Raw genomic sequence first — 280,000 nt, 5'->3', positions numbered from 1 at the left:
CGGTCATACATGTAAAAGCCCGCTCGTGCACATAGTGACCGTGGGAACTGCAGCCCACGAAGAAAGATAGAGACGGGAGAGAAGGTGGCAGTAGGGAACGGTGTGAGCGGAGAGACGGTGATGCAGGCACAAAAGGTACAGCTATTTTGTTCAAGCAGTCACATTTTTTCCCCCCATTGCATGCTAGAACGTTTTGCATGTACACACATCTAGTTCTTTGTCGGCAACTATATTACAATATAGCTTCACTTTGTCATTGTTGCTGACTAGAACCAAAGTGAAGTTGAATGTAATATAGTTGGCGACATACAACTCCACTTCTGTTTCTAGTCAGCAGTATATAAACACCAGTGTCGAAGCCAAAGCAGTGAATTCGAAAAGCAGTCGTTGAGTTCAATGACCTTTTGTCTTGCGCCTTTTAGGGGTCGTGTTGTTGGGTGCAGTGAAGACGAACCAGCCAGCCACTTACAGAGCAGTGACGTCATCGTCTAGCCGTCTGACGCCCTCGTCTCACTCTGACGTCATCGTCTGTCCTTCCGACGTAATCGGTGACCATGTCGTGCCCGGGCACGTACCCCTCAGTCCTGAACGGGAAGATCGACACCACAGACCCCGCATGGGTGGAGTACGAGTGTCTGACCGGGTTCTACATGACGGGCAGCAAACGCATCAAGTGCACGGCCGGCGTGTGGGAGGCCCCGCCCAACTGTAGCGTCATCAGGCAGCACGGTGACGCGGATGTGTTCCGTGAGTCACTCTGCGTCACGATGTGTGTGTGTGTGTGTGTGTGTGTGTGTGTTCTGAATATGTTGTCTTGTGCTCGTGTTGTTATCAAGTGTTTGGATGATGTGGGTATGTGTATTGTGTTAGGTAAAAGGTGTTCTGAATGTATTGCGCTCGTGATGTTGTCAAGTGTTTGAATGACGTAGGTGTGTGTATTGTGTAAGGTAAAAGGTGTTCTGAATGTGTTGCATTGTGCTCGTGATGTTATCAAGTGTTTGGATGATGTGTGTGTGTGTGTGTGTGTGTGTGTGTGTGTGTGTGTGTATTGTGTTAGGTATAAAGTGATCCAGTGTTCTCAGTTTTTTTTGTTTGTTTGTTTGTTGTTGTTGTTTTTGGGTTTTTGTTTTTGTAGACAGTTGGCTCATATTTTGTTTTAATTTGTTTTTGTGTTGACATATTTTGTCGTCAGTCTTGTGTGTGTGTTGGTATCTGTGGCTGTTTGTCGTGACTCATTCATGATGTGTGTCTGGTGTCTGTGGCCGCGTGTCGTGGATCAGTAATGATGTATTCGGTTCTGTTTGTACTTTTCTGGGCTGTGTAGGCACGTACAGGTATACAAACACCCACGCCCGGCACGCAAGTGCGCAGGAACGTACGCACGCATACACTTGCTCCTGTGTGCGCTAACTTGTTATCGTACATACATTAACAGTATGCTTTCTGTTCCTCCACCAAGTCTTAGCTCCAGTCTACCCACACCCACATCACGCCCACGTAACATCTCTTTCTGCATCCACCCTCCTTCCACCCCACCCCTAATCTCCTCCACGATCGTGCGCTCACACACACACGCACACACACACACACACACACACACACACACACACACACACACTGCAATACACGCACTACCTGGCTACCCCCAGGCCTGTCAAGGAAAAGCTGCTTTTACCAGAAGCTGAAGGCTTAGGTCCAGACTTGGGACACAGACAGAAAGGACAGGGGGACAGACAGAAAGGACAGGGGGACAGACAGAAAGGACAGGGGGACACACAGAAAGGACAGGGGGACAGACAGAAAGGACAGGGACACAGAAAGGACAGGGACACAGACAGAAAGGACAGGGGGACACACAGAAAGGACAGGGATACAGACAGAAAGGACAAGGGGGACAGACAGAAAGGACAGGGACACAGAAAGGACAGGGATACAGACAGAAAGGACAGGGGGACAGACAGAAAGGACAGGGATACACACAGAAAGGACAGGGGGACAGACAGAAAGGACAGGGATACAGACAGAAAGGACAGGGGGACAGACAGAAAGGACAGGGGGACAGACAGAAAGGACAGGGGGACAGACAGAAAGGACAGGGGGACAGACAGAAAGGACAGGGACACAGACAGAAAGGACAGGGGGACAGACAGTAAGGACAGGGGGACACACAGAAAGGACAGGGGGACAGACAGAAAGGACAGGGGGGACACACAGAAAGGACAGGGGGACAGACAGACAGAAAGGACAGGGGGACAGACAGAATGGACAGGGGGACAGACAGACAGAATGGACAGGGGGACAGACAGAAAGGACAGGGACACAGACAGAAAGGACAGGGGGACACACAGAAAGGACAGGGGGACACACAGACAGAAAGGACAGGGGGACACACAGAATGGACAGGGGGACACACAGAAAGGACAGGGACACAGAAAGGACAGGGGGACAGACAGAAAGGACAGGGAGACAGACAGAATGGACAGGGGGACACACAGAAAGGACAGGGGGACACACAGAAAGGACAGGGGGACACACAGAATGGACAGGGGGACAGACAGAAAGGACAGGGGGGACACACAGAAAGGACAGGGGGACACACAGAAAGGACAGGGATACAGACAGAAAGGACAGGGGGACACACAGAAAGGACAGGGGGACACACAGAAAGGACAGGGATACAGACAGAAAGGACAGGGGGACACACAGAAAGGACAGGGATAGACAGACAGAAAGGACAGGGGGACACACAGAAAGGACAGGGGGACAGACAGAAAGGACAGGGATACAGACAGAAAGGACAGGGGGACACACAGAAAGGACAGGGGGACACACAGAAAGGACAGGGATAGACAGACAGAAAGGACAGGGGGACACACAGAAAGGACAGGGGGACACACAGAAAGGACATGGGGACAGACAGAAAGGACAGGGGGACAGACAGTAAGGACAGGGGGGGGGGACAGACAGAAAGGACAGGGGGACAGACAGACAGGACAGGGGGACAGACAGAAAGGACAGGGGGACAGACAGACAGAAAGGACAGGGGGACAGACAGTAAGGACAGGGGGACAGACAGACAGAAAGGACAGGGGGACAGACAGACAGAAAGGACAGGGGGACAGACAGACAGAAAGGACAGGGGGACAGACAGAAAGGACAGGGGGGACACACAGAAAGGACAGGGGGACACACAGAAAGGACAGGGGGACACACAGAAAGGACAGAAAGGACAGGGGGACAGACAGAAAGGACACACAGAAAGGACAGGGGGACACACAGAAAGGACAGGGGGACAGACAGAAAGGACAGGGGGACACACAGAAAGGACAGGGGGAACACACAGAAAGGACAGGGGGACAGCAGCACCGTGGAACTGACTCGTGGGTGTTAGGTCTGTGTACGTGTGTCTGTGTGCGCGCGTGAGTGGATGTAGAGTGTGTGTGTGTGTGTGTGTGTGTGTGTGTGTGTGTGTGTGTGTGTGTGTGTGTGTGTGAGAGATACGAATACGGGTGATTTATTCATTGCAGGCCATTACAATACAACATACAGTGCGAAGAACACATAATGATTAAACGGAAAACAAAAAGTATGCATTGATTACAGTGACAGAACAATTTAGGGGGTAGCTGTTACTTTGATCTTAAAATATTGTACAAGTACAGACAAATTTCGCGCAACAGTAACATTAACAGCAGACGTGACAACAGTAAAACCAACTTAAACACACAGGACTGCTTTGAGTACTGAGGTCGAATGAGACATTCTCTAACGTGCTTCACAACAAAGGACAATTTAATGTTTATTTTCTTCTGATTTCTTGCATAGGGGACACAATAATTCGCATTCTTTAAATGTTTTAGACCTTAAAGCGATGACCAGTTCAATTATACCGAGTATAAATCTTGATATAATACTCCTGAGCTGTCTGTCAGTATTCAACAACAGATAAGGTTTCAAATCATGAATACTTTTTGAAGTCTATAAAGACTAAACCATTCACTCGTACTAGTATGTAGATTCCAAGTTTGACGCTTGCAAACAATCAACAATTGACGAAAAGTGTAAGTAAAACCTTTGAAACGGCCAACACCCTGATTTAACCAAACATGTCCAAATCAATTTTCACACAAACAAAACAGCACATTTGAAACCCAGTTTCCTTACAGTTGGCATCCAAGTGGTTTTACATTTTGTAAGCTTTATATGGTAATCTATGATTTTTTCATTCGTGATGATTTTAACCAGTGCCGAATAGAATTGACAGAGTTCACATAACGATTAGTTTCACCAAGATAATGATACTTAATATGTAGGTGTTCTGGAATTTTCTCCTGGAAACTTTTGACTGCAAACAGGTGGGCAGGTTGATAATGGTTATCCAGCTCCCGTAATGTCGACCCATTCTGATGACAGGTTTTACTTGTGAATCAAAGACAATTTACAAGAACAGTACTTTTATCCCAACTGACTTTGATCAATGTCTTGAGGCAGCCACTTGTATTACCGTCAGTCAGTAAAAGAATGAACAATCAGGTAACACCATCACCGTCAGCGTCTTCACCGTCACCATCATTATCATGGTCGTCACTGTCATTATCATGGTCGTCACTGTCATTATCATGGTCGTCACCATCACTATCATGATCGTCACCATCATTATCATGATCGTCACCATCATCATGATCGTCACCATCATTATCATGATCGTCACCATCATTATCATGATCGTCACCATCATCATGATCGTCACTGAGGCATATATATATATGGGGGTGCGGGGGAGGGGGGGACTTCCTAGACTTCCTACGCTTTCTGACACATTCTCCACATGACCATTATATGTTGAATCTTTCATCTCTCAGAAGGCATGCTTGAGGATGACTGGTGTGAAAGCGCTTTGATTTCTCTCTCCACGTTTCAGCGATCGATTCTTCAATCTTTAGTAATCAGAATTATTGGATGATGATGATGATGATGATGACGATGATATTATTGTTATTATTGCAGTTTTCGTCAGTATCATTATCATTATCAAGTGTAGGGAACGTGTAGCACGAGCTGTGACAGTTGTGACGGGTGTTTCAGCGGATTGGTGGTTCTATATTCTGGCCATTCTTCTGGCACTGTTGGTGCTGGCCTGCTTCCTCTGTCTCATCTTCTACTTCTGCTGGTGAGTCTGTCTGTGAGTCTGTCTCTGTGTCTGTGTTGGTCTGTCTGTTCACTGAATCGTTTTCACAAAAGTATCTGAAATGATTACAGTCGTGACGTTCGTTGTTGGTCCATTTCGGCTAATCGCAGAACGTAGCTGTGTGGAAATATCAACGTTTCCATTAACATATTGTTCGTATGTCAGGTACCCACATTTTTCGACCAAAAAATGAAAGAAAAAAAAAAGAAAAAAAAAAGTCTTACCCCTGTTTTACCTTGTGAGCTACTGAGTACAAAATGTTGACTTGATGCTGCAGCCTTGTTACTCTTTAAGATAATAAAACAATATTGTCTCCAAATCCATTAAACAAATTTGTTACATCAAATGTAATGCTTTATCTTCCATCTAGACAAATCGGTTTGATTTCGTGCCCGTCCTGCGAAACAGGAGGTTCTGTGTTTCGTTCTTTTTTGTTTCGTCGAAGTTTCTTCGCGCGCGCGCGTGTGTGTATATGTGTGTGTGTGTGTGTGTGTGTGTGTGTGTGTGTGTGTGTTTATCTCTCTCTGTCTCTCTGTCTGTCTCTCTGTCTCTTTCTCGGACTATATCTGGTCTCTTATCTGTATTTATGTCTGTCTCCCTCCATCCATCCCTCCTTGTTGTATGTGTGGAGGGATAGGAAGGGGTGGAAGTGTGTGTGTGTGTGTGTGTGTGATTTTTGAGTGGTGTGTATTTCTGTGTGTGTGTATTCTGATCGGTGGTGGTGGTGGTGGTGTGTGTGTGTGTGTGTGTATGCGCGCGCGCGCGTGCGTGTGTGTGTGTGTGTGTGCGCGCGTGTGTGTGTTCTGATCTGTTTTGGTGTGTGTGTGTGTGTGTGTGTGTGTGTGTGTGTGTGTGTGTGTGTGTGTGAAGCGAGGAAAGACTTGATTTTTTTGTTTGTTTTTTGTTACTAGAGTGTCTTGCTCGCGTTTGTTCAATTCGAAACATTTTGTCCGCGTTAATGGTAGATGATGTGCTAAGAACAAATCTTATGTACAGTAACGTAACTACTATGCCTTGTACAACGTAACTACAATGCCTTGTACAGTAACGTAACTACAGTGCCTTTTACAGTAACGTAACTACAATGCCTTGTAACGTAACTAAAATGCCTTGTACAGTAACGTAATTACAATGCCTTGTACAGTAACGTAGCTACAATGCCTTGTACAGTAACGTAACTTCAGTGCCTTGTACAGTAAACGTAATTTCAGTGCCTTGTACAGTAACGTGACTACAATGCCTTGTACAGTAAACGTAACTACAGTGCCTTGTACAGTAACGTGACTACAATGCCTTGTACAGTAAACGTAACTACAGTGCCTTGTACAGTAACGTAACTACAATGCCTTGTACAGTAAACGTAACTACAGTGCCTTGTACAGTAAACGTAACTACAGTAACGTGACTACAATGCCTTGTACAGTAACGTAACTACAGTGCCTTGTACAGTAAACGTAACTACAGTAACGCAACTACAGTGCCTTGTACAGTAAACGTAACTACAGTGCCTTGTACAGTAAACGTAACTACAGTGCCTTGTACAGTAAACGTGACTACAATGCCTTGTATCTACAATGCCTTGTACAGTAACATAACTACAGTGCCTTGTACAGTAGCTTAAGTACAATGCCTTGTACAGTAACGTAACTACAATGCCTTGTTCAGTAACGTAACTACAATGCCTGTTACAGTAACATAACTACAATGCCTTGTAACTACAGTGTCTTGTACAGTAAACGTAACTACAGTGCTTTGTTCAGTAACGTAACTACAATGCCTGTTACAGTAACATAACTACAATGCCTTGTAACTACAGTGCCTTGTACAGTAACGCAACTACAATGCCTTGTACAGTAACGCAACTACAATGCCTTGTACAGTAACGTAACTACAATGCCATCACAGCTGCCGTGGTGCCAATGCCGTCTTCCCGTACAGCCACCACAGCACCGCTGTATGCTGCGGGGGTCGCTGTGAATGCTGTGAAGGCTGCGAAGGCTGTGAAGGCTGCGGAGGCTGCGGAGGCTGCGCTTGCTGCAGAAGCTGCGGAGGCTGCGCTTGCTGCAGCTGTTGTAGGCGGCGGAAGACGGGATCGGTGGAGGAAGGCGAGGTGGTGCATACACATGACGGCGTGTACTTTGTGCCTGTCCAGTCCACCCCCACACAGGTTGGCCTGTCTGTCTGTCTGTCTGTCTGTCTGTCTGCCTGTTGTGTGTCTGTTATGCATTGTTCTCTCCAGTTTGTGAGAAGTAATGACATGGGTCAAGGGACAATATTTATCAGTTCACCATACGCAGAGTTCAAGGCAGTGAGTGTGGCACTGTTAGGAACGATAGAAGTTGTGAGGTGAACAGTTAGCTACCCGTTAGTTACAAACAGGCAGCAGTTAGCAACGACTTTTGTTTTGAAAGTGTGTCAGTAAAACGTGGGACACACACACCTTTTTGTACCATAGTTAAATGCCGTTAAAAAAACAAAAAAACCGAAAAACGAAAGCAACAACGGAAATGCACGCTAGACAAATTCCTTTCTCGATAAGTTTGCCTGTTTGATGGCGCTCTGTCGTTGGTGGCTGAACAAGACGAGTTGTGAACAGGGCCGACACCAGCCTGTGCCGTATGAAAGCAGGACGTGTTGAGGAGGGTGACGGCCGGGTGTTGTCAAGCGGTGAATGCGGATTGCTGGAATGAATCTTTTTTTTTTTTTTTGTTTTTTTTGTTTTGTTCGTTGGTCAGTTTGGGACTGGTCTCTGGGCGTCGGAAACCCAAGGAACAAAACTTCAAAAATGTTTTTGTTTTTATTTTATTTTCAATGAGCCAGTCTCATCATCCGACCTTTCTGTGTAACAGATGAAAATAGTTTTTAAATCGCTTGTAAACGTATTCGTGTCATACATGTGTTGTATTATTGTGTTTGATTCTTACAAAATGCCTAAAATATCAATTGTATGTGGTGTATTTTGTTTGTGGAAATAGGTTGAGAATAGCATTTTATCGGTTTGTCGCAGTGTGTGGTGGTGTTGTGTTGAATAACACGTGGTGTTGTCAGCTCTCGTTCCTTTATTCATACCAGCTATGATTGGCCTCAGCAAGTATGTCCTGTGATTCATATTAATTCCGATTATCCTCAATATCGTGTAATGTTTACATGTTCAGTATATATTATAATTATCCCCCGTACGTTCTTTATGGTCAACTTGCCGTGATTCACACCTCATTTCTTACTGTCCCCAGTGGGTCTTGTGATTCCAGTGGTCAGTTCTGATTATCCTCGATATTGCCCCTTGGCTTATGTCGCTGATTACCGTGAATAGGTTCTGTAATTAACTAAGTTCTGACTGTGTTCAGTAAGTTCTGTTATTCATACCACCGGTTCAAGCTGTTAGCAGTTCGTTGTACCATCAGTTCTGGTTATTCTGAACATGTCATTCGTATTGTCAGTAACCACTATTACGGCATGTGATGAATCATATGGTCAGTTCTTATCTCTGATACGCCTTGTGATTAGTAGGTCAGTTGAGATTATTCTAAATGTTGGTGACTACGATTCATATCGTCAGTTCTGAATATTCCCAATACGAAATTGTGATTCGTGCAGTCAGTTCTGATTACCACCGGCATGTTATGATTCATATCGTCAGTTCTGATTACCACCGGCATGTTATGATTCATATCGTCAGTTCTGATTACCACCGGCATGTTATGATTCATAATTGTCAGCAGTTCAAGTTTTGCTTGGACTCTTCACGTTCTGTGGTTCTGTCTGTCGTAGTTCTGTTTCGTATTCACTACCGTTTTCTGGACATCACCGAGAGTTCAGGCGGCTTATATTAGAGGCAGAACATCATCTTGATGGTTTGTGTTTTGCTGCTGATACAGATTTCACCATGTGTCTTGTAGAGTCAGGGGACCGAAGACTTTCCCGTTGTTTTCACTCACTGAACCATGTGCCGGAGCTGTGCCCGAGCAGTACTGAAGCATCAAAATTTGTTTCGTTGAAACGGTTTGCACGTTCTTACATATGCATAGACCGCAAGTAAAGGGAACTAATTTCTACAGTATTTACAGCTGTATCCACACTTGTCAATGTGGAGGGAAAACCTATCAATTTCCGTGTATTTTCCACGTTTCTCTGCATCAGTATTACAGGAAATCCTGCTGAGGCAGTAAGCTCCCTAGGGATGAAGGGGTTAAGTAGTACAATGCTGGCTGCAAGGGCCAGCCGTCAGACGTGCTGCAGACACGTTTCAGGGCCTGTACTACGCCCGGACCAGGCCGGCCATCACCAGCCGCTCCACCAACACAGACACTGACGACCTGAAGAAAAGAACCCGGAACACGGCCATCAACACCGACAACGCCAACAACAGCTCTGACACCGGGCCCAAGGGGGTCAGCTACATGTACGGCTACGGGGGGTCCAACGCCACGCCCAACGGAACTCCCCGCGACAGTGGCAGCCACGCCTGGAGCGAGAACCGGGGCGCCAAGGGTTACCATGGTTCCCAGAGCAAGGCCTGGAAAGACAGCTCCAACATGGAGGTACTGATGGACGTCATCCTGATGGCGTCCTCAGCCCGCCTTGTGCTGCCTTCCTTGGGTAGAACTGTCGCTGCCCTGGCTGTGTGGACGTAGTGAATGTTAGCGGAACTTGCACGAAAAGAACGGTCTCTTCATTGTGCTTACTGCACCTGTCGCTTCCCTGCTTACGTGGACATTGCCGCCCTGTGTAGACCTTGCAATAAGTACCCTCTTTGCCGCCCTGTGTAGACCTTGCAATAAGTACCCTCTTTGCCACCCTGTGTAGATCTTGCAGTAAGTACCCTCTTTGCCACCCAGTGTAGACCTTGCAATAAGTACTCTTTGCCGCCCTGTGTAGACCTTGCAATAAGTACTCTTTGCCGCCCTGTGTAGACCTTGCAGTAAGTACTCTTTGCCACCCAGTGTAGACCTTGCAATAAGTACTCTCTTTGCCACCCAGTGTAGACCTTGCAGTAAGTACTCTTTGCCACCCAGTGTAGACCTTGCAATAAGTACTCTCTTTGCCACCCAGTGTAGACCTTGCAATAAGTACTCTCTTTGCCGCCCTGTGTAGACCTTGCAATAAGTACTCTTTTTCACCCAGTGTAGACCTTGCAATAAGTACTCTCTTTGCCAACCAGTGTAGACCTTGCAATAAGTACTCTCTTTGCCAACCAGTGTAGACCTTGCAATAAGTACTCTTTGCCAACCAGTGTAGACCTTGCAATAAGTACTCTTTGCCGCCCTGTGTAGACCTTGCAATAAGTACTCTTTGCCACCCAGTGTAGACCTTGCAATAAGTACTCTTTGCCACCCAGTGTAGACCTTGCAATAAGTACTCTTTGCCACCCAGTGTAGACCTTGCAATAAGTACTCTTTGCCACCCTGTGTAGACCTTGCAACAAGTACTCTTTGCCGCCCTGTGTAGACCTTGCAACAAGTACTCTTTGCCACCCTGTGTAGACCTTGCAACAAGTACTCTTTGCCACCCAGTGTAGACCTTGCAATAGGTACTCTCTTTTTCACCCAGTGTAGACCTTGCAATGAGTACTCTTTGCCAACCAGTGTAGACCTTGCAATAAGTACTCTCTTTGCCACCCAGTGTAGACCTTGCAATTAGTACCCTCTTTGCCACCCTGTGTAGACCTTGCAATAAGTACTCTTTGCCACCCAGTGTAGACCTTGCAGTAAGTACCCTCTTTGCCACCCTGTGTAGACCTTGCAATAAGTACCCTCTTTGCCACCCTGTGTAGACCTTGCAATAAGTACCCTCTTTGCCACCCTGTGTAGACCTTGCAGTGAGTACCCTCTTTGCCACCCTGTGTAGACCTTGCAGTTAGTACTCTTTGCCACCCAGTGTAGACCTTGCAATGAGTACTCTTTGCCAACCAGTGTAGACCTTGCAATAAGTACTCTTTGCCACCCAGTGTAGACCTTGCAATTAGTACCCTCTTTGCCACCCTGTGTAGACCTTGCAATAAGTACTCTTTGCCACCCAGTGTAGACCTTGCAATAAGTACCCTCTTTGCCACCCAGTGTAGACCTTGCAATAAGTACCCTCTTTGCCACCCAGTGTAGACCTTGCAATAAGTACCCTCTTTGCCACCCTGTGTAGACCTTGCAATAAGTACCCTCTTTGCCACCCTGTGTAGACCTTGCAGTTAGTACTCTATCATTTTATTCCTTCGTGGAGCACTGTGGAATTGGTATACCTGTGTAGAATGCAGGAGGATTGACATACACACAACTTGCAAGATTGATAGTCACTCTGCTTGTGTGGAGCTTTTTGTAAACCCGTGTAGAAATAATGAAGAGACTGGATTCCCTGACTGTGCTAAACCTGCACCATGCACCTTCAGCTTTTCTTCTTTTTTCTTTTCTTTTTTTTTCCTCCAGTGTTTGCGGTGTTTAGTACATGTAGCTTTGATTTCCTCCAGTGTTTGCGGTGTTTAGTACATGTACCTTTGATTTCCTCCAGTGTTTGCGGTGTTTAGTACATGTAGCTTTGATTTCCTCCAGTGTTTGTGGTGTTTAGTACATGTAGCTTTGATTTCCTCCAGTGTTTGCGGTGTTTAGTCCATGTACCTTTGATTTCCTCCAGTGTTTGCGGTGTTTAGTACATGTACCTTTGATTTCCTCCAGTGTTTGCGGTGTTTAGTACATGTACCTTTGATTTCCTCCAGTGTTTGCGGTGTTTAGTCCACGTACCTTTGATTTCCTCCAGTGTTTGCGGTGTTCAGTCCACGTACCTTTGATTTCCTCCAGTGTTTGCGGTGTTTAGTCCATGTACCTTTGATTTCCTCCAGTGTTTGCGGTGTTTAGTCCATGTACCTTTGATTTCCTCCAGTGTTTGCGGTGTTTAGTACATGTACCTTTGATTTCCTCCAGTGTTTGCGGTGTTTAGTACATGTACCTTTGATCTTTGATATGATATTGCTTGTCCTTGGGTTGTGTGTGATTGTAAACCTGTGTGCCATCGTTAGTCGTAGTTTGTTGCTTCAGTCGTGCTTTGGGTTGTTTTTTTTTTTTTATAGAGTGAAGCTGTGCAGATAATTAGACTTTCCGCACGTCTTGGTTTGTGTCTCCGCTCCCCACCCTCACCCTCACCCCCCCCATATTTCGTACACCCCTAACGTTTTTTTCCATTGTCGTGCATTAAAGTGACAGCGGTGCCTCACAGGACAATCGAAGTCCGGTTTTATGCTGTGCTTGTGCGTAATAATGGTCGGGAAGGTGGGTGGAGGGTGATTGGTAGGGGGTGGGGGTGTTTCTGGAGAGGAAAATGAAAAGGGTGTTTTTTGGTGGTGGTGGTGGTGGTAGTAGTGGTGTTGTGTGGTGTGTCTAAAAGATGAATGATAGTTAGGTTTCAGTGTCCCCCAAATGTTCACAAGAAATGAATTTCTGGCCTGGCCAGACCGTCTGTCCCGCTATCTTGTCCATCAGTCAGTAGTTTGTGCGACTTGTCCTTGTTTTAGAGTTTGGCCAAGGTTGATAGAAAGTCTTCGTAAAAAATTATCAGCTTTGAAGCTTTGCGTATAGCTAAGTGTTTGTGCGCGCGAGCATGTATTTACACTTCTTGTTCTACGGTTTGGTTGTTTTTTTTAATGAGTATACCTGTATACAAGGAACGTTTTAACGACAGTCAATTTATGTTGACAAAAGTTCATTACAAACGCATTTAACAGTGCTTTACAGTACTTTGTGAGAATATTTAAACGAAGTCTATTCATAGAATCTGTAACAATTTTACTGAAAAAAAAGAAGTCTTTTCAAGATTTCCACTTTTTTTTTTTTTATTCGTTGATTGAAGTATGTGCTGGACAGATGAGACAATCGTATTGAGTTCATCACTCAGGGGCCTGTCAGCCTATTCTCTGCCTCAATACAGGTTTGTTTTTTTTTTTCTTTGTTTGCTGGATTCCTGGCCACTGTCAGAATGTCATTAGGCTTCCGACACATCCTCCGTCCGCCCAGCTGGCGCGCAGCTTCACACACACACACACACACACACACACACACACACACACACACATACGTACGCGCGCGTGTGCGCACGCGGACACACACAACACATATACATACCTTGCACACACGCACACAGATACGTGCTCTCGCGCACACGCTACAGTGGTGGCATCGAGACGGGACCTTTTTGTATTGGCTGATTGCATAACCTGTATAGCTGATTGCATAACCTGTATAGCTGATTGCATAACCTGTATAGCCTAAGCTTCTGAATGACTATTTGTAATTTATTTATCATGTCATTTTATGAGCAGGCATTTGCTCTTGAACAACTTTCCGTGATGGGCGAAGGCCGGCTGTGATGTCAGGTCTGTGATTTCCGATCACCGCGGTTTGTCTGGTACCATAGCTGGTGGGCTGATACCCAGAGGGTGGTGCCATCATGGTGCCTCCTGTGTATGCCTCTTGTACCTGTCTTTAGAACTGTACACAGGGGTGAGGCTGAACGTCGAAGGATACCGTTGGAATAGGTCATTATTTTATCGAACTGATAGGGTCAGGAATTCATTTAATTGTTCATTGTAGTATACAAAAAATCCTGCCACAGAAACTGTGGATATGATTTATTGTGTGAGTGACTGCTGTTAAGTGCATGTTGGGGGCAGTGTTAGCATAAGTAAATATGTTCAATTAACTTTTGCTGGCCATTTTAACAAAACCTGTTATAAACGTGATATTGAGTACATGTAGATTTGAAAAGTGACGATTGTTTCAAATGGGGGTTAACGCGGCATAACGCATGAATGATGCATGTTTGTTTGTTTTTTTCTTGTGTGTGTGTGTGTGTGTGCGTGTGTGTGTGTGTGTGTGTGTGTGTGTTTTGATAAACACGCCCATTTTTGCTGTTTTCTGCCACGTGTGTGCGTGTGCGTGCTATGAACGTGAAACCCGATAGCCTGCAAACCGTTCGAACAGCCGCCAGCCATGCATCATGTCCAAGGCCAAAGAGAAGAGCAAATGCTGCCGGTCACGATATGGCTTTCTCTCCATCAGACAGGTTGCGGTCATATCTACAGCTCACCCTAATGCGCGGAGACACCCCTTAGGCAGACTGCGGTCATATCTACAGCTCACCCTAATGCGCGGAGACACCCCTTAGGCAGACTGCGGTCATATCTACAGCTCACCCTAATGCACGGACACCCCTTAGACAGGTTGCGGTCATATCTACAGCTCACCCTAATGCGCGGAGACACCCCTTAGACAGACAGCTGTGATATCTACAGCTCACCCTAATGCATTGAGACACCCATTAGACAGACTGCTGTGATATCTACAGCTCACCCTAATGCACTGACACACCCCTTAGACAGACTGCTGTGATATCTACACTGCAGTTTGTCTTAAAAACCAGCGAGTGGTTTCGGAGTGCAGATGTTGCCATTATGCAGAGCGTGCCTTTGCACTGAAGGTTTTCACTCAGCTCAGTCCTGCGATGCCGCTGAAGGCGAATGGTTGCAGCCCAAAATATCACTTTCCACAACAGACAGCAGGGGCCCGTGTGATGTCATATGATTAGAGTACTCCGTCTGGTACGTTCCGTGCCTGCGTACCACAGTAGATAGTAGTCTACCTGTCTGCATGCTGTCAGTGACAGCGAACAGTTCCACAGTCTGAGCAATAGCGCCTGCAGGTTTCAGATGTGTAGTTTGTTTAATATAACGTTAACGCCACGTGCACTTTGTTTGATTGACTTGACTTGACTTGACTTGACAACGGTTTAGGCCTCTCCCGAGGCCTGTTCGTGTTCCTAACGAACTATTACTGAATTGGTTGCATGCGTGGCGAGCGCGGCTAGACCAAATCAGTTGCTCTGACAAGATGGGTTGTACAGACCAGGTAGGCCCCTCCAGTGTTTATCTAGGCGGCTCTTAAAGGCGTTGACTGACGGCGCCAGGACCACGGAGTCTGGGAGACCGTTCCACTGTGTCACTACTCTATTAGAGAAATAGTTCCCCCAGCCCTGACATCAAGGCGAAAGCGTTGTTTCTGGAGCTTTAAAGTGTTGCCTCTGAGGTTTCCACTGAGTGACGACTGGAACACTGGCCTCTGTGCATCATAATGACCATGAAGGTATTTAAATACTTCTATCATGTCCCCTCGCAGCCTCCAGTGTTCCAGCCTTGGCAGCCCCAACGTTTGTTTTGTGCAGACTCGCAGTGATGGTGACCTTGACGAGCGACCCATCAAACCCAAGAAGCCGGCCAAGGAGGTCCGGGCCTGGCTGCCCCACTCACACCCTGTACGGAAGATCAACACCAGCACCAAGTGACGTCACTGCTTCATATCACGTCACCACTGTTGTGACGTCGTCTTTCTGTTTCTTTTTCTTTTCTTTTCTTTCTTTCTTTTTAAAAATTTTTTTTAACAAACAAAAAAGACACAAAAAAAGACTTCACTTATCTCTCTCTGCTCACTGGACGAGATCCATGTCAAGCGAAACCCGACAGTTCCTGCTCTTCACTCGCAGAACAGCCTTCTGATGTCGGCACTTCACCTGGTCTTGTCATACAGCCTCCTTCATCATTTACCAGCATGGAGAAACATTACTTTACCCGACTGATATCAACTGTTCATTTACCACCATGGAATTACATTATTTCACCTGATATCAACTGTACATTTACCACCATGGAATTACACTATTTCACCTGATGTCAACTGTACATTTACCACCATGGAATTAAACTATTTCACCTGATATCACCTGTACATTTACCACCATGGGATTACACTATTTCACCTGATATCACCTGTACATTTACCACCATGGAATTACACTATTTCATCTGATATCAACTGTACATTTACCACCATGGAATTACACTATTTCACCTGATATTAACTGTACATTTACCACCATGGAATTACTATCAACTGTACATTTACTACCATAGAATTACACTATTTCACCTGATATCAACTATACATTTACCGCCATGGAATTACACTATTTCACATGATATCGACTGTACATTTACTACCATAGAATTACACTATTTCACCTGATATCAACTATACATTTACCGCCATGGAATTACACTATTTCACCTGATATCACCTGTACATTTACCACCATGGAATTACTCTATTTCACCTGATATCACCTGTACATTTACCACCATGGAATTACACTATTTCACCTGATATCACCTGTACATTTACCGCCATGGAATTACACTATTTCACCTGATATCACCTGTACATTTACCACCATGGAATTACACTATTTCACCTGATATCACCTGTACATTTACCACCATGGAATTACACTATTTCACCTGATATCACCTGTACATTTACCGCCATGGAATTACACTATTTCACCTGATATCAACTGTACATTTACCGCCATGGAATTACACTATTACACCTGATATCACCTGTACATTTACCGCCATGGAATTGCACTATTTCAGCTGATATCACCTGTACATTTACCACCATGGAGTTACACTATTTCACCTGATATCACCTGTACATTTACCACCATGGAATTACACTATTTCACCTGATATCACCCCATCTACCACAGTGGAGCAACATGACTTCACCAGCTATCCTTTGCTGTACCAGCTGATCCCTGTTTGATCTGTGTGCTCGTCATACGACTTCACTTACCATCTCCTGACCCAGCAACATGAATGACACAAATACTGATGCCTATACAACTTCATTCTCTCCTTCCCTATAATCACACTCCGACCAAAGTAATTCCCTGTCAGATTGTGCGTCGGGAGTGAAGGGAGCTGATCTGATCCACTGCCAGACATATCTCTTGTCTTACGACAGTCTCTTGCATGATGTACACAGCTCATTAAATGTTAAGGACCACTTGGAACATTTTACGTTCGCCAAAAGTGCAGTGTATTAATCCAGTGTAAAGAGTACAACTCATAAGCAGTGGTGTGTTCTTTGTTTTTTCTAAACAATGTAAAACGACAGCTGTCGTTTATAAACCAATGAATATCTGTAACCACCCCCCACCCCCACCCCTGAAACATCTGTTTAAAAAAAAAAAAGTAAAACAACAGCTGTTGTTTATAAACCAATGAATAACTGTAATTACCCCCCCCCCCTCCCCCCCCACACACACACCCGAAACATCTGTTTTTCAAACAATGTAAAACGACAGCTGTCGTTTATAAACCAATGAATAACTATAATTACCCCCACCCCCCCTGAAACATCTGTTTTTCAAACGCATTTTTCAAAGCTGTTCAGTGTGCACGCATACAGCCGTTAATGTATTCAATAAAATGTCACTGATAGACTATATATATGCAGTCTGTATAATCTAAATCGTCTCATGATTTTAGATATAAACTATACTTGTATTAATGAAGTAGTCCTGAACGTTTTGTGATGTTGGTGTTTAAAACTACGTTTACACGGGATGCAACTAACTTGCAACCAGTTTGCGACTAACTCTTTGAAACCGGCGGAGACTGGTGGAGACTGGTTGCCCCCGGTTGTGGCCCGTCGCTGCTGGTCTCAGAAACCAACGGATTTTCCCGATTTTTGGTTGCATGTTTGGTCGCAAGGCTCATTTTATTTCCACTCCAAGACCGATAATTTTTTGAGGGCCTTGCAACTAAACTGCGAAAAAACGGTCGCCGCCGGTTGCCACAGCTTGCCGCTCGTCTCAGCCGGTTTCCAACAGGAAATTGATGACGCAAGCGGCACGCGTGTCACGGAGTTTTCTGTCTGGCTTGGCAGACGCTCGCAGCGTGGTTTCTCGTGTGTGTTGCAACCGGCGGAGACAGGGGAGGAGCCTAGTTAGTTGCACGTAAGTCGCCGCCGGTTGCATCCTGCGGAGACCGTCCAGTCGCATGTACCAGCCTTGCAACCAAAATTTGAATTTGGTTGCAAGTTAGTTGCATCCCGTGTAAACGTAGTTTTAGAGGGGAACAGACGGGAACTAAGTCACCCCAAGAAGTCTGGTGGATAGCATGCTGCACTACACAGGTCACATGTTATTCTGGACTTCGCCACTGCTGGACTGGCGTGGTACAGTGGGAACATGTATATAAGATCAGTCCGCAAGGGTGGGGCAGCTACCATGCACCCCACACCCCATCACAATGATGTGAACTGGTCTCTTTCGGTATGTGCTGATCTAAATCTATTCTGTTCCCAAGAGAAAATAGGGATGTACTTGAGTTAAGCCGTTGGAACGTGGGCGCTCTTTAGAATCCCGGTCAACGAAATTGACGGGGTCTACTTCAAACCCTCTGAAATCATCCTTATGTAAAAGGAACCAGCACATATGTTATATTTTCAAAAAAAGTAATTTGTGTTCGCTTGAATATACAGAAATGAAATATCTTAATCCATTCTTTCACATTTCAGGATTTCAAATGTGTTTTTGGCCCTGTCGGAACGTAACCTCTGGGAGTGAGGTACTATGGCGCCTGATCTGGGGAGTTACTCTGGTTGGAGAGTTAAAAACTGTCACACACACGTTTCATCCACACGCACATTGACCATACCAAATGTTCACGCCCCTTTTGTGATAATCTTAAGCTGTACAGCATGGGAAAAGGAGGGGGGGTGGGGGGGGGATTGTACTGTGATAATGTAAATAAAACTTTTGATAATGTTGTAAATAAAACTTTTGATAATGTTGTAAATAAAACTTTTGATAATGTTGTAAATAGAACTTTTGATACATTGAAAGTGACCTGTGGCAGTAGTTTCAGTCCGTATAAAACAAATCCCAATTTTGATTTTTTCCCTGTCACAATTCTGTTGATGATCGGAGAGGAAGTATGTTTATGCATGTAACATTAACATGAAATGTATTCACATGCTGGTCTCTTTTTTATTTATTGATCTTTATGTAAATATTTCAGTTTATGTAAATATTTCAATTTCAAATTCTATATTAGATATCTGGATTTTTTTGTGTGTAAATGATCTAACACCAAACTTTTTTAAAAAATTCTCACGATGTCAGTTCTTGACAGAATAATTTGTGATATGCTATATTTATTAGCCAATATTGTATAAACAGTAGAAAACACGCTTCGATTCTCTTCATTACATGGATTTGTTTTCATCATCTGCTGTTTTTTTTTCCTCAGTGCTTTGATTGTTCAACACACACACACGTACACACACACACACAGATATATATATATATAAATAATATATACATATATAAATAATATGCTTTGATAGTCCATCATTCGCCTGTATTCATTTGGCATTATTTCGTTGTGTATGTCTGATACATATAGATTTGTGTATTATGTACATTGACGTTGTGTAAAATCGAGTCTTTCAGTCCTCTGACCCCAAAGTGACAGAATAGTCCACGTCAGATGCATGTCCCAGCATTATGTGCACGACTATTGCTGTACTGTGCCTGATTTTTTTTTTTTTTTTTTTTTTTTTTTTAACCATTCTTTGGCTCACGTGTGTAAAGAGTATATGTAATAATTGAACCCAGATTCAGTTGTCCGTGTGTATGTATAGCATGTGTGCTTATGTGTGTATGTCTCTGGTAAACATGAACAATTCTTTTTTTCCCAGAAAATACTTTGTCGACACGGAATTTAGAATAAACGTAGGAGCAAGTCAGTTTGTAAATAATTCTGATCGGAAAACAGTGACACTCCGGCCGACATGGGTTGCTTCAGATATACTGTGAATTGTTCCGTTTCCAACACAGCTTTTGGTTCGACAAACTCTTCAGGTGTTCACCGAGCAAAACATGGTTTGCGTGGTTGTGTATTAAGTGTTGGTATTCCCCCGTGGGGGAATAAATAGCATCCCCACATTCGGGAAATTCTGTGCCGGAAATTTCCTCTTTTCTGTAACTCTCTTTGTTTCTGCCCTTTTTTTTTCCCTTCTCTTTCCTTCACTGTTGTCAGGTTTTTCTTCCTTCCCAGTCCATTCCTCTTTCCCTTTTCAAGCCAGCTTCTCACTTGTCTCTTTTCCGCAGTCTATGGTGTATTATATGATGTACTGTCTGTGCTGTACTATCTGTGCTGGTTTGTTCTGGTGATTAGGAAGTAAAATTGTAAACAATGAGATGGGCACGAGCTGTCCATTCTGCAGTGTTATTTGCCTAGATGGCCTTTTATGGGTTTTTCTTTGTTGTTTGTTTTGGCTTTGAAGTTGTTGTTTTTTTCTTTACTTTTTTACGATTTTTTGTAATCTTTAATCTGGGGATGATAAATTAAGCGGAAAAAAATGATTTGTTGAAACTGTTAACACCTATCGATTTAAAATGACTATCCTATACGTTGGAAAGATTGTGAGGCTTTTGATGAAAGATTCTGTGATTGTGGCTTTTCCTTCAGCAGACACTGCAGGGCACTGAGGAAAGATTCTGTGGCTTTTCCTTCAGCAGACACTGCAGGGCACTGAGGAAAGATTCTGTGATTGTGGCTTTTCCTTCAGCAGACATTGCAGGGCACTGAGGAAAGATTCTGTGGCTTTTCCTTCAGCAGACATTGCAGGGCACTGAGGAAAGATTCTGTGATTGTGGCTTTTCCTTCAGGAGACATTGCAGGGCACTGAGTTCCATTCTGCCCACCACTGCAAGGTCGTCTGACCCTCCCCCCTTCCAAGTCCCCATACTGTTCCTGTTGTTGTTGCTGCTGTCCCAATTGGTAGAACTGATACGGATGTATTTTGAATGATTCTCATGTATAATGATGATGTATTGTGATTTTAAATCAAATCAAATCAATCAAAAACACTTTATTAATCCACATGGAAATTAAGTTGTGCAATCACAGGCTCATTGTAAACACTGGCATAAAATCATGCGCAACATAAGAAGAGATTAAAACTAGTCAAATAAGAATTCCCAATAGCTGACGATATACTAACCCCCACCCCCACCCCCCACTCCCCCCCTCCCACACACATACACATGTTAAGACAATAGGGTATTGCACAACAATATTAACAAATGAAAACATTCAACAAAAAAAGGGTATAAGATTACTAAAAATGACATGCCCGCACGCACGCACACACACACACACACACATACACACACTAAGACCATAAGGTATTGTACAACAATACATAAATAAAACATCAAGGGAATAAATCGTATATATAAGTAAAATGCACACACACACACACACACACAAACAACGTATGCATGCCAATAAGATTAGAACATTAACATTAAGATACATGAAATCCAAGTAAAATAAGAAAATATTTAAAAATCACTTCCGATCACACACACACACACAAATGCTTGCTTGCCCATGCTCACCCACTCAGTCCCACATGCACGCATGTCTTCTCCCATACACTCGTCTGCTGGTGAAGTTCAGGTGTTGCTGTGGCGAGTGGGCTTGGGGGGTGGGAGGGTTCACTTAGTGTATTGGATGTTTTGATTGTGTGCGCGAATGGCTGTAGGAATAAATGAATTAATGTATCGAGATGTTCTTGCGCGTGGAGCTCTAAACCTACCACTTATGTCTGACCTGCGAGCCTGCAAAAACACCGTGTCGCCACTGAGCACAGCGCCACCACTGATGTGATGTCATGAATCTGATTGTGATGATGATGTACTGTGATGTCATGATTCTGGTGTGGGATTGGGGGAGGGGGAGATTGCCTGCAGACCCCATGAGCCAATAAAAAATTTTTTTTTCTTTAAAAGCTGTAATAGTGTACCATAATTTTCCTCATCTTTTCTGGTTTCGTCTCCCCCCTCCCTATTTGCCAGGAAGTGTCCTCCCTCCCTATCTGCCAGGAAGTGTCCTCCCTCCCTATCTGCCAGGAAGTGCCCCCCCTCCCTATCTGCCAGGAAGTGTCCTCTCTCCCTATCTGCCAGGAAGTGTCCCCTCTCCCTATCTGCCAGGAAGTGTCCCCCCTCCCTATTTGCCAGGAAGTGTCCCCCCTCCCCTATCTGCCAGGAAGTGTCCTCCCTCCCCTATCTGCCAGGAAGTGTCCCCTCTCCCTATCTGCCAGAAAGTGTCCCCCCTCCCCTATCTGCCAGGAAGTGTCCTCCCTCCCCTATCTGCCAGGAAGTGTCCCCCCTCCCCTATCTGCCAGGAAGTGTCCCCCCTCCCCTCCCTATCTGCCAGGAAGTGTCCCCCCTCCCCTCCCTATCTGCCAGGAAGTGTCCCCTCTCCCTATCTGCCAGGAAGTCTCCTCTCTCCCTATCTGCCAGGAAGTGTCCCCCCTCCCCTATCTGCCAGGAAGTGTCCCCCCTCCCCTATCTGCCAGGAAGTGTCCTCCCTCCCCTATCTGCCAGGAAGTGTCCCCCCTCCCTATCTGCCAGGAAGTGTCCTCTCTCCCCTATCTGCCAGGAAGTGTCCTCCCTCCCTATCTGCCAGGAAGTGTCCCCCCTCCCTATCTGCCAGGAAGTGTCCTCTCTCCCTATCTGCCAGGAAGTGTCCTCCCTCCCTATCTGCCAGGAAGTGTCCTCCCTCCCTATCTGCCAGGAAGTGCCCCCCCCTCCCTATCTGCCAGGAAGTGTCCTCCCTCCCCTATCTGCCAGGAAGTCTCCTCTCTCCCTATCTGCCAGGAAGTGTCCTCTCTCCCCTATCTGTCAGGAAGTCTCCTCTCTCCCTCCTTCCCTTACTTCCTGGCTGACTCTTCCCTCCCTCCCTCCTCTACGCGGGGGTCGAGGCACTGGCAGGCCTGCACACGTGTTCACCTGGGAGACAAAGTCCCCACCCTCAACCCCCGTAAACAACGAGCGCTAGTGGGAGTCGAACCCATGCCTCTCAGGTTGAGAGCTCAGCGCGTTATCCACTTCACTGTAGCGCCCATCGAGAGTGAAAGGTTGAATAAGATATATGAAGTAAACCTGTCTCCGTCCACCCAAAGTCTGTGATGATCCTAAGTGTGAACACTGACGTAGAGGGAAGGAGAGATGTGAACTGTCTTTGTTGAGGGCTTTCAGACGTGTTTAGCTTTGTACAGGTGACATAATGACACAAAACATGTTTATATATATACATATATATATTGTATCCTTTAAAATGTGCTTGATTTTGTTATGCGTGTGTGTATTTCCACCATGGATGCACAGTAACACAACATTCACATCTGCGGCTTCATTTCCGCATTAGCTGTGTGTGTGTGTGCGCACGCACGCACGCACAGAACTTTCAGCAAACTCGTTCATTCATATCGCAAATCAAAGAAGTCATCTCTGGTATAAAGCAAGCAGTTTTATTACTTCAGTCTTCAAAAAATAAATACTGAATGCAACAATCAATCAGGCAGGTCTGCATCTGTGTGACCATCTTACTTTCTGGCTGCCATCTTCCACCTGATTTCTTTCACTGCACACGAACTGAAAACAACATGCTCTGAACTGTGCTATCTCTTACAGGACGAACCTGTTGAGAAAAAAAAAAAGCAACTACCCCCCAGGCTCCCCAAAAACCAACTAACCAAGTCTGTCCCCATACAACACACGTACCGTCTGATTAATACATGCACACACGCAAACATTCATTCCTAACAGACACATTCGCAAGTATTTCGTACACCACCTCTGAAAGAACACGTGCGAACGCACACATTCATTCAACACATGCAGACAAGTCAAATATACACGCCGACACATATTCTGCAAACATAAGAATGAACTTGCAAATAACACGCTCGCTGCATTGTACACACACTAGCACCTTTTAGTTGAAGTAACCACTTTAACACAAGCATTGGTTGGTTTTATATCTCACTGAATAGCTTAGTATTGTATCATTACAATATATACGTGTTACAAAAAGTATATTGTAAAATGCTTTTCTTTCTGGTTTATCTGCAGGAAGGAGGGGGCGTATGATAGCTACAAATGCACCATCCATAAAGAGCCAACTGACAATGAGTTAGTTTAACAGTATGACCTCAACCAGTCAAGATCACGGGGATACCATTAGTGCAGATTGATGTTGTCCATACAAAATGTCACAAAGTGTTCACACACCAAGACAAGATTGCAGTACAAAAGTGGGCAATGTGAGGATAATCATCTCCTGTCACTAAGAAGTGCATGTGGACAGTTCAAAAGCAAAATGGATGACAGCAGTCAGTGGAGTGATCAAATTGTGCAGGTTTTGGCTATGGTTGTTAGAGACACGAACTATTCAGCTAAGACTCCAGTTGTGGTGGGCACAAATGTTTTCCAACAGTTAGCCAAAGGAGGACATGCAGGGAACATTTTTTTTGCGAAATACCTTTGAGGTGGCAACAAGATGTCTGTTCCATGTCAGGATAGTGATGGGAGGTTGGGATCAGTTGGATTGAATGGGGAAGAATGTGTTGATTCCTGCCCATTGAAGTGTGACAGTGAAAGGGGTGTCAAGGGATGTGAAGCCCCAGTTGCATACCTCAGTTTTGGAACAAGAGCCAATCACTGACCATTTTACCCAAGGGTTTGGGTGTGATAAATAGCAAAGTTCTTGTACAAGATTTGCACAATGTCAAGCTCACTCTTTTTAATTCCTCTGATGTTGACAAAGTACTGAAAAAGATGAGAGTGACTGCAGATGTTTTGCACATTGATGCTGAATATGTTTTCAGTTTTTAGACGTTGTGAATTCTGAAGGCTGTGACCGTGCTGTCTCTCTGATCCATGTCAGACTCAGAATGATGAAGAAAAAAAAATTCTTGTTTTCTCCGCATAGGCAGATAGTAGTTTGCACAGGACAGGAATGTCAGACCCATGCCGGAGTCTGCACTAGTGGGTGACGGTTAAGTATGTGTAATTAAAATCCCTTTTAAGTTTGGTGACAAAACACCACAAGTTGGCAGATGAGTTTTGGCAATAAACTGGATATGTTCAGTGACATTTTTTGTTAAGGTTGAGTTTGACATTGGTTGAGCCAACATTGACACAAAGTTTGACACTGAGATTGAACCAGGTCCCTCATTAGGGAAGGAGCTAGACCCATACCCCCAAGAGACTTTGAAGACCGTTGGCAACACATCCAGGGTCTATTAGATGCAAAAATCTTCAGACCATCAAACTCTCCCTTTGCAAGTCCCATTGTACTTGTAAGAAAGAAAAATTATTCTCTGAGGTTATGCATCGACTATAGGAACTTAAATAGTTGCACAATCACAGATTCATACTGTGTTCCAAAGGCTGACATCTGTTTCTCACTTTAGCAAAGGCAAAATTCTTCAAGTATGGACCTTTGTAAGGCCTACGATCAAGTTTCCATGTCTGAGGAAGCAAGCAAACTTCCTGCATTCGTTACTCCTTTTGGCCTGTTTGAGTGGGACAGGCTACCCCAAGGTCTTTGTAATGCCCATGTCTGTTTCTAGATGATGATGAAAACTTCTTTAGGGACATGAAGCTGGTAAAGCTCATAATTTTTCTGGATGATATCCTGGTGCATGCAAAAACACTAGATGAGCTTGAGGAAAGAACTGTGCCTGTACTACAAAACCTGAGAAAATTCAATCTGAAGTTAGACCCAGAGAGAGTGTTTGGCGCAAAAGAAGTCAAGCTTTTAGGTTACATCATGATAATTATCTTGACATCTATTTCATACTTCCTTCCTGAACTTTGGTGCGCATTTGTTGGCGGCCACTGATTGCACTGTGGTGTCCTGAAAGTAAGGATTAGAAATCCATTGTTATCCTAATCCAGGGTTACCAGGATTTCGAATGATTTGCAGATTTCTAGCAAATTTGTGGTCAGATTTCCAGTCAAAGACTCATCTTCCAGCACATGAAAGTCTTCTTTACCAATCATCTGTGTGCGTCCATTGTGTTTGCACGTCCTGCCACTTCTGTGTTGTTTCGTGTGCTACAATTAATTTCAAATTTTCATTTACAGGATTAGTGGGGCTGTTAATTTCATTTACAGGATTAGTGGGGCTGTTAATTTCATTTTTTCATTCACAGGATAACTGTGGCTATTCCAGTGTTTCCCATTACACATTATAGTGCATCCTTTATGCACAAAAATCTGAGGAGGACCCTCAGTTTTAGTACTGTACGTCCCAAGGCCGCACACGATTTGTTCTGAGTTCATGAACAGTGGAAACCAAGAAGAGGCTGACAAGGTATTTTCCATGTGTTTTATCTGTGCATGTGTGTGTGATCATTGAAGTGGTTATTTTTTTTTTTAACACAAGGCTCTTAAAAATTCTGGAAGGACTCCTAAAAATTTACACAGAGGGTCCCTGGGATCCTTACATTTTATCTTTATGGGAAACACTGTATTCACTCCATTCTGTTATTCACAGGATTACAGTGGATATTCACTCTATTTTATTCACAGGATTACTGTGGATATTCACTATTCTTTTATTCACAGGATTACTGTGGATATTCTCCATTCTTTTATTCACAGGATTACTGTGCATATTCTCCATTCTTTTATTCACAGGATTACTGTGCATATTCTCCATTCTTTTATTCACAGGATTACTGTGCATATTCTCCATTCTTTTATTCACAGTAATCCTGTGCATATTCTCCATTCTTTTATTCACAGGATTACTGTGGTTATTCACTCCAATCTTTTATTCACAGGATTACTGTGGATATTCACTCCATTCTTCATTCACAGGATTACTGTGGATATTCACTCCAATTCACAGTGTGACTGTGGCTATTCACTCTATTCAATCACAAGATTACAGTGGCAATTCACTCCATTCTTTCACTCACAGGATTACAGCAGCCACTCACTCCGTTCTTTCACTCAGGCGATTCACTCAACTCTTTCATTCACAGCAATTCACTCAACTCTTTCATTCACAGGATTACCGATGCGATTCACTCAACTCATTCACAGCGATTCACTCAACTCTTTCATTCACAGCGATTCACTCAACTCCCTCAATACTTTCATTCGCAGGATTACTGAGGCTACCTGCACGCCTCAAGCATCTCTTTCAACAGCTGTCTCTGGCCGTGGCGGACAAACAGGGAGTAGCGTGCACGGGGGTTCAACCCTTTCCCCTGTGTCTCCATGTCTTTGGCGTCCTGCTGTGGGTCCCCACACAGCCTTGAAAGGCACGCCTCTGCACACCTGTGGGGCACACAACCAGCACAACTCTTCTCTCAGCACAACCTTCAATGCACCACAACACACACATGGGGTGATTTGTTACCTCTGCACACCTGTGGGGCACACAACCAGCACAACTCTCTCAGCACAACCTTCAATGCACCACAACGATTTGTTACCTCTGCACACCTGTGAGGCACACAACCCTCTCTCAGCACAACCTTCAATGCACCACAACGATTTTGTTACCTCTGCACACCTGTGAGGCACACAACCCTCTGTCAGCACAACCTTCAATGCACCACAACACACACACACATGGGGTGATTTGTTACCTCTGCACACCTGTGGGGCACACAACCAGCACAACTCTCTCTCAGCACAACCTTCAATGCACCACAACACACACATGGGGTGATTTGTTATGGTATGAGTTGTTATGGTAAGCAAACCAGGTATGGGTTGAATTGTTATGATTAGCAAATCAGGTATGGATTGAGTTGTTATGGGTAGCAAAACAGGTTTTGGATGAATTGTTACAGTTGGTAAACAGGTTTTGGATGAATTGTGAAAGTTGGCAAAACAGGTATGGGATGATATTGTTATGGTCAGCAAAACAAGGTGTGGGGCGAGTTATTACAGTTAACAAAACGACAGGTATGGGATTTACATAATGAGCAGTGTACATACCTGTACAAAATCTTCTTCCAACTGGTGGGTAATTTGGGCATTTTTTCTGAAAGAACGAGAAACAATGTATGTGCGAGGTACAGTCATTCAAAACATTTTTTTCAAGAACACAAGACATATAAAAGTCAAATTCCTGAGTGTGTGTATGGATGTGATGTGTGTGAGTGCATTAGTGTGCGTGAGTTTGTAGAAGCGTGTGAGCAACACATAAGTACATGTACATATGTGTAAATCATGTGCATGTGTATTAAATACACAAATAGCATATAGTACAAAATATGTTGAAACTTAGCAACATATTTAAACGTAAGTATTATAAAATTATACTTTTCGTCTAACAAACACATCTGTCAACTCAAAGTGATTCGACGACACAAACAGGATATCTTATCAACGATTCAGCGGCTGTAAGCTGTCTCCAAAAACCCTTACAGTATCTGTACTTCTTTTACAAATGGCACCATGTTTCCTGATACACCAATACTATCTCTAAGCACATGCAGGCACGCATTTAATTAACCCTGTGTGGATCTTTCCCATCTCCCAGGGCAACTTATGTGCAGACCTGCTAGTGCTTGAACCCCCTGAATCATGTGTATACACAGAAGATGAAGATCAAATATGCACGTTAAAGATCCTGCTATCCATGTCAGCGTTCAGTGAGTTATGGAAACAAAAACATATCCATTATGCACCCCCCCCCCCTAAAAAAAACAACAGAGTATGGCTGCCAACATGGCGGGGTAAATAAACATACACGTAAAATGTTAAAACCCTGCACCCTAACATTGCTCTGACATCAAAATATGTCTCATTAAAACACTTTTCATGTTCCTACACATGCACAAACCACAAAGGAAGGGACACATGCACAAACCATAGGAAGGGACACATGCACAAAGGGAAGGGACACATGCACAAACCACAAAGGGAAGGGACACATGCACAAACCACAAAGGGAAGGGACACGTGCACAAAGCATAGGAAGGGACACATGCACAAACCACAAAGGGAAGGGACACATGCACAAACCACAAGGGAAGGGACACGTGCACAAAGGGAAGGGACACGTGCACAAACCACAAAGGGAAGGGACACATGCACAAACCACAAAGGGAAGGGACACATGCACAAACCACAAGGGAAGGGACACATGCACAAACCACAAAGGAAGGGAACTACCTTCTACAGTATTTTCAATCGCCAAAGACGTGGAACAAGCTCCCTGATAACCTCTGTCATTCTGATTCCCTTGCATCTTTTAAATCTCGTCTCAAAACTCACCTTTTCCCTCAGCAATAAGTTCAATTGTGGCAGGTCTACTTCCTTTGTGTTAGCTGTGCTTGACTATGTATGTGTACATAACTACATGCATGTATATGAATGTGTGTTCGTGTGTTTATGTAAGTTTGTGCCTGCCTATGTGTGCGTATGTGTTAGGGTAGCTGTTAGATACACATGTATGTTAAAATGTGTGTGTGTGTAGTCACATTTTGGTGTTTGTATGTAACATAGATGTAATGTTTTACGTTAACAAAAGTGTTTTTGAAAAGCAGCCAGAGCAGATTTCTGGATAGTGTGGTATATAAGTATCCATTATTATTAGTAGTAGTATTTTCAGATGTGTCCACACATAGTTTGGAGGAAAAACAGTACATTTTCTTCATTTATTTTGTCCTGCATCACTATGGCATGGAAGCCTATGAAGGCTGTAACCCCCCCAGGGCTGAATGAGTTGGGTTTTTTTTGTTTGTTGTTTTTTTTGCTGCCCCATCATCTGACCATTTCAGTGGCATTACTCCCACGCCGCTCATTTTTTTTAGATTCCCCCATACACAGCCACACCCGGATTTGTCCGTCACAGTTCCACTGTCGGCAGTCCGCAGGGAACCATCGATATTAGGTCGCTGCTGAGTCACTTCGGTGGTGTTCAGTGGTGCCTGTTCTGATTCAACGTACTTAGGACACCACCTACTAAGCCCCCTACTAACGACAATACGGCTGAATGAGTTAGCACATGTAAAGAAAACCGACCACAACAAAAGAGTTGTCCCTGGCTACATTCTAAGGAAAACACATGCACATGCAGACAGAAAAAAAAGGTGTATGTATATATATATATATATAATAGTTGGTTGTGTCCGACTATGACCATCAGAACAGCAGAGGAAGCAACTGCTGTCCCGACTATTTTGGCTTGAATTTGATTATAGTGGAGCTTATCTTGCCCAAGTTACATCACCACTCTCTCAGCCAAGTGGATTTTAGCACAATCATCACCGGGATGGTTCCCAAAAGCCAACTAGCCCCCAAGCCTGCAGCACAAAGAGCCAGTGCAATCTTGCCTCCTAGTTCAAGAATCATAGTCCTTCACAAAATACTAAGCTGAAAATGATTTCCCATTGCAGTGGAGAAACCATTAATAATACAGCTCTCACTTTGCTGTTGGCCCAGCTGTAAACTTATCACGTACAGTATAGTACAATACACTAATGACAGGACACACTCACAGCACACTACACTACAATAATGACAGGACACACTCACAGCACACTACACTACAATAATGACAGGACACACTCATAGTACACTACACTACAATAATGACAGGACACACTCACAGCACACTACATTACAATAATGACAGGACACACTCATAGTACACTACACTACAATAATGACAGGACACACTCACAGCACACTACACTACAATAATGACAGGACACACTCACAGCACACTACACTACAATAATGACAGGACACACTCATAGTACACTACACTACAATAATGACATAACACACTCACAGTACACTACACTACAATAATGACAGAACACACACACAGAACACTACAATAATGACAGAACACACACACAGTACACTACACCACAATAACGACAGAACACACAGTACACTACACCACAATAATGACAGAACACACTCACAGTACACTACACCACAATGATGACAGAACACACACAGTACACTACACCACAATGATGACAGAACACACACAGTACACTACACCACAATGATGACAGAACACACTCACAGTACACTACACCACAATGATGACAGAACACACAGAGAAAAAAGTGTGACACTGCACTGTGGAGACACACATCCTATGGACAGCCCAGTTTTCTCACAGGGAGCTCTACTACAACAAAAAGCAACACAATACAACACTCAGTGCAAACACCCAACCCTCAACAGGTGTGCTTGGGACAGGTACTCACTGAAAGTCAGAAGCTCATCCTCATCCTCATCGTCGCTCTCCGCGTCACTCCAGCCCTCTTTCTCCTCATGCTCCTTGAACTCTGCTGCTGTCATGACCAGCACCTGAACCAACACGCACACGTCACACATCAACTTCTCCTCATATCATGTCTACCAGATGTTAACCTGAACTCTGCTGCCGTCATGACCAGCACCTGAACCAACACGCACACGTCACACATTGCACATCAACTTCTCATATCATGTCTACCAGATGTTAACCTGAACTCTGCTGCTGTCATGATCAGCACCTGAACCAACACGCACATGTCACACATTGCACATCAACTTCTTATCTCATGTCTACCAGATGTTAACCTGAACTCTGCTGCCGTCATGACCAGCACCTGAACCAACACGCACACGTCACACACCGCACATCAACTTCTTATCTCATGTCTACCAGATGTTAACCTGACACCTTCATAACGATATGTAAGGCTGGCGTGCTGTTGTTGCCAGTGTGTGAGTGAGTGAGAGAGAAGTGGTGGGCTGGATAATTGGAGGTGTATGCATGTGAGTGCATCAAGATTAAGCCAAAAGTACTGAATTTACTGTACATACAAATTACAGATTTTTTTTTTTTTTCCAAGTACAATGAGCATAAAGTTACCTGACATACTCTTGTAAAGCATTAGATGCAGCTGTGAAAGACAAACAACATAAGCAACTTCTTCTCCCTTGCAGTGCAAACTTGTGGGGACTGGAGAGGACTTTTGAAAACCTTCATCACTTGGCTTTCCAAAGTCAGCATGATGTTGAAATCAGTCTCACCACGCCCAAACAGATTTTCAATCATCAGATAACCAACTGATTGACCCACTTGGCTGACAGGCGCAATAGCCGAATGGTGAAAGCATTGGACTTTCAAATCTGAGGGTCCCGGGTTCGAATCTTGGTGACGGCACCTGGTGGGTAAAGGGTGGTGATTTTTCCGGTCTCCCAGGTCAACATATGTGCAGACCTGCTAGTGCCTGAACCCCCTTCGTGTGTATACGCAAGCAAAAGATCAAATACAACGTTAAAGATCCTGTAATCCATGTCAGCGTTCGGTGGGTTATGGAAACAAGTACATACCCAGAAAGCACACCCCTGAAAGCGGAGTATGGCTGCCTACATGGCGGGGTAAAAACGGTCATACACGTAAAAGCCCACTCGTGTATATACGAGTGAACGTGGGAGTTGCAGCCCATGAACAAAGAAGAAGACGACCCACTTGGCTGACACAGACAGACAGACAATGAAAGGAAGACAGATAGTAACAAAGAGAGAAACTAAGAGACAGAATGAACGAATGCATTTCTGAGGGTAATGGTGTCAGCTAATGATGCTTTTCTTTTCTTTTTTTTCATCCAGCCCTCGATAAAAAAAAAGAAGAAGAAAAAAAAAAGAGAGAGATATATAGAGACGAAAAGATGGAAGGAGACACAAAGAGAGAAAGAGACAGAGAGCGTGAGAGAGAGTGGAGGACAGGTTGTTGTGTGAAAGCCTCACCTTGAGAACAGGGTGCATGTCGTCACCAGTCAGCACTCCTTCCCTCCCCACCACATAGCTCTCATCTGATCTGTGCAGTTCCTGTCATTACACACACACATTCCATACACACACAACACACATACATTCCACACACACACATTCCATAGCTGGGAAGGGAAGAGGGATGAGGGGGGATCAGTCAAGCTCACCACCAGTGCAATAGCCGAATGGCTAAAGTGCTGGACTTTCAATCTGAGGGTCCTGGGTTCGAATCTCGGTGCACCTGGTGGGTAAAGGGTGGAGATTTTTCCTATCTCCCAGGTCAACATATGCGCAGACCTGCAAATGCCTGAACCCCCTTTGTGTGTATGCGCACACAGAAGATCAAATACGCACGTTAAAGATCCTGTAATCCATGTCAGCGTTCGGTGGGTTATGGAAACAAGAATATACCCAGCATGCACACCCCCAAAAACGGAGTATGGCTGCCTACATGGCAGGGTAAATAAAAAAAAAACAAAAAAACGGTCATACACGTAAAATCTTACATGTCTGTCCGAGTGTATGTGTGTGCGTCTGAAATCTGATTGGATGACAAGGGAAATGAATGATGAGCGCCCAGTGGCAGCCGTCAGTCGGCTCTACCCAGGTAGGCAGCCTGTGGTGCAAATGTCCCCGTGTATGTAAAGCGCTTAGAGCTTGGTCTCTGACCGAGGATAGGCGCTATATAAGTATCCACATCAATCAGTGGGACAGGGAGGGGGGACACCTGTTGGCCGGGTGCCAACACACAGCTGGCTGACCAGTTTCTTCTTCATCAAACTCTGCTGTAATACTGGGCCACAGGCATACAATGAAAATTTTGACTGCTGGAGTTCACTGTTATGCAGAGAATCTTAAACCACTTGCTTTCATGGAAATATTCTCTGACTGAGATCTAAAAATAATACGAGGGTCATTCAATAAATAAGGTGAATTTTTCGGTATAAGGACTTCTAATACAGATAGAAGCTTACTTTTTTTGTTTCGTTTTTTTTTGTTTTACTTCTTTTTCACATGGATTTAATTTGTTTTGCAGATTAAAAAAAACTTTGAGAGTTTTGGCGATTAACAAAGATGGCCGACCAAGAAGCACGCTCCAGGATTGAACAGCGGTCAGTTATCAAGTTTTTGGTTGCTGAAGGGTGCAAACCAATTGAAATTCATAGGAGAATGTCAATTGTGTATGGTGCCACATGTTTCAGCTGAAAAAATGTCTACAAGTGGGCTAAATTGTTTAAAGAAGGACGGAGCAGTGTTGAGGAAGCCTGGAAGGCCTACAGAAGTGAGGTCTCCTGAGGTGATCGAATCAGTCAATGACCTCATTCAGTCTGACAGAAGTGTGACAGTGCATGACATTGCAAGGACTTTGAGCTTATCTGTTGGGACAGCACACAAAATTGTCCATGATGACCTTGGCTACTCGAAGGTCAGCTGCCGGTGGGTGCCAAAGATGCTTACTCCAGAGCACAAACAGAGGAGGGTCGAGTTGTCCCAGCAGTGTCTCTGCCGCTATGAGAAGGATGGTGATGAGTTTCTGAAGAAGGTGGTCAAATGTGACGAGACATGGGTTTGGCACTATGAGCCTGAGTCCAAACGGCAGTCCATGGAGTGGAAGCACATAGGCTCTCCAGTGAAGGAGAAGTTCAAGTCCCAGCAGTCCACGAGGAAGGTGATGCTCACCGTTTTTTGGGATATGCAAGGCCCAATCACCATTTCATTCCTTGAGAAAGGAAGCACTGTGAACAGTGCCAACTACTGTGAACTGCTGAGGCAGGTCAAGAAAGACATAAAGAACAAACGCAGGGGTCATCAGTCAGAAGGAGTCATCTTGCATCATGACAACGCAAGGCCTCACACAGCAGCCCGAACGGTGCAGACCATCAAAGAGCTGGGCTGGGAACTGCTCCCTCATCCCCCTTACAGCCCAGACCTTGCCCCTTCAGACTTTCACCTGTTCGGTCCCTTGAAAGCGTTCACGAGAGGCACGAACTTTGAAAGTGACGATGAAGTCAAAAGTGTTGTGAGCGACTGGCTGAGACATCAGTCCAAAGATTTTTACGCTGAGGGAATACAGAAGCTTGTGCACAGATGGGAAAAGTGTGTGACAGTGCTGGGAGACTACGTTGAAAAAAAAAGAAAAAAGAAAGTAAGCTTCTATCTGTATTAGAAGTCCTTATACCGAAAAATTCAACTTATTTATTGAATGACCCTCGTAACAACAGTAATACAATGAAATATACTAACTTGATCATCTGCATGAAGTACAATGTATGAGCAATCATTGTGCAAAATTTCAGAGATATTTTTGTATATGAGGAGGTAATTCATGTTTATTTGCACTTAGGTGGAAACCTGGAGTTGTTTCTCAGCACACAGGTATGTCAAAATGTTCGGCATGCAAGGGATCAAAGTGTAGTTTTTGTTTTTCTTTAACACGAGAGATGGCTTCATCAAAATGACTTACCATTTTCTCAAAGAAACGGAGCTTGGCGGCCAGGAGTTCTGCGTCCCTGTGCTCTGCCTGGGCCACCTCGGTCACCACGCTGACTGGTATCTCCACCTGTGTCACACCAAAACATGTCCTTTCAACACACCACACTGCAAACACCATGTCTGTCAACACAGTCGTAACAACAAAACGTGTCCTTTCGACACACCAAACTGCAAACACCATGGCTGTCAACACAGTCACACCAAAACATGTCCTTTCAACACACCACACTGCAAACACCATGTCTGTCAACACAGTCGTAACAACAAAACGTGTCCTTTCAACACACCAAACTGCAAGCACCATGGCTGTTAACACAGTCACACCAAAACATGTCCTTTCAACACAACACACCACATACACCATAGCTGTCAACATAGTCACACCAAAACATGTCCTTTCAACACAACACACCACATACACCATAGCTGTCAACACAGTCGCAACAACAAAACATGTCCTTTCAACACACCACACTGCACACACCATTGCTGTCAACACAGTCACACCAAAACATGTCCTTTCAACACACTACACTACACACAGCATGGCTGTCAACAGTCATAACAAAACATGTCCTTTCAACACACCACATTGTACACACCATGTCTGTCAACACAGTCATAACAACAAAACATGTCCTTTCAACACACCACACTGCACACACCATAGCTGTCAACACAGTCACACCAAAACATGTCCTTTCAACACACTACACTGCACACACCATAGCTGTCAACATAGTCACACCAAAACATGTCCTTTCAACACACCACACTGCATACACCATAGCTGTCAACACAGTCACACCAAAACATGTCCTTTCAACACACCACACTGCATACACCATAGCTGTCAACACAGTCACACCAAAACATGTCCTTTCAACACACTACACTGCACACACCATAGCTGTCAACACAGTCACACCAAAACATGTCCTTTCAACACACCACACTGCATACACCATAGCTGTCAACACAGTCACACCAAAACATGTCCTTTCAACACACCACACTGCATACACCATAGCTGTCAACACAGTCACACCAAAACATGTCCTTTCAACACACCACACTGCATACACCATGTCTGTCAACATAGTCACACCAAAACATGTCCTTTCAACACACCACACTGCATACACCATGTCTGTCAACACAGTCACACCAAAACATGTCCTTTCAACACAACACACTACACACACCATGTCTGTCAACACACTCACACCAAAACATGTCCTTTCAACACACCACACTGCATACACCATGTCTGTCAACACAGTCACACCAAAACATGTCCTTTCAACACACCACACTGCACACACCATAGCTGTCAACACACAGTCACACCAAAACATGTCCTTTCAACACAACACACTACATACATTATAGCTGTCAACAGTCACACCAAAACATGTCCTTTCAACACAACACACCACAAGCACCATGGTGTCAACAGTCACACCAAGACCATGTCATTTGAACACACCAAGGGTGTCAACACATACATGTTGAAGAACCATATGGACTGTGTTCAAACTTCCACACACCCAGCTTGGAGCATCCCTACTGACCGTGTCATAGTGGTTGTCAGCAGGAATCTGGGCAAAGCCATACATGTGCAGCAAGCCTTGGTTGGACACTTCTCCATAAGTGTTGAACACCTCTTCGCCCTGTCAACACATCACACACAACATGCATTCAGGTCATCAGGTCACCCACAGCTTTCTCACTTCCCTTGGGATATACAATTCAGGTTTTCTTTCTCTTTTTTTTTTTTTTTTTTTGTTGTGGGGTGTGTACTGCGTGATATTATGCAGATTATATGAAGCCAAAAATCAACTGGAAAATGGGAGAGAAATACAAAAATAAAACAGTTCAAATTTTGCATCTCATTTAAAAAGAAAAAAAAAACACACACACACACACACACACACAAAACATGCCCTTTGAGGTGGAAACTGACGAAGGCAATCTCCGAACAGCACAAGACTACCTCCAAAATATGTCAAAGAGGCACAGACTGCTGAAAGGTGGCTTGAGCGGCAATAGCGCGTGCCTCCTGAGCTCTCAGAATCAAGCAGCAAAGGAAGTGAAAACGCGGTAGGTTCTGATCTGTAGGCGTTCTGACTCAGCTTTCCGAACCATGTGGGGGCAGGATTGGGAAGTAGCCCAATATGGGCATAAGCAGTCAGCTTGCTCCAGTCCAGAGCTTCCAGGTCTGAAACCGGTGTAACAGAAATCAGGGGTTGTCTGCTGATCCCGTGGCAAAGAGAACCAAGCTCTGTGGAGAACACAAACACCACACCCCCTGAAGAGTGTCCTTGTACAGGGTCCACTTCGCAATTACTGTTTGGTACGGAAACATTTCCAAGGCAGAAGTTGCAGCCCTTAACAGAATCATAAAAACTGCCACCAAGATTACCGGGGCTGACCTACCTTCTCTAGAAGACATATATTATAAGCGGCTACTCAAAAAAGCAAAATCAATCAGCTAGGACAAATCACATCCAGCTTTTGGGATTTTCGAGATGCTCCCCTCTGGTTGACAGTACAGAAGTATAAGGGTGAAAACCAATCGCTTCGCCAATAGCTTTTTCCCCAAAGCAGTCAATGCCCTCTTTCTCGAACAAATCCAGTACGATAAATACAATTGTGCAATCAACAACCATCTACCTGAACATCTAGTCATCAACCCCATCCACATGTAACAAACAACACTGCAGAATGGGCATCTAGTGCCCATCCCATCACTACCTAATTGCCAGAGCAAAACAGCACAGATAATACATCACAGACTGTGGAAATGAGAAAAAAATGTCAAGGCTAGCTTGAAAAAAGGAAGGGGAATGGATTGGGAAGGCTGAAAAAGGAGACAACAGTAAAGATAGAAAAAAGGCAGAAACAAAGAGAGTGATAGAAAAGAGGTAATTTCTAGCACACAATTTCCAGAAGGCGGGGATGCTATTTTTACTGAAAGACCCCCAGCATCCCCAATCTCACAGAACACAAAACCAAAGCAAACCACACTCATGCACGCTTCCCACCTGCTTGATGTCACAAACAGCCTTCATGTGCAATGCGTCCACTTCAAATGTCAACGCCGCATTGTTGTTGGCCACATGATTCAGAATGTCTGCCAGTGGCACCATCATTGGAAGACGTTTGCTCTCCTCCTCCTCATCATCAGAATTCTCCTCTTCTTCCTCGTCTTTTTTCTCGTAGAAGCTATAAGCCATGACGAAGGCCACCATTCGGGTGAACAGCTTCAGGCTTTGACACGCTGGGCTGTGAGGAAGGGGTCAACATTGTCATTGTCAGTCAGCACGCACACAATGCCAGACCACATGTTAACCATACTGAACAAAACACACACACACACACACACACACATATATATATATATATATATATATATATATACATACAAACCATGTACATTCAAATACATCACCCATACCAGAGTAAGCAACACACACACACACACACACACATATATATATATATGTCTGTGTGTGTGTTTTTATACATAAACGCATTGCATCCTCTGTAGTATCTCCTTCAATAGTACCTCTGAGCTATCCGGGAAAGCTAGTTCTGGAAGACTGGGGCTATGTAAGGATACACATGTGCAAGAAGAAATGCATGGATTGCTAGAACAAAGAACAATAAAGTCAGTCAGCATCCCACACCAAGTCATGTTTTAACTGTGGAAGAAAGTTGCCGCAGTAAGAAAGAACATAACATCGTCCATACCGGAGTAAGCAACAAACATACGCACAAACTATGTACATTTAAATACATCATCCATACTGGAGCAAGCAACACCCATACATAAACAAAAACCATAAAATACACATCAATATAATCATCCATACTGGAGTAAACAACAACAACACAGACACACACACACAAACCAAGAACATTCATGCTAATGTACAAATTCACACATAGTTCCCTTCTCACGCTCACACATCATTCTTCACTGTACTGTTGGATGGAAGTGAAAAACAAGGCAGGCTGTTTCCACAACTCACTGAAGCAGTTGATCCATTCCTCCAACTACTGATTCATGCTCACCCCACCCACCAAATCATCATCACCCATCCACCTCATCAATTTGACCAGCCAACCTCTGAACCCCATTTTCTGCCAATCCACTGAATCATTTTCTTCCCATACACTGAAGTCCTTCCCATTCAACCAGCCTAAATATGACACAAAACATAAAATGGAATGAAATCAAGTTCAAAACAAATATCTGTAAGAAAAAAACCCAAAACAAAACAAAACATTTAAACTTTAAAATAAAAAAAAATATAAATAATACATATAATGAACACACACACACACACACACACACACCAAAGTAAACTAACACACCTGTTTAAAGAGAAAAGAAGCTGACAGAGACACAGCTAAAAAAGGACAAGAGAAAGCAGGGAGGAGAAAGGTGAGACAAGAGCGGGAACTGGGTGTCAGTCACCTGAACACCTGTGGATGTTTCTGCATGAAGGGCAGGGCCTTGGTGTGGAAGTCCTCCTCCAGCAGCTGCAGGTCACGGTTCACCGAATGATCCACCCCTGTGCCTCGCAGCAGATCCTCCCTCTCCTTCCTGATCACACACACTACACCATGTACCTGGTCATGTGCACGTCTGTGTCTCTCACTCTGTGTAGGCATGCAAGAAGTACTTTGTGGACTTTGTTTTTCTTCTGCTGGTTGACCAGTCTGCATGTGTGTGTAACAGTTCTTTGTGAACTTTTTTCTTCTGCTGGTTGACCAGTCTGCATGTGTGTGTAACAGTTCTTTGTGAACTTTTTTCTTCTGCTGGTTGACCAGTCTGCATGTGTGTGTAACAGTTCTTTGTGAACTTTTTTCTTCTGCTGGTTGACCAGTCTGCATGTGTGTGAAACAGTTCTTTGTGAACTTTTTTTCTTCTGCTGGTTGATCCTACTCAAACAGTAATAAATATTACACAAGTCACAAGACGTGAGCACTTCAGCTCTTTGTCAGACAAAGGCACACAATTCAAACTACTGCTGCTTGTGCTAACCATCAACAAATTATAGGTAAATACGGGATTCAGAGAAATGGGCCCAGAACCTTCCCCCCAAAAAGAAGCTCCGAGTCCATTCATGTACCCTTCATTTGACAAGTATACACAACAAAAATAGCAGATGACACATAAAACACAAACAGTGTCTATTTAGGACTGAAAAAAACCCTTTAGTCTATAAAACAGAATGTGTCACACACAGAACAGACAGACAATTGAAACAAACTGCTGATAAAATGACTCCATCACCACAAACTGCTGAGTCTATTTGTTTGGTGACCAGAAGACCACCACCACCACCATCATCATCAAAAACAGCAACAATGTCTTACTCATCATGTCAAAAACATCATCAACAGCAACATTCACAATTACTCACTGTATCAAAAACATCAACAGCAACATTCACAATGTCTTACTGTGTCCAAAACATCATCAACAGCGACGAACACAATGTCAATTGTGTCCAAAACATTGTCATCAACAGCAACATTCGCAATGTTTTACAATGCCCAAAACATCATCAACAATCACAATGTCTTATTTAAATGCCCAAAATATTATCAACAGTAACAATCCCAATGTCTTACTTATGTCCAAAACAACATCAGCAGCAACAACAGCAATGATCACAATGTCTCACTGTGACTAAAACATCAACAACAACAACAATAACAGTGTCTTGTTACACATGTCCACATCACCATCAACAACAATCACAATATATTACTTATGTCCCTAACACCCTCAACAGCAACAATCACAATGTCTTAATATGTCCAAAACATCATCATTAGCAGCCATCACAAAGTCTTACTCACTGTGACCAGAACATGGGCAAGTCTAGCTGGTCTGAGTCAGGCACCAGGTCCAAGTAGGGTCGCCATGCAGACTGAGGATTGTTGTATTCATACAGAAGACCCAGAAGCAGTGGCACCCACCCACTGTCTTCACCCAATTCTTCTTCAGCTGGAGAAAAAAGAAAAAAAAATTGCTGTGAATGAAACGAATACATGTATACTGGATAAAACCACTGGAACATTAAAACACATAACCCTGCACAGTGCAATGCCTTGTAAAAGTAATTTACAAGTCACAATATCACAATGTTTAGCACCATCACTTTCTCTACCATGACATCATCTCCTCACCTTCCACCAGCAGCGGAGCAATGGAGCAGGTAGCAGGGGAGATCAGGCTGGAACGAGGGATGGTAAACAACACCTCTCCTTCACTGATGTCTTCTGTGGCCACCATGCCATACTGGGCACACACTCTTTCATTTTCAACACATACCTGCACACAAAAATCATCAACAATTTATATTTTGCTCTTCAATCTTTCATATCATATAATGTTGGTGGTAAACTATCTCTTAGTGCCTGAAGCCTTAAGAGCCGTGTTGATATATGTACTGATACTGTGGATTATTCTTTCCAAAGTGCAGAACTTTGCATTTCTCACTGTTAAATTGCAACAGCCAAGTATTTGTCCATTTAACCAGATTATGTATACACATTTGTAAGTGATCTCTATCTTCTATATTTCGGATGGCAGAGTAAGCCTTGGTGTTGTCTGCAAAAATTTTTACTTTACAATCTACCTCACTTGGCATATCATTTATAAAGTATATGAACACATTTGGGCCAAGAACACTACCTTGTGGTACACCACTAGTTACCTTAACCTTCGATGATTTACTTCTATTTACACTTACAAACTGTGATCTTCCATTTAGAAAGTCTCTGATCCACGATAGTAGCTTGCCTTTTATCCCATAGCCTCCCAGTTTATTTATGAGTCTGTGATGGGGAACTGTATCGAAAGCTTTCCTTAGATCAAGGTAGACTGCGTCGACTGGTACCTTCTCATCTAGCATGACTAACCAATCTTGTAATGTTACAAGTAGTTGTGTAACACACGAGCGCTCTCTGGTAAATCCAAACTGTTCTCTAGATATCAGATCATGTTTGGTTAAATGTTGGCAGAGAGCGCCTCGAATAAAACCCTCAAAAACTTTACAGACATCTGATATTAGGCTGACTGGACAATAGTTACCTGCAGAATTCTTGTTACCTTTCTTAAAAATAGGTCGTACTTCTGCTTCTTTCCAAGCTTTTGGTATTGCACCCTTTTCTTGTGTTCTATCAACAAGATCTTAAGTGGGTGAGCAATAACTTCAGCAAGCTCTATTAATACTCGTGGGTGTATCTCATCATGTCCTGGGGACTTCGATGGGTTTAGGCTCTTTAGAGCTTTTCTCATCTGTTCAATTGTGACTTCCATGTTGGAAATTTCAGTAACCTCTGTCTTGCATGAAAACTCTGGAACATTTACTTTACTCTCCTCGGTAAAAACACCAGCAAAAAAACTGTTTAGCACAGTTGCTTTTTCTGAGTCATTTAAACAAAGGAATACAGGTGCTAAAGAAAATCAAATACCTTGTTACAGTATAATCTAAAACAGGAAAAGGTGCACTCTCTGACTGAAAATGACATTATATCACTCATGCAGAGTATGCTGCACCTGAACAAGTCACATTCGTTTCCATGTTCTTCAACCAAGTTCTAGGTTATTTGAACTTTTTCGTTTTTTGTAAGATTTGGGTATACAAATATCAAATTATTTCTTTGAAAATGCAGGAAAGTGTATCTCAACAATCTAAAATTCGCAACCCCTGCTCCAAGTACAATAACAAAAGTGTTAAAAATTTAAAACCTGAAGTGAAGTTACCACACACGTGGGTCTCAGACCGCTATGACAAGGTGTGGGACTGTTCAATAGGCTAATACATGGAAAAATCCGACTCACCTTCGGTGAAAGGTAGAATTTATTTTCACTGCACCATTTAAGAAAGTTATCATGTTTGTCATCCAGAACACAAAGCCGTGACGACTTTGCTGGTCGTGCACATGTTTCGGATGAGCTTCTTTTTCGTTCTCCCACCATCTTGAAAAGGTTCCACACCACAGCTGCAAACACAAATGAAAAGCAGTTGCAACAACTAGACTGAGCTTAACGACCGCCCAACGATAAAGTTGTATGTGTGTTGAGCTTGTATCGCGCCTTGCGCGCAAAAAGCTGCAAAACAGAAAGCAAGCTTCTTGTTTGGCTATATAAATGTACATTATTATTATAATTATTATTAAAATCCATTGCATTCCTACGGAGTGGCTCCAACATTGCCAAGGGAGACCATTTCAAAACATCCTTCAAGAAAAGCGCACTCTAACCGCTGACTGGAAGGGGGGTTATCGTGACATCTTCTTGCGACGAAGTATCGCAAGTTCGACTACTTGCCGTGTCAAGGAAAACAGTATTTGCTGATGTAGGTGACAGGGATCAGTGTGGGTTTTTAACTTTCCAGCGATGAGTGTCGAGGGATCCACAGCAGACTGGGCGCAACTTGTCTGTGTGACTGACACGGACACTCCACCTTACCTGATCGCAAAAGATAAATTTACGATCGGACGTGCTCGAGGTACGATATGATATTGATAGTCGTGCCCGGTTATGACCATCAGAACAGCATAAGAGGCAACTGCTGTCACGACTATCTGGGCTTAGAATTTGATTATAGTGGAGAGTGTCTTTTCCTAGTTACACCCTCACTCTCTCGGCAAAGAGGGTTTTAGGACAGTCGGCGTTGGGATGGTTCCCAAAGGCCAGCTATTCCCCCAAGGCTGCAGCACTAAGAGCCAGTGCAATCTTGTCTCCTAGTTTGATAGTCATAGTCCTTCACAAAAGACTGAGCTGTAAATGACTTCCTATTGCATACAGATCTCTGTTACTGAAAAAACGCACCAGACACTAACAGCAAAGGAACAATAAGTTTCCATATCAGGAAACAAAATTCCCTGGCATTGAACTGGTTAAAGATACAATTTTCAACATGGACCAAAGCTAAGCTCCAATACTAAATTACATAGATAAGCATGCCTGCATACAGATAAACTGACTTAAAGTTATACACATGCACACATAGTGAATTAGAAAAAAAACAAAAATGAATATTTCACTCTCATGTTGTTCTCTTTATGTTTTGAGTGACGTGACATTGATTGATGTGACTCTGCCCTGCTGTACTGTACAGGCTGTGACATTAGCCATGAAAACAACAAACTGGTGTCAGGGTCCCACTGCTACATCCTGCGTGACGAGTCGGGTAAAGTGTGGCTGTATGACACCAGGTAAGCTTTCATCATCGTGTCATCATCATCAATATATTCTTACTAATCATAGTTTACAGTTTTAGTTCCAAGGTGATATCAAAGCATGTGGATAGACACTATGTTACACCACATATATACTGAAGGGAGTGGTAGGGTTGTGGGGTGGAGGGGGATGGTGTGGGGGTGGAGGTGCCTGACCAATGCATGAAATTTAACATGCTGTTCAGGTCTTGACCAGCCCAGTTGGTACAGAAGAGGGGTAGAAAACACCGTTTATGTGGAAATGTTTAAAGTTGAAAGATAATACTTGCAGACATGCATGTAAGCTTCGACTTCTCCCATAATCACAGCACTGCACAGAACTGTTCTTTAGATTACACCAGGTCTCGCAGTTGTGTGTCAAAATCAGGGTGCAAACACATACACAAAGCCAGAATCAAGAGCCTAAGTCAAAGGGGGCAGAGAAAAAGAGGGAGGCAGAGAGACAATGCAGAAGGAACGCATCCGAGTACAAAGAGTCATTTTTTTCCCATGTGTGCTGTATGCATGCTGACCCTGTTTTAGTGTGTGTGTTTATTCTGAAAGACTACTACCCAGACCACCACTCATGGCTTTTCTTTCTGTCTTCTTTTCTGCCTTGCTGGTCCATTCATTTGTGTTTTTACTAAAAAGTTTAGTACATTTTTTGTGTTTTTAGTATTTGATAATTGGGCATTGTTGTGTTCTTCTTCTTCTTCTTTTTTATATCTGGTATGTACGAGATGCCCATTTGTAAGTTTTTGGCTCTGTATGCCTCTTAGTCTTACTCTGTATAATTTCATCAATATTTATAATGATGTTTGTGTTCAGTTTGTTTTTAAAGTTAATGTTCTGGAGAAAAATCGACAGACTGATCAATATCTGAGGCATATCTTAGGTTTTATTTCCATGAATGAAGACTGTTCTTATGCCTAACAGTAATTTTGTTTCCCATGCTTTTGTTGTTTTGTTTTTCTTCCTTATTAGGAGAGGTTCCCTGGGATTGCTATTTGCAGTTTTTCAACCCTGATGAATGCATGTGTGGTCAGCTGGGTAATGAGCAACAAAGAGATGAAATCTGTTGTGGAACACCAAGTCCAAAGTAGTCAGATTATTGCAGTGTAGGCCTCACTGACCTCAAACTTTTTTCTTCATGACTAATTTAGAAACTGAGGGTTTTTTTTTCTGTAAAAGAATCGATGAATTAATTGTTGTTGAAAGTCTGTGTGTTGTAATAATATGTAAGTGCTTTCTGTTACATTTACAGTACAAACGGTACTTTGTTAAACTCCAAGACCAAGTTGTCAAAAGGAGAGGTAAGGTGGTTTCACACACATCCTTTTTTTCAGAAAACTTTTTTTTTTTTTTAAACTATCAGTCATTGTACTGGTGTGTGTGTGTGTGTGTGTGTGTGTGTGTGAAACAATGAATCAGTATACTTTGTGTGTGTGAATGTGTTTGACTTTGAGCATATAAAATTGGAGTTTGTCTGTTAGTGAAGAGGCTATAGCTTATAAATTATATAGTTATATGTAATTATATATGAATCTATACACTGTTTGTGAAACTATAGATACAAAAAGACATTGTACAATGATATTTTGTTAACCTGCTTTAAAAGTCAAGCCATGTAAACTGATGATGGTGCGAGTGTTGTTGTTTTTCCAGTTTGAGTAAATGAGTACATTTTCCTGTTTGAAATATATTATTCAATTTATTATTTTGAATTACATTTTTGTCACAATACAGATTTCTCTGTGTGAATTTGGGCTGTTGTACCCAGGTACAGCCTGTCTCCACAATGCAGCACCATGCATGTTTTTCTCTTCTTTTTTTTTCTGTAGGTGTTTGCTTTTCTATCAAGGTGGATTTTTCTACATTCACAACTCTTTTATTGCTGTGGGTTCTTTTACATGCAGTGAGTGCATGGCATGGAATATCAGTTTATCTTCTCTTCTGAAAGACTAGTTCCCAAACCACCCTTCAATGTTCAGTGGAGGGAGGGGAGTAAAACTCCCAGTCTGTATACAGCTTCCTTTCTTGCTGTATACTGGCATGCCAGTGTGGCACATAATGGAGTTTGGCTGCCTGAGCAAGTTCGTCACAATTTTTCAGCAGTATCATGATGGCATGATGGTGAAAGTTTGAATGATGGTGATGAGTGAAGCCTTTCCAGTGACAAATGGTGTGAAGCAAGGATGTGATCTTGCCCCTACACTCTTCAGATTGGTCTTCTCTGCTATACTGAATGATGCCTTCTGCAATTGCCAGGATGGTATAAACATAAGATACAGGACTGATGGTGGGCTATTCAACCTCTGGCACCTGCACGCCAGTATAAAGGGTAAAGGAGACCATCACCAGAATCATCTTATTCACAGATGATGCACCCTCAATGCCACCACGGAGCCAAATATACAGTGAGAAATGGACTGTGACAACTTTGGTCTCACAGTTAGCAGCAAAAAGACGGAAGTTATGCACCAGCCCAAACCCAGAAAGCTTTACCAGGAACCATACATTACAGTAAAGGGGCAGAAGCTACAGGCAGTCGACAACTTTACCTGTCTGGGCAGTGCTCTTATCGTGAGTGGTGAACATTGATACTCAGCAACAGAATTGTCAAAGCCAGTGCCACCTTAGGGAGACACACTAAACAGCTCAACCACTTCCACTTGAACTGCAGCAGCAGACTTCTCCACATGGCAGGACAAATTCCCGGACATGGAGGTCTTGGAATGGGCTAGCTTCCACAGTGTCTACACCCTCCTACAGAAAGCCCAAGCATGATGGGCTGGCCATGTCGTCAAAATGTCTGACAGTCAACTGCCGTAGCAGCTGCTGTATGGTTAGCTGAGCCAGGCCAAGCGCTCAGTTCGGGGGCAGAAGAAATGTTTCAAAGACTGCCTCAAATTCTCCCTCAGAGACTTCAACATCGATCCCAGTAGCTGGGAATCGCTTGCTCTGGACTGCCCAACCTGTGGAAACAAGATCACTAGAGGAGTGTAAGCAGCAGAAAACAGACGCACCACAAAGGCTCAGAGGAAACACACCACATGTAAGGCACGAGCTACCTCCACTTCCACTGCAGCACCACCTACCCATGTGTCCCACATGCGGGCGAGCTTTCCAGGCTCATGGCCTCAAATTATGGTGCTTAGAGCCTCGCCAACAACCATAGCCTCACCAGTCACCTCCAGACCCACAGTCACAGATCTTCCATCTGACGCTGAAGTCGTGGTCAGCTTTGAATCCAAAGGATGAACAACAGTCAAGAAAATTACCACTGGGACATTGTTCCAGACATACCATTATATGTACAATCTGTTAGTACAATCAAAAGTTTATATGTATGTGTGCTTTGATTCGATACTTTATTTTAGTTATTGTTTGATCAAATAAATGCAATACTTTGAGATGGCAGCTCAGTATTGAACTGTGTGCAGTGCCGGGAGCTAGAACATGGTGACGAGTTCTTTGTGGTTCACAAGAAGGATGATGAGGATGTCAGTAAGTGCTCCATTTTGACATTTTTTTTCCCTTCTTCTCTGTCACTTTGTTGTCAGGGCTTAATTCATCAAGCGTCCATTTGCTAAAAATTGTCGCTTTTTTCTTCAGAACTGGTTCATTTTGTCCGCATGACTGATTACCTGTGTTGTTCAAGGGATACAATATATTTATCATTTTGTGATGTTTCTGAGAGCAAGCTGCTGCTTGTATCCTTTTTGGTCTCACTTAATCCTTTGAGCCCTGACCACCGCTTTACCGGTGGTGGGGAGGGGTGGCATAATGCCTGGCCACCGGTTGAGCGGTGCATAAACACTTGTGTCGTGTTTTGCTATTGGTTGACTTATATTGAAGAGCCAATCAGAAAAACCGTAATATTCTGACGTCAGCGAATGTAGTACCAACATTGCCGCGCCTTTTCACTGTGTTTTGTGCATGTGCTTTGGATAAAAAAGATCGATTTCTACCATGAAGCGTGCAGAGTCTCAACCTGACACGCCTCCTTTGATCAACTGATTCTGCATGCTCAGATTCATTTTCAACATCACTATCTGTAGCAAAATCATCCGATTCGAATTCCACCTCACTATCAGAGTAATCATTGTCATACTCTACTTCCGATAAATCATCAAGCATATCAATTACTTGCTGCATTGTGTACAGTTGTTTTCTCGCACGTTTTGTCCCTGATTTCTGCCCTGACGGGCCAGGTTGAGACTCTGCACGCTTCAAGTGTTTACGCACTGCTCAACCGGTGACTGGGCATTATGTCATTTTTCTCTGCCACCAGTAAAGCGGTGGTCAGGGCTCAAAGGGTTTAATACCAATTATTTGCAAATTTTGGCTCAGGAGCTCAGGCAGAAGGGTTAAAATTGCTCAGGAACTCAGGGCTCAAAGGGTTAAGGAACATTCATCAGTGTTATTTGCTGTGTTCCGTTTTTGCACCCTCACTGTACCTACTTATCAACAGATAAAGAATACAACTACAAAAGTTAGAATTTGTTCTTTTTTGTGTGAGAGTTTGCCAAAGTCTACTCATCTTTCTCATCCATGAACTGCAACATCAGTAAACTGGTATTTTCTTTCTGCACCCTCTGTACAGTTATTTATCATAGAGCCCAGTAAAGTAATAAAGAATATTCAAAAAATGCTCTGTGGAAAAGCACAAATACTGTTCATCTGTGCCAGATACAGTCCCAAAATGTTTGTGCAGACATTGGCTATGTGTTCCAAGACCTTGCTCGCCTTAAGGAAGAGGAAGAGCAGGACGACTCGGGAGAGCTTGAGAACACTTTGGAGTATGAAAGTGCACCTCATGTTGATGCCACCCTCTTAGGTTGGTGTGTTGTTTTGACTTGTTTTATCATTACACATCAGATTTAACACAAACATAATCAATGGAACCCTACAGACATAAACATGTATTGATATAACTGGACATCCACATGTTCAAAACACCTTTGAAAATATTATGGTCAAGAAAATCTGAAAAACATCTCTTAAACTATCTGTGTACACACACACTCACGATTGTGTATGGTGTATGTGCATGTGTGTGATTTGTATTTATGCTATGTGCTCAAAGGCATCAACAACCGCCTAATGACACTTCAGTTCCCACTCTCAAACAAGAAGAGTGCAACACTGATTAGTGCCTACGCTCCCACCATGACCAACCCAGATGATATTAAAGACCAGTTCTATGAAGAACTCAGTGCCCTCGTATCAGCAGTCCCACAGAGAAGCTCATTGTTCTCGGGGACTTCAATGCCAGGGAAGGGACAGACTACCAAACCTGGGAAGGGATCATTGGAAGACACGGCACTGGCAAGTGTAACAGCAATGGCCTTCTGCTCCTCAAGATGTGTGCCACACATGACCTTGTCATCACCAACATCCTGTTCTGTCTACACACCTGCAAGAAGACATCATGGATACACCCTTGCTTGAGGCACTGGCATCTTATAGACTATGTCATCACCAGGAAGAGGGACAGGCTGGACGTCAGATTGACGAGAGCCATGTGTGGTGCTGACTGTTGCTCCGAGCACCACTTCATTGTGTCCAAGTTCAGGCTTTGCATTCTGCCCATGAGAAGACCCCAAAGTCATAAGACTGCAAAGAGGCTGAATGTCTCCCAGCTGAAAAGCAGCAAGGTTGCAGAAGAACTGGCCTATGACCTTGAAGGCAGACTGCCAGACACACCACAGGAAGATGGGACCGGCATTGAGGAAAAGAGGATGGCCTTCAGAGATGTTGTCTACACTACTGCCCTCAAACATATCAGACCAGCAACACGAAGAAACCAAGACTGATTCAATGAAAATGATGAAGAAACAGAAGCACTGGTAACAGAGAAAAATCAGCTGTTCAGAGCACATCATAACAACCCCACATCACAAGCCGAAGAAGATGCCCTTGCTAATGCAAAAAGAAAGGTGCAGAAAAAAACTTTGCAGGATAGCTGGTTCAGCAAGAAGGCGGATAAAATCCAGGGCTTTGCAGACAGCCATGACACAAAGCGCTTCTACAATGCACTTAGGGCTACATATGGACCCCAGTCCTCTGGCTCCTCACCCTGGCTGTATATGGACCTCACTCCTCTGGCTCCTCACCCTGGCTGTATATGGACCCCAGTCCTCTGGGACCTCACCCTGGCTGTATATGGACCCCAGTCCTCTGGCTCCTCACCCTGGCTGTATATGGACCCCAGTCCTCTGACTCCTCACCCTGGCTGTATATGGACCCCAGTCCTCTGGCTCCTCACCCTGTCTGTATATGGACCTCAGTCCTCTGGCTCCTCACCCTGGCTGTATATGGACCCCAGTCCTCTGGCTCCACACCCTGTCTGTATATGGACCCCAGTCCTCTGGCTCCTCACCCTGGCTGTATATGGACCCCAGTCCTCTGACTCCTCACCCTGGCTGTATATGGACCCCAGTCCTCTGGCTCCTCACCCTGGCTGTATATGGACCCCAGTCCTCTGACTCCTCACCCTGGCTGTATATGGACCCCAGTCCTCTGGCTCCTCACCCCTCCTCATTGCAGATGGGACACAGTTGCTGACATAGAGGAAGCAGATTCTGGAGTGGTGGTCTGAGCACATCCTCAACCATCCAGCCAACATCAACGATAGAGATCAATGAGGACCTCAACACCACCCCACAGAAGATGAAGGCAGTGAAGCAACACTCCAGTGGCAAAGCGCCAGGATCCAATGCAATCCCTGCTGAGGTATACAAAGCAGGAGGCCCTGCCATGAAGTAAAGCTGACTGAACTCTTCCAGTCCATGTGGAACGAGGGACAGATACTGCAACAGCTGAAAGATGCCAGCATAGTCCACATCTGGCAACCACCAGTCTTGTGACTACCACCGAGGCATCTCCCTCTTGTCTATTGCTGGGAAGATTCTGGCCTGTGTCCTGCTCAACCGCCTTCTCCAGCATCTTGAGCAAGGTCTCCTCCCAGAGAACCCGTACAGCTTCCGTGCTGAACGTGGGACTGCAGACATGATTCTTGCTGCACGCCAACTCTAGGAAAAATGCCAGGAGCAACACAGTTACCACTTCATGACCTTTGTCGATCTGACCAAGGCTTTCAATACGGTCAGCAGAAAAGGCTTGTGGAAGATCATGAAGTTTGGCTACCCCAGCAAGTTCATCACAATCATCTGGCAGTTCCACAACGGCATGATAGTGAAAGTTCTGGATGACGGAAACAAGTCAGAAGCCTTCCCAGTGACAAACAATTTCAAACAATGCTGTGTTGTCACCCAGACTCTGACTGCAAAAATGGAATACACGTCAGGTACAGGACTGACGGGGTTATGTACCAGCCTGCCACAGGAAAGCCATACCAGGAGCCGTGCATCACAGTTAACGGGCAGAACCTTCAGGCAGTTGACAGCTTCACCTACCTGGGCAGCACGCTCTCACTCAGTGAACATAGACGATGAGGTCAACAACAGGATCGCCAAAGCCAGTGCCGCCTTTGGGAGACTCTGAGAACATCAGGGAGTGGAGAGGACTCAGCTCTACTACCAAGCTGAAGGTCTACTGTGCTGAGGTCCTTATAATCCTCCTTTATGCCAGTGAGACCTGGACTGTCTACAGCAGACATGCCAAACAGCTCAATCGCTTCCACCTGAGCTGTCTCAGCAGACTCCTCCACATCAGGTGGCAGGACAAAGCCCCTGACATGGAAGTCCTGGAACGAGCTGGCCTCTGCAGTGTCTAAACCCTTCTGCAGAATGTCCAAGCCAGGTGGGCTGGACATGTGGTTAGAATGCCAGACAGCCGATTGCCTAAGCAGCTTCTGTACGGAAAACTGGGTCAGGGCAAGTGCTCAGTTGGAGGGCAGAAGAAACTCTACAAAGACTCCCTCAAAGAGTCTGTCAAGGACCTGGATATTGACATCAACACATGGGAGACGTTTGCTCTGGACTGTCCAGCTTGGCGCATTAAGCTCAACACAGGAGCCTGTGCAGCTGAAGCCAGGAGCATCACCGTGGCACAACTAAAGCGTGCTGTGCGCAAGGCTCGAGCAGCATCCACTGCCACTACAGCACCCACTCGCTTGTGTCCCACATGTGGGCAAGCGTTCAGGGCCTGGATTGGCCTCATCAATCACCTCTGGACTTACAGCCACCAGTCTTTCATCTGGTTCATGAAACCATGGTCATCTTTGAATCCGAAGGATGAACATCATGTGCTCCAACATATGAATAAATCTAGATGCAAGCTTGTAATGGAACACTGTTATTTTAGACTGCACATTCGGAGCTGTCTCTTCTGACTGCAGAATATTGTGTTGTCTCTCTCCTTGTCTTGTGTGTTATGATAATGTATGCTTTTTCCGTTAACGAAATGGATAAAGATTATTTTTTAACAAGCCATTTTTTTTGTTAAGTGAATGTTCAGCTTTGTCAAATATCGCTCCTGTACACCTCTTTTTTGTTGTTTTTTCTGATAAATGTTCGTTTTGTGTGTGATGTTCAGACGACAGCATTAACCAGGTGTGTGTGATGTTCAGACGACAGCATTAACCAGGTGGATGGAGGAGAGAGGAGATCAGCTGTGAAGCGTAAACAGACACCCCAAGTGAGTGGATGACCCTCTGTACAGGTAGCTCTCTGCTCTGTGCACTGCACACACCTAGGGCTATGTTCACAGTAATCCCAGTCAGTTGCTGTAAACCAGTTGCGGTCAGCTTGGCACAGCAACACTTTTCAGTCAGACACAGCCAGTTGCTGCTAGCTAGAAACACAGCAATCTACAGACGCAAGAAATGAATAGTACTGTTGTGGATTCTAAAACTTAAAAGATTGAAACCAAACTCTTGTCAATAATGTGTTCACAACCAAACTCTTGTCAATAATGTGTTGACCCCATTAATCACAATCACAGTGCACACACACAGAATACCACCATTTAATGCCCCAGGTGATGCACAATCCACAGATGTGCATGGAATACGTAAGAATGCGATCTGATACTTTTCAAAATATGCAAGACCAATGTACAGAAGATTTGACACAAAGCAGTCAACAAATTTTAATCTTCTTTGTTACATATATTAACTAATCTTTTGTGCACAGCAATAAGTTTTTCTTCATCCATGATGAATCAGAGTGATTCACACAGCTGCTATCATTAAAAGTTCAGTCCCGCAGACCAGCCAGCCATCTGCACACACCACAAAGAAAAAAGCTGGCTGGTGCTGTCTTGTGATGACTGGTGGCCAGTGTGAACATTTATCAACAGCAGGAAAGAGTAAAATGACACGCACACAACTCCTGGCCAACAGCTGTCCACAACTGACTGGGCTTAGTATGAACGTAGCCTTGTGCAGGATTTGTACTTTTGATGTTATTGACTGTTCTGTGTGTGTGGAGTTTTAGGTACTGTTTAAAAAAAAAAATTAAAAAGATTTAAAAAAAAAAAGAAGCTTTTTACATTTGTGCCAAATTTTCAGAAATTCTTGTTGTTGTCATTACTACAATAGCACTTCTTTTTTTTTTTTTTTTTAATCATTTTCAGAACATTTTCTTACTTTTTTTTTTCTTTCTTAATAAGGGAGGTTTCAGAATAAACCATGGTAACACTGTGGAGTGACATGAGAACAAATGTTCGACTGTGTTGTATGTAATCTTGTTACTTTATACTGGTGTACAATAGATGTAGTTATTATATAGTGGCTCTTAGCTTTGTATGGTGAGTTCAAGTGCTGTTGAACTTATGACACATTATGCTGTATAGAAAGTGAAAGTGGTGTAGTCATGAAATGTTGGCTCTTAGTACTCAATAATAGGTGTCACTATTACATGTTAGCACTTACTGCTGTTACTGCTGTATATGTGCAAGTGCTATTCCACATGGTACAATGGTACTTTATGCTGTATAGTATGAATGGATGATGTATGATTATAAAATGGCACTAACTGATATACAAACGTTGTAGCCATTATATGATGGCTTGAAGTGCTGAATAATAGGTGCAAGTACCCTAGTCATGATTACAAAGGCTTTTACTGCTGTATTTGTGGTTTAAATGCCATGAACATCACATATCATCACATTGTTTTTCCTTTACTGCTGCACTATAAGCACTAGTACTGAGGTCATTGATTATAACCAGTTTAAGTGCCATAGCCATCACATATCGCAATACTGTTTCATCCCATAATGATGGAATCCTTCCCCATCAAAAGCAGATACAGTAGTCAGAATTATTACTGTGCTGTATAACCGATTTAAGTGCCACAGTCATGACATATCGCTAAAGTTTCCCCCCATAAACAGACATAACCCTTCCCCATCAAAAGCAGATGGCGTAGTCATGATTATAAAGGCACTTAGTGCTGTATATCTGAATTAAGTGCCACAGTCATGAAATATCACTGTGGTTTTCCCCAATGAAAAGAAATAACCCTTCCCCATCAAAAGCAGATGAGATAGTCATTATAAAGGCGATTAGTGCTGCATAACTGATTATAGTACCATAACCATCACATATCACAGTATTGTTTGGTTTTATAGTGCCATAACCATCACATATCACAATACTGTTTGGTTTTATAGTACCATAACCATCACATATCACAATACTGTTTGGTTTTATAGTACCATAACCATCACATATCACAATATTGTTTGGTTTTATAGTGCCATAACTATCACATATCACAATACTGTTTGGTTTTATAGCGCCATAACCATCACAAATCACAATACTGTTTGGTTTTATAGTGCCATAACCATCACAAAACACAATACCACAACCGTCACATATCACAATACTGTTTGGTTTTATAGCGCCATAACCATCACAAATCACAATACTGTTTGGGTTTTTTTACCCACAAAAGATGTAACCCTGCCATATCGAAACTAGACAGTTGTTGTCCTGCGTGTTCTGACAGGCTGGTGTGGATGCTGGCCCCTCCAACAAACGCCTCAAAGCCGGCCAGCCTGAAGCAGTTTCCAGCTCTGAAGTCTCTCCAGCCTCTGCTGCCGACGCCACACCCACTGCTGACACTGCCACAGCCACTGCTGACACTGCCACAGCAAGGAACGACAGTAGTGGATGTCAAGCAGCCACAGAACTGACCAAGGCTGAAGGGAAACAGGCCCAGAAGGAAGGGGGTGGGAAGGAAGAAGGGAGAGAGGAGGAGGAAGCAAGGACAGCAACAAAGTCCACATTGGGAGGAGGAGAAGGAGGAGGAGAGGGAAAAGGGGAGAAACAGGACGACGATGCATTTGCAGAGACGCTGACGTGCATCATTTGCCAGGAACTTCTCTACGACTGCGTCAGGTGAGATATCAACAGGTGTGATGTCTTGTGTGTTTGGTTGGTCAGCTGGTCTTTGATTGGTTGGTTTGAGACTGATGCACAGACTGCTTATATACATGAAAAAAATTGTCTAATTATGTATAGAATCTATGTGTATGACTGGCTCTTTTAAATGTGTGCATTTTGTGTTGTGTGCAGTCTGCAGCCATGTATGCACTCGTTCTGCGCTGGGTGTTACTCGGAGTGGATGGCCCACTCACCTGAATGTCCTTCGGTAAGTCTGGCTATCTTTCTACTGTCCTGGTTGAGATGCTGTGTTAAGGTGTTTGTGGAAATCATTGACGAATGATTGAACTTGTGTGTTCTTGAGGTTAAAAGTTGGTGAAGGTTTTGCAGAGGGATGTGACTGTGAGGGACCTGAAAGGTTTTTTTTTTTGTTATTTCTAATTTTCTCTGCTAATTTTCATCACTGACATGGACATTTCAGAAATTTGAGAATAGAGCTTTCTATAGATACTTTTGTTATTATCTGTCATTGAAATAACACCTCTATTTTAAAAATAAATAAAATGATTTGAAAGAATATTATTTGGTTAAAAAAAAAATTCTTTGTTTTAACAACATTTGGTCCTACATTGGCTGTTATGTTTCCTGTCCAAATAACAGCATCGCCTTTTGCAAAATGTCACTGCTATGAGAGCTGTTGGGCTGTTGGCACACTGATCCGGGTGGATGTGGCTCGATGTTTTGATATAGCAGGACAGGTTGAATGCTGTGATGATAAGTCCAAGAATTCCTGTCCTTTTTGATGTCTTGACCCATTGTGTTTGACAGGGACGGTTCTCCAGTGTGTAGAAAGCAGGCCATGTCAGCAGCTCTGCAGTGTGTCAGCAACTCTCCAGTGTGTAGAAAGCAAGCCATGTCAGCAACTCTCCAGTGTGTAGAAAGCAAGCCATGTCAGCAACTCTCCAGTGTGTAGAAAGCAGGCCATGTCAGCAACTCTCCAGTGTGTAGAAAGCAGGCCATGTCAGCAGCTCTCCAGTATGTAGAAAGCAAGCCATGTCAGCAACTCTCCAGTGTGTAGAAAGCAAGCCATGTCAGCAACTCTCCAGTATGTAGAAAGCAAGCCATGTCAGCAGCTCTCCAGTGTGTAGAAAGCAAGCCATGTCAGCAACTCTCCAGTGTGTAGAAAGCAGGCCATGTCAGCAACTCTCCAGTGTGTAGAAAGCAAGCCATGTCAGCAACTCTCCAGTGTGTAGAAAGCAAGCCATGTCAGCAACTCTCCAGTGTGTAGAAAGCAACCCATGTCAGCAACTCTCCAGTGTGTAGAAAGCACGCCATGTCAGCAGCTCTCCAGTGTGTAGAAAGCAGGCCATGTCAGCAACTCTCCAGTGTGTAGAAAGCAAGCCATGTCAGCAGCTCTCCAGTGTGTAGAAAGCAAGCCATGTCAGCAACTCTCCAGTGTGTAGAAAGCAAGCCATGTCAGCAGCTCTGTTACCCCTGGATTGCTGCTGACAGCTGTGTTTGTCAGTGACAGCTGGCATGTCACTGTGATGATATTGACTTACAGGTCTCTGACAGAGATTTCAGACCTGTGGTCCGTTATCAGGACTTCATGAAAGGGTTATCAGCGGCTCACACATCTGGAACTTTGCTGGTAGGATGCAGAAAGAAACATGCGCTTTGATAATGACCTGGCTCAAGGTTGGCCACTTGGCACAGTTAATCCTGAGCCGTAGAGAAATACACATGATGATAAAGGATCTGCAAGTCATCTGTGCAGAGATACAGGACATTTGGACATTGGGAGTTCTTGCAGTTGATTTGGTTGTACATGATCATCTGACAGTTCATGAATGACATCAGCTCTTGTGCCATACTGATATGGCAGTGATAGAAACATATATGTGAATGATCATGTCATCTAAATATGTCATTTCCACAGGGCTTTACCAATAGTGAAGTCATCTGGATCCATCCTATAAATAATAAAAGGTGACAAAATACTTGCAGCCAACATCAATATTTGTTTTGTGAACTGCTGTGGACCAGCGTGTCACCATGATGACAAAATTGATCTTCTGTTTCAGTGTCGTGGCAAGGTGGATCGCATCAACAAAAACCATATTGTCAACAACTTAGTGGAGGCATACCTAAAAGAACATCCAGGTGTGTGGAATGTGAACATTGTCCATACTCTGTCACTGTTAGAGGGAGAGAAGGGAGTGTGCATTCACCCCTTGAACAATGAAAGGTGCAGGTGTTACACAGAAGTCTTGCATAATGTGACCCTGTGTTTGATGTTGATGTGGCTCTAAATTAATCAGTCAAAACTTTCCATTTTTCTTGATTTCATTTTTTCTCTTTTTCCCACTTTTTTGGCTCTACTACAGTAAAAGTCCCGAAAACAGAATATGACTGCCTGCATGGCGGGGTTAAAAACAGTCATACATGTAAAAACCCACCCGCATATATGAGTGAATATGACAGTCACAGCACAAGAATGAAGAAGAAGACCATTAGACAAGGGATGAAAAAAGAAGAAATATAAATCTTATTTTCTGTTGGGAGAACATAATGTAGATGACTTGTTGGTACTAACCTAGTATTTTGATTTTCCACTGGCAGATCTCACAACTGCTAGTATGTTAATCAGAGCCCCTACTACAAGTCCTTAGACTCTTGACAGTTATGATAATTATGATAATGCAAATGGACGCTTACAATTCCCAGACATGGAGCTTGTGGCATTTGCAGTAAAGGTTATACAAACATGAATATGCATGCAGTCATGTATGATGTATCATATGAAAACAAGCATGTGCACACATAAACAAATAGTGATGAACATGCACCACACACAGCCAGCAGAAGTTGAAGAAATGCATTAGTCATTAAGATGGTTGGCAAGGTGGGGGAGGCGAGGTCTAGAGAATTTTAAAACTGAACTGGGGAATCCATGTGGTGGACTGAGAAAGGCAGTGTGCTCCATACTGCTGGACCAAGAGAGAAGAAAGAGCACAGAGTCACTTCATCCTCCAGAAATCAGACTTGACGCATGTCTGACAAAACAAACCACAGGAGCACATGGTGTGAAAACCACCTGTTCTTGACAACCCGTTTCTGAGGCTTTGTAAAAACTGTGATGGACATGTACAAACAGTTTTCTGAACAACCAGCACCATCCACATTTCAGCTCAAACACACACCAACAGCCCTAAGTGGTCTGTTGGGCTCTAATCAACAATGATGATGACAATGAAACACACACACAATTCTTGAATCAATAATGTCTGTTTACAATGAAAATTTGCACACAAACAAAGTTCCTCTAACGCTAACATAGCATTGTGCTGCTGTGTTGGAACAGAAAAGCGACGGCCAGAGGAAGACACGAAGGAACTGGATGCAAAAAATAAGATCACCCGAGACCAGGTGAGTCTAGTATACAAATGATGTAACTTAGCAACTTTCATTATTTTTTCTCCCTCTTTCTGGTATGTATTTATTGAAAGTAAGTATGGATATAATGACCATTGAAAACCATGGACAGATAGTAGTCACATATGTAATATCTGTTTAATCCTGAAGCTGATGTACAGTTTAGTGAACACATGTAACAGTCCTTGTCAGTAACACGCCTGCTGATCTCTGTCCTCAGCTCTATCCCAAGAGGAAGCGGACAAGCAGTTCAGAGTATGAAAACTCCGATGACAATTCCAGTCATTGTTCTGACGAAACTGACACTCCGCCTCCTACTGTTTTTCCAACCATGCCATTCCCTGCTGGTGGTGCCGGTACTGTCTTTGGCTTTGGGACACCTCTCTTTGGAGCCAGGTGAGGACAGACACCATGTCTTGGTCAGAAAGGAAAGGCTCTATGTAGGGCCAGGTGAGGACAGACACCAATAGAAAGGAAAGGCTCTGTGCAGGGCCAGGTGAGGACAGACACCAATAGAAAGGAAAGGCTCTATGTAGGGCCAGGTGAGGACAGACACCAATAGAAAGGAAAGGCTCTGTGTAGGGCCAGGTGAGGACAGACACCAATAGAAAGGAAAGGCTCTGTGCAGGGCCAGGTGAGGACAGACACCAATAGAAAGGAAAGGTTCTAGGTGAGGACAGACACCAATAGAAAGGAAAGGCTCTGTGCAGGGCCAGGTGAGGACAGACACCAATAGAAAGGAAAGGCTCTATGCAGGGCCAGGTGAGGACAGACACCAATAGAAAGGAAAGGCTCTATGCAGGGCCAGGTGAGGACAGACACCAATAGAAAGGAAAGGCTCTATGTAGGGCCAGGTGAGGACAGACACCAATAGAAAGGAAAGGCTCTATGCAGGGCCAGGTGAGGACAGACACCAATAGAAAGGAAAGGCTCTGTGCAGGGCCAGGTGAGGACAGACACCAATAGAAAGGAAAGGCTCTGTGCAGGGCCAGGTGAGGACAGACACCAATAGAAAGGAAAGGTTCAGGGCCAGGTCTAGAAAGGAAAGGCTCTATGCAGGGCCAGGTGAGGACAGACACCAATAGAAAGGAAAGGCTCTGTGCAGGGCCAGGTGAGGACAGACACCAATAGAAAGGAAAGGCTCTGTGCAGGGCCAGGTGAGGACAGACACCAATAGAAAGGAAAGGCTCTGTGCAGGGCCAGGTGAGGACACACACCATGTCTTGGTGCCTTGCTGCTGAGACAGGAAACGCGGTCTTGGGGAAGAGGGCAGCAGAGAGGAGAGGTGGGAAACAGACAAAAAGGGAACTCCTGAACTGAGGACAGGCATGTTGAAAGAAGGCATGGTGCCAGAATCAGGCATGTTGAAAAAAGGCATGGTGCCAGAATCAGGCATGTTGAAAGAAGGCATGGTGCCAGAATCAGGCATTGAGCTTCAGATCCAGTGGTCCCCAGTGATCTGGATTTGAGATCCCATTTTTTCATGGTGTCCTTGGAAAAAGGCACTCTACTCTGATTTTCCTCAGTCTACCCAGGTGTTAACTTACTCTGGACGATGGAACGCTATAGCGTTCCTGACATAAGTTAGCATTCCGGACGACAGAACGCTATAGCTGTTTCGACAATTAAAATTTTTTCCACGTTTTCCTCATATGGTAGCATAACAATAGCAGCTACACCGGACATTGCGAATGTGTCAAGGGTCGAAGGGAAAGTTTCTTCATGAGACTCCGTAACAACACACTCCACAGCGAGCCAGCGAGTTCAGGACCCCACTTGACAAGCTAATCTGCATACGTATCGAAAATGGCGTCACAGGCGATACAAGTGGAAATTTTTGGAGCAAACTAGATCACGACAGCTGCTTTTACCACTACTGAAGTAATTGAAATGCTTCAAACTAAAAGTTTTGACATCGATGAGGACGATGAAGACGTTGAATAAAGTATCAGCAGTGAAGAAAGCTGCTGGCAAGTAGGTACTGATTGTGATTCAGCTTCTGAGAGCAGTGAAGAGGGAGGGGGATGGGCGTTCACACGACGTGAGGAGAGGGGTCAGTGGGTCAAGTACAGTGAGTTTCATTCAGTTACTTTAGGTTTTGTATTTTTTGTGATTTTTTTCCTAACCCTAACAAATGGGTCGTCTGTAGGGAAAAGCAAGGGAGAGAACTATTCGTCCGGAGTGAATTAATGGGTAATATAATGAGATGGGGGAGGTTAAAATGGTGGAAGGAGAGGATTGGGCCCCACCTTCCTATGCTGAGCTGTAGAGACAGTGGACAGGAATTCACTGCCTTCCTATGCCGAGCCCTAGACACAGTGTATATGAATTTACTGCCTTCCTATGCCGAGCCCTAGACACAGTGTATATGAATTCACTGCCTTCATGTGCCAAGCCCTAGGCACTGTGTATATGAATTCACTCCCTTCCTGTGCTGAGCCCTAGACACAGTGTATATGAATTCACTGCCTTCACATGCTGAGCCCTAGACACAGTGTATATGAATTCACTGCCTTCATGTGCCAAGCCCTAGGCACTGTGTATATGAATTCACTGCCTTCCTGTGCTGAGCCCTAGACACAGTGTATATCAATTCACTACCCGACAGGGCTTATAACCTTTTTTTTCTAATGTGGAAAGAAATCCCAGTTAAATAATACCATACTTTATGTGAACCTCTCTCCTTGAGACTGCCAAACAAGGAGGGAACCAAATATAGCTGGTGCAGGAGGGGGGTGTGGGCAGATGGTACCATGTTACATTGTAATTGTAGTTGTTACTATAATATTTTATTGGAATGGAGGTCTGGGGACATGAAAAATGAGGCAGGGAGGCAGGCAAGTGAGCATGATCAAAGAGTTGAAACAGTTTCAGTTTCAGTAGCTCAAGGAGGCATCACTGCGTTCAGACAAATTCATATACGCTACACAACATCTGCCAAACAGATGCCTGACCAGCAGCGTAACCCAACGCACTTAGTCAGGCCTTGAGAAAAAACAAACAAAAAAAAACATTAAAAAAAAAAAGAACTACTACTAATAATAATATGTATAAAGCACAAAAACTTGATGAAGTCAACTATAAGCGTACAAAATAAAATAAAATAAAACAAAATAAAATAAACATTCTGAACCTTGCTGGGTTGACAGTTCTGTTGGACTTCACCATAATGTGTTAAGATTTTCAGTGTAAAGAGGTTTTCAGTGTAAATAATGTATACAGGCCTGCTTCAGTCTGGTGCGGTGTGGGCACTGCTGGCTGATGTGTCAAACAACTGAAGGAAAGTTCAAATCAGATGAAGTGCCTTACTCATGTAGAGACTGCTTCAAAAAGATTGTTTTTAGATTTGTTTTAAAGGATGTGAGGGACGACTGTGACAAGCTGAAAAGGGCAGTGAATTCCATTATTGCACAAATGAAAAACTAAAAAAAACTGAGAGAGAACTGTTGAGCAGCAATAATGACTGTCGCCGCAGTGACTTGGTGACGACAGGGAACTGCTTGTTTTGCAGCAATGCCTTCAGGAGCGTGTGTCGCCAGTGTCCTGGTCAAACCAACCAGGGACCAGGTGTTATCGGAACAGGTGAGATCAGACACCAGCTGACACACTGCCTTCGTTCCCACTCACCTTCTTTACTCGTCTGTTCCTGTCCCTCACAGAGAAATCAGCGTACCTGGAACTGTTGTCAACAGTTCCTCGTCACTGTTGAAAGCCCTTTCTTTCTGTGTTCATTCCCTTTTTTTCTTTTCTTTTTTTGTTTTTTGTCTGATAAGCCATAGGCTGGAACTTCATGAAACATTTGATCAATTGACTTATATGGTAAGAATATTTGTGTGAACTTTGCATATGAAAATGGCGAAAAAAACCCACACAAAAACAATGAATAAAATAAATAAATAAACTGACACCTGTTAACTCAGACCAGACTAAAAGACAAGAATTAGTTGACATCTAGTCATGGGCCAGTTACCCCCCAAAACAGAATGAGGTTGTCAGAATAACATGGTGAAAAGTATAAGTCATTCACATTAAAGCTCTTTGGTCAGTGTAAGTAAATGTGAGAGCTGCTACTCACAAATGCAAAAAGAAGAGGGGGGAAAAAAAAAACAGGAAGAAAATGCGTATGTGTCAGTATTGAAAATGTAGGGGGGAAATGAAGGGTGCAGCTATATGTTTCAGCCCTTTCAGCCATCAAGGGTTTCTTTGCGGGACCTCAGACCACCACCGCCACCACCGCCACACCCTCCACATCAGGCAACAACAACGACACCAACAACAACGACACCAACAACAACGACACTGATCAGCCATCCACCTCTGGAGCGGGGCCTTCAGGTGAGCTGAAATTGTCTGTCAGCATGACCACCATGTCTTTCTTCACTTTTATGTTCTAATTTTTTTGTTTTGATTTTGGCTTTGTTTTCCCCAAGTCAACCTGAAAACATTCTCTCTGTCTCTTTCTCTCTCCTTCTTTCTGTTTTATCGTCTGATGATGAATATATCATACAGTCAGTAGCTAAATTTATCTCAGAAGCACAAAAAATAAGGCATAATCACAATGATCAGAACACACCAGAGTAAATGAGGAGGATATCCATATGTAAATTTTATTTTCTTATGTTAATTTGGTAAGGTAGATAATTGATATATTGAACTATATCACTCCTAGAATGGGTGGTCGAGTTTGAATGATTAGTTTCTTTGTGTGTGTGTGTGTGTGTGTGTGTGTGTTCCGCTTGCTTAATGTATCGTGAGAGAGTTATATTTAGAGATTTTTTTGTTTGTTTGTTTGTTGATGAAATGCTGTTAAGCAGAATGTTGCTTTGCATTTAAGGGGATTTAAGAATTAATCCCCGTCACCCCCTTGTCAATAGACCCTTACAGGTAATGACAATAAAAATGTCAAAGCGTCAAAGCGTCTCATAGTAACCTTGTAACCCAGTACTACCTGCTGCATGTGGGGAGTAAACCCAGCAAGAAAATATGATCTGAAGAGGGATGGGCCGAGTCAGACTTGACCAGCCCAAGACATGCCGCATGAAAGGTAAAAAAATTACACATCGCAGAATGGACAGGAAAACCATTTGCAGAGACCCAAGCTTTTGACACACAACCGACAGACCTGGAGGAATCTGGTCGGCAGTTCTTCTGTGCTGTGCCCCAGTGACTGACTCTTCACAGAATTGAGGGAGAAGAAGAGAAGAAAATCTACCAACACCATGCACCACCACTTTAACTCTCTCCATACAAACGGCGAAAGAGACGACGTTAACAGCGTTTCATCCCAATTACCATCATCAAAATATTGCAAGCGGAACGCTCTTATACTGAAGAGGTGAATGTTGACAAAGAATACCACAGTTCTGACAACGGAAGCTAAAGGTTTGGTCATTCAGACACCCACTGGACATCCGAGGGGTCTGTGTAGAGGAGAAGAGAGGACTGGCCGTACTGAGTGAGTTAAGCCTGTCTGATCAAGAGCGCACCACCTGCTCCCTAGTCACACAGCTTTAACAGTGAAACTCCCGGGGCAGAAGGTATTGGTGGACTGTATGAACACACATACCTGTTGGCAGACACTGACAGAGGCTTTGTTCAGAGAATGGAAGTGTACCGGCTAATGTTTGCTTTTTTTATACAGACACACACACATATATATATGCAATTACTCAACACTACACATGCTTTCAGTGCTCAGAGAAATGTGTGAAATTGAACACGTGCTTTGTGTCTGGGTGCACATGTATAAGCACACACATAGACACACACATGCCTCAAAGAGAATTTTACTTTTCTCTCAAAGGCTCCATGATACACAGTTCTGCTTCCAACATGGCCATGATTGATGCAAACCACCTGTTCCCCAGATGTGACAGCTGTAGGCCTGAGTAGCACCTGTTCCCCAGATGTGACAGCTGTAGGCCTGAGTAGCACCTCTTCCCCAGATGTGACAGCTGTAGGCCTGAGTAGCACCTCTTCCCCAGATCTGACAGCTGTAGGCCTCAGTACCTCGTTGGGTTTGAGCTAAGGTCAGGCATGTGCTGCTGCTTTTTTTGTTACCAGCAGATGTGGTGTAGCATGTATGGATCAGTGTGCATGCTTTGACACAAACTGAAACCTGTTGACAGGTGATGGGGATTACATGGAGCGTGACAAGAAGACGATGCCAGAGGCGCCGCCCTACACGTGTGTGGTGAACCAGAACCACGTCCTGTGTCAGTGCTGTCTGCAGATTTTCCCTGACCGCCGGGCCACCTTCAATGCACAGCCAGACACCACGCCCCCCCAGCAGTGTGAGTGGGCTGCTTGGTGTGGTCACCACCAGATCTCGCACTTCTTCTTTCTTTGTGAGCTGCATGATCAGCATCACTGACTCCACCAGATTGATTGATTGATTGATGTGGATACTTCTATAGCACCTATCCTCGGTCAGATACCAAGCTCTAAGCGCTTTACATACACGGGGACATTTGCACCACAGGCTGCCTACCTGGGTAGAGCCGACTGACGGCTGCCACTGGGTGCTCATCATTCGTTTCCTGTGTCATTCAATCAGATTTCAGACGCACACACATACACACTCAGACAGACATGTAACATTTTACGTGTGTGACCGTTTGTTTGTTTTTTGTTTACCCCGCCATGTAGGCAGCCATACTCCGTTTTCGGGGGTGTGCATGCTGGGTATATTCTTGTTTCCATAACCCACCGAACGCTGACATGGATTACAGGATCTTTAACATGCGTATTTGACCTTCTGCGTGCGCATACACACGAAGGGGGTTCAGGCACTAGCAGGTCTGCAGATATGTCTCCACCCTTTACCCACCAGGTGCACTGAGATTTGAACCCAGGACCCTCAGATTGAAAGTCCAGCGCTTTAACCATTCGGCTATTGCACCCGTCAGATCTCGCACTTCTTCTTTCTTTGTGGGCAGCGACTCCCATGTTCACTTGTATGATACCTGAGTGGGCTTTTATCTGAATTACTGTTTTTACCCCCACAGTGTAGGCAGTCATACTCCATTTTCAGGGGAGTGCATGCTGGGTATGTTTTTGTTTCAATAACCCATCAAACGCTGACATGGATTACAGGATTTTTAACATGTGTATTTGATTTTCTGCATGCTTATACACACGAAGGGGGTTCAGGCACAAGCAGATCTGCACATATGTTGACCTGGGAGGTCAAAAGAATCTCCACCCTTTACTCACCAGGTGCTTTGACTGGGATTCAAACTTGCAACTCTCAGATAAAAAGTCCAACGCTTTTACCACTCGTCTGTTGCACCCGTATTATATATCACTCACTTAGAGGGGTCATTAAATTAAACAGCATTGTGCTCTAAAAACCTGGCAAATGTGTAAATAATTACAGAACCATGTGTTAAAATAAATTTATCTGCACATTAAAGCAAGTTATGGTGATTCAAACTATCAGCTTGCCATAACACATGGCACTGCTGTATTGGGCTTGTGTCTCAAGAAAGGAAACAGAAATACGTCAGTTGTGACATTACACTGAGTGCACTCAAAGCCAACTTCCAGGAATGCTTGGTTTAAATAAACTGTGGGAAATGCTGGATGTTCTGTGATTCAAACTGCAGACCCATCACATTCATCATTTTCAAAATCTGTGACAGTGAAGCCATTGTCTCTGCAGCACATGCTTTCTTTGGGTATGACAGAGTTGGCCAACACGCAGTTTCCACATCAGCGCTCAAAACTTTCATCTGTGTTGTTGGCATTTCAGCAGCTTGTTTTAACTCTTCTCCCATAAACTTGGGTACAAACTTAGGTGAGAACTAAACCAAAATCCATTTCCAACACAGTCCTTGCATAGTTTGTTTTTCTTTTCTTTTCTTTTGGAAAGTCATGGCACTGTATGTTTTTAATGAATTTGTTTCGATCTGCTTCACAAGTCGGCCAAAAAGCAAAAGTGAGTCTATGAACCTATGACATCACAAACTTTCCAAAATGATGGCCTCCATAGCTACTCGAAGTATCACACTTCAACAATTTTTTTCCCCCAAGATACACATTTATTTGCTCTTTAAAGTATTGGAGGAGCCATAACTGCTCAAAATATATGCTATAAACCATGGATTACTGTATCCCTGTTACATAGACCCATGGAAGTGTTCCTGTACTGTGACTTAGGCTGCGATGTATTGTGCTTTGCATTTTTCTTGGGTTTGTTTTTTTTATACAAAATTTGTTAATTGATGTTACATTTTCATGCCCCTATAACATATTTTCACACGCAAGCATGCACTCATGCAAGAATGCACACAGGCACAGACAGACACTTGCACACACAAGCACATGGTCACATTAAATGTCTGATACCACTAAAATTAAAACAGGAATTAAATTTAAAGAAGAAAATCAGAACTGGCCATACTTTTCCTTTTTCCAAACAACATCAGGGACAGAGCAGAGGGGTACTTTACTTTTATGTATATATTTATTTTGTAAATTATCTTTATTTATTTATCTATTTATTTTCTGGTGTTGCTTTTTCTTTCAGGTCACTATTGGTGGCATTGTTTCTTTCGAGATTTGTTCCAACTGTTTATTATAGTTTTGAAACAGTCATGTTAAAAAATGATTGTTCTCCTACTTTTATAATTAGTAATACAGCATCAGTATTACCACTCTTACACCACTGTGCATTTTATAAAGAAGCAACAACAAAATAATGACAGCAGTGATGAACAACATGAATTGTGTTGACGTGTGTCATGGGATACTGTGTGCCATGTGTTATGGACATAGTTTGGTGATGTGAAGATGTGCACAGTGTGTGTCGTCTCACACAGTGCACAGTGCCATGTGTTGTGGACACAGTGTGTAGTGAACAGTGTGTGTCCTCTTAACACAGTGCACAGTGCCATGTGTTGTGGACACAGTGTGTAGTGAACGGTGTGCGTCATCTGACACAGTGCACAGTGCCATGTGTTGTGAACAGTGTGTAGTGAACAGTGTGTGTCCTCTAACACAGTGCACAGTGCCATGTGTTGTGGACAGTGTGTAATGTACAGTGTGTGTCCTGTAACACAGTGCACAGTGCCATGTGTTGTGGACAGTGTGTAGTGTACAGTGTGTGTCATCTGACACAGTGCACAGTGCCATGTGTTGTGGACAGTGTGTAGTGTACAGTGTGTGTGCTCTAACACAGTGCCATGTGTTGTAGACAGTGTGTAATGTAGTGTGTGTGCTCTAACACAGTGCACAGTGCAATGTGTTGTGGACAGTGTGTAGTGAACAGTGTGTGTTCTCTAACACAGTGCCATGTGTTGTGGACAGTGTGTAGTGTACAGTGTGTGTGCTCTAACACAGTGCACAGTGCCATGTGTTGTGGACAGTGTGTAGTGTACAGTGTGTGTGCTCTAACACAGTGCCATGTGTTGTGGACAGTGTGTAGTGTACAGTGTGTGTCCTCTAACACAGTGCACAGTGCCATGTGTTGTGGACAGTGTGTAGTGTACAGTGTGTGTGCTCTAACACAGTGCACAGTGCCATGTGTTGTGGACAGTGTGTAGTGAACGGTGTGTGTTCTCTAACACAGTGGACAGTGCCATGTGTTGTGGACAGTGTGTAGTGTACAGTGTGTGTTCTCTAACACAGTGCACAGTGCCATGTGTTGTGGACAGTGTGTAGTGAACAGTGTGTAGTGAACGGTGTGCGTCATCTGACACAGTAACAGTGCCATGTGTTGTGGACACAGTGTATTATGTCGCATACTGTATGTGTTCCCACAGGCACTATCTGCTACAGAGCCTACTGCCACGCCTACTGGGGCTGTCGCAAAGCTGACTGCAATGGCTGTCTGGCCAGGTTTGAAGGTACACACCTCAACTATTCTCTCCATCTCGGCACAACCTTCTCACTCCATCTTTCCTCTCTCCTGTAGCTGAACAGATTATAGGTCTTCAAGTAAAACTATTCTGATTTATTTTCCAGCTCCTCATGAATTAACAGACTAAGCTGGAATTAACAGACTAAGTACCTGAACTTGTCAGCAACCAGTTTCCTTGACCAAGAACCAAGCACTGGGAACTGCCTTCCACAGGGACGGTACTGTCACCCTCAGTTTCCTTGACCAAGAACCAAGCACTGAGAACTGCCTTCCACAGGGACGGTACTGTCACCCTCAGTTTCCTTGACCAAGAACCAAGCACTGGGAACTGCCTTCCACAGGGACGGTACTGTCACCCTCACTTTCCTTGACCAAGAACCAAGCACTGGGAACTGCCTTCCACAGGGACGGTACTGTCACCCTCAGTTTCCTTGACCAAGAACCAAGCACTGAGAACTGTCTTGTGGTGCCTATCGGTGCCCCTGTACCAGTCACTGTGGACCAGGAGGATGAAGACAGCACACTTCTCAACACTGCTGGGATAGGGCCACAGGCACACTCACCTCTAATGGGCGATTTCTCTTTTCTAATTGAGAATCACAATGTTAAGACAGCACAGCACGATTCTCAACACTGCTGGGATAGTGCCACAGGCACGCTCATCTTTAAGAAGTGATTTCTCTTTTCTAACTGAGAATTACTATGTTATTGATACCAATAAAGTGCCTGTCTGTGGTCAGAGACCAAAGTTAAGTGCTTTACAAACACAGGGTCATTGCACAGCAGGCTGCCTACCTGGGTTGAGCCAACTGACAGCTGACTTTAGGCACTCAACATTTGTTTCCTATGTCAGTCAGGCTTCAAGTATGTGCACAGATACAGATGTACATTGGGATTGATTATTTCTGCAGAATTTTGCCATGGACAACCCTTTCACTGCCATGGATTCTTTAATATAAGTTCATGCTGCACATGGGACCTCAGTTTATCATCTCATCCAAATGACTAGCGACTAGACCACCAATCAAGGTCCAGCAGAGGGGAAGAAAATACTGGTGAGCAATGGAGATGATCTCATGCAGTGAGATTCTTTGGCTTCCTAGGCAGACGATACACCACTAGCCCATCACTCCACTCCGGACATGGCTGCTGGCACTGTTTCAGAAAATGAAATTGAGTCAGTCAGAAATTGTTGTAACTTGTGCTATTGTTTGTGGTTGCTGTGTATTATTCATGTGGTGTTTTTATCTTTCCCCCAGATATGAACTTTGGCAGAAAGGTTCTCCCTGGCCTCATTCTTGGGAACCAGTATGAATCTGAGATCTTTGTGGTAAGTGGAGTCATCTGTGTGCGAGATGCTTGTCTGAGTGTATTATGTTACTTTATGTAGATGCTGGTCTGTGTTTTAGTGTGTTACATGAATTGTGTGTCGCTTGTCTGAATACACTGTGTTACCGTTCCTCAGCATACTTGGATATGTGTTTAAAATGTCTGCATGTAAGTACATAAGTCTACATTGAATATACACATTTGCATGTTTTGTTCGTCTGCATATGAGTATATGTCTACACTGTATGTACATATTTAAGGGTTGAATGTTAGCATTTTATTTGTAAATCAGTGCATAATGTTGATCTGTGTGAGCACATCAGACAGAATTCAGAGAGCACAATGTTCAACCAATAATTGACTTTTAAAAAAAACAAACTTATATGCTGATGTACAGCTGCTTCACATTGTGTGATATTTTTAGCTTTTGTTTTTTGATCTGTCTGCTGCTCATATCTAATAATACTTGACACCATTTTCAATCAAGTTGAATATATAACACCGAGCTTATTTTAATTCATACAACAAAGAACAGAGTATCTCATTTGGTGACACAAAAATGGGTATAAAGATCCAGCCAAGTCATGGCACACTGACACCATTCAGCTTGTATGCCAGCTACAAGACCTGAAAGAAAGAAAAAAGTGGGATGAAAATACAGGACTCTTCAAACACCTCTTCAACGCAATCTTATCACCCACTCTTGGAAGACATTGTCAGGAATGGCCAGAGGGCGGAACTAATACACAGGGGTGAAGCTACCTATACAAGAAAACAGCAAAGAAGGGGGTATTATCATATATACAGATGCTTCTGTCACTAAAGATCAGTGTGGTTTGAGATACACTGTATAGCAAAATGGAAAAACAATTAGAGAAGAGAATGCTGCATATAAAGTCACACCCTCCAGTCTGATGATGGAAGTTGAAGCAGTGACACGTGCTGTCCAGTGGATACCATCCACATGTATGCCTCCAAATCATGATGCCTTAATTCTGAATGACTTTATGAACGACCCACAAAAAAGTTTAAAATGGAATGGGGAGCCCAGAATGGCATGAGCCAATGCACACTATCCAAATGCAAAAGCCAACATGGATGTGACATACTGCCTTGGACATGCAGGTGTGAAGGGAAATGAGTGAGCTGAAAGACTTGCTGGTAGCACAACAACAAGCTGTCTACATCTGAGCAGATCTGAAATCCAAAGAAAAGTTAAAGAGTATCTCAAAACCAGGTACAAGGCCATCACATCATCAATCGCCTCACAGAGATATTTGATAGAGAGAGGGGTCAATCGTAAATCTAACCTGAAAGGAAGATCATGATCCATTACCAGTCAGAGAGGTGAAGGCACTGTGAGTACAAGTGATGGTGTGGTGACATGTGTACTTATACAGCACCAGTCCTTGGTCAGAGACCTAGCTCTAAGTGCTTTACAGACGAGTGGTGTGTGTGTGTGTTGTCAGAACTACCTGCAGGCCAAGAAGCTGGCAGTCAGGGATGTGCTGGCGGCATGCATCGCCAAGCTGGAGCAAGGGCAGTACTCCTGTCCAGGTGAGTGAGTGAGCTCCCCTGTCTGCCCCAGTGCTCACTGGGTAACCTGCAACATGTCATTGGTGGCTGTCTGAGAATGGTGATGGGCTTCAAACAAGAACAGTGCACCTGTACCCATGGTCATATATTATGAGTGCAAGTGTCTGTGCTTGTGTGAAAGTGTGTGTGTGTGCTTTCAGTGGTACTTTCATCAGTTGAGTACTCAAGTGTGTCTCAACAAGAAAGAAAATATGAATTTGCATCCATATATATGCACAATACAGTTCACATACTCCCAAAGACATGTACACATCTGCTTCTCTTCCCCCCCCTCCCACCGTCAACACACAACAAAATGTATACCTGATACTGCTTGAACAACTATCACACTGCAAGAGGAGTGATAATGATCAAGAAATGAATTATTGTAAATCATATTTTGTGCAGTACAATTGCACAGAACACAGTTGCGATGATTTTAATGTATACAAAAACAACCTAGTTCCAACTTTTGTTGAGTGATGTTCTCCCTGTGGTTGTCGCTGTTGTTCAGTATGATGGATGAGTGATGAATTTTAACGCTCTCCATACGAACGGCGAAAGAGACGACGTTAACAGCGTTTCACCCCAATTTCCATCATCAAAATATTGCAAGCGGAAGGCTCTTATACTGAAGAGGTGAATGTTGACAAAGAATACCACAATTCTGACGATGGAAGCTAAAGGTTGCGTCATTCAGACACCCACTGGACATCCGAGGGGTCTGTGTAGAGGAGAAGAGAGGACTGGCCGTACTGAGTGAGTTAATTTCAAAATACATGCCAAGTGGTGTTCGTCCCCCACCACCCACCCCCACAAACACCACCCCTGAGTATGCTGGGAGTTCTTCAGTATAAATAGCATCCCCACCTTCTGGAAATTCTGTGCCAGAAATTTCCTCTTCTCTATTGCTCTCTTTGTTTCTGGCTTTTTCCTTTTCTTTCTGAATTTGTTGGACATCACAGGGTCATTGAAGGAGCTGTGTAAACATGAAGCAGTGCAACAGACCATTTATTTATTTTATCTTTGTTGCTTACAGCCCAGCCAACTGCAGAGGACAGTATCAGGGCTGAAAAATTATAAATATTGGTCTCATGGAACCTATAAAAAAAAAATTCAAATCACAAAACTCTGCTGCCCAACTCGTCCTCAGAAAGAAAAGATCTGAGCACATCACTCCTCTTTTGCAACATCTCCACTGGCTCCCTGTCTCACACCGAATAAAGTACAAGATCAGCACTCTGTGTTAAAAATGTATTCACAAATCTGCCCCTTCCCATCTCTGTGGCTGCCTTCACCTCTACACTCCATCTCGCTCTCTACGATCGGCTTCGGATCCACTCTGTTTATGCATACCCAGATTCAAACACTCGACTGTGGGCCGTTGTTCTTTCTCTGTCTCTGGACCTTGTAATTGGAATGAACTTCCTCTTTCACTTCGTCAGGTCTCCACACTCAGCTCTTTCAAGCCTGGCCTACCTCCTCCCAAAATAGCCTCCCTTCCCTGCCTCTTCCTTGTCTTCAGTTTTTTTTCTCCAGTTTTAGAGTTATGCATGCGTTTGAATGACTGGTGCGAGAGCGCTTTGATTTGTCTCTGCACAAGATTCAGCACTGTATAAATATAATAATTATTAAAAGAAAATTGAGCACAAATGTTCATTCACATTCATGCACATAAACTCAGAACATGTCTTTGATGTTGACCACTCTGCCAGTGTTTTATCAGAGGTTTAAAAAAAAAAATCGTAGTTTAATTACACATACTTAACCGTCACCCACTAGTACAGACTCCAGCAGGGGTCTGACATTCCTGTCCTGTGCAAACTACTATCCGCCTATGCAGAGAAAACGAAAGTAGCTACGGCCGATAACCTCCCGGAAGTAGGTAACCTCCCCTTTGCCCCCCTGACTAGCGCCCTCTTTTTCCGGCAGCCATTATGACTCCTGTTCCTGTGCTCTTCATATGGCTAAGTTTTTTTGTATTTTCTGTCTGTCTGTCGATTCTCTGGCGTTCTTGTTTTTTGTCAAATTATGTCTTCAACCAGGTCACATAATTATATGGTTCGATTGGGAGATCAGGCTAAAATTAAGAAAGAATCGTATTTATCTTGTTGCAGTACAGACTGCCCTGTGTGTTCAGCTGGCCTATAAGCAACGAAAGGTAAAAAAAAAAAGAAGAAAATATCACTGTTGTTGTATGAATGTGTGAATGACAGTGGCATCAGTGACAGTGGAGTGATGGCCTAGAGGTAACGCGTCCGCCTTAGAAGCGAGAGAATCTGAGTGCCTGGTTCGAATCACGGTTCAGCCGCCGATATTTTCTCCCCCTCCACTAGACCTTGAGTGGTGGTCTGGACGCAAGTCATTCGGATGAGACAATAAACCGAGGTCCCGTGTGCAGCATGCATTTAGCGCACGTAAAAGAACCCACGGCAACAAAAGGGTTGTTCCGGCAAAATTCTGTAGAAAAATCCACTTCGATAGGAAAAAGAAATAAAACTACACGCAGAAAAAAATACAAAAAAATGGGTGGCGCTGTAGTGTAGCGACGCGCTCTCCCTGGGGAGAGCAGCCCGAATTTCACACAGAGAAATCTGATGTGATAAAAAGAAATACAAATACACATTATGTGTGTGTCTCAGATCAGGCCCGCTACAACATGACGGGAAAGACCCCAGTGTGCTTTGCCTGTGGACTGCGGAACTTCAAGGCCCTGGTCTACCAGTACCGGGCGGAGATCCCCCGTGATCAGCTGCCAGGTACGTCCGTCACTGCTCTGCTCGTTTCTTGTCTCATTCCGTCCATGCTGCTTTTTTCTTTCTCGAAAGATCTTTTTTTCTTCTTTTTTTGTTTTGTGGCCTATAAGTAATGCCCCCAACTGGAAAGCAAGTGTCCGAAAGTTTGAGTCCACATACGGACCAGGATTTTTACTCCTTCCTCCACAACACCTTCAGTGATGGGCTGGGTGTTAGTCATTCGGATAAGACAAAAAACCCAGTTCCCACGTTCAGCACGCACTAAAAAAAAGATCCCTTGGCAACAAGAGGGTTGTCCATGGAGAAATTCATTAGAAAAATTCACATTGACTGTAAAGTACACTTACAGGAAAAGAAAAAAAAAAGGATGGCACTGCATTGTGGCGATGTGCTCTCCCCTGAGAGTGTAGTCTGAATTTCACATAGAGAATAGCTGTTTTGGCAAACAAACAAAAAATACAATACAGTCAGAAAGAAAGAAACACATGTTTCCCAAGAAAAGGAAGGAAGTAAATAATCTTCTGCAGAGTCTGCGCTGATATTCTCATTAGTTGTTGACTTTGTGATAGAGTTTGTTAGCTGGTGAGAATTATTGCCAATGATTTATGTGTGTGTGTGTGTGTTGTGTGTGTGTTGTATGTATGAGTGGATACGCTCACTCTTTAAATCTGTTTATTGTGAATATGTATGATTCTGCGCATGCAGTCATGGATAACTTTTTAACTGTAATATAAACTAAAGGCATAGCAATGGCCCTGGTTTAATATATCCCTGAACTATATCTAACTGTGTATAAGGGAATATTGGAATTCAGAAACTTGTGTAATACCACATAGTGTGTGTGATGGTTTCCAGCGAATGTGACTGCTCGGGCCGACTGCTACTGGGGCAAAAACTGTCGCACACAGTACAACAAACCTGCCCATGCCATGTAAGTACAGTGAAGGTGGTATTTTGTGGTGTATACACACACACACACACACACACACACAGAGCACAACAAACCTGCTCTGCCTTTAAGTATGTTGGTGGTTTTTGTATTGTGTTACACACACAGAGCACACATAACCTGCCCACACCATGTAAGTAAGGTGACAGGGTTATTTTGTGGTGGTGTACACACACACACACACACACACACACGCACACAAAGCAGAAGTCCACCCCCATGATGTAAGTACAGTGATGGAGCCTTTTGTGTGGTGTGTTACACACATGCAGCATACAGACACACACACAGTGGCAGCTCATGTGCACACACTCATGCACGCTGGCACACTTACACACACTCAAGCACATCACACAAACTATGTGATATTAATCTCAATGCATAATTAACAAAAGGACTGTGATGTGCTCAGCATGCTTCAAATGAACATGATGTATGTGCTTAACGCATATAAAAAAACAACAACATGGAAACAAGAGGATTCTTCGTAGCAAAATTCTGTTGGAATCCACTTTGATAGGAAAATAAACACACTTGCAGGCAGAAACAAAGAAGTTTCAGTGAATTTGTTGTTGCTGTCAGGGTTAGCTCACAGGTTAGGTTCCACTCTCAATCAAGCACACACCTGTGCACTCAGACAATCACTGCTCATTGATTCCTCTTTTACACGGACACTGTACACATTTACACACTTTATATACTGATCAAAAATTATTATTAATTCACACCCGTCAAATCAAAATCTTCACACAGCATGGAATTACAGAAGCATTACACATCCAAATTATAATCTATTCCCAGGATAATCTGCTCTCTCACCTGACCAAGTTTCCATTCACACACTCACAACACAGTTCTGCCCCAACAGTCACCCTTGCCGACTGTAGCTGGCTCCTAGAATCAGGTTGTCTGGAATGTCCTTTTTGCGCAGGTCTGTATAACCTCACACTCAGTCGGTCTTCTGGATCTTCAGGTGCTGGCAGGCTGGAAAGCTTCTTTGTGGATGTTCTATGGGGAGATGTCTCTGTTCCTCTGTCTTCTTCCCTTCTTCTCTTCTTCTTGTTCTTGCTTCAGTCTCTCTCCTGTCACCTCACGCAACAATCTCGACCTATCTCCCCACCTTTCGTCTGACCAGTCTTTCTCACAAGCCCCTTCCTCTGTGAGTCTTAACCAGAAGTCCCTGATACACACCTGGGTGGCTACTTTTATCCACCCGCAGTGTGTACAATTTACATCACTTGACCACTCACGTGACACCATATCTCCATTTTTTTTCCCAGCATAAAAACACACAGAACTCTTGCACATCAATTCACTATGTACTTAATATGCATTTGTATCTTCTTCCACCTGACAACAGCAACAAATATTCATATTTAGATGTGATAATATTAAAGGAACAGTTTAGCTCCAATTCTGTTGGTTAAAAATGTAAAAACTCTCTTTATTCCTGAGCTGGGAGATCTGCAGCGTTCCACCTTTCAATACTCAGCTTCCTACTTACCGCCCAACCACCTGAACAACGAGCTCGTCCAGAAACCCATTCTTTTCTCACGCTGTGTGTGGACCTTACTGCTGCACAAGGCGTTACCTAGGAGACGGGCCGCGGAGTCTCACCTGCCTTCCCCCTCGTGTGGCTGCCCAACCACCTCCACGATTTGGAGTACTCTAATTATCCTACCGACTTCAGATCTTCAGTAAGGTGTGAACACATTTCTTGTATCTATTCATCTTAGTCCAGCCTGCTCCTCATGAGGTTTGAATACAGCCTTAACTCTCTCCATACGAACGGCGAAAGAGACGACGTTAACAGTGTTTCACCCCAATAACCACCATCGAAATATTACCAGCGGAAGGCTCTTACACTGAAGAGGTGAATGTTGACAAAGATACCACAATTCTGACAACAGAAGCTAAAGGTTGGGTCATAGAGACACCCACTGGACATCTGAGGGGTCTGTGTAGAGAAGAGAGGACTGGCCGTACTGAGTGAGTTAAGTATCGTCAGCAGTTCTCTGCTTCCTTGACAGTGTTACACAGTAGCAAAGTGCTCTCCCTTGGAAGAGCAGCCCAAATTTCACAGAGAAATCTGTAGTTACAAAGAGTAATACAGTACAATACAGTGCAATGTATGTTCCAGGCGATTCAACCACATCTGTGAGCAGACCCGAACCTGAGGCAGCAGATACCGGGACCAGTGGACCTGCATCTCTGTTGTACACATTGTTCACATCGTGTGTGTGTGAAGGGACTACAGAATGCAGAACACTTTATCATCTCCAAAAAGAGAAAGTCATTTGTTGTTCATGGTACTTCAACAGTGTGCAAAAATCTTATTCATTCAATATGAATACATAAAACACATCTAATGTTTAAATGCTGAGTTCATGTAAATATACACTAATCATAATCATATATAAGCAGTAGTCACAGTGAGAGAATTAACACAGATATTTGATATAAATCAAGCTGTTCAACATTATTTTGAATTAATACATTGTACACACACACACACACACACAAAGAGACTAAAAGGTCATTCAAGAAGTAAGTTGGTTTGGATATAAAAAAAGGTTACAGGTTAACACTGATTAGTCACCTAAGATATAATTTGACTAGGGTATAAAACTGTCTTGAGTTCAGATAGCTTTCAATTTAGGGAATCTTTTTTTTCTTTTTTCTTTTTTTGTGCCTGAATGTAAAGTACATAGCTCTTGTAAGACTCTGGCTGTCATTGCTGATGATCTGTGACGATGTTTGTTTCAGCCACATTGACAGGAGGGAGGGGCAAAAAAGGGAGGGGGTCTGAAGCATTTTCTGTCTAAAAGTATGGTTGTCAGCTTGTTTTGTAACTGTTGCTTCCACATGGGTTTTAATTTCTACATCTTATCATTTCCTTTTCTGTGTTTTTTGTTTGTTTGTTTTTTTCAAGTTATGATATGTATCACCAAAAATGGCAGCAACAAAAATTGAACATTATACTTGACTTCACTTGGACATCACAGTACAATAATCGTTCGCATAGAATATAGACAAGAGATTTTTGTATGCAAGAACCAATTATCATCCATGTACAATAGACAGATATATTTGTATATCACACTTGCATACACACAGCCACTGTCATGCTGAATCCTGCTCTCACCAAAACTAGTCATGTCATGCCTGTCGCATGTCATGCAGGACCAAAAACATTTCCCGAAGTGACAAGCTGCACACTGCACAGCTTTAGTGTCTGGCACATTGTTTTACTTATGCTTTATAGGGTGTGAGCAATTTGGATGCCTGTACAAATCTGCTGTTTTTGCATGCTTTTGGGCACTGTTTGTTGTAGAATATTATATTAGAACCTTTTTCTTTATTTTCTTTTTTTTATTGCTTTTGTCTCAGTAAAGTCCTACCAGGTTATGAATTGTAAACTGGACTTGTGATTGGAAATTGGAAAGTAATGGGAAAGAGTTATGCCAGTGTCATTATTCATGCTTTGTTGCCTTCTGTGGTATCAGTGTAAGAGGTTGCCTGACTGAAGTCTGATTCTTTCTTTATCCCCTTTCTTCCATATACAGAATTAATGGACGTGTTCTTCACTTACACTAAACTGAAATTACTTCATTGTATTTGTTATAGTATGTTTCAGAAACTGTCATTCTGGTGAAAAATATCAAAGGCAGCTTTTCTTGTTCACTTTGTTTTACCCTTTGAGAGAGGCAGTCATGGGGGGTCTAAACGATACAGAGAAGAAAATTCTATCACACCCATTGGTGGCAATACATGCCGACTAAAGGTCAGTGCTCCCACCCTGGGACTTGAGGCGGAATGGCATTCAACAGATATTGGTTGTGCACAGGAACAGATACTGGTTGTGCACAGGAACAACAGATACTGGTTGTGCACAGGAACAACAGATACAGGTTGTGCACAGGAAACAACAGAAACAATTAAAATAACAGTTTGAAACTGCTGCCGTGATTGTTTTGCAGTAGATTGAGAGAAAACCTTTGGGTCTGACTGATGACCTGAAACATGAGAGGTCAAGTGACGTGCTTGCTACATCAGTGGGTCAGTTCAGATATGTATGCAAGCATCAGTGACTGATGGCCGACATCAAACCCACACCTGTCAATGTTTCTTTGTTTGGTTGAAGTGGTGTGGGAGTTCAAGATGATTTGGTTATCATTGTTCCTTTTGTGTGTATATATGCATGTACATACATATTTGGATGTGCTGTCTGATTGGTACCTTATGATTTTAATAATGCAACTTTGTGTTTGACTTTGTAAATAAATTTTAAAAAATCATGACTAACATTTTTGTTACCTCATGTATTATCTTCCTTTTTTCATGTATGTGTAGGAAGTCTGTATTGTTGTTGATGTCATTGTTGTTTAATCAATAAAATTTGAGACTTTAGAAATGTGACAGACTGTAAAGTCTTGTAATTCTATATCATACTATTCACAATAATACAGCAGTTCATTCTGTATGTGACCCACTTTGACACATTCACCATTCATGTACTGATGTGTAACGGTCGCAAAAAAAAATGCTTACATCTGATTCCTATGAAACGCTATCATGCGCAACAGCTGTAAGAACTGAAGATTAAAGCTGTATTCGCATATACCACGAAAATAGCACAAACACGTACGCGCGCGCAACTATTGACGGGCGCAATAGCCGAGTGGTTAAAGCGTTGGACTTTCAATCTGAAGGTCCCGGGTTCGAATCACGGTAACGGCACCTGGTGTGTGGGTAAAGGGTGGAGATTTTTCCGGTCTCCCAGGTCAACATATGTGCAGACCTGCTATTGCCTGAACCCCCTTAGTGTGTACGCACGCAGAAGATCCTGTAACCCATGTCAGTGTTCGGTGGGTTATGGAGACACGAAAATACCCAGCATGCATGAACCACGACAGAGTCATCGGCAAGTCGATGTTGGTCGTGTAACGGAAAGAAGAACTATCACACACACACACACACACACACACGCGCACACTTAAAACTACTTACTAATTCAGTGCCTGACAGACCACAAGCCCCACCCCCACCCCCACAACAAACGACAAGACTGACAAGTGTAAACAACAGCCAAACCATTTCAATACTCACCCAAGTTAATTTTGTTGCGTTTGAACCGAAAACAAAACCGCCCCAACATTATGTAGGTCACAACAACAGTTAACCAGATGTACAAATAGAAGACACAGTATTTCCATGAAATAACATTTCAAGCGCCACATCTTGTTTTTTGGCGCCATGTTGTTGCCAAAGCAAAACTGCGCCGACTCTGACACCGGTAGCAGTCCAGGCTGCAAGACAACCGATGATCACGTGCAAGATTCAACAGCGTGCAATCCTCGCTGTGCACAATGGCCAGACAACTTTGTCCTTGTGTGAAATCGTGTCCTCTCCTTAACAGAGCAAAAGGTTAATTTTGTCTTGCGTCAAAATTTGTTTAAGTTTCATCCGGACACGTTAAAATGAGCTGAAGCCAAAATATTTTATTTCAGAATTTTTATCAATTCCACGTTTTTGATATAATGAACACATCAGAAACAATGTGCTCTCTGTGTGTATGTCTCTCTCTTACTTGAAATACTCTCGTATTTAACTGAGCCATATCTTGAAATTTGATATGAAGAGATATATTAAATGTGCATTAACTAAATTCAAATCTGGTATTTCTGATGCTGCGTGTCATCAACAGCGATACACGTCTCAAGGTGATTGTGAATCAAGGTGCCGCTTATTCGCTTACGTAACACAGACAGAGAAGACGACTTCCTTTTTTTTTTCTTTTTTTTTTCTTCTTTTTTTGTTAGCATCTACTGCCCAGCTTGACTTTAGATCGAAGCTAATTGATCCCAAGTACTGTTACAATTCTTGCAGATTTAGATTGAATTTGTTGTTGTCGTCTAGAAACGAGACTACTCCTTATGGACTAGCTACCTGTATTTACAAATCACTGGAGAGGCTGAATATCATGACTTCTTTTTTCGCTATTAATGCATCAGTTGTGTTTCCAATATGTCCATCATTGTAGGCTACTTGTGTCACACCCCTTCAGTAAGGGGCTTACGCGTTAGTTCTCTCTCTCTCTCTCTCACACACACACACACTTCAAACATGCCCACCCTTCTGTTCACCACAAGGCGCTGCTGGCATGGAATCAAACCCCGGTTAGCGGAAGGCCCGGGAGCCAACAGTGTGACCACCCAGCTCTCGCCCGTCAACATGGCGAGCCACTCTGCTTCACTTCACCACAGAGGCAACCACGCTCTTTCACAGGAGAATTTCGTCTCATCTTTCTCTCATGTTTTTGGACACAGTGTCTCGAAACTCGCTGATTCTACTCCTAATGTGCGATAGGCTTTATAATGTTCGTGACAGTTTGGGCAGCTCGTGCAGCTCGTTTTGGATGACGAGTGGCCCTGTGACATGTGTTCTGAACGATCATGTCAGGGACAGGGGTGGGGGGCAACCAGCTCTGCGCTGTCACAGGAGTGTTTGTTGGATACAGCAGTTTTCAGACTGGTGGGGATTATTTTTGCTGTACGTGCTGGCAGCCGGAGAATGGGATCGGAAACCGGAGCCGACTTGCCGCCCAAGGCTGGCATGTCCAGGGACCACCGAAATGCTTGGTAAGTGCCGCACAGTGGAAGTATTTCCGTTCTGAGTGGGGAGAACTTTTGTCTGCTTCACAGATATGCATGAATCACACACACACACACACACACACACACACACACACACAAGATAGACAGAGACAGACCGATATACACACGTTGAGAGATACGATAAACCTCCATGCAACATTTGAGTTGATAACAGCAAAGTGGACAGGAACAAGGGGTTTGAGCCACTCTTTGTCACGACTGTGTTTCAGCTTCAGCTGCTGGTTGGCGGTCCGCGAAAGACTGAGGGCCGCGGGGTGGCGGGTTCGCCAGGCTTGTCAGCAGCTGGGTGAGCAGTGTGTGGGAGCTGTGGGCCGTCAGAACGTGGACCATATTCAGGCCTCTGCAGGGACCGTCGTCTGGAACAACATGGCCTACCTGTCTGATCAAGGTCAGGTGTGTGTGTGTGTATGCGTGCGTGCGTGCGTGCGTGTGCGTGTGCGGTGTGCATGCATGCGTGTGCGCGCGCGTTTAAGAGCGCACGTTAGAAAAAAAATTGATATAGGTATAAATGAAAGACATAATCAAGTACCAACCTGATGTTCACCAAACTGAGGTAGGCGGGGTGCATGTGTTGGTGAACAAATTAACTAGTGGCGTTGTGCAGTTGTAACACGTACATGCCTTGGTTATGTTAGCACGTCTCCCCCAGAAGTACGTTGAAAATATTCAAGAAGTGATGAATTGTGCTGCCCGCCTTGTCTACAAGGCACGCAAACGCGCCGACCACATCTCTCCCCTAATTGCAGAACTGCACTGGCTGCCTGTTTCTTTCAGAATAAAGTACAAGATTGCCGCTATTTGTTATAATGTTATCTCAGGCTCTGCTCCTCCTTATCTCCAGGAACTCCTCCAGATCTATTTTCCGTCTCGGTCTCGGCGTTCCTCCTGTGACACTCGCATTTTTCGCACACCAAACAGGCGAAAGAAACTCCATGGGGAACGTGCTTTCTCTTTCATTGGACCTGTTATTTGGAACAAACTCCATTATTCTGTCCGACACGCTCAGTCTTTGTCCTCATTCAAATCAGCTCTCAAAACTCACCTTTTCCACAGCTGTTAGTTTTCCCACCCTGTGTGGCTGTCTGCGATTGTTGGTGGGTGGAGAGAGGAATGGGGCTGTATCGGTGTGAATGTCTGGTGTGTGTGTGTGTGTGTGTGTGTGTGTGTGACCTGTTTATTTTGTGATGCGTATAGGCAACTGAATGCTATAGAGTGTATCTGCATCAATGTTTGTATGTGTAATTGTATTTGTAGACGCTCTGGGCTCTCCGGAGATTGGGTGTCCAAATATTCATTATTATTATTATCATTATTATCACTCTATTGGACTTTTATTCACCTGGATGCTCACCTCCAGTAACATGTCTGATGGGGATCATGCCACCCCAGCAGAACTGGAAAGGGGGGTCAGCAGTGTAGGGGAGCTAACACGACACTGACAGAACACAGCACAGTGAGGCGGGCAGCGAGAATTGACTGGGTTTTGTTGTTGTTGTTGTTGGTTTGTTTGTGTGTTTGTTTGTTTTTGTTTTTGTTTTTTTGTTGTTTTCTGTTTTTGTTTTGTTTTGTCTTGAGGAGCTCTGGACTCCAGCTCCGGCGTAACAACCTTCAACAATGCAGCTTGGCGTTCATACAACCAATCCAGCAGGCACGAGAAACGCCTCATGCATATGTGCCTGAAATTTAAGTACTGTGTGCCTCTCCATTAAGTATACCTATCCCTCTCGTTTAATCCTGATTGTTATTTTCTTTACCTACTATCGGACTATTTCCATATATGTATTTTAATTCTATATGCAAGTAAAAGCAAGCATGCATATATATGTGTGAGGATGGGGAGGGGGGTGCAAGCGCTCATTTCGTAGCGGTGGCAGTGAACGTGACACCGTGGTGACAGTGACAACTGTTCTCTCCACAGTCGACCTGGAAGATGTCGAGGCCCAGGAGAAGGACGAAGTAGAGGTTGCCGCTGATGACGAAAAGTCCGCCCCCAGTGAAGAGGCGACAACGGCGGACCCTCCGGTCCGCGAGACTGGGGCATCGGAAGAAGCAGTCAGCCCAGAACCGGAGGCCGGAAGTTATATGTGCACGCTGACATGAACCTCCAGCTTCATGGGTCTGCACTAGTTTTAGAAACTTTTAGCTGTCCACGTGTTTGACTATTTAGTGTTCGTTGGTGTTTTGTATAGCAATTTAAAGGTCAGACATCTGTTGTCGGATGTCTAGAAGAAAAAAAAAACAACTAGTGGCCCATGTCGCGTCACATACTCCTGATAATACTGTGACTGAAGGTCACTGGTTTCACACACAGGCCCACAAAGATCTGTGCTCTGTCCGTTCTCTATCTGCATGTCTGTACCTTGTGATGGTGGGGGTAAAACAAGCAATGAAACAGCTTAAATAAAGGTCATGATAATGATTCACGGACTCTGAGTGTGTGTGTGTGTGCGCGCGCACGCGCGCTGTGTGTGTGTGTGTGTGTGTGTGTGTGTGTGCGTACGTGTTTGTGTGTGTGTGTTCATTTAATAAAATGGGTCTAGTTGTTACAGTTACATCTCTGATTCCAGAGAGTCTCCTGGTCCCACACCATTGTGAAACATTCCTTGAATCTCTGTTAACATGTGATACATATGGAATAGTTCCAGATGGACACTTACCCCTAAAACAACCCATTGCAGTCGGCTGAACGATAAGTGACATGATTTAGTATGACATTCAAAGTCATGAAGCGGTCTGTTTCTGTTCGTTCTGAGATTAAAAGGCACGTAACACGATAAATAGTTGTCGAAAATCAAACGCATTTAAAAAAAAAAAAAAAAAAAAAAAAAAGTTATGATTTCATTACAAAAACCACATAACTGGTCTGCATTATACAGTGAAATTGGGAATGTAACTGTCATTCTCGGACAACAATTCGAAGTAATTTACCGATTTTTATAACATTCAACAATATCAACAAAATCTGTCATTGCTCTTTTTTTTCTTCTTTTTTCTTCGCATTTAGTTATAGGAACTTGCATGGACAGCAGTTATCACTGTATACTCCAGAGATCACATAACTAACACCAAGATTTTCCCCCTCTGGTGAAGCTTTGAATCCATTGCAACAATCTGGCAGTCCCGAAGATTTGTTGTTGTTGTTGTGTTGTTTTGCTTTGCATTTAAAACAGACATCTATGTGACTTGAAGACCGGAACTCTGTACGTGACGTCACTGACCAAACAAGACCAAAATACTTTTCTTTCTTTTTTTTAATTGACTTTAAAAGATGCTGAAAATATGTATACACTGAACACAGTGTTTGCATCATCCATTCTATCCGCCTCCCTCCTTTCTATTCTGTCTCTCCTCCTTCCCTTTCCTCTCTCACTTTCATTCCAGAAATCGCTTAATACTTGGGCGTGGGATAATAAATCTCGTCGGAAAATGCGTATTGCGCATCATATCGTTTAAAACACAATCACGAGGAAGCCTCGCCGTCAAACCCTGCTCCTTTGGCCCAACCACACACACACATACACAGTTAAACACTTTAAATCGGCCTCGTCCAATCCAAATGAATGACGCATCACACGCAATCACCTCCCCCAAACTCTAAGCCTCTCATCACCCACTGTGCTGGCGTAGCTCCACACACCTCACGCTGCGCTGCCCAGGCTGGGACCAGCGATACAGCGGCGATGAAGAGCTCGTCAAGGGGAGGCGAATCGTTTTATTGCACGTGCGGCACGCGACGGGGGTGAAAGGTCACACTTGTTCCAGCAGATAATGTCGGAGTCTCTGGGGGGACAGAGCAGAAAGTGTTAAGTGGTTTCTGGTGGCTAATTGAGGGAGGGGACCACCCCTGGCTTCCGTGACCAAACACGTACACATGTTGCTGGCCCGATGAAGGCGGTGTAACTGGCGTGTCAGTGTCGGTGCTACATCGTCTGACATCATGTCGTCTTCCCCCACCCCCTTCGTTTATCTTTTTTATTTATTTGTGCATTCTTTATCTACCATTCCTTAATTTAGTGGAGTGATGGCCTAGAGGTAACGCGTCCGCCTAGGAAGCGAGAGAATCTGAGCGCGCTGGTTCGAATCACAGCTCAGCCGCCGATATTTTTTCTCCCCCTCCACTAGACCTTGAATGGTGGTCTGGACGCTAGTCATTCGGATGAGACGATAAACCGAGGTCCCGTGTGCAGCATGCACTTAGCGCACGTTAAAGAACCCACGGCAACAAAAGGGTTGTTCCTGGCAAAGTTCTGTAGAAAAATCCACTTCGATAGGAAAAACAAATAAAATTGCACGCAGGAAAAAATACAAAAAAATGGGTGGCGCTGTAGTGTAGCGACGCGCTCTCCCTGGGGAGAGCAGCCCGAATTTCACACAGAGAAATCTGTTGTGATACAAAAGAAATACTAATTACAAATTACAAATTAGTTCTTCAGTTATTTCTTCTTCTTCATCATCGTCCACCTCCCCTTCTTCCTCTTCTCGTTCGTTAAATGGGCACTTATTGCTTATCAACATATACATATCGGACATTTCAACCAATTCCTAACTTACATATGAACAGGAATCACGGTCCGCAATATACATTAGTGCGTTTAGAAAACGTGCAGCGATCTTGAAGATCGTGTTAAATGCTGCTGTTTATGAATTTTGATTACAACAACAATATGATAACAAAACCTACTTGTTCTCTTCATGTGTGTGATAGACACAACAGCCGGAAAGCAGTCCTGATGGTATTGTTGTTGACGTCAATACACCCTCTTAGCATAACACGTTCGTGTTCATCAACTGCGAGTTCCCATACCTTTTTACTTCCAAACATACATCAAACGAAATTAAAATTTTAAGTTAAAAGCATAAAGAAGTCGTCGCATACTTAGAATTTGTGCGTGCGTTCGTTCGTGCGTGCGTGCATGTGTGTGTGTGTGTGTGTGTGTGTGTGTGTGTGTGTGTGTGTGTGTGTGTGTCAGCGCGTGCGTGTGTATGTGTGGCTATAGGTCTTGGAAGACTGGAAGAATTGGATCATTTAATAATTGTTAACCGATAATCTGCTTATCCCAAACAAATTTACAAGATTATTATTATTATTATTATTATTATCAATATTATTATCATCGTTATTACTATTATTGTTACCATCATTACCTACAACAACAACAATAATAATATTGTCATCATTATCATTAATGATCTTTATCGTTCTTGTTTTTGTTATCGTTGTCGTCGTCAACATTACTATCAAATAAACCGATTTGTTATTATTGTTGTTGTAATCCTCGTAATCATAAATAGAAAAATATCAAAGCGATAAATGTACTTTTTAACGTATAATGATGGTATGAGAGACATCAATTAATGCTATCAAGTTATCACATAGTCAAAACTAAAGATAAGGAACAAAAAAAATGCTGGTTATGGTACTGATGATGGTATCACGATTCCAGTCTTCATAATCGACATCAGGATTCTGAAATAATGAGGCGATTGGCTTGCGAGAGACAACTATGTATTATCCCGAAAACAACATACAATGTATTTCTGTGTGTTAAAAGTGCGTATTTCTGTGTTACAAGCATGATATTTTTGTGTGTAGAAACAACATATTCATATCTGTTTTGTTGATGTGTTTTCCGTGTAAAACGACGTGGTTTTTGTTTGGGTTTTTTTTGTTTTTGTTTTGTTTGTTTGTTTTTTTGGGTTTTATTTATGTGGAACTGATTTCACAAATGTATGTGTAAAAGAGGCGTTTTATGTGAGTATGTAAAATGTATTGTGTGTGAAAGCAATAAGAATATATAGGGGAAATCTACCTATTTCTGACTGTTGAAAATCAAAAGGATATCTGTCCATAAAATGTGGACCATTCTCCTGGCAGACAGCTAAGTCTCCCTAGTGCCCCACTGTCTCTAATTATCTGTTTAAATATGGTTTACTGTTTGCGCTTTTTTTCTTCTTCTTCATATTGTAAATTGCCTCTACAGACTCAGTCGCACATGGCTAATTCCTGTAAAACGTTTTCTTTGTCGTGGGTTATTTTACGTGCGTAAATGCACACGCGCAAGTGTTGAAGGCAGAAGCAGGTGTACACATTCTGGGAGGCCAGTGAAAACAAATCTTCCCTTAACGCACCCCGTGCTGCCGTGATTTGAACGACGAAGCAGTCGTTCGGCTGTGTATTCTGGCCCGTCTGTCTGTCTCTTTAACAGTTTATACCGCGATCCTGTTATAAAGTTCAGAAGCATCGCATCTGATGAAAAGAAAAACGACCACAATCGCCACAGTCTGTGAGCACACAGAACACCCATGGTGGCCACGCTCACCCGACACAAGACAAACGGGAGCTCCCACTCCAACAAACAACCCTCGAAACACAACCCCCGACCACACGACAGAGAAACACTAACGGCTCTGGTCGGACAACGGTACACCAGTAACCCGGCGGCGCATCATCAAAGATCAAGAGCGACGAATCACCGCTCATAAACAAGCAAACACGACGGCCCCGCACAATGTGAAACGCTTTCCCCTTCCAGATCAGTCCAAGACACCAGCTTTTCATGGGCCTCAAAAAGGACACTGGGGGCACAAGACCCTCATTCTTCAGGCCCGCGTCTTCAAAGGGCTGATCCAACCTTTCGTCCAGCTTTCGGCGCGGCCCGCTCATGGCTGTAATGGTGCGCGGTAATCAATTGGCGGACAATGAGGGGAAGGCCAATCGCTGGGCCAACACACGCCTCAGTGTGGCCAGCCCTCTGGCCCAGTCTTGTCTCGCTCCATAATCCCAATCAACGGGCTCTCTCAGCGGACGATGAAGAGGTTGTAAAGGGGCGGGCACGGTCTGGGCGCTGGCACTTTAGGTCCAAGACGAAAGAGATTTGGGAACAACAGCAACGTTGACACGCGAGCGGCCCGGGCTGAGGCGAGCAGTCTGGATGGACGCTCGATGGGCTCTTTGACCACGCGCACATCTTGTGGTCATCTTGTGGTCAGTTTAACACAGGGTGAAGAAAATGGGGGGATGGGGAGAAACGCGGGTATGTTTGAAATGCAACTGGCATTTTTCTTTCTTTCCCTCAGGAAACAGTACTACCTATATACACCAAAAGTAACTGAATCAGTTCAGAATACTGATAGCCGGTCACACCGCATCACAAGGGTTCGCTCCTACGTGTGTGTGTGTGGAGGAGGGGAGGGTGGAGTGGAACCAAGAGCAACAGGGGCGTGAGGGGGTAGGGGTGGGGCAGATACAGAAATGTAAAGTTCCACGCCCCCCCCCCCTCTCTCTCTCTCTCACCCTCCCTCTCTCTCTCTCTCTCACTTTCTCACCCTCCCTCCCTCTCTCTCTCTCCATTCTTCCATTACCGTTTTTCCCGCAAGAAAATCTACAACTGTATGCTGCCATCGACTTCATAGTTGTCTCAAACATGCATCTCAAAATAAACAGTACTGGACAGAACACGTGTCGAGTGCCATCATACACTGTCATCTGGGGTTCTGTACCACTGTATGGTGAACCCTTGGAACAGAACACGTGTCGAGCACCATCATACACTGTCATCTGGGGTTCTGTACCACTGTATGGCGAACCCTTGGAATGGGTCAGTCTGTTTCCATGTCCGGCACCACCATGTAATGTGGTCTACTCATTGTCTCCGCTATGAACAACGTGAATGACTTTCATAAATGTTATAAGTCTTGGCTCCGCACAATGGCATGGAAAACTTTCTTCACACCTATTTCTAATATATATAAATAAATGAATAACATTTGAACCCACTCTGCATTGTTAATCTGCGCCAAACATTTCTAAACTGACCAAAAATGTCTGACGCCTTCATACGGCCAACGAATATATCCATTATTTTCATCTCACAATCACTGTGTGATTTTGTTTGCAGCCTTCATGATCATTTAAAGTGGCAGTGGAAAATTGATGAAAGTACGTAGCTGACGCCAACATGAACAGTTTCAGTTTCAGTTTCAGTAGCTCAAGGAGGCGTCACTGCGTTCGGACAAACCATATACGCTACACCACATCTGCCAAGCAGATGCCTGACCAGCAGCGTAACCCAACGCGCTTAGTCAGGCCTTGAGAAAAAGAAAAAAAAACAACCCCCCCCCCCAAAAAAAAAAACAACAAACAAACAAACAAACAAAAAAACACGGGGGAATAAATAATAGATAAGCTTACATAAATAAATAAATAAATAAATAAATGAATAATAATTATAATATAGAAAAAGGTAGTAGTAATAATAATAGTAATACTAATAAAATGATAATAATGAAAAATAAATAAATAAATAAGACAACAATGGTGATAAATAAGGGAATAAATGTAAAATATGAAGACATACATTCACACATACACCCACACATGCATAACAGAAATGCACCAAACATGCAGTTTCACAGATATGAAAGTACAGTCAAATACATATAAACGTACATGAGCTCCAACACACACACACACACACACACAATTACCTTGCACCTCCTCCACCCTCCTCCTCCACACACTCATTTCTAGTCTACGTATCGCAGCTTCCACGGCACACACACACACACAAACACACACTCACAGAGATGAACACTTACTTGTACAAGCACACACACATACGCCCATATCTCCCACCCCCAACCCCACACACGTATATACAAAGATATATATATATATATATATATATATATATATATATATATATATATATATATATATATACGTTCCAATATCCTGTTGCTCCCACAGTGTAGGCATGCATACACTCACATACCTCATCCTCTACCCCACCTCCCCCCGCACTCCCACCTCCCCTCACACACACACGTACACAGATCTCTCCTGACACTTGTGTACACTTACACTCTCGCGCATTCATAAACGCACTCAAAAGCACAGACCCACACATCCACACAAACACACACATACACACACGCACAGAGGCTGCCCCTGACTGGCCGCAAGAGGGATGGGAAAAGATCTCTGATGCCAAGAACGTGGCGTCTAGTGTGTTGCTCAGTCTATTGTATTTGGAAAGGCCCACAGAGACTCTGTTCCGTTTTGAAGAAATTTGCGCAATGTTGGTTTGGAGATGATGCCGATATTTGTTTGATTTGCAAAGCATCGTGCTCTACCTTTCATGTTAGACTTGCGGCCGCTCCCTCTCTCTGCTTTTATTTCTTTGAGGCGATCGATGGTGTGATGGCCTTGTACCTGTTCTTTTTGGTATTCTTTGACTTTTCTGAGGATTTCCGATTTTCCTAGATGTAGGCCGCTCGTTGGTGTTGCGTTACCAGCAAGTCTGTCAGCTCGCTCATTTCCCTTAACACCTGCATGTCCCGGGCAACATGAACAATTATAATCAAATGGAAAAAAAAGTCAACTGACGAGGAAATATAAAACAACTGATGAGAAAACTGACCGTTGGAATAAGCTTGATCAAATCAATGACCTTGAGTAATTCTGGCTTGTGCGTTGATGTCATTATCGGATGTAAACGTTTTTGTTTTAAGTTTTCAACTGGACTTCTGACGTTGCTGAATTACTGAGTTACCATGTAGGTATTTGCTATACTGGATACCCATTAAAGACACCCCCGCCTCCCCCCCCCCCCCCCCCACCCCCCTAGCTGAATGGTAATAATACAATGACTAGCAAAACAACAACAAAAAGCATCGAAAAGCATTATAACCATCATAGCAACAATGAGCCAGACGGCATTGCATTGTCTTGTATCTACTGTTTTGTACTCTATAACTTTCTACAAAACTTGATGCTGCAAACGGAACCTCGGTTCACCCTCTCACCCCAGTGACATGATCCCAGAGGAGGAAGGAGATGAAGCTGAAAGTCAGTCTTGTGTAGCTTGGAACCACAGACCTGGGATCTTCTCACTTGCCAACGTGACCGTGTCGTCCACTGGGCCACCATTCCACTAAACAGATAGACGGGCAGACGAACTATGCACAGACGGATGGACAGATCGACCGACAGTTGTCATAGACGGATAAGAAAGACAGAAAGACAAGTAGGCAGGCAGGCAGCAGACAGACATATATCTAGACAAATAAAATTCTTCGCTTCGATTTGAAGTACTTACCCCTTCAACCCCCCTCCCCTACTCCCCATAAATACGCTCACATCTTAGCGAACATTACAATGTAGAAATGTAAATACATTATGTTTGTGTTATGTCATTGCTTGCGTGCATTTAACTTTTTGTGGTTGATGTGCGCTAGGATACATCCTGCAAGTACTGCTTCGCGTGTTTGTCTTCATCGAACAGTGAGAGAGAGGGGGAGAAACAAAATTAGAAAGACTGACAGACAGACAAAGAAAACAAATAAAAATGTCAGTTATGTGCATGTAAAGCACAAAGAGATAACAACAACAACAACAACAACAACACGATATGAAGTGTTTAAGTGTTCGGTAAAATGCCTACATCGACCAAAAGGCTTATCTCTGACAAAGAAAGGGGGGGGGGGGGACTCGGTTTGGAAACGAGTAAATAAATAATAATTCGTATCTTACAACAGAACAGACTTTTAAATTAATTACTTATAGATAATCAATTTAGTCATTCGTTTGTGTGAAAAAAACACGTGATAATTAATAAATTATTATGAATCTAACAACAAAAGGAAGAATTTAATTGATTACAAATATTTCATCTAGTTATTCATTTGTGCTTTATGAATTATCATTTTGTATCATACCTTAGTTATTACTTTAAGTTATTATTTTTACCATTAAAATCTTATGTGTTCATATATATATATATATATATATGTGTGTGTGTGTGTGTGTGTGTGTGTGTGTGTGTGTGTGTGTTTACATATAATTATTTGATTTGACATCTTCGCTTACAAAATTATGTGCTTATTGCTTATGCATTTTTAATGCATTTTCGTAATGTTATTGTCATTGTTATTATTGTTATGATAACAATAACAACAATCATCATCATTATTATTATCATCATCTGTTTTCCCCCACTTTGCATAAAACTAAATGTTACGCCGGGGTGATCAGAACTTCATTAACAATGAAAAAAGTTTATTAACAAATAGGTAACTATTGGATGAAAGACATGAATGATTGGTTGAATGAATAGAAGCGAATGAACAAATGAATGAATAAACAACTGAATAACCGAATGAATAAATAAACAAATATCGCAGGCTACAGCGAGTCCGCAACATATGAAACGGCACAGTAACGCACACTGACACAGTTTGGGCGTGAAAACGCCACAAAATTTGGCGGCCATCACAAATGAAGTTTGCTACAGTAAGACTAAACATAGACAACCAAGCGGAACACTAACTTTAACAACAAAGTCCATGTTTGGCTTCATCAGTTGTGAAAACAATAGGGTCAGTCTTCTGCTAAGCCACGCCCCCTTCCTTCATTAAGACGCTGGAGCCTCTTCTGTATCTTGTGTCGGCATGCTTTCTGGACCTGTCAGTCAAAGAGTGGCGGGAAGCTCGCGCCTTGCTGACTGGCTCCCTGAGAGGTGTTAATGAAGGGAAGGCCGTGATCAGCTCCCGGCCACCTTGGCTGTTTGTCTTAAATAGCTCTTCCCTTCTTCCCTTCATACTTCCTCGCTTCCTGATCCTGACTCCGACCTTCCGACTGCAACACAGTTCAGCTTAGAGTTCCGGACTGGAATTCTGAGGACAGGATCTGACTGACAACTTAATTCTTTTCGGGAAAAAAAAGAGAAACTACCATCAACTGATTATTTACTATCCATAATTATTCACTGTAAAACGTAACCATGGAAAGTGAACAGAGGTCCACCGTAGACTGCACTAAAAAAGCTCCTGCAGCCCAAAACAACGATTTCTCCGAAAACGAAAACGACGAGGAAGACTACTCTGTGTATTCTGACGATTCCGACGGAGACAGCTCCGGCGACGTGCCCAGGAAGCGGCGGAAGAAGGAGAGGAAGGTGCCCCTGACGGAGGAGGAGGCGGAGAGACGGCGCGTGCTGGCCAACTCCCAGGAGCGGGAGCGGATGAACCGCCTCAACAGGGCCCTCCACAACCTCCGCCGGGTCCTGCCAGCAGAGCTGTCCGTCTCCAACCGCCGTCTGTCCAAGATTCGAACCCTGCGTCTGGCGATGAGCTACATCCGGGGCCTGTCCAGGATGCTTGCCGAGGACGATGCGGCCCGGAGCGGCGAGAGGTACCCCGCGCAAGTTCTGCAGCAGCCACCCGGCTACCCGTGCTACGCCACACCTTCCTCCTACCCGCCGTACCCACCACCGGCACAGTTCCAGTCCCCGGCGGCCTTCGCCACCGCTCACCACTTCCTGGGCGACAGGGGCGGGGGTCCCGATGAAGGCTACTACTCCTCCTTCTGCAGCGACTCCTCCTTCCTGGGGGGGTCCTACACCACTCCTACCTTCCCCTACACCCACCACCACCACCCCTCCATGCTGTCCGGGTCCGCGGACGAGGGTGTGGGGGACACGTCGTCGTGTGCAGTGGTGTCGCCGCCAGTGGCCGGCTCCTTCCCGTCTCCTTGCGGCCCTCCCTGGCACGGCGCCAGCCCGGCGGGCAGCAGGCACGTGCACACCGACACCGGCCCCGGGGCCTTCACCCCCAGTCTGGGCTCTGAGGACAGGAGGGTACCCCACGGTTGGGAGTGTGGCTTCGTCACGGGAGGAGAGCCGCTCCGGGTGTCGCCGGCTGCCGGAGGCTTCATGTCCTCACCTGTCCCGTTTCCCACACCTGTTTCATCCCATCACGGACACCCCCAGCAAACGGGGTCGGGGTTCGAGTCCCGACCTGTGCACTTTTCCACGCCCCTGTCTCATCATCACCTCCCAGCCGCCCAGCAGCAGCGCACGGGGTTCGTGTCATCTGACGTGGGGGCTTCCCCTTGTGGGCTGTGGTCCTCCGCGGCCTGTGCTGAGAATGCTGCTGCCTTGTGAGGTCAGTCTGTCTGTATTGTCTGTCTGAGATGTCTGTTCACCTGGTGCTGTTCTTTCGTGTTGTTGTTTTGTTTGGTCAGTCACCTACTTTTTCTCTTCTCTTTTTTCTTTCTTGTTGTTGTTGTTGTCAACTACATACCCGATATGTAAAGTGTAAACGTCACTGTGTGAATGAAGGAATTTATTTTAAAATCCAGTCGTCCCATCACTAACTGGGATTATTTCAATTTGGATAGAAATTACAAAATTTGGGAAAAAGTGCAATCATAAAATACAGAAAATGTGAACACTTAGAACGAACAGATGATAAGGAAAAATAGACCAGAGTTTCTAATCGGGCTGCCCGCTAAGTGAAATATTCGTAAGACAGTGACATCGGAACACACAAATTTGCTTCGAACTGCAAGCATTAAAGGCCATGCTTCAAAAAATACCTGTTTTGTAAGTGAATGGGTAATCACACTGAAGAACCATACTAATGGAAGTGACGCGAATCTTTCTCAACAGATTAAAAAAAAAAAAAAAAAAAAAAAGTAACATGAAAGGCATGCATTTTCGCGCATTTTATTAAAGCCATGGAATGAAACATGTATCAGAACCCACCAATTTAGATTTTGTAACTGAAGTTGTTTAACTGGTTGTCTTTAATTTTCATCTATATTTTTTTTTACAAAGGAGAGAGACACACAGAGAGATACAGACAGTGAGGCAGATGAGAATAATAGGAAAGGATAGAGACAGACAGAGAGAGAGAAAGAGACAGAAAGAGACAGACGGAGAGAGGGAAAGAGACAGAGAGAGGGAAAGAGAGAGACAGACAGAAAGATATCGGTGGTCGTGTCAATGTTTATTTCAAAACTTTAAAATCAGCAACAAGACAGCTGCAGGAAACCAGATCAGTTCTTCAGTCCATGATGGCTTCACCAAGTTAAATAAATAAATAAATAAATAAATAAGGCGACAAACGGTCTCTAAACAGTTCCATGTACCCTGAAGGAAAACATCGGGTGTTTAAATTGAGTACAATATGCTCCGTATAAAATGAAATTATTGGCTGTTTAGCTCGATAATAATCGCTTAACTTTTCTTAACGCTTCGGTTTGATATTTCAGAAAACAATACACTTGTCACCCAACCGTGTATGTGTAAGTGTATAAAAAAAAAAAAAGTGACAATGTACGAATAAAAAAAACACACAAACAAAACAACAACAACAACACACACACACACACACACACACACACACACACACACACAAGATGCTCCGCAAAATTTCCTCATTGTTCTTCGCCCCCACCCTTTTTTCCCCGATCCCACCGACCCCCTTCTATCTCGATCTCTCATTTTCTGTTGACTCTCTCATTGCAGTGCTATCTCTGTGTGTGTGTGTGTGTGTGTGTGTGTGTGTGCATGCATTAGTTGTGGCTACTCTTTTTCCCGTTTCTCTGAGAACCGCGGATCTTCGTTTCGGCAACTGCAACTGAGTTGTTCTCTCTTTTTTTTTTTTTATATATATATATATAAATTCTAAATACTGACCTGCGCATATCAACTATTCGTCCTGTATCTTTCTAAATTCTATGTTCAGTTTCTATCTAAAGAGAAAAATCCATCTTTTCTTATATACTCTGAAAGCTGTACAAGAGCGTGGACCAATCGGTAAAGTCAAAATCTGTATTCTAAAAACTTTTTTTTCTCTCCCAGCAAATGAGACCGCATTTTTACACCGCTTTCCTGCTTCGAATACACTTACTTATACCGGTACTGTGACAAACGACCTGAATCTATTAATAATGATATTGTGATTAACTGTCTGAATGGGATTGTGAGGACGTAGTTGTTCACTGGCTCATAAATGTCGCTCAAAAAAAGGATGTTTGGAGGGTTTGTGTTTTTTTGGGGGGTTTTTGGTTTTTTTGTTGTTGTTTTTTTTTAACAAGATAACCAATGTCAACCCCAAAATATGTTATGATTTTTGTTAGGATGTATTTTTTGTGGTTAAGTAAAAGTTGTAATTTTCATTTTATTTTAAAGATAACCAATGACAGAATATATGTTAACTTTTGTAATATTGTAGTCGCCTCTGTTTGTTTTTTTTGTTTTTTTTTTAAACCGACTCTTGAGAAACAGGCCGTAAAGAGCTAGTCTACAGGACAGATTTTCTGGGTTTTCCGGGAGGGGGGTTCTAATTATAGTTTCTGTAACCCTTTATCAAATTCTAATAATGAGGTTTTGAAATTAAAAACTCACCCGTTTGGCCCGTTCAGGGTTATGTATGCGGCATGTGATAGTCGTGAGTGAAAGCGCATTGAGTTGTCTCCGCACAATAAGTGCTAAAAGAGAGAAAGCAGAGAGAGAGAGTCAAAGTCAAAAATATTTTTATTGTCAGGCATCTCGCTCATAACAATATGGATGAACATTTTCAGCTTTAAAGACGGAGCATTAATTTAAACATCGTTGAGATATTCTCACGGCTTCTATTATAATGTAAGCGAAGTGTTTTGTAGTATACATGTTAACAAAGAACATGTTGTGGTGAGAGAAGGGGTGAGAGGGGGGGCAGGGGGTAGAGTCTGAGTAGTAGTGGAAGAGGACCCCCTAGTATTTGGAACTCAGCATCCATTTCCTGAACGCTTTAAAACCATATCAATAAACCCCGCGAAACCATGCAACTTTAACCGTTTATAAATCGTTCCATTCCCTCTAGCACCCCCACCCCTGCATTAAACGAGGAGTAAATCACTCAAGAAAACGACGGAGTAATGAGGGGAACAAGTTTCTCCCAAAGGAGCAGACGACACTCGGGGCACTGGCCACTCACCAAGCTGGCGTATCGCCTGGGCGCCACTGTTGATGACACCGGCCTAACTGGGCCTCCCGCTGACCAATTAGCCGCCATCTTCACGGGTTAGCCACTTTAGTGCCCCTCCCCCGCGCGTGGGAAGAGATAAGTCAGCTGAAAACACCCTGTGACCCAGAGGGCGGAGACAAGGCTGCTCTTGTGGTCTCGTACGATCGCGCGAGCTGCCAGCACGTGCCTGCCGACTGCGCATGTCTGTGTGCGCGCTGAGTGGCAGTGATAAGTTGGCTGACGGTGAACGGTTTATGGGGGGGGGGGGGGGGGGGGCGATTGGAGACAACCACGAACTTCCAAGTTCCGGCATGGATCGAAAGGACCGAAAAAAAGACAACCCTCCCCAACCTTCAATGCACCAAATATCAAATGAATAACAAAAACAAAACAAAACAAAAAATAAAATAAATAATTAACAGACAAGAAAAACAACAACAACAAACAATAAGTGCCATCCTGATGTACTAACCCGTAGGATCAATGAGTAGGTATATATTATGTGTGTCCCAGCTCACAGCTATATATTATGTGTGTCCCAGCTCACAGCTATATATTATGTGTGTCCCAACTCACAGCTATATATTATGTATGTCCCAACTCACAGCTTATATCACAGATTGACACAAGTTTACGGTTGGGCCAACAGCAAACTGAAGTGAGAGCTGTATTATCAATAGTTTCTCCATTGCAATGGGGAGTCATTCACAACGTAGTCTTTTGTGAAGGACTATGACTCTCAAACTAGGAAGCAAAATTGCACTGGCTCTCAGTGTTGCAGCCTTGGGGGCTAGTTGGCCTTTGGGAACCATCCCAACGCCGACTGTCCTAAACCCTCCTGGCCGAGAGAGTGGGGGATGTAACTTGGGCAAGACACTCTTCATCAAATTCTAGCCCAGATAGTCGGGACAGCAGGTACCTCCTCTGTTGTTCTGATGGTCGGGTTATTATGTAGACCAAGTGTTTGTATTGCCGAAGGTTGGACCTTGACAACTGACCAAACATTTCACATGTTTCACTGGTCATTGCAACATTTCACCGGCAACAACAATCAGTACTGAATTCTGCTTGTCTATCACTGGTCGCAGAATCAATTAAAATCTAGATAATGGCTTTCATGTACCATTTAAACTAACGGGGAAACATGCTAAGGCGTTGGCCTAAGGATGTGTTCACAGAATGTACCCTGATACTATGTTAGTAATAATACATCATATACTATATGGTGTTTTGCAAGACTTGACGAATGGTTAAATTAGATTCGAACTGTTGTCAGACTGTAGTTAGACCTATGACAGAAAACAAGATACGAACTGTTGTCAGACTACAAGATACGAACTGTTGTCAGACTACAAGATACGAACTGTTGTCAGACTACGAACTGTTGTCAGACTACAAGATACGAAATGTTGTCAGACTACGAACTGTTGTCAGACTACAAGATACGAACTGTTGTCAGACTACGAACTGTTGTCAGACTACAAGATACGAAATGTTGTCAGACTACGAACTGTTGTCAGACTACAAGATACGAACTGTTGTCAGACTACAAGACATGAACTGTTGTCAGACTGTAGTTAGACCTGTGACAGAAAACAAGACATGAACTGTTGTCAGACTATAGTTAGACCTGTGACAGAAAACAAGACATGAACTGTTGTCAGACTATAGTTAGACCTGTGACAGAAAACAAGACACGTGAACTGTTGTCTATAGTTAGACCTGTGACAGAAAACAAGACATGAACTGTTGTCAGACTATAGTTAGACCTGTGACAGAAAACAAGACATGAACTGTTGTCAGACTATAGTTAGACCTGTGACAGAAAACAAGACACGTGAACTGTTGTCAGACTATAGTTAGACCTGTGACAGAAAACAAGACATGAACTGTTGTCAGACTATAGTTAGACCTGTGACAGAAAACAAGACATGAATTGTTGTCAGACTATAGTTAGACCTGTGACAGAAAACAAGACACGTGAACTGTTGTCAGACTATAGTTAGACCTGTGACAGAAAACAAGACATGAATTGTTGTCAGACTATAGTTAGACCTGTGACAGAAAACAAGACACGTGAACTGTTGTCAGACTATAGTTAGACCTGTGACAGAAAACAAGACATGAACTGTTGTCAGACTATAGTTAGACCTGTGACAGAAAACAAGACATGAACTGTTGTCAGACTATAGTTAGACCTGTGACAGAAAACAAGACACGTGAACTGTTGTCAGACTATAGTTAGACCTGTGACAGAAAACAAGACATGAACTGTTGTCAGACTATAGTTAGACCTGTGACAGAAAACAAGACACGTGAACTGTTGTCAGACTATAGTTAGACCTGTGACAGAAAACAAGACATGAACTGTTGTCAGACTATAGTTAGACCTGTGACAGAAAACAAGACATGAACTGTTGTCAGACTATAGTTAGACCTGTGACAGAAAACAAGACATGAACTGTTGTCAGACTATAGTTAGACCTGTGACAGAAAACAAGACACGTGAACTGTTGTCTATAGTTAGACCTGTGACAGAAAACAAGACATGAACTGTTGTCAGACTATAGTTAGACCTGTGACAGAAAACAAGACATGAATTGTTGTCAGACTATAGTTAAGCCTCAGTGTGACAGAAAACAAATTGCTCCCCACGCGCGCTCAGCCGGGAAATAAAACTAGAATTTCACTTTATTTCTGTGTTTGTGTGCAGAGTACCGTGGCTACAAGGTGAGGAAAACCAGCTTCACTTTGACAGGAACAGACAGACTGCAACCTGACGATGCAGTGACATGCACGCTGACGTTCCAGCTCCTGCCACGGGAAGGCGACAGCAGTCTACATGCAGTAATCACAGTGCCTACATGTGTTGTTCTTTGCGTCATTTTCCTAATTCACGATTGCCGTTGGATCTGAATAAGATTGCAGACAATTTAGCAAACGAAAAAAAAAAAAAATCACAGGCAAGTGATTTGTACCGATTCAGAAATATCAACAATATACCCACTCAACAAAACCATTCACTAACTAACAAGCACCACTTCGTCTTTTATCAACATAAACTGAAAACATTTCAGGTTACACTAAAAAAAATTTTTTTTTTAAAGCACGGAAAAGCAGAACCCCAAATGAATAAATAAAATGTTATAAGGTTCCACGAGAAATGCCCATTTTCCTGCTTACCTGAGAAACAACAAACTTATTCATCCATATACGTTCCAGTTAAAACCATCACAACGAACGTCTCCAAACTGTTACGTTGTCTTCTGAACTGTTGTCGACATGTTGCTACCGCCTGGAGAGAAATCACCCGGAAAAAAACAAAAAAACAAAAAAAAACCCACCCAAAGATGCAGTGACTAGTGTGATGTCGCTGACATCAACGATGTTACTCCAGTGTCATTAACTGTGTGATCAACGTTACATCACTTTGTGTTGATGCATCGTCCACAAGGATTAGAAGAAAACGATCAGTCAGTGTTTGCAATATGTATGACGTTTGATATTTTGTTCGTGATCGTGACTGATAGTGGTCAGTCTATGAACATGTCGTAATTCAGCGTGATTGTGACTGATAGTGATCAACCTATCAGTGAACATGTCGTAATTCAGCGCCGTGATTGTGACTGATAGTGGTCAGTCCATGAACATGTCGTAATTCAGCGCCGTGATTGTGACTGATAGTGGTCAGTCCATGAACATGTCGTAATTCAGCGTGATTGTCACTGTTTGTGCTCAGCCCATGAACATGTAATTCAGCGTGATTGTCACTGTTAGTGCTCAGTCTATGAACATGTCGTAATTCAGCGTGATTGTCACTGTTTGTGCTCAGCCCATGAACCTGTCGTAATTCAGCGTTGACCGGTGACGTGTATATAATTAGGAGAAAAAAAAAGATAGATGTATAGTGAAGAATTAAGTTCACAACACAACACAACTGGCAATATCTTATCATCACTATTGATGCCAGACGAACAGCAAGTGTTCATGAAGAAGAAGCACCGAGAAAAGGAGCTGAGAGGATGGTCGAACACGGTGCAGTCATCGTTCCGCGCGCGCGCGCGCGCGCGCGCGCGCGTGTGTGTGTGTGTGTGTGTGTGTGTGTGTGTGTGTGTGTGTGTGTGTGTGTGCGTGTGTGTGTGTGTGTATGTGTGTGTGCGTGCACGTGTGTGTATGTGTGTGTGTGGGTGTGTACGTGTATGTGTGTGTGGGTGTGCGTGTGTGTGTGTGTGCGTGCGTGTGTGTGTGTGTGTGTACGTGTGTGTGCGTGTGTGTATGTGTGTGTGTGTGTGTGTGTACGTGTGTGTTTGTGCGTGTATGTGTGTGTGTACGTGTGTGTATGTGTGTGTGTGTACGTGTGTGTTTGTGCGTGTATGTGTGTGTGTGCATGTGTGTGTGTGTGTGTTTGTGCGTGTGTGTGTGTGTGTGCGTGTGCGTGTCACAGTGTGTGTGTGTGTGCGTGAGAGAGAGAGAGAGAGAGAGAGAGAGAGATGTATGTATTACTGCAAAATTGAATGCAATTCAAAGAGAATTAATGGTGTATATATTTTATGAATTTGTTTCATATCCGTGTTTCAATGCCCCCCCTTTTCCTTAAAAAAAGAAGATTTAAAATGTTTACTACCAGCTGACTGAGTTCGTTTTATTGTTGATGTTCTGTGGTTTGGAAAGAAAGTGAAAGTATACCCACCCATCACAACCGCGCGCGCGCACACACACACACACACACACACACACACACACACGCACGCACGCACGCACGCACGCACGCACACACACAGAGTTTCTCTCACACGCACGCGCACGTGCGCGTGTACACACATGACACACATTTTTCATTTTATCATGTTCATCAGTCTGGAGCCTATTTCGTCATTTGGCATCATTGCAAAGCTGATTTCAAAATTGCATTCAACACTCATTTATAGTTGCTTACTACCCAACCAGCTGCGCCAGAAGCTGTATATTGCGGGTTAAACATAGATAGGAAGTTTTCAGCACCGAAAATGATAACATTCTTGAGAAATGGCAGTTGAAATTTTGAAACCTGTATTTGGATGAAAAAGAAAAAAAACTATACCTCACTTGACGAATGATGAAACCGAAATTTATCCTATCCATGGCTGAATCAACTCTTTTTTTTTTCTTTCTTCTTTTTTTGTTTTTGTTTTTGGTTTGTTTGACGAAAATGACCGCTTTTGGACTGCTTTGATGCCAGACAATAGAGGAAAATAACTTCGTTAACCGCATCACCTTTCTTTAATATACATGTGTATGGGACATCGTTAACCGCATGCACTTTTCTTTTATATACATGTGTGTGGGACATCGTTAACCGCATGCACTTTCCTTTTATATAGGCCTACATGTGTGTGGGACATCGTTAACCGCATGCACTTTTCTTTAATATAGGCCAACAGGTGTGTGGGACATCGTTAACCGCAATCACTTTTCTTTAATATACATGTGTATGGGACATCGTTAACCGCATGCACTTTTCTTTTATATAGGCCTACATGTGTGTGGGACATCGTTAACCGCATGCACTTTTCTTTAATAGACATGTGTATGGGACATTCGAAACCAAGTGCACGACGTAATTTGAAGAGGGTAGCCTATACCAGCTGACTGATCGTCCATGCATGACGTAATTTGAGTGATGTCAGTGAGTCACCGAGGTTTTTCAATGATTACATAATCTGATGGCAGATATTATTTACGCACTAAAATGTATAGTTCTAACAAGCAATACAGGCCTAATGGATACAAGCTAACAATAATGGCCACTGATCTATATATATATTTAGATCAGTGAATAATGGCCCACATATATCCTCAGCACCGGATCTATCCTCCACACACACACCTCATGCTTTCATAACTTTTACCGCTTTGTGCAATCAGACATAAGTAATTTGTACAGTATCCACACAAGGAACGCGTGGAATGTGAAGTCACAAACTGGCTTCATGAAAAAACAAAACAAACAAAAAAAAACCCACAAAACAATGCGGGGTGTTAAGAGGTGGACTAAAAGAATGCAGGATCCGCGACAACAACCAGTACACACGGGAAGCAAGCGTGGTTAAATTTTCCCGCTGTTGTGAAAAGAGTTACGTCCCCCAAAACACGGGCACTATCTCCCTCTCTCACGCGCACACACAATATTTACCATTTCAATGTTTAGTAAAAATACTTTAATGTTAAAAATAAAAAAGCCCAGGTTAACTGCTTAACACTCCTTTCACTTCTGGGCACATGTACATTTCCTGACATTCTCTTGCATCTCTCTTCTGATGATCAAATCATCGACACAAATTTGTCCATCTTAGCTCCTCCTCTGACCCTTATAAATACAGTTTTTTCCCATCAACCATCCCCGTCTGGAACTCCCTGCCTGCAACAGCAGCAGAGGCTCCCTCCTTGGTAGCTTTCAAGAGGGAGCTGAACAAGATCACAGTTTAGTCCCCCCCCCCCCCCCCACCCCCCTTTTTTTTTTTTTCCTCCTCCGGAGGGACGCTGCGAGTGACGGTGGGAGGGAGTATGTATACATGTTCTTTCTCATTGTCACCCCCTCCGGAGGAAAGATAGGTCTACTTAGGTTATGACTAGGTATTTACGCCTCTGCGCACACAGGTCATTAATAGTCAGTAATGACGGCTGACCTTCCAATTTGAAGATTGAAGAAGAGGTAAATCCTGATAGATCTGAGAGCGGTCTCAGTACCATAAATCTATGAGAGAAGGGTGATCTATAACAGATGTACGTGACAGTTTGGGGTGGTGGTGGGGAAGGGCGTGTTTACAACAAACGTTTGAGACAAAGTAGGGGGCTAGGTTGTCAATGACATATCATCTTCATGGGACAGAGGGAAGGGGAACAGGGGGGGGGGGAGGGGTCTACAATAGCACAGACGACCCGACATGATTTCTTCATGAACACTCCCACTCCCACCCCCCACCCTGTCTGTCTATTCACTGGACTGAACCTTTCATGGGTTTTGATACTCTGATAATGCATTACTATTTGTTGAACCCCCCACCCCACCCCTGGCCCTCACCTTCCATTTCCAAAAAAAAAAAGAAAAAAAAAAGAAAGAATAAGAATATTTCATTGCAAATGTCATTAACCACACACACACACACACATACATGACACATGTTCACAGATACATGCAATCACAACAATCATATGAGAAACACAGATTCTTTCATCAATTTTATTGCTTTGTGCCTTCATCAATAAATCAACAATATGTTTGTATAACAAACTGAATACAACTTTATATGAACATGATTATCTCAAACTAAATGCTTAATTTTTGTTTTTGCTCCACAACATGATGATGAGGATGGAGACTACACGAACTACTGACAATATGACCTGAATACATATTAAGACACATCTTTAAACACATCCCTATTCCTACCATTATGCATCTGCATACCTGTTTACTTCCCTGGACATGTGTCTATCAATATAATTATTATATTCATGAATCTATGCTCAAACTGTTTTCTATATATAAAAAATAAAATAAAAATAAATAAAAAATTCAGTCAACAACTACCAAAACATCATCAAAAAGACCTGAATGCAAACATCACCACCTGATGACTAAAACTTCAACAATCACAGGTTTTATTCCAAATCATGCTTGGAGTGTAATGATCAACATATCTTCTATTTCATATTTCAAATAAACCTCTGAATGTCATGGCCTTGAAAACACAGGCTGAGTCATTTTGTATTCTGCAGTTTCCTTCCATAATTAGGTACCGCTGAAACCCATAAGGACAAAGGACACTTCCAAACTTTAAAGAAAAAAACATATCATCAGCTAACAAGCTCATTTCTCCATCACACTTGAAAATCTGTTGGTATGCAGCTGCTTTTAATTTCTCTGCTTAGGTGGACTAGAGTTTGCACAGGACAGGACTCAGACCCCTCAGTCTGCACAAGTGGGTCAAGGTAAGTATGTGTAATTGACATGTCTTTTGCTGATGTGCAAAAACCCAGTCTTGGTGCTAAATTTGACGTTAAATACTTCAACATTTTGAGTTTGAAGCTATAAGGGGGGGGAGAAAGAAGACTAGCAACCATTTGTTAACAATACATACAGCAGTCAAGAGAAGCAGTCAGTATTTCTCCTCCTGTTGCCTGCGAAACAGAAAGTAGGCACTGAACAAGTTAGTAGTGTAAAGTCAGGCCACTTGAAATACAATACACACTAATGACTATCCACAACTGCAACATAAATAAAGTTTAAATGTGAGACCCCCCCCCTCCCCCCAGCAAAAAAAACAAAACAAAAAACCCTGTGACTACTAAATGAAGTGTTTACAAAACTGATGTGTCAATAATCACATCATTCATAAATGTAATAAACCCTTGCCAACACATGAAAACTGCTCCTTTTTTTTTCAGAAGTCGAGGCAAATGGAAGAAATTTTTTTTTCTTTGATAATTTTGACAAGGAGCAAGCCATGTACAAGTACACTTTGTATGTATCTAAAAATGCATATTTGTCCTGATCTTGAATATTCACACACAAACAAAGCACTTGGAAAAAGTGACCACCTCCCACCCCCAACCTGCCCAGACATCAATTCAATGACAATGGATTATCATTATTATTCTATTTGCTGCTTACAGCCCAGCTGTACACACAAGGCCACGCCAGCTATATTTTGATTATCTACCTTCAGCTTTTATCTTAGCTCCTGACAAACACTGTGAATGGATACATTTTTTTCATTCTAAAAACACAATATTGATGTAAACATTTAAGCTTTTCATAATCAAATTGAACTGTACATCCACTGCCGGCAGTTGGAAATCTACAACATCACTGAGCACACCAATTCTTAACAAAAAGATCTTGGTCCAAGGGACTAACTGTTCAGAAAAATACAGAAGATATATATATATATATATATATATATATATATATATATATATATATATAATACAGAGTGTGCAGGGGGTAACTACCATCACACAGACATGGATTCTGAATGATCAACGATCTCATGAATGCTTACAACCACACTGTGTCATGTGACACAAGGCAAAAGTCTTCATATCGTATACCAATCAGATTTACATGGTATCAACGCTTCTTGACATAATATCCCTGTGTCAGACCAGAAAGCCTGCAATAACAGAGGAGAAAAATAGAAGAAGAACGAAAAACATGAAAAACAAACAAACAAAACAATATCATTACCTAGTTTCAGGTGGTATACATACCAAGAATTTCAAATCACGGAATCTAAAACTGTAAGTGTCATGTCTTAAGTGCTATATCTGACATTTGTACGCATACACATCCATACATATTCATGCACCCATGCACATAACCATGCAAACAAGCATGTACATTTTCACACACACACACACACACACACACACACACACACACACACACACACACACACACACACACACACACATCACATTTCTGCTGATATGAAACAGCTTTCGTTTACCCAGCCTTGAACAGATAAACAAAAAAGCAAATTTCAACAATCTGATGTGGAGACAACAACAACCTTCCAGCTCAAAATACTTTCTTCATCAAAACCAACTTTCAAGAGTAAGCCACCTGCCAGTGCAAACTATATGGTGGAGAATTCAAGCAAGTTTACCCTGGAAATGACTAGTCCAAGTTCACATATCATGTGTTGGGATTATTGTCTGGGATTAATCTATCACCCTGTGTAATGCACAGTATCCAAAATGAACGTGAAGAGAGCAGTGCAAAAGATGTGATTCAACTGTATATGTATCCAGTGTGATGTTCATGAACACGGGTGTGTACTGTTGCACATCACACAGACAGAGGTGAGGGCAGGCAGGGTGTGACATGAAAATGTTGTTAAGTGTAACCAACAACAGAGGGAAAACGCAGAACACTACTGACGGACTTGTGGCTGTTCAAGAAAACGGAAGAAGGTTTAGGACGAGGGCGCTGCTCTTATGGTTTCTCAGGAGGATGGCCATTTGTAACACCAGCCACAAGAAGTGACACACTTTTTCAATCACTGTCTGCAGGATTCCGTGCTTTGTTGTTGCCATGGCTCTCTGACATCAAACTCCTTCCCACAGGAAAATACACATACCACCATCTTTCAATTTCTAGGTCAGTCTACGAACCACAGCCTATCAAAATGAAGGGACGGTTAAGTTTTGACACTTGCCTCATAATATTCACCAACACATCACACAAAAAAGCATGCTGCCACTCACACTAACATTTTTCCAATTGCATACAGAAATTCCATGCCCACCAAATTGCCGAGGGTTCAGCAGTTGTATATGTCGATGGGTGCTTGTAAATGCAATTCATCAACTGAACTAAAACAATAACAAAATGGAAAAAATCTTTCAGCAGTAACAACCACAAATAAAAAACAAAGGATGCAAAATACATCAGCACATTTCTGCAGCACAGTATAATCTGTGGAGTTGTCTATTTTGTAAATGTTTACAAACTTTGAAGCAGTCTTTGATGGCAGCATTAAAACGACAAGTATAATGCTACTTCTTTTTAAAAAACAACAACATGATAATGCTACTTTTTCTCTTTTAAACAAACATGATCAAGGAATCAGATTCATTTCAGCAGTAACCTGCAGTAAGATCATGCACAGACTTTCACCCACAACATTTCATGAAGTATTTATATTCATTTAACATTCATTTTGATATGTTAGTTGCTGATGCGCGACTCATCTGAAACAAAACCACGTCACAATTTGTATCTAACAGCAATGTTTCTAAAATCACAAATCAATTCAAGACTATTGTTACTTTTGCAGTAAGAGACAAGGTCACTGATGCAAGAACATTTACAATTCACACATTGATACTGACAAATCATCTGGTCATATGGACGAAATCATTACTGGTCTCAGAATAAAATTCAATCCAATAACATCCTGTCTGATATTGAAAGTCACTTTAACAAACTTCATTCCTTGTTTAAAAAAAAAACTGGCATCTAAGAACAATGACGTCTTTTCAGTCAAAAAAGTTCTTTTCTTTTCAGGAAGGGATGTTCACATTTACAAAATATACATTTCGTAAAAAGCATGGAATCTAACTAAAAAACCTCCACCAACCCCCCTTCCCCTCCCCCCGGTGAAAACTGTAATGTCACAACAAAAGGACAATGTGTTCCTCTTTACCTCCTGCAGACTCTAACAAATAACTCCCACCAATTATCAACCACCAACGCAGTCCTTGCAGTCAGTTAAATCAAAGGAGATACACCTTTCCCACCAAACATCCCTGACTGTGTCAGGTAAAAAAAAAAGTTCACTCACTGAGATGCTTCAAAGTACCTGGAGTCAAGGAGAAAGGAGGAGGAGTGTAATACATGAATCTTGGGCCATGATACACAGACCTTCACAGAGAATGAACAGGATTCTGTTGTGAAATCCACAAACTTGAGTTTCAAGTTCCTTTTCCTTAACTCATGTGATGAGAAATGTGGAGAGAAGAAACAGAAAGCCAGAGGCAAGAAAGAGAAAGAGAGAGGGGGGTACGTACTTATCAGGTTTCAAGAGATCTTGGAGATCGTTTAAGCAGAAATAATTTCTTCTAGTAACATGGTATGGTTGTCATGATATATAACAGCAATTGTACAATTATATCAATCCAAGAAAACAAAACAGTGAAAAAACTAACAGTACAAGACTATAATTTTCCAAAAAGTCAAAAATAACTTGAGGCATCCTCTAATTCTTCAAGGGATAACTACATGAATATATATATATAAAAAGCATGCTTTATAAGTACACATGATAAATAACTTTAAATTTTCTGCAACTGTTCCATGAATAACAAAATATATGTTTTGTAAGTACATCACTACATGTGATAGATATGTCTGTATGTAAAAGTGATATAAATCTGCTAGTTATGACAAATAAATGCCAACTGATGACTAATAATATCAGACGCTCATTCCACAAAACTTGTTTGAGCCTAAAGTTTAAGATTCTAAAGAATCCCATACAGAACGTTCAATATAACTCAACGGAGTGTACAAACACAAACACTTTACATAGGACAAATAAGTACCCTGAAGAGAAAAAACAATCTGGTAAAATTAAAGCATAGACACAAAGACTGGAAGTGCCAAAATGAAATAAATGCAATTTTCTGTAACAGAAATAAATATACTGAGTGTCTGGAACACTTCTTAACTGTCTACTTTGAGATGTAATAAGCAACAATGAGATTTGTTTCAATTAAGACAACTCCCAAGCACTCACTATACTTCATCCTGTTCATGTGGAAGTAGAAAGTGAAAAGCCATATATATAAGACACAACCAAAAACAAACTTTATACGCAATTATCAACACAATACTGCATCAACGAAACATCACTTGTTTTTCCTTACCCTTTTTGTTTCCTCCCTAAATCTTCATTCTTCCCCATGAGATTTTGTATATGAAGTTTAAAACTAAGTATCATTAAAGGAGTATTCAAAGTTGTCATCTTGTGGGAACTTTTTGATCACTAGAATCTATCACTCTATAGAATGACCCCATGTATTCACCATCATTCAGTTTTAGATCATTCATGTGCACCCCGAATGTATCATATCTGACTTCAACAAATTGCTATGTGCAGATATATGTTCTGCATGAACAGCAATGACCAACGTAAGTTACAACACAGGATGAGGTGTGGGTAAATGTCTGTGGATGTCTGATAACACAAAACATGTGTGGTATCTACGACAGTATGTTCAAAGACTTTTTCAAAATAATATGCATGTTGAGGTGCGCATATGCACAACACACACACACACACACACATGCACACACACACATGCACACATACACACACACACACACACACACACATACGTACAATGTTAATCTGGCCTGAGTGGAGGAGGAGATGGGAACAGTAAAAAGTCAGATATCTCAAGTTAAAAATATTGGTCACAAGATCTAGCACACATACAAACGCACACAAACAATATAAGAAAAGCAGAGAAGAAGAGAGGTGTAGCATGGAATGGAAGATCCCGATTGCTGTGCTGGAGACAAAAGATGCCTAACAGCAAACGACCATTGCCTATTTTTACATGTCAGAGAGGACGTCACCACATGACATTCACACTTCCACAGTCACGCACTGGACCCTTTGTACAAATTTGACAAAGCTAACAAATGGTGAATGAATAACAAAGGCCTGACAAAGCTAACAAATGGTGAATGAATAACAAAGGCCTGACAAAGCTAACAAATGGTGAATGAATAACAGAGTTCTGACAAAGCTGACAAATGGTGAATGAATAACAAAGATCTGACAAAGCTGACAAATGGTGAATGAATAACAAAGGCCTGACAAAGCTAACAAATGGTGAATGAATAACAAAGGCCTGACAAAGCTGACAAATGGTGAATGAATAACAAAGGCCTGACAAAGCTAACAAATGGTGAATGAATAACAAAGGTCTTAGAGTGGGTTGCATGAACGAACTCAGCAGCGCAAAGTTTGCTTAGAGTTAAGAATGTTCCCAACTCCAAAGTAAATTCCATATACTTAGGAACATTTCAAACTCAAAACCAACTTAGCACTGTAAAGATCACCTCATGCAAGCCGGCCCTGAAAGATAAACATGTAGATATGGAGAGAGGAGGTTGGTGGTAGTGGACATAATCCACAACAGTCAGTTGCATTCAGATTTTAACGTTGGCACCCACCTTGAGTGATATGGCTAACGGGGATACAGACACTCAGCCATTCATTATCTTCACCACCATCCAAATGATTTTTTTAATGAGCAATTATCACCTCTTTCAAATGAATTAAGAAAAAAAAAAAAAAAAAGATCAGCCATCATGATCTAACTCGTCCATGGTGTTTGTGTGCAAATCTGACCACTCTGTACGATCAATGGTTTATCATGTTCGGTGAACTGTTTTACCATGCATCAAGCATGCTCGTCTGACAACATGCAAATGATAGGGAAGACTACACAAATACAAACTGTACACAAAAATAACAACAACCCAAACCCCTCATATGAACCAGAACATGGGTAAAGTGGGGAACTGCACAGGGGCAGGAGGGCTGTCCCAATATTCCGGCAGGTTCCTCCGTTACGTTACCCAGCCAGGACACACAGCAAGCAGCACAAGTCTACACCACCCTGTCCAAAAATCGTTAAGCAGCAGATTTTTTTTTTTTTTAAATCATTAAGCAGCAGTTTTCCCAAAATCATTAAGCAGCAGATTTCCAGAATCATAAAAAGCAGATTTCCAGAAATTGTTAAGCAGCAGATTCCCACAACATGTATCTTAACTAGTCTCTTCACAACAGACTTGCCTGACATAAATGAAACACAAATGTACAGAAATCGCTAAGCAGCAGATTCCCACAACATGTATCTTAACTACCAGTAGTCTCTTCACAACACACTTGCCTGACATAAACCAAACACACCAATGTACAGAAATCGCTAAGCAGCAGATTCCCACAACATGTATCTTAACTACCAGTAGTCTCTTCACAACACACTTGCCTGACATAAACCAAACACACCAATGTACAGAAATCGCTAAGCAGCAGATTCCCACAACATGTATCTGAACTAGAGTCTCTGCACAGCAGACTTGGCCAACACACAAATGAAACAAGCCAATATGCAGAAAGCAGTAACACAACTGTGGAGGCCTTTTCATGAAAGATGTACGAGAAAAAACACCCCCCAAAAACATACTGGTGGTGTTGCACTGTGATAATAGCCTCTCCCAAGGGAAAGCAGCCTGAATTTCACACAGATCTGTTAAGACAACAACAAAAAAAGAAAAAGAATACACTGAAAAAAGGAGACAAGGTCACTGCTACACACCTCTCTCGAGGACTACACACCTCTCTCGAGGACTACACACCTGTCTCAAGGACTACACACCTGTCTCTCATAATGGTCTTCACAGACTGAATCACATAAACAGGCACACCAATGGAAATGCGGCAACTTATTTTCACAAAAAATGGACCTTACTTCAAGCAGCAGATTTCCACTAAATTGAACATTGATCTGACATGTATGTACAAGTTTTTCTGTTTGTTTTTCTCAACACTGTACACTCTGTATATTTTGAGCTTCAAAATATCACATCTGAACAAGATACTGGGAAACAACCCCAAAGTGCCTTTTCTGCACTCAAAGACAACAAAAACCCATCTTGGCATATACGCATATAACATGAAATTCAAACAGTATATGACTATTAACAGGCCTGCCAAATCACAGTCATCAACATAAATCTAGGCATGGTTACTGGCAAGACAGATTCCTCTGCATCAACTCCCAAAACAACACCTTTTCCAGAATTCATCTTCAGTTACATGTCAGTCGTTTGGATTCCAGTCAAGCTGTAGATCTTGAAATTTTATCAACAGGCTGTTCATGCATTTCTTCAAAACACACAGAGGTGATAGCCTCTGGGTCCTTGTATCAGTACCCTTTGCAATGTACATCTGTATTTATTTAAACTCTTCTAATTTCTTGTTTTTATGAATCACAGTTTCCATAAAATTTGTTGTGACTTATATCAACCACTGCTTCCTAAGACAATATAAATATTTGATAAACAGAATATGTACATAGTTTAAAAAAAATTATAAATTGGCCCATTAAGCTGCTGTATAAATAAGCTTTTCAGTATGCGAGCAAGTAAATAATCAAAAAATATCCATGCTCCATGACTGATCACAAAATGGAAGTCGAAATCACTGGCGTACATGTTGGACAATATGTGACACAATAATGCAAGGACGGATTTGATTGTAAATGGAGAAAACACACTGATGACACACCTTGTACTTTTTATTATTTTCACTTTCATTTCCTGTTGCTTTTCGTTTCATCTGAACAGCACAACTCACCATTGTTTTAAACAGCATGTGGCTGACCTTATGTATTGTGTGGTAGGTGTAGACTGGGCCATGCTTTGGAATCGACCACAATGTCATTTTATTTAGTGACACTTGACATGAAGAACAACCAAAATGTTGAATAACTGAAGTGACCTTGTTGAATCGAGTGGAACCACACTTTTTACAAAGTCTTCAATTTGTTCATTTCATCTTACCACAATGTGCACTGGTTGGCACCTCTGATATAGGTCACTGAAGCTTTTTATTCACTCTGTGTGTGTGTGAGTGTGTGTGTGTTTGGTGTGTAATTATGCATTTGATGTATATATGTGTGCATACATGTGTGGATGTGCATGTGTGAGTGTATGCATGTGTGTGTGTGTGTATGCAAGTGTGTGCGTGTGCATGCATGTATGTGTGCACGCACAAATATGTGTATGCACACAAACAGGAGTTTCTTGGTCCCCAGTCTTCATGAGTACATATTTGTTTCACAGAGAACTCCTGATGCTGGCCAGATGTGCTGATCTCTGAAGCTAAACACATCAGTCTTGAGTTTTGTCTGCTCACTCCCTCTCTGTGTTTCAAATCAACCTGTATTCAATCAATAACAACGAACAAAACTAACACGGTACATGACCAGTCAACGTCAATGTTCTCCACATAAAAAAGCGGTTGATACCATCATGGCATCAAAAACAGGAACAATTTCCTTTTATTGTTGTTGACATTTAGTATTTGGATGAGATATTTTGATGTTTAATATGTATTTACAACATCCAAAGACTTCTTTGTTTCTGATATGTGCAAGCAAAATATCATTATCAATAGACTGAAGATAATTTCATAATCTGATATGTATCAGTAAAATACCCAGGTATCAACAGACTGAAGATAATTTCACAATCTGATATGTATCAGCAAAATACCCAGGTACCAATAGACTGGAGATAATTTCATAATCTGATATGTATCAGTAAAATACCCAGGTATCAACAGACTGGAGATAATTTCATAATCTGATATGTATCAGTAAAATACCCAGGTATCAACAGACTGAAGATAATTTCATAATCTGATATGTATCAGCAAAATACCCAGGTATCAACAGACTGAAGATAATTTCATAATCTGATATGTATCAGTAAAATACCCAGGTATCAACAGACTGGAGATAATTTCATAATCTGATATGTATCAGCAAAATACCCAGGTATCAACAGACTGGAGACAACGTCATAATTACTAACATTTCAAAACCCCTTTCACTGCAGACAAAAATGATCCCAAGAAAGGACAAGTTCTGAACTGTTGTGTATATATCAGCAGCATGACTATGGCGTACCTTGAGCTGAATTCCACGGGACATTCACTCTCCTTCCCTTCCTCTGCCTGAAGGGGACAGAATCACTTTTTGTTGGCTTGGTACAACAACTGGAGTTAAACACCCTGTCTGGACCAAACAGCTGACAAAGAAGTACTTTGCATAAATTTCCAAGCAATGACCGGAAGCGAACAAGTATGGTGCTGTTCTGACTATCCAAACACTGGCACTCGCACGCACAAACAAAAACAAGTTCCATCAGACATTTCCCTTGGCAACCAGGTGGGACTGTACAGTGAGTCATGACTTCCATCAGTCAGTGCAGTGTCCAGCAGAAGGTAGCATGACATCAGAAGGGACACGGCATCCACAAACATCCTCTACACATACAAAACTGGTGGAACAAAGAATTTACTACTACCAGTCTTTTGTTTTTAAAATGCATAAATGTTTATTTCTTCATCCTACCTACAAACAGACAACTGTTTCCCATTATCCATTGCAGGTGACAGCTGTTTTTGGCCACAAACCAGTGCCACTAGCCAGGGTGTATTTTGATTTGAAGCAGGAAAGAAGTGGGACGTTGCTGACAGGGGGGTGCACTGACGTGACTACGCACTGCTGTCTTTGTCAGCCTGGTCCTGGGAGCTGTGACCCTGAGAGTACTGACCCAGAGAGTCAAAGTCCCCCGATGGAGGGTGGGGGGAGTCTGACCTCACGTCCACAGACTTTTTGGGTGAGTTCTCTTTGGACTGTTTACCGCTTTTCCCTTTCTTCTTCTTGTGACGGCTGCCCTCAGGGCTGAAAGCCACTTCTGGAACTTCAGACTGAGTGATGGCTGTTTCCACCCCCACCCCAGATTCCAGATCCTTGAATGTGCCAGAAGAGGCTACTTTTCTAGGAGACAGTCTGCCAGCCTCAATGTCTCTGCTTTCTCCTGAGAGAGACTTGCGGGGGGACTGTGAGTTCCCTTCCTGGCTCTTGAAGCCTCCAAGGCCGGGGCCTTTCTTGGGGGACAGCAGAGGTCGGGGTGTTTCCTCAGTGACTGATGGCTCAGTGGTCTCTCCCCAGGAGGAGAGGGACTTGAGGTCCAGAGCCACAACGCTGGCCCGACTGATGGACTTGCTCTTCTGTCCCTGTGTTCCGTCCCCTTGATCCGACACTGACATGTGTCCTTCCTGACCCTGGATAAAGGGCAGAGCACTGTTGTCTTCCTGAGGCAGGGGGGGCAGCAGGGGCGCCACACGGTTGTAGACCAGGTTGCGGGGGCGTCGCACAGCGGCCGTCAGGTTCTGCTGATGCAGCTGCTGGACAGCAGAGCCGTTGGGGAGGGCGGGGCCCCCGTTGGCCACTGGAGGAGCCTGCTCCCTGGCCTCTCCCGCCTTCTCCTGCTCACTGTGGGAAGGTCCTTCCCCCGGGGAGCGAGGGGTGGCCCCGGACACCAGGTTGATGTCCTTCTCCCAGGCCAGCTGGGCCACGGCGCCCGACAGGTTGGGCAGACCCATGTCCTCCAGCGCGATGGTGCCGCGCCGCTTCTGCACCGTGAAGGTGCCTTTTGACCCCTTCACCTTCCACTCCCTCATCTGGCGCGTCACCTCTTTGCCCAGTTTCTGAAACACGCACACACCACACATGTGGACTCTTTTCCAGGCACTGGGTCTGCCCTAAACTAAGTCTGACCATTTTATTACTGCTGAGAGAAAACACACACACACACACATACATAAAGTGCACCCCACCATGTAAGTATGGTGACGGAGCCATTTTGTGGTGTGTTATACACACACACACACACACACACACACACACACACACACACACACACAGCAAGAGTTTCATTAGTAAGCTGCATTAAAAAATACAAATCAGAATGTTGTAAAAAAAAATTTAAAAAAAGAAAAAAAAGTGCACAACAGCATATTTACACCGGGCTCCTGAGGAAGAGAGGAACTACACGAATATCAAGATTTTCACAGATGAACTTTTGGTTGTCTCGTTCTCATTTTCTGACCATCACTGCACATCTTTATCCCCCCCAGTGATCTGCTTGTGTGTGTGCTGTGTGTCAGAACTGGAATGATCCATGTGTATGTTCTGTCAGACACAGTACTATAAAAGTACAGCAGAAAACAAAAACCATAAGTCTTTACTTTCCAGTTAAGGACAGCTGCTCTGATAATCTTACAAATAGGACTATGAAAGAACAGTAGAAAAACCCAACCAACCAACCAAAAAACCCATAAGTCTTTACCTTCCAGTTAAGGACAGCTGCATTTGATAATCTTACAAATAGGACTATGAAAGAACAGTAGAAAAAACCAACCAACCAACCAAAAAACCCATAAGTCTTTACTTTCCAGTTAAGGACAGCTGCTCTGATAATCTTACAAATAGGACTATGAAAGAACAGCAGAAAAAACCAACCAACCAACCAGAAAACCCGTAAGTCTTTACCTTCCAGTTAAGGACAGTTGTTTGATAATCTTGCACACAGGACTATGAAAGTACAGCTTAAAAAAAAAACAGACAAAAAAAACCCCCACATATCTTTACCTTCCAGTTAAGGACAGCAGCTTTGATCATCTTGGCACGAGACTTGGTGGTTGATTTGATGACGACCAGTGCCCTCTGTTCCATGTTGGAATCACAGTATTCCCCCAGCTGGTATTTGGGAGGACCTGCCAGCTTCACCGAGTATTCCATCTGGAAGCGACGCAGCTGCTTCTTGGAGAAGCCTCTCTCCAGTACCACCACAATCTTGGCCCACTGCACACACACACACACACACACTGTCACACTGGTTCACCAACGCTTCAACTTCCCATGCAACAGAAACCACAGACGAATCTTCTTCTTTTTCTTCTGCGTTCGTGGGCTGCAACTCCCACGTTCACTCGTATGCACACGAGTGGGCTTTTACGTGTATGACCGTTTTTACCCTGCCATGTAGGCAGCCATACTCCGTTTTCGGGGGTGTGCATGCTGGGTATGTTCTTGTTTCCATAACCCACTGAACGCTGACATGGATTACAGGATCTTTAACGTGCGTATTTGATCTTCTGCTTGCATATACACACGAAGGGGGTTCAGGCACTAGCAGGTCTGCACATATGTTGACCTGGGAGATCGTAAAAATCTCCACCCTTTACCCACCAGGCGCCGTCACCGTGATTCGAACCCGGGACCCTCAGATTGACAGTCCAACGCTTTAACCACTCGGCTATTGCGCCCGTCACAGATGAATCAATGTTAGTTTTCAAATGGTGCACAAGCATAGATTGACTGGTGTACACAACAATTTATCAAAGCAGCTGCCAGACAACAGCAGCATTACAGATACTGAGCATCAAATACAGTACACAACTTTTAAACAAGCAATCTATTCACCAAGTTTCATATTCACTGTGTTTGACTCATGACTATAAAGCAAATACTGAATAAAATATAGCATATAAAAAGTATGTATTTCTGCATAATCCATCCTTTCCAAGATCATTTACAATTAAGACATAAAAAAAAAAGTTATATAGTTACAAGTTTCCCACAACTTCAATATATTTTGTCATCAATATGCAACTATTTTCCCATAACTACAATATATTTCATCATTAAACAGTCTGCATGTTTTCCGTTTCATGTCGTATGTAGAATTTAAAACGAACTTTACAAATCTGTGCTGTACCCATTCCTACATGCAACCATTCTCAAAGCAGTGTGACACCTAACAAAGCACACAGTCAACCAAAAACACACACCTACACACATACATTTGTCAACCAAAAACACACACCTACACACATACATTTGTCAACCAAAAAACAAAAACACACACCTACACACATACATTTGTCAACCAAACACACACACCTACACACATACATTTGTCAACCAAAAAACAAAAACACACACCTACACACATACATCTGTCAACCAAAAACACACACCTACACACATACATTTGTGAACTAAAAACACATACCTACACACATACATTTGTCAACCAAAAACACACACCTACACACACACATTTGTCAACCAAAAAACAAACACATACACCTACACACATACATTTGTCAACCAAAAACACACACCTAGACACATACATTTGTGAACTAAAAACACATACCTACACACATACATATGTCAACCAAAAACACACACCTACACACATACATTTGTCAACCAAAAACACCAAACCAAAAACACACATCTACACACATACATTTGTCAACCAAAAACACACACCTACACACATACATTTGTCAACCAAAAACACACACCTACACACATACATTTGTCAACCAAAAACACACACCTACACACATACATTTGTCAACCATACTATGTGTTTCTGTTCTTTACACAATGAAATAATTGAAAAAAAATATATAATCAAATCTTGGGATAATGAAAAGCGTAGTATCCAAATTTGGGTCAGTATAGAAGACCTTTTTTCAAGGATGAAGATATTGTTAAAGATTTCTGAAAGTTTGTATCAAATAGTCCAACTGGACGTTTGTTTTGATTTTTCAAACTCTGTGACACACATTTTTCCTAATTCTTGCTCCATTATACATGGATTTTTCTTCTGTCTCAAATGACACTGTCAGCATGGACGTTACAGTGACCAAGATAGCACCACAGCCCTTTTGAACGGACCTGTTTGCGCCACTCTTTTTCTGACTTGGCGATGACCTGGTTGTAGGTGTTGCCCATCATGGCAATCAGCATGTTCAGTAGCAGGATGGGCATCAGGATCATGAAGATGGCAAACACAAACTTGGTCAGCGTGGAGTACCGCGAGTAGTCAAAGGCTGCATACTGCACAACACAAAAGGTGGTGTTTTTTTCTTGTCATCACTGCAGCTGCTCAAAGAAGGAAACACTGACATCAATAGCTGTCATCAATATGCAACTGGGAAACATTTGTTTCAACATTACTGATTTTGTGTAACATTCACAAGCCATAAAACTAAACCAAACGAAAAACAATCTATTGCATGCTTGAGCTTATAAAAGTCTTAGCTTGTTGTCACTCTGCTATTTATGTGCACATGTTTAATATGTTTTCTGAATAAACGTTTGTCTAAACCAAGTTTTTCCTGACCTTTACACCCCCATACAAAAAACAACAACAACAAACAAACAACATATACTTACTGATCTGCTACAGACTGTTAAGCCCAGTCATACCCAATGGCTAAATTAAACAACACACACCAGCCTGCAGACCTCCAACTGCCCAGGTACTGCTGATGAACATTACAACCTTAACTCTCTCCATACGAACGGCGAAAGAGACGACGTTAACAGCGTTTCACCCCAATTACCATCATCAAAATATCGCAAGTGGAAGGCTCTTATACTGAAGAGGTGAATGTTGACAAAGAATACCACAATTCTGACAACGGAAGCTAAAGGTTGGGTCAGTCAGACACCCACTGGACATCCGAGGGGTCTGTGTAGAGGAGAAGAGAGGACTGGCCGTACTGAGTGAGTTAAAGAAGTACTACTTCTGGCGTTACCATTATTGCACAGACTGCTGCAAAATGATACATGCAAACCGAAAATGCACTGGCATGAAACCGACAGGTCAAATGCTACCTTTGCATCCCTGACTACACCATTAATGAACAGGCAGCAAAGGAATGGCAGGCACTAGTGGCATCCAGGAATGACCACAACTCTTCACCCTCAAAATACTGTTGGTGTACTCTTTAACAAAAAACAACATTTTTCAAAAAGACTGTGTATTCTCTTTGGTCACAAGGAATACACTGACTAATCAATGATGAAGTCTGTCATGCAGAAGGTACAATGAGCACACATTTTTCTCCACAGCTGATTCATCATTACTGTCTCACTGCAGTATTTGGGACTTCTTCTTCTTCTTCTGTGTTCGTGGGCTGCAACTCCCACGTTCACTCGTATGCACACGAGTGGGCTTTTACGTGTATGACCGTTTTTACCCCGCCATATAGGCAGCCATACTCCGCTTTCGGGGGTGTGCATGCTGGGAATGTTCTTGTTTCCATAACCCACCGAACGCTGACATGGATTACAGGATCTTTAACGTGCGTATTTGATCTTCTGCTTGCGTATACACACAAAGGGGGTTCAGGCACTAGCAGGTCTGCACATATGTTGACCTGGGAGATTGTAAAAATCTCCACCCTTTACCCACCAGGCGCCGTCACCGTGATTCGAACCCGGGACCCTCAGATTGACAGTCCAACGCTTTAACCACTCGGCTACTGCGCCCGTCAGTATTTGGGACAAAAGTGCATTCTCACCCCCCACACCCTCCCACCCCCCAACCATGCTCATCACATTTTTGCAAAACGTTCAAATCATATGGGTGAACAGGTCTGAATAACCACCATCTACAGAATCAATCACCCTCTGCTTTATCCAGTAAACAGAAAGACAGACAGTGCAGGCCATTTTGAATGAAGCTAGCTCAAGACTATGGCACACAGTCCTGTACCCTTCCCCATCAGTCAGTGGGGGCACCTGCTGGGAAAAGGGGGGCAATCCATACTGGCTTACCAGCCACCCATCTGCTGCTTCACTGCAACACAGCTTCTGTGAGGAATGCGGCCTTCTGGGGGAAGCCCTTTTCCAATCAACCCATCCATTCACATCTATTCCTTTATCACAACGGACAGCACTTCCAGCAAGATATGATGATGAAACCATTTGTTTGCTATCTGTCTCAGTATATTTATCATACATTAAAAAAGCTTTTTCTTTTTGTAAAATGTGCGCGAACAAAAGTGGGTGTCTTTAAAGATGAACTTGACATAAATTCATCCAACCATTGAACCTCCCATAAAGAAAAACAATATAAAGATTGTAATCCATGTCTGCTTTATGAGTGATGGAATAAAAAAAAAAAAATACCTTGTGTGCATCCCAACCAAACGAACGTAGCACAGCTACCCAAACAAAAGATTGTTTGAAAATCTAACAAATATCAATAATGTTGTGGAAGGACCAGCACACAAACGATGTCCTCCCCACCCACACCTCTTCCCCCCTCCGCCTCCCCCCCCCCCCACACACACAAAAAGAATTCAGGTAGCCCCCCCCAAACTCCCTCCTCTCTCCTTTGTGGAAGACCTCTGACCTTGAACTCTCCCAGGGTCATCTGGAAGAGGTTAAGAATGGTTTCGGGCAGGTTGGAGAACTTGGCCACGTCAGCGTTGTCACTGTCCACGTCACGGAACAGGAAGAAGAAACCTGAAACCACGACCTGCTGCTTCAGGACGATGGAGAGGGACACGCCCACACAATACACAGCTGTACTGCAAGAAACCCCACATCACAACTCAACTCAAGACTGGTATACCGCTGTCTAGGTACAGAAATTTACTGCTCGACATGCGCAAGAAGTAAAATAAAATACAAATAAACTAAAACTGCATGAACTAAGAAAAATGTGTACATCAAAATAAATTCGGCTAAAGCTGAGTAAGTTAAGAAAGTATGTAATAATAATAATAATAATGGATACTTATATAGCACACTATCCAGGAATCTGCTCTAGGTGCTTTACAAAACGCTTTTGTTAACATAAAACATTACATCACACACACACACACACACACACACACACACAATGCATACATACATTTTAACATACATGTGTATCTAACAGCTACCCTAACACATACGCTCACATAGGCAGGCACAAACTTACATAAACACACGCACACACAATACACATTCATATACATGCATGTAGTTACGTACACATACATATGTATACACACATAGTCAAGCACAGCTGTACATTAAAATATAATCACATACACACATACATGTTATTCTCCACCTCCCATCTCTAACCCACAAACTTCTCCATATTCCCCCTGTCCTCCACCCCCCCAGTGCCCCCCCCCCCCCCCCCCCACCCCCTGCCCACCCCTTCCATCTACCCTGGCTGTTTAGTTACAAAAATACCTAACCTGATTCACAAATATCATACTAAAAAATAACTGTTTATTGTATATGTGTTATGATTTCTTTCTTCTTTTTTTTTTTTTTTTTTAAGTTATTCAGTTTGAAAAGAAAGAGGCTACTACAAGAAACAACAACAATGTTTTTAGCAGTCAGCTGTTTTTGCTCATACTTGGTTTTCATCTCATGAATGTGTCTTACCCAACACTTTCTGCATATGCAGTGTTTTGCTTTTGGCTTTGATTTTTGTAAACATTTCTGTCATCTTTACCACTGTTAACAATATATGGTGCAGTTCTGAGATCTTAGTTTGAGTACAGTCTTAGTTTCAAGTTTTAATTATCCTTTCACTCCTACTGGAGTATGGAGGATTACTGCAAAATAATCTTTTCATGCCCAGAACAAACATTTCCAAATACACAACAGTGTCAAATAAAAGTTGAGAAAACGCAAACGTCTTTTAACTCCAAAAGTACAGCTATGCAACATTTGCAAATCTAATCTTACTTACAGCTAAAATGACTTTTTTGCCTCCTTTAAGTATACTCCAAAAATTAAAAACCGATTTTGGAGACAAATATTTTTTTAGGAACATACCTATTTCGTAACTGATCATAACTGGGACATTCCATTATAAAATGGAACTCATCACCAATCACGGACATGTTACAAACCTTACAAAGTCGTAACTCTCGTGGTATACCTTTGTGTCTCCCTGTTTCTATTTCCAGCTTATGATTACTACTTCGAAATCTGAAGAAGCTGATAACGTAATTATCAGGCATTTGACATATATTTTTCTCTACCAAATCCACTTTTGAAATTTCAATAAAACAAACATTTACTACTCGCCTCTAGAGCATGTCTCCATAGATTTTGAAAACTATCTCTCAAAGCAATGTTGACATTCTTGCAGAAAGATTCCCTCTCCAAGATATAACTGAGCATCCCAAACATAGTCATACCCTGCTTCTATTAAAATTTGTCTGATACAACTAATCCATTTTGAAGAATAAATACCATTTCGATATAAGTCAAGTAATATCAAATGTATTTTCCCAGAATATTTTAAATATAAAATATAAATAAATATAAAATATTAAATAATATTTTTAAAACTGTATTAGTATCATACAGCAAACAGATTTTTTGACAATAGAGATTCAACATCAGCTATGATTGAAAACTAGACATCATCATGTAATCTTTCGTACATCTCAATCTGACTCTTGTACAATCACAATTTGATACTCTTGCTCTTGTTAGTCTGAGATGCATTAGGAAGTCAGATTTTGTGTCATGTGCAAAGAATCATTTTCTGGTGATGGAAAATCATACACAAAAACAACTGCATCATGTTCATAAACACACACACACACATGTGAAGACACAAGCACGCATAGACCAAAACAAATGTGCAGACACACACATATATCAATCTAAGTAACCATCATCCAAAACCCTTGCATGAAACTCCCACAAATGACAGAATGAAGGGTCTATTCACAATCCTGCACAGCACAAACAGACCTAAACTCCCACAAATGACAGAATGAAGGGTCTATTCACAATCCTGCACAGCACAAACAGACCTAAACTCCCACAAATGACAGAATGAAGGGTCTATTCACAACCCTGCACAGCACAAACAGACCTAAACTCCCACAAATGACAGAATGAAGGGTCTATTCACAACCCTGCACAGCACAAACAGACCTAAACTCCCACAAATGACAGAATGAAGGGTCTATTCACAACCCTGCACGGCACAAACAGACCTAAACCAACACACAAACCATGCCTAGAAATCATTCCAAGTCCATCACATAATGCTGTACACTGACAATGACTGGTATGCTACAGTACAAAACCCTGTATGATGAACAGATCAGTGGATATAAAAACCAAGTGGCTGACCACCTGGCTACAAGACCCGAGCACAGAACCTTAAGGTGTCAGCAAACAGGCTGTGTAACTCTACAACTCCTCCACTCGGCTGACTCCGGTCCTCCCTACCTTGTGTGAATCCCACCAGGAAGATGCAATAGATGATGGCGAAGCGGAAGAGATCCCCCACCACCATTTTGTAGATCATGGTGACAAAAGGACCGGTTAGTCGCGCCACACTGCACAACACACATCGCACCAACACGTGTACGCACAGCCATGCTGCACAACAACACACACCACACCAACACGTGTACACACAGCCACAACTGGAGTGCATGGTCACTTCCCTCACACAGTGATACATGTTAGGTTGTTATTGCATTAACCCCTTGCAGTCTGGCCTCTCACTACACTGCCCTTTCTTTTTTAACCCTTTGACTGCTGAACCTTGGTGAAAGGAGATCAGTGTGGGGTGAGTCTGAAGTGCTGTTACTACTTTTGTGTAGTTATCAATGGTGCCATTGATTTGATGATCAAAAGTTACGCAGTCCCAAGAGGAAGTACAGATAAAGAATACTGACAGACGTCCTGACTTATACGCTCTGTCTTATCTCAGTGAGGTGGCAGCCCTTCACTGACATCCTGACCTGTAAGCTCTGTCTTATCTCAGCGAGGTGGCAGCCCTTCACTGACATCCTGACCTGTAAGCTCTGTCTCATCTCAGTGAGGTGACAGCCCTTCACTGACATCCTGACCTGTCAGCTCTGTCTCATCTCAGTGAGGTGGCAGCCCTTCACTGACATCCTGACCTGTCAGCTCTGTCTCATCTCAGTGAGGTGGCAGCCCTTCACTGACATCCTGACCTGTCAGCTCTGTCTCATCTCAGTGAGGTGGCAGCCCTTCACTGACATCCTGACCTGTAAGCTCTGTCTTATCTCAGTGAGGTGGCAGCCCTTCACTGACATCCTGACCTGTAAGCTCTGTCTTATCTCAGTGAGGTGGCAGCCCTTCACTGACATCCTGACCTGTCAGCTCGGCCTTATCTCAGTGAGGTGGCAGCCCTTCACTGACATCCTGACCTGTAAGCTCTGTCTCATCTCAGCCAGGTGACAGCCCTTCACTGACATCCTGACCTGTAAGCTCTGTCTCATCTCAGTGAGGTGACAGCCCTTCACTGACATCCTGACCTGTAAGCTCTGTCTCATCTCAGTGTGGTGACAGCCCTTCACTGACATCCTGACCTGTCAGCTCTGTCTCATCTCAGTGAGGTGGCAGCCCTTCACTGACATCCTGACCTGTAAGCTCTGTCTCATCTCAGTGAGGTGACAGCCCTTCACTGACATCCTGACCTGTCAGCTCTGTCTCATCTCAGTGAGGTGACAGCCCTTCACTGACATCCTGACCTGTAAGCTCTGTCTCATCTCAGTGAGGTGACAGCCCTTCACTGACATCCTGACCTGTCAGCTCGGCCTTATCTCAGCGAGGTGTAGCCCTTCACTGACATCCTGACCTGTAAGTTGTGTCTTATCTCAGTGAGGTGACAGCCCTTCACTGACATCCTGACCTGTAAGCTCTGTCTCATCTCAGTGTGGTGGCAGCCCTTCACTGACATCCTGTCCTGTAAGCTCTGTCTCATATCAGTGAGGTGACAGCCCTTCACTGACATCCTGACCTGTAAGCTCTGTCTCATCTCAGCCAGGTGACAGCCCTTCACTGACATCCTGACCTGTAAGCCCTGTCTCATCTCAGTGAGGTGACAGCCCTTCACTGACATCCTGACCTGTCAGCTCTGTCTCATCTCAGTAAGGTGACAGCCCTTCACTGACAAGCATCCTACTCAGCAGCAGTCAAGTGGTTAAGGAAAATACAGCAGCTGACAGTGAAATGGAAAATGCTATGTAACCTATCTTCTGAAAGTCATTCACACCCACACAATGCCATTCTGGTACTCACACACACTGGCATACTGAGATTCTACCTAAATATTCACTGGCGTTACTGTCTTGTTTCCACAAACACCGTGTGACTAAACCTGTGGTACAGCATATAACACCAAACCTGTGTCCCAGCATATAACACCAAACCTGTGTCCCAGCATATAACACCAAACCTGTGGTACAGCATATAACACCAAACCTGTGTCCCAGCATATAACACCAAACCTGTGTCCCAGCATATAACACCAAACCTGTGTCCCGATACACCAGTAAAGCTGGAGCAGTTAGATTACATTGGTGCTTTCATTTATACTGTGTCATCTAAACACTACCTGCACAGACAGATAATTACTACATGTATATTTCTTTTACAAACACATATCTGCTTTCTGAGAATAAATCTGAAATTATTTATCAATGCCAAATCAAAACGTAACCATTTTTCTTTCTTTCTTTAACACAAAAGAATGAAAAAAGCATGCAAGGAAAAGGAAACACTAACTGCACACTCACAATCGAAAAGAAACAACAACAACAACAACAAAACAGAAAGAAAAAAATCAGCCATTGAGAGAATTCTGTGAGTCTATATAATGACCATGCTCAGCTCTGGAGAGGGCGATCTTGCAGTGACAGTACAGCAGAAACAGGGTCAAGACGACTCAGTCAAATGCTGGTCCTATTCTCATGCACTGAAAGGACAGTCAGTTGTTACGCAGGACAGAACGGAGCACTGTGTACTCTTGTCAGCAGCTGCCTTCTATTTTGTGTCATCAGTGTATTTTGTTAAGGATGATGCCTTTCAGAATGGTTTCTCTCTGTCTCTCTCTGTCTATGTCACATACAGACAGTTAAGGATGCCTTTCAGAATGATTTCTCTCTGTCTCTCTCTCTCTATGTCACATACAGACAGTTAAGGATGCCTTTCAGAATGATTTCTCTCTGTCTCTCTCTCTCTATGTCACATACAGACAGTTAAGGATGCCTTTCAGAATGATTTCTCTCTGTCTCTCTCTCTCTATGTCACATACAGACAGTTAAGGATGCCTTTCAGAATGATTTCTCTCTGTCTCTCTCTCTCTATGTCACATACAGACAGTTAAGGATGCCTTTCAGAATGGTTTCTCTCTGTCTCTCTCTGTCTCTCTATGTCACATACAGACAGTTAAGGATGCCTTTCAGAATGGTTTCTCTCTCTCTCTCTCTCTCTCTCTCTCTCTCTATGTCACATACTCACAGTTAAGGATGATGCCTTTCAGAATGATTTCTCTCTGTCTCTCTCTCTCTCTATGTCACATACTCACAGTTAAGGATGATGCCTTTCAGAATGATTTCTCTCTGTCTCTCTCTATGTCACATACACACACATTCATACAGAAAGTTACAGACAAAATTATTCTGCTGCCTGTCTCAATCAGGAGAAGTGCTAACTTCACCAGGGACTGTACAATCACAGGGTATACACTGTAAACAAAAAACAAAAAAAAAGACCAGCTAACAAGTGGAATGTTTTCTTTTCTTATCTTATTTTTGTCCTTTTTGTTGCTGAACCTTGTGTATTGTTTCAGTGCCATGACTTACAGAATTGATCCCAGCCCTATCTCCCACAGACAACCACACCTGTATTCTGTGGCAGTCCTAATGATGGCAGTCCACAGAGAATTGTTGATGCCAGATTCATGGCTTTTACCCCGTGCTGCCTTCAAACATTTCCTTGATAACTACCTCAGTCATTTCACTTCAGTGGTGCACACAAATGACAAACACTTAGCACTGACTCAGTGATCGATTTTCCATTCATTTAATACAAAATAAAAATCACAGGGAAGTTGACTCCCCTAAAATTCAACTAGCTCTCTGGCTCCCTGTCTCACACAGAATAAAGTACAAAATCAGCACTCTATGTTATAAATGTATTCACAAATCTGCCCCTTCCTATCTCTGCGGCTGCCTTCACCTCTACACTCCATCTTGCTCACTACGATCCGGCTTTGGATCCACTCTGTTTATGCATACCCAGATTCAAACACTCGACTATTGGCCGCCATTCTTTCTGTCTCTGGACTTTGCAACTGGAATGAACTTCCTCTTTCGCTTCATCAAGTCTCCACACTCAGCTCTTTCAAGTCTGGCCTTAAAACTCACCTCTTGCCAAAATAGCCTCCCTTCCCTGCCTCTTCCTTGTCTTCAGTTTCTCAAGTTTTAGAGTTATGCATATGTGTGAATGACTGGTGCGAAAGCGCTTTGATTTGTCTCTGCACAAGATTCAACGCTATATAAATACCATCATTATTATTATTATTATTATTAAAATGATGTTATGGGGTTTCTATGACTCTTCAAAACTGTAAGGCTGGATAACTGGAACTTAAGCTGCAGTTGTTTTGTGTGGTGTACCAGACTCTTCACTGGGTGAAGGGAGAAGAAAAAAATGATGATGATGATGATGATGATGATGATGGAGAAGAAGGAACAGGGACTGTAGAATCTGTATGTCCTGAAGACCAGCAGACAGCCTCATCATCACAGGTGACTTGCTTCACTCAGCAAGCCCCATAGGGAGTTCAGCAAGAAAGCACAATACAGAGCAAGCCGCCAAGCTGTTGGCAAAGCCATGCAGTACGACTACACAGAACAGAAAAGATGGCACAGAGATGCATTTTAATACATCAATGTCATGATCATGTACTCATGCAGTACGACTACACAGAACAGAAAAGATGGCACAGAGATACATTTTAATACATCAATGTCATGATCATGTACTCATGCAGTACGGCTACACAGAACAGAAAAGATGGCACAGAGATGCATTTTAATACATCAATGTCATGATCATGTACTCATGCAGTACGACTACACAGAACAGAAAAGATGGCACAGAGATGCATTTTAATACATCAATGTCATGATCATGTACTCATGCAGTACGGCTACACAGAACAGAAAAGATGGCACAGAGATACATTTTAATACATCAATGTCATGATCATGTACTGTCTTCAACTGTTCAAATATTGTGTTGCATTGTGTTTCTTTGTATTCTATTCTACTTCTTTTTATCATGACAGATTTTCCTGTGTGAAATTCTGTCTACTCTCCTCAGGGAGAGTGCGTCACTACAGAATTTTTCCAGGGAAGACCCTTTTGATGCTGTGGATGCTAAGCGCATACTGCACATGGGACCTCGGCTTATTATTTCATCAGAATGACCAGCATTTAGACCACCACTCCAGGTCTGGTAAAGGTGAAAGTAAAAATCCCTGTCTGTACATGGGGCTGGAACCCAAGGACGCTTGCTTTACAATCGAGTGCAATACTACTAGGCCACTGCTCCATCGTGGTGGGCCCAGGTTGCCCCTGGGTGTCAACAGAGATTTGTCTCTCCAGCAGTCCTTTCAACAAGCCAGCTGCTCTTTTCACCCACCTCAAGTCCACCTCAGAGCAGGCCACACAATCTGATACACCAACACTGTGCAACAAACACAAGTCCAACCCGGAGCAGGCCACACAATCTGATACACCAACTCTGTGCGACAAACACAAGTCCACCTCAGAACAGGCCACACAATCTGATACACCAACACTGTGCGACAAACACAAGTCCACCTCAGAGCAGGCCACACAATCTGATACACCAACACTGTGCAACAAACACAAGTCCAACCCGGAGCAGGCCACACAATCTGATACACCAACTCTGTGCGACAAACACAAGTCCACCTCAGAGCAGGCCACACAATCTGATACACCAGCTCTGTGCGACAAACACACGTTTCTGGGATTTAAATGAATTTTATTCAAAGCACAGAAAAAAAAGTCATTATATTGTGTAACTAACAAAGAGGGGCATGGGGAGGGGAGGGAGGTGGGAGCTGTCACCTGCAGAACGTAAGATGCTTTGTCACAAGAGTTCAGTCTCCAGTCAGTCACAATTCTATGGGGGTCTTTTAGAGGCTAAACAAGGCCGGTGGCTATGTCCCATGATATAAACAGTGCAGGGTAAATACTAGACAGGATGCATTCCACATCTCTGTTACATGTTTCTTTACCATGTGCGATTTTCTTTTATCCCCTTCACATGTTGTTTGTCCCAAGGCCAAGGTCCTTTCCCTGTCCGACAAGATCTGGTATCTGCAGACTTTATAATGCTCTTTATCTGGTATCTGCAGTCTTTATAGTGCTCTCGATCTGGTATCTGCAGTCTTTATAATGCTCTTTATCTGGTATCTGCAGTCTTTATAATGCTTTCAATCTGGTATCTGCTGACTTTATAATGCTCTCGATCTGATATCTGCAGACTTTATAATGCTTTCAATCTGGTATCTGCAGTCTTTATAATGCTCTCAATCTGGTTTCTGCAGACTTTATAATGCTCTCGATCTGGTTTCTGCAGACTTTATAATGCTCTCGATCTGATATCTGCAGACTTTATAATGCTTTCAATCTGGTATCTGCAGTCTTTATAATGCTCTCGATCTGGTATCTGCAGACTTTATAATGCTCTTGATCTGGTATCTGCAGACTTTATAATGCTTTCGATCTGGTTTCTGCAGACTTTATAATGCTTTCGATCTGGTATCTGCAGACTTTATAATGCTTTCGATCTGGTATCTGCAGACTTTATAATGCTCTCGATCTGGTTTCTGCAGACTTTATAATGCTCTTGATCTGGTATCTGCAGTCTTTATAATGCTCTTGATCTGGTATCTGCAGTCTTTATAATGCTCCCAATCTGGTATCTGCAGACTTTATAATGCTCTTGATCTGATATCTGCAGACTTTATAATGCTTTCGATCTGGTATCTGCAGTCTTTATAATGCTCCCGATCTGGTATCTGCAGTCTTTATAATGCTCTTGATCTGGTATCTGCAGACTTTATAATGCTCTTTATCTGGTATCTGCAGTCTTTATAATGCTCTCAATCTGGTATCTGCAGTCTTTATAATGCTCCCGATCTGGTATCTGCAGTCTTTATAATGCTCCCGATCTGGTATCTGCAGTCTTTATAATGCTCTTGATCTGGTATCTGCAGACTTTATAATGCTCTTTATCTGGTATCTGCAGTCTTTATAATGCTCTCGATCTGGTATCTGCAGTCTTTATAATGCTCCCGATCTGGTATCTGCTGACTTTATAATGCTCTCGATCTGATATCTGCAGACTTTATAATGCTTTCAATCTGGTATCTGCTGACTTTATAATGCTCTCGATCTGATATCTGCAGACTTTATAATGCTCTCGATCTGATATCTGCAGACTTTATAATGCTCTCGATCTGATATCTGCAGACTTTATAATGCTTTCAATCTGGTATCTGCTGACTTTATAATGCTCTCGATCTGATATCTGCAGACTTTATAATGCTTTCAATCTGGTATCTGCAGTCTTTATAATGCTCTCGATCTGGTATCTCCAAACTTTATAATGCTTTCAATCTGGTATCTGCTGACTTTATAATGCTCTCGATCTGATATCTGCAGACTTTATAATGCTTTCAATCTGGTATCTGCAGTCTTTATAATGCTCTCAATCTGGTATCTGCAGTCTTTATAATGCTCCCGATCTGGTATCTGCAGTCTTTATAATGCTCTTGATCTGGTATCTGCAGACTTTATAATGCTCTTTATCTGGTATCTGCAGTCTTTATAATGCTCTCGATCTGGTATCTGCAGTCTTTATAATGCTCCCGATCTGGTATCTGCTGACTTTATAATGCTCTCGATCTGATATCTGCAGACTTTATAATGCTTTCAATCTGGTATCTGCTGACTTTATAATGCTCTCGATCTGATATCTGCAGACTTTATAATGCTTTCAATCTGGTATCTGCTGACTTTATAATGCTCTCGATCTGATATCTGCAGACTTTATAATGCTTTCAATCTGGTATCTGCTGACTTTATAATGCTCTCGATCTGATATCTGCAGACTTTATAATGCTTTCAATCTGGTATCTGCAGACTTTATAATGCTTTCAATCTGGTATCTGCAGTCTTTATAATGCTCTCAATCTGGTTTCTGCAGACTTTATAATGCTCTCGATCTGGTTTCTGCAGACTTTATAATGCTCTCGATCTGATATCTGCAGACTTTATAATGCTTTCAATCTGGTATCTGCAGTCTTTATAATGCTCTCGATCTCGTATCTGCAGACTTTATAATGCTCTTGATCTGGTATCTGCAGACTTTATAATGCTTTCGATCTGGTTTCTGCAGACTTTATAATGCTTTCGATCTGGTATCTGCAGACTTTATAATGCTCTCGATCTGGTTTCTGCAGACTTTATAATGCTCTTGATCTGGTATCTGCAGTCTTTATAATGCTCTTGATCTGGTATCTGCAGTCTTTATAATGCTCCCAATCTGGTATCTGCAGATTTTATAATGCTCTTGATCTGATATCTGCAGACTTTATAATGCTCTTGATCTGATATCTGCAGACTTTATAATGCTTTCGATCTGGTATCTGCAGTCTTTATAATGCTCCCGATCTGGTATCTGCAGTCTTTATAATGCTCTTGATCTGGTATCTGCAGACTTTATAATGCTCTTTATCTGGTATCTGCAGTCTTTATAATGCTCTCAATCTGGTATCTGCAGTCTTTATAATGCTCCCGATCTGGTATCTGCAGTCTTTATCATGCTCCCGATCTGGTGTCTGCAGTCTTTATAATGCTCCCGATCTGGTATCTGCAGACTTTATAATGCTCTCTATCTGGTATCTGCAGTCTTTATAATGCTCTCGATCTGGTATCTGCAGTCTTTATAATGCTCCCGATCTGGTATCTGCTGACTTTATAATGCTCTCGATCTGATATCTGCAGACTTTATAATGCTTTCAATCTGGTATCTGCTGACTTTATAATGCTCTCGATCTGGTATCTGCAGTCTTTATAGTGCTCCCGATCTGATATCTGCAGTCTTTATAATGCTCTTTATCTGATATCTGCAGACTTTATAATGCTTTCAATCTGGTATCTGCAGACTTTATAATGCTCTTGATCTGGTATCTGCAGACTTTATAATGCTCTCGATCTGGTATCTGCAGACTTTATAATGCTCTCGATCTGGTTTCTGCAGACTTTATAATGCTCTTGATCTGGTATCTGCAGTCTTTATAATGCTCTTGATCTGGTATCTGCAGTCTTTATAATGCTCCCAATCTGGTATCTGCAGACTTTATAATGCTCTTGATCTGGTATCTGCAGTCTTTATAATGCTCTTGATCTGATATCTGCAGACTTTATAATGCTCTCGATCTGGTATCTGCAGACTTTATAATGCTCTTGATCTGGTATCTGCAGTCTTTATAATGCTCTTGATCTGGTATCTGCAGTCTTTATAATGCTCCCAATCTGGTATCTGCAGACTTTATAATGCTCTTGATCTGGTATCTGCAGTCTTTATAATGCTCTTGATCTGATATCTGCAGACTTTATAATGCTCTCGATCTGGTATCTGCAGACTTTATAATGCTCTTGATCTGGTATCTGCAGTCTTTATAATGCTCTTGATCTGGTATCTGCAGTCTTTATAATGCTCCCAATCTGGTATCTGCAGACTTTATAATGCTCTTGATCTGGTATCTGCAGTCTTTATAATGCTCTTGATCTGATATCTGCAGACTTTATAATGCTCTTGATCTGGTATCTGCAGACTTTATAATGCTTTCGATCTGGTTTCTGCAGACTTTATAATGCTTTCGATCTGGTATCTGCAGACTTTATAATGCTCTTGATCTGGTATCTGCAGTCTTTATAATGCTCCCAATCTGGTATCTGCAGTCTTTATAATGCTCTTGATCTGGTATCTGCAGTCTTTATAATGCTCCCAATCTGGTATCTGCAGTCTTTATAATGCTCCCAATCTGGTATCTGCAGATTTTATAATGCTCTTGATCTGATATCTGCAGTCTTTATAATGCTCTTGATCTGATATCTGCAGACTTTATAATGCTCTCGATCTGGTATCTGCAGTCTTTATAATGCTCTCCTTTTGCTCCTTTGTATTAAACATTCCTATTCTTCCACTTTCCTTCAATGTGAGTTAAGAAAAAAAAAACATGTTAAAAAAAAAAAGCAGCAAATGGAAGATGGAAGAAGAGCCAGATTCAAACAGCTACACTGTTAGCATGCATGCTCAACGTGTCAGCAAAACCAGGTGCCGCACTACACACTTCTATGTGAGGTCACACCCTGAAGAAAACTTGCCATGCACTGTGCTGTGTTAACGAGTCAGTCACGCACAGGTCAAACTGTCAACAACTAGGACAACCCACAGCAACACACGATGTGAGTGGACAAAACAGAGAAGAGAACGGCATGAGACGGACGGAAAGTCGACAAAGTGGCAGTACACTGAGCAAACGTGGAGAGGAAGATGAGGTAAATAATGGAGAATCGACGCATGTCATTCTTCACCATCAGAAACAACATCACAACGTGAGGCCCCGTCAAGTGAATCACTCTGAAACAATGTACACATGAATCATCACAATGTGGGGCCCTTTCAGGGGTAAACTCAAAAATATTAAAACGTCTCAACATGATTAACTGTGGGGCTTTAGAGAGAGAGAGTCAGTCTCAATCTTTAATTCCTTTGGGGGTGGGGTGGGGTGGGGTAGGGGGTGACAGAAACACCATGACAGTCTTATCTGTTTAATCAGTTCCACAACAAAGTGCACAGTCTGTTTGGAAAATCATATAAAGGCAAACATCAAAATAAAACAATAAAATAAAGTAATAACCAAAACAGAGCGCACAGAAGAAGTAAGGAATAAGGGAGGAACAAAACATTCACCTAAACATAAACTAAAAATCACCTAAACCAATGGAAGTAAGCCGAAATACATTTTACAACTGGTTACAAAAATAAAAAGCAAATTAAAACCCTACCCAAAGCAACTGCCATTCTGACAAAGAACATGGCAAAATATGGGGAAAAAAACAACAACTAAACAATTAAGTCAATCAGAAATAAATACACAAAAAAAGGGGGCACTGGTGACTCAACACAAAGAGGCCACTCCACAGAATAATTCAGAATATATCCTGGCGCCAACCAAAGCCCGAGAGACACTGACACTTGCAGAGTTAGTCAGAGTTTTTATCATTTTTGAAAGAACCCCCACAGGTTAGCAACAACACAAACCCAACTAAAGATGCAGCGAAATGAAAGTGTCAAACACTGGGGACAAACGTAGCACAGTCCAGTGGTTCAGACACTCATAATCCCTGCTAGCTGAGAGAAAGAGAATAAAAGAATGAAACAAAAACCAACAAAAACATCCCAAGCAGAACAAAGACTACGACATCAGGGAACAGAGAGAGAGAGAGAGGGAAATACATCATGTACACCACAAACCACCCCAGACAGAATAAAAAAACTACGACATCTGGGAACAAACAGGAAGGGAATTACCTCATGTACACCACAAACCACCCAAGACAGAATAAAAAAACTACAACATCTGGGAATAAACAGGAAGGGAATTACCTCATGTACACCACAAACCACCCAAGACAGAATAAAAAAACTACGACATCTGGGAATAAACAGGAAGGGAATTACCTCATGTACACCACAAACCACCCAAGACAGAAAAAAACTACGACATCAGGGAACACAGAGAAAGGGAAATAACTCTGACACAAGCCAAACCAAGCAGTCAGGATGCATACCGAGCAAAGAAGAGCAGGAAGAACCAGGACCCTGGAGCAGCGATGATGAGCAGGACGTCCTCCACGTTGCTCAGCTTCAGGACGCGGAAGGGGATGCAGGCCAGGATCAGCAGACAGGCGATCAGGTACACTGTCTGGTCCGGGGCGTGCGACTGTCCACCACACAACAAAACAGGAGACCATCAACTCTGGTCCTGTGTGCTGCATGCACTTTGTGCAGGTAAAGAAACACAAAGGCAACGGAAGTGTTTTTCCGGGCAAAATTCTGTAGAAAATTCCACTTTGATAGGAAAACCAATACACACACACATAAAAAAGAGAAGAAAAAGGATGGTGCTGCACTGTAGTGGCACACACTCCCCATGGAGAGCACCGTAGTGGCACACACTCCCCATGGAGAGCACTGCAGTGGCACACACTCCCCATGGAGAATACTGCAGTGGCACACACTCCCCATGGAGAGCACTGTAGTGGCACACACTCTCCCATGGGGAGCACTGTAATGGCACACACTCTCCCATGGGGAGCACTGTAATGGCACACACACTCCCCCATGGGGAGCACTGCAGTGGCACACACTCCCCCATGGAGAGCACTGTAATGGCACACACTCCCCCATGGAGAGCACTTTAATGGCACACACTCTCCCATGGAGAGCACTGTAATGGCACACACTCCCCATGGAGAGCACTGTAATAGCACACACTCCCCATGGAGAGCACTGTAATGGCACACATTCCCCATGGAGAGCACTGTAATGGCACACACTCCCCATGGAGAGCACTGTAGTGGCACACACTCCCCATGGAGAGCACTGTAATGGCACACACTCCCCATGGAGAGCACTGTAGTGGCACACACTCCCCATGGAGAGCACTGTAGTGGCACACACTCCCCATGGAGAGCACTGTAATGGCACACACTCCCCATGGAGAGCACTGTAGTGGCACACACTCCCCATGGAGAGCACTGTAATGGCACACACTCCCCATGGAGAGCACTGTAGTGGCACACACTCCCCACGGAGAGCACTGTAGTGGCACACACTCCCCATGGAGAGCACTGCAGTGGCACACACTCCCCCATGGAAAGCACTGTAGTGGCACACACTCCCCCATGGAGAGCACCGTAGTGGCACACACTCCCCATGGAGAGCACTGTAATGGCACACACTCCCCATGGAGAGCACTGTAGTGGCACACACTCCCCATGGAGAGCACTGTAATGGCACACACACTCCCCATGGAGAGCACTGTAGTGGCACACATTCCCCATGGAGAGCACTGTAGTGGTACAACTCCCCATGGGGAGCCTAATGTCACAAACTCCACTGTGCAAAGAGAACATGTAATACACACATTCTCGATGGCAGAGTCTCATTGCCCACAAAACCCACTGCATGGAAGTCACGTATGTTCCACAACACCCCATGGAACATAGCTAATTCACAATTGATTCCCAAAACAACTGTAATGGCACAAATTCACCCCGTAGAGACTGTAATGGCACACACCCTCATAGTAAAATCACAGATAGACTGCCACAAACACCCCACATGGCTAAATCACTGTAATGCACACACACAACACCCCCATAGGGATCACTGTATGGCCACACACTCCCAACAGCACTGTAATGGCAACATCCACGATAGACTGTAATCCAACACACAACACCCCATGGAAAATTCACTGTATGACGCCACAACATCCAACAGACACTGATATGGCACAAATCCATGGGTATGCACTGTACACACACACAAATGAGAGCACTAGTATGGCAAAACTCCCACAGGAATCAGCTCATAGATGACAAATCCCATGAAGAGGGTATGATGGCAAGTCACCATCATCCATGGAGAGCATAGTAAGTGCTACACACTCCCAATGGAGTAGCACTGATGGACACACTGAGGAATATGCACTTATAGTGGTACAAATTTCCTTGGGAGCCTGTAGATGGAAAACAAAACTTCTCCTTCACTGGTTCGTGGCCCAACTCCTCCTTGTGGGGGCACATGTTGAGTTTGCATTACACCCTCTGTTTTGGGGAGCACTGGTAGTCTTGTTCCATAACCCACCCATGCAAGGATCACGGCTATTGACACACACACAACCCAGTGGTCAGGCACTGTAGGTGCACCATTGTTGACCTGGGAGCACGTGTAAGGCATACACCTCCCACCAGCGCAGGCACCTGTCACGGGACCACATCCCCATGGAAGCACTGTAGTGGCCACAACTCCCCATGGAGAGAACTGTAGTGGCACACACACTCCCCATGGAGAGCACTGTAATGGCACACACTCCCCATGGAGAGCACTGTAGTGGCACACACACTCCCCATGGAGAGCACTGTAATGGCACACACTCCCCATGGAGAGCACTGTAGTGGCACACACTCCCCATGGAGAGCACTGTAATGGCACACATTCCCCATGGAGAGCACTGTAATGGCACACACTCCCCATGGAGAGCACTGTAGTGGCACAAACTCCCCATGGAGAGCACTGTAGTGGCACACACTCCCCCATGGAGAGCACTGTAGTGGCACACACTCCCCATGGAGAGCACTGTAGTGGCACACACTCCCCATGGAGAGCACTGTAGTGGCACACACACTCCCCATGGAGAGCACTGTAGTGGTACACACACTCCCCCATGGAGAGCACTGTAGTGGCACACACTCCCCATGGAGAGCACTGTAGTGGCACACACTCCCCATGGGGAGCACTGTAGTGGCACACACTCCCCATGGAGAGCACTGTAGTGGCACACACTCCCCATGGAGAGCACTGTAGTGGCACACACTCCCCATGGAGAGCACTGTAGTGGCACACACTCCCCATGGGGAGCAGCCCAAATTTCAAACAGAAAAATCTACTGTGACAAAGAGTAATACAATACTACACAATACATGCACTGATAAGGCTAGAGATTCTCAGATATGACTGTCCACAACAAACACACACACTGACATGGCTAAAATTCACAGATATGACTGTCCACAACACAACAACACACACTGACATGGCTAAAATTCACAGATATGACTGTCCACAACACAACAACACACACTGACATGGCTAAAATTCACAGATATGACTGTCCACAACACAACACACACTGACATGGCTAAAATTCACAGATATGACTGTCCACAACACAACAACACACACTGACATGGCTAAAATTCACAGATATGACAGTCCACAACACAACAACACACATTGACATAGCTCAAATTCACAGATATGACTGTCCACAACACAACACACACTGACATGGCTAAAATTCACAGATATGACTGTCCACAACACAACAACACACACTGACATGGCTAAAATTCACAGATATGACTGTCCACAACACAACAACACACACTGACATAGCTAAAATTCACAGATATGACTGTCCACAACACAACAACACACACTGACATGGCTAAAATTCACAGATATGACTGTCCACAACACAACAACACACACTGACATAGCTAAAATTCACAGATATGACTGTCCACAACACAACAACACGCACTCACATGGCTAAAATTCACAGATTTTTTTTTTTCAGTTGTTCTAGAGACAGGTAGATAAGAAAAATATCTTCTTTATGAAAAATAAAAAATAACTAGTGGTAGTGATGGCAAGTCAGCCCATCAGTAGTATGTATTATAGGAAATGAAAAGTCATATCACAGTACAACTGAAGTGTATGCATTGAGGTGAAACTGAAATATGCTCATTATAATTGCTGTCATTCATAAATTATTACCTTGACTGACCTGTAGATTGGAAAAAAAAACCTTTCTTCTTCTTCTTCTTCTGCGTTCGTGGGCTTCAACTCCCACGTTCACTCGTATATACACGAGTGGGCTTTTTACATGTATGACTGTTTTTACCCCGCCATGTAGGCAGCCATACTCTGCTTTCGGGGGTGTGCATGCTGGGTATGTTCTTGTTTCCATAACCCACCAAACACTGACATGGATTACAGGATCTTTAATGTGCATATCTGATCTTATGCTTGCGTATACACACGAAGGGGGTTCAGGCACTGGCAGGTCTGCACATATGTTGTCCTGGGAGATCGTAAAAATCTTCACCCTTTACCCACCAGGCGCCATCACCGAGATTCGAACTCGGGACCCTCAGATCGAAAGTCCAACGCTTTAATCACTCGGCTATTGCGCCCGTCAAAAAACCTTTCAAAGGAGGTGGGGGAAGGGGGTCCATAACATCACTACCTCATTTCTTCCAGAATATTTACAACCCCCCTCACCCCCATTCTGCTAAGAGAGCGAGGAAGGAGATGAAAGAAGAGGTGGTATGAACCAGACAGAGAGAAAGTGGCGCAGAACAGCCCACACTACTTACACAGTTTCTAAGGAAAGTCCAGAAGCCTTGAGAAGCAATCTCTATACACTCGTTGACTATGGTGATGACACAGCTGACACACACCACCACCTCAGCAAAGTAACGCACCTGCCCACAGAGCAGACTGTTAGACAAACATCTCAAACAGCTTCCATGCAATAAAACCACCTCACTTCTTCAATCTGTCCACATCCACTGAGGAGTGTGTGTAGGGGGGGACGGGGGGGGGGAGAGACTGAAAAACCAGCAGACTGACAACATTGCAGAAAAACCATTAGCAGAGAGCCAGGCTATTACACACACCTGACAGACCCGAAGGAATGTAGCGAACAGTTCTACTGTGTGCCACCCTAAGACTTCACGTTTATGAGAAGAAGAGAAGACATGCATGGTTTTGTTCTTTAATAATGAGGGAAGAGGTGGCCCAGTGGTCAGAGCACCTGAACAGACTGGGTTTTGGGTCTGGTTCACTGAACGACCCTGGATTTTCACTCCACCCTGAACCAGGTTTCTACATGTGGTCTGGGTGCTATTCTTTCAGATGAGGAAATAAGCCAGAGTCCCCTGTGCTGCACTCACACAGCACCTGTCATAAACCTGTCATCAACAGGTGTTCCCAGCAAATCCATTCTGACAGATCAAATTACATGCCCAAGAGAGAAGCCAAATTTCATATAAAAATATGCTGTGACAAATACATCACAATTCACTAAAATGCAATACAATGCAAACTGATGCAATACAACACAATGAACAGAATAAATAATGCAAGACAATATTTCACCATGGCTACATGTATAATATAAACATAGTTAATGTTATACTTTTGGCCTGCCTAAAACAGAGGAGTTTTGATGATAGCTGGATCAAAGTAAATTTGTATCCTCCACAATTATTACTGCCATCTGTATGATTGTTTTTATTCTTCAGTGCATTTTCTTGATGTAGTCCTCACTGTACAACACTTTGGATGGGCACTACAGAAACAACCAATTATTACTGTTACCATCAGTATCATTATCTCATTATCATCATTATCATTACTACTACAGACACAGTGTTTATCAGTGTCACTGCCAGATGAAGGAGAAAGAAGAAGGCACTCACTCCATCTCTAGGACCATTTTAGCTCAGCAGACACGAGGGAGAGAAAGAGAGATATACATATATATACATATACAGTAACAAAAGATGTATATAATATGTATATACATATACAGCAACAACAACAACACACACACACACACACACACACACACACACACACACACACACACACTCGACAAAGAGACAGAGAAATATAGAGAGAAAGAAGAGGCACTCACGCCATCCCTCGGACCGTTGTAGCTCAGTAGACACGAGGGAGAGAAAGAGAGATATACATATATATATACAAATACAGTAACAAAAGATGTATATAATATGTACATACATATACAGCAACAACAACAACAACAACAACACACACACACACACACACACAACACACACACACACACACACACACCCACACACTTGACAAAGAGACAGAGACATACAGAGACAGAGACAGAAAGACGAGGCACTCACGCCATCCCTCGGACCGCTGTAGCTCAGCAGTTTGTCTCCTTCAGGCCGGGTGTAAATGGCGACACTCAGCAGCAACAGATGCAGAACGGCAATGATCAGACGCTCAATGAAACGCCTCTGTCACAGTCATAACAAAAAAAAAACGTTTTAATGCCACTGACATGTAGATAGTGCTTTGTTAAACTGAAAGTGCAAAAAACAAAGCAAAAGGCCCCCTCCCCACCCCCCAAAAAAAACACACAAAAAAAACAAACAACGAATAACACCACACATAAAAAAAAAAACCCACTGTACTTCACCCTTTTTTAATTTTTTATATTTTTGTTTTCTTTCCTAACATTTTATCCACTTTATATTTGCTGTGCTTTGTTGTCATCTATAAGATGTGAACCTCTCCTCCACACCACCCCTCCCTCCTTCCCACAAGGATGACTTTGTCTCACTGAGACAGCCCTCACTGTGACTCCTCAGCCCTTTCATTACCAATACAAACTGAAACAGCCGATATAAATCAGCACAAGGTGTCCAGAACACAGGGTACTTTTTGCCTGCTATCACAGAGCCCTGTCTGAGGGAACTGCACTTGTCACAGTGTTACACAAGGCAGTGTGTCCATGTGACTTTACCTGTCATCAAATGGACAGGTAATCAAACCTGACTGTCGATGGGCGCAATAGCCGAGTGGTTAAAGCGTTGGACTGTCAATCTGAGGGTCCCGGGTTCGAATCACGGTGACGGCGCCTGGTGGGTAAAGGGTGGAGATTTTTACGATCTCCCAGGTCAACATATGTGCAGACCTGCTAGTGCCTGAACCCCCTTCGTGTGTATATGCAAGCAGAACATCAAATACGCACGTTAAAGATCCTGTAATCCATGTCAGCGTTCGGTGGGTTATGGAAACAAGAACATACCCAGCATGCACACCCCCGAAAACAGAGTATGGCTGCCTACTTGGCGGGGTAAAAACGGTCATACACGTAAAAGCCCACTCGTGTGCATACGAGTAAAAGCAGAAGAAGAAGAAGAAGAAACCTGACTGTCAGTCTGGGCAGAAAGTATCTGATGGCTTTGCAGACATACATATATACATACATTTAATGTCAGTCAGTATTCAGCACACACACACACGCACACACATGCACGCACATACGCACACACACACATACATACACGCACACACACACGCACACACATATGCACACATACTGTATACACTCACACACACACATTCACACACACTATCTTATCATACCCGTTTACCTTGGCAAAAGTTTTCCATTTGTCATCCAACAACTGGCGAATGACACCACCTTCCAACATCTCCAAGTGTTCATCCGTCTCTCCATTGACAATGATCATCAGCGCAGAGTGCCAGTCTGCCAGCAACACAACACAGACACTTGTGTGGGCAACATCTGACGCTGATCTCAGCACAGCTTACACAGAAACATTGCAAAAGATACATGGTGTAAAAAAAAAATACATAGAAAATCGTATGAGGAATAAAACATGTAAAATCAAACACGCAGACAAACAAATACACTTAGCGATAAAACAAGCCACAAGCCCAACAAACAAGTGAGCAGACAGACAGGAAATAAAGAACAAAGGAAGACAGAAAACACTGATGCCTGTTATTTCAGATTATTTTAACAAAGAAACACTTAAAGAGAGAAAACCTTTTTCACTCACTGGTTTCTCCGCTGGGTCCGATTGAATCGATAGCAGCCAGAGGGTAAACGGAACAGATGGTGTTGCTGAATCTCCAGAACTCCTGACCACACAACCAGCACATCCATCAGTCACCTCACACCCTTCCTCCACCCCCTGCTTCCACCTCACCCTCCTTCTCTACGTCCAATCATCACTTTCAGTTTCCCAGCTGTGATATTCAGTTCAATTACCAAATAGACACTCAGTTCTGGATGGCCGATCTCCCAACAGAACACACATTCCACCCCAACACTGCTTTCAATCATTTCGAAAAAACAATTTAGTTTTAAAGCGATTCTCACTATGGCATGAATCTATTCATTTTTCCTCCTTACGTCATTTCTAAAAAGTGAACACTGACTTCAAGTCAAACTGTGCTGTGATAGTCTGCTGAACAGGGTGCCCATTCCACACTGCCCAAGAGGGTGCCCATTCCACACTGCCCTACAGGGTGCCCATTCCACACTGCCCTACAGGGTGCCCATTCCACACTGCTGAACAGGGTGCCCATTCCACACTGCCCAAGAGGGTGCCCATTCCACACTGCCCAAGAGGGTGCCCATTCCACACTGCTGAACAGGGTGCCCATTCCACACTGCCCAAGAGGGTGCCCATTCCACACTGCCCAAGAGGGTGCCCATTCCACACTGCCCAAGAGGGTGCCCATTCCACACTGCTGAACAGGGTGCCCATTCCACACTGCCCTACAGGGTGCCCATTCCACACTGCCCAAGAGGGTGCCCATTCCACACTGCCCAAGAGGGTGCCCATTCCACACTGCTGAACAGGGTGCCCATTCCACACTGCCCTACAGGGTGCCCATTCCACACTGCTGAACAGGGTGCCCATTCCACACTGCCCAACAGGGTGCCCATTCCACACTGCCCAAGAGGGTGCCCATTCCACAGTGCCCAAGAGGGTGCCCATTCCACACTGCCCAAGAGGGTGCCCATTCCACACTGCCCAAGAGGGTGCCCATTCCACAGTGCCCAACAGGGTGCCTATTCCACACTGCTGAACAGGGTGCCCATTCCACACTGCCCAACAGGGTGCCCATTCCACACTGTCCAACAGGGTGCCCATTCCACACTGCTGAAGTGTCAAAACAGCAGTGCAGGATCTCCTCCGGAGTGGGGCCTCCTGATGATCTAACACTGACAGTCTCCTGTGGACTGTGAGTGCTCAGACTGTGACAGACAAACCCGGGTATGGAGGACTCAGAATGAGCAGCATGGGAGTTATGCTATTAAGACAGTGCAGAGCAGATGATGTGGCAACAAATTAAAATATAATTATGTGGATACACAACCCCCATCACTACTTTCAATTCCTAAAATGTTTTTCTTTTCTGGAAAAAAAAAAAAATTCATGATCACAAAATATATATGGAAGAGAAGAATCCCAGTGACTAACTGAACGTAAGAAAGAAAAACTTAGGGAGGTAACAGGCTGACTCACAATGCTGCCAAGGTCAAGCATTTCCTTGAAGATATGTGAGCGACCCAATTTGCTGGCCAAGGTCAGTGCGGTCAAGTTCTGCTTGTTCAAGATGTCCGTCCTGGCTGGTGACTTGGGATGACGCACAGCGTGCTTGAACAATTTCTGGTCACACAAACACATGCATGCACACACACACACACACACACAAAATTTAATGCTAAGAATTAAGAAACAGCTGACTTTCTAAAGCTACAAAATCAGTATCTGTACATTCAAGCATACTCAGTACTTATTTAATACCTACCACCACTGCAGCGAACTTCCCCCCCCACCCATTCCCCACAAGTACTCTCTTTGTACATCACAAAGCACAGTGCCTAATTTGGAGATAAAATCAGTTCAAATTACTTTTGTATTGTATTGTATTATATTGTATTGTATTGTTTTGTATTTCCATTACATTGGATTGCATTGCATTACTCTTTTGTCACAACAGATGTCTCTTTGCTTGTTTGCATATTTGTTCACTTCCAAAAACGGGCGCAATAGCCGAGTGGTTAAAGCGTTGGACTGTCAATCTGAGGGTCCCGGGTTCGAATCATGGTGACGGCGCCTGGTGGGTAAAGGGTGGAGATTTTTACGATCTCCCAGGTCAACATATGTGCAGACCTGCTAGTGCCTGAACCCCCTTCGTGTGTATATGCAAGCAGAACATCAAATAGGCACGTTAAAGATCCTGTAATCCATGTCAGCGTTCGGCGGGTTATGGAAACAAGAACATACCCAGCATGCACACCCCCGAAAACGGAGCATGGCTGCCTACATGGCAGGATAAAAACGGTCATACACGTAAAAGGCCACTTGTGTGCATACAAGTGAACGCAGAAGAAGAAGTTCACTTCCAAGGAGACATTACACCCCCAGCCCTTTTTTTTCACAGCCCCTCCACCCCCTTCCCATCCACCCACACTCACCGACTGTTCATGGATGACCAGCATGTGGAGCACAGTGTTGCCGAAGGAATCCTGAGCGTTGGGGTCAGCACCGTGGTCAATCAGAAAGTCGTACAGCTCCTCGTTGCCGCGGCATGCAGCAAAGGCCAGCGGGTATTCCCCGTAGTAGCAGTAACCTGGTACAGGGCCAACCCCAAAACCAGTGAAGTGGAGCCATCGCCATTTTCATCATTCATTTATCAATAATTCATGGAAAACATGACAAATCTTTTCAAGCACACTCTAGTGTTTTTGTGTAATCTTTCCCATGACATATCTAACATGTGAAACATTTGTGTCCATTTTTATATTGAACATTTAACACTGTGTACCTCTGGTCCATTCCTTTAAATGAAATTCACAGAAGAGACTGTCAATTTTACATCTACAGTACTTGTGATACTTTTTGAAAATAACAGGTCATCAAACAGTGCGAATACTTCTCAGCAGACTCAATGGACAGAAGACAGATGATCACAGTGAGGTGTATAATACAGGTACAAACCAGATGGCAAGGAAGTTTTCATATGCACACCTATGCACAGATAGATACACCAACGCAATTTTAAAAAAGACACAAAAAAACAAAAACATCTCATATGAAAATACACACAGAATTGTATACGTGTGTAATACAGATACAAACCAGATGGTAAGGCACACCCATGCATAGACTGACACACAAAAGCAACACACACACACACACACACACACACACACACATACAGAGGTCTTACCACTATAGTTGGTTTCCTTGACTGGTTTGTTTTTCTGGTCTTCAGGCAGGAAGAAGCGGCCGGTGGCTCTCTGATGGACATTGGCGCCATTCTTCACCAACAGCTGCACCGCTTCCATGTCACCCAGAATCACTGCAATGTGCAGAGCGCTCTCCCCTGCACACACACACACACACACACACATACACACACACACAGAGGTTTGTTTTGCCACACCTGGTGTAATTTCTCTTAATGTGATAATAAAGTTATTACTATCTTATCTCATCTTTACACACACACAAACTGTAAATGATTCTGTAGTCCCCTGGAAGCGAATGAACGTAATTTTGCAGATCTGATTTAAGTCTGGATCAAACCACTTCAAAGATCAGTCTCGCTGTACTCTTGTAATCTTCTTAAGTTTTTAGCGTAACTTATATTAACAGCCTACAAGAAAAGTTTGTAGTAACCCAATAAAAAGAGTACAAATGTTCGTATTTAAGATTTGGCAGCCTATTCACTCATTTCAGTCTATCAACGACTGTATTGTCATCAGGTCAGGCAATATCAGTGATGTGCACAAACTGCTGTTTTTGTTTTGTTTTTCAAATCACTCAAGAAATGAAAATAAAAACCAGCTACAGAGTGAGGAACACTGCAAGGGCTGTAGTCCTGGCAGTGCTGAAGCGGTTAATGAAGTGAATGCATAATATTAACAGAGAAAATATTGAAGTATGACGACAAGATAGCCTGGGGTGTGCCATTGCCAGTAGGTTGGTCTCTGACCAAGGACAGACACTATAGATATCCACAGACACTAAGCCTAGGGTGTGCCATTGCCAGTAGGTTGCCAGTCTCTGACCAAGGACAGAGGCTATAGATATCCACAGACACTATAAAGATCCACAGCAACCAGTAGGTTGGTCTCTGACCAGACCAAGGATAGGCACAGTATTAGTATTTGTATCACCATCATTATCATTATCTTCAACAGTTTATCTACTCAAATGATTTACCCTTGCTGAATATTGTTATCTGACAGAGATCACAACAACTGGGTGGGTGCACATGATTTTTTTTAAAAATATATTGATGTTAAAGAAAAAATGCAGTATCTTAAACAGGTGAGTCATTTCAGGCAAGAATATTACAACCCAATGTATAGAGTTGTTTTGTTGTTGTTGTTGTTGTTGTTTATGACAGGAGGGAAGGAGAGCAGAGACTGTGTATTTAACTTTACCTCTTTTTCTTCTTCTTCTTCTTATTTTTATCATTTTTTTAAACAACTGAAAAACAATTGTATTCACCACACACTGAAACAGATTCAAATCAAAATCTTTTGCTCAAGATGGATCTGAAAACGGCAAGAACTGGAGGGATTGAAAAAAAGAATGATTATATCTGGCTGCTAATGATCCTAAAAAAAAAAGTAATTACGCACTTCATGCAGTTTGTTTTCAAATGGCTAAGGTATGAACTGATCTGTATACTACCCATCAAATCTTTTAAGCCTCGAGACTAAAGAACACTTGAAAAAGAATTTATTAAAAACTAAAGTAAAGTTTAATAAAGTGTCTTGCAAAGTGGGGCATCAGGCGGATGCGATTAGGCAGATGTCTAATCTTCAGAGGTGGCCTTGAGAGCTCACCTCCTGACATCTGTGCCACTGCATACTGTAACTTTACCTGACATCTGTGCCACTGCATACTGTAACTTTACCTGACATCTGTGCCACTGCATACTGTAACTTTACCTGACATCTGTGCCACTGCATACTGTAACTTTACCTGACATCTGTGCCACTGCACACTGTAACTTTACCTGACATCTGTGCCACTGCATACTGTAACTTTACCTGACATCTGTGCCACTGCATACTGTAACTTTACAACTATTCTAACCAATTTTGAACACAGCACTTCGTAATTCTAACTGTATGGTCATCAACCAAATTAATGGGACCTTACACACCTAGTTCAGACAAAACATACTTTGATCAATCATAGATCACTAATAGTAATCCTGAATAGTCACTTCTCTTCATGCAGAGATTTTTCTCTTTCAAATCTGAGAACCTAAATATATTGCTAATAAAAAAAAAATAGCACTGAAATACGGCTTTCTTTCTCTGAAACGGTGTAAGCAATGATTTCCCCCCATAAAACTATTGCATAGACTTGAACTTACAGCATCTACTTGCCAGATGTTGTAAATAAAGGCTTGAAAATGAGAAAAGTGATCACACACACTCAAGTCATAAACACAATAATAGCTCCAGTTAATTCTGTGAGCAACGCCAAGCACTGTAAATGCATAATGCATCTATTGATTAAGCGATGGAAGGTAAACACTAGATGTGGCCCCTTTTCACGCCTGACTGGATAAAGAAACAGACCAGAGCAGAGTACCGTTCACACTGAGAAGATTGGAGAAACAAATGATGCAGAAAGCCGGGCAGGTCCAGGTCCTGACCTCTGCTACTTATCCTCTTGAGACGTCCCAGGTCTGTTTAATCCCTGTCAAGCCTCCCTAACTCCCGGAGTTAGCCTACTTCAGTACTTGTCTCACAACAGTCGATCTGTGGGGGTGCAAGTACAAACGCACCACACCTTGCTGTTTTAATCAATTCTTCTTCTGATGACTTTGTATGCGTGTGCTTCAAGTGTATCCTTTCTTTTTTTTTTTTTTTTTTTAAGAAGAGAAAGAAGAAAAAATGAAGCGTCAGACAGACAATATAAACAAACGTGCATGCATGTGTGCGTGCATGTGCGCGTGTGTGTGTGCATGCATGTGTGTGTGTGTGTGTGACTTGAACCTGAAATGACTTGTCAAACACTTAACAGAGCTACTCAATTTTTGAAGCAGACAATACATACATTACACTAAAATGTCAAAAAAATAAGGACAATTTAAACTACTGTAACATATATGTATGCATGTATGTATGTATGTTATGTGTATACACACAAACACACACACACACACACACACACACACACACATTAAATTGATTAATACAGATAAACAAGATGAACTGTTTCACCACACCCTCTCTCCCATTCCCCTTGTCACTATGACCCCAACATCCGGACTTAATTCACCAGAACATCAACTGTAGTGGGATTCATGTCAAACAATGAAAATGCCCTATCAAATAACAGCAACCCTTTGTGTCCACAAAACAGGGAACCTTTTTATTGACCAACATACCACAGACTGTTCACAACCATAAAGAAAACAGAGTATAGAAGGAAAGAAGAAAGGGTGGATAAAATAACAGACATCTTTTTCTAACCAGGGAGCTGAGAACGGAACAGAAAGAAGGAAAAGAAAGAACACTGATCAGCAAAGTCAACAAGTCAAGAACAAAACCAATCATCACGAAGCAGCTCAAAACACTGACAACAAAAAGTGACGGCAGCGGGGTCAGAAAAAAGGACCTCAAACAAACCACAAGAGACTGATGCCATTCATCTCCGCTCACAATACTGACGGACCTCACATGACCTGCCCATTCACACACTACTACCTTCCTCCCCCCCCCCCCCCCCCCACTTCCATTCCCCATCCTCCACGCTCTGTAACACGGAGAGAGCCATCACAGCTCTGCCCAGTGCTGTGCAGCCAGCCAGCCAAGCAGAAAATCACTTCACAAATTAGAAGCCAGATCAATATCCCCTTGGGAATAAACTGAGACGGCCTCGGCACACTGAATCTCTCACAAGGCTGGACAAACACACACACCCACAAAAGCACACCTAAGAGAGAAAGAGAGTGAGTAAAGAGAGAGACTGAGAGTGAGAGAGAGAGAGAGAACACTGAACACTGAACACTTTAATGTCAATAGTTTTACAGCCCTAATGACATGGGGGTTCATAATACAAATAACAACATGCATCAATAGTAATAATATTGATGAAAACCAAAACCAAAACGAAATCAATCAATCTGTGCAACAAAGTGCAGTTCGACCATCCATTCAAAGTAATGGCATGTAGTGAGAAATAAAAACAAAAACATATATAAATGTATAACATAAATATTTTCCATATGAGAGTGACAACACAGATTTCACTTTTCACAATGAGCAACACCTGATACTATTTTATTATTGTTGAGTTGTTTTTCGTCGCATGTTATTCGCTTCTGCAATATATTTTGCAAGTGACTGTAGTGAAGTTTCCTGATTTAAATTAAGCATTCCAAAAATATCTTCATACTTTGCTGAATTTGTTTTAAATACAACACATTTTTCTCGAATATCGTCATAAGCTTTACAACTAAACAAAAAATGTAACTCATCCTCCCTTGAATGACCGCGAGAGAGAGAGAGAGAGAGAGAGAGAGAGAGAGAGAGAGAAGACAGGGTGAGAGAGAGAGAGCGAGAGAGAGAATAGGAAGAGAAAGAGAGAGAGAGAATGAGAGAGAGAGAAGAGGAAGAAAGAGAGAGAGAGAGAAGACAGCATGAGAGAGAGAGAAGAGGAAGAAAGAGAAAGAGAGAGAGTGAGAGAAAGCGAGAGAAAAGACAGCATGAGAGAGAAAGAAGAGGAAGAAAGAGAGACAGCATAAGAGAGAGAGGGGGTGAGAAAGACAAAGAGAGAGAGAGATAGAAAGAAGATGACTGAATGAGTGGTGTCAGCCGAAGAGATGGCAGTGAACTTGATCCACACTATTAACTGAGTGAATGCTTTACAGAGGCAGGGACTGACTTAGGGAGCAGGCCGGTGGCCAGTCTCCATTCACCAAACAAAGCTGACAGAATGTTTGGGTTTTTTTCTATACAAATTGTTATGATTTGAATATGTATTTATCTGTTTTTGTTATTTAAAAAAAAATAAAATAAAATAAACCCAGAGCTGACAGAATTCTTGTCTAAAAACTATGAAGGTCAAGACTGAAAGGTTTACAGCATGCCACCACTGTTCGTTTGTTTGTTGTTGTTGCTGTTTAAATAAAGTGAGTCTATGTTATACCCCAATGTTCGGTTGTCTGTGTGTGTGTTTGTGTGTCTGTGTGTCCGTGAAAAAGTTTAACATTGCCATTTTCTCTGGAAATACTTTGTCTATCAATACCAACTTTGGCTAAAAAAAACAGTAGGAAAAAAAATCTTAAGTTATACCAATAATAGGTTCTAAGTCTCCTGAATTAAGCCATGTTTCCCGAAATCATTAGCAGTTTATTTCATTGAGGCTATTCCCAGGATTCCGAAAACACCACAAAACTGCATCTCAGTTGCAGTAGCATAGGCAATGCTTTGTTTTTCTTGTTCAGAATTAAATGGAAAAAAAAAAAAAATTCTAGACAGAACACATGCAGTGACACAGACTACATCATCGACGTGTTTACTGCATATGAATATTTTAAAGTGGATACTCAATTAAATAGAATAAACATAAAAGAGAAATTGAACTGACACTGTCATACTTTCCCGGCGAGTGTACCTAAACTTATCATTGATCTATCTAGATCCAGAAAAAACGGCTAAATGTTGCAGTGTGATTGCAGCAATGGCAACGTCTCCTTTATCCCAGACTTTAAGGAATTCTTAAATGCCCGAGATACACCAAAATAACATGGTTCAAACAGCGTTATCACTATGAATTCCGAAATTGCTTTATCGCCCTTAAAAAAGCATGCTTATATATTAATTTTTTAACTTAACAGTTAGATCCGCAATAGCACAATGACGAAGACAATTTCTTCCCACCTGCACACGCTGGGTTCGAATCTGCGCTCAGGCCTTTTTTTTTTTCTCTCTCTCTCTCTTTAACATGAAGCTTTATATGAACAAATACAGAACACATTTTAATGACTGAATCTATTTTTTTTTTTTTTTAGTTTTTAAAATTTTTTAAAAGTGTATCACAAGTGAGTCTTGTAGCCACTTGCCTCTCTTGTTGTCAGATGATCTATTTATTTCTACAAAGTTGCTTGACATGGAACTAATATAACAACAAACAGTCTGAAAACTCACAGCTTCCCAAACAACATTCAGCAAAGGTGACCTGAGACAGAGACAGAGATACAGAGAGAGAATCAGAAAACAGATCTTGATCAATGACAGAAAAGAATAAATTGATACTTCTTTGGGATCTATTTTCTTATTTGTCTAAGTTAAATGCATACAAACAAGAAAAGAAGAAGAGAATCACCTATATATCAACAAATATAGATCAATGGATACTTCTTTGGAATCTTTTTTTTTCTTTTATTTGTCTAAGTTAAATGCATACAAACAAGAAAAGAAGAAGAGAATAACCTACATATCAACAAATATAGATCAGACAAAGAGACAGGCAGACAAGCAACCAGAAAGACAGCACAGCACATCTCAGTACAACAAAACACAGAACAGCACACAAACACTTTACTCCCCAGTCCCCTGCTACACTACACAAAATGGGCATACTCACCAAAGTACTCTTCTCCTTCGTAGACGTCCAGTGCCAGCTTGGGGAAGACCTCCATCAAGGCTTTGCCCACCTCAAAGTGCACCGGGGTATCCATCAGGTAGCACAGGTGAAAGGGAGTCTCCCCCACCCCACCCCTCTTGAACATGTCCCAGCAGGCATCGTGGGGCTCAAACTTGTTGAACTTATCTTCGTGGTAGTTGTTTAGCAGCTCCTCTTTGCTCTTCTCCACAAATGTTGTGTCCTGATACAGCCACAGATTCCGTATCACATGTACAGATCATTTATAAACCTTCAATGTGAACATCTTGCAACTTTCTGATATCCATACCACATCTTGTCAAATAGAATACAAACTCATTTTCTTTTCTGAGTATGTATGCTGTGATATTATGAGCATTGATCATTTATCTATATCCCCACTCCTCCAGAGACAAAAAATGTGTCCAACATTTCATGATGTACAATATCAACATGGATATCTGACTATATGACTATGTGTTCTCTTTTTTTTTCTTGAGCATGGGTGGGTTGGGGGGGAGAATATGTTTTCTGACCGGTACTTCACAGTATTGCTTCTTTCAGCATTCTAAACATTCCAGGTTACAACATTCAGTTTGCATGTCGTCACCATTGCAAACAGATAATTTTCTGTACTTTCACAATAAAATTATGTACGAACTTACCATTTCATTTCTATATCAATCACAGAATATAAAAAGCCATATAACCCCCACCCCCACATCCCCAAAATGTAAATCTGCTTGCATCAGTGTAATAACAACGTCCTTAATTAAGATTTAGAAAAATGAAATCATTAACCATGACCGCCACCCTTCCCCCAACTCACAGCTCATCATCATGACCACTGGGCATACTTCCTCAGTGTCAACAATGCAGTGGTAAGTCAGTACAATATTTTATTGTGAAAGTAAAGAAAATTATCAGTTTGTAATGGAAACAACATACCAACTGAATCATAGAACTTGAAATGTTTGGAATGGAAACTGCATAAACAGAATATTTCTGAACACAAACTGTCATACTCACACGGGCTTTGGCCTTCATCATTTCACACCACTGGAGGTAGACCTCCTGACTGACATGTCCGCCTTTGCCGCCGTCGTAGAGGTAGTTGACCATATCCATGCGTGCAATTTCCTTGACACGGTCCGGACCGAAATCCTCGTAGGCTTTGATGAGCTTACCTCCTCTGGCCAGATCCACAAACTTGTACATGGGGTTCTCGGCCATCTCCTTGTTCTGCAGCTTCCATGCTGAGTCAGGGTCAAGGGAGGCCTTGCCACACCCCAGTTTGTTGCCCATGGTGATGCTCTTCTGCCTCTCCCTTCCACTGGCTCCCGATTTTCTTTAGTTGCAAATTTGCGTTGCTGATTTGGTGAGTATAATTTTTTCTGTATATCAGTGCAGTGAAATTATGTTCCTGGAATTAGTCTTCTTTCTTTGACTGATCTTGCTTGGAGATGAAAATCCATGCTTGGTGGGTGACTTCATGCCACTGGAAAACAAACAAAACAAATAAACAAAACAAAAAAAAAGTATTGAACATACAGAATGTGAATGAAAGGCTAGGATTTATTATGTCAGTTCTATGGCACTGGTGCTTTTGTTTCCTAATGTATGTCTAATCACTCATCTTGTATTTTTGAGTGCTAACAGTTTTGAATACTTAAAAGATAAATTTAGGATATAACACATTCAATCTTCATACAACTGAAATAATGCCCTGAGAAATAATGCTCTTTGACTAATCTGGGAGATAAACAACAAATTTCTAATTCTAATAAGTACCCTCTAACTAGAGATGATCAAAGAGAATAGGTAAGGCATAAAAAGAAATGAACAGATGTAATGGATGATGTAAAAATGTAAACTGCTTTAGTGCTCAGCTGATGAATTTGGTGAGGGAGAAATTACACTTGTTTTTTGGTTATGGTTTTCAAGCTGTAGTGCTTTGCTTCAGGTACTGCTGAATTCTCAGAAACACTGTTATGGCAAAGGGAAAATATCCAGGTATTACGTGGCCCTGATCTGGAACAGTGATAACAGCAGTCAGCCATGACTCAGCACACCAATTTGTTCTCACCTGGTTCCCAGTCTCCTTTGTAACCCTCACCCCCTTTCTTCTAAACGAATATGATTACTGGCCGATAAACTATGCCAACACGTTTCCATGAACATTTTCAACAAAAGAGAGCTAGCTGCACTTCCCTGATTGTTGTTTTTATACAAACACAATTATATTGCGGCAGTGTTTTCCAATCATAACAAACTTTCGTATCGTCACTGTCAGTTGCAAACCTTTATTTTCTTCTCCTTTCATTTTCTTTGTTTGTTAAAAAAAAATTGTAAAGGTATGAATATCCAGACTACTACAAAGAGAAATACTCTTCTGGTTGATTTTTTTCCCTTTCACATTTTATTTTCTTTCCTTTGTTTAGGTAATGAATGTTCTGAACAAAAACTGTACATCTTCAGGAAAACTCAGCCTACAGTCTTCTTCAAGCATATCATAATCACATGAAAGTTCACAGTACTAGTCTACAGTCTAAACTTGGAGACACTGATACAGCATGTTAATCTTATCATTTGGAGGTATTTCTTGTTTATTTTTCATACAAGCTAAACCCATGCATAAAATGACAATATTTCCAGTTTCACCAATTTTCTTTATATTTCCTTTCTAGAAATAGTCTACAAGTCAAAAGCATATCTTTTAAAAAACAACAACAACAACATAATCACCAAAACCTCATATCATTTTCTTCAGATTTTATCATGCACTACTATTGATTCTACATTAATTAACCATCACCTCACATTTCAAGCCTTCACTCTCAATCAATTCAAAATACATGATCAAAATTGATGCTGTAATCAATAACCCAGCAAGCCAGAGAAGAGACCAGCCTGTCTGCCTAGAACAGAAAATGAGAGAAAGCAAAGGTGAAAAAAACAAAGTGGGAGAAAATAAATAACCAATCAAAAAAACTTCAAAACACTCAAAAACTGAATAACAAAATTTCAGACTGATATCAAGCTGTCAAACTCAAAGGAAAAACAACATTAAATGGGAAAAGCTTAAAATGAATTATCAAAAAACATTGTCGTTGTAATATTATATAGTCAAAAAGCCTTATTTGACTTTGGAGTTTCGGGAATTGGAACTCAGCTGAGTTATTCTCTTAGCAATGTTTCAAAAATGAACAAACCTAACATGTTGACAACATCTAAATCTCAGCGGAGCGTCAAGCGTAGTATTTTTGGGTCTTTTTGTCTTCTTGATAGCGTGTTTTCTAAATTTTGTGTAAGTCTTATTCAAGTTATTGTTTTGTCAGGTATCACCAACTCACAAGCCTATAAATCAAATTATACAAGATTTCTTTACATATATATGTTCATTTGTCAAAGATGTTTCAACGCATGAAGACTGTGCATTTTTAACAGTCTGGATTTTTTTCCCAACAAAGATGCAAAGTAAGTACCAAACTTTTTTTTTCACACTATGGGTTTACAATGCTATATTTTCAGTTTGTTTTAACAGTTGGAATCAAATTAAAAACACAAAACAAAACAGAACAAAAAAAACAACAACAACCAAGTTTATTAATGGCCATGTTTTCAATCTATACTTCTGTTGATCACTTGAAAGTTGAATGTTATTTACATCCATGCAACTGTAATCCATCAAATTAATATTTTTTTTTATAATCACAACACAAATCTTGATGCCAGAAAATACCAATGGATCATACATGACTTATTTCACAAGAGGCCATATCCCCCATAATCCTCTTACCCTAATCTCTGTACACAGATTCTGTACCTCTCAAGTACATACTACCATCAGAACTTTGTGTGCAACTTGTGTATTCAAGCAAATCAAGGCCACACAAAAAGCACAGCCCTTGTGACTAACTCAAAGTTAGGCAATTGTCTTGAATACTTCTCCTGTTTTAGTAATCAGGCACCCCACCAGTATATGATGACACTGTTTTGATAGGCAATCAATACTTTCAAATTAAAACAAACCCTCAGAACTCTACAACATAGAAACAAGAAAAGCATAGCCTTCACTGCTTCAGGACTCACATGCAATACCCACTTAAACAAACACAAGAATTGTGGAACACAAAACAAGACAGGTAAGCACTTAAAGACATGTGTGATATTCACTTAAACACAATATTATGGAATATAAAAAGGACACTGCCAAACATCTTACAACATATTTTAATCACACTCTTGTGACTTTGACCACTGACCTATTATGACTTTTGAAAGCATTTATATTTTGGCCATATACCATGTTTGAATGAAAAAACAAACAAACCCAAATTAACTATATTAAACATCTACATTTTTCTCAAGTATGTCACATTGCGTCCACTGTCCACCCAAGATGACATAAGGATCAGGAACAAACTGATTTTTCAAGAATTTTCATCCATGGGCATTACATCTGGAATGGCCATAATTTTTTTTATGGACTGCAGTAACATATAATATTGTGGCTACACCTGACAGTTTGTTTGCACTGGGCATGAAGAGGATTAAGCTAAGATCAACCCTCCATCTCTGTAGTCTTTTCAAACAGCATATTTGCATAACTGTGCATCTACCTAAAAAAAATTTTTTTAAATCAGGAATATGGTCATAATCATACCAAAAAAATGCGCACACATAGAAAAAGGTATCTCAAATCATGGATTGATCAACAGTTTATGCAACGAAAGATTAAATGCAGATATTCAGAAACTGTGAATTTGCCAAAACTTAGAATACGACAGTTTAACACAGCTGATAAAACTGGGAAAATGTTAATATCAGAACCCTCGACAAGGTTCGTACTTTTAGTTTTTAAAAAATACTGATTTTGAACGTCCCTTTTCTCATTCAGTCTTCAATATGCCTCAAGAAAGGTCCATGTCCGGCATCGACGAAAAACAACTGAACACATAGTGAAACAATACACACATATCAACACACACAAACACAAACACACATTCCCTGTTTACACAATGCATCATTCATGACATGAGTGAACGGCGTCATCTGTTGCTAACGCCAAAGACAACAAATGGCGGTCAGAATCAAACTGTGAAGATAAGACAGTATAAAATCTCACAAAACAACCAGTCCTACACATCCAGTTTTACATGCAGAAAAAAACTCACACAGGGTGTACCATAAATAAGAAATTATGGTCCGAACAATGTCGTGGTCAGACAAGACATTTCCGAACAAATTTCCAGTCGCTTCCACTTGCACACCACCAGTGCATCCATCTTGTGACGTCACGTCACGTGGGCAGGTCGTGAATTGTCTTCCTTGGACAAACAAAACGGTCCTTCTGTTGTTTCATTATAATAATCTAAGCCTTGTTCAGAATTTAACCATTCATTCATACATATCAAAGGTCAAAGGGGAGCGGGGGCTCGATGATATTTTTTTTCAATCGCAAATACTTTCTCTGTTCTGCCCTTCGTTCCCGTACACAAGCGGCACACCGCGGGACACGTGCGACATTCACCTTCACCTTCACCTCTCCCGTAGTCTGGGTTCAGACCGTTGGGGCACCGCTGCTGACCTGGCCACCACCCCTCTCCACTCTTCACGGTTTTCTGATTTCCTCAGGGCGTCACCGAGCGTCAAGCCTGTCCAACCCCGGATGTTGTCTTCCCATCTCTTCCTCTGCCGTCCTCTCCTTCTGCCTCCTTGTACGGTGCCTTGCAGGAACGTTTTGGCAAGACCAGATGATCGGGAGATGTGTCCATACCACCTAAGTTTGCGTTTTTTCACTATGGACAGAAGGTCTTCGTAGGGTCCAATACTTTGCTTGATTCTGTTCTTCACTTCCGTGTTAGTGATGTGGTCTCTGTAGGAGATGCCAAGTAGTCTACGAAAGCATCTCATCTCGACAGCTTGGATTCTTCTCTCGATGTCCGCAGTCAGGGTCCAAGTCTCGCAGGCGTAGAGCAATATTGAAATAACCAGGGAACGCATCAGTCTGATTTTTGAGCTGAGAGCGATGTTTTTGTTGTTCCAGATGGTGTTCAGCTTGTTGAGTGCCATTGTTGTTTGGGCAATTCTCGAGAGTACTTCTGGTTTAGATCCTTCATCTGACACGATTGCTCCCAGATATTTGAAGCTGTGGACTGTTTTAAGCTTTTCGTCGTTGACTTTGATGTCAATGCTGATGCCGTTGGTGTTGTTAGTCATCAGTTTGGTTTTCTCCGCACTGATTTGCATTCCATACGATGTGGAGGCTTTGTCTAGATGTTTGACCAGGCTTGCCAGTTCTTCTTCTTTTCCAGCCAGTCCATCAATGTCGTCGGCAAAACGTAGGTTTGTGATTGTTCTGCCGCCTATGCTGACTGTTCCTACATGCTCTTCCAGTGCGTCAGCCATTATTCTTTCTAAGAAGATGTTGAAGAGTGTTGGGGAGAGTAGACAGCCTTGTCTCACTCCAACTGTGGTTCTGAACCAGTCCCCGATGCTATTGTTGAGGTAGACGGCGCTGGTGGCTTTGTCATAGAGGTGCTGTATCAGTCTGATCAGGTTGGCGTTGATGTTGTACAGATTCATGGTAGCCCACAAAGCTGCATGCCAGACCCTGTCAAATGCCTTCTTAAAATCAATGAAGACGTGGTAGAGGTCTTGTTGGTGTTGATGGTACCTCTCACATAGCAACCTCAAGTTGAAGATTTGTTCAGTTGTGCTCACGTGTGACATTACAGACACATAAAACCCCACACACAGGCGCGAGCAACACCTTCCCCCACCCCGTCCACACACATACACGCACGCACGCACACGGCACACACACACACACACACACACACACACACGTCGGCACACACACTGTGGTACACTGACACGCGCGCGCGCGCACGCGCGGCTGCCGGAGTGCCAGTGCATGAGAGTCAGTGCATATAGAGTCTAAGTGGCACGTACGTAGGCTACTGTACTCAGTGCGACTGACAAACAGGACCGTCACTGTCACGGTGGGACGCGGGTACACACAGTGACACACACACTGTGGGACACACAGCCTGTGGCCCGGGACACACACACACACACACACACACACACACACACACACACACACTCAGTGACACACACACACACACTCAGTGACACACACACACACACTGAACACACACTGTGGGACACTGACACGGCCTGTGGCCCCGGACACACACACACACACACACACACACACACACACACACACACACACACACACACTGAACACACACTGTGGGACACTGACACAGCCTGTGCCGGGCCCGGGACACACACACACACACACACACACACACTGAACACACACTGTGGGACACTGACACAGCCTGTGCCGGGCCCGGGACACACACACACACACACACACACACACACACACACACACACACACACTGACACACACACTGTGGGACACTGACACAGCCTGTGGCCCGGGACACACACACACACACACACACACACCGTCACACAAACACACACACACACACACACACACACACACACACACACACACACCGACACACACACACACACACACACACACACACACACACACACACACACACTGCGCGGTACTGGGTAGTTGGAAAACCTGCTTTTCATGTATCAGTTTCACACTGAAGGAATCATTTCTTAATTCATGTCAGTCTGTTTTATTTATTTATTTATTCGTTTATTTTTTGCATCGTCTTGGTCAGTTGCTTGGGAGTCGTGCATGTTATATCTCAGTAGTTGTCTGGCATTTCAGTCAGTTACTATTCAGGTGAGAGTGGTCCGAATTTGGAAGGGGTAGACCTGTGTGGTTGCCGGTTCAAGGTAGGCCAGTATAGGCTACTTCGTTAGCTTCGCCTTACACTAATTAGGAAGGGCCGGGTACTGAGTGGTTGTTCAAGGTACTTATAGCTTGACCTGTGGGAACCCCCGAGCCCTGAAACCAAAAGTGCCTCAGTACTGTAGGTCCCTCAGTGTTAGCCCTCCAACTGAACACACCGCATCCACTTCCATTTGTTATTCACGGCTTCAGTTTGTTGCTCACTGTTTCGTGTTTCCGAGTGCGACCGTGACGTCAGTTGATGACCTGTTCAGTACAACTGTATATATATACATATCCGTCAGTTCAATTTTAGTATATGATTTTTATAAGGGGTTGCAGAGTATCGGTCGGTTGAATGATATTCAGCGGCAACTGAGACTATCAGACTTGAACTGAATAACATTCTATCTAGATTTTCAGTTAAAAGTCATCGTTGTCTGTCAACTTGAGTCAAATATTATCTGTTTAAAAAAAAATTAATAATAATCAAATGTAGTTCTGAAACAGTTAATCTCTCTCTATTTTTTATTATTATTTTTTTTAATGATGACATTTGTTGAAAAACCAAAACTGTTGCCAATGAAAGTTTAAAAATCAAGAACTGGAAAATAAAGCTTAAAAGAGCTCTGTCAAGGTGAGAAAACATTTTATGCTCGAGAATACGTTGGCCAATATGTTCCTCCAGTTATCAAATCTGTTTGCACAACATTTGCAATTCTGAAAACACGTGCCCGGCTACAGCATTGTATGATTCAAAAGACTGGCGCTGTGAGCCTGAACGTGAAAGCAAGCAGATGTTGGCCATCTCAGATATACATTCAACGATTTCGCACATTTTGCGGCAAGCATCCTTTCTTGAAGAAGGGACTCCACTCTTGGCGGCAGCGGCGGGCACAATCTGATCAATAGATAAAGCTGACAGCTTTGTGTCAACACATCATTAGCAGGTAGGACATTCTCTGTACTCCCCCGTGCCTGTACGGATGGTGGAAGGAACCTTACACGACCGATGAGCGAACGACGATGACAGACGACGAAAAAACGATAGTTTTGGTGACATGTATCACTTGTTTGGTAAACGCAGGTAAGCTGCAGGTTTAGCTTTTATTTGAAGTTCGATTTCGCTCGGACAACGTAAAGACAGCCACACCCAGTAACGATTGTGGAAGTGGCATATCCCACCCTGACTCTTTGAACTGAACGTGTCTCACGTGCAGCTCTCAGTGATAATAGACAGTTCCGAGTTTGGGATTTGCCGAACTGTTGCTGCACTCAAATGTCTGCCCTCAGTGTCACAAGTTAGGAAATGAGATGGTTCATACCGTCGGCTAAGCATAAAAATCAGCGAACATGACTTTTACTGATTTTCCGCCTTTTCCGTCACACTGCTGTAGGCTTACGATATATGAGTGTGTATGACTGGTTATATAACACCTCCCTCTCCCTCCGTTTTAAAGAAAGCGTCTTGTCTCGCTCTCTTAATGTTGTGTGTGTGTGTGTGTGTGTGTGTGTGAAGGGGATCTGTGCGTTCAGGCCAGAGATAGGGAAAAGCGGTGTTTCAACAAATTAAAAATTCCAGTTGGCTCTGTGCCATGTGAAAGTGCTTTGTTTTTGTTTTCCCAAAATGATACATTTACTCACATACACAACACATACACAAGCATACAAAGAGGGATACACAGTCATAATTTAATCATCAGCACATTAGTTACAACTGCTGTATTATCACTCAGCAATAGTTTTTAACTGGTAGGCCTACCTGTTTCAGTGTCAGCAGGTGGCTACAAATGTGATGACAGTAGCAGCACTTCACCCAGCATAGAGGGCTGTAAGTATCAATTTATGATAATAATAATAATAATAATAATAACAGCATTATTTCTGTAGTGCTTTCTAACATCACAAACATTTTATATCATCAGATTAACTACGCACACACATCAGTCAGAACACAAATAACATGCATTGAAATACACCAAGAAACACATACACTTGAAGCACACACACACACACACACACACACACACACACACACACACAAACAAACAACGGAAAAGTAAAATGGAAAATGAAAGAATGAAGCACATTAGCCGAATGAGTCACATACAAGTCTTGTTCAGTGTAGAGTTTGGGGATACCATGGCCAGTGTAGATTTTGGGGATACCATGGCCAGTGTAGAGTTTGGGGATACCATGGCCAGTGTAGGGGATACCATGGCCAGTGTAGATTTTGGGGATACCATGGCCAGTGTAGAGTTTGGGGATACCATGGCCAGTGTAGGGGATACCATGGCCAGTGTAGAGTTTGGGGATTCCATGGCCAGTGTAGAGTTTGGGGATACCATGGCCAGTGTAGGGGATACCATGGCCAGTGTAGAGTTTGGGGATACCATGGCCAGTGTAGAGTTTGGGGATACCATGGCCAGTGTAGGGGATACCATGGCCAGTGTAGAGTTTGGGGATTCCATGGTCAGTGTAGAGTTTGGGGATACCATGGCCAGTGTAGGGGATACCATGGCCAGTGTAGAGTTTGGGGATACCATGGCCAGTGTAGAGTTTGGGGATACCATGGCCAGTGTAGGGGATACCATGGCCAGTGTAGAGTTTGGGGATACCATGGCCAGTGTAGAGTTTGGGGATACCATGGCCAGTGTAGGGGATACCATGGCCAGTGTAGAGTTTGGGGATACCATGGCCAGTGTGCAGGAGAACGACAAGAAAGCAGAGTGTGAGCTTGTTAGACTTCAATAAAATATATTCAATAAGAGTGCTATCTATTAAATCATTTACTCTTAATGATGAAATAACTTGAAAATCAAACAAGGAATGACTCAGGTTGGGGATAATGAGAAATAAACTATACGTGTATGAAAAGAACACTTAACATTTTTTTTTTTTTTTTTTTTTTTTTCAATCCTAGCAACGGAAAGCAGTCAGTTTGGTGAAGTGTGCTGCAGAGCAGACGACAAAGACAAGGGATTCACAGTGACTCACTTTCACTGTGTTGCTGGCTGCTGTGGGGAGAGAGACAGGCAACACTGCTGTGTGGCGGCGCCTGGCAATGAGTGCGTCATGTGTCTGCTTTTCACACCTAGTTTTGAAGTGCGGTGTTTAGTATGTTCAGCCCTTCTTTAAAACTTTTGTTTTTACACGTTGTGGGAATTGCTTTAATTGAATGCTCTGTGGATTACCAAGGCACTGACAAATGACATGCATCAACAATTGCACTGGGGAAAAAATCTTGTAACTGTGTGTGTGTGTGTGTGTTGGTTTTCATATAATTATTTGCTTGCTCAAAATGAAAAAAAAAAAAAACCCAACTAAAACAACAACAATAAATTTTTTTTTAAAAAGCACACCTGATATTGTATATGCACAAAGTTTGGTATATTGTGAGCTTATAACAATTGAGCATCTGAGTGCAGACAAGGCAACAAGCATTTGATCACCAGAGCTGAATAACAAAGGCTGGTGAAACCAATGAGGAGGTTAATTATTTGAATACTTTTACACTATAACGCACAGCATCAAACAATGGGAGGCATTGCTCAGCGATTTCTCAATGCGTGATACAGTGTAAGGGAAATAATCCATTACTGGCTTGCAACATCCGTTTCATCGTTGGTGCTTCCCTTGGGCACAACTACTTTTTATTTTATTTTTAAGATTTTTAATAAATCAATTTTATAAACTTATGGCATCATAAATAACATGTGGCTATGTTAGTAGGTAAGGTGTGTTATCCCCATTTTAACTTTGTGTTAGCAATGGAAGATTTGTGAAATAACGTATCTGTACAAGAATAATCTGTTTTTGTGCACTATTGTCTTTCTCTCTGATTCAACAGATAGGTTGGTTTGTTGATGATTTCCAATGTTGTTTTCATTTATTCAATGATGAACAATATTTGCATCATGAAATCAAAATGTTCTTTTATTACTTGTGGATTACTAATAATACTTGCACTATGAAATGAAACATTCCTTTCTTTATTTAGAGAAAGTTTGATATATTAATATTCATTCAGTGAAGGTTCATGAATGTTAAGAGTGATAACAATTACAGCAATACTATCATGGCTTATTTGTGCACTGGCAAACTACAGAGTCTGTGGGAAAAATCACTTTGTAATCAAAGGGGTCATTTTGTGACATCATACCATTTTCCCCAAGGGTGAACTGAATAGAACTGGAAATTTTGTTCAGAATGATTCATGTGCCATCATGAAATTTTCATGTTGAATATGATCTGTTTCAGTGTGCGATATGTGATTGGATGGTCGATATTCGGTGCATTTCTCTTTGGTGGCATCGTAGTCATGCTCATGTGGCTCTACCAACGGACCTGGGGGGCTGTGCACGAGTGCAGCGACCACAAGAAGCTTCTCAAAGGTAACAGCATCTACGTCTAAAATATTCTAACTGAAGGCGAAAAAATGGTGAGCTTTGTAATACACTGTGTGTATCAACTTTAAGCAAATTATTTTTAAGGTTTACAATTTTCATTTCATGACAGTCATCTGTGTTGTTTGGGGAATTTGTATGGAACTCTGTATAAATGCTGCCCTGAAGTTGATGATGCTTGTCAATGGTCCCAGTCTTCTCAGTGGATCCCACAGCACAATGACCTTAGCCAGGTAACAACAAGAAACATCTCAGTGACAATGTGGTCTGTGGTGGGGATTGTTCCCAAAGATGACTGAGCCAGGCACCAATGACTGAGCCAGGGTAACAACAAGAAAAACAATCTCAGTGACAATGTGGTCTGTGGTGGGATTGTTCCACAGCACCAATGCCAGTAGCCGGGTAACAACAAGAAACATCTCAGTGACCAATGTGGTCTGTGGTGGGGATTTATCCCACAAAGGGCCCCTTCAATGACCTTAACCGTATAACAACAAGAAACATCTCAGTGACAATGTGGTATGTGGTGGGGATTGTTCCCACAGCACAATGACCTTAACCGTGTAACAACAAGAAACATCTCAGTGACAATGTGGTCTGTGGTGGGGATTGTTCCCACAGCACAATGACCTTAGCCGGGTAACAAGAAGAAACATCTCAGTGACAATGTGGTCTGTGGTGGGGATTGTTCCCACAGCCTCTCAATCACCTGCCTGTGATGCTGACCACTGCATTACTTCACATAGTTTTGTTTTTTTCCAATGTTGTTTATTCTGAATAATGATATAAACTACAATGAATATTTACTGATAATTGTTTTATTAAAAGCTACTTCCAGGCTTTTGCAATGTATGTTCTTCATGCAGTTATTTTTCTTTTAATCCTGAGTGTGTTAGTGAGTGAGTGAGTGTGTGTGTGTGTGTGTGTGTGTGTGTGTGTGTGTGTGTGTGTGTGTGTCCAAGTACATGTGCACGCATGCATGTACACTTGTGGGTGTGTGTGTATGTGGGTGGGTGTCAGTGTGTATGTGTGTGTGTTTTGTCTGTGCACATTTGCAGCATGCATTTGCAGACATGCGTGCATGCGTGTGTGGAGGGGTGGGGGGTGGGCAGGGTTTCCAATTGCCTATGCAGGAAAATGAGTCCTTCAAGTCTACCTGGCACTGCTATACACTGAGTGAACATTGAAACAGCCTGCTGTTTGCTGTCCCCCTGTTTCTGTGTCCAGAAGTGTATTCCGTGGACAGACTGGAGGAACTCTTCCTGCCCAACGTGCCCCTGGTGTCGGCGCCTGGCACCATCATCCACCCCATGACCACCATCAACGGTCTCTTCTTCACCATGGACGCTGCCTCCTATGTCATGCCGGACCTCAGCCAACCCCTCCCACAACCTCCTCCCCCCCTCTCCACCCAGCAGGGAAACAACAACAATAATGACGACTACGACGACGACAACGAAGAGAACTGGGACAGGTGGGACGGGTTTCCTGCTGGCCACGTGGGTGCCTCAGCCATCAGGGGAACCCACTCTGCAGGCAGAGGGAGAGATAACCCCTATTACCAGGGGGAGGGGGAGGAGGGGGCGCAAGGTGAGGGCGGCGCTCTCCCTTTCTATTACGAGCAGTACGACAAGTACTCCCAGCCCCCTCCAGGGTATGAGGAGGTAACCAATGAGGTGACCAATGAGGTGGCCAATGAGGTGACAAATGAGGTGGTGACCAATGAGGAGGCCAATGAGGGAGCAACCAATGAGGAAACCAATGAAGAGGTAACCAGCGAGGGCTTGACTAATGAGGTAGTGACAAGTGACCATTGACATTGATGTCAGTGGGCGTGGAAGTCACTCATCACAAGTAATTTACATTTAATGTGGCATATTTAAAATTTGACTTGTCACCTTCCTGTGATGTCCCTATACTGTAGTGATACCATTAACCATCACCCCGCTCTCCCTACACACCTCTCCTCACTCCCCAGAGAAAGGAAGTTATGTGTCAGTTAATGTGTATGTGTATTGAAGGAATTTTCCTTCCATGTCATGGGATTACAGCAAATACAGAAACAGTAATTATCTTCCTAAATACCTTAATAATTATTCTATCTTTCCCTAATATTTTAAAGACATGCTCAAATGAATGACATGCCTGTTTCTCTGGATAGGATAATTGGGTTGTTTTGTAACATAAAATGATAATTTTGTTTTCAAAGATTTTTTTTTTTCAACACAAATGTTCTGTTCAATTGTTGTTGTTTTTTCGTTATTTCTCTTCTTCGTTTTTTTTTTTTTTTTTTATCTACTGACTGTGAATATTCAGTCTGTCCAGCATTTAGTGACACATATTTTTCTGCATCTTCATGTATGTGTGTGATCAATGAAACAATAGGAATAGCACTGTGAGCATTCTCATTGCAAAACATGTCTCAGCTTCCTTGCAGTTTCTGCCTGGAGTGGGAAAAAAATTATATGTAATCAGCATTCCTTTTATTCTTTGATATGTGTTAATTAATGTTCCATTTTATTCTTTGATATGTGTTAATTAATGTTCCCTAATAGTGTGCTTAAAATGTGATTAGTTGTTCCTAAACAGTGTGATTTATTATCCATTATTTATATGCAGAACTGTAATAATTGAACAAGTCAGAGTAACACTAACAGTGTGTTACCCAGTGTGTTGATCTAGCTTGATAACACATGTATAGACAGCTTGATTACACGTGAATAGTTTTTACTATTTGTAGTTATTGAGGCTCTTTGCCATCATAACTGTACCGGTAATGTGACATCAGAATTGTAAATACATGTTGAACTGAAAAACAACGACGACAACAACAACCCACCTGCACAATCATACTGCAGATTCTTTGCCACAGCTGGCCTGTCGCAAAACATGACTACCTACATCTTTTTCCACCTCCTTTCTTTTTTTCTTTTTTGTATCTGCACAACTCAAAACAGCAATGAAATGATTTGTGTCAGTGAAAGTGTGTGTGTAGCAGGGACTGGAAAGTATTCTGTGTATCTGTGTGCATGTGTGTGCATGCATGCATGTGTGTGTGTGTGTGTGTGTGTGTAGCAGGAACTGGAAAACAGTTCCTCCTCTTTTCTTTTTTTACTTCTCTCTTTTAACTGCTGTGTATGACAAGTGGATCACACACACTCACTCACTCACACACACACACACACACACACACACAAAACAAAAAACAAAAAAAAACCTGATCCAGTTTGTTGAATTTTTGTGAATGTCGATGCATGGAGTGCCATATTCCAACAACAGAACTACATAACAACCATTTTCAGCACCACTGGTGTGTCTGTCACAATGCATCATCACCACCTCAAGTTTTCCACCATCACCAAACCAGTCCAGGTAACAGCCCTGCCATGTGGTCTCCAGCTTTCACCCATCTCCTTCCCAGAATCATTCTTCTCATCCATCATCAAGAAATTTGTAATTCTGCAGCTCTTTGGACTCTGCTCTTATGATGACCTCAAATGCAAACTTTTCTGAACTTCAAGATTGATGTGACTGCTGTAACCTTGTGTCAAAACATTTGGTGCTGGCAAGGATGCACAGTGGCAGTGTCACTTATGTTGAATGTCTGATCCAGTGTTCAAGGCCCCTGATTAGCATGGTGTTGTGTCCTCAGGGACAGGCACTTTATTCTGATTTTTCTCACTCCACCCAGATGTCAGTGGAGGAAGGTTAAAAGCAGTGAAGGAGAGGATTGTCTGTGCCTTCCTATGCTGAGCCTCAGACACAGTCAATATGAATTCACTGCCTTCCTATGCTGAGCCCAAGACACAGTCGGTGTGAATTCACTGCCTTCCTATGCTGAGCCCCAGACACAGTCAATATGAATTCACTGCCTTCTTATGCTGAGCCCAAGACACAGTCAATATGAATTCACTGTCTTCTTATGCTGAGCCCAAGACACAGTCAATATCAATTCACTGCCTTCCTATGCTGAGCCCAAGACACAGTCAGTATGAATTCACTGCCTTCCTATGCTGAGCCCAAGACACAGTCAATATGAATTTACTGCCCTCATGGCTGTACATGGCTATGGAACCTTTAACCTTTAAAGTTCATGAGGACTGCTGCTGGAGGGATATGATGGCAGTCTCCACTGAATTTGTCTCCATGACTCCTCAGTGGGATCAGGTGTGGGGGGGGGGGTGGGGAGCGGCTAAGTAAAGGTGTCTTTGATAGGACGCGCGCAACAGCCGAGTTGTTAAAGTGCTGGACTTTCAATCTGAGAGGCCCAGATTCAAATCTTGGTAACAGCACCTGGTGGGTAAATGGTGGAGATTTTTCCAATCTCCCAGGTCAGCATATGTGCAGACCTGCTTGTACCTGAACCCCCTTCGTGTGTATATGCAAGCAGAAGATCAAATACGCACATTAAAGATCCTGTAATCCATGTCATCGTTCAGTGGGTTATGGAAACAAGAACATACCCAGCATGCACACCCCCAAAAACAGAGTATGGCTGCCTAGACAGCAGGGTAAAAACAGTCATACATGTAAAAGCCCCCTCGTATACATATGAATGAACATGGGAGCTGCAGCCCACGAACACAGAAGAAGAAGAAAAAGACAAGACAGGCAACACTGGACAGAACTGAACGGACTTGGCAGGAGTCTCCTCTGGTGGGTTACCTCATGGCAACCTGAACCGTGGACTGCTGGCGCTTGGGCAGTAGCAGAATCACACTGTGTGGGGGGGTGCAGGATGTGAAGAAAATGTTGCTGTGATGATACAGAAAGTTCAGATCAAAGATTCCAAGGGCTGTTAATGGCTACAGGGGTAGTGGATCCATGTTCACTGTGTCCAGGGCTGGGCAGTGGAAGGTCGAGCCCAGTCTTCTCCATCTGCTAATTTTACCTTTGCCAGCCAAAGTCAGGTACCCAAATACACCTGGGTGGAGTGAGAAATATCAGAGTAAAGTGCCTTTCTCAAGGACACAACACCTTGCTGAAATGGGTCACAGGATCTGAAGTCTAATGTCTTAGCAGTTCTGCTATGGTGCCTCCTGATGCAGGAGATGGGCTAACACAAAACAAAACAAAAACTGTTCCTCTTTCAGTCTGTGCATGTCTCTTGATCTCTCTTTTCTCTTTGTGTAAATATTTATCAGATGTACATGTTTCCTCCTGGACCAGTTTATCGTAACTGTGTGAAATCATTAAAGTGCCTTGTTGTGAAGCACTTGGCAAAGTGTTGTGTGTTTGTTGTGAAACAATTGTGCCACTAATTTTGGCGTGAGTCTGTTGGAACAACCCCTTACTGTTATTTTTACTCTCATCTCTCTTTCTGCTCCCAAATCTCTTTCTTTCTCTCCCTAACTCCTTTTCTCTCTTAGCAATTTGGAACCACATTAGTCAGATATATATTCTACCCATTTTTACTTTTTAAGAAGTGTGCACAACATGATAAACCCACAATTCCCTGGTGCCCTCTCATCAGCTATTGGAACAGATTAGCAGAACCCTCAAAACAAGCTTTGTTCAGCTCTACTGCTGAAGATTCTGCAGATGTTTCCTCAAATGTTGGCAGTTCTAAATGAGAAGTGCTTCTCCCTCTCTTTCTCTGCCTCAAGAATGAAAGAATCTTTTTTTTTCTGTTAAGTTCTTTCACCCAAGTGTTGTGAGCAGTGGAGAGAAAATATCACCTCTTACACGAAGACTGTGTTGTCGTACATGTTTTGTCCAGAATAAAAACAAACAATAAAAAGAAAGAAACAACAACAGAAACTCTCCCCACTCTGCCCCCACCCCACTACATGCAAGTATGCAAGAGATTCCATTAACTATTTGAGGCTGCTCTGCCACCAATCTAGTTTTAACCAGTGCTCTGGGCATGCTCTGGGCCTGGGCCTAGGGTTTATCTGTAGGTCAGGCACCAGGAATGGTCAGCAGATGAGGTGCTGCATGTATGAATCAGTCCACCCGCTTCATTTCTCTTTTGAAACAAACTTTATGCCTGCTTGAGCATGCAGAACTTAACATCATGTGCTCTCACTGGATTGATGCCAGAGAAGACTTCAGATGGTATATTCTAATGCTTGTATGTAAGCTTCATAGCATCCAAGGGCATGCTTGGATATAATCATACTGATCAGTTGATGACCAAAAAGTTCTCCACTGCACTGAAGCTTTTATATATATATATATATATATATATATATATATACATATATATATCGTACAACTCACATTTCCAAAACTCTCAAACAACAAAAACTTAAAAACTTGACAAAACCAAGACCTGAACAACTTGACCTTCAGCCAAGGGCACAAATCGAATTACTACTGACCCAAATATTTTTCAAGGGAGTGTGTAACATGCTTCCTTGACCCACAATATGCTGCATTCATGTGCCTGCATCAGTCAAATTTTCGGTACCGTACTGATCATGAAAAAACCTCCAAATCTCTATTATCTACCTCAAAGGCACATTATACGATGCAGACATGACAAGTGGAACTCCTCAAGACAGCATTCTTGGTTTTGTCCTCTTCATCCTGTTCACAAGTCCACACTTACGAAAAGCAATGATGTTAGCTGATGACACAAAGCTCTATCCCAGGACTGACTCAGACCAGGGCTCTCAAGACCTGCAGGATGATTTGAACCAGCTACAAACTGCAGCTCAGATTCCATCCATAGAAGTGCCGTGTTCTCAAGCTGGCAGGGAAGAAATCTGAGGCAAGTTATGGCATAAGAAGTAAATCACAGCTGACTCTGGCAGACAGTGAAATAGAGAGGGACTTTGGAGTGCTGATCAACAGCTACTTATATCCTTCAGGGAGCAGGTTGCACAATCAACAACAACAGCTGACAGGACTGTTGGTCTTATCCGCAGGCCCTTCAACTGCTTGTCACAACAGACCTTTGTTCAGCTTTACATGGCCCTTGTCTGCCTACTGCTGGAACATGGCCATTGTGTCTAGCAGCCACAGCAGAAAACCTTGTGCAGCGAGAATGAGAATGTGCAGTGCCAAGCAACAAATCTGACGGCATCCCTGAAGGACAACCATTCAGAAGAGACTGAGGACCTTGAGGCTGCCAAGCTTAGAGCATCAACACTGCTGACAGGGCATAATTGAGGTGTACAAGTACCTCCAAGGTTTCCATGACATCAAGCTGCCAAAGTTTCCCTGCATAAAACATACTGAAGCTCCAGAAAAACTGCCACAGGTTCAGTGTTAGTGGCAACTTTTTCTCGGTTTTTTTTTTTTCCCCATCTGGAATAGCCTGCCAGGCAGTGCAGTGACTGTACCCCAGCCTTTGCTGAGTCAGCTTGAAAATCTACCCACCAGCATGTCAAGAGTTAATTAGTCTTTTGACAATGAAGTTACATGGAATCTCACGCCTGCGTGTTGATAAGTATGCAGTTTTACTCGCCAGAACAACAAACATGTCCTTTGGAGTGACCTAAAATGTCAATCTTGTACTGTCAATATCACCACCTACACCAGTCATTAATGGCAATGTTGACTAATTGCTGGGAAGTGTTGGAGTGGTGGTGTCTTAGATGATGAGAAGAGGGTGTGTTAGGTGTAGGGAGTCTGGGGAGTTGCGGGGTGGGGGTGGAGAGGAAGAAAACAAATTCTAAATATGTAGAAAGAATGATTACCTTACTGTACTGATTTTAATTAAACACGGGAAGGTAAAGTATTAAAACACACACACACACACACACACACACACACACAACAATGTAAAGTTTTTACCGACAGACTAGGGCTGGCAAATCCTGTTATGTCTTGCCAATGCTGTGCGTGTTTTCAGTTGTGTTCAGTTCAGATTTTGGGACGTTTATAAGCCTTTCGGCTTCTTTTTTCTTTTCTCTTTTTTGTCCAAGTCTAACAAAAAAAAATATTGATTTGAGTTGCCAGTACACTTGCTCAAGAGTAATATAAGTTTTTGTTTTTAGGTTTTTTTAAAAATGTTTTGTATCGCTGATATAGGTAACTTGCATGCGGTATATACACTTCATCATAACGGTTCCTTGAACGAAGGTGGCTAAAACAGAGGCATTGCTTATCCATGTCGTTTCTGCTTCTTTCACTTTTATTGGAAGTCAGTCACTTTCGTTTTTGGGGTCACTGAGTGTTGTGCAAAACAAGGGAATGCACTCTAAAAGATCACAGCAGACTTCAAAACAAAATGTTGCACATCAAAACTAATTTTTTGTGTGTCTTTCTGAAATCTTTCATTTTTTGTCTGATAAAGTTTGATTCAATCAGGCTTTATGTTTTGTTCACAAATGTTCAGTATGGTCTTAGAAAGGTTTGGAATTTTGTTTGGTCACATCTGTGAAAACCTGGTGGCATATGATAGTATATTCGTCCAATGTTTTGAAGGAATTATGGATACTGTATGTTTGTGTTTTGATCCCCCCCCCCAAAAAAAAAGTTGAAAGACGCTCTAAATCTTACATTCTTATTGAGTGGAATATATTGTTCAAAACTGTATTCCATTCAGCCTGCAAATATTGACATGTGTTCTCTTACGGGGTTTTTTGTTAACATTTTTTTTTTTTTTTTTAAATTTCTAGTCATTTAACCCAAAACAAATCACAAGATTTGTGAAGTGATGGACCATGAGAGTGTGGGCATTTATAAGAAACAGTGTGTATGTGGTAAAGGATTCTTCTACACACTTTGTGTCCATTGTATTTAATATTCATATACATAGATCTGTAGTGTGCCAAGAGTCAGCACTTTATTAATAATTTATTATTCTTCACATACATGTATTTGTGTCTATGTATGAAAAAAAGTGTGTTTATATAATACCATGTCTTTGTGAGTGTATGTTTTGTGTGCATATACACATATGAATGTGAGCTTGTGTGTCTTTTGTTGTTGATATTGTTTTTTGCCAGTCCTTATTCTGATGTTTTGGGTTTTTTAATTTGTGATATTGTATTATACCAGTTAGATTATACACTGGTTTGGCATTTATTCTGGAAACATGGCATGTTTTACCCTTTTGAATGATCTGTTTTGCATGCAGTTACCAACATATACTATGTTTGTCTTGATGTGTGCTGACTGCAAAGGCCACCACCTTTTTGTGGAAGTAATCTGTGGTAAGAAAAGTACTTTTTTCATATCATAGAATATGTTTGTCCCACTTACAAATCACAATGTACACATTTCTGTGTGAATTTCTTTCTGTTTGATACTCTGTGTAATCTACCACATTTAATGATTGGTACTTCTTTCTGCTTAAACATGCAAACATGTTGTCATGAGGTGGTAGCCATTTTATATGATGCAACCTTTAGCCTTCTTCTTGCCTATGTACAGTTACACCACACAAACATGACATCAACACAGAACATTGTTTTCGTTGCCAACCACATACTCCCACAGCTCTTGAGTGTGTGTGTGTGTGTGCGTGCATGTGAGTGTGTGTGTGTGTGTACATATGTGTGTGTGTGTGTGTGTGTGTGTGTGTGTGTGTGTGTGTGTGTGTGTGTGTGTGTGTGCAAGCGCGCACATAGAATAAAGAAACGGGCAAGAAAAATGTGAGAAAGATATTATACATGCTTACCAACAACAGTTCCAGTGCATTTTGATAAATTCTATTCTTTGAAATTACAAGAAACATATATTTTCTATTTAGTACTTTTACGATGAATAGTTTGTAAGAACTGTGTCAAGGGAGTAGAGAACTGCTGAATATGCTTTAGACAAGTTTTGAACCTTGCAGGGAGCCGGTTAGGCTATGGTAAATAGATTCCAGAAATGTGTCCACACTTCGAGGACTGGAACTTAAGACGGCAGGATAATTAGAGTACTCCAAATTGTGGAGATGGCTGAGCAGCCAGTCAAGCCCAGAGCCAGAGTAGACTCCATGGCCCATCACCTGGGTAATGCCTGGAGCAGCAACACGTCCAGGAACAGTGTGAGAAAGGGGTAGGTTCTCAGGCACCAAGGTGAATGAGGTAATGTGTTCAGGTGGTTGGACAGTTACTAGGAAACTGAACATTGCCAGTTGGAATGTTATATTTCTCCCACCTCAGGATAATAGAGAAAGTCTATACATTTTTAATTTATAAGATTGAAAATAAGTAGTGCCTTTAATATTATCAAATATGAATATTAAGATTTGATGCTGATGTCATGTTGAAGCAGATATAAATGCATGTAGATTTTATATAGAGACTTTGTGTACAACAGTTTTATGACCGTTTCATGTTTGAAAATGGAAATGTTGTATGACGTAAGTGGTGGTGTGATATTCAGTTGTACACACACTGCTGAAGGATAAAAGGAGTAACCCAGATGTGTGTGTGGGCGTCTCGGTGAGACCCCCGAGTGAGAGGCATGTAAGGTAGACTGTTGAGAGCAAAGGTGGAGAGAGAGGTGGTGGCATGAGATGGCAGGAGGAAGGAGAGAGACTGAAGCAAGGTGAAGTGAGGAAGAGAGGAGGACAGAGGATTGGAGACATCTCTCACAAGAACGTCCACAAAGACTCCCTCAATCCTATCATTACCAGACGGCAGAAGATCCAGATGACTGACCAGGTGCCAAGTCTTACACCTGTGTGAAACAACTTGGAGCTGGCTTCAGACAGCAAAAGTGACTGTTGGTAGAATGTGGTGTGGATGTGTGAGTGAAAACCTGGCCAGGTAAGAGTGTAGAATATCCTGGGATTAGGATTAGAATTTGGATTTATAATATTTTTGTAATTTGATGTTGTATGAAGGATTTGATTTTATGTATGTGAATCAATAATCATTTCCAATCAGTGTATAAATGTATACTGTGTCATCAGTTATGTAAAAGAGGAATGAATGCGCAGTGATTATTTAAGTGCATAGGTGTGTGCTTGATTGAGAACTGAACCAAACCGGAGATCTAGTCCAGACAACAAGTCTCACATACGCAAAACCAAATATTTTTTTCCCTCCAACCTGGACTCACTGTGTCTTCAGTCTTCAGAAGAGGAGTTGATTAGTTTTTGGGGGTTTTTTGTTTTGTTTTTTGCCTTTGAAGACCTCAGTATGCAGAAGTTTTTGTTTTTGAATGAATCCTGAGATTTTCTGAAAGCAACAAAATAATTGAACAGATGACCTACGGTGGCAAACAAGAATCTGCTTCAGTGTGCACATATGCGATACTGCATAGTTGCAAAATGGAAAATGTCAAGACTGCAGTGTATATACACCTGCTACTGGACAGTCACAAACTTATACAAGTCAATACATGTATTCACACATGCAAGAAAATGATTGTGGACATGCACATAAGTTACATGCTAATGTTGCTGATGTCTGAACAAAGACAGGTGACTGTAGTGGCTCACAGGCCCTGCTTGTGCATGGAGAACTTTACATCATGTGCTCCTCTCTTACTTGAGTCATAGCAGAAAAAGTACTTCAGATGGTATATATATATTCTGGTGTTGGTACATCAGCTTCATTACATGCAACAGTGTGCTCAAATATTAATTTTACTTATCAGTTGATCACAAAAAAGTTCTTTTCTGGAAGCATTGCACTGCACTGAAACTGAGGAATGCTGATACTGTTCATTGCTGTTCAAAGCCATATCAAATAAATGCTTTGGTTATGGACCCAGTAATGGAGATGAACAGTGTGAGACCTTTTCCACTGAGACTGGGCACTGAAGACTGGATTGGATATCAAAACAAATATATTGATAATTGATTAAATGATTAATTAGAATTAATCACTCAAACAAATGCATTACTAACTTAAGGCTAGATCTCTTAAAAAAAAAGCGGGTGAAGTATTTTGATGGTTGACACCTGTTATAATACAAGGGGAATGTTAAACTCACATTTCCAGAACTCCACCCCATCAAACAATGAAAAATGAAACCTTCACAAAACCAAGCCCCCGGCAATGAACAACTTGACCTTTAGGGCACAAACCAACTAAATAACGACCCACAGTTTTTTTCAAGAGAGTAGGTGTAACATTTTTCCATCACCCACAACATACTGCATTCCTGTGCCTGCAACAGCCACATAATTTTTATTTGCTACCAAATTGATCATGGAAAGATATCCCCCTCTCCAAATTGATCTTCTTCAGTGATGCAGCCAACATCAATCAAATGGAAGGTTCAGACACTCATCTGTCAATACAGTGTCCATGAGGGTCTATGAGGGTCCATGACAGTCTAGGTCCAAATCCCAACTCTCCCTTTCTCCCATGTTCGACTGGAAATATCAAGCTGAACATCTAGTCATTCCGATGAGACGATAAACCGAGGTCCCATGTGCAGAATGCACTTGGCGCACTGAAAACGAACCCATGCATGGCAACAAAAGGGTTGACATTTGGCCAAATTCTGTGGAAGATATCCACTCTGATCGGTGCACAAATATATATGAATGCACTCAAGGCCTGACTAAGTGCGTTGGGCTATGCTGCTGGTCAGGCATCTGCCTAACAGATGTGGTGTATCGTATGGGTTTGTTCAAACGCAGTGACACATCCTTGAGAAACAAACTGAATCAAATGCCGCCAGATTACTATCAAGTGTCCAAGTGGAGTTGCCAAATAAGTTGAAAAGAGGGTACAGGCGGTGTGGGGGAGAACACGTATTCCACATATTATGTAGAATGAAGGATGGTAAAGTATGCTACAAGACCTTGGATGGCCCTCCCTGCAACAACACCGCCAAACAGCTAGACTGACCATGCTGTATAAAATCAAACATAATTATGTAAGCATGGATTTGCTGAAAGAAAAACTGGTACCACCACCACCACGACAGTGGCGCACCCACACTGAGCAGCTGGAGCAAATCTTCTGCAAAACTAGATATAGGCAGGCTGGTTTCCTCCCACGTACCATCCGGGATTGGAACGCCTTGCCCCAGAGAGCTGTGGAGGATAGTTCAGTCGACACCTTTGTGTCCATGGTCTCCAGGATATAAATAACAGAATATACCTTTATATGTATATATAAAGAAACCTATATAGACCTAAATGTATCTTCCGCAGACCCCCTTTTATTCAGTGATAGAATAGTCAAGTTTTGACTGTGATCACTCAACGGAAGGAAGGAAGGACGACCTGGCCACTTGCTGATCTTACATCTTTACAATGCTACGCCACGGACTTATTTTTGCCACGCGTGTTTTGTACCGCTAACATCAGTAACTTGCACTCGGTATAAACCGAAATCCGGTCTCTCTTCAACATCTTGAAGGTGGGTGAAATGGAAGCATTGCTTACTTGTTAGTTACTTTTTTTCCTTGGTTGGCAACTTTCGTTTTTCGACGAGAAGGGGCGGCCACTGAGTTCGGTGTGAAACAAGGGAATGCACTCTGAAAGACCATCGCAGACAAAAACAGAAACGAAACAAAATGTTACACATTAAACCAAGTTTAGTGCGTGGTTTCCATGGTTTGGTTGTACTTTGGATCCCCTTTTTTACTTACCATGGTAAGTTTAGGTTCAGTAATGAAAATGTCTGCATGATAATGCGATGGTATTTTGTGCAGAAAAACACCTGTGATTAATATGCCCAGACACTTTAAGTTGTTTTCCTCGTTGGAGGACACCAGCGTGATGTTGAGCAATGTACATAATTATATGTAGTATATTACGTATGTTCAAATGTATGTATGCAGTGTATGCAGTGTGTGTGCGTGTGTGTGTGTGTTTAGTTTTGTAGTCACATTTTGGTATGTGTTCGTAACAATGATGTAACATCTTATGCAAACAAATGTTTTTTTGTAAAGCACCAAGAGCAGATTTCTGGATAGTGTGCAATATAAGTATCCATTATTATTATTATTATTGATAAAATGGGACTGTCATCTAACTGCTGTCCACGGTTGTCAGATACTGGCAATAGTAACTAACTTTGAGGTTTTGTAATTTTTATCACTGCGGACAAAAACAAGAGAGGCAAGGCCTTCAAGACTCACTTGTGATACACATAAAAAAAAATTTGAAAAATCTAATCGTTAAAATGTGTTCTGTGTTTGTTATAATAAAGCTTTGCATTAAAAAAAAAAAAAAAAAGAGTTCTTACCAGATTCGAATCCCGTGTTTGGGTGAGAAGAAACAGCCTTATCCATTACACTATCGTGGCTCCTTAACTAACGTTCTAAAATTTAACATTTGAACATACTTTTTTAAAGGGCGATAAATCAATTGTGGTATTCGTAGTGAGAACACTGTTTAAGTCATATTATTCTGGTGTATCTTGGGCATTCAAAAAATCTTTAAGGGCAAGTAAAAATTCTTTTTAATGGCTATCGCCGCAATAACACTGCAACATTTAGCCGTTTTCACAAGATCTAGATAGATGTACAAGTTTAGTTACACCCACCGGGAATGTAGTACGAGAGGGTCCATTCAATTTCTCTTTTATGTTCATTCTAGTTTTATAGTTTTCAAGTTGATATGAAAATTTAGTATTTTGTTAAACTAATAACATGTAGAACCAAGTACAAGTACTTCTAAACGTCGTAAGAAGTGAAAAGGACTTCATTTTGAGAAAAGTCAAGACTGGAAACTTTCATCGTGATCAGTTCAAGGGTATTAACTCGCATGGTTTACAATTTTTAACTGTGAATTACGACTGATTCTGTGGATATTTTTATGGCAGTTTGGGGCATAATCCAGTAAGTGATGAGGCGTTCACAAATCTTTCTCTGAATAAATATTTAACAGTCTCCTTCTCCAACTTTCCATCACATGTTATCGTGTATTGTCTATTGAATATAGGGTTGAATGGGCTGGTCAACAACTTGAAACAAAATGACGTCGTTCGCGTTCGCGAAGAATATGAGCACGCACTTTGAATGTGTATAAATATGTGTACGCAATTGATTTTTGCCCACGACCTTCAGGGCTCAGCCAACAGATCTGTAAAGTCTACTCGTCGTATTGATTTTAGTATTTTCCAAAAAAGACCACTTGGGCGAATGAACATAGTGAAAGCCCTGTGCACTGAGAGTAAAACACACAAGCTTTTTAATATATTCAGTATAATTTCAAAATGTAATGTTTAAGATGAGAAAGATCAGTTTAAAGCAAATTAAGTCCCCTAGCATTAATTACAGAGTAATTTCCCTTCTTTTACAATCTGCGCCAAAACGTTTGCAAAATAAATAAAACTTCCATGCTTAGCAAAAGAAGTTCCTGTTTGAACAAAAAATGATAATAATGACTGCTCTTGTTGTTGTGTCAGAATATCAGATCAAAGTGCCAAGTTTAGAGAATACAAAAAATATAAATATAACGGTAAATGCAGTTTGCATATAATTAGGCTTCATTTTTTTTTTTTTTTTTTTTTTGGTGCCCATCCCAGAGGTGCAATATTGTTTTAAACAAGATAACTGGAAAGAACTGAATTTTTCCTATTTTTATGCCTAATTTGGTGTCAACTGACAAAGTATTTGCAGAGAAAATGTCAATATTAAAGTTTACCACGGACACACAGACACACACACACACACACACACACACACACACACACACAGACAACCGAACACCGGGTTAAAACATAGACTCACTTTGTTTACACAAGTGAGTCAACAAATCATTAAAATTGATGCTCATGCTGACAGTAAAGTCAGATTTATTACTCTATTTTTGCAGTGTCTGAAGCTTACTTGTGTGATGACACTGATGTATCAGTGAGATACAGGAGCACCACAGAAGGCAGTATGTTTTCTGTTTATTATGATAATTGTTATTGTTACATTATTGTTGTTAAAAGTCCTGTTGAATATAACGTTGGAGAGCATATAAATTCTTTGAGTTGTTCATGTTTGTGTGTGTGTGTGTGTGTGTATTCTGTGTGTGTGGTGTCCCCTCTCTGTGTGAGTGTGTGTGTGTGTGTGTGTGCATGTGTCAGAGTGATCCAGTAACCATGTGCATGTGTGTGTTTCTCACTGGTTCACATGTGTTTAACACACAGTTATTACATGTTTGTGCGCACTTTCAATATCTACTTTTTTTTTCAAGAAAATTATGAAGCATTTGTGTGTGTGTGTGTGTGTGTGTGTGTGTGTGTGTGTGTGTGTGTGTGTGTGTGTTTCTCACTGGTTCACATGTGTTTAACACACAGTTATTACATGTTTGTGCACACTTTCAATATCTACTTCTTTTTTTTCAAGAAAATTATTGAAGCATTTGTGTGTGTGTGTGTGTGTGTGTGTGTGTGTGGTATCACACTGTTAATCTGAGAAATGATTTATAAAGGTCAGTATGCATGTCTTTGAGTCAGACTCAGAGTGCATGGCTGTGCATGTGCATACTTGTCACTTGTTCTCAATTATGGAAGTGTATTTATATGTTTCTGTATTTCGTTTCCCTCAGCATTATTATGTAGCATATTTCATTTCTTGGACAAATAACATTTATCATATCAGTGTGTTTAAAAGAACATGATTGTTTGTGATATACAAGGATTTTTTTTATTCACTTAGTACTGTTTACTAATGTATGTGTATTGTAAAGAAAAATAATATGTCATAAATTTTACAAAGAAAAACTGTTGAGCTTACTCAATTCCTGTCAATATTATAACACTGTTTTGTTGGATTTCAGCCCGGACACGTTGCTGCAAAGTGGAGCATTATATTAATCGCAAGGAAACGCGAACATTTTACTGTGAAGGAGGATGTTGCGGGGATAAAGACGATGAATACTGTTGCCATTACATAAACAAAGAAGCGTAAGTAAACATGAAAACATTAGCTTGAATTACTTGTATGTCTTCATGATTTTAGATAATCAGCATCTCCAAGTGAATTAAAAAAAAATTTTCTTTGGTTGATGGTGTTTTTTTCTGTTGGTCTGTTTGTGTGTTCTTTTGTTGTTGTTTTTATTTTATTTTATTTATTTATTTATTTTGGTTGTTGTTGTTGTTGCTGGTAATAAGTGCATAGAATTTTTAAGAACGTAAAGTGGATGAGATTTTATGCAGGTCTATACAACCACACACACTCCTTGATTGCTTGTTCTTTACATGCCACAAGTATGATATCATTGGTGTTATCATGAAATTCAATGTTTGTGAAATGTGTAAATAGACTATTAACAGACCAGTAAAATGAGGTTTTTGGAAAGTACAATAACATGGACAGATATGAACATTGAACCCTTTCCCAACTCTGCCTTGGCACAAATCAAACAAAAGCAAGAAATAAACACAAACATCTTACACAATTTGCTGCATTGTCTAACTAGCTGTGGTCACCTTATGACAATGATAATAATGATCATGCAGACTGACACTCACACTTCCCAGGCAGGGAGCTTGTCGCTTTAACAATAAAAGTTGTGCTTACATAAATATTCGCACAGTCAAGCACGAGATTCCACCCACAAACAAATGTGTGCATATATACACAAAGAAATACACTCAATCAGCAGAAGTTTATGAAGCACATTAGTTGATGAGATGATAGGCAGAACAGAAGAGGTGTGTTTTGAGAGACCACTGCACTACGGACACTAATCCCTTTATGAGGCACTTGGCAGGTAAAAGTCAAGACAGTTCATACCTGTCTTTGGTTTGCTCTGCAAGTAAAGTCCCAGGGAGGTTGGTGACAATGACCGAGAGGAAAACAACAGCAACAACAAAAAATCAACTGCCTACTTGGAAAAGAGATGTGATTATTTAGTGTGTGTAAGTACATGTATACTGTCACTTTGATTCATTGCTAATCTGACAACAGGTATTTTATGAGGATGAATGGTGTGTGTGTGTGTGTGTGTGGTGTGTGGTGTGTGTGTGTTTATGTTTGTTCTCAGATTATTGTATTTGTCTTTGTTTGGGCATATTTGTGTGTACATGTGCAATCCACATCATTTGCTGAGGTTGTACAAAGAAGAAAATAGCAGCATGCACCATTCTCTAAAACTGAATTTGGTCAACTAAAAGCAATATGAAAATTTGACATACAGCGCGTCAACAGCATGTAAACATATGAGCCCCCTTATCCAACTAAATGCTGATAGTTGTGAGTAGCATGCCATGAACACAGGAGTTGAAGGGTGACATAGTTACACAAGCCAGGAAGCAGCTCAGTCTTTCTGCCACTCTGCTGTTGATGAAGGGAATTGATTTGACAATGGTTTCATTTTCAGATTGCCCTATGTGATTGGATTCTCAATCTTTGGGGTGGTGCTGGTGGTGACTGTGGCAATCATACTGTTTTGTGTGCTCCGGAAAGGCTGCAAGCTATATAAGCAGTTCGAGGAGCACAAGAAACTGTTCACAGGTCAGTGAGATGAACTTGTCTGATGATTGCGCTCCTGTAGTCATATGCCTGCTGTCTTTGTCAAAGTTAAGGCGAAATTCTGTACTTGTATTGATGTTTGTGTGTCATTTATTATTTGCCCAGTGTATATGTGTGTAACGCTTAACAAAGACTTAAGTTTTAGATCAAGTTTTGTAAATATGCCCTGGAGTCGGTGGGCTTGTCTGTGCAGTCATTGTCCATTTGTTGTCCTGTTCACTGTCATCAGCTTTCTGATGCTGGTTGATTCAGTGGGGGAGATTTCCCCTCAGTCTCCATCCTAATCACTTTGAGTGAGAGTGATTTAAAGTCTGTGCATGAACTTTTTGACTTCTTTTATGGTGTGTGTTCAGAAAAGATATCACTTGTTTTTTGTGTCCAAATGTGTGTTGCTTTCATGTGTTGCTTTCATTGGTTTATCTTTTGAAGACAATTTTTACACAAGTCTTTTGTTGTCCATATGGTTGTTGGTTTTTTACATTGCTTTTCATTGGTTTATATACCTTCATGTGACTATTACATGTCTGTGGCATTGTGTGTTTTTAGAAGCTTACTCAGCAAGGACCCTTGAAGAACTGATGGAAGTCAGAGAAAATTCTGTCATGCAACCGCCTGGCACCATCGTACATCCTCTGGCTTCTGATGAGGATTATGAAGGCAGCAGGAGAAGAGGACCAGATGCCTTCTGTGTTGAGGATGCTCCTTCTGGTTATGGCAGCGGTGAAGGATTTCACCCTTCTTCTCAGCTTCCTCCAAGTTACGAGTCAGTCACAAAGTGATTCTCTTTTGACATTTCTTATGGGTGATTTTTGCTTCTCTGTTTGAGTGTGAAGATTACTGAGGACAGTGAACAGAAAAAAGGAAGCTGAACCATGGATCAGTGCTTTGTTACAGATGACATCTTTAACCCCTAGGCTGCCTATATGACAAGATAACTCATCATCGCAAGCACATACGCTTCGCTGCCACAATGATGAGATAACTCGTCATCGAAATATTCAGACTTTTCCCTGGTTTGCATTCAGTTCGTTGACGAAAATGCTGGTCATTTAGCTTGGGGCATCTTTCTAGATTCTATTCATGGCTAGAAACCCCATCTACGTCATGAGGCAGTCCTTTATTTGAACGTTTTAGTTGGGTCACTGTCGCAGTGTTTTGCTTAGCTCCTTTTCTCGCTCGCTCAACAAAATGTCGGACTGATGCCGTGCTCAAGACATGCAATCGTGGCGAACTAAATCAACCAAGATTGCTTTCTTTAGCTGATGTTCAGAAAGAATTGGAGCGTACATTCGAAGGAGAAGACAGTGATGAACATGTATAGGACGATTTGATCGAAAATAAATGGAGCAATCAAGAGAGTGGCCAAGATACGACTATCAGTGAGTGATGCCGGCTGCACAACTGTAGCAGATGACACAAACTAACCGAATTATTAGCAGGACACAGTGTGAGCGATTTTCTTGGCACTCAGCCAACGCGGTCTGATGGAGAACTGTATAAAGTGATCATGTAGGAGGGGTGAAGAGGAGGGGGGGGGGGGTGGAGACTGAGGGGGTGTGGCCCCACATCCATATTATCACTTGGAGAAGTCACAATGCATTGTGTATCTGTCTCTTTAAAAAAAATTTTTTATTGTGGTTGTTCTAGTATGATTTTGTGTGTGCAGATATCCATTTGTCCAGAAAATATGATATTTTAGTGCAAATTACCTGACTAATGTTTGCAATGAACAAGTTGAAAATGTGACAAAAAACAAAACACTGATTTCAAAACAACAGCATGTCGCTAAAAATATATAAAATGGGAAAACATTGTGTTTTGTGTTCTTTATTCATTTACCTTTCAGAAAATATATACTTTTATGGGTCTTTCTCAATTAACAAAGAGCACAGAATTTTTTGAAAATTTATACCTGTTTTTTGTGAAAAAACGCTTGCAAATAGATTTCACTTAAATCTTATTTTCCTGGCAGCGAAAGGGTTAAAACCTGTCAATGAAAAAAAAAATCTATCATGTATAACCACTGTTTTTCATTGCACATGTCATGCTTCTTGACAGGTTGGGAAGCACCTGATCATTCCATGAATCACTGCAAACTGGGGAAAATGCTTTGGGTAGCAATGAGAAACAAAACTTCACTTCACCAGGAGATCTAAATATTAGGGCAAGGGCAATGGGTATGCTCCGTCCAGTTCATTTTGAATCTCAACACAGGCCAGAGAGGGAGATAGGGAAGGATAGGGATGGAGAGACACAGAGACAGAGACAGAGAGAGAGAGAGAGAGAGAGCATTTTTAACTCTTTCCATACGAACAGCGAAAGAGACGACGTTAACAGCGTTTCACCCCAATTACCATCATCAAAATATTGCAAGCGGAAGGCTCTTATACTGAAGACTTGAATGAATGTTGACAAAGAATACCACAATTCTGACGACGGAAGCTAAAGGTTGGGTCATGCAGACACCCACTGGACATCCGAGGGGTCTGTGTAGAGGAGAAGAGAGGACTGGCCGTACTGAGTAAGTTAAGCCTGTCTGCTCAAGAGCGCACCCCCTGCTCCCTAGTCACACAGCTTTAAAAAGCAATACTTACTGGAAGTATGTGCTGACAGTTGTTTTGGGTAGGTGGGGAGCTAGATATTTCAGTTCAGTGCCTTACAGATTTGCTGTTATAATCCTTATGCATTCATGCACACACACTTATACAGTGGTGCATACAGAGGCCAGTGTAATTCTATTCTGAACTTTTTTTCTCATCAAGTTTGATTCAGTCAGGCCTTGGGTTTTGTTTAGAAAATGTTCAGCTTGTTCTTAGAAAGGTTTTGGAATTTTGTTTGGTCACGTATATGAAAATCTGGTGGTGTGTAAGTTTGACCACACCAGAAAAATGTGCTCGCCCTGCTCTCATGGTGACCTCAGTTTCGATACCCCTCCACTTCCGTGCTTGGGGTGAGTCCTGTTAATGTCGTCAGTGTCGGCAAATTCATGGGGGGGCTGTTGTTTGAGGGACGTGGTGGCGGTCTCCACTCTGGGAGAGACGCTCACTCAGTCTGGCTCCGCGACTAAGCCATTATTGTCGTTAGTAGGGGGCTTAGTAGGTGGTGTCCTAAGTACGTTAAAACAGAACAGGCACCACTGAACACCACCGAAGTGACTCAGCAGCAGTGCAGGGTCTCCTCTGGTGTGTGGCCTCCAGGCGACCTAACATCGATGGTTCCCTGTGGACTGCCGACGCTGGAACTGCGACGGACGAACCCGGGTGTGGCCGTGTATGGGGGAATCTAAATGAGCGGCGTGGGAGTAATGCCACTGAAACGGCGCAGATTATGGGGCAGCAAAAAAAAAAAAAAAAAAAAAAAAAAGAAAAATGTGCTCTAAATGTTACTTTCTAATTGAGTGAAATATGTTCTTCAGAATTGTTTTCAATATGGACTGTTGAGTATTGACATGCGTTTCAAAGGTTTTTTGAAAGAAGTTCTTGTCATTTAACCAAAAAATTGTCAAGATTTGTGAAGTATTGGAATATGAAAGTATAGGCGGTTGTAACAAATGGTGTATATGAATTGTTTCAAGATACTGCTACACACTTAATGTGTTCAATATGCATGATATTCATACACGTAGATCTGTATTGTGTACTTTTGTACAAGATTCTGTGCTTTATAAATACTCTATTATTGTTCACTTACATGTATTTGTGTCTATACATAATATATATGGTGTTCTAAAAATTATAATATGCTGTTGTGTGAATGTGTTTGCATGTTCAAATATGAATGTGGGCTTGTGTATCTTTTGTTGTTGATATTGTTTTTTGCCAGTTGATATTTCAGTTTGTCTCAAATGAATATGAAAATCATTTTATTGTTAGATTTATTATTATCATTATTGTTATGTTTTTATCATCACTGTTATTCATATTATTATTGTTGTTGTTGCTGTTTTATGTCATCTATTTTCTTTCTTTCTTTTTTTTAACTATTTAATTTATCACTTCATTAATTCAATTACTTATCTGTTTATTTGCTTTTGTATCTATTTTTTTCTTATTTTCCCTCAGGCCTGACTAAGCACATTGAGTTATGCTGCTGGTCAGGCATCTGCTTAGCAGATGTGGTGTAGCGTATATGGATTTGTCCGAACACAGTGACCCCTCCTTCAGTAACTGAACTGAACTGAGTCTGTAAGAATTTGGGAAAACATGGCATATTTTACCATTTGAATTCTTTTCTTTTCTTTTTTTTCCATACAATTGCCAACATATAATGTGTGTGCCCTGATACATGGTTATTTCAAAGACCACCAGCTTTATATGGAAGTATTATGTGGTTTGAAAAGTAGTTTTTGATATTACAGAATGCTGTGGTCCCATGTACAAATCATGATGTACATGTCTCTGCGTTTATCAATTGCTTGTTGAGATATGTGTAATCTGACTGCATTAAATGATAGGTATTTTCTTCTGCTTAAACATGCTAAGGTGTTGTCTAGAGCCAGTAGCCGTTATATATGATGTTAACATCTGCCCTGTTTTACCTATCATGAACATTTACACCACACGAACATGACATCAACACAGAACATTGTTAGAACACTGTTTTTGTTGACATATATATATTCCCATAGCTTGTGTATGTGAGAGAGAGAGAGAGATAGAGAGAGAGAGGTGTCGGAAAAACATAATAAATATTAAACAGGCTCACCAGTATGTTATTGGTTCAAGTACATTCTTTAATAAATTTCATTCTTTCAAAATACAAGGAACATGTCTATTTTTTGTTTGTTACATCTTTTACTACAAATGGTTTATAAGTGCTGTGTCTTTGGTCTTCAGGACAGGAATTCACCAGTGTTCTTTCTCCTTGCCTTTGAAGATCCCAGTATGTGGAAGTTTCTGCTGGTGAATAAATCCTGAAATATTCTGAAAACAACAACAACAACAAAATGATTAAAAAGATCACTCAGGGAGGCAGCAAGACAATTCTTCAGAAAACACATACGCAGTATTGCAAAGATACAAAAACTTGTACTTGTCAAGGCTTCAATGTACACATAATATAACGTCAGAAGTAAGACCTATGGACACAGATTGTTTTCTTTTCAATCGTCAAAGACGTGGAACAAGCTCCCTGATAACCTCCATCATTCTGATTCCCTCGCATCTTTTAAATCTCGTCTCAAAACTTACCTTTTCCCTCAGCAATAAGCTCAATTGTGGCAGGTCCACTTCCTTTGTGTTAGCTGTGCTTGACTATGTGTGTATACATATGTATGTGTACATAACTACATGCATGTATATGAATGTGTATTGTGTGTGCGTGTGTTTATGTACGTTTGTGCCTGCCTATGTGTGTGTATGTGTTAGGGTAGCTGTTAGATACACATGTATATTAAAACGTATGTATGCAGTGTGTGTGTGTATGTGTGAGTGTGTAGTCACATTTTGGTGTGTGTATGTAACATTGATGTAATGTTTTATGTTAATAAAAGCGTTTTTGTAAAGCACCTAGAGCAGATTTCTGGATAGTGTGCTATGTAAGTATCCATTATTATTATTATTATATGTGCTGCTGGATAGCCACAAACTGATAGCAAGAAAAGTTCATTCTCATACATGTACACACAAGTGGATATGCACAGATATCACATACCAGTGTTGCTGATGACTGAACAAAGGTGCTCTGGGCTCACACTCACAGAAACATCACTGCACACACAGGCACTCGTGAAAATGAACACACACTAAGTGTCGACACTGGTGTCAGACTTACCACAGATTGTAGAAGAAGACAGAGTACAGTTAGGACTTGTTGGATGCCGCAGCCTCCTGTTCCAAATGCTGAAACAAAGAGCTGACTGTGAAAATCTTAACACATACTACATTATGTTTAAGCAGTGCTCTGTTTTATTCTGCCTGCATGTCGATCTCTCTGTCTGTTTGTGTGTTGATTATAATGTTTCGCCTTTATCTGCCTTTATTGTGTGTTCAAGAGTGACTTGTGAATCTGAGAGTGCAGATTTGTTTTCTGGACACTGTTGGTGTGTATAGTAGGCCTGTGTATGCATACTACACTGCATCAAAAGTCACTGTTTTTTAAGTATGATGTGAATCTGTTTTGAAAAGCATGCACAAGCATGTGCACATGTGCGCGTGTGTGTGTACACGCACACGCACACACACACACACACACACACTGTGCTTACCTATCAGTCCTTATATTTACCATGCAGCCATGCAATATGACATCACATCAACACACACAATTAGAAACAAGCTCACATAATAGGCTACAAGTGATATACATGTGTATTATCTCACACACACATGCAAACGAATGTGTATATAAACATACACTGACAAGCTTGCACACATCTACAAACATATCTGACACACACAACTTACCACGATGGAATAGGAGATGAATTGGTGAGAGTACTCTGCTGGCAAAACTGAAAGAAAACAACAACAAACAACTAGTTTATACATTGGTCCCATCAGAGGAAGAAATTATACAGGACAGCTGTAACCATTTCTGAGCGTCTTCACCACTGCAGATGTGCTCTGGTAATTTAGAAATGAGTGACTGAAAAAAGACAAAAAAAAAGACTTGCAAGCAGTGGAGAAGAACTGAGATCCCAATGTAATTTTCTATCTGGGTCACTACATCAGAAGTCAAAGAAGATCTAAAGTGAAGTAGGTGTTATAGTGTGACACTGTGCCAGCAGTGTCACCCCCACCACCCACACTCTGTCCCCCTTCCCTCCCCAGGCAGTACTGGCCTAAATCAGCGGGTCATCATAAGATTCAATATACTCTCTGCCATGTCACAGATGTCAGTTGGTCATCGTCAACAGGTCATCATAAATTCAATATACTGTCTGCCATGTCACAGTTGTCAGTTTTGTCATCATCAGCAGGTCATCATAAGATTCAATATACTGTCTGCCATGTCACAGTTGTCAGGTCGTCATCGTCAGCAGGTCATCATAAGATTCAGTATACTGTCTGCCATGTCACAGTTGTCAGGTCATCATCGTCAGCAGGTCAGCATAAGACTCAATATACTGTCTGCCATGTCACAGTTGTCAGGTCATCATCGTCAGCAGGTCAGCATAAGATTCAATATACTGTCTGCCATGTCACAGTTGTCAGATTGTCATTGTCAGCATGTCATCATAAGATTCAATATACTGTCTGCCATGTCACAGTTGTCAGTTTGTCATCGTCAGCAGGTCAGCATAAGATTCAGTATACTGCTTGATGGTTTGGTGCACTTATTCATTGGTTTATGATCAGTGTATCTGATGTGAAAAACCTTCTGATAATACCTCATATAAAAGTTTAAAAAATACAAGGAAAAAGGTCGGACTCACGGTCAAGGTACTTGAAGAGCTGGATGTAGCCCAGTTTGTTCAGGAGAGGCGTCAGGTTCTGGGTTTCTGCCGCTGTCAGCATCTCAAAGGTCAGCACTCGGTTTTCTGTGCTGAAATCCTGTCTCAGCAAATACAGCATGGTACATTCACACATTCCTGGTAATCAACTGCCCTGCCAACACCCAGCTATCTCTCAGTCAACCAGCCTTGCAGCCCTGCCCACAATCTTTTAGTCAACCACTGCCCTGCCAACACCCAGGTATCTCTCAGTCAATCATAGCATTACAGCCACGCCCACAATTTGTGAGTCAACCACTGCCCTGCCAACACCCAGGTATCTGTCAGTCAATCATAGCATTACAGCCACGCCCACAATATCTTAAAGTCAATCATAGCATTACAGCCACGCCCACAATCTGTCAGTCAACCACTGCCCTGCCAACACCCAGGTATCGATCAGTCAATCATAGCATTACAACCCCGCCCACATTCTGTGAGTCAACCACTGCCCTGCCAACACCCATGTATCTGTCAGTCAATCATAGCATTACAGCCACACCCACAATCTTTTAGCCAACCATTGCCCTGCCAACACCCAGGTATCGATCAGTAAATCATAGCATTACAGCCACGCCCACATTCTGTGAGTCAACCACTGTCCTGCCAACACCCATGTATCTGTCAGTCAATCATAGCATTACAGCCACACCCACAATCTTTTAGCCAACCATTGCCCTGCCAACACCCAGGTATCGATCAGTAAATCATAGCATTACAGCCACGCCCACATTCTGTGAGTCAACCACTGTCCTGCCAACAGCCATGTATCTGTCAGTCAATCATAGCATTACAGCCACACCCACAATCTTTTAGCCAACCATTGCCCTGCCAACACCCAGGTATCGATCAGTCAATCATAGCATTACAACTCCGCCCACATTCTGTGAGTCAACCACTGTCCTGCCAACAGCCATGTATCTGTCAGTCAATCGTAGCATTACAGCCACACCCACAATCTTTTAGCCAACCATTGCCCTGCCAACACCCAGGTATCGATCAGTCAATCATAGCATTACAACCCCGCCCACATTCTGTGAGTCAACCACTGTCCTGCCAACACCCACTGAGGTATCTGTCAGTCAACCAAAGCATTGCAGCACCACCCATAATCCGTTAGCCAACCATCGCCCTGCCAACATCCAAGCATCTGTCAGTAAGATAATAATAATCAACAGCACTGAAGTCTCCTCCTTCTGTTAACACGAAAGCTCCGCCCATATCCACTTCCTGTCAGCCTGCTCCGCCCTTATCCCCTCACTTAGCCATTCAGCGCTATAGGCCTTGTCTTCTGAAGCTATCCAGAACCAGCCCGACGTTTCCCCAAGACCCAAGCCCCGAGCAACTGGACCTTACGAGGCGTTAGCCAACAGGTCATCAAACTCAAGTCTTCGACCTTCAGTTGGCACTCTGTCTTACTCCAACCCATCTCTCTCTCGTTAGCTGACCATTAGCTCATTCTCTTTCCCAGCAAACTCTCCATCTGATCAGTCTTTTTGGTAACGGAGTTTTGACCACAATCCTTGGTGAAGCAATGTATTCTGAGAATTTCTAATGTAAACACAGTTTCAACCATGTCGATTCCTCTTTTTTTTCTAAAAAAAAGGTTTTTAACAGATTCGTTGACATTAATGGTGAACCATTTGAAAAATCAAAATGATTTATCATTTCAACTGAATTAATGTCAAATAAGCCAAGTATATCGGATCCAAACTACTCAGTGTTTAATCTCTCACACACATACACCGTGCGCGCACACGCGCGTGCACACACACACAAACTGAGGCTTCCGACATCCCAGCTTTCTTCTCCACTCCACAAAATGGAAAATGTCAGACCAAACCTGGGAGGGAGGGCTTGAGAGGAAGAGAGTGGGGAGAGAAAGGGAGGGGGAAAAGAGAGAGGGAGGAAGGGCAGAGATAGCGTTGGGGGAGGGGGGGGGGAGGACAGGGGGGTGATTGGGGGAGGCAGAGAGAGAAGGAGGGAGGAGGCAGAGAGAGAAGGAGGGGGGAGAGACAAGAGACAGAGGGAAAACGGAGACAGACGAAGCCCACTGACCCTGAAGAAGGGCTGCTGTTCCAGCTCCCTGATGAGGTCGATGAAGGGCTGCTGGGTGGCCGTGTCGGCACGTGGGGCACACAGCACCCCGGTCAGGGTGGCGACCAGCACAACGGCAAAACGCATGGTGACTGTCACGGTATCTGGAACATGTCAACGCCTCGTTACTTCTTTACTGCATATTTTAACAGTCTTAAGATATTGTCAGTCAAAATCCACTTTTTTTTCTTTTTCCTTTTTTTCCTTTTTATTATTATTATTATTATTGTTTTTTGACTCACTTGTGTAAACAAAGTGAGTCTATGTTTTAACCCGGTGTTCGGTTATCTGTGTGTGTGTGTGTGTGTGTGTGTGTGTGTGTGTGTGTCCGTGGTAAACTTTAACATTGCCATTTTCTCTGCAAATACTTTGTCAGTTGACACCAAATTAGGCATAAAAATGGGAAAAATTCAGTTCTTTCCAGTCATCTTGTTTAAAACAATATTGCACCTCTGGGATGGGCACAAAAACAAAAACAAAACAAAAAAAAACAACAAAAAACGGCCTAATTATATGCAAACTGCATTTACTGTTATATTTATATTTTTTGTATTCTCTAAACTTGGCACTTTGACCTCTTATTCTGACCCAACAACAAGAGGAGTCATTATTATCATTTTTTGTTCAAACAGGAACTTCTTTTGCTAAGCATGGAATTTTTATTTATTTTGCAAACGTTTTGGTGCAGATAGTAAAAAAGGGAAATTACTCTGTAATTAGTGCTAGGGGACGTAATTTATCACAAGTGAGTCTTGAAGGCCTTGCCTCTCTTGTTTTTATTTACGTTACATCAATCTTGTCAATGGTGTTGTCAAATCTTCCACACAAAAACGGACTTTTTCTCCTTACAGATCGAATTTGTTGGGCTCTTCTTTGCGAATCTTCTACACTTCCTCGGTCTTCTCAGCAAGTGGGAATTAAGCTTAGAAATGGGAATGATTAATTGCAGGAAAACTGACACAGACCCAGGAAAATTTACCTTCGTTTTTTTTCTGTTTCGGATCACATTCCTTGACCCATACTGGCTGAAAAGACACCAGATGTTCCAAGTCCGAGAGATTCTGCGGGACTTTTTCAAAATATTTATTCACAAATGACAGAATTAAGATCGCAGCACCTGTTTGTTGTTTGACTTGGTACGGAAAGACAGCAATCAACCAACAAACGATACGGTATATTCCTTGTTTCACACCACTCATATCATCATGTCAAAGAGGAGAATTCAGGAAACAGTGTGGTCAGAGGATCATGCGGCAAGAACAAGGATTGCAACAACTCCGGCGGGTGGGAGTGGGAGGGGGTAACATCACAGAAAGAACATCAGAGAAACGTCCGAATGATTCATTTGGTACAACAACTGAAGTCACAGAAACTCTGTCCTCACCGAATGTGAGGGGGGGGGCTTCCTCACAAATTCCGATGTTCCCTGACGCGCTACACTCTTGGTGTTTGTTGGGTGTTTCTTTCTTTTTTTCTTTTACTTGGCGCTTCCTAGTTATCATTTTCTTTCATTTACAGTGCGGTAATGACCGGTTTCGTGTGCTGGGATTTGTCAGTCTTCCCCGTAATGTTCCATTATTCCCCACTACCGAACCCTGAAAGATGGGAGAAAGAATGGGGAACACAAAACACGGGCAGACTGACAAGCTGAAAGCTGACAGGGGTGGGAAGAGGATGACTCGGAATCAGAACTGAGAGGAAGAAGAAAATGAAGTGTTAGAAATGGATTTATGTGCGGACTGGTTAATTAAGGTGTTGGCCACTTCAAATTGAGCCATCTCCTGTCTATGATTCTGACGGCGGTCGGTGTGTAGATCTGAACCTTTCAGTTGCATGTGTGTGCAATGTTCTTGCCTGTACATCTGTTCGGACATTAAAAATAATAACAATAACAACTTGATAATCATACACCTCTCTCTTTCACTCTCTGAACTATTTCAGTATCAACAAAAAACACCATCACCACACACAAACCCTAACACGCGCAAAGAAGCGGTGAGTCCTCACCTGTGCAAGGAGCAAGGAACAAGACGCTGGACACAGGCAGGTGAGTGTTGGCAGCAGAGTTCCCCTACCTGGGAACGTGGTGACTTTATATCACGGCGCAGTGCCCCCACAGGTGTCCCGGCTCTTTGATCAGCCCAGCCACAAGGACCCACCTTATCGCCTCCCCCTTTTCAAACACTTACCTCTCCGACACCACGTCTTTCCCCTGCTACCTGGTAACGGGCAAGGCCTTGGGAGGGTCGCCCCCTGATAAACGATTCCATTGCACCCGGCTGGCCTCACTGACCATTCCCTCCCCTGATCCCCTCCTTTGTGACGGGGGTACTCCCCCCTGGCACTCGGGCTTTAAAATTAGAAAAGGTGTATCTAAATTGGGGATGGACACACCGTCGACAGTTCAGACCCCCGTCAGTGACTCAAGCTGACCGGAAATTTATGGGGACTCCACGCCCAGAGTTACCAGGTGCTGTCTGAGTTGCCGGAGTGGTGTGGGTGGCACAGATCGGGGCCCTCCGTCGTCACGAGGAAAGGCCGTGGGCACACTCTGGAAGATTCAGCATTACTCCAAGGACAGGGTTTGTTCGTCACTTGGAGAATGTAAGAACAATTCCAGAGAATAAACAACAACACAGTCTGTTTTGGCATTGGCAAGATAAAAAAAAAGAAGTTGCAATTTAATGCTGTTGCGATTTAGAACATTCCCTTATACAACGATGAATAAAGACAGACAGTAACAACTGACAGAATGCTGCTTCATGTCAAGGGAAAGATCTAATAAAACAGAGGATCGGCAACTTGTTCGCTAAGTGTTTTGTATCCTCTTCTTCTTCGTTCATGGCTGCAACTCCCACGGCGTTCACTCATATGTACATGAGTGGGCTTTTGCGTTTATGACCGTTTTCAGTTAACCCCGCCGCCATGTGGGCAGCCATACTCCGTTTTCGGGGGTGTGCATGCTGGGTATGTTCTTGTTTCCATAACCCACCGAACACTGACATGGATTACAGGACCTTTAACGTGCGTATTTCATCTTCTGCTTGCGTATACACACGAAGGGGGTTCAGGCACAAGCAGCCGGGTCTGCACATGTGTTACTGAACCTGGGAGATCGGAAAAATCTCCACCCTTTACCCACCAGGCACCATCACCCAGATTCGAACCCGGGACCCTCAGATTGAAAGTCCAACGCGGCTTTGAGCTCTTTTGCTATTGTGCCCGTCTGAACTGTATCAATCACTGGACACTGAGCTGTAAATCAATGACCAAGGCCCCGCTTAATACAAAAGGTCTCTGGGTTGTTTGCATCCCTTTCACATACCTAACGTCCAGTGTCACCAGTTTTGATAAATCAATAGTAGGCTATATTTCCTCCTCAAACAAACCATGTGTCACTCTCATCGTCTCACACTCTGCTAACAGAAACGCACCACATACCAAACATAAAAAGAACCACAACAATCGTTTGAATGGGCACGATGTTTCCTCTGTGTGTGTGTGCGTGTGTGTGTGTGTGTGTGTGTGTGTGTGTGTGTGTGTGTGTGACGGTGTCGGGATGTGGCGAGGGGAAGGGAGGGGGTACGTAGCGAGTGGTGAGTGTGTATGTGTGTGTGAGCTGAGAGAGAGAGACAGACAGACAGACAGACAGACAGAGACAGACAGACAGTCGGACCGGCAGACAAACACACACACACACACACACACACACACACACACACACACACACACAGAAAACCGGCCCAGGCCAATCGCCGTACTAATATCAACACGTCTGTTGGTGTGCCGAACGTCGAAGAACCATGTACTTCTTCATGTACTCCACCCCCTAAATTTATGTTGTAGTCATCACACACACACACACACACACACACACACACACACACACACACACCACATCGTTGACACACCAACCCCAGCCCCCCCACCTTTGACACAACCCCTTCGAAGAACCATGTACTTCTCCACCCCCTAAATTTATGTTATAGTCATCACACACACACACACACACACACACACACACACACACACACACACACACCACATCGTTGACACACCTACTCCACGCACACACACACACACACATACCTCCCACCCCCCTCCCCTACCCCCACCTTTGACACAACCCCTTCCCCTCCCACCCCCCACACCACCTGCACTGCACTGTACAGCAGTTATCAACAGGAGGCAATCTGTTTCCATGAACAGAACAGTTTTGTCAGCGTTTCTGCGTCAATATAGATTACGGTCATGATCGATTGGTTTCGATAAGAATAAGTCTAAGACGTAAGATTTACATTAGACAAAACCATGTTGAGTGACCGAATCGGATCAGAATATTTGTTATACTGACAGCAGACAGTTCAATGTGAGGTATACTTAGATCGTTTTCGGTCTCTGCTTAAAATTACCATTTACTCAATATTCACACACACACACACACACACACACACACACACACACACACGCTCACGCTCACGTTCATGCGCGCATAAACACTAAACACACATACTTACGGTATCGCCCGCACACACACACACACACACACACACACACACACACACTTACTGGCAACAAACCTACAGTGAAAATCAGATAATAATAATTATTAAAAAAAAAAAGAGACAGACGGACAGACGGACAGGCCGGGCCACAGAAGCAGCGAAACACCACCACAAGAAACCCAGGGCCGTGATGCAATGCCACATAGCAGCCTGGCGGCACGCAAGCCAAAGACAACAAGTGACCCAGCCCTGTGTCCACTGAAGAGACAAGGGGCAGGTCAATATTGGACAGGAACTCGGGAGGGGGGACACAGGCCGACCGCGAGGCCCATGCCGTGAGTCACACCGAACCACTCGCTGTCTGGTCACCAGACTGTAAATGGCGCCCCGCACCATCCTTCTGCAATGGGCAACAGGCCTTTCTTTCTTTCTTTTTTTTGGGGGGTGGGGGTGAGGGGGAGCGGGGGTGTTTGTATGTTTGTTTTAATTATTCTGTTATTTTACTTCTTTTTTTTTTTCTTCTTCAGTGTCAGCTGAACAGCTATGAACTGCAGGGGTGTGGCCATCGCACCCACGCTCAAACACGTGCGTATACACTGACACGCGCGCACACACACACACAAACACATATATGTACATATATATATATATATATATATATATATATATATATATATAATGTTGTTTTTTTGCCGGCTGCAGGCTGCTGCCAAGTGGAGGTTGGATTTTGTTGAGAATATTGAATACCAAGATATTTACAAAGACAAGAGGCGTCATGTTCTATTCAAAACCCATTGTTCTCCAGCAAATGGTTAACCTTTTATATAAAAGTATTACTTTCATTAAGGTTCTACTTTCAATCCATCCAATGCAATGTCTACGTGACTGGTTTTGCAATCCCAAAACAGTTTCTGATGACAATATGCAGTGTGTTGTGAGGTTTACGTGCGTGCGTGTGAGCATGCGCGCGCGCGCGCGCACGTGTGTGTGTGTATGTGTGTGTGTGTGTGAGTGTGTGTGTGCAAGAGCTCTGTTATATTTGCACTCAGACAAGACGGACCCGAAGGAATTTAGTTTGATCCGGACATAGTGGAGGGGGCGGGGGGGGGGGGGGGGAGAGAATGAGACTGAGAGAGAGGTGGGGGGTGAGAGAGAGCGAGAGAGGGGGGGCTGAGAGAGAGAGGGGGCGTGAGAGAGAGAGAGAGAGAGGGGGGCCGAGAGAGAGGGGGGGACTGAGAGAGAGAGAGGGACTGAGAGGGAGAGAGAGGGAACTGAGAGAGAGAGGACGAGAGGAGAGAGGGAACTGAGAGAGAGAGGGGGGGGGACTGAGAGAGAGAGGGGGAGGGGGCTGAGAGAGAGAGGGGGGGGGACTGAGAGAGAGGGAGAGAGAGAGAGAGGGACTGAGAGAGAGAGGGGGGCTGAGAGAGAGAGGGGGGGACTGAGAGAGAGGGAGAGAGAGAGAGAGGGACTGAGAGAGAGAGGGGGGCTGAGAGAGGGGGTGGGCTGAGAGAGAGAGAGAGAGAGGGACTGAGAGGGAGAGAGAGGGGGGACCGAGAGAGAGAGGGGGGGACCGAGAGAGAGGGAGGACTGAGAGAGAGAGAGGGGGGGGCTGAGAGAGATAGAGGGGGGGGCTGAGAGAGAGAGTGAGAGTGAGGACCTGAGAGAGAGAGGGGGAGAGAGAAAGAGACAGAGCGATAGAGAGACAGATGGGGATTGAGAGAGAGAGGGGTGGGAGCTCGGGGGGTAGGGGGGGCGTTGGGGGGTTCGGGGGGCGCGGGGGGGGGGGATAGGGGGGATCGAGAGAGAGAAAGAAAAACAGAGACAAAGGACGTGATTAACCGTATTTGAAATGGAGATGTTTCCCTCAGCCTCAGCGCCGGTTCAGCATCAGACGTGAGAGAGAGAAGGTCCATCACCACACGCGTTCACCGCTGACTGAGTGTCAGCACACCACACACAGCTCGTTTGATGCTGTCAGGTTTTCGTACAACTTCGGCTGTCATCGGGGTAGGTGGACATGGTCATCATTTTTGTTCTTGTTATCATCGTTATTAATATTATATGAATTCGTCCTCATCATGCTCCTGCCTCACCCCTCCTTCTTCTTCTCTCTGTCTCTCGTATTATCATTTAAGAAAAAGAATTTTTCATGTAGCACCAACTAGTTTGACAGCTATCGCGAACTGCCTTATCTAAATTGACATTGCGTAGTCTGCACTGTGTGTGTGTGTGTGTGTGTGTGTGTGTGTGTGTGTGTGTGTGTGTGTGTGTTTGGGAGACGGAGGGGGGAGACTTCGCAGGTTTATTTTCTGCAGTACTGAATGGAGGAGGCATCTCCTCAAATATCATGTAAATCAACTGTATGGGTCCCTGTTATGTAGTCATGGATTGACACATACAGCTAGCCATTGCTTCGAAGAACTCTGTGCCAGTCAAAAACTAAACGTCAAGAATTAAAAAAACAAACAAACAACAACAACAAAAAAACAGACAGAACTAAAATATGGTTCGATCTCACAGCGAGATACACATTTTGATTTATTCATTCATTTGTTGATGAATGGAAAAAAAAGAGAGAGATTTTAAACATCGCTGAAAAGTGCTCTGTATTAAATATGATATCTAAAATAAACTTAGGAGAAAAAAGTATTTTAAAAAAGGTATGCGAACGGAATCGAACCACACATGGTCAGTTTCCATGCAGTTTCAGTTTGTTTCAGTAGCTCAAGGAGGCGTCACTGCGTTCGGACAAATCCATATACGCTACACCACATCTGCCAAGCAGCGTAAACCAACGCGCTTCGTCAGGCCTTGAAAAAAAAGAAAAAGAAAAAAAAGGTGAATAAATAATAGATAAGCTTACATAAAAAAAAAATTATGATATAAAAAAGGTAGTAGCAATGATAATAATAATAAAATAATAATAATAAATAAATAAATAAATAAGACAATGATGATAAATAAGCAAATAAATGTAAAACATGAAGTTTCCATGCAAGCAGACTAATCCCCAAGGCTGCGGCACATCTGACGTCAAATGACTAAATTCAAAACTCAAAGCAGTGACGGTTGATGTTTTCTTATTCATGCGATTAATAGATGTGATTGTAGTGGACGTAATAACGCTGTTTAATCATGTTTTTTGTGTGTTTTATTATATCTCGATTATTCTTTTATTTTGGCGGTAAAGGAGACGTTGCCATCTCCTTCAAGCACATCGCAACACATAGGTCTCTAGATCTGCACAAAACCAGTCTAGAACGTGCTGAAAGAAACGATCGATTCAATTTTTCTTTTATGTTCATTCCAGTTAATTCAGTGTCAACTTTCAAATATTTATATGCAGTAAACACGTCGATGGTGTAGTTAGTACCACTCTCAGTATTATCTCCAGAATTTGTGTTTCTTTCCTTTAAATTGTGAACAAGAAACAGAAGATCATGTCGTCTTCGATCGCAAACTTCCTCCTTGTCGGCCAAACACAGTGGAAAACGGTTTTTAGAATTTTCGGATTTCGGAACACATCTCAACGAAATAAACCGTTAATGATTTGGAAATGCGGCATAAATCGGGAGACATACAACCTGTTATTGGTATGACTGTGAAGAATTTTTTCATACTATGTTTAAGCCAATTTTGGTACTGGCAGACAAAGTATTTCCAGAGAAAAATGGCAATGTTAAAGTTTACCTTGGGCACACACACACACACACACACACACAGTCAACCAAACATTGGGTTAAAACATACTCAATTTGTTTACACAAGTAAGTCAAAAACAGATTCATTAACTGATCAGTTTATCCATCGAGTTGGCTATCATTACTCAACTGACTATCAGAGATCTAGTACTGTACCGAGTGACTATGGTGGCAAGTAGTTGCTGGAATGCATGTATTTTGGGAGGGATAGCCTCGCACACTCCCACCATGCCCAGATTAAACTTTCCCTTCAATTTTTGACTCACTTGTGTAAACAAAGTGAGTCTATGTTATAACCCGGTGTTCGGTTATGTGCGCGTGTGTGTGTGCGTGTGTGTGTGTGTGTGTCCATGGTAAACTTTAACATTGCTATTTTCTCTGGAAATACTTTGTCTGCCAATACCAAATTTAGTTTTAAAATAGCAGTAAAAAAATCTTCACAGTCACACCAATAACAGGTTGTACGTCTCCCGAATTCAGCTGTGTTTCCGAATCATTATCAGTTTATTTCGTTGATGCTCGATCCGGATTCCGAAAACGCTGTTACCCCTTTGCAGCTGCTCGAATGAAGATAATCTCTTGTAAGAAGGCGCCAAGACCTCGTTTTTCTTGTTCGCAGTTATAAGCAAAGAAATACAAATTCTGGACAGGACACATACAGTGACACTAACTACATTATTGACGTGTTTCCTGCATATGAATATTCTAAAGTGGACATTGAATTAACTAGAATGAACATAAAGGAAAATTTGAATTGACCGTCTCACTGAGTTCAGGTTCATGTCAACACTGGTCTGTGCAGATCTTGACAAATCTGATGCAAAGCCTGACGCGATGGCAACGTCTCCTTTACCGCCAAATTAAAAGAGTATTTAAACAATCATCGACGTGTTTACTGCAGATGAATGTTTTAAAGTGGATTCTGAATTAACTAGAATGAACAGAAAAGAGAAATTGAATGGACCGTATCTTAGTTTCTCAGTGACTGCTGCAAAGAGTTGTCCAACATGGATCTCTGCAGATCTATAAAGAAACAGAAACATATTGCAATGTGTGGGAACGTCTCCTTTACCTCGGACTTGAAAATTTTTTTTGAATGCCGGAGACATACCCAAATAACATGATTTAAACGGCGTTAACACTTTGATTGCCACTGTCAATTTATTCCGCTAAAAAAACCATTCAAATCTGGTTGGAAGCCTTTAAAAAAAAAAAAAGCGAACCTTTATATAATCATAAACTTTGGTTACACAAGTGAGTCAATAATTATTATACCTATTATCATTATCAATATTATTATTACTACTACTACTACTTCTGTTGATTATTATTATCATTATTATACCTATTAATTTTGCTGCTTCAACATTTTTTACTGTACCATTTCAAATGAGAAGTCATGACTGTACGCCAATGAAGAAAGAAAGAAAAGAACTCTTTACAAGTCTGTGAAACGACTGAACACACAGCACAGCCCGCAGAAGCAACAGCAGTACAACTAGGTGTTGGGTGGCGGGGCTGGTGTGTGTGTGTGTGTGTGTGTGCGTGCAGAGTCAGGATGAGGTCCCCTGAAGCGTTGCTCCCCCTGGTCCTCCTGCTGTCCCTGTCGGCCCCGCCCCCCACCCTCCAGCAAGACAACCCCTTCCTCCTCCGCCGCCAGCAGCACCAGCAACACCAGCAGCAGCAGCGACAGCACCTCCAGCTGCAGGGGAGACAACAACAACAACAACACCAGCAGAATCTCGACACCCAGCCTCAGCCCCAGTCCCCAGCAACGTCAAGAAAACCCCAACCCGTCACCACCACCCCCTCCCCCGGACCAGCCACCACCACCACACGTCCAGGCAACGGGGTGCGGCGGAAGGAGGCAGAGGCGGAGAGGAAGCGGAACGAGATGCACAACGCCGGCTCCACCGTCTGGACCCGATGGACCCCCCGGCCCCAGCGCCGGGACAACCCTTGGGAAGGGCTTCACGTGCAGGCTGGGCAGCCCGAGGAGCTGGGTAAGTCACTGCAGTGTGTAGTTCCAAGTTTACCTCCCCCAGCCCCACCACCCACACGACACACACTAAAGATGTCATTTTGGAATGTCCCCCGGCAGAGGTTCCAACTACCCTCCCATCTCCCCACCCCACCCCACCATCCCACAAAATGGTGTCACCCTGTGCCATTTTGGAATGTCCCTAGGACCACATTATCAGATGATGAACCAGATTGTATCCTATTCACAATAATGGTATGTATAGAGCTCTGAATCTTGTTTAAAAAAAAAAAAAAAATTAAGCGCAAATAATAGAAATAATTCACTAGCATGCTCAGGAACACCAAATGGTAGACAGCACGAACATACAATAGAAAAAGCACACACACACACACACACACACACACACACACACACACACACCCACACACACGGTTAATAGCCTACATGGGAACATGCAGACAGCAAAGGTAACATGAACATGACAGCCTACATGGACACAGACAGCAAAGGTAACATGAACATTACAGCCTACATGGACACAGACAGCAAAGGTAACACGAACATGACAGTCTACATGGACAGACAGCAAAGGTAACATGAACATTACAGCCTACATGGACACAGACAGCAAAGGTAACATGAACATGACAGTCTACATGGACAGACAGCAAAGGTAACATGAACATGACAGTCTACATGGACAGACAGCAAAGGTAACATGAACATTACAGCCTACATGGACACAAACAGCAAAGGTAACAAGAACATGACAGTCTACATGGACACAGACAGCAAAGGTAACACGAACATGACAGCCTACATGGTCACAGACAGCAAAGGTAACATGAACATGACAGCCTACATGGACAGAGACAGCAAAGGTAACATGAACATGACAGTCTACATGGACACAGACAGCAAAGGTAACATAAACATGACAGCCTACATGGACAGACAGCAAAGGTAACATGAACATGACAGCCTACATGAACACAGACAGCAAAGGTAACATGAACATGACAGCATGCATGGACAGACAGCAAAGGTAACATGAACATGACAGCGTACATGGACACAGACAGCAAAAGTAACATGAACATGACAGCACGCATGGACAGACAGCAAAGGTAACATGAACATGACAGTCTACATGGACACAGACAGCAAAGGTAACATGAACATGACAGCATGCATGGACAGACAGCAGAAGTTGCAGGAAACCCTAACACGACCTGTGTGCCCTGTGTGCTGTACAGCCATGTGCGGACAGCGTGGCTACGACGCCCGGGAGAAGATCTGCTGCCAGGGGACGCTGCACCCACGGCAGGGGCTCAGGCCTGCCTGCTGTGGCCCTCAGGCCTTTGACCTGGTCTTCAACCTCTGCTGCAAGGGCAGCATCGTCGCCAGGACCACTCGCAGGTCTGCCTGCTGATCTGGAACACCCTGACAGCTCATCAGTTCTGGAGAGCTGCCGCGTCCAGGAAATGGGCTGGACATGAACTGCTGCCCAGGGGGGGATTAAGACAGCAGCAGCAGCAGCAATAACAGTAGCAATAGTAGTTGCAATTGATGTACAAAAAGACAAAGAACCTTTGATAGCGACAAATAACAATACATTATAAATGATGTCAGACTAAATTAAACTTCATCTAAATTCTGCCAAACACACTACCTTCTTCCGTAGCTGTTTTACGATTTCCACATGGTCCAGTTTCTGTGAATGAGCTTTCTTTACACATTAACCCTTTCTACCCTACAGTCTTCGCATCTGAATGTTCTCCGTTTTCTGGGAGCATGCACGTGTGTTAATATTTCAGTTACCACCAAAAGCTGTCATGGATCACTGGATCTTGAACATAGATAACCAATATGCATGTATGTACATCAGCATGGACAAGAGGCATAAACGGGTCAACATACGCGTTGATCTGCCAAGTCCCACAAATTTTCAATGTTCATCCACAATGAAGGTACTGTTGGGGTTAGAACCACAGATGACACAGACCTTAAGAATGGAACTCAGTAGCACTGACCACTCTCCTTTCACACCCATTATCAAATGCAGTGTTTTCTCCCCTGCAACTCCAAGTTCACTTCATTCTGCATGCAGGCTGTACACATTTGTATTTGTATTTCTTTTTATCACAACAGATTTCTCTGTGTGAAATTCGGGCTGCTCTCCCCAGGGAAAGCGCGTCGCTATACTACAGCGCCACCCCCTTTTTTTTTTTTTTTTTGTATTTTTTCCTGAGTGCAGTTTTATTTGTTTTTCCTATCGAAGTGGATTTTTTCTACAGAATTTTGCCAGGAACAACCCTTTTGATGCCGTGTTGTTGTTTTTTACGTGCGCTAAGTGCATGCTGCACACGGGACCTCGGTTTATCGTCTCATCCAAATGACTAGTGTCCAGACCACCACTCAAGTTCTAGTGGAGGGGGAGAAAATATCGGCAGCTGAGCCGTGATTCGAACCAGTGTGCTCAGATTCTCTCGCTTCCTAGGTGAACGTGTTACCTCTAGGCCATCACTCTACACATGTCAGCACTATGACTGCACTGCAGGCAGCCAACCACCTGGCTATCAAATGCAACACTGGTAGCCATTTTCAGGTCAGCTTGCACAGACAAAAAGCACTACTACTACTATGGTTGCTTATGCTACTGCTCCTGGTGCTCTAATCTTTCCTCAGCTTTTACTTTATCAGATCTATTGTCAGAATGTCCTAGTTAAGACAGACACTTTCCTCAGCTTTTACTTTATCAGATCTATTGTCAGAATGTCCGAGTTAAGACAGACACTTTCCTCAGCTTTTACTTTATCAGATCTATTGTCAGAATGTCCGAGTTAAGACTGACACTTTCCTCAGCTTTTACTTTATCAGATCTATTGTCAGAATGCCCGAGTTCAGACAGACACTTTCCTCAGCTTTTACTTTATCAGATCTATTGTTAGAATGTCCCAGTTAAGACTGACACTTTCCTTAGCTTTCACTTTATCAGATCTATTGTCAGAATGTCCGAGTTAAGACTGACACTTTCCTCAGCTTTTACTTTATCAGATCTATTGTCAGAATGCCCGAGTTAAGATGGACACTTTCCTTAGCTTTTACTTTATCAGATCCATTTTCAGAAGATCGAGTGAAGACATTCACGTGCATGCCCTTCATGACATATGTGCGGACAGCCTTAAAACACAGCTGGGGTGGGCCATTGGGCTGTCTATCTATTTGTCTGTCTACCAACCTATCTCCCTACCTACTTAACTTCCAACTTACCTACCTACCTACCTACCTATCCATCTATATCTTTGCTGCTCATGTCCCAGCCCACCACGTTGAGCCATGGATCAATGGGCCTTTATCTAGAACCCAGTTCTCTGTCAGTAAATCCTTTTCCATTCCTCCTTCGTCCATTTAGCTGACATGGCAAAAGCTTCTGACCTGGATGGTAATGGCTGCTGTCTTGTAAAAGGCTACCAGTTTGGTACCCGGTCTCTTTACGTGACACATGTCAGTACTGGTATTGCTGTAACAGGTTACCAGCTTGGAACCTAGTCTCTTTACGTGACACATGTCAGTATTGATATCACTGTAACAGGTTACCAGCTTGGTACCCAGTATCTTTACGTGACACATGTCAGTATTGGTATTGCTGTAACAGCGGGTTACCAGCTTGGTACCCAGTCTCTTTACGTGACACATGTCAGTATTGGTATTGCTGTAACAGCGGGTTACCAGCTTGGTACCCAGTCTCTTTACGTGACACATGTCAGTATTGGTATGGCTGTAACAGCGGGTTACCAGCTTGGTACCCAGTCTCTTTACGTGACACATGTCAGTATTGGTATTGCTGTAACAGCGGGTTACCAGCTTGGTACCCAGTCTCTTTACGTGACACATGTCAGTATTGGTATTGCTGCAACAGGCTACCAGTTTGGTACCCAGTCTCTTTACGTGACACGTCAGTATTGGTATTGCTGTAACAGACTACCAGCTTGGTACCCAGTCTCTTTACGTGACACATGTCAGTATCGGTATCTGTCTCAATCCCTTCTGTCTGTCACAGATCATAAAAGGAAATAAACGAGTTAGAACTGACAATGGATTTGTAGTCACCGTCTTTATGTTCCCTTCCTAAGTTACTGCCAAAGTTTTAGTTACAGATAATACAGAATTTACTTTTTCACTGTATGCACATATCCAGGATGACATTTTAAATACTTAAAAGCATGTGTGCACATGTGCATGACTGTGTGTGAGGGTTTGTGTGTGAGTGAATGAGTGCACACATGTTGTCCAAGAGCATGCATGCCTGTGTGCACACAACCATATCTTCAAACAAAGATTGTGAACGAGACAGTAAAGCCACAGACACATTCGCGCCCGCACGCACGCACACACACACACACACACACACACACACACACATTAATGACAAAAACCTCAGAGCCCTTTATTTGCCCCAACAATCACCACCATTTTCACAACATGAAAACATCACACATAAAACAAGCTCATCCCATCAAGTATGATTTATGTGTGTCCCATGACAAGGCCAAAGTTCATCACGGCTTAAACACACAAACCCAACACACGCTGCTGTTGCAACACAGTGGAACCACCTGATAAAAAACGTCACCTTCACTTCAAACTGAAAACACATGACTGGCAAAGAATGTAACAACCAAAGTTTGACATTTTATCAAAAAAACAACAACAAAAAAACCCAAACAAACCAAAAAAAAACCCCCAAAAAACAACAACAAAAAACAAAAACAACCACAAACAACAACAACAAAACAAAAACAAAAAACAAAACAATACAAAATAAAATAGGGGTGATGTGTTGAAAACGACAAACACAGTGTGTGAAAATCACAGTACATTTTGTTTCCCACAGCCCATGTGCATCATAGGGGAAAGTTGAATCAACAGATACATGCACGCCCCCAAAGTGCATCATGGGGAAAAGTTGAATCAACAGATACATGCACACCCCCCGCCCCCAAAGTGCATCATGGGGAAAAGTTGAATCAACAGATACATGCACACCCCACAAAGTGCATCATGGGGAAAGTTGAATCAACAGATACATGCACACCCCACAAAGTGCATCATGGGGTAAAGTTGAATCAACAGATACATGCACTCCCCCAAAGTGCATCATGGGGAAAAGTTGAATCAACAGATACATGCACACCCCCAAAGTGCATCATGGGGGAAAGTTGAATCAACAGATACATGCACACACACCCAAAGTGCATCATGGGGTAAAGTTGAATCAACAGATACATGCACCCCCCAAGTGCATCATTGGGGAAAGTTGAATCAACAGATACATGCACCCCTCAAGTGCATCATGGGGGAAAGTTGAATCAACAGATACATGCACACCCCCCACCCCCAAAGTGCATCATGGGGAAAAGTTGAATCAACAGATACATGCACTCCCCCAAAGTGCATCATGGGGAAAAGTTGAATCAACAGATACATGCACACCCCCAAAGTGCATCATGGGGGAAAGTTGAATCAACAGATACATGCACACCCCCCGCCCCCAAAGTGCATCATGGGGAAAAGTTGAATCAACAGATACATGCACACACACCCAAAGTGCATCATGGGGTAAAGTTAAATCAACAGATACATGCACACCCCACAAAGTGCATCATGGGGTAAAGTTGAATCAACAGATACATGCACACCCCACAAAGTGCATCATGGGAGAAAGTTGAATCAACAGATACATGCACACCCCCAAGTGCATCATGGGGGAAAGTTGAATCAACAGATACATGCACACCCCCCGCCCCCGAAGTGCATCATGGGGAAAAGTTGAATCAACAGATACATGCACACCCCACAAAGTGCATCATGGGAGAAAGTTGAATCAACAGATACATGCACACCCCCAGGTGCATCATGGGGGAAAGTTGAATCAACAGATACATGCACACACCCCGCCCCCGAAGTGCATCATGGGGAAAAGTTGAATCAACAGATACATGCACACCCCACAAAGTGCATCATGGGAGAAAGTTGAATCAACAGATACATGCACACCCCACAAAGTGCATCATGGGGTAAAGTTGAATCAACATATACATGCACACCCCCAAGTGCATCATGGGGGAAAGTTGAATCAACAGATACATGCACCCCTCCTCCCCCAAAGTGCATCATGGGGTAAAGTTGAATCAACAGATACATGCACACACCCCACCCCCAAAGTGCATCATGGGGAAAAGTTTAATCAGCAGATACATGCACCCCCCCACCAAGTGCATCATGGGGGAAAGTTGAATCAACAGATACATGCACCACTCCCAAAGTGCATCATGGGGGGAAAGTTGAATCAACAGATACATACCCCCCCCCCCCCCCACACACACACACATAAAGTGCATCATGGGGTAAATTTGAATCAGATACATGCACCCACCCCCAAGTGCATCATGGGGGAAAGCTGAATCAACAGATACATGCAACGCCCCCCCACCCCCACCCCTCCCTCCCCAAAAAGAAAGAATAAAAGAAATAAAATACAAGACAAAATGAAAGCTAGAAGATACCTGGCCTATGCAGAAAGCCAATGATTTTATCAGGCCTTGACAGCCAACTTGTGACCTTCAAAAATCTGAACCCCCACCCCCCAAAAAAGAAAAAAAAAGTGTGAGTTTGTTTCTCAGCAGTCATTTAATTAGAAAAAAGAATTTCCAAAGTGGTTCCGTTTATTAAAAAAAAACAACAAAAAACCCCAAAAACAACAACCCCACACCAACAGACCATTTGTGGTTGTTACATGCATGGTACAGACAAGACCTTGCTTCATCCATCATCTGATCTGAATTACATGCTGAGATGTGTGTGTTGTTTCTGCCAGGAATGAATTACATGCTGAGATGTGTGTTGTTTCTGCCAGGTGTGAATTACATGCTGAGATGTGTGTGTTGTTTCTGCCAGGAGTGAATCACATGCTGAGATCTGTGTGTTGTTTATGCCAGGAGTGAACTACATACTGAGATGTGTGTGTTGTTTCTTCCAGGAGTGAATTACATGCTGAGATCTGTGTGTTGTTTATGCCAGGAGTGAACTACATACTGAGATGTGTGTGTTGTTTCTGTCAGGTGTGAATTACATACTGAGATGTGTGTGTTGTTTCTTCCAGGAGTGAATTACATGTTGAGATGTGTGTGTGTGTTGTTTCTGCCAGCAGTGAACTACATGCTGAGATGTGTGTGTGTTGTTTCTGCCAGCAGTGAATTACATGGTGAGATGTGTGTGTTGTTTCTGCCAAGAGTGAATCACATGCTGAGATGTGTGTGTTGTTTCTGCCAGGTGTGAATTATATGCTGAGATGTGTGTGTTGTTTCTGCCAGGAGTGAATCACATGCTGAGATGTGAGTGTTGTTTCTGCCAGGAGTGAATTACATGCTGAGATGTGTGTTTTGTTTCTGCCAGCAGTGAATCACATGCTGAGATATGTGTGTTGTTTCTGCCAAGAGTGAATCACATGCTGAGATGTGTGTGTTGTTTCTGCCAGGAGTGAATTACATGCTGAGATGTGTGTGTGTTGTTTCTGCCAGCAGTGAATTACATGCTGAGATGTGTGTGTTGTTTCTGCCAGCAGTGAATTACATGCTGAGATGTGTGTGTTGTTTCTGCCAGCAGTGAATTACATGCTGAGATGTGTGTGTTGTTTCTGCCAGCAGTGAATTACATGCTGAGATGTGTGTGTTGTTTCTGCCAGCAGTGAATTACATGCTGAGATGTGTGTGTTGTTTCTGCCAGCAGTGAATTACATGCTGAGATGTGTGTGTTGTTTCTGCCAGCAGTGAATTACATGCTGAGATGTGTGTGTTGTTTCTGCCAGCAGTGAATTACATGCTGAGATGTGTGTGCTGTTTCTGCCAGGAGACAACACGTGGTCCCTGCAGGATGTGTAGTGTGGTCTCCATGATCCTAACCAAGTCCTGAGGAATGACTAACAATTGTTTTTCTTCATTATTGTTTATTCATGCTTTCAGTCCAGCCAACCGCACAGGTCCATATCAGGACTGTCAAACCATACAAATACATCTGTCACATCTATATAATTTTTTTTTTTTTAATTTAAAAAATTCCCCCCCAATCCCCCTAAAAAAAAATCACCAAGTCAAACCCACAAAACAGTTCATGATACATTATCTAACCATTTAGCTCCTTAGGGCAAATAAAACTAGGCGTGCTGAGGACGTCAGCCCTTCCACTTAATATATCATTCCTAGATTTCAAAAAAGCATAAAAAAAGGATTAAAAAAACAAACACAACAACTTCAAAACCAAACAAAAATACATGAAAAAGGCCATACAGGCAAATAACACTGTGTTATTGACAGTTAGTGCCCATCCCAGTGTTTAAAAAATCTCACTAGTGCAATCAGCACAGATAGTATATCATAGACTGGAGAAAAGAGTTTAAAAAAAAAAAAAAAAAAAAAAAAAAAAAGTGTCAAGGCTTGCTTGAAAAAAGAAAGGGGAATGGACTGGGAAGGCAGAAAAAGGAGACAACAGTAAAGGAAGAAAAAAAAAGAGGCAGAAATAAAGAGAGCAGTAGAAAAGAGGAAATTTCTAGAGTAGAATTTCCAGAAGACAGGGATGCTATCTATACTGAACAACCCCTGGCATCCCCATGGGGGGAGTGGGGGCGGGGGGGGGGGGGGGGGGGGGGAAACTAGTGATTAACTAACTAACCAAATGTGATGTGTAATGTGACCCCTATGCTCCTCAAGAAGTTCTTTAGAGTATCAGTATCAGTATCAGTAGCTCAAGGAGGCGCCAGTGCGTTCGGTCAAATCTATATACGCTACACCACATCTGCCGAGCAGATGTCTGACCAGCAGCGTAACCCAACACGCTTAGTCAGGCCTTGAGAAAAAAACAAAAAAACAAAAAAAACAACAACAAACTTTATGAGAGTCCTTTCAACGTTATGATATCGAGTTTTTAACTAGCACATTGCTCTCCACAGAACTGAGTTTCTATTGTCTCCTGACCCAGAAGCAATGCTTCTGTGCACTTTCAGGGGCATTAACTCAGAACCCTTACAGAGTTTGATACAGAAATGGTGTGTTTTCACTTGTCTCAGTCTAGATTTGATGCTGTCTCTCTAAATTAACAGTCATGATATTCAACTGATTTTGTAATCCAACAACAATATCAAGAGAGAGAGAGAGAGAGAGAGAGAGAGAGAGAGAGAGAGAGAGAGAGAGAGTAACCAGCGATTAACCAGCTAACCAACAAAGATGTGTAGTGCAAATTCTTCATCAGTGATGACAGCAGTTTTTTTGTTTTTGTTTTTTTTGTTTTTTTTTGTCACTGCAGGGCCTTCCATGCTAAAAAAACAACAACAAAACAACCAACAACAACACCAGTTTAGTTACTAATGTGAATCATACTATTTGATCAGGCACAGCATTCTGACAAGCAACCTTTGTAATGACTGTGATGAAATGATAAAACTTTTTAACCCACAGACTTGCAAATGAACATAATTAAAGAAGTGGCTCATTCATACAAAACTTCCCTCCTAAAAAAACAACAACAAATAAATACATAAAATAAGAATACTGTAAGCCACTTTAATTACAAAGACGTGACTTAATGATTGTGAACATTTTGATTTCCTTTTTGAGCTGACTGGATTTTTTTTGTTTGTTTACCTTTGATGGATGCAAATAAATTATATATCATCTGCTTGCTGAAACCCTATAGGTTTGATTGAACAAACTGTGCATGCAGTCATTTAATTCATAATCACACAAAAACAAGTTGACAGCATAGCCCCAACAGGACCAGTCAAAATCAGCATGAAATGACAGGTTTTCCATGATATAAACAAATCATTTTTGGGGGGGAACAAAAGTGAACTGGATTTATTATAAACAGAGGACACTGTTAAGTGGAGAAACAAAAAGAAAAAGAAAAGAAAAAACACCAAAAGCAAACAATGCCTCAGAACACAACACACTGAATGCCCCTTCTTTTCAACAACACTTACATAAACCATCATGCGTCAGTGATACATGTTAACATTTGAACGATTTAAAAAAAATTAAAAAACTCCCCAAAAACATATAATTACAACAAACTGACACTAAATGTGTGAATCTGAAAAAAAAAAACCAAGAAAAAAGCAACACAATGCAATATAAAATCATACCATGTACAGACACATCAACAAATACATGAACAGACACATCGACAAAAACATGTACAGACACATCGACAAAAACATGTACAGACACATCGACAAAAACATGTACAGACAGAATGAAACAAAAGGGGAAAGCATTCCCAATTTTCACATTTTCAAACCGGTTCTGAAGAGAAAATAATAACCAAACAAAACACACAATGCAATGCAGTGCACTAACAACAAGACAAAACAGAGACATAACAATGGCACAATGGCAAGTTCACTCCAGCATGACCACAGGAATATTCAGCATCAAAGGTGTGCACAGGTCCAAGTCACAATCATATATATGGCAAGCCCGATGATTTTCCTTGGCCTGGAAAGGTTTGTAGGTAAGGTCACTTTTCGCTCTTTGTTCATGAGGGTGTCAGACGTTACGTAACAATGAAATTTCACCATGATCATACAATACACCACGACCAAGCACAGAGATTCACCTGTGAGAAAAATGTACCTTCAAGAGAATTACTATAAAATGTTTAATCTTTTTTAATAGCAAACAAACAAACAAACAAAATTACAATAACATTCAATCATAACAGTCAAATCTTTTATGTAGTGAATTCATGTTCTCAATAACCAGTTCTACCAAGAATATGATCATAAACAAATCATGAAACATTAACTGTTAGTAGACTGCATTTTGTACAAAAGAACATATTCACAAGCATATCAAAACTTATTGCCAGCTTTGCTGTCATTTTTGGCCTTCAGTGTGCGCGCATTGTGTGTCTATACGTGTGCATGAGAGAGACAGACAGAGAGGGTGAGGGGTTATCAAGAAAGCAATTATAATGAAACATGAGCTATTGATCAACTGCATTTCATACACAAGAACATAATCACCAGCGTATCAAAACTTATTGCCAGCTTTGCTGTCATTTTTGGCCTTCAGTGTGTGCGCATTGCGTGCCTATACGTGTGCATGGAGAGACTGACAGAGAGGGTGAGGGGTTATCAAGAAAGCAATCATAATGAAACATGACCTATTGATCAACTGCATTTCATACAAACAAACATAATCACCAGCGTATCAAAACTTATTGCCAGCTTTGCTGTCATTTTTGGCTTTTAGCGTGTGCGCACTGTGTTTGTATCCATGTGCCTGAGAAACTGCGAGACAGGGGGATGGAGGCAGTAAAATGTCCTCAGTGTCCATTTACAACACTGATAACAGAACCCAAAGGAAGAACAGTATCAGGAAGAAGTTTCCCCTGTTGTCAGAGAGAGAAAAGAAGCCAGTCTCTCACAGACTCTTGTCACAGCTGACCACCAACCCCACACAGGAGTCTTTCAAACTAACAAGTCCAAGTGAAAAGGCCTCCCTTTCCTAGTTCAGTGTCCTCAGTTCATGGGGGTGCCGTGGTGCAATCAGTCAGGCACTGGACTTGTGATCCAGTGTTCATCAGTGATCAGGGTTCCAGGCCCCGTTTCGACACAGTGTTCCATCCTTAGGAAAGGTATTTTACTTCAATTTTCCCTCATTTCCCCCATGTGTAGATGGGTACCTGGCTTCAGTCAGGGAAGGATAATTCAAAGTGGCGGAAGAGGAGAATCGGGGCCTCACCTTCCTACACTGAGCCTTAAACTCAGTGGATATGAATTAACTGCTCCTATATTGCATCATAATTTTCATTGCAAAAACAAACACAAACCTGACCATAATCTGTACAAACACGTAAAGTCATAAATGATAACAGGCATACAAACACCAAATATTGCCAACAGGCACCTCAAACATCCTGCGCACGGAAAAGAACACAAGGCAGTAACACTGCCCAGTTACCAAGTCCAGAAGAACAGGGTACACAGTATCCATGGCTGGTCAGAACAACGATACAGGTGATGGACCATCAAGGCAGCAGAACATACAGAAAGAGACGTCAGAATGATGAGGACAAAGCCAGAAACAAAGACAGTGATAAGCCTGCATCCCCCGTCTGTGTACCACAAACTCCACAGCACGCTAACACCAGTCATACCAAATCAAGTCATGTATAATGTATATCCCAGCTGACATTTGACACTGCTGTTTCATAGTCCAGATGACCGCACAGGGCCATATCAGGACTGCCCAACTATACAAACAAACACTCAACTGTATTAAACACAAAACTGTCACAGATATTTCTAAAATATATTTTTTAAAACCCTGTAAAACAACAGTTCATAACAAACCTAATCATTAAGCTCCACAAGGTAAAGAAGACTAGACCATGCTGAGGACATCAGACCTTCTGCTAAATTTTTCAACCCCCCCCCCCCCCCCCCAAAAAAATGCACACAATAAAGATTAAAAAAAACCCCACCAACTTCAAAGCCAAACAAACAATACATAAAAGGCCATCAAGACAAACAACACTGCAGACTGGTCAGCCAGTGTTAACAACATCAGTTCCTAATTGCCACAGCAAAACAGCATGAACAGTACATCACAGACTGCAGAAAAGAGAGAAAAAAGTCTCAAGGCTTGGTGGAAAAAAAAAAGAAAGGGAAATGGACTAGGAAGGCAGAAAAAGCAGACGACAGCAAAGAGGGAAAAAAACAACAAAAAACCAGGAACAAAGAGAGTAGCAGAAAAGAGGAAATTTCTTGCACAGAATATCCAGAAGGTGAAGATGCTATTTAAACTGCAAGACCCCAAGCATCACACGGGGGAACAGCCCAGATGATGTAAGACCCCAAGCATCACACAGGGGGACAGCCCTGATGATGTAAGACCCCAGGCATCACACGGGGGAACAGCCCAGATGATGTAAGACCCCAAGCATCGCACAGGGGGACAGCCCAGATGATGTAAGACCCCAAGCATCACACAGGGGGACAGCCCTGATGATGTAAGACCCCAAGCATCGCACAGGGGGACAGCCCTGATGATGTAAGACCCCAAGCATCACACAGGGGGACAGCCCTGATGATGTAAGACCCCAAGCATCACACGGGGGAACAGCCCAGATGATGTAAGACCCCAAGCATCACACAGGGGGACAGCCCCGATGATGTAAGACCCCAAGCATCGCACAGGGGGACAGCCCTGATGATGTAAGACCCCAAGCATCGCACAGGGGGACAGCCCTGATGATGTAAGACCCCAAGCATCACACAGGGGGACAGCCCCGATGATGTAAGACCCCAAGCATCACACAGGGGGACAGCCCCGATGATGTAAGACCCCAAGCATCGCACAGGGGGACAGCCCCGATGATGTAAGACCCATGACGTGTGTGTGGATGTGTGTTGTGAATGTGAGTGTATGACGTGTGTGTGTGGGTGTGTGATTTGAATGTGAATGTATGACATGTGTGTGAGTGTGTGATTTGAAGGTGAGTGCATGATGTGCGTGTGAGTGTGTGATTTGAATGTGAGTGTATGACTTGTGTGTGGGTGTGTGATTTGAATGTGAGTGTATGACGTGTGTGTGGGTGTGTGATTTGAATGTGAGTGTATGACGTGTGTGTGAGTGTGTGATTTGAATGCGAGTGTATGATGTGTGTGTGTGATTTGAATGTGAGTGTATGACGTGTGTGTGAGTGTGTGATTTGAATGTGAGTGTATGATGTGAGTGTGAGTGTGTGATTTGAATGTGAGTGTATGACGTGTGTGTGGGTGTGTGATTTGAATGTGAGTGTATGACGTGTGTGTGGGTGTGTGATTTGAATGTGAGTGTATGACGTGTGTGTGAGTGTGTGATCTGAATGTGAGTGTATAATGTGCGTGTGAGTGCGTGATTTGAATGTGAGTGTATGATGTGTGTGAGTGTGTGATTTGAATGTGAGTGTATGATGTGTGTGTGGGTGCGTAATTTGAATGTGAGTGTATGATGTGTGTGTGAGTGTGTGATTTGAATGCGATTGTATGATGTGTGTGTGTGATTTGAATGTGAGTGTATGACGTGTGTGTGAGTGTGTGATTTGAATGTGAGTGTATGATGTGAGTGTGAGTGTGTGATTTGAATGTGAGTGTATGATGTGTGTGTGAGTGTGTGATTTGAATGTGAGTGTATATGTGTGTGGGTGTGTGATTTGAATGTGAGTGTATGACGTGTGTGTGAGTGTGTGATTTGAATGTGAGTGTATATGTGTGTGGGTGTGTGATTTGAATGTGAGTGTATGACGTGTGTGTGAGTGTGTGATTTGAATGCGATTGTATGATGTGTGTGTGTGATTTGAATGTGAGTGTATGACGTGTGTGTGAGTGTGTGATTTGAATGTGAGTGTATGATGTGTGTGTGAGTGTGTGATTTGAATGTGAGTGTATATGTGTGTGGGTGTGTGATTTGAATGTGAGTGTGTGATTTGAATGTGTGTATATGTGTGTGGGTGTGTGATTTGAATGTGAGTGTGTGATTTGAATGTGAGTGTATATGTGTGTGGGTGTGTGATTTGAATGTGAGTGTATGACGTGTGTGTGAGTGTGTGATTTGAATGTGAGTGTATGATGTGTATGTGGGTGTGTGATTTGAATGTGAGTGTATGTGTGTGTGAGTGTGTGATTTGAATGTGAGTGTATGACGTGTGTTTGAGTGTGTGATTTGAATGTGAGTGTATGATATGTGCGTGGGTGTGTGATTTGAATGTGAGTGTATGACGTGTGTTTGAGTGTGTGATTTGAATGTGAGTGCATGATGTGTGTGTGGGTGTGTGATTTGAATGTGAGTGTATGACGTGTGTTTGAGTGTGTGATTTGAATGTGAGTGTATGATGTGTGTGTGTGTGTGTGATTTGAATGTGAGTGTATGATGTGCGTGTGGGTGTGTGATTTGAATGTGAGTGTATGATGTGCGTGTGGGTGTGTGATCTGAATGTGAGTGTATGATGTGTGTGTGGGTGTGTGATAAACTCTCCCTGTGGACAGCAAGCCCACCTGCACACAGACACCTCCTGCGACATACAAATCAACACACAGTGCAATGAAACACAGTGCGATGCAGCACAGCACAGCACAGCACAACACAACACACATGACGGCGCCATTGACAAACAACACAAAGACTCACAAAAGTCCAGTAGCGCGTCAGCACAGCACAGTACAGCACAATACACATGACGGTGCCATTGACAAACACAAAGACGGAACCAAAAATGACTGGTGGATAAAAAAAAGAGACAGAAAAAAACAAACAAAAACAAAAAGAAAAGAAAAAAAAGCAGAGTACACCCAAATTGTTTCCTTCTTTTTTCTTCCCCCCCCCCCCCCCCCCAAAACTTTTCCAATGAAAATAGGGGCCCCAAACACAACAAAGCTGGGTTCATGTTCAAGGATAAATTAGCAGCCAGTTACATTTGCGTAAAAAGGTATCAAAAAAAAAAGAAAAAAAGAAGCACAGTCACACACAGAGTCATCCATAAAATAAATATGCCAACCCAACAAAAACGAGTAAGGCATTGTGTGTACATGCATAAAATCATTATCAAAGACAAACTATGGAATCTAAATATAAAATTCATTCAAAAACAAAACTTACAGCAAAAACACAGCTTCAGTATCCCAGTCCAAATGTGGAAATCATTCTAAAAATGATAAACATGAAATATAAAAACAATAATACACATAGGATGGAAGCAGCGTTTGAAAGTTGTTCGGATAAAAAGATGTTGAGCAAGCAATGCCAGATAAAACTAAAATCTTCGCTAAGCACAGGATTTTCTTCAAGAAAAGAAATACATCAACATATAAAAGAATCAACTGACATATATACAGTTAACTGTTAACTAACCAACCAAATATGTGAGTAGGTTAAACGATTATATATACACAGATTTATCCATTAATAACCCTTCCACCCACTGAAGCTGAAAAGGTTGCAATTCAGAACTTAAAAAACACATCAAAAAACCCCAAACAAACAATCACCCAGTCATGATGTCACCCGGTCCTGACCAGTCCAGTGCCAAAGCATCAATGCACACAAACAGTGACCTAAATAAACACTGTGTAAGTGCAGTGACCTAAATAAACACTGTGTAAGTGCAGTCACCTAAATAAACACTGTGTAAGTGCAGTCACCTAAATAAACACTGTGTAAGTGCAGTGACCTAAATAAACACTGTGTAAGTACAGTCACCTAAATAAACACTGTGTAAGTGCAGTCACCTAAATAAACACTGTGTAAGTGCAGTTACCTAAATAAACACTGTGTAAGTGCAGTCACCTAAATAAACACTGTGTAAGTACAGTCACCTAAATAAACACTGTGTAAGTACAGTCACCTAAATAAACACTGTGTAAGTACAGTCACCTAAATAAACACTGTAAGTGCAGTGACCTAAATAAACACTGTGTAAGTGCAGCCACCTAAACAAACACTGTGTAAGTGCAGTCACCTAAACAAACACTGTGTAAGTGCACTCACCTAAACAAACACTGTGTAAGTGCAGCCACCTAAACAAACACTGTGTAAGTGCAGTCACCTAAATAAACACTGTGTAAGTGCAGCCACCTAAATAAACACTGTGTAAGTGCAGTCACCAAAATAAACACTGTGTAAGTGCAGTCACCTAAATAAACACTGTGTAAGTGCAGTCACCAAAATAAACACTGTGTAAGTGCAGCCACCTAAATAAACACTGTGTAAGTGCAGTCACCTAAATAAACAGTGTAAGTGCAGCCACCTAAATAAACACTGTGTAAGTGCAGTGACCTAAATAAACACTGTAAGTGCAGTCACCTAAATAAACACTGTGTAAGTGCAGCCACCTAAATAAACACTGTGTAAGTGCAGCCACCTAAATAAACACTGTGTAAGTGCAGCCACCTAAATAAACACTGTTTAAGTGCAGCCACCTAAATAAACACTGTGTAAGTGCACTCACCTAAATAAACACTGTGTAAGTGCAGCCATCTAAATAAACACTGTGTAAATGCACTCACCTAAATAAACACTGTGTAAGTGCAGCCACCTAAATAAACACTGTTTAAGTGCAGCCACCTAAATAAACACTGTGTAAGTGCAGCCACCTAAATAAACACTGTGTAAGTGCAGTCACCTAAATAAACACTGTGTAAGTGCAGTCACCTAAATAAACACTGTGTAAGTGCAGTCACCAAAATAAACACTGTGTAAGTGCAGTCACCTAAATAAACAGTGTGTAAGTGCAGTCACCTAAATAAACACTGTAAGTGCAGCCACCAAAATAAACACTGTAAGTGCAGTCACCTAAATAAACACTGTGTAAGTGCAGTCACCTAAATAAACACTGTGTAAGTGCAGTCACCTAAATAAACACTGTGTAAGTGCAGTCACCTAAATAAACAGTGTAAGTGCAGCCACCTAAATAAACACTGTAAGTGCAGTCACCAAAATAAACACTGTGTAAGTGCAGCCACCTAAATAAACAGTGTAAGTGCAGTCACCTAAATAAACACTGTGTAAGTGCAGTGACCTAAATAAACACTGTGTAAGTGCAGTCACCTAAATAAACACTGTGTAAGTGCAGTGACCTAAATAAACAGTGTAAGTGCAGTCACCTAAATAAACACTGTGTAAGTGCAGTCACCTAAATAAACACTGTGTAAGTGCAGTGACCTAAATAAACAGTGTAAGTGCAGTCACCTAAATAAACACTGTGTAAGTGCAGTCACCTAAATAAACACTGTGTAAGTGCAGTCACCTAAATAAACACTGTGTAAGTGCAGTCACCTAAATAAACAGTGTAAGTGCAGTCAGCACACCCAAACACATCCAGACAGACAGTCCTCTTCTTCACACTACTGGATCAGCACCATTTTCTGTATCACTTTTTTTTTGTGTGCTTCACCATCGTTGTCATGGAATTGCTCTGCCCCAGTCGTCCCCCACACAGTCACATCTTCTTCTTCTTCTTCTTCTGCGTTCACTCGTATGCACACGAGTGGGCTTTTACGTGTATGACCGTTTTTACCCCGCCATGTAGGCAGCCATACTCCGTTTTCGGGGGTGTGCATGCTGGGTATGTTCTTGTTTCCATAACCCACCGAACGCTGACATGGATTACAGGATCTTTAACGTGCGTATTTGATCTTCTGCTTGCATATACACACGAAGGGGGTTCAGGCACTAGCAGGTCTGCACATATGTTGACCTGGGAGATCGTAAAAATCTCCACCCTTTACCCACCAGGCGCCGTCACCGTGATTCGAACCCGGGACCCTCAGATTGACAGTCCAACACTTTAACCACTCGGCTATTGCGCCCGTCACACAGTCACATCAACACTTGTTTCTTTTTAATTTCAGTTGCCAGTAGTCCACCATCAAAGTCAGGCCACCAAGAGGCAACCCACCAGAGAAGACCTTGCACTGCTGCAGCACTGGGTGGTGGTCAGAGGTGGCGGTGTTGATCCATACACAGGACACCCTTCCCCCCCCCCCCCCCCACCCCACATGATGATAATACTGACTGAGTCCTGAAACAAGGCTGAGGAGTACTTGCCTTCTGTGAAGCGCACATCCAGCGTATATCACACATCAGCCTCCATCTGCCCATACTGAAGACTTTGGTGGCATACAATCATCACAGATATGATTAGTGACATTGGGAAATTGTAACTGAGATCGCTATAAAGGGCTTATAAATCCAGTGATTTCAGACGCCTGGTTTTTTTATCGTGTTAGCAGGCAGTCATTATCAACTTTAAAAAATAGTTCGTTTCATCTCTCAAATTCTTTGACGTCCACTGGTCTTGAAGCAGCAGCAGGAATGCTGATTACTGTCATCATCATATCCTGATCACAGCAAACGTTCACAATATATACAGCACATCTCCATCCCTTCAATGGCTTCGCCATAATTCATTCCATCATTCAACAGGTTTACAAGGAAAATATAAATTAGTTATACATTAATGCTGTGAATAAATTAGCTATTTATTGGGTATGTAACATACAATGTAAAATTAGTGAATCTATTGGGTACGTAACATACATTGTAAAAATTAGTAAATTGCAGATAAAACAGTGTCCATTACAAAATTAGCTGTTAGCTGCATTTACAAGGAAATTACAAAAGCAGCAATTTTTTAGGAAGATAAGGGATATTTCAAACATGCTGTTCTCGAGAGCTGTCAATAAATCAGATCTTTGCGGAGTGAAGAAAAACACGATAAATCAGCTGTTTTGAAAGTGAACAAACAACACAGATATGCAAACAATGGGGAAAAAGGGACAAAAAAAGAAATTTGTACATCTGTGCTGAACAATGTATACAATGACCCAAACATTTATCACTACATTACAACTTGGACCAATGTCAGATCTGAAAGTATCTTAAAAAATCAACAACAATATTTTCAGCTATTTTGATCTGTCTGAAACAAAGAAACAATGTTTGTAATCAAACAGAATTGTTATGTTAGCATAATGATTAATATTTGTGATTAAACATAATAGTTATGTTAGCATAATGATTAATATTTGTGATTAAACAGAATTGTTATGTTAGCATAATGATTAATATTTGTGATTAAACAGAATTGTTATGTTAGCATAATGATTAATATTTGTGATTAAACATAACTGTTATTTTAGCATAGACATCTTCAGCATTGTAACTTTGGCACCCATATGAAGTATACATCACTGCCATTTTATATGAAAATTACAATATACATTCTAATACCCATATAACCATTGTGCCTAGTTAATTAAAAACAAATGGAGATAAGTATGTATGTTAAACAACATTTCTATCAGTTACTGATATATCCTAACCGATAAAAAATGTATACTGGCCTGTGTATCAACCCTACAAGCAGAAGGTCACATTACATTCAACCTTTATCTGTATTCGTATTCCTACCATTGGACACACTGTGATGAACAACAGACTGACAAAGCAATCAAACAAAGCAAAGAACAAAAAAACCCCCAAAACCCAAAAATACCCGATGAAATAAAAACAGCAAAAAACCAATGTAACAACTGAAACAGTGGTAATCAACATCTACAGAAATGTTACACTGCATTCAGATAGAAGTTTATGTTAAAACCGTTAGCTTTGATGTACACATGCTTTTACAAAATCCAAAGCAAATTTGCAGAAACAAAAATGGGTAGTTCATTTATGCCGGTGGTTGACTTAGCTTAATACTGTAATACATATGCCTAGATCACTTCACAGATACACACAGGCATATTATGTGTGTGCATATACACATGTAAAGTACATATATATCTATTCACAGACATATTCATGCTACGTGCTGGTATTGGCACAGACACGCACAGACACACACACTCACACACAAACATAATGAGACACAATCACACTTACACATGACTTGGAGAAAAACCCAAAACAAACGGTAATAAGAAAAGCGCAGGTCAGTGACAGACAGCAGGTGACTGGTCAGCTGTTCAGCCGGGCACCTCATCATGGTCACAATCCTAACCACTACACTTATCCACAATAAAGCAAGTGTGTAAGTGTTAGTGTTAGTGTGTGTGTGTGTGTGTACGTGCTTGCGTGTGTGTGTACATGTGGATGGATGTGTGTGTGAACATGCATGCATGATATGAGCAAATAATGTAGGCATACAAAAATGAAGACTGTGTCAGGAATCCCTAGTTTCACAACAGTCACCGTGTTGCTGCATTCAGTCAGTACTCCAGTCAGTCACTGTCAGTCTCACCATGGTACACTTCTTTCCACGTGTTCCACAACTCGCCCACAACACAACACTTCAGTCAGTATTCCAGTCAGTCACTGTCAGTCTCACCATGGTACACTTCTTTCCACGTGTTCCACAACTCGCCCACAGCACAACACTTCAGTCAGTATTCCAGTCAGTCACTCTCAGTCTCACCATGGTACACTTCTTTCCACGTGTTCCACAACTCGCCCACAGCACAACACTTCAGTCAGTATTCCAGTCAGTCACTCTCAGTCTCACCATGGCACACTTCTTTCCATGTGTTCCACAACTCGCCCACAACACAACACTTCAGTCAGTACTCCAGTCAGTCACTCTCAGTCTCACCATGGTACACTTCTTTCCATGTGTTCCACAACTCGCCCACAGCACAACACTTCAGTCAGTACTCCAGTCAGTCACTGTCAGTCTCACCATGGTACACTTCTTTCCATGTGTTCAACAACTCGCCCACAGCACAACACTTCAGTCAGTACTCCAGTCAGTCACTGTCAGTCTCACCATGGTACACTTCTTTCCATGTGTTCCACAACTCGCCCACAGCACAACACTTCAGTCAGTACTCCAGTCAGTCACTGTCAGTCTCACCATGGCACACTTCTTTCCATGTGTTCCACAACTCGCCCACAACACAACACTTCAGTCAGTACTCCAGTCAGTCACTGTCAGTCTCACCATGTTCAACTTCTTTCCATGTGTTCCACAACTCGCCCACAACACAACAACTCAGTCAGTACTCCAGTCAGTCACTCTCAGTCTCACCATGTTCAACTTCTTTCCACGTGTTTCACAACTCGCCCACAGCACAACACTTCAGTCAGTATTCCAGTCAGTCACTGTCAGTCTCACCATGTCAGTACTCCAGTCAGTCACTCTCAGTCTCACCATGGTACACTTCTTTCCATGTGTTCCACAACTCGCCCACAGCACAACAATTCAGTCCAACACCTTAACATGTCCATTTCACCAATGCCACAAAGTGTGATTGTACACAGAAAGAAAAAAACCCCAATGAGATTCAGATGTGGGAGAAGGATTGTCCAGTGGACTGTAGAAACTGAAGTGACTGTTCACAGAATCTCCTCCAAAAACAAACGCACACACGCACATGCATGCACACACACACGCACATGCGCGCACGCATGCACGCACGCACGCACAAACACACACACAGAGGTAAAGTTGTTGTGTTCAGCATGAAGCTGTTCCCATTCTGACACCAGACCCTCAGCACCAGACACTGCTGCAGGCTTTCAGAGAACTCAGCACCCTGAAGGTGGTGTCTGCATCAAACAGGACAGGCACACACTGTCTGACCACTGCCCTTTTCAAGCCAGCAGACAAAGACTGCACTAAAACAAAGCGACGGTACAAACATGTTCATGAGGAAGTGTGCATACTGACCATCCGAGTCTGGCCGTGACGGAATCGTTCAAAGAGCTGTCATACAAGCCACTCCAGCCCTGTGGTTGAGGAGGACCATTGAATTGTAGGGTCCAACAAGTGTCTGTTTTTCAGTTTCCTTCTGTTTAACGTCTGTCTACACAGCATGATTTTAGATGATCAAGTCTGACTGAAACACACATCAAGCAACACAATGCAGCCTAAACTTACAGGCCACACACTATTGCAGAATTTTGTGCCTTCATTGCCTTAAATTTACACTATATTTTAAATATTGAAGACAGTTTTAAATGACAATACTGAATATAGTTAACATGCTGAGAGCTAATGGAACATCTGATCAAGCTGAATATTGTGGTCTCTAAACTGACATTACATCACAAACACATCTTGCCTCTGTGTCTGACTTCACTGTGCTCAATGATGCATTTTCTAAACCTTTAATCTGCGTGCCGACCTGTCTCTTCCAGCACATGCAGTCAGTCCTGCGGTCTGTGATGTTGACATCAGTCAGAATGGTGCGGTGAAGGCTGTCCTGTGGTCTGTGATGTTGATGTTGACATCATTCAGAATGGTGCGGTGAAGGCTGTCCTGTGGTCTGTGATGTTGATGTTGACATCAGTCAGAATGGTGCGGTGAAGGCTGTCCTGTGGTCTGTGATGTTGATGTTGACATCAGTCAGAATGGTGCGGTGAAGGCTGTCCTGTGGTCTGTGATGTTGATGTTGACATCAGTCAGAATGGTGCGGTGAAGGCTGTCCTGTGGTCTGTGATGTTGACATCAGTCAGAATGGTGCGGTGAAGGCTGTCCTGTGGTCTGTGATGTTGACATCATTCAGAATGGTGCGGTGAAGGCTGTCCTGTGGTCTGTGATGTTGACATCATTCAGAATGGTGCGGTGAAGGCTGTCCTGTGGTCTGTGATGTTGACATCATTCAGAATGGTGCGGTGAAGGCTGTCCTGTGGTCTGTGATGTTGACATCATTCAGAATGGTGCGGTGAAGGCTGTCCTGTGGTCTGTGATGTTGATGTTGACATCATTCAGAATGGTGCGGTGAAGGCTGTCCTGTGGTCTGTGATGTTGACATCAGTCAGAATGGTGCGGTGAAGGCTGTCCTGTGGTCTGTGATGTTGACATCATTCAGAATGGTGCGGTGAAGGCTGTCCTGTGGTCTGTGATGTTGACATCATTCAGAATGGTGCGGTGAAGGCTGTCCTGTGGTCTGTGATGTTGATGTTGACATCAGTCAGAATGGTGCGGTGAAGGCTGTCCTGTGGTCTGTGATGTTGACATCAGTCAGAATGGTGCGGTGAAGGCTGTCCTGTGGTCTGTGATGTTGATGTTGACATCAGTCAGAATGGTGCGGTGAAGGCTGTCCTGTGGTCTGTGATGTTGACATCATTCAGAATGGTGCGGTGAAGGCTGTCCTGTGGTCTGTGATGTTGACATCAGTCAGAATGGTGCGGTGAAGGCTGTCCTGTGGTCTGTGATGTTGACATCAGTCAGAATGGTGCGGTGAAGGCTGTCCTGTGGTCTGTGATGTTGATGTTGACATCAGTCAGAATGGTGCGGTGAAGGCTGTCCTGTGGTCTGTGATGTTGACATCATTCAGAATGGTGCGGTGAAGGCTGTCCTGTGGTCTGTGATGTTGACATCAGTCAGAATGGTGCGGTGAAGGCTGTCCTGGTGCGGTGAAGGCTGTCCTGTGGTCTGTGATGTTGACATCAGTCAGAATGGTGCGGTGAAGGCTGTCCTGGTGCGGTGAAGGCTGTCCTGTGGTCTGTGATGTTGACATCATTCAGAATGGTGCGGTGAAGGCTGTCCTGTGGTCTGTGATGTTGACATCAGTCAGAATGGTGCGGTGAAGGCTGTCCTGTGGTCTGTGATGTTGACATCAGTCAGAATGGTGCGGTGAAGGCTGTCCTGTGGTCTGTGATGTTGACATCATTCAGAATGGTGCGGTGAAGGCTGTCCTGTGGTCTGTGATGTTGACATCATTCAGAATGGTGCGGTGAAGGCTGTCCTGTGGTCTGTGATGTTGACATCATTCAGAATGGTGCGGTGAAGGCAGTCTTGCCCACTTTCCTCTTCTTCCTGCGGCTGTGGGGGATGCGGGGGGCGGCGGTGGGGTGGGGGTGAGGGTGCAGGATGGGGTCAAGGTGGGGTGGAGGGGAGGAGTGTGGTGAGGACGGTTCAGATCAACAGGTGGAAGATGTAGGTCCCAAAGGCAATCTTGTGACTGAGGAAGCTGAGGTGGTACCACTTGGACAGAGTGTGCTCCATGGTGTAACCCTGTGGACAGAGAGAACACCACCCTTCACTCTCTTCACCTATCACTGTGGAAAACACCCTTCACCTATCACTGTGGAAAACACCCTTCACCTATCACTGTGGAAAACACCCTTCACTCTCTTCACCTATCACTGTGGAAAACACCCTTCACTCTCTTCACCTATCACTGTGGAAAACACCCTTCACCTATCACTGTGGAAAACACCCTTCACCTATCACTGTGGAAAACACCCTTCACCTATCACTGTGGAAAACACCCTTCACTCTCTTCACCTATCACTGTGGAAAACACCCTTCACCTGTCACTGTGGAAAACACCCTTCACTCTCTCCACCTGTCACTGTGGAAAACACACTTTTCTTCTCATCACACACTTTTCTTCTCATTCACATAGCATTCTGTGTGTATACATATGTATTTGAGAGAGAGAGAGAGAGAGTGTGTGTGTGTGTGTGTGAGTGCCAGTGTGTGTGTGTGTGTGTGTGTGTGTGTGTGCGTGCGCGTGCACATATGTGTTTGCATGTATGTGCATGCCAACGTGTGTTGTGTGTGTGAGTGCAAGTGTGTGTGTTTATGTGCACGTGTGTGTGTGTTTGCATGTATGTGCATGCCAACGTGTGTTGTGTGTGCATGCATGTGTGAGCATCAACTGTATGCTAGACTGATGACTGCTGTAGCTGCACAATGACACCACATCAAACAAACAACAACAACAACAACAAAAAGAACCCAACTGTGGTGCATGAAAACACGCCAGTCTCCATGCAGAGTGTCAGTGGAGGAGACAGACAGACATACCTGTTCTTCCTGTGAACTGCTGTCAAACATGAGGCCCAGGTAGGCCAGGTGCAGCACCGCCAGCAGGAAGAAGGCCGTGTTGATCACCACCACCACAGGGTGCCACTGAAACCAGGGGACGACGTTTTGTTGGGCTGTGTTGGGTTTGTAAGGAAACCAGGTGGACACCATGTTGTTGGGCTGTGCTGTGTTTGTAAGGAAACCAGGTGGACACCATACTGTTGGGCTGTGTTGGGTTTGTTCTTGTTCTGTTGTGTTTGTAAGGTAACCATGTGGACACCATGTTGTTGGGCTGTGTTGTGTTTGTTCTTGTTGTGTTGTGTTTGTAATGAAACCATGTGGACACCATATTGTTGGGCTGTGTTGTGTTTGTTCTTGTTGTGTTGTGTTTGTAAGGAAACCATGTGGACACCATATTGTTGGGCTGTGTTGTGTTTGTAAGGAAACCAGGTGGACACCATGTTGTTGGGCTGTGTTGGGTTTGTAAGGAAACCAGGTGGACACCATGTTGTTGGGCTGTGTTGTGTTTGTTCTTGTTGCGTTGTGTTTGTAAGGAAACCAGGTGGACACCATACTGTTGGGCTGTGTTGTGTTTGTAAGGAAACCAGGTGGACACCATATTGTTGGGCTGTGCTGTGTTTGTAAGGAAACCAGGTGGACACCATATTGTTGGGCTGTGCTGTGTTTGTAAGGAAACCAGGTAGACACCATATTGTTGGGCTGTGTTGTGTTTGTAAGGAAACCAGGTGGACACCATGTTGTTGGGCTGTGTTGTGTTTGTTCTTGTTGTGTTGTGTTTGTAAGGAAACCAGGTGGACACCATACTGTTGGGCTGTGTTGTGTTTGTAAGGAAACCAGGTGGACACCATGTTGTTGGGCTGTGTTGGGTTTGTAAGGAAACCAGGTGGACACCATATTGTTGGGCTGTGTTGTGTTTGTAAGGAAACCAGGTGGACACCATACTGTTGGGCTGTGTTGTGTTTGTAAGGAAACCAGGTGGACACCATATTGTTGGACTGTGTTGTGTTTGTTCTTGTTGTGTTGGGTTTGTAAGGAAAGCATGTGGACACCATGTTGTTGGGCTGTGTTGGGTTTGTTCTTGTTGTGTTGTGTTTGTAAGGAAAGCATGTGGACACCATATTGTTGGGCTGTGTTGTGTTTGTAAGGAAAGCATGTGGACACCATGTTGTTGGGCTGTGTTGTGTTTGTTCTTGTTGTGTTATGTTTGTAAGGAACTAGGTGGACACCATATTGTTGGGCTGTGTTGGGTTTGTTCTTGTTGTGTTGTGTTTGTAAGGAAACCATGTGGACACCATATTGTTGGGCTGTGTTGTGTTTGTAAGGAAACCATGTGGACACCATGTTGTTGGGCTGTGTTGGGTTTGTTCTTGTTGTGTTGTGTTTGTAAGGAAACCAGGTGGACACCATATTGTTGGGCTGTGCTGTGTTTGTAAGGAAACCAGGTGGACACCATATTGTTGGGCTGTGTTGGGTTTGTAAGGAAAGCATGTGGACACCATATTGTTGGGCTGTGTTGGGTTTGTAAGGAAAGCATGTGGACACCATATTGTTGGGCTGTGTTGTGTTTGTTCTTGTTGTGTTGTGTTTGTAAGGAAACCAGGTGGACACCATATTGTTGGGCTGTGTTGTGTTTGTTCTTGTTGTGTTGTGTTTGTAAGGAAAGCATGTGGACACCATATTGTTGGGCTGTGTTGGGTTTGTTCTTGTTGTGTTGTGTTTGTAAGGAAACCAGGTGGACACCATATTGTTGGGCTGTGTTGGGTTTGTTCTTGTTGTGTTGTGTTTGTAAGGAAACCAGGTGGACACCATATTGTTGGGCTGTGTTGGGTTTGTTCTTGTTGTGTTGTGTTTGTAAGGAAACCTGGCAGACACCAAACCTGTTGTGTTGTGTTTGTAACAAAACCAGGAGGACACCAAACTTGTTGGGCTGTGTTATGTTAACTCAGACCTTGGTTGGTGGTCTCATCTGAAAGACTAGTATGCAGACCACCACTCAATGTCTAGTGGAGGGGTGGGGGGGGGGATCAAAATCCTTGTCCATATATTGGACTCGGACCCATGAACAGTCATTCCTAGTCTGGTGCATTTACCACTGGGCCAGCGTGCTGTGTTTACAGGTGGTGAGTTACCTGTGTGTACAGGTGGTCACAGCCCTCCTTGCACCTCTTGGCCTGTATGCAGGCACTGAATATCCTGGACAGCTTCTCCCTCAACACTGCACACAGCACACACTGTCCTTCATCACACAGCACACACTGTCCTTCATCACACAGCACACACTGTCCTTCATCACACACTGTCCTTCATCACACAGCACACACTGTCCATCACACAGCACACACTGTCCTTCATCACACACTGTCCTTCATCACACAGCACACACTGTCCTTCATCACACAGCACACACTGTCCTTCATCACACACTGTCCTTCATCACACAGCACACACTGTCCTGTCCATCACACAGCACACACTGTCCTTCATCACACAGCACACACTGTCCTTCATCACACACTGTCCTTCAACACACAGCACACACTGTCCTTCATCACACAGCACACACTGTCCTTCATCACACAACACACACTGTCCTTCATCACACAGCACACACTGTCCTTCATCACACACTGTCCTTCATCACACAGCACACACTGTCATTCATCACACAACACACACTGTCCTTCAACACACAGCACACACTGTCCTTCATCACACACTGTCCTTCAACACACAGCACACACTGTCCTTCATCACACACTGTCCTTCAACACACAGCACACACTGTCCTTCAACACACAGCACACACTGTCCTTCATCACACAGCACACACTGTCCTTCAACACACAGCACACACTGTCCTTCATCACACACTGTCCTTCAACACACAGCACACACTGTCCTTCATCACACAGCACACACTGTCCTTCATCACACAGCACCTTCATCACACAGCACATACTGTCCTTCATCACACAGCACACACTGTCCTTCAACACACACCACACACTGTCCTTCATCACACACTGTCCTTCATCACACAGCACACACTGTCCTGTCCATCACACAGCACACACTGTCCTGTCCATCACACAGCACACACTGTCCTTCATCACACAGCACACACTGTCCTTCATCACACAGCACACACTGTCCTTCATCACACAGCACACACTGTCCTTCAACACACACCACACACTGTCCTGTCCATCACACAGCACACAGTCCTTCATCACACAGCACACACTGTCCTGTCCTTCATCACACACTGTCCTTCATCACACAGCACACACTGTCCTGGCCCTCATCGCACACTGTCCTTCATCACACAGCACACACTGTCCTTCATCACACACTGTCCTTCATCACACAGCACACACTGTCCTGTCCATCACACAGCACACACTGTCCTTCATCACACACTGTCCTTCATCACACAGCACACACTGTCCTGTCCTTCATCACACAGCACACACTGTCCTTCAACACACAGCACACACTGTCCTGTCCATCACACAGCACACACTGTCCTTCATCACACAGCACACACTGTCCTGTCCATCACACAGCACACACTGTCCTTTCCTTCATCACACAGCACACACTGTCCTGTCCATCACACAGCACACACTGTCCTTCATCACACACTGTCCTTCAACACACAGCACACACTGTCCTGTCCATCACACAGCACACACTGTCCTTCATCACACAGCACACACTGTCCTTCATCACACAGCACACACTGTCCTTCAACACACAGCACACACTGTCCTTCAACACACACAATGTACTTCAACACACAACACACACTGTCCTTCAACACAGAGCACACACTGTCCTTCAACACAGCACACACTGTCCTTCAACACACAGCACACACTGTCCTTCAACACACAGCACACACTGTCCTTCAACACAGCACACACTGTCCTTCAACACACAGCACACACTGTCCTGTCCTTCAACACACAGCACACACTGTCCTTCATCACACAGCACACACTGTCCTTCAACACACAGCACACACTGTCCTGTCCTTCATCACACAGCACACACTGTCCTTCAACACACAACACACACTGTCCTTCATCACACAGCACACACTGTCCTTCATCACACAACACACACTGTCCTTCAACACACAGCACACACTGTCCTTCAACACACAGCACACACTGTCCTTCATCACACAGCACACACTGTCCTTCAACACACAGCACACACTGTCCTTCAACACACACAATGTACTTCAACACACAACACACACTGTCCTTCAACACAGAGCACACACTGTCCTTCAATACACAGCACACACTGTCCTTCAACACACAGCACACAATGTCCTTCATCACACACCACACACTGTCCTTCAACACACACCACACAATGTCCTTCAACACACACCACACACTGTCCTTCAACACACACTACACACTGTCCTTCAACACACACCACACACTGTCCTTCATCACACAGCACACTGTCCTTCAACACACAACACACACTGTCCTTCAACACACAACACACACTGTCCTTCAACACACACCACACACTGTCCTTCAACACAGCACGCAATGTCCTTCAACACACACTACACACTGTCCTTCAACACACACCACACACTGTCCTTCAACACACAGCACACTGCCCTTCAACACACAATGTCCTTCAATACACAGTACACACTGTCTTCAACACACAGTACACACTGTCCTTCAACACACACACTGTCCTTCAAAACACAGTACACACTGTCCTTCAACTCACACACTGTCCTTCAACACACAACACACACTGTCCTTCAAACATAACCTTAAAAATTATGAAGATAATCACACAAAGGTTCAAAATTCAGACTTGTAGCTTTTCCAGTTCAGATTCAGTTTCAGTAGCAAGGAGGTGTGAGAGTGTGCTGACAGATCCATATGTACTACACTACATCTCCTGTAAAAATCAGAAAAAATTCAAACAAAGCAGCAGATGCCTGACCAGGCAGACATGCAGCAGGCATACCCACCACCCAACAACATCAACAGACTTTATCACCGATGTGTACAACATACATTCTTATTTCATGTTTTCTCTTCCGCACATAAACTGAATTCTTACACCACACACAACACACACACACATACACACACACACACACACACACAGAGACATGCACACACACACACACACACCTTTACGTTCCCACAACCCTTTTCTGTACAGCATTCCTTGTCTATCATTCATCATATCAAAATGCTGCCTTCACAATTAAACATTACTATTACTTTTTCAGTTGTTCAAAGCAACTGCCTGGAGAAACAGCCTTTGTGCACTGAGATTTGAACGCTGAACGAATGGGCATTTATTAATACGCTTCAGAAATTCGGACACATTGTCTTCAAAACAAAAACAAGCAAACAAAAAACAACAACAAATACACACACACGCACACACACTCACACATATATATATATAGAGAGAGATAGATATCTAGATAGACATACTGAGATATATATATACAAATACAGATATAGATATAAACAGCAATCGTGTGCAGAGAAGAGTGGTGCACAATACTCACTCACCAAACTCAACATAGGTGTAGAAACCCAGGGAAAACAGAACAGATGCCAACTGGAAGTTTAAACCCTGGGGGGGAAAAGAAAGTGGACACAAACATCAAGATGTCAAGATCAAACCAACAACAACAACAATAAAAGAAAGCCTCAAAACCCCTTCCCACACACGGCTGACTGACAGTGACACCTGGTCACTTGATGCTCAAGAGAAGTGACGTGATATCAGAAACTCTTTCCCTTCTCCCCCCATCTCACAACCCTTTAAAAAAAAAAAAAGGGAGTAAAGAGAAAAAAAAGAAGAAGAAAACACCCACCTCCAGTGACACCAACCAAGACAAAAAAAATTGGAAGAAGAATTACGAAGCAGAACAGCCAAAATCTTACAATAATTTCAAAAGCGTGTCAGAATGGATATAAATTCAAAGAAGAAACATCCAAAATTGTGCAATGATTTCAGTAATGCAACAAAGAAACAAGATGGAATAGCCAAGATAGTACACTGATTTCAGTAATGCAAAGAAGTACCAGCCAAAACAGCACAATGACTTCGGTAATGCAAAGAAGTAACCGCCAAAACAGTACAATGATTTCAGTAATGCAACGACAAAAACAAGACAAAATATTGCAATGATTTCAGTAATGCACAGAAGAAACAGTCAAAATATGATAACGGTTTCAGTGACGCATCAGAACAAAGACAAAAGAAAGGCAGAGGATGGAGTGACAGACTGAAAGAGGACAACAGTAAGAGAAACGGGAGAAAAACTGCGATGGACTGAAAGAAAGAGAAAGAAAGGCAGAGGATGGAGTGACAGACTGAAAGAGGACAACAGTAAGAGAAACGGGAGAAAAACTGTGATGGACTGAAAGAAAGAGAAAGAAAGGCAGAGGATGGAGTGACAGACTGAAAGAGGACAGCAGTAAGAGAAACGGGAGAAAAACTGCGATGGACTGAAAGAAAGAGAAAGAAAGGCAGGATGGAGTGACAGACTGAAAGAGGACAACAGTAAGAGAAACGGGAGAAAAACTACGATGGACTGAAAGAAAGAGAAAGAAAGGCAGAGGATGGAGTGACAGACTGAAAGAGGACAACAGTAAGAGAAACGGGAGAAAAACTGCGATGGACTGAAAGAAAGGCAGAGGATGGAGTGACAGACTGAAAGAGGACAGCAGTAAGAGAAACGGGAGAAAAACTGCGATGGACTGAAAGAAAGAGAAAGAAAGGCAGAGGAAAAGAGAACAAAAAAACAGAAAAAAAGAAAGAAAACAAACCCACTGAGACTGACAAACTGATATGCAAAAATTCTCCAACACAAAGCAGAAGAAGACACATATACATACACATACATGACGCCATGCATGCGCACACACGATCGCACATGCGCATGCTCTCGCTCTTTCACACTCCACACAGACAGACAATCCTCATCACCAGGGGAAACCGTTCACCACTCACATGTAACAAAGAGCTGGCAGCATAAGTGATGAAGACGGCAGCGAACGTGCCCAGAGGCCTTGCAGCCTTGAAGACATCTGGGGACAAAGGAGGACCCAACGTTCTGTGGGTTATGGAAACAAACGTAACCAGCATGCACACACTGAAAATGGAAAATGACTGCATAAACACCTGGGTAAAAATGGTCATAGACAAAAGCAACAAAAAAAACCCCAACATACTCACAGGTATGAGAGAATGCAGAAATTCACAATAAGCAAGGCAAATAATGATCTAAAAAAAAAAAAAAAAGAATAAAAAGAGCACTATAAACACCCACTCTCAACACACACATATAGCAGAATTGAAAATGAAGTATGTAACAACCCACTCTCAACACACACATATAGCAGAATTGAAAATGAAGTATGTAACAACCCACTCTCAACACACACATATAGCAGAACTGAAAATGTAACAGAGATAAAAATGAAGTATTAGCAGAGTAAAAATCATCATCAGTAGTAGCAAAGAATTTATGTGCTATTAGTTATTAGTTGCTTATAACCAGCTTGTTTTGATCAGAATAATGTAAGTAAAGGGGAGTGAATCACAATTTTAAGATATATAGTTTTAAAGTAGTTTTATCCCTTTTTTGCTTTGTCAGTATAAAGTAGGTAAAGGGGAGTGAATTTTACAATTTTAAGATATGTAGTTTTGAAGCAGTTTTGTCCCTTCTTAGTCACGATTCTTTTTGGGTTATGTACCTTGTCAATGGGAAACCATTTACAGCTTAGTCTTTTGTGAAGGGCTATGACTCTCAAACTAGGTGGCAAAATTGCACTGGCTCTTAGTGCTGCAGCCTTGTGGGCTAGTTGGCCTTTGGGAACCATCCCAACGCCGACTGTCCTAAAACCCTCTTGGCTGAGAGAGTGGGGATGTACTTGGGCAAGACACTCTCCACTATAATCAAATTCTAGCCCAAATAGTCGGAACAGCAGTTGCCTCCTCTGCTGTTCTGATGGTCATAGTCGGACACGACTGACTATCATATATGTATATATACCTTGTGAACTCCATCCTGAAGTTGCCAGTTCTTCTATGGCACTTCCATGGACCAGCCATTGTTCTGTAACAGCCTTTGTCACACTGAGAAGATCTGTTCTTTTGTAAACTAGTTATCTCGGATTAGAAAGTTCACTTCTTTTGGAGACTTGTATCATTCAGTTTATTGTATTTGGCATATTGTATTTCAGTGTTTTCTTCATTTTTGATGAAATGGATCTAAAACTGAAGTTGAACTGTAATTGGTTTAACATGGTGAAAACTACATTCGGTTTCTGAAGTACACTAAATTAATTTGCAGTAATCATGAATACCTACCATCAAGCTGACAGAATGGTTTGAATTGTTTTATTGATAATATTCCTTTAAAGTGAGCTTCTGTTATTAGCACACTTTTTGACTGAATGGTTTTGAGTGAATCTGTGAATTTAAAATGTATTAATGTACTTGTAAATGAAGCCTGATTATGAATCATGTAATAGATATTTATTACTTGTAATTGTTTGATTTCAGGGCTACTTTGCTTCAAGCTGACTTTGCTTCAGGATGAATTTGATTCAAGCTGAAATTGTGTAAGTCAAATTTTCCCCCTGTCAAATTGTGCCAGTCAAATTTTTCCCCCTGTCAAATTGTGCAAGTCAAATTTTCCCCCCTGTCAAATTGTGCCAGTCAAATTTTTCCCCCTGTCAAAATGTGCAAGTCAAATTTTCCCCCTGTCAAATTGTGCCAGTCAAATTTTCCCCCTGTCAAACTGTGCAAGTCAAATTTTCCCCCCTGTCAAATTGTGCAAGTCAAATTTTCCCCCTGTCAAATTGTGCCAGTCAAATTTTCCCCCCTGTCAAACTGCTCCCTGAAAAGAACACACCACGTCCACCCCTTGTTTCTGCCTCCTGTGTCTGCCTGCTGACCACCACACGTCCTTTCACATAAACACCAACTCTCATCTCGTCTTGCCATCCTGGCACAGCATAAACACCCCCTGTTACACACACATTTTCCACATGATAATCCCCCTTCCCATGAATTAATCCCCCTTCCCATGAATACTTCCTCACAACCCCCCCCCCCCCAACCCCCCCACCCGCCTTCCCCCCTGCAAAAAAATAAAATAAAATAAACCACCAAAAAACAAAACACCAACAAAACACACACACATGCAGTGGAAAACAGCACAGTTTACACCTGAGAACAAACAGAAGAAAGAAAAACAAACCAACAACATGGAGCGTAAGAGGGAACAAATTTTCTCACAGAAATTGTGACCAGAAAAACAAAACTTAGAAAAAAAGCAAGTGTCAAACTGCTGCAAGAGATACACGGACAAAAGAAAGGGGCAGCCCAAAATAAGCAGACTGGAGAGAAGGGAAACCCCCCTCCGCTCCCCACCCTCTGCCCTCCTCACCTGTCAGCTCAGTTCAAATGTAACATTTCTTCGCTAATGACTTACTTGCTCTCTCACACTTGGTGAATTTATCAGTGATGTGATTTCCCTCAGATTTACTCTGCGTTGTTCTTATACATGTATGGAGTATAAATATACATGTGTGCATGTCTGTTGTCTCTCTCTCTCTCTTAAAAACAACAGCAGATATATAAGTAAGCCAATGCACTGATATCTCCTCTGTTGGCCAAAATCAAGATTCACTCATTACTTGTTCATTCATTTATTCAATCATTCATTCATTATTTGTTCATTCATTCAATCATTCAATCATTTGTTCATTCATTCAATCATTCGCTCATTCATTCATTATTTGTTCCTTCCTTCATTCAATCATTTGTTCCTTCCTTCCTTCATTCACTCACTTGTTCATTCATTCCATCATTCATTCATTACTTGTTCATTCATTCATTCATTATTTGTTCCTTCCTTCATTCAATCATTTGTTCCTTCCTTCCTTCATTCACTCACTTGTTCATTCATTCCATCATTCATTCATTACTTGTTCATTCATTCATTCATTATTTGTTCCTTCCTTCATTCAATCATTTGTTCCTTCCTTCATTCATTCAATCACTTGTTCATTCATTCCATCATTCATTCATTACTTGTTCATTCATTCATTCATTATTTGTTCCTTCCTTCATTCAATCATTTGTTCCTTCATTCAATCATTCATTTATTCATTCAGTATTCATTCATTCACTTATTCAGTTAGTATTTGTTCATTCATTCATTCAATCATTTGTTCATTCCTTCAATCATTCATTCTGCCCCCGGTGACGAGGGGCCTCAGCGGTCCTACATGTCTTGAGCCAGAAGTGCATGGGCAGGTTCCAGTTGGTGACCACCTCCACCAGTGACCGCGGCATCTCTATGTGGTGAGGTCTGGACACTGACAGGGTCCTGCACACACACACACACACTGCCTGTGTACACACACACACAAACATTACTGTACACACACACAGAGTACCTGTGTACACGCACACACAGACTACCTGTGTACACACACACATACATACACTAGCTGTGTACACACACACACATTACTGTACACACACACACACACACTGCCTGTGTACACACACACAGACTACCTGTGTACACACACACACACATTACTGTACACACACACAGAGAACCTGTGTACACGCACACACAGACTACCTGTGTACACACACACACACACTAGCTGTGTACACACACACACACATTACCTGTGAACACACAGACAACCTGTGTACACACACACTACCTGTGCACACACACACACACACACACACACACTACGCGTGTACACACACAGACTACCTGCGCACACACACACACACACACAAAGTACCTGTGTACACACAGAGTACCTGTGTACACACACGCACACACACACAGAGTACCTGTGTACACACACACACACACACACAAAGTACCTGTGTACACACACGCACACACACACAAAGTACCTGTGTACACACACGCACACACACACAAAGTACCTGTGTACACACACGCACACACACACAAAGTACCTGTGTACACACACGCACACACACACAAAGTACCTGTGTACACACACGCACACACACACAAAGTACCTGTGTACACACACGCACACACACACAAAGTACCTGTGTACACACACGCACACACACACAAAGTACCTGTGTACACACACGCACACACACACAAAGTACCTGTGTACACACACGCACACACACACAGAGTACCTGTGTACACACACGCACACACACACAGAGTAGCTGTGTACACACACACACACGCAGACTACCTGTGCACACACACAGAGTACCTGTGTACATACACACAGACTACCTGTGTACACACACACACACTACCTGTGTACACAGAGTACCTGTGTACACACACACATACTACCTGTGTACACAAACAGACTACCTGTGTACACACACACACACACACACACACACACACACACACACACAGACTACCTGTGTACACACACACACAGACTACCTGTGTACACACACACACACACACACACAGACTACCTGTGTACACACAGATTACTGGTATACACAAACACACACAACTTGTGTTCACACACACACAGTGACACACACACACACACACACACAGTGACACACACACACACACACACACACACGTACATTCACAGCCCACACAGACGTGAGTAAACACACATACACTATGTGTGTACACAGGCCACACAGACATGAAAAAATACACATACATAATACCTGTGCACAGCCTACATGGACATGGAAACACACACACACACACACACACACACACACACGCAAACACTAACACACACACTCACTCACCACACACACACACACACACTCACTCACTCACTACACACACATACACACACAGGCCACATGGACATGGTGATTCAAACTGACCACTGCACTCACCACTGTGTGTGTCCATCCACCTGCGACCACCCCACTCCACTCAGGACGGCGGTGGTTTCGGACATGAAGCTGACAAAGTAATGGCTGAAGCGGAATGACTGGGCATCCCTGTAGGCCAGCAGCCAGCTGAAACAAGGAAGCAGTGATAAAGGTTCTTCATGGCCACACAGTGCAGTGTTAGCTTGTATTTGTATTTCTTTTTATCACACCTGATTTCTCTGTGTGAAATTCGGGCTGCTCTCCCCAGGGAGAGCGCGTTGCTACACTACAGCGCCACCCATTTTTTTGTATTTTTTCCTGCGTGCAGTTTTATTTGTTTTTCCTATCGATGTGGATTTTTCTACAGAATTTTGCCAGGAACAACCCTTTTGTTGCGTGGGTTCTTTTACGTGCGCTAAGTGCATGCTGTACACGGGACCTCGGTTTATCGTCTCATCTGAATGACTAGCTTCTGCTGTCCCCTCCCCCCCCGCCAGAATATGGAAACTTTTATTGACTCACTTGTGTAAACAAAGTGAGTCTATGTTTTAACCCGGTGTTCGGTTGTGTGTGTGTGTGTGTGTGTGTGTGTGTCTGTGTGCCCGTGGTTAACTTTAACATTGCCATTTTCTCTGCAAATACTTTGTCAGCTGACACCAAATTTGGCATAAAAATATGAAAAATTCAGTTCTTTCCAGTCATCTTGTTTCAAACAATATTGCACCTCTGGGATGGGCACAAAAATTTTTTTTTAAAAAGAAGCCAAATTATATGCAAACTGAATTTACTGTTATATTTATTATTTTTTTAATTCTCACTGCGAATACCGCAATCGATTTATCACCCTTTAAAAAAGCATGTTTAAACGTTATATTTTTGAACATCAGCTGGGGAGCCCCGATAATGTAATGGGTAAGACAGTTTCTTCTCACCTGAACACACGGGGTTCGAATCTGCCGTTAGGACTTTTTTTTTTCTTTTTCTTATAACCCGAAGCTTTATAATAAATACAGAACACATTTAAACGATTAGATTTTTTTAAAAAGTGTATCACAAGTGAGTCTTGAAGGCCTTGCCTCCCTTGTTTTCTATGATTCAATGATGATGATTGTGATCAACATGCTGTCATGGGGCTCCATTCAGCTTTAGGGCTTCTTGACAGGGCTGTACCCTCATGATATGTCCCATATATTTCTCACACTTTGCGGAGGGTAGCAGTGACTTTTCACACTTTGCAGGTGGAAAGATGTTTTTCACACTTTGCTGGTGGAAAGATATTTTTCACACTTTGCTGGTGGAAAGATGTTTTTCACACTTTGCTGGTGGAAAGATGTTTTTCACACTTTGCAGGTGGAAAGATATTTTTCACACTTCACATTTTGCAGGTGGAAAGATATTTTTTACACTTCACATTTTGCAGGTGGAAAGATATTTTTTACACTTTGCAGGTGGAAAGATATGTTTCACACTTTGCAGGGGGAAAGATATTTTTCATACTCTGCAGGTGGAAAGATATTTTTCATATTTTGCAGAGGGAAACAATAATTTTTCACACTTTGCAGGTGGAAAGATATCTTTCACACTTTGCAGGTGGAAAGATATTTTTCACACTTTGCAGGTGGAAAGATATTTTTCATATTTTGCAGAGGGAAACAATAACTTTTCACACTTTGCAGGTGGAAAGATATGTTTCACACTTTGCAGGGGGAAAGATATTTTTCATACTCTGCAGGTGGAAAGATATTTTTCACACTTTGCAGGTGGAAAGATATTTTTCATATTTTGCAGAGGGAAACAATAACTTTTCACACTTTGCAGGGGGAAAGATATTTTTCACACTTTGCAGGGGGAAAGATATTTTTCACACTTTGCAGGTGGAAAGATATTTTTCACACTTTGCAGGAGGAACAGTGATCTGTCTCCTTTGCTGGCAAACCAGGAAACAGGAGAGGCCACGTTCACCATCAGAGTGGAGAGGCCTCAGTGTACTCACAGCCAGGCGTGGTCCAGGATGAGCCAGTGAGTGAGGCAGGTGGAGTAGAGGAGGCACAGCACAGACAGCAGGCCGCTCATCAGGCACTTCAGCACCCACCCCAACGACTGAAACATCAACACATCGCCCACCCCACTGACTGAAACATCAACACATCACCCACCCCACTGACTGAAACATCAACACATCACCCACCCCACTGACTGAAACATCAACACATCGCCCACCCCACTGACTGAAACATCAACACATCACCCACCCCACTGACTGAAACATCAACACATCACCCACCCCACTGACTGAAACATCAACACATCACCCACCCCAACGACTGAAACATCAACACATCGCCCACCCCACTGACTGAAACATCAACACATCACCCACCCCACTGATTGAAACATCAACACATCACCCACCCCACTGATTGAAACATCAACACATCGCCCACCTCACTGACTGAAACATCAACACATCACCCACCCCACTGACTGAAACATCAACACATCACCCACCCCACTGACTGAAACATCAACACATCACCCACCCCACTGACTGAAACATCAACACATCACCCACCCCACTGACTGAAACATCAACACATCACCCACCCCAACGACTGAAATATCAACACATCACCCACCCCACTGACTGAAACATCAACACATCACCCACCCCACTAACTGAAACATCAACACATCGCCCACCCCAACGACTGAAATATCAACACATCACCCACCCCACTGACTGAAACATCAACACATCACCCACCCCACTGACTGAAACATCAACACATCGCCCATCCCACTGACTGAAACATCAACACATCGCCCACCCCACTGACTGAAACATCAACACATCGCCCATCCCACTGACTGAAACATCAACACATCGCCCACCCCACTGACTGAAACATCAACACATCGCCCATCCCACTGACTGAAACATCAACACATCACCCACCCCACTGACTGAAACATCAACACATCGCCCACCCCACTGACTGAAACATACAGTGACACATCACCCACCCCAACGACTGAAACATCAACACATTGCCCACCCCACTAACTGAAACATCAACACATCGCCCACCCCAACGACTGAAACATCAACACATTGCCCACCCCAACGACTGAAACATCAACACATTGCCCACCCCACTAACTGAAACATCAACACATCGCCCACCCCAACGACTGAAACATCAACACATCACCCACCCCACTGACTGAAACATCAACACATCGCCCACCCCACTGACTGAAACATCAACACATCACCCACCCCACTGACTGAAACATCAACACATCGCCCACCCCACTGATTGAAACATCAACACATCACCCACCCCACTGATTGAAACAGCAACACATCACCCACCCCAACGACTGAAACATCAACACATCGCCCACCCCACTGACTGAAACATCAACACATCGCCCACCCCACTGACTGAAACATCAACACATCGCCCACCCCACTGACTGAAACATACAGTGACACATCGCCCACCCCACTGACTGAAACATCAACACATCACCCACCCCACTGACTGAAACATCAACACATCGCCCACCCCACTGACTGAAACATCAACACATCGCCCACCCCACTGACTGAAACATCAACACATCGCCCACCCCACTGACTGAAACATCAACACATCGCCCACCCCACTGACTGAAACATCAACACATCACCCACCCCACTGACTGAAACATCAACACATCACCCACCCCACTGACTGAAACATCAACACATCGCCCACCCCACTGACTGAAACATCAACACATCGCCCACCCCACTGACTGAAACATACAGTGACACATCGCCCACCCCACTGACTGAAACATCAACACATCACCCACCCCACTGACTGAAACATCAACACATCGCCCACCCCACTGACTGAAACATCAACACATCGCCCACCCCACTGACTGAAACATCAACACATCGCCCACCCCACTGACTGAAACATCAACACATCGCCCACCCCACTGACTGAAACATCAACACATCGCCCACCCCACTGACTGAAACATCAACACATCACCAACCCCACTGACTGAAACATCAACACATCAGCCACCCCACTGATCAACACATCGCCCACCCCACTGACTGAAACATCAACACATCGCCCACCCCACTGACTGAAACATCAACACATCACCCACCCCACTGACTGAAACATCAACACATCACCAACCCCACTGACTGAAACATCAACACATCAGCCACCCCACTGACTGAAACATCAACACATCACCAACCCCACTGACTGAAACATCAACACATCGCCCACCCCACTGACTGAAACATCAACACATCACCCACCCCACTGATTGAAACATCAACACATCGCCCACCTCACTGACTGAAACATCAACACATCGCCCACCCCACTGACTGAAACATCAACACATCACCCACCCCACTGACTGAAACATCAACACATCGCCCACCCCACTGATTGAAACATCAACACATCACCAACCCCACTGACTGAAACATCAACACATCACCCACCCCACTGACTGAAACATCAACACATCACCCACCCCAACGACTGAAACATCAACACATCGCCCATCCCACTGACTGAAACATCAACACATCACCCACCCCACTGACTGAAACATCAACACATCGCCCACCCCACTGACTGAAGCATCAACACATCACCCACCCCACTGACTGAAACATCAACACATCGCCCACCCCACTGACAAACATACAGTACAACATCACCCACCCCACTGACTGACAGGCACAATAGCCTAATGGTTAAAGCATTGGACTTTCAATCTGAGGGTCCCGGGTTCGAATCTCAGTGGTGTCTGGTGGGTAAAGGGTGGAGATTTTTTTCTGATCTCCCAGGTCAACATATGTGCAGACCTGCTAGTGCCTGAACCCCCTTCGTGTATATGTATTACGCATGCAGAAGATCAAATACGCACGTTAAAGATCCTGTAATCCATGTCAGCATTTGGTGGGTTATGGAAACAAGAGCACACCCAGCATGCACACCCCCAAAAACTGCAAGGGGAGATGTAAAAGATGATAACAAGACAGGGGAGACAAGAAGAACTGACAGCCTTCCCTGCAAAGGGGAGAGAAGAAACAGAAGACAACAAGACAGGGAGTGACGGGCCAGACGAGAAGCAGCGACACCCACCAGCGGCAGTCTCTCGGTCACCAGAGACCGGTAGTAGTCATCGTAGGGGACCCAGGGCCCAAACACCACCGTGCCCACATGGAAGCAGTACCCCATGAACTCAAAGATGTTGGGCAGGTCCATGATGGCACCGCTGCCGTAATCAAAGGCCAGGGAGATGATCTTCATTGACAGCACCATCTGGGCACCTGGACAAGGGACATCATTCATCATCTGCACTGAACAAAGAGCTGGACGGAGGAAGAGACTTCGACCTGACTCCATTTCACAGACATATTTCAGTGTCTGGCAAGTCATGGTGCTCTGATTTACGGTAACATCATGGCTGCAGTCTGGATCACATATATCATATGCATGCCATATCTTTAGGAGTTGTTACAGTATCATGTCATTATTCCTTTTATGAGCACAGAGAAAGAACTGCATGAAAGTAGAGTGCATGATAAAAGCTGGCCAAACGTACCTCTGATCTGGTGCCATGTGGTAGGATCCACCAGCCACAGCTCACTGCAAAACACACACAGCAAATTTGTCAACAGGCAAGACAGCGAAAAATGACAACATCTGTATAAAACGGTGAAGAAAATGATATTTTCTACTAAACACACACACACACAAAACACACACACACACACAACGCACAATACACAACACACACACACATGCACAGAGCAACTGAGCACACAGTCAAATTAGGAATAGGCAAACTGACATCATCAATTCAGTGAAAGGAGAATCGGGAATAGATGAATCAGGAACAAGCAGAACAGAAATAAGTGAATCAGGACAACACCAAAGGTACAGTGAAACAAATTTCAACTTTTCTAACGGAAAAGGAAGCATACAAAAGTTTCCACAAGCATCCCAGCCTTCAAAAAAAAAAAAAAAAAACAAAAAAACCAGCACGTCCCATGACACGCCCACTCCCCATAACTCACCACAACACCAGGAAAACCACAATGAGGACAGCCGTGGCTGGCCCGCTGGAGTGGCGCCCCCTGGCGGCCAAGGAGGCCAGGAGGAGGTAAGTGAGGGTGCAGCACAGCACCATGTAGAGCAGTGCCAGACGGAAGAGCGTGTGCAGCACCATGATGCCGAAGACGGCGCTGGCAAAGTGCACCATCCACTCGGGGACACCTCCCTCACGGGCACCTGTTGGCACAGTCAGTGACCAGTTCTGTTTTTGTGCGAGTGCTTCCACTGTCTTGCACTGGTGTGTGTGTGTGTGTGTGTGTGTGTGTGTGTGTGTGTGTGTGTGTGTGTGTGTTTGTTTGTGTTTGTGTGAGTGTGTGTGTGAGTGTGTGTGGTGTGTGTGTGTGTGTGTGTGTGTGTGTGTGTGTGTGTGTGTATGAGTGTGTATGTGTGTGTGTGTGTGTTTGCATGTGTGTGTGTGTGTGTGTCTGTATGTGTGTGTGTGTGTGTGTCTGTGTTTGTGTGTCCGTACCTGTGTGTGTGTCTGTGTTTGTGTGTCCGTATCTGTCTGTGTCTGTGTGTATGCTGTTAAACACTGCTACTGTGTACAAAACCAGGACACCGGCAAACCACGGATTTCACTCAAAAATGACTTGTGCGGAGTCACAAACAGTGTGCCTCAGTACAAAAATGCACAGGATGTCAGAAGGTCGATGCATGCACCATCCATCCACCCCCATTTTCAGGACTGATGGAAGTATTATTCGAAAAGCAAATAGAAATATTTCTCAAGTGGTGGTGTTTGGTGATGAGTCATTTGCTTTTCAGTTTTCAAGATTTTCATAGAAAGTGTTTCAAAAAAAGGTCAGAGTTAAGCTTAGCAGAAGAACTGATAGATTGATTGGTGTTGATGGAGGAAGAGAAACTAAAGTTTGAAGTCTGAAAGTCTTTTTTTTTTTTTTTTTGGTAAATGAGAAAGGCAATGGCAGCTGGTTAACAACTCAGCTTATGATTGTCATCTATATGTATGGCAATTATCCCCAGAGAGAAACTTTTTTTTACTTTGTATGAAACTGAATGATTGACTGATATTTTAACCCTTTGAAATGAACTTTTTCTCTTTTTTTTCAGTGTCATGTCAAGTCATGTCTCTCTCTCTTTCTCTCTAAGCATCATAAGGAATTTGTTGATGTACAAGGCATTGCATTTCAGATCTGTTGCAACTTCATGATTTTCTTTAATAACTGTGCTTTTTTGTGTATTGTACCCCTACATGAGGAACAATGGCCTTTATATGAATAAAACATCCGCATCTGCATCTCTCTCTCTCTATCTCTATCCTGTCTCTGCCTGTCTTTCAGCACCACAATCTCTCTTTCTATCCCTGTAACCAAAACATTTACACACACACACACACACACACACACACACACACACACACAGAGCACACACACACACACACACACACACACACAAACACACGCACACAAACAAACACACACACACACACACACAGAGAAACATACACACACACACACACACACACACACACACACAACACAAACACTCACAAACACACACAACACACACACACAAACACACTCACACAACCCCCCCCCACACACACACACAGTAACAAACACACACACAACACACACACACACTGACAAACACCAGCACAGCCGGCAAGGAACACAACTCACTGGCCCTTCGCAGCTGGGCCACCAGCCGGAAGATGAGAGACATGACCAGCACAGAGAAGAGACCCTGCACCATCTGCAGCGAGGTGGGCACCACACAGTTCTCCACCAGCTCCCCCACCGAGATGCGGTCATACTGCACCGGCGAGCTGCTGTCGTAGCCTTGGCCATAAGCTTTCAGCCATTCTGCCATCTCCGGCGACATTTCCTCGTCCTCGCCAAAGTAGTCAAACATGCTGTCGTCCTCGTCCCCCTCATCCATGTCCTCAAAGAAGTAGTCCCCGTCATCGTAATACATCCTGTGCACACACACACACACACACACACACACACACACACACACACACACACACGAAATCCAAAGGCAGGGTTGGTGCAAAGTTTGCCAGCATGAGGTTTTGAAACAAAATGTACAGATATTGAGGATCAGAATGATTGTTAGGAACAATCCAGAAAAGCTTCTTTAAAAATAAACACAAAAAAACCTAACTGCTGGTGGTGGTGCTACTATTTTGAGGAAGTCTATATCACACAGTTTATATATATATATATATATATATATATATATATATATATATATATATATATATATATATATATACATATATATATATGTACCATATATATTATTATATATATAGTGAGAGACAGACAGACAGGCGGACAGGCAGAGACAGAGAGACAGAAAGAGAGAGAGACACACAGACACAGACAGATAGGGTTATTGTTATACAGAGACAAAAACAAACATCATATGCCCACGATAGTGGCTTACAGATGTACAATACATACTAACAATGAGCAATATATGCATACTTACTCGACAGAATTGAACATGCAGACACAGACACAGACACACAAAAGTTTCATATTTTGCTTTTGATTCTGAAACCTCTTTCTCCATACAAACATGAATGAACATGTGCACACACATGCATACACACACACACACACACACACACAAGTACGCCTGAGCACACACACTGACACAGACACACCCCCCTTCCCTTTCCCCTGCTTGCCCTCCCCTCCCTTTTTTCTTCCCGGTCTAAATTCTAATATATCATTTAGAGTAAAAAAAATCTAATACTGAAGACTTCTAGTCTACTACCACTACTACTACTATACACACACACAATTTGATTACAGTCTCAGTACACACAGTAAACAGTAACCAAGGAGACAGGATCAAAGCAGCAAAGCATTTTCCAACCGTTTGCTCTGGTGGATCACAGCACATCTGCCCTCTCTGTAGTTTGCCTACTTGTCCAGGGTTGTTCAGATGCTTTCCCAGTCAAATAACACTGATATTTTATCATGATTATGATATTAATTGGACAGTTGCTTTGTCAGTGCCGCATGTGTGTAGCATAGTAAGATCTTACTTTAATCGGCTGATACCTACATGAGTAAATTTACCAATCAATGGACAATTGCAAAAAAACAATTCAAAACAAAAATCATGCTTTAATCTGCTGATACCTGGATCAGTGAATTAACCAATCAATGGACAATGCAAAAAACAATACAAACAACCCAAACAAAATCAACTGAGTAATTAAAATACCATCATAATACTGAAACCCCCTGCTCTGACAATGAATTCTGCTGGAGCTACAGAAAAACTTGCCATTCATGGAAAATATACATTGTAACATATATATATATACATGTAGAAATTAATGTATTTTCTGCAAGAACCATATTTAATACCACCAACTACTAAAAAAAAAAAAGGTAAATTTCTATGAATTCCAGGGCAATCAAAATAATTCAACTTCCGTCATCACTCCAAGTACAATTTTCAGTTCTGTCAGAAAAAAAATGTTCAAATAGATTTTCAAAACATCATAACCCTCACACACATACTCCCCCCCCCCCCCCCAGCCCCTCCACAAATCAAAACCAAACAAACAATACATGTTAAATAAACTGAAATCAAAGCACCAGCCAGTAAATAAACACATAAACACACTGCTGTTTTGATAATATGTCACAAAAACAAAGAGATAAAGACTGCACTTACTTTCTGTTCCTCAACTCCAGACAAAGTAAACACGAACAAAATCACCAGCACATGAACAATTATCCGGACTCTACTCCATTGTCTGATGAGACAGACACAGGCCACTACCCTGGAAAGGTTTATGGATAAACACAGCAAAAAACAACAACAACAAAACCAACAACAAAAAACACAGCACTGATGAGAGAGGAACAGAAGCTCACAGTAAGCTAACACATCCCTCCTACAATTCAGCCAGCTGAAACATTTTTTCTAGGTTCCACAACTTTACTGCAGCAAGAAATGCAAGATCAATACACACAATGCACAGGGTGTTCTCCGTCACCTCTGCTGTACAGCAACAACACAGATTGTTCACCACTCTATTGGCCCTAATAAACACCTACCTCCTCCTCCCCCCCCCCCCATCCCCCAGTCTTCACACCTTCCCCTCTCTGATTGGATGAAAACCACTCTTTTTTCCGCTCTATCCTCACACGGCAGTCACACATCTGCTGCCTAGGGAGGGGAAGGGAAGGGTTGTGTGGTGGGGGAGTGGGGGTGGGTGGGCGGTGATGAGAGCTATGACAAGCAGTGTTATAGACAGTCTCACCAATCAATGATTGTTATGATCACTGTGGGCAGCACCTGGGCTATGGGGGAACCCCTGAGTTAACTCACTCAGTACGGCCAGTCCTCTCTTCTCCTCTACACAGACCCCTCGGATGTCCAGTGGGTGTCTGAATGACCCAACCTTTAGCTTCCGTTGTCAGAATTGTGGTATTCTTTGTCAACATTCACCTCTTCAGTACAAGAGCCTTCCGCTTGCAATATTTTGATGATGGTATTTGGGGTGAAACGCTGTTAACGTCGTCCCTTTCGCCATTCGTATGGAGAGAGTTAAACTAGTTGGGTCAGAGTGACTGGACGATCTTTACATTTTTTTTGGGTTATCATTTTTTTTTTTTTTTTTTTCAGCAGATGTGGTGTAGCATATATGGATCAGTCCACACACTCTGACACTTCCTTGAAACTGAAACTGAATCTGAAACTGATTGGATGAAAACCACTCCTTGTTTCTGATCGGGTGCCTGCACCCCCCCACCTCCTCCCAACCCCCCCAAAAGTTTCTTCCTTGATAAAAAGTGTTTTGATCATTCAATAAATAAATCAACAACAATTACTTTTTTTGTTTTTGATTTTAATTATTATCATTGTTATCTCCTTTCTACTTTTTCACCTGTATAACTGAAAATGAATATAAACAAATAAAACCATCCTCTTTTAAGCATTACACCAGTTGGCAGAGTGGCTATTCTGAAATCACTTGTTCTATCTAAACTAATACATCTTTGGATTCTGCTACCTAACCCACCTGATGATTTTGTTAAAAGACTTAAGGAAATGTGTTTTTCGTTTGTCTGGAATGGGAAGCAAGATAGAATTAACAGAAAGACTTCAATTAAAACTGAGAAACAAGGAGGTTTAAATATACCGGACATTAGAAAATATATTCATGCTCTAAGCTATCATGGTTAAGAAAATTTGAAGCCACGCACCACAAATGGAAATCCATCGCAACAAAAGTGTGCCCAGTTCTTGAAAACTTAGCATATTGTGGATCAGCATATGAGTCTAGATATAGGATTACAAATACATTCTGGTCCCATACACTTCAAACATACAAAATACCCTTTTATACTTTGAAACCTAGAAACTCAAAAGAAATACTTTCCCAACCTGTATTCTGTTTTATGTTATTGTGCACTAAATCATTATTTTTCTTCTTCTTTCTGTTGTGAGTTATTGCGCACGCGCGCGCGTGTATGTGTGTGTGTCTGATGTTTATTGTAAAGCGCTTTGAGCTCTCTTTAAGGGAGGAAAGTGCTCAACAAATGTCCATTATTATTATTATTATTATTATGAAAACAAAAATTGGCAGTAAAATTATCAGGAATGACAAACTGATGGGAGAAGGAAAATATGCCATTAAACACTTCCTTAAAAGTAATGGAGATTTTATTAAATACAATGATTTTTTTGGGTTTTTTTTTTTTTGACATTAATTGTCAGACTAATTTTGTCACTTTTAATGGATGGGTCTCTTCAATAAAGGAATATATTAAACAAACAGGAATAAAACTAACCAATAATGATGATGGACTTACAGATATGCCAAATGCACTAACATTTATTCAAACTGCACAGAAGGGATCAAAAATATTGTACAATGTATTAACAAAAAATGATGATACACAAAAATGTTGCTTAAAATGGACTAATAAATCAAATATTGATGTTCGTTGGAGCACTGCCTTTTGCAAAATTCATAAAATTAAAGATGTTAAAATAAAATGGCTGCAAATGTAAATCGTCCACAGGATTCTTGCAACTAAATGTTGTCTTAAACGCCATGGGAGTACCGGATACAAATAACTGCATGCAGTGTAGTGATGCAAGAGACTCCACAGAACATTGTTTGTGGCATTGTAAACATATACAGTCCTTTTGGAGACTTTTGGTTCTTGTTAGCAAATTATATACAATAATCTTTATTGAAGAATGAAGCTTTTCAAAAGGGAAGGAAACTGAGGACAGTGTAAAACTGTTTCATCACCTCCCTGATGGGTTGCACCTTCCACCATTTTGTAGAAAAAAAGACGGCCTGCACATGCTACTTCACTTTCAAGCATACAAAACTGAAAAAGTAAACTGCAAGATGAGTAAAAGAAGAGACTGATTTTCTATAAAACATTGGGTTGTACACACTTCAGACAATCATTCTCTTCATGGTTGCTGCTTAAACTACTTTTTTTTCCTTTCTGTCTTTCTTTCTTTTTTTCTTTTCTTTTTTTTTTTGCTGCTCCATCATTTGCACCATTTCAGTGGCAGTGCTTCCACAGCACACACTCTAACTTCCTCCCATATACACTTACACCCAGGTTCGTCTGTCACGATCCAAGCATCTGCAGAAGTGGAAGGATATTGGAACTGGGGTCACCATGACAGCAGAGCATGAAAGCTTTAACACACTGTGAACATGGGACATTCTGCACTGTCCTGGACTGCAGTTTGTGCCGTGCTGCACCCAACCATGTGGTGCTGTGCTGTGAACAGTGGTGTGCAGGACTTTCATCTGTTATTGCTTTTTGCTGTGCTGTACTGTACAAACCAGTCTTCCATCACATTGTCTTGTACTGTACTGCAACTTGGTGAATGTGTGAGACTGCATACGGACTGTTTTGTGCTTCATACTACACTGAATGTGCTGCTAGTAGCATGACTGCTGTGTGTTAAACTGTGTTTTGGTGTTTTCATTACAATAGGACATGTTGCTAGGGATTTGGGCTATTGTCCTCATTGAAAAATACTCATAACAAAATCCTCTTCTTCCATGTGGGCACATGTGTGTGTGTGTGATATATGTGTGATGTATGTAAGTGCTTGTGTGTGTGTGTGTGTGTGTGTGTGTGTGTGTGTGTGTGTGTGTGTGTATATATATGACCGTGGATTTCTTTCTTTTTCTGTCAATGCACACTCACGCACACACTGACTGTGAGACCAGACAAATAGTTACGGGCAGAGGACAGGACTGAAAAAGATAGAAAAGCAGCAGCACATCATGCAGGTACTCACTGAGCATTGCCTCACATGTATCTCAGTGCCACACTACTGATCATACCCACGAAAAAGTGTCACTACTGTCACTACTATTGTCCTTACCATCTGACGGGTGCAACAGCTGAGTGGTTAAAGTGTTGGACTTTCCATCTGAGAGTCCAGGGTTCGAATCTTGGTAATAGCGCCTGGTGGGTATAGGGTGGACATTTTTCTGATCTCTCAGGTCAACATTATGTGCAGACCTGCTTGTGCCTGAACCCCCTTCGTGTGAAAACGCAAGCAGAAGATCGAAAACACATGTTAAAGATCTTGTAATCCATGTCAGCATTTCGTGGGTTATGGAAACAAGAATATACCCAGCATGCACCCCCCAAAAAAAACTGAGTATGGCTGCCTACATGGCAGGGTAACAAGGGTCATACATGTAAAGCCCTACTCATGTACGTACTTGTGAACATGGGAGTTGCAGCCCACGAACGAAGAAGAAGAAGTCCTTAACACATAAATGATTGCAAGTTTGTCTCAAATTATATATACCTTTCACTACACAAGCAGTCACTGAGCCAGAATCAAAACAGTATTTACAAAGTTTCTGAACATAAACTATTCACAAACGAAACGTTCTATACATACACAGGTCCGTGTCACAGTCATCACGTCATGAACTATGTCACACAAAGGTGACACGAATGTTATAGATATACCTTGAACTATAGTTGAATTCAATTCAAATACTTTGTCTGCTTCTACCGAAACAGAAAATTTTGAATTGAAGCAGTCACACCAGTTACTGCACAAATATACACCACAATTTTCACACTTGCACTTTTTGAATTTTTCATCATCCGCTATGTTTTCTTCTGTAGCAGCAGCTAATTGCACTTTCACCTCTTCATTAAGTTGTAACAGATTAAAATCATTATCTGATAAAGCATTGTAAAATTCATCATCTGAAAATTGGTCAGAATCTGATTTTTCTACACATTTCGTTTTCTGTATACTAGTGTGCACACTGCACATCGGCAAGAATGTAGGGGCAGCCACTTTCCCGAGGCCAAGGGAATGGGAAAAGAGTGTCTGGCATCCATTCCATTCATAAATTATACTGTCCCACTTAAGACCGAGTCAAGGATCTATAGATGATGCGTGCTGATGATGCGACTCATGTTAAGTTCAAAGCACTCACCGTGAGAACCGATTTTCCATGTCCTAGAAAGGAAAGTGAGAATTCTCTACTGCACAGTTTACCATGCTCCAGGAATATTGGGTAAAAGTCCTGTAAAGTGGAAAACCATGCTGCAGGAATGAAAGAGTTAAAGCAGTTTATGTAGCTCCATCTATCTGCCAAGTGTCATACCTGCTGACTGAACTTCTTTTCCATTGCTCACACTACAGGGCTTCTCCAGTTTTTCATGTGACAAGATTCTCTGTGGCTAGAATCTCACATGTGAACATCAAATTTCTAGCACCAAAAATGCCTCAACTAGGAAAACAATTAAAGAAACCTGGAAATCACAGAAAAGGGATCATTACCTGACAGATATTCAGTATTAGATTGCCTTTGTCGTATCCAACATCTACGGTCAGAAACCTGCATGCATGATCCCAGGCCAAATTTCCCAGCACAAGAAACTCTGAGTATGACCTAAACCTAGTAAAAAGTAAATATCATACTGTCTGCTCCACATACTGTAGCAAAATCAGAAATCAGTCAATCTTCTCACAACATGATGGATAATTTGCATACATTTTCAATCCAAATATATTGTACTGGACTTGCGATCAATTATGTGTGCATCCTTAAAATAACATAAAAATGAAAAGAATATTTCATGACTGAGTTTCCCAAAGTATGAGGAGAAAAAAAAAGGAAAGGAAAAAAAAAAGAAAAAAAAAGTGACAGTGAGAAATAATGACTAGTCCAAAACTGAGGCAATGACAGATATATACAAAGCAGACAGACTGGCAAACAAACTCACAGAAAGAAACTTTTCTTTGTTGTATAGTCTATTACAAAACTTTAGAAATTACCTAATAATTTCAATTGTTTTTGCTATATAGGCTGCAAAATTTGTTTAAAGTGGCAGATGTGTGGGAAGGAGGGGGTAAGAGCAAGAGGAGTAAAGGAATATGTTATTTGATGTGTAAGACAGAATGAAAGCGAACGATAGACAGAGACGGATACTGAGATAAACTGGCAGAGACACGGCGTGAGAGCGAAAACAAACCATGGTATGCAGCACTGATAGCAGGAGCTTGAGGCCCAGAACTTATAAAGTGTGTGCTCTCTCAGTATAACTGGCATTTGAAGACAGAATGAGCCAGAGTTGTGTGTGTGTGTGTGTGTGTAGTGTGTGTGTGTGTGTGTGTGTGTGTGTGTGTGTGTGTGTGTGTGTGTGTGCGTGCGTGCGTGCGTGCGTGCGTGTATGTGTGTGTGGTGAGAGGACAGAGAGAGAAAGAGAGAGAGAGAGAGAGTCAGAGAGACAGTCAGAGAGAGAGGGAGTCAGAGAGAGAGAGAGAGAGAGAGAGAGAGAGAGAGAGAGAGAGAGAGAGAGAGAGAGAGAGAGAGAGCAATTCAGCTTCAGGAATTTAGATGGCTAAAGTGCAACATTACTGTCTATTCCGTCCCACTTTAGCATCCTAAATTCAGCTCCAGAAATTTAGGTAGTTAAAATGCGACATTACCCGATGATAATACTGAGCATTCATGTGGTTTATATCTAATTATTTATGTTTCACCAGTGTGTGATTTAAAAAAAATAAATCGAGAGAGACTAAGAGAGAGAGAGAGGGGGAGAGAGACTTCGACTCAGACACAAGACTTTACAAGGACAAGAACGGTGTGCATTCAAAGAGATACTCTGCATGCGTACACCTCTAAAATAAAAACCCAGCATGTACCTTGCAATGCAAACACACGGCAAACGGCGAACCGTCAACGAATAAACCACTTTTGTGTTTGCTTACACGTCAGATCCACATTGGTTATTCCCGCATGCAAACATATAAGCCATTGGAGTGACCGTCCTTTTGAAACTTATAATTGAGTTGTGTCCCTTTAAAAGTCCGACGTCTGATCACAGACACGATTATCTTATTATTAATATTTGTGTCTATGGTCCTGCTGCAAAATAAAATAAACAAATAACAGTCGCGAAAAGTAACAAATATTTCAATTTTAGGTACAACTGTAGGAAAAGCTTATTCTGTTTTCATGAATTTTCTCTGAAAGAAAAAGGAATACAAAGAGACAAATGGGGCAGGCCTCTGCCAATCTTCGGATTCCATAACACATACAGAGATACACACTTGACACACAAGCTTAGTCACACGCACGCACCAGTTACAGTAGTCTAGTCTTGACAGAATGAAAGAAACAGAGAGTTTATTGGATCCCTTTATCAAATAAAGAATTGAAAAACTTTACCAGAAAGTCCATGACTAAACTAGACTTGCAAGCATATTTCTTTTTAACAAACCACGTAGTGTAAACCCGTCAGGTCCTGCCGCTTTACATTTCTTTAGTTTTCCCAGAACAAATTGAACTTCTGTTCATAGAAACTAATATCTCTAGTGTCTAGGAATTCTAGTGTCTATGTTCTGTTGAAATAGGGCGATGCAAATTATCGTGCTTAAAAAAAAAAAGAGTATCATTGCTATTATATTATTTTTCAAAATGTTCTTCATCATTGTTGTTATCCTGACATTGTTATCGGAATTTTCACTTTTAAGCAGTTGTTTAAAATGTTGAAACCACATATCCACACAAATATCGTTTGTTGGTTGTTTCTTTTCTTTCATTCCTTGAGATTTTGACCGTGCTATGTTTACCGTGAGAATGTCGTGTTGCCATGAAACATAGGAGACTGAAAATCTCGCAAAAATGTTTCTGCTAAACATAAAAAAATCAAAAGATCGAAGAAAGGATGCAAATTCATTATTCAGTGTACAGTTTAGTAACAGAACAAAACAAAAAAAAATCGATCTATTACAAAATCAACGTGTGACTCAAGTCGACACGTGCAGATGGACAAGGGCCGAAACTGAGTTGCACATATTTGCATACGACACACCAACACACGCACTCACACCATCACATGACAAGGAGAGCACCGATATCACCATGGCACACCGTTGCATGCCTCGCACGTGCAATATCTGTCTCTCCTCCACTCCGGTCCTGTGGCAAGTTCGACTTAGTAACCGGTGTCGCCTCAATGTAATTCCCTTTCCCCAACCACAGACAAGTTTCAGGGCCGGTCGATTTCAGTTCTTCCAGTGTCTGACCAGCACCAACAGTGAACCGCTCAGTTCCCGTCGATGAGGATATGACTGAGGACTTTGGCAGCATGCCGCCAGTCCTAGCCTTCTTCAGGTGGGGGGTCAGCTTCCTCCTCACGTCTCTCACTCGTCCTCCCTATAAACATATCCGTGCCCTTAAGCTTACGTTTTCCTTTTTGGATATCCGTTTTCTGTTGACTGGTACAGCAGCATATTTGGACCACAAATCAGTGGTTTTCCCCCGGTGTCAATTCTAGCTGGTCCAGTTTATGTTGATTAGCTGATATGACCCATGGAAGTACAGTAGTCAGAACTACCCCCCTTCCCCCACTGGCACCCCTGATTAGATTTTTTTTTTCACTTAGCGCCCCCCTCCCCCTTAACACCATCTCTTGGGTGTGTCATTTTAGGCCAGCTTGAAATGACTCCCAGGGGTACGTTTAGCCCAGGTAGAATTGACCCCCTTCCCTTACTAAGCCAACATTGAAATAAGTATGTAAGTTTAATTTGGTTTTCCTTTTTTTTTGTACATTTTAATAGAATGTGACAGTCATTAGATAATCAAAAGGTACAGTTTTTACACACAAAATCGCAGATCTTACACCAACAATGATTTTCAAAGTTTCGCCGTGATTTTTATAGTAAAAAAAAATTTAAATGAAATAAAGAGCCCCCCTTTTCCCCCCTTCCTCCCCGCAAAAAAGAAAGAAAAAGCTATATCATTTTTGTCAACAATATTTTGATATATGAAATAGAATAAGTATGTAATCATTATTAATCCCCCCCCCCTTTTTTTTATAGTTTAACAAAATATGACCTTTCTTTCTTTCTTTTTTTTAATTAAAAAACTTTTTTTTTAGGTGTTCATTACACTCAGGGACACACTTGCAGACAAAGTGGGGTGGAGGCGTCAGTCCAAGACCTACCTCAGTCTCAACCCTCATTTCCGCCATGTAGTTATGAAGAGGGAGGGGATGGGGTGTCAGTATAAGATGGCTGAATTTTACCCCCTTCCCCTTATTCCACCACGTCATGTAGAGGGATGGGGTGGAGGTGTAAGTATCAGATAGACGAAAACTACCCCGTCTCTTAAGGGTGTTGGTGCCAATAGGTCAGACTCCACTCAGACCCTCCTCTTACTTCAAGTAGAGGGAAGGGGTACAAGACAGCAGAGACCTACCCCTCTCCTTGTTTCCGTCATGTCATGTTGAGAGAGGAGGTACGTGCGGTGGGGGTGTATGTCAATAGAAGATAGCCGAGAGCTATCCCGACCCATACTTCCGTGTTGTCATGTGGAAGGAAGGGGATGGGGGGCGGGGGGGGGTATCAGTACAAGATATCCTAGAACTACGCCCCGCCTCCGCCCCTCTTTGTTTCCGCAATGATGTTGTTGTGAAGAGGGGTGGGAGGCTGAGGCGCAGTTGGGGGCTCTACACACTTGTCCAGAACAACTCTCTTCCTCTACTTCCATCATTTGGAGAAGTGTCAGTAGAGGGCAGCTCAGACCCAACTCCTCCCCTTTCTTTGACAACGTTGTAACGGTGATGTGCTTCAATATAGGCTATTAGAGTAGGAACCCCCCCTCCAACCTCCCACACACTTCTGTTTCCGCTGAGTTGTAATGAAAAGGGGGAGGGGTGTTTGTGAAGGCTAGCCCAGAACTACACCCCTTGCTTTTTATTAGTTTGAGTAAACCCGTTAAAAGGGGTAATTTCCAACTGCACGGAGAGGAGGAGGATGGGCGGGTGGGGGTCGACACTGACTAGCCACAAATGACCCCAGGGTAAAATCAAGCGGCGGAAGTTTTAGGCTGTTACACCGGTTTGAACTTGAGTCACTGTCAGTGAACGGTCTGCTGTTAAAACCGGTTTGAACGAGCCACTGTCAGAGAACGAACTCACAAATCGAAACGCTGTCATCTTCGTTGAGACACCGAACTGACTGGCAGGGTGTTTGTTGTTCCTCTGTCAGGGTGAGTTTTCAAAGTTTTACTATTGGGTAAATGGCTTGCAAAAAGCAAATCGCAAATACTTCATCAACAATGATTTTGAAAGTTTTGTGATATTCATTGAAAAAATAATTTAAAAAAGCCCCCCCCCCACGCCCCCGCTCCCCCCGCCAAAAAAAAAAAAAAAAAGAGACAGAGAAGCCATAGGGCATTTTTTCTTCTTTAAAAAAAATGTTTTGTGACACATAAGATTAAAATAAGTATATGTAATTTCTTTTGCTATGTTAATAACCCTCGGGGACACACTTAAGACAAACTGGCGGACATGATGTCATGAATGCACACAAATTGGGTGATCACTCACAAGCACAGACGCAGGAGGGAAATTTTGAACAGTTATGTAAAGGGATGGGGTAGAGGTGTCAATACAAAACATTTGAGAGCTGCCCCTCTTTCTTTCCGACAGGGGTGAAGATGTCAGTACCGCCTGAGATGGCCCAGACCTTCATGTCAGTGTCAGCACAAGATAAGCGTAGAGCAGGGGGTAGTTTCAGGCTTTTACACCTGTTTGAACTGAACAGAGTTAACGAACACATGAAATGAAAGATTCTGTATTCTGCGCTGTGACATTGAACTATATCCTATATCAAAGTCATTTTTTTTTCAGTATAACTGTTGGATGAATGGCTTAGGATTATGGCGGAAAAACATGGAATAAATGTAAAGAAACATGTCATTTTCTATAGTGAACAATGACAAAAGGTAGAAAGGAATTTTGCTTAATGTCTGACTGGCGCAATAGCCGAGTGTTTAAAGCATTGGAGAGAGTCCCAGGTTCGAATCTCGGTAACGTACCTGGTGGATAAAGGGTGGAGATTTTTCTGATCTCCTACGTCAACATTTGTGCAGACTTGCTAGTGCCCCTTCGTGTATATACGCAAGCAGAAGATCAAATACGCACGTTTAAGATCATGTAATCCATGTCAGCGTTTTGTGGGTTATGGAAATAAGAACATACCTAGCATGCACACCTCCGAAAACGGAGTATGGCGCCTATATAGTGGGGTGAAACGGTCATACACGTAAAAGCCCACTCGTGTACATACGAGTGAACGTGGGAGTTGCAGCCCATGAATGCAGAAGAAGAAGCTTGTCCCGTCATACATACATGTGCATGCAGACATATTGGTGCTTGCAGAAAAGAGGTCAACAAAAGAAAATATTGAATAATAAATGTAATTAACGTTATATTTACAATATAAAAAAGAAGAGAATAACGGTTGTAAAAGGTAAAGAAGTTGGTGTGTCAAAGATGAATGTATTGGCCATTCTTGAAAGCACTTCTGTGCGTCCTGTATTTTTACACAGCAGAGGTTTATAAGTCTGTGTGGGTGAATATCGGTTCTGCGCTGTAGCACTGAAGTGACAGTTTGGTTGTTAGTTATGCCTCTGTTTACTGGTGTTGCAGGAACACACACACACACACACACACACACACACACACACACACACACACACACACACACACACACTTTATTGTAATTTATATAGACCTATGATGGAACACTACCTTCAGAAAATCAGTACCAGCGTGCTTTGTCCAGTGGTACAGACATATGCTAGCACGCACATAAAAACATTCCCCATTCTACAGCACTTGGTATGTCTCATGTGTTTGGTGCCAGTGCAACACGTTTCAGCCAAACAGAAAATAGTTTGAGAGCATTGTCTCAACATACTAAAAAGGACAGGTTAAAAAAAAATCATTGTGCCTAATTATCTCTGAATACTTTATGCTGACCACGGTTATATTTGGTCAATGAAATTTGAAGCGAAAATACCTTAATGCTCATCATGATTATGTTAACGGTTCTGTTTTCAGGATCGTCACCAGCATAGAGGACTGCAGGCATCCACGGGAAGGAGAAACCAGACCACCACCGCAGAAGAGGACCAGATAGAGCAGGAGGATCACACCCACACGAATGTGGTTCAGGCCAGGAAAAGATAAGTATTTTCAGATTTTTTCCACTCATTTTCACACCCCACCACACACCCAAACACATCGTGGATACACATGCATGCACACCTTATATTTCGCGGTCACACTCACTCGCGGACACCGTCACAAGCGCAGACGTGAGCAGGTGTGTGTTGAAGTTTGAAAAGTGTTTAACCAGTAATCAAAATTTCTGTTTTGAGGAACTTCACCAGCATAGAGGACTGCAGACATCCACGGGAAGGAGGAACCAGACCACTACTGCAGGAGAGGACCAGACGAGCAGGAGGATCACACCCACACGTATGTGATTCAGGCCAGGAAAAGTATTTTCAGATTTTTTCCACGTATTTTCACACCGCACCACACACCCATACGTCGCGGACACACACACACGCATACACTTTAGCGGACACACCGCGATCACACGCACTCGCGGACATCCTCACAAGCGCGGACACCCTCACAAGCACAGACGCAGGCAGATGTGTGTTGAAGTTTGAAAACTGTTTAACCAAATCTTCGTGTGGCACCAACAGCACCAACACAGACCAAACCAGGTGTGTGACACACCTGATCATGCCATCATCTTCAGCTGAGGTATGCTTTCAAATTGAGATAATGTACATTATCATTTTGTTACAGTTCTTGAAAACGTTCTTTGAGATTTAAATCTGTAGAAAAAAATCATTACAACTGATTCTTTACAAACTATTCTGTTTAAACTTTCCTGACGTATTGTACCATTTTCAAGAAGATTTAAAGTGTTTTTGCTGCTTTATTCACGGCACTGGTAACATGTCCACAAGCAGAGGTGTTCCTTCGTTTTGAGGACAATTAGAATGATCAAAAAAGTTTCAGATTTTCAAATGGTACATATTTGTTTTGTTCACTGCAAATTAGAACATATTCAGTTGTTAAATTTCTTTTCACATGTTCAACAATTAGATTGAGTTACAATGTTAGGTGAATGAAATGTGGAACGAAAGTAACTTGAGCAAGATGTTGATCATGTTTATGTTAATGGTTCTGTTTTCAAGAACGTCACCAGCACAGAGGAGTGCAGACACCATTCCAGTCATGTCTTGTCATAAATATCATTCATGTTATCATTCCTTGATGTCTAATTGAAAAATAAAATGAGAAAAAAATGCTTTTGAATTTTGTTTGATACAAGTCAGCATGCGTGAACCTTTTGCTCCTTACTGGTGGTTTTACTCTGATGCATCTATCCTTCATCTTCCAAAGACACAAATACAACTACCCGTAAACCCCCACTCTGCTACACACATACACATGCATGTAACATTAGTACTGCACATTATCACTGCACATATCACAGCATACGCATCGTCCAAAACGGTCGCATACCTATGAACTATGGCAAGGCAAGGGAAAAGGTTATTTCGAGCGCCTCCTAGGGGTATTGAATTGTTAAATCTAAAGAAAAAAATCGCGCGTTATTTCCTCAGCAGTTGACAACATTATGGTCCATTTCAACCGTCAAGAGCTTATCGAAGAGGGCAATCATATTAATTATGTAATATTAAAGTCAGAGTATTCGGGATTATAAAAAGAACTTTTTTTAATACATGGACAGTGACACTTTTGTTAGATTATTTCAGATACTAGTAAGATCACACCTAGAATATGGAAATGTTATTTGGTAGCTGCTATACAAAAAGCAATCTGCTGCAGTTGAAAAAGTTCAAAGAAGGGCAACAAGGTTTTTTTTTAGTGAACATATGAAGAAAGACTGAAATTACTTAATTTACCATCTTTGAAATTTTGTAGAATTAGAGGGGATCCAATACAAACTCGAAATACTCGATAATACTGATAAATTAGACAAAGAGACCTGTTTCAAAAAAAACTTTCACGGGTATGACAGTTTCAGTTTCAGTAGTATACAACAAAGAATGCCACTGGAAAACTATTAAGTATTCAAAAACATTCGAAAAAAAAGTTTTAGTAACAGAATTGCACCTTATTGGAATGCACAACCTCTGCATGTTAAGATGGCTAACAATGTTAACACTTTCAAAAATATCCCTGAACATCTTAAAAGAAAAATTTTTTGACTGTGATGAATAAAACAAAGTTTCTTGCAGAAGTGTACTTGCGTACACTGCCCAACGACAACAAACAAAAGAAAAAAAATGGAAGAAGTGAAGATGAAGATTCGATGGGGACGTAAAAAGGCCGAGAGGTCTAGGCAGATGACTGTCAGTCCCTATACTACTACTACTATAGGTAAATAGTATCAGCAAGTTGAAATTCATTTATGATGAATGATAAAAAAACAAAACAAAAAAAACAAACAAAAAAACAACCAAAAAAAACTATTACTCCTGAGCAAGTGTACTGGCAACTGAAATCAATATTTTTGTTAGACTGGGGAAAAAAAAAAAAAAAAAAAAACCCAGCTAGGTTTATAAGTCCTGAGAACCAAACTGAACTGAACTGAACATTAGCAGGACGTGTCAACACAGTTACATGCCATTACCTTTTTATTCAATAACGCTGCGTGTGGATAGATCTACTTCTTTTATCAGTACGAGTCAACAATGTTACTTAGGATGCCACGCATGTACGTTCGTTTTAGACGACAAGACTCGACAATGAACAGATCTCATACGAGGCCGCAAACACCTCCAGAAAGCTGTTCCCATGATCTATGACGTAATCAAACGATCAGCAAACGTTGACGTCAAACTTGAGTAAATTGGCCGACCTTTGCATTGCTGTTTTGGAAAATCTGAGTGTCTGATACTGACAGAGAGTCAGCAGTACGTTTGTACTGAGGAAAAGAACAGAAAGATGGTGAGGCACATTGAGTAAAACTAATCGTGATATATTGCTTACAGTGACTTTAAGCATTGCATTGTTTTTTTTCAATACTTGGCAGAATTAGTTAATATAAAAATGATAAAATGTAAATTGAGTTGGTTCAAATATGGAACAGGTTTCAGTTGGTTTTTCTTCCCCCCCTTTTTTTTCTTTAGTGCCTCTATGCTTTTACTCTGATATACGTAATTCCTTTTGTTGAGTAATAAAATGACAACTGCCTTTATTTCTTTCACACTTCTTCTTCCGTTAAGTCTCCTCAATCAACAGACTGATCAACTTTACATCGTTTGATCATTGGTATCATCGTTTTCATTTCATTGTCATTAGTATAATAACTGTTGTTGTCCATACAAACCAGGGGATCACTGATTGCATCAGTGCATGAGTGAGCGCACACTTGTGTGTTTCAGTATGGACAAGTACACTGCATCATCAGAGAAATGCTGCAGATCAAATTTGGAATGGAGAGGTGGTACGAAGTTCTGTGAGTATTAGCACAGTCTTCTTCTTCTCCATACTGTAAGCAAGTCATTTTGTTTCCGATCCGTCCATTGGATGCGCGCTTTTCAGTTCTCTCTCTCTCTCTCTCTCTCTCTCCAATACTTAATAGATTATCCATATCCTTATCGGTCTATGTCTGTCTGTCTGTGTCTCTGAGCCTTTCTCCTCTATCTCTCTTACTGCTGTATGAAGGTTTGCACAAAAGGTGTTGCATGTATGGTTGGTGAAAACTTTTGTTTAGGTAAACGAAACATAAGAAAAACCATGTATGCAAAAATGTGCAGCATATCTGTTAGAAAAAATCACATAGGCATTATGGTAAATTAAACCCGTTGTTTTGTTTTGAGCAGTTGATAATTTCTGCTGTTATTGTTTGGCTGCTATAGTTAATTGTGACGGTAGCGTTGTGATCAATCAATGCTCTGTGATAATGCTCTGTTTTGATGCTCTGTGCAAATGGTTGTGTGCATGTGTGTGTGTGTGTGTGTGTGTGTGTGTGTGTGTGATCAAGGTATTCGAGCGGAATGGACGAAGCCGCGCATTTCCAGGTCTTCAAGGTCTACGAAGATGCCACGACCTTTAAACTGATAGAGTCAGTCACGGAGGTTCTGGGTGTGTACATTTTAAAGATGTTTGTTTTGATTTTTGTATTGCACTTCAGTCGTCAAGATTCCTCCTCTTGCCCCACTGAGTTAATCTTAGTCGCAACTGATGCATTCCTTCTTCTCAAAGTTCTTCAACGGGGAACGTTGTGGATAAAGTAACAGTAGTTCTAAAAACGATTGATAGAAAATACCATTCGTATACAATGGTATCGACATCTCTCTCTCTCTCTCTCTCTCTCTCTCTCTCTCTCTCTCTCTCTCTCTCTCCCTCTCTCTCTCCATCTTTTCCCCGCACAATGTGCGCACGAACGGCACTGTTTAAAATTATATCAATTAACCTGGTGCTGTTTGCAAACACCACTACGGCTCTTCCCTTATTGTCCTGCTATTTCTGTTGTTGTTACTGCATTCATCGTCTACGAAAAGCCAGACGATCAGCTTATATCACATATTGACGTAAGCTTACATCTGGGCCAACAGCAGAGTGAGAGCTGTGTGATCAATGGTTTCTCGAATGCAGTGGGAAGTCATTTACAGCGAAGGTTTCTGGTTTGCTTGTTGCTGTTCTTTGTGAAGGACAATAACTCTCAATCCAGAAGGCAAGATTGCACTAGTTTTTGGTGCTGCAGCCTTAGGGGACTGTCCTAAAACCCTCTTGGCCGAGAGAGTGGAAATGACATGTAACTTGGGTAAGACACTCTCCACTATAATCGATTTCTAGCCCAGATAGTCGGGACAGCAGTTGCCACTTCTGCTGTTCTGGTGGTCATAGTCGGACACGAATGACGATAAAACATCGCCTTTGTCATCTACTTCAATGGCAGCAGCAAGAACATCACTTTCTACTGCTGATGCAGCCACTGCTGCTGTACGACTGTTTTCCCTGAAGTCATCTCTAACATCTCCACCACCCACATCATCATTGTCGTTAACAGTCACCAACACTCATCATGTCCACCATTGCCAAGCGCTGTGACAGGGTCCGTCAGGTGTTGAGTCTTCTGATTTCGCCGTGACAGAGTCCGTTAGGTGTTGAGTCTTCTGATTTCGCCGTGACAGAGTCCGTTAGGCGTTGGGTCTTCTGATTTCACCGTGACAGAGTCCGTCAGTCAGTTGTTGAGTCTTCTGATTTCGTCGTTTGCTTGTGATCAGGGTTCGACTCCTCGTTTGGGTATTGTGTCCTCTGGAAAGGTACTTTAATCCGATTTTCCACACTTCACCCCAGTGTGATTGGGTACCTGGCTTGGGTTAGGGAAGTTCGAACGGCGGTATGAGAGGACCGGGCCCCACCTTCCTATGCCGCCGAGCTCGAGACTCGATGGAAATGAATTCACTGCCCCGATGGCCGTAAAATTACAAAAAAGGCAGTGGGTCATTTGACCTTTCAGTTGAGGTCGTGGATGTTGAGTTGCAGGAGTGCCTCAAGAAACGGTGCTGAAGGAGTTCGGCACGTACTTCCTGACGTACTGTCTGAAGCATGGCTACGACACCATGCTGCTGACCCTGGGCCAGGACCTGTACAGCTTCATCAACAACCTGGACAGTCTGCACTCCATGCTGTCCCTGTCCTACAGGGGTCTTGTGGCGCCCTCCTTCAGGTCAGTACGTCATGCTGACAGACTCCGCACACAGGATGTTAGAGTCCAGGTGAAGACCGAAGCGTGTGGTGAGCAGACTGAAATGCGTGTTGTCTACTGTTGACAGCCGTGGTTGAGGGGGTGAAGGGGAGGGAGAGGCGTGTTATGGCGTCATCCCCATTCGCCTAGTCCCGATTCGCCTGTCACTGAACTGGTGATCCCTTGTCATACGGTCCATAGTTCGTCAAACGCATCATCATGTCACACTGCTCTCCATGCCTAAATCAGTTTTTTAACGTGTATATATATATATATATATATATATGTGTGTGTGTGTGTGTGTGTGTGTGTGTGTGTTTTAACTGAAATGCCGTTTCTTGGCATAAATGCTTTTGAACAGACGACTTGCAAAAAAAACTGACCTTTACCCTTGACCCGGAAAGTGACTTGACCCAGAGGGTTCTATTTCTGTCCTGTGTTGTGGTCAGTGACAGAGCATCGTTAACGGAAACAAACACCAGTCAAATTGACGTCTTGTTCTATTTCTGTCCTGTGTTGTGGTCAGTGACAGAGCATCGTTGACGGAAACAAACACCAGTCAAATTGACGTCTTGTTCTATTTCTGTCCTGTGGTGTGATCAGTGACAGAGCATCGTTAACGGAAACAAACACCAGTCAAATTGACGTCTTGTTCTATTTCTGTCCTGTGGTGTGATCAGTGACAGAGCATCGTTAACGGAAACAAACACCAGTCAAATTGACGTCTTGTTCTATTTCTGTCCTGTGTTGTGGTCAGTGACAGAGCATCGTTAACGGAAACAAACAACAGTCAAATTGACGTCTTGTTCTATTTCTGTCCTGTGTTGTGGTCAGTGACAGCATCGTTAACGGAAACAAACACCAGTCAAATTGACGTCTTGTTCTATTTCTGTCCTGTGTTGTGGTCAGTGACAGCATCGTTAACGGAAACAAACACCAGTCAAATTGACGTCTTGTTCTATTTCTGTCCTGTGGTGTGATCAGTGACAGAGCATCGTTAACGGAAACAAACAACAGTCAAATTGACGTCTTGTTCTATTTCTGTCCTGTGTTGTGATCAGTGACAGAGCATCGTTGACGGAAACAAACACCAGTCAAATTGACGTCTTGTTCTATTTCTGTCCTGTGGTGTGATCAGTGACAGAGCATCGTTAACGGAAACAAACACCAGTCAAATTGACGTCTTGTTCTATTTCTGTCCTGTGTTGTGGTCAGTGACAGAGCATCGTTAACGGAAACAAACACCAGTCAAATTGACGTCTTGTTCTATTTCTGTCCTGTGTTGTGATCAGTGACAGAGCATCGTTAACGGAAACAAACACCAGTCAAATTGACGTCTTGTTCTATTTCTGTCCTGTGTTGTGGTCAGTGACAGCATCGTTAACGGAAACAAACACCAGTCAAATTGACGTCTTCTATTTCTGTCCTGTGTTGTGATCAGTGACAGAGCATCGTTAACGGAAACAAACACCAGTCAAATTGACGTCTTGTTCTATTTCTGTCCTGTGTTGTGGTCAGTGACAGAGCATCGTTAACGGAAACAAACACCAGTCAAATTGACGTCTTGTTGTGTTTCTGCTGAACAGATGCGAAGAGAACGAAGATGGTAGCTTGTCAGTGCACCACTGCAGCTGGAGAAATGGGCTTATTCCTATTGTGACAGGTAACTAGTCTCAGTACACGACTTAAGTTCTTTCATCACTGTTTCTGCACCTCTGTATCTCATTCTGCCTCCCCCCCCCCCGCCCCCCATCCCCCACACTCACTCTCTCTGAAAGGAAACTATAACAGTTCGCTAATCACCTGTATAAATCACTCGAAATTAACAGTTCGATAATTATTCATTTGATCTTTTTAATTACTTTGGAGTGCATTGCTAGATAATGTGCGCATTGTCCCGAAGAAAACTGATTTTTTAAAAATGTGCGTACACTGCATCCACTTCATGAAGGGCCACGGTCTTTGTTGAATTAAAAACAAAAATTAATGTTCATGCCCATGTCTCTGTCTTTGTCTCCGTCTCCGTCTGTCTGTCTGTCTGTCTGTCTGTTTCTCTCTCTCTCTCTCTTAGTAGCAGAGAAAATATCGGGGCGGTGGAAACAGCAGAAGTAAGCGACAGTAATTGCAGCAGCAGTACTGTTCACAGATGTAGCAGCAGTAACACGAATAATAGTTACAGTGACAGCAGCAGTGCAAACGGTAGCAGTTACAACAGCACCTTGAACAACAGCAGCAGCAGTATCGGCAGCAGTAATGTTTAGTGATAGCACATTAACACTCGAAGCAGCAATTGTAATAGCGGCAGTTTTTCAGCAAAAATACATTATAAGATATTAGTAGCAGAAAAAAAGAGCAGCATCAACAACAATATCATTAGCAGCGGTAAAATTGAAAGAACAAAAGCGGACAAAAAACCCAGAAGAGATAGCTACAACATCGGCAACAACAGGGTGCGGTTGTCAACTGGTCAGATTTAGATCCCTGTCGCACCTGCTGGGTCAAGGGTGGAGATTTTTCCGATCTCACAGGTCAGCATATGTGCAGACCTGCTCCTGCCTGCGCTCTCTTCGTGTGTATACGCACGCAGATGATCAAATGCGCACGTTAAAGATCCTGAAATTCATTTCAGCGTTTGGTGGGTTATGAAAACAAGATCATACCCGGGATGCTCACCTCCGAAAACGGAGTATGGGTGCCTACATGGCGGAGTTGATAAAGAAAACGGTTAAATTCGTAAAATGCTACATGCATCTGTGCGCGTGTGTGTCTGTGTCTCTGTGTGTGCGCCCCTGTCTGTATATATATATGTGTGTGTGTGTGTGTGTGTGTGTGTGTGTGCCTGACAATCCTGAATGAATGGCACATGAAACGAATGATGAACCCCCAATGGCAGCTCTCAGACGGCTCTACCCAGTTTGTGCTAATGGCACCGTGTTTGTAAAGTGTTTGTTCTCTGACCGAAAATAGGCGCAATATAAGTATTTATATCATCATCATCAACAACAACAACAGTAGGCACTGTCAAGGAGGGATGTGGTGGGGGACGGTCTCTGCTCCACAGGAAACGGGCACTCATGCAGTTTGCCTTCACAGCAAAGTGATTATTGTTACTGGTATGGGTCGCAGTACGTGTTGTCCTCCGTGTCTTGAATCAGAACAGGGCACTATTGAACACCACCGAAGAGACCCAGCAGCAATGCAGGGTCTTCCCAGGTATGTGGCCACATGGCGAGTAGCAGCAGTAATGATAGAACACCAGCTGCCGAGAAGGTGGTGGGATAAATAGGGGTAACGGATTTCAAAACTAGCATACATATCAATCAATTCGTGTGCGTGCGTGTGTGTGTGTGTGTGTGTGTGTGTGTGGGGGGGGGGGGTGACATGTGTGCTTACGCGCGTGTTTGTGCGTGGCCCGGATGGCGGTTGAGGTCTGGTGGAGGCAGTTGCCAAGGAACTGTTCAACCAGGTGGCCAAGATGACAGCAAATGAGACGATGCAAATAGAGGTGGACACCAACAAGTATATGTATCACACTATCGTCAGGGTAATGCTTTCGTCACCCCACACTGCCAGCAGTATCACCTGCTGCTTGTTGTGTGAAGGCTTGTTCTGTCTGCTGGTCCAGTGTCAGTGTTTTCAGTTGCGTTTTGTTGTGTTCTTCATGTGTGGTGCATTGTTCTGGAACACTTTGTTATGTCTGCTTGGCAGTTTTTCTGTCCTTTCCTGATTTTTAAATACGCTTTTCGTTTCTTGTGCTCGTTCCTTTTTTCTTGCTTTGGGCTTCTTGTTGCCGTGGCAGCATACGCATCAACTCCTGCATGTGTGTGCATGTTCTCCTCTCCCTGCCTCTCTTTCCTTCGTCGTCTTCATTCTTCCTTTTGTTCCCCCATTTTGACGGGCGCAACAGCCGAGTGGTTAAAGCGTTGGACTTTCAATCTGAGGGTCCCGGGTTCGAATCTCGGTAACGGCACCTGGTGGATAACGGGTGGAGATTTTTCCTGTCTCCCAGGTCAGTAATTATATGTGCAGACGTGCTAGTGCTTGAACCCCCTTCGTGTGTATACCCATGCAGAAGATCAAATACGCACGCTAAAGATCCTGTAATCCATGTCAGCGTTCGGTGGGTTATGAAAACAAGAACATACCGAGCGTGCACACCCCCGAAAACGGAGTATGGCTGCCTACATGGCGGGGTTAAAACGGTCATACACGTAAAAGCCCACTCGTGTACATACGAGTGAACGTGGGAGTTGCAGCCCACGCACGCAGAAGAAGAAGAAGTTCCCCCATTTCTGTACTTTTCCCCACACACATCTTTGCCTTGTTTTTGTTGCTGGCGTTGGTTGTCTTTACTTTTCTTCGCATGTGGAAGGAGTGGATATGGATTGAGTGTATTATGAAGGTGATATTGTTTGACACGTGGAACTAGCGTTGACTGAGTGATGTATTGCATTGGAATGGCCTCAACTGCGTTGCACTGGTACCTACTTCTCGTTAAAACAGTAGAGTATCAGTTTTCGCCCATGTCATTTTCAGCATGTCGGTGATAATGATTGTGGTGATGGTGGAGGAGGTCATGATGATTTTGACAGCGACGATGGCAGATAGATTTTACAGGTCAGCATTCATGTGTTGACAGTAACTGTGACGACTGATATCAAACGGTATACCACATTTCACAAACTCAGGGTTGTAAAGTCCAGTCAGTTGTGGTGATAGTGAGGGGAAAAAAGCTTCCTGCAAAACTCCACGGCTGTGAAAGTTTTTCTTTACTTGGGTATATAAGATCTTGAAAACATATTGTACATGTATGTTTGTCACACAGCTGATAATACATTTGTGCGTACTTCCTTCAATAATGGCAAGAGAACATATAATGTACACACTAGGAAACACATAATAGTACATGAGTGTTCGTCACACAGCCGATACTACAGTAGTCGGTAGCTGCATGATGACTAGAACACATGTAATAAGTACTGCATGATGACTAGAACACATGTAATAAGTACTGCATGATGACTAGAACACATATATTAAGTACTGCATGATGACTAGAAAACACATATAAAAAGTACATGAGTGTTCGTCACACAGCCGATATTACAGTTTTCGGTAGCTGCATGATAACTAGAACACATATAATAAGTACTGCATGATGACTAGAACACATATAATAAGTACTGCATGATGACTAGGACACATATAATAAGTACTGCATGATGACTAGGACACATATAATAAGTGCATGAGTGTTCGTCACACAGCCGATACTAGAGTTGTTGGTAGCTGCATGATGACTAGAACACATATAATAAGTACTGCATGATGACTAGGCCACATATAATAAGTACATGAGTGTTCGTCACACAGCCGATACTACAGTTGTCGGTAGCTGCATGATGACAATTCCTAACAGGTGGATCTGCAGAACCGCAACCGTGGGGGTGGGCTAGTGTCGGGCAAAAGCTACAACCCCAACAAACCCCGCATCGCTCGCTGCCGGCCTTCCATAGACGCCGAGCTGGCAGCTCTGGCCACCAAGACCCCCATCATCACGTTGGTCTCTTTGTGTGGGAGATAGAATTAAATTGGGTGTTCACAGGGCTTAAAAGAAGAATGTTTTGTGATGAAACCAGTCATAATCTTCGTGCACAGAATAAATGTGTGTTGTGCAGTGTGTTGTGAGGCGAATAAATCAATAATGAATATTTATTATCGTATCATAACTATTTTGCTTTTAGACCGAAAACGACACCAATTATTTTGTGATATTGGTTTACAACGTATCAAAAATGATAAAATGACAGTGAGACGTACTTAATCTGTAGATAATGTCAAGTGGATTAGTCTTCTTTTGGAGCGAAAACAAAACAAAGAAAACAAAAGTGCAGTCTTCTTTTGCAATAAATCAACATAGCAGGGTGCATGCGCACGAGCATGTGTGTTCGTGTGTGTGTGTGTGTGTGTGCGCGCGCGCGCTCGCTCGCGTGTGCGTGTGCGTGTGCAAGGTATCTTTGAAATAACCTACGAGACCCGTGTTGCACCCACCCCTTGTATCCCAGGTCAGAAGACCTGAGCATCGCCTTCCCTTACCACTTGCTGATTGACGAATCCCTGCACGTCATACAATGCGGCGAGTCCCTCAGGGAGATGGTGCCCAAACCCATCAACTCCGACACCATGCTCACCCAGTTCGCCACCATCTCTCTCCCCATCATGGCCCCCACCGCCAAGAACATCAAAAGCTTCATTAACAGCGTCTTCTACCTCAGTATTGACACCGGCGACTCCAAGCCTCACTTTGTGCTCAAGGGTGAGTGTGGGTGTGTGTGTGTGGGCGGGGGGGCGAGGGGGGGTCACGGTGGTGGTGGTGAAAGGTTGGAAGGATGGGACACTTGCAAAAAACAGGTTAATGGTTATGTGATTACATCGCTGTATTATCTGACATTAGAGTCTGGAATGTTTTGTACAATTTCCAGTGAAACTAAAAACTGAAACTTGTCACCATACAAACTGATCCGTATATTGTTTGAGCATAATTACGTCACAAAAGATGTTGTGCATATACAACACGAGTGTACTAATACATGTGTGTATACCTATGAACATGGGTACTTACCTGTGTGTGTGTGTATTTACATGAAAGAGAGAATTGTGTTTGTACCAGTGTGCGTGTGTGGCCATGCGTCTGCTTGCGTGTTTGTGTTTGTCAGTGACTTTTTTTTCTTTTTGGTTTTGTTGATGTTTTCTGTCTTTCTGCTGTTGTGACTGCTGGGACCAGGTCAGTTCATGTGGCTGACCAACTGCAGCTGTCTGCTGTTCATGGGGTCCCCCCACCTGCTGTCCTGGAACGACTTCAAGGAGATGAACGTCAGCATGGCCGACATCCCGCTCTACGACTGCACACGGGAGCTGGTGCTGCTCAACCAGCAGCGCATTGCTGAGATCGATGTGGCGTGAGTGTTGTGTGAACGTGGTGTGAGTGTTGTATGAACGTGGCGTGAGTGTTGCTGTATGAACTGAGATGAACGTGGTGTGAGTGTTGCTGTATGAACTGAGATGAACTTGGCGTGAGTGTTGCTTTATGAACTGCGATGAACTTGGCGTGAGTGTTGTATGAACGTGGCGTGAACGTTGCTGTATGAACTGAGATTAACTTGGCGTGAGTGTTGTATGAACGTGGCGTTAGTGTTGCTGTATGAATTGCGATGAACGTGGCATGAGTGTTGCTGTATGAACTGAGTTGAACTTAGCGTGAGTGTTGTATGAACGTGGCGTGAGTGTTGCTGTATGAACTGAGATGAACATGGCGTGAGTGTTGTATGAACGTGGCGTGCCGGAGCGTTGCTGTATGAATTGAGATGAACGTGGCGTGAGTGTTTATGAACGTGGCTTGAGAATTGCTGCTGCACAACAGCGCAGCTTTTCAGCAAATTAAAAAAAAAAATGCTTTCTGACGGTTAGCCAAAAAAAAAAAAAGAAGAAAAAATATCATCTGCATCAGTTTATGCAGTTTACATTTCGTGTAAGTGCAGTGATTACGTTTACTGCCGTTACTGCGAAAGAAACTAGCCATAGAATAGGAGACTACCGGTCGTTTGGAGTTTTTGCTTCGATTTTGATTTTTCGAAGCCAGAAAGTTGTGATAAAAGATTGAAACCTGGACACATCTATCGCTATCACCAAACAATGAAATGCCAATCGACGTGGGCCGCGTTGCATGGTACTGATGGGTTTCAAGCACATAACTTTCGGTTCGACAAACGCTCGTTTCAGATGGTGAGCAAAAATATTAGGATCAATATATATATATATATATATATATATATATATATATATATAAACACCACCATTGCTACTTGCGTTTTCCGTGTTGATTCTTGTTGGTTTTAGCATATATATATATATATATATATATATATATATATTAGCAGAAATAAACGTGAGCCATGAATGCCTTGCCTCTTGCATTGTTCTGTTTCAAACTGAAGGTCATAATTCCAGCGGTGAGTTAAAGATCGGATAAGGAGAACTATTAATTTTTCGCGTGCCATTGAAAGCAATAGCCTTGATTCCTCCCCATAGATGCAGTTGCGCACCTTATTTTCTCTTTTTCGGAATACATGTGCGTCGCTCGCACTTATGCACATTTGCGTCTGCATGCTTGGTTTCGACTGAGCGCGCGCGTGTGTGTGGTGCAGGAAAAAACTGGACGAGACAACGCTGGAGTTCAAGAGGATGTCTCAGGCCCTGGAGGCGGAGAAACAAAAGACGGAGGAGCTGCTGCACGAGATGATGCCCCGCAAAGTGGCCATGCAGCTCACTCTCTACGGCCGTGTCAAAGCTGGTGAGACCTTGTTTTTCTTGTGTGTGTGTGTGTGTGTGTGTGTGTGTGTGTGTGTGTGTGTGTGTGCATTGACACCTTCATTCCGTGATAGGGTGTGTGTTAAGCAGCTTATGTTTGCTCGCAGCATGCGTAACATACCTATGTGATGGGTTGAATGTTGCATGTCAGTGTGCTCCTGGCCTTCGTGGAGAGTTGAGGAGGAGACATAAAATATACTTATCTCCACGGATAGTCATTCTTTTCGTTCCAAAACAAGTGTTCATACTACGTTCTGAACCCACTGTCTGGTTCTCCACTCTGGTTTTCATCCTCCCGCGAAGCACGGTTCAGTTCATTCCGCTTCACTTCAGCTGTGCACAACGACCTGTTTCCTGCTGCCGTATACGTCCTCTTTGTGCATCTCCACTAAGCCAGACGGGGCAGGTCGTGCATGTACAATTACAACATTCCTTCAATAATGTGTCAGTGTACAGTGACAGTTTCATTCTGTGTCTGTGTGTCAGTGTACAGTGACAGCTTCATTCTGTGTCAGTGTACAGTGACAGTTCCATTCTGTGTCAGTGTACAGTGACAGCTTCATTCCATGTTTGTGTGTTCGCGTAGTCGGGGCTGACAACTTCATTCCGGGAATGTGTTTATATTGCTGACAACTTCACTCCGGGAATGTGTGTGTATTGCTGACAACTTCATTCCGGGAAGTGTGTGTATTGCTGACAACTTCATTCCGGGAATGTGTGTGTATTGCCGACAACTCCATTCCGGGAATGTGTGTGTATTGCCGACAACTTCATTCCGGGAAGTGTGTATAGGGCTCACAACGTCTCTCTGGGATTGTGTGTGTACGGCTGACAACGTCATTCCTTGATTTCATTGAGTTGTGCGTATCACTGACAACTTCATTCCGTGAGTTTGTTTTTCATTCATTATTTTGGTATATGCGTTATAAGCATGTGGAAAAATGCTATCGTCCTTTACAATGTGCAGTATAGTCCATAATTTTTCCCAGTCTTAGATTTTGTTTTCCTTCTATAAGCCATTTATGTGTGCAAACCATGTGGATTCATGTATCAACAAGTGGGGTAGCTATGGGTAACTACAAACAGCGTGTAATTGCGAACGATTCGTATACCGCTCCACTTCGAAGCGTTCTTAACAGTTGCATTTCACAATTTAACGCCTGCTTCGACCTTTTACTAATAACTTGATGAATATCCATTTTCAAGAACCAGTCAAACATCAGCTCTTTCAGGCTATTTCCGCGCTATTTCTTCTTTCCGCGCACCACTGTCGACCAAGGTTACAAACGTGCTCCCAAAGTCCTAAAATCAAGGAAACAAAGTTGTGGGACGTGAACTTTGACACAGTTTAAAATAGTTTTATTTGTTTGAATATGTTGAATGCGCATTACCAGTGCTGGGAGAATTTAAGAAAGTATATTGGTGACTGATCAGAAGGTCAGTTTTGACAGGAATCTCCAAAATAATGTCATTTACAATTAGGCCATAGGATATTTTGACGTGAGTCTATTTGCGAACGATGCTTCACAGTTATGAGCACTCTCAAAAGGGTGTGTTTGTGTGTGGTGTGGTGTGTGTGTGTGTTTAAATGTCTATTTGTGTGTTTGTGTGCATGTGTGACCAAAACAAACAATACAACAGTCTGGCGCGATGTTCCAGTAATATGTTATGTCTAATGAGTCAAAGACCTGTTTCTGTTTTAATTGTCTACATGTACCCAAAGCCATCGTTCGCAATTAGACTTGCCCGTTCGCATATACCCTCAGGCACCCACGCTATTTCAAAAACGTTGAAAAGAATGAGCAGACCAATTTTTCCTGGTGCAACCACTTGGAGAAAGCCTTCAAAAACAAAAGAACTACGTTTGACTATCATACGACATGTTACATTTACAGTACACACGTTGAGCTGGTCGCTTCCACTGGATCGTTCGCAGTTAGGCACACCTGCCCTTCAATCGCAAACCCGTGTGTCGTCGTGTACTTACTTTTCAGCCTTGTGTGAAGCACACCGCACTTCTTTCCGTGCACACTTTACCGAAGTGCACAGCTCTTGCGCACTTACCGCCTTCCAACTGACTTACGGACCGTTCACGAATCCGCAAGAAGGGTGAATTGAAATTTACACGTCTGTCCGAATTTCTCTTTCAATTTGCGTATCCTGTCTTCTTTTCCAAGCCCCATGCTAGGTCCCCAAAAGCATCCACATAACCTGCATCTCACTGATTCTACCTTTAGACAGTCTTGGTTGTGTGTGTGTGTGTGTGTGTGTGTGTGTGTGTGTGTGTGTATTTGGACCACTAACTCCAGCTTTCAAGGTGATGGAAATGTCAGGAGCATGTTAACATCGCCTTATCCCCCTCACCTCTACCCCCACCCCCCGCCCAAACGAAGACTGTCTAAAGGTAGTCAGTGGTTATGTGGTGTTGTCCAGAGAAGTACGATTCCTGCACGGTGCTCTTCAGCGACATTGTGACCTTCACGGACATCACGGGCATGTGTCAGGCTGACCAGGTGGTCAACATGCTCAACGACATGTACCACCGCTTTGACACGCACACTGAAGCCCACGACGTCTACAAGGTCAGCATTTGCACGCAGGCACGCACACACACACACGCACGCACGCACACACAAACGCAGGCACGAACCCCCCCCCCCCACATATGTTAGTTTTTTCCGTTGTGTTATGTGCCGGTTGATGAAATGTGTGGTATAGTCTGGTGGTGCATACTGACATAGTTTTTATTATTTTATTATTATTATTTTTAAGGGTCAGCAGCGACATTAGCATTGAGCTGGACTGATCGGGTTCGTAGTAGGATGTAGTTTGGATT

The 280,000-nt window shown here is 42.7% G+C and overlaps 11 protein-coding genes across 15 annotated transcripts in view; 7 read left to right on the top strand and 4 right to left on the bottom strand.

Annotated features, from left to right (window-relative positions):
- The window catches only part of LOC143299641 (uncharacterized), a 47,211-nt gene extending 31,152 nt beyond the window's left edge, over positions 1-16,059 (top strand). For all 3 annotated transcript variants that reach the window (XM_076612943.1, XM_076612945.1, XM_076612944.1), the window contains 5 exons: positions 423-747; positions 5,086-5,170; positions 7,094-7,355; positions 9,439-9,729; positions 15,386-16,059. In XM_076612943.1, the coding sequence (XP_076469058.1) occupies positions 555-747; positions 5,086-5,170; positions 7,094-7,355; positions 9,439-9,729; positions 15,386-15,505 (951 nt within the window). In that variant the 5' untranslated portion in view covers positions 423-554 and the 3' untranslated portion in view covers positions 15,506-16,059. The remainder of the gene's footprint in view (positions 1-422; positions 748-5,085; positions 5,171-7,093; positions 7,356-9,438; positions 9,730-15,385) is intronic.
- Positions 16,060-26,641: 10,582 nt separating this feature from the next.
- Positions 26,642-43,253, bottom strand: LOC143299798 (N-lysine methyltransferase setd6-like). Its single transcript, XM_076613235.1, has 11 exons — positions 43,050-43,253; positions 41,390-41,534; positions 41,060-41,207; positions 39,666-39,794; positions 38,227-38,467; positions 36,754-36,852; positions 35,151-35,246; positions 32,663-32,743; positions 31,129-31,231; positions 27,890-27,935; positions 26,642-27,220 (listed from the first exon to the last, which is right to left on the bottom strand). The coding sequence occupies exons 1-11, from the start codon at positions 43,185-43,187 to the stop codon at positions 27,058-27,060; spliced, it is 1,389 nt and encodes a 462-aa protein (XP_076469350.1). The 5' UTR covers positions 43,188-43,253; the 3' UTR covers positions 26,642-27,057.
- Positions 43,254-43,500: 247 nt separating this feature from the next.
- LOC143299760 (E3 ubiquitin-protein ligase CHFR-like) lies at positions 43,501-79,940 on the top strand. 2 transcript variants are annotated; one of them, XR_013057563.1, is made up of 21 exons: positions 43,501-43,719; positions 44,332-44,428; positions 45,696-45,744; positions 47,875-47,938; positions 49,149-49,271; positions 52,968-53,035; positions 55,357-55,748; positions 55,926-56,001; positions 57,818-57,896; positions 59,098-59,162; positions 59,389-59,564; positions 62,680-62,750; positions 63,348-63,503; positions 65,297-65,461; positions 68,933-69,016; positions 70,290-70,360; positions 71,829-71,916; positions 74,577-74,693; positions 75,546-75,621; positions 77,780-79,498; positions 79,551-79,940. XR_013057563.1 is itself a non-coding variant. In XM_076613156.1 (20 exons), exons 1-20 carry the CDS (start codon positions 43,608-43,610, stop codon positions 77,814-77,816), a joined length of 2,166 nt encoding a protein of 721 aa, XP_076469271.1. In that variant the 5' UTR covers positions 43,501-43,607; the 3' UTR covers positions 77,817-79,940. The 2 variants fall into 2 exon arrangements, 1 of the variants encoding a protein (XP_076469271.1); XM_076613156.1 differs by having other exon boundaries at positions 77,780-79,940.
- A 2,196-nt stretch (positions 79,941-82,136) lies between these two features.
- LOC143300075 (uncharacterized) lies at positions 82,137-84,689 on the top strand. The gene is made up of 3 exons (XM_076613636.1): positions 82,137-82,280; positions 82,526-82,704; positions 84,235-84,689. Exons 1-3 carry the CDS (start codon positions 82,213-82,215, stop codon positions 84,414-84,416), a joined length of 429 nt encoding a protein of 142 aa, XP_076469751.1. The 5' UTR covers positions 82,137-82,212; the 3' UTR covers positions 84,417-84,689.
- Positions 84,690-111,964: 27,275 nt separating this feature from the next.
- Positions 111,965-159,359, bottom strand: LOC143299692 (uncharacterized). Its single transcript, XM_076613049.1, has 16 exons — positions 159,244-159,359; positions 155,096-155,564; positions 154,049-154,289; positions 147,654-147,809; positions 146,899-147,053; positions 145,943-146,086; positions 144,464-144,545; positions 144,032-144,147; positions 142,772-142,888; positions 141,203-141,310; positions 136,823-136,974; positions 125,328-125,437; positions 122,479-122,591; positions 120,009-120,170; positions 117,903-118,115; positions 111,965-116,959 (listed from the first exon to the last, which is right to left on the bottom strand). Exons 2-16 carry the CDS (start codon positions 155,369-155,371, stop codon positions 115,961-115,963), a joined length of 3,144 nt encoding a protein of 1,047 aa, XP_076469164.1. The 5' UTR covers positions 155,372-155,564; positions 159,244-159,359; the 3' UTR covers positions 111,965-115,960.
- A 3,433-nt stretch (positions 159,360-162,792) lies between these two features.
- On the top strand, positions 162,793-171,518 carry LOC143299894 (uncharacterized). 2 transcript variants are annotated; one of them, XM_076613390.1, is made up of 5 exons: positions 162,793-162,853; positions 163,675-163,734; positions 164,827-164,971; positions 166,164-166,297; positions 167,537-171,518. In XM_076613390.1, the coding sequence occupies exons 4-5, from the start codon at positions 166,225-166,227 to the stop codon at positions 168,124-168,126; spliced, it is 663 nt and encodes a 220-aa protein (XP_076469505.1). In that variant the 5' UTR covers positions 162,793-162,853; positions 163,675-163,734; positions 164,827-164,971; positions 166,164-166,224; the 3' UTR covers positions 168,127-171,518. The 2 variants fall into 2 exon arrangements, with proteins under 2 accessions (XP_076469505.1, XP_076469504.1); XM_076613389.1 differs by lacking the exon at positions 162,793-162,853 and adding an exon at positions 162,860-162,990.
- Positions 171,519-179,654: 8,136 nt separating this feature from the next.
- Positions 179,655-187,466, top strand: LOC143299514 (uncharacterized). The gene is made up of 5 exons (XM_076612776.1): positions 179,655-179,756; positions 181,926-181,991; positions 182,880-183,006; positions 184,425-184,558; positions 185,123-187,466. Exons 1-5 carry the CDS (start codon positions 179,678-179,680, stop codon positions 185,353-185,355), a joined length of 639 nt encoding a protein of 212 aa, XP_076468891.1. The 5' UTR covers positions 179,655-179,677; the 3' UTR covers positions 185,356-187,466.
- A 478-nt stretch (positions 187,467-187,944) lies between these two features.
- Positions 187,945-196,404, bottom strand: LOC143299477 (uncharacterized). The gene is made up of 5 exons (XM_076612708.1): positions 196,295-196,404; positions 194,067-194,209; positions 191,952-192,069; positions 190,981-191,027; positions 187,945-190,416 (listed from the first exon to the last, which is right to left on the bottom strand). The coding sequence occupies exons 2-5, from the start codon at positions 194,190-194,192 to the stop codon at positions 190,378-190,380; spliced, it is 330 nt and encodes a 109-aa protein (XP_076468823.1). The 5' UTR covers positions 194,193-194,209; positions 196,295-196,404; the 3' UTR covers positions 187,945-190,377.
- Positions 196,405-200,430: 4,026 nt separating this feature from the next.
- On the top strand, positions 200,431-208,426 carry LOC143299907 (uncharacterized). Its single transcript, XM_076613415.1, has 3 exons — positions 200,431-200,617; positions 203,863-204,314; positions 205,552-208,426. The coding sequence occupies exons 2-3, from the start codon at positions 203,870-203,872 to the stop codon at positions 205,725-205,727; spliced, it is 621 nt and encodes a 206-aa protein (XP_076469530.1). The 5' UTR covers positions 200,431-200,617; positions 203,863-203,869; the 3' UTR covers positions 205,728-208,426.
- A 20,268-nt stretch (positions 208,427-228,694) lies between these two features.
- On the bottom strand, positions 228,695-257,971 carry LOC143299842 (protein-serine O-palmitoleoyltransferase porcupine-like). The gene is made up of 13 exons (XM_076613331.1): positions 257,899-257,971; positions 249,375-249,670; positions 247,698-247,911; positions 247,223-247,266; positions 246,760-246,947; positions 243,576-243,682; positions 241,604-241,729; positions 239,989-240,089; positions 236,699-236,775; positions 235,249-235,312; positions 231,802-231,887; positions 229,652-229,756; positions 228,695-228,853 (listed from the first exon to the last, which is right to left on the bottom strand). The coding sequence occupies exons 2-13, from the start codon at positions 249,667-249,669 to the stop codon at positions 228,755-228,757; spliced, it is 1,506 nt and encodes a 501-aa protein (XP_076469446.1). The 5' UTR covers position 249,670; positions 257,899-257,971; the 3' UTR covers positions 228,695-228,754.
- A 3,729-nt stretch (positions 257,972-261,700) lies between these two features.
- Positions 261,701-280,000, top strand: part of LOC143300019 (guanylate cyclase soluble subunit beta-2-like) — a 23,131-nt gene continuing 4,831 nt past the window's right edge. The window contains exons 1-12 of the mRNA XM_076613574.1: positions 261,701-261,735; positions 263,429-263,528; positions 266,486-266,559; positions 267,088-267,188; positions 268,596-268,779; positions 270,384-270,460; positions 272,226-272,341; positions 274,217-274,356; positions 274,863-275,113; positions 275,582-275,756; positions 277,002-277,147; positions 279,598-279,746. Of these exons, the coding sequence (XP_076469689.1) occupies positions 261,701-261,735; positions 263,429-263,528; positions 266,486-266,559; positions 267,088-267,188; positions 268,596-268,779; positions 270,384-270,460; positions 272,226-272,341; positions 274,217-274,356; positions 274,863-275,113; positions 275,582-275,756; positions 277,002-277,147; positions 279,598-279,746 (1,548 nt within the window). The remainder of the gene's footprint in view (positions 261,736-263,428; positions 263,529-266,485; positions 266,560-267,087; positions 267,189-268,595; positions 268,780-270,383; positions 270,461-272,225; positions 272,342-274,216; positions 274,357-274,862; positions 275,114-275,581; positions 275,757-277,001; positions 277,148-279,597; positions 279,747-280,000) is intronic.

Source organism: Babylonia areolata, chromosome 25 (assembly GCF_041734735.1).
Source record: "Babylonia areolata isolate BAREFJ2019XMU chromosome 25, ASM4173473v1, whole genome shotgun sequence".
In the NCBI taxonomy this organism is placed as follows: Eukaryota; Metazoa; Mollusca; class Gastropoda; order Neogastropoda; family Buccinidae; genus Babylonia; species Babylonia areolata.
The sequence above is the reverse complement of the archived record's forward strand: the minus strand, read 5'-3'. Positions and strand labels throughout refer to the sequence as shown.

What these genes read in the sequence shown, in the direction of transcription:
- LOC143299907 (XM_076613415.1), top strand. Translation starts at nt 203,870, where the DNA reads ATGAGGTCCCCTGAAGCGTTGCTCCCCCTGGTCCTCCTGCTGTCCCTG. An exon ending in TGGGCAGCCCGAGGAGCTGG is followed by an intron (nt 204,315 to 205,551) that starts GTAAGTCACTGC and finishes TGTGCTGTACAG; the next exon opens with CCATGTGCGGACAGCGTGGC.
- LOC143300075 (XM_076613636.1), top strand. Translation starts at nt 82,213, where the DNA reads ATGGGATCGGAAACCGGAGCCGACTTGCCGCCCAAGGCTGGCATGTCC. An exon ending in AGGGACCACCGAAATGCTTG is followed by an intron (nt 82,281 to 82,525) that starts GTAAGTGCCGCA and finishes ACTGTGTTTCAG; the next exon opens with CTTCAGCTGCTGGTTGGCGG. An exon ending in GGCCTACCTGTCTGATCAAG is followed by an intron (nt 82,705 to 84,234) that starts GTCAGGTGTGTG and finishes TTCTCTCCACAG; the next exon opens with TCGACCTGGAAGATGTCGAG.
- LOC143299477 (XM_076612708.1), bottom strand. Translation starts at nt 194,192, where the DNA reads ATGCGTTTTGCCGTTGTGCTGGTCGCCACCCTGACCGGGGTGCTGTGT. An exon ending in AACAGCAGCCCTTCTTCAGG is followed by an intron (nt 192,070 to 194,066) that starts GTCAGTGGGCTT and finishes TTGCTGAGACAG; the next exon opens with GATTTCAGCACAGAAAACCG. An exon ending in TCATCTCCTATTCCATCGTG is followed by an intron (nt 190,417 to 190,980) that starts GTAAGTTGTGTG and finishes TCTTTGTTTCAG; the next exon opens with CATTTGGAACAGGAGGCTGC.
- LOC143299514 (XM_076612776.1), top strand. Translation starts at nt 179,678, where the DNA reads ATGTTACACATTAAACCAAGTTTAGTGCGTGGTTTCCATGGTTTGGTT. An exon ending in CCCCTTTTTTACTTACCATG is followed by an intron (nt 179,757 to 181,925) that starts GTAAGTTTAGGT and finishes CTATTTTTGCAG; the next exon opens with TGTCTGAAGCTTACTTGTGT. An exon ending in GCACAAGAAACTGTTCACAG is followed by an intron (nt 184,559 to 185,122) that starts GTCAGTGAGATG and finishes GTGTGTTTTTAG; the next exon opens with AAGCTTACTCAGCAAGGACC.
- LOC143299692 (XM_076613049.1), bottom strand. Translation starts at nt 155,371, where the DNA reads ATGGGCAACAAACTGGGGTGTGGCAAGGCCTCCCTTGACCCTGACTCA. An exon ending in TGCTTGACCTTGGCAGCATT is followed by an intron (nt 144,546 to 145,942) that starts GTGAGTCAGCCT and finishes TTGTGTGGTCAG; the next exon opens with GAGTTCTGGAGATTCAGCAA. An exon ending in GGACTTTCCTTAGAAACTGT is followed by an intron (nt 136,975 to 141,202) that starts GTAAGTAGTGTG and finishes TGTGGTGGACAG; the next exon opens with TCGCACGCCCCGGACCAGAC.
- LOC143299894 (XM_076613389.1), top strand. Translation starts at nt 162,930, where the DNA reads ATGACAGACGACGAAAAAACGATAGTTTTGGTGACATGTATCACTTGT. An exon ending in TTCACCCAGCATAGAGGGCT is followed by an intron (nt 163,735 to 164,826) that starts GTAAGTATCAAT and finishes TTTCAATCCTAG; the next exon opens with CAACGGAAAGCAGTCAGTTT. An exon ending in CCACAAGAAGCTTCTCAAAG is followed by an intron (nt 166,298 to 167,536) that starts GTAACAGCATCT and finishes TTCTGTGTCCAG; the next exon opens with AAGTGTATTCCGTGGACAGA.
- LOC143299842 (XM_076613331.1), bottom strand. Translation starts at nt 249,669, where the DNA reads ATGTATTACGATGACGGGGACTACTTCTTTGAGGACATGGATGAGGGG. An exon ending in GTGGTTTTCCTGGTGTTGTG is followed by an intron (nt 247,267 to 247,697) that starts GTGAGTTATGGG and finishes TGTGTTTTGCAG; the next exon opens with TGAGCTGTGGCTGGTGGATC. An exon ending in CACATGGCACCAGATCAGAG is followed by an intron (nt 246,948 to 247,222) that starts GTACGTTTGGCC and finishes TCCCTTGTCCAG; the next exon opens with GTGCCCAGATGGTGCTGTCA.
- LOC143299798 (XM_076613235.1), bottom strand. Translation starts at nt 43,187, where the DNA reads ATGGTGGGAGAACGAAAAAGAAGCTCATCCGAAACATGTGCACGACCA. An exon ending in ACATGCACCCTGTTCTCAAG is followed by an intron (nt 31,232 to 32,662) that starts GTGAGGCTTTCA and finishes GTGTTGGTTCAG; the next exon opens with GTGCTGGTCATGACAGCAGC. An exon ending in GGATGAGCTTCTGACTTTCA is followed by an intron (nt 27,936 to 31,128) that starts GTGAGTACCTGT and finishes TCGTTCTTTCAG; the next exon opens with AAAAAATGCCCAAATTACCC.
- LOC143299760 (XM_076613156.1), top strand. Translation starts at nt 43,608, where the DNA reads ATGAGTGTCGAGGGATCCACAGCAGACTGGGCGCAACTTGTCTGTGTG. An exon ending in ACACCTCTCTTTGGAGCCAG is followed by an intron (nt 59,565 to 62,679) that starts GTGAGGACAGAC and finishes CTTGTTTTGCAG; the next exon opens with CAATGCCTTCAGGAGCGTGT. An exon ending in CACCACGCCCCCCCAGCAGT is followed by an intron (nt 65,462 to 68,932) that starts GTGAGTGGGCTG and finishes GTGTTCCCACAG; the next exon opens with GCACTATCTGCTACAGAGCC.